At 38.7% G+C, this 274,524-nt stretch overlaps 2 protein-coding genes, 1 non-coding gene and 2 pseudogenes across 8 annotated transcripts; 3 read left to right on the forward strand and 2 right to left on the reverse strand.

Annotated features, from left to right (window-relative positions):
• Positions 1-6,155: 6,155 nt before the first annotated feature.
• On the reverse strand, positions 6,156-156,043 carry LOC131923817 (cation channel sperm-associated auxiliary subunit beta-like). 5 transcript variants are annotated; one of them, XM_059278998.1, is made up of 28 exons: positions 155,833-156,042; positions 150,734-150,850; positions 150,146-150,224; positions 139,795-139,883; positions 130,267-130,407; positions 115,406-115,466; positions 110,688-110,783; positions 103,250-103,399; positions 86,816-86,911; positions 86,570-86,688; positions 85,655-85,687; positions 80,599-80,665; positions 80,129-80,175; positions 79,292-79,441; positions 77,817-77,975; positions 73,984-74,128; positions 66,620-66,774; positions 63,692-63,846; positions 48,236-48,429; positions 42,534-42,869; positions 37,518-37,657; positions 35,498-35,695; positions 34,041-34,151; positions 29,898-30,008; positions 11,003-11,138; positions 7,731-7,831; positions 7,084-7,158; positions 6,156-6,799 (listed from the first exon to the last, which is right to left on the reverse strand). In XM_059278998.1, exons 3-28 carry the CDS (start codon positions 150,222-150,224, stop codon positions 6,581-6,583), a joined length of 3,363 nt encoding a protein of 1,120 aa, XP_059134981.1. In that variant the 5' UTR covers positions 150,734-150,850; positions 155,833-156,042; the 3' UTR covers positions 6,156-6,580. The 5 variants fall into 5 exon arrangements, 4 of the variants coding, with proteins under 4 accessions (XP_059134981.1, XP_059134980.1, XP_059134982.1 ...); XM_059278997.1 differs by lacking the exon at positions 150,734-150,850; XM_059278999.1 differs by lacking the exons at positions 130,267-130,407; positions 150,734-150,850.
• On the forward strand, positions 118,462-128,273 carry LOC131923816 (chromosome-associated kinesin KIF4A-like; annotated as a pseudogene).
• Positions 156,044-191,740: 35,697 nt separating the features above from the next.
• On the reverse strand, positions 191,741-243,118 carry Tc2n (tandem C2 domains, nuclear). Of its 2 annotated transcripts, XR_009382734.1 has the most exons (13): positions 242,903-243,118; positions 232,782-232,889; positions 229,660-229,890; positions 218,071-218,238; positions 217,057-217,148; positions 215,728-215,803; positions 214,737-214,837; positions 213,028-213,144; positions 210,693-210,884; positions 202,468-202,582; positions 197,593-197,792; positions 194,913-195,118; positions 191,741-192,552 (listed from the first exon to the last, which is right to left on the reverse strand). XR_009382734.1 is itself a non-coding variant. In XM_059279012.1 (12 exons), the coding sequence occupies exons 2-12, from the start codon at positions 232,846-232,848 to the stop codon at positions 195,008-195,010; spliced, it is 1,470 nt and encodes a 489-aa protein (XP_059134995.1). In that variant the 5' UTR covers positions 232,849-232,889; positions 242,903-243,118; the 3' UTR covers positions 194,622-195,007. The 2 variants fall into 2 exon arrangements, 1 of the variants encoding a protein (XP_059134995.1); XM_059279012.1 differs by lacking the exon at positions 191,741-192,552 and having other exon boundaries at positions 194,622-195,118.
• On the forward strand, positions 192,241-192,564 carry LOC131923826 (elongin-C-like; annotated as a pseudogene).
• Positions 235,631-235,733, forward strand: LOC131924724 (U6 spliceosomal RNA). The gene has a single exon (XR_009383021.1). It is a non-coding gene; the product is annotated as a U6 spliceosomal RNA (small nuclear RNA).
• Positions 243,119-274,524: the final 31,406 nt, after the last annotated feature.

Below are 274,524 nucleotides of genomic sequence, written 5' to 3' on the forward strand. Positions count from 1 at the left end.
AAGGGATCTGACCCACAGACCCAAAGCTGCAGGATTTCCACAACACAGGGCGGCAGCAGGATGTCCAGGAAGAGTCCTAGTGGGGGCTCAGCATCAAACCTGTAGTGGAGACCAGGGGCCTCGACCCAGACCAATGACTCTTTGCAATGAATACTTGCAAGCAGAGATGTATGGGCAAAGGGGTATATGGTGTGAATTGTTGGGTCTCACTGCAGCTTCCCATGATGAGGTTTTTAATTTCTTCCCCTCTTGTATTTTTCTCATTTTATTTTCTTCCTTTTTTCTCTTGAATTTTGTTTTATTTGAGTGGGGTGCGGGGGTTGAGGGCAGATGAGAAGGGAAAGGGAATGAATGGCATTAAGATACATGATACACATTTTTAAAAATTAAAAAAAGTGTGTGTGGTGTGTGTGTGTGTGTGTGTGTGTGTGTGTGTGTCTGTGTGTATATGTATAGTCAATACTAGACAGTTTCCCTCCTAGGAGGCTTTAAGAGGCCATTCCATGAAACTGAGAAATTAAGTCTAAACTTGTTTGCCTCCTGAGTGCTAGGATTAAATGTGTTTGACAGTGTGCTCAGGGAAAATGTTCATATTTTTTAAAAACAGAGCTACCAGATTTCACTAGGTACTTTGTCTTAGGTTTTTATTGCTGTGAAGAGACATCATGACCATGGCAAGTCTTATAAAGGAAACATTTAATTGAGGGTGGCTTGCTTATAGTTGCAGAAGTTCAGTCCATTATGATCATGAAGGGGAGAATAGCAGCATGCAGGCAGACATGGTGCTGGAGCTGAGAGTCCTACATCTTGACTCAGAGGCAATAGGAAGTCGACACACTGGGTGCTATCCTGAGTATACGAAACCTCAAAGCCTGCCCCCATAGTGATACAATTCCAACAGAAAGTGTGGTCCAGATTAAAGGTGTGTCCTCCAGCCTCAAGGTCTGGATTAAAAGGTGTGTGTCATTCAGCCTCCTCTAACAAGGCCACACTTGCTTCAACAAGGCCACATCTCCTAATAGTGCCATTCTCTATGAGCTTATAGGGGCCAAATACACTCAAACTACCACATACTTCTTAAGTGTAGGTACAAGGAACCAAACTCAGGTCTTCTACAAGAGCAGCAAGAAGAATTGACTGCTGAGCTATATCTCCAGATCTCTAATGATCTCTTTTAATATATCTAGTTTGTAATGTAATATGTGTTGTTTCTGGAATTTAATTATCTTTGAATTCTAGCATGCACTACTAGTTTCATATGTTGTATTGCTGTATTTTTATTTAGTATTTGGAATCATCTCATTTATTTTCCAAAGTGAAAAGTGCCTGTCAAATTTTGTTGAGACAAAGTCTGACCTGGAATTTACTAAGTACCCCAAGATGGCTTTGAACTCATGGTGATCTCTGGCCTCAACATCTCAAGTGCTGAGATTATGGGCATGCATTATCACACTGGCTCAATTTTGTTGTTAAAGCTTAAATAGGGCTTACAAAAAGATCCAGGGGAAGGTTTCTACAACTTATTACATTTATTTATTTATTGTGTATGAACTCTATGTGCTACTGCACTCATGTGGAAGTCAGTGGACAACTTGCAGGAGTCAGTTCACCCCCTCCACCATGTGAGGCCCAGAGATCAGGTCATCCAGATTGGTAGCAGGCACTTTTTCTCATTGAGCCATCCTTCTGTGCCCTGATTTGTTGTCTATAGGTTGCTTTTCATGTCATTATTTGCCATGTTGTGTTACTTTTTAATCACTGTAACAAAATATCTGAGATAATTAATTTGAAAAGAGAAAATGTTTATTTTGGGTCAGTGTTTTAGCTGCTTCATCCCATGACTTGGAAGAACCATTGCTTTTAGATCTCTGGTAGTAGAGGTGATGGATGGCAATGGTAGGGAGGAGTATGTGATGGAGCCACCCATTTACTCAATGTCCAGGTAGAGTGAAAAAGACCAATATTTCACAATAATTTCTTATTTTTTAAATTTATTTGTATGAGTGTTTTGCATGCATGTATGTATTTGCATCATATGCAGGCCTGGTGCCCATGGAGATCAAAAGAGGTCATCAAATCCCTTGGAACTGGACATTTGTGAGCCACCATGTGGGTGCTGGCAATGGATCCTAGGTCCTATAAAAGCAACAAGTGCTTTTAACCACTGAGCCATGTTTCCAGCTTCAAAACTCCTATTTTAAGGGCATATGCTCCAAGACCTAAGAACATCCTGCTAGGCACCATCCCTCAAACTACTTCCTCTTCTTCCTCCTTCTCCTTCTCCTTATTTTTTTTTTTTTGATATGGGTTCTCACTGTGTAGCCCAGGCTTGCCCAGAACTCTTAGAAGTCTACCTGTCTTTGCCTTCTAAGTACTGGGATTAAAGGCATCCCACCACACCCAGCATTCAAAGGTTTTTTTTTTTTTCATTTAATTCCCAACAACATTACCAGACTTCAACAAATACGTTTTTGGGGAAGAGTGGAATTCAGGATCCACACTATAGACTCATGTTTTTATTTTTCTGCTGAAGTATATGTTCAAATTATTATCCTTTTAAAAACAAGATTTTTTTAGTTTCTTATTATTGATATTTGAGAATCGTTAAAAAAATATGCTAGGTATATGTCTTCGTTAAGGTTTCTATTGCTGTGAAGAGACATCATGACCACAGCAACTCTTATAAAGGATACATTTAATCAGGGTGGCTTGCTTACAACTCAGAGGTTCAGTCCACTGTCATCGTGATTGGACATGGTGGCATGTAGGCAGACAGGCTATGGAGAATAGCTGAGAGTTCTACATCTTGCAGGCAACAAGAAGTGTTCTAACTGGGCATGGCTTGATCATATATGAACCCTCAAAGTCTGCCTCCACAGTGACACATTTCCTCCAACAAGGCAACACTCACTCTCCAACAAAGCCACATCTCCTAACAATACCACTCCCTTTGGGGGCCATTATTTTTCAAACCACCACAATCTACTCCTTGTACACCAAGGCTTGTAGCCATACCATAGTGTAAAAATGCATTCAGTTCAGCTTCAAAAGTCCCCATAGTCATCTATAACAGTCTCATACTTGTTTTAAAGTCCAAAGTCTCTACTGAGACTTATGGCAATCTAACTGTAATCCCCCTCTAAAATCAAAATAAAAAAGCAGATCTCATACTTCCAACATATAATGGCACAGGATATATATTACCATTCCAAAACATAGGGAAGGGAGCATAGTGAGGAAATACTGGACCAAAGCAAGGCTGAAAACCAGCTGGGCACCTGCAAACTCTACATTTCCATGTCTGATGTCAAAACACTTGACTGCAGCACACTTCTTTTTTGGGGCTGTTTCCAATCCCTGTTAGAAGCTTTTCTTGGCAGGTATCCCACAACTCTGCCATCTCTAACATCTTGGGGTCTCCAAGGTAATCCAGGCTTCAAATTCACAGCTTCACAAAATGGCCTGTCTAGGCCTCAATTCAGGGACACTTCTAATACATGCCAAACTTCAGCAGCTTTTCTCAGCTGCAGAGGCAAATTCTATAACCAGTGTCTTCTTTCCTTAACACTAAAGCCAGAATCATGTGGCCATAGCTGTCAAGTTCTGCTGCTTGCTGGGGCTGGAAGATGACCCCCTCTTTCAATTATAGTTCACTAGGTTTCTGTTTTTGATTGTTACCTTTACTGCCTAAGCTTGGCTGATTTTGAACTTGCTCTCTAGATCAGGCTCGCCTCAAACTCAGAGATCTGCCAGCCTCTGCCTTCCCAGTGATGGGATCAAAGGTGTGCAACACTACACCTGGCTCTAAGCTTCTTTAATTCCTTCCACAAGTTGGAAACTTAGCTAGGTAGGATCTTGCTCTGAGGTTACCACTCCCATTATTCCATTTCTTAATCTGTTTATCTCCTTGAACACAGGATTTAGCTTTATTCCACTTCCTGATGCCCCTTTTCTCAATCTGTACATTTTGTATTTTCATTTGCTCAGCTTGCTCTTTTTCATTATAAATCCTCATCAGAATTAACATTAATGACCACACGACAGAGTCTATACTAGGCTGTTTTGTGATTTCTTCTGTCAATGGAATTAATCTAAAACTTTTCACTTTAGTCTCAGGCAGACTTTTCGAACAAGGGCAAAAAGTAGCCAAAGTCTTCACCAAAATATCACCAGAACAATCTGTAGGCAACATACTAAAATTCTTCTCCTTTGAAAACACTTGGGTGAGCTCCCGACAGCTCAAATAATTCTTAGCATCACTCTCTTCCATGCTCCTACTAATATGGCCCATTAAGCAGTGCTTAAAGCATTCCACTGTTTTCCTAACCCAAAGTAGTACCAAAGTCCAAATTCCTCCAAACAAAACTATAGTTAGGCCTATCCTAGAAATACTCCAGTCGCTGGTACCAACTTTTCCCTTAGTTAGGGTTTCTATTGTTGTGAAGAGATACCATGACCACAGCAACTGTTATAAAGGGAACATTTAATTGGGGTAGCTCACTTACAGTTCAGAGGTTCAGTCCATTATCATCATGCTGGGACATGGTGGCATTCTGGCAGATATGGTGGAGAAGTAGCTAAGAGTCCTACATCTTGCAGGCAACAGGAAGTATTCTATCTCACTGGGCATGGCTTGAGCATATATGAGCACTCAAAGCCCGCCTCCACAGTGACCCACTTCCTTCAACAAAGCCACACCTCCTAATAGTGCCACTCCTTTTGGAGGCCATTTTTTTTCACACCACCACAATATAAATTCTGTGTCAGATACCTGTTTTACAAAAACTATGTCAGCATGTACTGGCAAGAGAGGAAAATAGTGATGGTATTAGATTCTGAGAGTGTTCAATGACAGGTACCAGAATATATGAAGTGAGATAAGAAAAACTAGGTCAGGGAAATGTTTAAAAAAAATAACACAAAACTTTTTTCTTTTTCTTTTTTTTTTTTTAGTTTTGAGACAGGGGCTTATTGTATAGTCCAGGCTGTCACCAAATCTTCCTGCTTTAGCCTCTTGAGTGCTGGGATTCCAAGTGTTATGTCAAAATACAGGTAAGGGAAAATTAAATAAACTTACTATGAAGGATTCTGGGAAGATCTCAAAACATGGTATGCACCCAGTAGCAGGATGGTTCTACGTGATTGTCCAATGCAAATGAGCATGTTAGCAAAAGTGATAAAGAACAAACCATAGTTAAGACCAAACGGGGCTGTTGAATTACTTACTGATGATTTGGATTGTGTTTTGAAAGTCCCTCACAGGCCTCTAGTTGATAACCTGGTTTCCAGCTGCTGGCATTGTTTGGGAGCAGAGGAAGTGTTTGGACACAGGGCACAGATGGTGGACACAGTATCAGGTTATAGATAGACCACACTTGTGGTTAACTTTCTGTTACACATCTGTTGATAGGACCAGCTGCTTTATTCTTCAGCCAACATGGAGAGGAGCTCATTTCACTACCATGTTTTCCCTAACATGCTCGACTACTCTAGGGAACTGTGAGCCCCAGGAAGTTTTTCTTCCTTTTGTTTGTTAATGTCAGGTATCTGGTCACAGTGATGAGAAAACATAGCTGAGGCAAGCGGTGAGGTATGCTTAGAATAGAGAAGAATCAGATGGTTGTGAGCTACCACGCGGGTGCTGAAATTCAACCCACACCCTCTGCAAGAGCAACAGGTGCTCTAAGCCACTGAGCCATCACTCCAGCTCCAACACTCCTTAAGCTTTTCTTCCTACTAAGTGCCCATGACTCTTGGGGCTCTGAGATCTCTTCTCATTCATGGTAATCTTATTTTTCTTAGTAAGAGGTGATTATAAAACAAGGGAATGCTCCTGACCTTAAACATTATAGTGCCTGAGGGGATGGCCATTTCTAAGTAGTTCACCCTGTTCCTCCTCCATGCCCAAATGAACCCATAGCACTGTCCTCCCTCACAAACCTCTGCCATGTGTGCCAGGTCTGATACCTGGGTGTAGCCATCACTTTCTGGATCCTGGGGACAAGTTCACCAGAAGCACACAGTAGCATATCCTTTGGAGTTCTGTATGCTGCATGTTTGAATCCAACACCCGGCTCAACCACTATATTCTTCGAGTACTCCATGATGGAGTCATCGTCCCCTCTTATTAGGTACCACAAACCGTTTGGCCTTCCTTAAGAAACCAAAATGACTTTTTCTTTTTTATTTCCTTCAAGGCTCTGAAAACATATCCACTGATTTGTCTCTCCATGTCTGACTCCCACGGTGTAATGGTACCCTCATTGTACCACTATTCTATCTAGAACCTGACCCTACAAAATGAACTCTAGATAATATGAGCTGAATAATGCAGAAAATCCATTCCACAGAGAATTGGTTATCATTTTATATTTTCCAAAACCATCTAAAAAAAACCATGTAAGTGCTAAAGTAATTTTCTATGTATTAAAAATAAGAAAATGGAAATTGGAACTACTACTAACAGCAACTAGAATTATAATAGTATAATAACTCTATAGCATTGTGCCTAATGTGCATTTTTAAAATATAAATATATTGTATGGACATGTTCAATAGAACTAGGAAATAGATATAATTATCATTTGTTCACTATCCAGACTTTCCCTTCTGAGCTGATACTTATAGTTGATGGGTTTGCAGTATTTCTTCTAACATATCTCTGGAATGCTCTCAATGGGTGGATGTTACGCAGTTGGAATATAAATGCTACAAATATTAATCCCCCTAGCACTACAGATGTTGCAACAGCAATTAGTATATGTCCTGGAAAAGGCAACGGTACTTCATCGACATAAATCTGAAAAGAAAAAGCAAAGTGGTTACATTTTTTGGATGCGGTAATGTAAAATACTGGTCATTGTGATACCACAATAAACCACACAGAAGAATTCTACCCAGAATTCTGTGGACATTAAGCATCCTCTACCACCCACACTCTCATTCTTGGCCACAGTCTGGCCAAGCTGTACTTGGCACACAAATTCTACCCATGTTTTCATCCTTATCCATAACTTGGATTGACAAGTGCTGTGTCATTTTCTCAGTCATCATCTCATTCCATACTTTATTCATTTACTGTACCTGAAATTCTTCTTCTAAGTTACAAAAGCTGACCCCAGGAACCACAGACACCTTGAAATGAAACAGCTCAGAGCCCTATGGAACAAACACCGATGGTCATTATCAATGGGTGTGTTCCTTTAAACAAAAATATCGATGGGAGCCACATTCATAGATGTCATTTATAAGGACTGCCAAGGATTCTGACATGAACATCACGTGTAAAATGAAGAGGTATTAAAACAGGAACTCAATGATGTAGTTTTATTTTCATATTGAAACTAAAATGTAAAACAATTTGACTTTCACAAACACTTTGAGCTAGCCTTCATATCTGTGGTTTTAACATATCTCCGCATTTTCACTGTTTTTCACACTTACCTGTGCTTTAGGTATCCCTCTAACCCCAACTTTTGGAAACAACTTTTCTGCTTCCCTTTAGCCAATTGATCTGACCTATCTCTTAGAAAATAGTCAATTAATGTTCTGTTCAGCATTCAGATTCCTTTAGAAATAAGACAACCAGGGAATAAAGAAAAGAGAAACCCTTTTATATATCTAAAGCTGCTATTCCCACTGATCACCAACATCTAAACGTTAAGTCTTACTTTAGCATACATGTTTAACTCTAAACTCTACATGGTAAAAATGAAAAGCTCTCAACTCACCTTTATACTTAGGTTGAGACCTAAAGGATTATACACTGAAGTGTTAAGCAATGGCTCTAAGTAATCCTTCATTTTCTTAACGTTTTCTGGCATATGGTGTTCTGAAATATATGAAATACATTTAAAGCACACTTACATTTTCATATTTTACCTAAAAGTTGTTATAGATAGTAAGGAACAATGAAATTTTCTATTGTGTAATATGGTGATGTTTTATTTGGGCTGAAATGTGATTTTATTTGTATGTTAAATAATAAAGTTGCCTGGGGTCAGAGCTAATAGCAATCATTTAGCAGAAGTCTGGTAGTGGTAGCACATGCCCTTAATCTGATCACATGGCAGGCAGAGTCTGTGTATTCAAGAACACAGCCTGTTTGGTGACATACGCCTTTAATCCAAGTACCAACCATAGAGACCTGGAGGTCTGAATAGACAGGCAATGAAGAAGTCATGTGGTTGGGTTTAGAACCAATGAGAAGGTAGAACAGAAAGTCAATAAAAAAATACAGAAACACAGGAAGTAGCTCTCTTTTCTCACAGGAAGGACGGCAGCAGCTGGTAAGCTTAAGCCTATTTGCTAGTGCTCTGACCTCTTGGGCTTTTAACTCTTAATTTGGCTCTGTGTTTCTTATTTAATAGGACTGTTTAGTATTACATCTACAGTGTCACATTGCAAAGGTAACTCAAACTCTTAATTTTGGCTGACTTTGTAAGTACCTTTAGAGTTGCGTTTTACTAAAAAATACTTTAATATAGGCTTAAGCAGAAGAGCTAAGAGAGAAAAAGAGACACTCAGAAGAAAGCAAACTGTATACCCCAGAGCATGGGTATGGACATCTCAAAGAGTTACAGAAAATAAGACACACCCAAGTGTGGGTATGGGCTCAAGGGAGAATTTCCTATTTTCATTTATAAAAAGTGTCTGGTACTTAGAGGCTGGAGAGATGGTTGAGTGGTTAAGAGTATGGGCTGCTCTTGTAGAGGACCTGGGTTTGATTCCCAGCAGCCATGTAGCAACTCACAATCATCTGTGATTCCAGTTCTAGATGGTCTCTTCTGGCCTCTGAGTGTACCAGGGATGCAAGTGATGCACAGACATGTAGCAAAAACACCCATATTAAAAAAAATAAATTATCTGGTATTGAGGATTGAACCCCAGTGCCTTGTTCACACTAGACAAGCACTCTACTACCAAACTACATCCTTACTTCTCTTCAGGGAGATTAGACTGACTGCCTCCCATTGCTCCAGTGCCCTCCTCAAGAAAGAAGAGAGTGCCTGACTACCTAGCTGCATCCTGAGTTCCTTCTAGCCTCTGACTCATGAGAAACCAATCCTGACACGTCATGGTTTGTGTTTTTCATAGTGGTAGGCAAATGATTTTCCTAAGATGGCAGTGGAGTTGCACCATAGGATCGCTTAAGGGCTCTCCAAGAGAAGTAAGCAGCTCTTCACACCTACCTTGTCATTCTTTCTAAACAAGTGAACTGATGTAGGTGTTATAAATCCTCATGGTATAATGTTGAGAGGAGCTAACGTGAATAACTGAAGCCCTGACTGTCTCCTTAGCTAATTTTCATTGGGAATATTCTCACCATGACTAACTTAATAGTTTCAGAGTCAGCTTGTAAAATGCTTCCAAATTTAAAAGTCAATGCTCCAAACCTGGTAAGAGCCACCAGGATACCACAGAAACTGTAAATATTAATCATGGAATATGGGAGCTTTACTTTCTTTCCTGGAGTTTTCATTTCAAGAAGGTATTAAATTTGCAGACAAACTTTTCTGAAGAGATTGGAGAAAGAGTGGATGGTGGGGGAAGATGGGATCATGTGAGGAGCGACTGAGAGGAGAGGAGGGATGGGAAAGTGTGATGAGGCTGGGGAAAAGAGAAAAAGAATAAAAATGAAATCTATCAGAGTAAGACTCACTGACTAACAAATATCTGCAAACTCAGTGATACAGTGATGACTAATCAAAACTCAAATTAACTTCATCTACCCACTTCACCAGACCTATCTGCCACCTCCCTGTCTTACTGTGGGACAATGGGGATTGAACCTAAGGCTGCAAACATTCTAGGCAAGCATTCTACCACTGAGCTACAGGCCCAGCCCTTACATTTCTGTCTGTCTGTGTGCCTGTCTGTCTATCTATCTACCTATCTATCTATCTATCTATCTATCTATCTATCTATCTATCTATCTATCTATCTATCACCTGAAAATATTCACACATGTATTAGCACAAAATATATAACTAAATGTTGTATTTTGAGGTAAAACAGAATTTAAGTAAATGTCCTTTTGTGTTGTAAAATATGTCTGTCTCTTTTCAGCTCTTTACCATAAAAAGCCACACTTTCTTTCTTCTTTTTGGGACACTGTCTCATGTAGCCCAGGTTGGACCCATCTCACTATAAAACGGAAACTGTCCTTGAATGTCTGCCTTTACCTACCAGGTACTGGGATTACCACTGCACAGTATCACATTCAGCTAAAAAACATAGTCACAAAACTTCCCTTAAATAATTAGAAACATCCTACAGGATATCTGACAATACCTAAAATATTTAGTTAACTGTTGTCGTAGTGAATAATAAAGACACTCAACTGGTACACAGCACAAACCTCATCATTGTTGATACTAATCCACAACAGGACTTTCAGATTCATTTTGTGTTACAAATTATTTGTTAGATATTTATTTTTTAAATTTATTTGATTTTATTTTATGTGCATTGGTCTGAAGGTTTCAGATCCCCTGGAACTGGTGTTACAGACAGTTGTGAGCTGCCATGTGGGTGCTGGGAATTGAACCCAGGTCCTCTGGAAGCACAGCCAGTGCTTTTAACCACTGAGCCATCTCTCCTGTCCCAGAGATTTATTTGTGATTATGTTTGTATGTGGGTATGTACAGGCTCCTGCAGACACTAGGCATAGGGTGCCCTGGAGGTGGAGTTACAGTTATGTGATCTGCTTGACATGGGTCCTCTGCAAGAGCATTATACTCTTTTAAGCACTGAGTATCTCTTCAGCCCTGCAGTTCAAATAAAAAAATCTGGCCGTATACCACTGAATCCAGGATACTGGAAGTGTTGAGAACATAAAAGGAGATGACAGAGGTAAATGTCAACATGCCAATGATTCAAATCCTTTTCTACAAAACTCCTGGCTATTTTCCCTGTGAACAGGCTTTGCAATCCACTCATTTAAAAATGCACTAATGATATAATGGCTTGTGAGATAAGCATAGGAGACAGAAAACCATACTTAGTTGCCAGTTTTGCCTCATATTCACTTCAGTCATGGTAACCAAATATGGAGGTTCCACGGCGAATTTTTCTTTTTCACTGAAAATTTCCAAAGCAACTGGGTATTTTGTGACTGGAAACTTGAAACGATGAACCTAAAATACAAATTCCATGAATGCATATGAGTCTGGAGAACTCAATGCTATTATTCCTCATCAAGTAATGAATGGCGTTTTCACAGAATCTTGGCTATTCTAAGAGGAGTGCTTCTTAGAGTTTCTGTCTTTCAGACATGAAAACAGTCTACCACAACACAATCCATACATTCCAAGGCAGCAAACATGGTAATGAGATTCACAACTTTTAGAAACAATGTTTATAAAGTTAGTACAAAAAATGATAGGTGTAATTAAGGAATTTTCCTAATGTATATATATTTATTATGAAATAAATAAAGTCATTATACTTTAGGTGTTTTTTTTTCACTCCTCTTCAGGTCCCCTTCTTCTTTCCAGACAGACTTCTCTTCTGCTTTTTCTTTATTTTTCCAGACAGGGTTTGTCTGTGTAGCCTTGGCTGTCCTGGAACTCATTCTGTAGACCAGGCTGGCCTCCAACTCACAGATATCCACCTCTCTCTGCCTCTAGAGTGCTAGGATTAAAGGTGTGTGCCACCACCACCTGACTTCTCTTCTGCTTTTAGGTCACATAAATTCTCTTAAACACCCCGTTTATGATCTCTTCCTCCTCTTGTGCAGTCTCTTTTCTACTTTCTACTCCCCCAATATAAATTTAAGTGTGGAGTCTTTGTATGAGGAAAAACATAGCACTTCTCTTCTAAGCGGGACTTTCTTTACTTAACATAATGATTTCCAGTACTATCCATCTTCCTGCAAATGTCATGATTTAATGTTTCTTTATAACTGAAAAATACACTTGTACAACATTGTAGCTGGAAGGTTTCTCCAGTCCTGTCTGGTCTGTGGTTCCACAGCTACTTATAAAGTAATTACTCAGAGGCTTAATATTAATTAATTGCTAGCTAGGTCTTATATCTTAAATTAACCCATTTCTACTAATCTATATTTTGCCACACGTTCTGTGGCTTTACTGGTCTGCTGGCATCTTTCTCCTTGGGTGGCTGGCTAGCATGTCCCCCATTCCATCTTTGTCTTCCTGTCTCTTTCCTTGGATTTCCCAACTACCTCTAAACTGCCTTGCCATAGGCCAAAACAGCTTTATTTATTAGCCAATAGGAGAAACACATATTCACAGCATTCACAAAGACATCCCATAGCACAACATATTGTTTATCCATGTGTCAATGTTTTCATTTCTTAATTATTTTGAGTATTGCCATAATAGACATGTATGTGCATGCATCTCTGGTGGTATAGTGACTAAGTTCTTTGGGTGTCTATCCAGGTGTGGTACATCTGGGTCACACAGTTCTTAACAATTACATTAAGTTAAATTAATTGATTACTATTATTATTATTAATTGTGTGTGTATGCATGTGTGTGCAAGTGCCCAAGTGCTCAAGTGTCACAGAATGCATGTGAAGGTCAGAGGATAACTTGGAGAAGTAAATCTTTCTTTCTACCAGGTGGATCCCACAGACTGAACTCAGCTTGTCAGCCATGGTAACAAACACAACAGATGCCCCTGTCCACTGAGCTAACTCATCAGTACTGATTTTAATATAAACTGAGATGAGGCATTATGGTCTCTTCATTGCTGCTCTTTATGCTTAAGATGCCTGTGGCTATTCAAGAGTGTTTGAGCTTACTTATGGATTTTTGGATTGTTTCCTACTTCTGTAAAGAACATCACTGGATTCTGATGGGGATTACATTGAATTTGTAGATTGCTTTGGGTAAGAGCCATTTCACAACATGAATCACATCAGTTCATGAGCATGGGAGACACTTTCATTTTCTGGTGTCTTCTTCAGTTTCAGTCTTCATTGTCTTATAAGTTTTTAATTAAGAGCTCTTTTATTTTTTAGGTTAAGTGTCCTGTCTTCCTTCCTTCCTTTCTCCCTCCCTCCCTTCCTCCTTTCATCCCTCCCCCTTCTTTGTTTCTTCAGATACTATAAATAGGATTTTTTTCTCAGAAAGCTTATTATTGGTATAATAAGCCAGAACTGCAATGTGAAAGCTTATCTCAAACAAAACAAAACATGTTTCTGTGTTCATATGTATATGTATTTGTGTATTTGTGCACTTGTGTGCAGGTGTCTCTGTGTGGATGGCGGGAGTCAAGGTCCAGTGTTATCCACAAACACTGCCCATATTATTTTTGCAGGAATGGTCTCTGATTGAACCTGGGCCTCATTGATTTGGTTAGATTAGCTGGCCAGCAAGGCTCTGGGATCCTCCTGCGTCTGTCTTGCCAGGTGAGTGCCCTCATGCCTAGGATTTTTTTAAGTGGGTGCTTGCAAGGAAAAGTTTATTGACTTAGCCACTTCCTAGACCATCCCCCATTTTATTCATTTATTTGAAACAGGTTCTCTCTATGTAGTTCTAGATAGCCTGGGACTTGTTACATAGACCACACTGGCCTCAGACTCTCAGAAATATGCCTGCCTCTGCCTCCCAAGTGCAGAGATTAAAGGCATGTACCAAGAACCCAAGACTTTGTATATGTTAAACAGGCACTCTACCATTGAGCTAAATCTCAGTCTTCCTCACCCTCTTTAAAGATGCATACAGTCTTATATAGACAAGGCTAGTCTTGAACTTGCTATGTAGCCAAGGCTGGCCTTGAACTCTTGATCCTCCTGTTTCCGTTTCCCTAGAGCTGAGTGTACTGGCATCAGTCACCAATGACTGGATTTGATCAGCTGTCACTTGAGGGTTCAATTTCCAATACCACTTTTAGATGAGACTTCTTTCCGCTCCCTCCCTGCCACGAAGCCATAGTTGGAGCTGCATGTGACTTGGCTTCTTTACATTGTGTCTCTCACTCATCTTTTTCTTGGCAGTTTTCAGGTGTGCTTTGTGAATTTTTAGAACTTTTTTTGTTTTTCTCTTTGTCTAGTATTTAGTCTTAGTCTAGTATTTCTCTTGCTGACTCTTCCCCTTCACTAGGCCACACAGAGGTATTTTCTAGTCTGTCATCTCATGTAGAAATCCCCCAAAAAACTTTTTTTGAAGGGAGATCTTTTAAGACAGAGTCTTGCAATGTAGTCTATGCTGGACTGTAGCTCACTAGGTAGCCTTTGCAGGCCTCGAACTCAGAGCCATCTCCCTTCTTAGATTCCCAGGTGCTGAGACTACAGGTGTGTGCCATCAAATATGTTGAAACTCATAACTTCTGTTTTCCTTTTTCACAGTGATTATTATGAAGAAACTTGAACTATTTTGGCTAAATCATATCCTATGTGGCCCTCAATCAATGGAGTCTTTCCTGTCTCTTTTATACCTTACCCCATGTCTCTACTTGTCACACTCTCTCACACATACTTGGTTACTCAGGCTCTGGATTCAGCATTCAAACCCAGCTTTGGTGCCTGTTAACAGTATGGTTTACCTGAAGAATATATAAGGAAAATGTAGTACATTTACACAATGGAGTATTACTCAGATGTAAAAAAAAAAAAAACAAAAAACAAAAAACAATGACCTGACCCATCTCTGCCCCAGTTGCCAGCCAGCAGGGAAAACTCCTGTGGCCAGGCCCCCCACCAAAATCCCCCAGTGGACCCTTGGAGCTACAAGACCTACACCCTACCCCAACACCCATCTGCCTGCTACCTAGTAACTTCTTGAGATAAGGAATCCACCAGCTCTCATTGTACATTGTAGCAAGAGGTGAGTGACTCTTCTCTTACCCAAAGATTCCTGCCTCTAGGACCCAGGCCCTGGGACACAGCCAGTCCCCAGGAATCCCCAACCATCTCTGCCTGAGTTGTCAGCCAGCAAGGAAGATTCCTGCAGGCAGACTTCCCCACCAAAATCCCCCATTGAACCAAGCAATCTACCAGACCTATGCCCTACCTCAATACCCATCCTTCTGAGACACCAGTGGCTTATTGAGACACAGAATCTACCAGTTCTCATTGAACCAAGAGAGGCTTCCTTACATACAGATCCACCAGCTCTGACTGGACCAAGAGCCTTGATAAGACCAAGAGCAGCTCCCTGAGTCACAGAATCAGCTAGTGTGGACTGGACCAAGAGCAGCTCTCTGACATACAGAATCTGCCAGCTCCAATTAGACCAAGAGCTAAGATTGGTCCCAGAGGGGCCCCCTGAGACACAGACACAGCAAGCACAGAGTGGACCAATAGCAGCTCGTTGAGACACAGGCACCTCTTACACCTATTAGAGGAAGAGATGGGTAGACATCAGTGCAAAAATACATACAACAACATAAAGAACAATATAGCATCACCAGAACCTAGCCCTCCTACAATAGCAAGACCTGAATATCACAATGTAGAAAAGGAGAAAAAGTGACCTTAAAAAATAATTTCATAAAGATGCTAGAGGCCTTTAAAGCAGGAATGAAAAATTTCCTTAAAGAAATTGAGGGAAAGTAAAACAAAAATTGGAAGAAATCAATAAAGAAACTGAGGAAAAGAAAAATAACAAATTGGAAGAAATCAATAAATCCCGTAAAGAAAGCAAAGAAAACCATGAAAAACCAATTAAACATGTGAAGGAAACATTTCAAGAACTGAAAAGTGAAAAAGAAACAATGAAGAAGACACAAACAGAGGGAATGCTGGAAATAGAAAATCTGAGTAAATGAACAGGAAACACAGATGCAAGCATAAACAACAGAATACAAGAGATAGAAGAAAGAATCTCTGGTGTAGAGGATACAATAGAGGAAATAGATTTGTCAGTCCAAGAAAACAACAAAGCCAAAAAAGTCACAACACAAAATGTCCAGGAAATCTGGGACACCATGAAAAGGTCAAATCTAAGAATAATGGGGATAGAAGAAGGAGAAGAATATCTACTCAAAGGCACAGAAAATATATTTAAGAAATCATACAAGAAAACTTTCCCAACTTAAAGAAATACCTATGAAGATACAAGAAGCTTATAGAACTCCAAACAGACTAGACCCTAAAAAAGTCCCCTCGCCACAAAATAATTGAACCACTAAACATACAGAATAACAAATACTAAGAGCAGCAAAAGAAAAAATGTCAAGTGACTTATGAAGCCAGACCCATCAGAATAACACCTGACTTTTCAATGGAGACTTTGAAAGCCAGAAGTTCCTGGACAGATGTAATGAAGACACTAAGAGACCATGGATGCCAGCCTAGACTAATATACCCAGGAAAATCACCATAGACAGATTGAACAAGACATATCAAGACAAAACCATTTAAACAATACCTATCCATAAATCCAGCCCTATAGAAAGAACTAGAAGGAAAAATCCAAACTAAGAAATTCAGATACACCCACGAAAACACAAGCAATAGATAACCCCACAACAGTAAATCTCAAAGAGGAGAAATACACACACTCTACCACCAAAAGATAACAGGAATTAACAGTCACTGGTCATTAATAACTCTTAATATCAAGGGACTTGATTTACCTATAAAAACACACAGGATAACAGCATAGATATGAAATCAGGACCCATCCTTCTGCTGCATACAAGAAACACACCTCAACTTAAAGACAGACACTAACTCAGAGAAAAAGGCTGGGAAAAGACTTTCCAATCGAATGGACTTAAGAAGCAAGCTAGTAGCCTGGCGGTGGTGGCACATGCCTTTAATCCCAGCACTTGGGAGGCAGAGACAGGTGGATCTTTGTGATTCAAGGCCAGCCTGGTCTATAGACTGAGATCCAGAAATGGTGCAAAGCTACACAGAGAAACCCTGTCTCAAAAAAAAAAAAATAGAAAAATAAAAATAAAAAAAGAAGCAAGGTGGTGTAGCTATCCTAATATCTAACAAAATAGACTTCAAACTAAAATCAATCAAAAGAAATAGGGAAGGACATTACATACTCATCACAGGAAAGATCTACCAAGATGAAGTTTCAATTCTGAACATTTATGCCCCAAATACAATATGTAAAAGAAACATTAATAAATATGGTGATATTTTATTTGTGCTGAAATGTAATTTTATTTATATATTAATAATGTTACCTGGGGATCAGAGCTAAAAACAAGCCATTAAGCAGAAGTCTGCCAGTGGTAGCACATGCCCTTAATGTGATCACATGGCAGGCAAAATCTCTGTGTGTTCAAGCACATAGCCAGCATGGTGACACATGTCTTTAATCCCAGTACCAACCACAGAGACCTGGAGGTCTATATGACAGACAGTGACGAAGAAGTCATGTAGTTGGGTTTAGAAATAATGAGAAGGCAGAACAGAAAGTCAATAAAAAGACAGGACACAGGAAAAGTTCTCTCTCTCAGGGGAAGCGACATCAGTGAATGGTAAGATAAGGTGTTCTTAGCTCTTGGCTACTGCTCAATCTCTGAGCATTTAACTCTTTATTTGGCTCTGTGTTTCTTATTTAATAAGACCATTTCGAATTACATCTACATTTGGCACCCACGTGGCAAGAATTCATTAAAAGCTATTGGTGGTTACAGGCCTGGCTCAGCCCAGCTCAGCCCAGCTGGATCCCAGCTCAGCCCAGCTGGGTCCGGCTTGGCCCCGACTTGGCCAGAGTTTACAGGCCTGAGGCCTGGCCAAAGTTACCTGCCCGGTTACACTCAGTCAGAGTTGCACTTGATTGTAGCTGCAGCTGAAGCTGCTTGTGGCCAGATCACCAACTCATGTGAGCACAGCTTAAGGAAGCCACAGCTCAGGCTTTAATCAGCTCAAGTGGGAGCACATGACTGGATTTCAGCTTTTCGCTAGAACGCATGGCTACCCTTTCTTTCTTTCTTTTTCTTTCTTTCTTTCTTTCTTTCTTTCTTTCTTTCTTTCTTTCTTTCTTTCTTTCTTTTGCTCTTTGAATTCCCATCTCAGATACTAGGTAGCTGTTTTGAAATTCCCTTAGATTTCTACTGTTCTACACAGACTTGGTAAGTCAATTAAGATATCAGATATTTTAAAAGGAAAAACTACTTAAAAGAGAAAATTTTTTCCACATTAAAAAAAAATGGGTATTATTTGTACATTAGAAGGAAATTGGTCTTTATTTGATAAAACATTAGGCAGTCTGAAAATGGAACAATTATATAAGAAGAATAATGTTAATGGGATATACATTACACCAATTATGCATATTATTACTTTCCTTACCCTTATTTTACTATTTAAAAAGATAGTCAATTTAAGTGCCAGGATAAAAGCTTTAGAAAAACATGTTAAAATGAATTATAGAGAAATTCAGACTCAGAAGAATTTAACAGTGAAATTATTACAGGATTGGATTATAAGGTTATAGAAAGAAAGCCTGTTTTCAAACAATCAAACTTAATTTATGCAGTAACCATACAGCAGCTACCTGGTCAAGTGAACGCACAAAATAATTGGACTCCCATTGAAATGTTAGATTTAAGAAGGTTTAAGGAGGCAATAGTATCTTTTTTTTTTTTTTTTTTTTTTGGTTTTTCGAGACAGGGTTTCTCTGTATAGCTTTGTGCCTCTCCTGGAACTCACTTGGTAGCCCAGGCTGGCCTCGAACTCACAGAGATCCACCTGGCTCTGTCTCCCGAGTGCTGGGATTAAAGGCGTGCGCCACTACTGCCCGGCTAGGCAATAGTATCTTATGGCATACATTCCCCATTTGTAAAGCAAATGTTAAACTCCTGGTCAACTTGTAATAAGATTATTCTACAGGACTGGAAAGAGCTGGTAAATGCTGTTCTGGAACCTGAGGTACAGCTACAGTGGTGAATGTGGTTCAGAGATGAAGCTAAAACCATAACAAGTCAGTGGAGGGCTAGAGGTGTGGAAATCTCCCAGGATCAGCCTATTGGAGAAGGCCAATATGCTGTAATTCGAAGACAATGTTTATATGATAACCAAACCCTAATTCTATGTCGAATGGCAGCCTTGAATACATGGGACAGAATTGAAGAAGCAGGAAAGAAAACTGAGTCATTCACAAAAGTTATACAGGGCCCAAATGAATCCTTCATGGATTTCTTACAAAGACTGACTTCAGCAGTAAATAGAATGGTCCTGAATTCAGAAGTTAACCAGATAGTAATCGAATCTTTGGCTTTTGAGAACTCGAATGCAGCATGCAAGAGAATAATCAGCCATTAAAGGCAAGAGCTGTACCCTTGGAAGATTGGATTAGAGACACGTTTAATGTTGAGGCTCATGACCATGATGATATGTGGATAGGAGAAGCAATTTCAAGAGGTTTGAGGAATGTCAGATGTTTTAGATGTGGAAATCAAGGACATTTGAAAACGGACTGTAAACAGGGCATTCCTAGAAACAATGTTTCTCCAAGGAACAATGGCAACAGAATGCCCCCTCCTTCTGGAATATGCAGAAAGTGTAGTAAGGGTAAACATTGGACCAACAAATGTAGATCAACAAGGGACAGACAAGGTAATCCTTTGCCTCAGTCTTCAGGAAACTCCCAGAGGGGCCTCAGGCAGGCCCCCACAGCAAATCCAGTTCAGACCTTTCCTGCAGTCATAGAAGAAACCTCTACTCAGAGCAATTAAATAACCAAATGCCTATTGGAATAAACCAGGCTGCTTGGGGTGATGGAACAGGTGAGACAGAGAGAACAGAAAATTCAGGAGAAACCATAAAGAAAATTTTTTGGCAAACTTCTATAAATGAACAAGTACCAAAATTAATAATAAGAATAAATGATGATCCCAGGAAGTGATGGCAGAAAGCAGAAAGGTATATAAGGTATGAAGACCAGGAACTAGCCTGGTTAAGCTTCAGGCTTTCGAGAAGCACAGTTCAGCTGAGATCCATTTGGATGAGGACTCAGAAGCTTCCAGTTTGAGGAAACAGGATCAGCCGAGGAATTGGCAAGGTGAGGTAGCTGTGGCTTGTTCTGCTTCTCTGATCTTCCAGCATTCACCCCAATACCTGGCTCTGGGTTTGTTTTTATTAATAAGAACTTTTAAGATTCATGCTACAGCATAATGCTCTATTAACTTTGAATTTTCTCAGTGCTAATGAGAAAAGTACAACAGCTGCAAAGAGACATTGGATAATAGAAAAAAACTACAGAATTAAATTAGCCCATATACTTTAAGGATGGTGCTGACCTCAGAATGGAAACCAGGATATGTGTTACCTTGGGGATGAGGTTTTGCTTTTGTTTCTATAGGAGAAGATAAGCTGTGGATACCATCAAAATTGATAAAAGGTTTGATTTGAACAAGAGAGACCTCTTAATTAGAAGAGGTGATAGTTCATCAACCAGTGTAAGCATCCAATTGAAACTAACTTATACCATTAATACATGCCTTTTCAATTAATCATATATAACTTGCCAAAAGGGAACCTTTCCAAAGTTAGTTTTGAGGAAAGGTTTTTGTTTTTGTCTTTTAGGAGAATGAAGGCTAAGGAATCTGAAGAACCCTGGACAAATGAGACATCTGAAGAAAAAGGACAAATCCTCTAAAAAAAAAAGTCCCAAGAAAAAGAATAAAATGGCCTATTGGTCTATCATCTATAAAATTTCATAAGTCTTCCTAAATGTTTGTTTCTGTTCTTCTCTAAAGACATTTCACACTATTGGTCTTCTTGTAGTCCCAATTCAATTAAAAATTAAAGCTGGCTTTGGAGTTGGAGAATGGCTCTCTCCTTCTTTAAACCCAAGAATGTTGTTAAAAGGAAAATACAAACTCTCTGTATCATGCCAGAAGAAAGAGCCATCTTCTGATATGGGACAGGAGGAAACAAACAAGCAAACAAACAAACAAAAATTTAAGGGACTATTCTATTACTATTAATTTCAATTCTTTCATTCTATTCTGATTCTTTAAACTTTTCTTAAAGTATGAATTTTATATCAATTTACAAGATTAATATATATTTTAAACTTTGTTAAGATATTAATGGTTATACAGAGTACTAACTAATTCTAGAAAAAAGGCTTCAATTAGCTGTCTATACATGTCTTTGTGTTCAAGTATTTATCAGTGTTCTGCAGGAAATCATGACCAGGCATAATATCAAATTTGAAGTCTCCAGGAAGAAGATGGGGCCCCACAACAACAACAAGTATTCTACGTGGACAATAATAATACCACTAAGCTGACAAACATCATCTACAGATCAGCTTTGGACTACAAACTACTAACAGCAATTTTGAGATAGCTAGCTGAGATGATCCAGTTTCACAGACTACTTGAAATAAAGACTTGAAATAAGCCCTGAACTTTGGCATTATGCACAGACTGGACAACAAAAAATATAGCTACCTTCCTAGAATTTGACAATTAACCCAAAATTTTTCTTTTCAGAATAAAGATACCTTTGCCCATATCCAGCCAGAAGCAATTTTAAGAATACGATGCCCACATTCCCAAAGAGGTGGTGTGGGGCGGGTGGTTTTTTGGTCTTTTAATGGGTTTTGTGTCTGGGATAATTTAAATTGTTTTGGAAGGTTGGCTAGAAGTTCTTGTTAAGGATTAGGAAAATGGCTAAGCAAAGGAGATTAGATTTAAGGTTCTTGTTCAAAAAAAAAAGGATATATGGAAATGATGGAATAGAGGGTAGATTATTGAATCTACTCAGAAAAATAAAGAGAAGATATAGATATGGTATAGATTCAAAAGCAGATTCAAAAATCTATAAAAAGGTAGATTTTTGAATCTGCTTTTAAAAGACAATGACTAGTTTTAAATTCTTTACATTGGATTGGGTTTTTGTATATTGTATACAAATTATATATATTGAGATTGATATTTTTAGAAAATGCTATGCTTACATTTCTAATCTTGTTCAAGATATTGTACTTATACCATCAGTTAACAATATAATGCAATTTGCTGATCCTTGAATGTTATTAGTACCAACTCTTAGGATATAAAGCAATGAAAGTTTTTAGTTAGACATTACAATCAAACTTATAGTCATATTAGATAAGTTTTCAAATCAAGCAGATATATTTTAGATAGACGAGTCATCTTCAAACCCTTCAGAGATCTACAGAATATGGCATGTAAAATGTTTTAATAACTTAGAAATTTTTTCTTTTTTTATGACTATGAGACATGTCGGCTCCTGGCAGTACCAATCTACTTCAGAGAAAATATGGGCATTGAAGAAACTGCATATCAAATTAACTTTCACTGTGGCAAAAGTTAGCCACTGGACAACAAAGTATCCTCTAATTGACTGCTGACAAACAGGAAAAAACAAACAGACAGGACACGAAACAAAGGACTACCGATTCTTGCCAAGACAAGTGTGGTTGTGGCTTTAACAAAAGGCATCTTCTGAGGCCAGGACAATATGGCACCATCCCTGAAGTGGCCTTTACAATCCAGAAAAGGTATAGTGCCCCTTTCTTTGAAGGCAGCTGAACTGGCAGTGGACCGATGGCTTCTGATGTGCAGTGCAACAGCAGCTGAAACAGTTATTAGAGTAACTAAGCTGACAGAGTCTAACCTCTCAATGGTAGACTGGCATTTAATAGAGGGATGCGGCGAAGGATGGGATGCCGAGATGAAACCACACACACAAGCCAAGAACAATGGACAGTTGAATTCAAAAAACATCAACAATTTCCAGAATTTAAAATCCTGAATCATGACAGGACACTAGTAGAATTCAGGTGTTTCTGGTACATGGACTACTCTCACCAAATGTGATGTTGAACTGTTGGCCTTGTGTACATTCTACTTCACAAATGAGTCTGTCAGATACGCTAAGCCTATAGGCTGAAGATGATGCCCCAACATTTCAGAGGAACCTCGAGTGACTGTCCAGGGAGCTGGCTGTTTCTGTCAACTCACAATTTTTTGGAAGCTGCTTGCGTGCACTTTCTGTTTTTTTAGGTAATATTATTTCCTTCTTGGGTCTCTGAGGGAGTTGAAGATTAGATAGTTATGATTATAGTTATAGTTAAAGATTAGATAGTTATAATTATAGTTTTCCTTGTTAAGAATTTTAGAAAAGAAACTCACTAAAGAGGTGTAAGTGTATAAATTTGAAAGACATTATAAGATAGTTCTGTTAGTAATATAAGTTAGGATAGAAAGTGAATCAGGTACATTTTGCACTTACCAAAAGAGGATAGATAATGGAATTATTTTCTCTGAATTTGTCAAATGCAAATGGACTAGACATTGTTTAGATATTTATTGCTTGTATATATTGTATATAGTTATTGTACTTATTGTATATAGTTTTTCTTATATTAGTTATAACTTTTTTCTTTTTTTATTAGGATAGAAGCTGGAAATATGGTGATATTTTATTTGTGCTGAAATTGATTTTATTTATATATTAATAAAGTTGCCTGGGGATCAGAGCTAAAAGCAAGCCATTAAGCAGAAGTCTGCCAGTGGTAGCACATGCCCTTAATCTGATCACATGGCCGGCAAAATCTCTTTGTGTTCAAGGACATAGCCAGCATGGTGACACATGTCTTTAATCCCAGTACCAACCATAGAGACCTAGAGGTCTGTATGACAGACAGTGATGAAGAACTCATGTAGTTGGGTTTAGAAATAATGAGAAGGCAGAACAGAAAGTCAATAAAAAGACAGTACACAGGAAGAAGATCCCTCTCTCAGGGGAAGAACAGCAGAGAGTGGTAAGGTAAGGTGGTCTTAGCTCTTGGCTACTACTCAATCTTTGGGCTTTTAACTCTTTATTTGGCTCTGTGTTTCTTACTTAATAAGACCATATAGAATTACATCAACAACTAAAGCTTAAATCACACATCAAACCCCAAACATTAATAGTGGGAGACTTCAACACCACACTCTCACCACTGGATAGATCTGCCAGATCGAAACTTAACAGAGAAATAAGGGACCTAAAAGATGTTATGACTCAAATGGACTCAGTTTTTATCTACAGAACATTTTGCACCCTAACAAAAAAGAATATACCTTCTCAGCACCCATGGAACCTTCTTTAAAATTGATCACATACTCAGTCACAAAGAAAATCTCAACAGACACAAAAAAATTGGGAAAACTTTCTGTATTCTATCGGACCACCATGGTTTAAAGTTAGATTTCAATGACAACAAAAACTACAGAAAACCTACAATCTCATGGAAATTGAATATTACTCAACTGATTGCCAATGGGTCAAGGAAAAAATAAAGATATTAAAGACTTCCTATAATTCAATGAAAATGAATGTACAACATACCCAAAGTTATGGGACACTGTGAAAGCAGTGCTAAGAGGAAAATTCACAGCACTAAATGCCCATATAAAGAAGTTGGAGAAATCTCACACTAGTAACTTAACATCACACCTAAAGTTCTAGAACAAAAAGAAGCAAAGTCACCCAGGAGGAATAGAGGCCAGGAAATAATCAAATTGAGAGCTGAAATCAATAAAATAGAAACAAAGAGAACAATACAAAGAATCAATGAAAAAAAGAGTTGGTTCTTTGAGAAAATCAACAAGATAGACAAGCCCTTATCCAAACCAACCAAAAGGCAGAGAGAGGCCACTGAATTAACAAAATCAGAAATGAAAAGGGAGACATAACCATAGACATGGAGGAAATCCAGAGAATCATCAGGCCATACTTCAAACACCTGTACTCTACAAAACTGGAAAATCTAAAACAAATAAAGACGTTTTTGATAGATACCACACATCAAAGTTAAATCAAGACCAGATAAACTATTTAAATAGACCAATAACCCCCAAAGAAATAGAAAAAGTCATTAAAAGTCTCCCAACACCCCCCAAAAAATGCCCTAGACAAGATGGTTTCAACACAGAATTCTACCAGATTTTCAAAGAATAGTTAATACCAATACTTTTCAAATTCTTCCACACAATAGAAACAGAAGGAATGTTACCTAACTCCTTTTATGAGGCGACAGTTACTCTGATTCCCAAGCCAAATAAACATTGCAACAAGGAAAGAGAATTCTAGACCAATATCCCTCATGAACACTGATGCAAAAATACTCAATAAAATATTGGCAAACCAACTCCAAGAACACATCAAAAAATTACATATTTTGGAGATCAGCCCTTTGTCAGATGTGGGGTAGTCTCCATCCTCGAGATGCAAGGATGGTTCAACATATGAAAGTCTGACAATGTAATACATCATATAAACAAACTGAAAGAAAAAAGCTATATGATTATTTCATTAGATGCCAAAAAGGCCTTTGACAAATTCCAACACCTCTTCGTGATAAAGGTCTTGGAGATATCAGGGCTACAAAAGACATACCTAAACATAATAAAGGCAATTTACAGCAAGCCAAAAGCCACCATTATATTAAGTGGAGAGAAATTCAAACGGATTCCACTAAAATCAGGAACAAGACAAGGCTGTCCACTCTCCCCATATTTATTCAATATAGTACTTGAAGTTCTAGCTAGAGCAATATAACAACAAAAGGAGATCATGGGGATACAAATTGAAAAGGAAGAATTCAAACTTTCACTATTTGCAGATGATATGATAGTATATATAAGTGACCCTAACAACTCTACCAGGGAACTCCTACAGCTGATAAACACCTTCAGTATTGTGGCAGGATACAAGATTAACTTAAAAAAAATCAGTAGCCCTCCTATATACAAATGATAAATGAGCTTAGAAAGAAGACAGAGAAACATAACTCTTTAAAACAGCCACAAAATATAAAATACCTTGGGGTAACTCTGACTAAGCAAGTGAAAGACCTATATGACAAGAACTTTAAATCTCTGAAGAAAGAAATTGAAGAAGATATCAGAAAATGGAAAGATCTCCCATCCTCATGGACAGGTAGGATTATTAAAATAAAAATGGCAATTTACCAAAAGCAACAGATTCAACGCAAACCTTATCAAAATCCCAACACAATTATTCACATATCAGGAAAGAACAATACTAAACTTCATTTGGAAAAACAGAAAACCCAGGATAGCAAAAAAATCTGCAAAACAAAGCCACCTCTGGAGGCATCACCATTGGTGACATCAAGCTCTACTATAGAGCTATAGTAACAAAAACAGCTTGGTACTGGCATAAAAATCGACATGTGGAACAATGGAATCAAATTGAAGACCCTGGCATTAACCCACACACCTATGAACACCTGATTTTTGACATAGAAGACAAAACTGAACAATGGAAAAAAGAAAACATCTTCAACAAATGGTGCTGGCATAACTGGACATCAACATGTAGAAGATTGAAAATAGATCCATATTTGTCACCGTGCACAAAACTCAAGTCTAAGTGGATCAAAGACCTCAATATAAACCCAGTTACACTGACCAGTAGAAGAGAAAGTAGGAAACAGTCTTGTGCATTGGAACAGGAGAACATTTCCTAAATATTACATCAGTAGCACAGACACTGAGAGCAACAATTAATAAATGGGACCTCCTGAAACTGAAAAGCTTCTGTAAGGCAAAAGACACAGCAAATAAGACAAAATGACAGCCTACAAAATGGGAAAAGATTTTCACCAACCCCACATCTGACAGAGGGCTGATCTCCAAAATACATAAAGAACTCAAGAAACTAGGTATCAAAATACTGAACAATCCAATTAAAAAATGGGCTATAGAGCTAAACAGAGAATTCTCAAAGGAGGAATTTCAAAAGGCTGAAGGACATTTAAGGAATTGCTCAGCATTCTTAGTCATCAGGGAGATGGAAATTAAAATGATTCTGAGATACCATCTTCCAACTGTCTGAATGGGTAAGATCAATAGCACTGCAGATAGCTTATGTTGGAGAGGAAGTGGATCAAGGGAAACACTTCTCCACTGTTGGCGAGAGTGGAAAATTGTACAGCCACTTTGGAAATCAGTGTGGCAGCTTCTCAAAAAATTGGGAATCAATCTTCCTCAAGACCCAAGGATACCACTCTTGGGCATATACCCAAGGAATGCTCAATCATACCACAGGGACACATGCTCAACTATGTTCATAGCAGCACCATTCATAATAGCCAAAACCTGGAGACAACCTAGATGCCCCTCAACTGAAGAATGGATTAAGAAAATGTGGTACATATACACAATGGAGTAGTACTCAGCAGAGAAAAACAATGACATCATGAAATTTGCAGGCAAATGGATGGAACTAGAAAATGTCATCCTGAGTGAGGTAACCCAGACTCACTCATAAGTGTTTACTCACTCGTAGGTGGATACTAGTTGTAAAGCAAAGGATAACTTGACAACAACCCACAACTCCAGAGAAGCTAACAAGGGAGACCCAAAGAGGGACACATGGACCACCCTGGGAAGGGGACATAGATGAGATCTCCCTGAGTAAGCTGGGGATGAGGGGTGGGAAATGGAGGGTAGGGGATAGGGTATGAGAACATAAGGGAATGGAATGGTTGAGCAGGAACAGGGATGGAATGGGAAAGCAGTGAAGGAGATACCATGATAGAGGGACATATCATGGGGATAGACAAACCTGGTGCCAGGGAAGTTGCCAGGAAACCCCAAGGATGACCCCAACTTGGACTACTAGTAATAGTGGAGAGGGTACCTGAACTGAACTGGCTTACCCCAGAGATCAGACTAGTGAATACCCTAACTGTCATCACAGAGCCTTTCTCCAATGACTGATGGAAGCAGAGGTAGATATTCACAACCAAACACCAGGCAGAGTCCAGAAGTCCAGTCAAAGAGAGAGAAGAGGGATTCTGTGAGCAAGTGCATCAGGATCATGATGGGGAAACCTGCAAAGACGACCAAACCAAACTAGTGGGAACTAATGAAGGTTGGATCAATGGCTGTGGAGCCTGCATGGGACTGGACTAGGCCCTCTGTATGATGAGACAGTTGTGTACCTTCATCTGCTTGGGAGCCCCCTGGCGGTAGGATCATAATCCATCTCTGGTGCATGAGTGGGCTTCTTGGAGCCCACTACCCATGAGGCAGAGGGAAGGGCTTGGACTTGCCTCTACTAGATGTGCCTCCCCATAGGAGGCCCTTGCCTTCTTGTGGTGAACATTGGGGAGTAGGTTGGGAGTCAGAAGCTGGGGTGGCAGGAGAAGGGAAGAGGGGGTCTTTGATTGGTGTGTAAAATGAATGAAAAAATTTTCTTAATTAAAAGAAAAAAAACAATGACCCTATGAAATTTGCAGACAAATAGATGAAAGTAGAAAAAAATCATTCTGAGTGAGATAACTTAGACCCAGAGAGACAAATATGGTATGTACTCACTCATAAGTGGATATTATATGTAAAGCAAATGATAACCAGACTATAATCCAAAGCCCCAGAGAGGCTAGATAACAAGGAATGTCCAAAGAGGACATTTTATTTTCCCTGGGTAGGGGAAATAAAAGATCTACTCAGGGTAAACCTGGGTGAGTATGGGGAGTGGGGGATGGGAACTTGAGGGAGCAGGTTGCTTAGGCTGGGTAAGGGAGGCAGGTTGGGAGCAGGATGGAGGGGGAGAGTAATGAAAGAGTCATCTTGATTCGGGAGTATTTCAGGGTTAGGGAGGAACTTAGAGCCAGGGAAACTCCCAGTAGTCCTCAAGGATGACCCCAGCAAAGACCCTAGCAATAATAGAGAGGGTTCCTGAACTGACAATCTACTGGAGTCAGATTGGTGACTATCCTAATTGTCATCAGAGAGCATTCATCCAATACCTGAATGAAGCAGATGCAGAGATCGACAGCTAAGCACTGGGCTGAGCTCCAGGAGTCCTGCTGAAGAAAGGGAGGAGGGATTGTACAATCCAAGGGTTCAAGGTCATGACAGCTGACCTGAGTGCTTGAGAGCTCATAGATTCTGGACCAACAGTTAGGAAGCCTGCATGGGACTGACCTAGGCCCTCTGCATGTATGTGACAGTTGTGTAGTTTGGTCTGCTTGTGGGTCTCCTAGTGGTGAGATCAGGACCTTTCCTTGGTACTTGAGCTGGCTTTTGGGAACCTATTCCCCATGCTGGATTACCTTGCTCAGCCTTGATGCAGGGGGAGGAGTTTGGTCCTGTCTCAACTTGATGTGCCATGCTTTGTTAACTCCCATGGGAGGCCTGCACATTTCTGAATAGAGACTGAGGAGGAGTGGATGGGGAAGGGGATAGATGGGAGGCAGGGAGAGAACAGGAGGATAGGAGGGAGGAGAAATTGTAGTTGATATATAAAATAAATGAAAAACGTTAATTAAATAAAAAGAACAGTATGGTTTTCAGTCTGCCTTCTCTGTAACTCAAATACAGTGAGTTAAATAAATTATAGGGGAGACTTGAAGAAATGTATAGTAGGTAGAAAATGCTCAATTATTCTTTCTGGATTTAGGAGGTTGTAGCAGGATGATTAAGAATACAAAGCCAGCCTGGGTTACATATCAAAACTCTATCTCAAAACCACAAAAGAACAGGGCTGGAGAGATGGCTCAGTGGGTGAAACACTCACTGTATAATCATGAGGACCTGAGTTTGGAGTCCCAGCACCCACCTATAGTCTGTAATTCCAGTGCTGCTGTGGTGGAATGAAGCGCAGAGGGGAACACTGAGAAGCTTGAGGGACAGCTTGTCTTCCATGTGCAGTGACAAGTGACAGCAAAATGGAAGGTAAGTATTGACACCCAAGGCTGTCTTCTGAATACCACACCTGTACTACAGCATATGTGCAAACATGCACACTACATCACACATCCACACACAGATAACAAAGGAAATACTAATCTAAGTTAGTGTGTAAAATAACAACCATCATGATATCTGACTGCTAACTTTATGCCCAACCCTATATGTCGTCTAAAATCAGAGTCTTATTTGTAGTCATATGTGCAGTTTACATAAAACATGAAGATTTTCATAAAACTCCATCATCAGGTAATTACAAATTGTTTTACCTTTTCTTTGCAGTCTGAGAAAGCAACAGCATGTGAAAACTTTTGATGTTCTGTGCAGTTGCACATTTCCCGACTGGGAACATTATAACACTGCTTGAATTGGCCTGTTACCTGTAAACAGAGGAACATAGGTTGACTTGTTTTCATACTTTAGAGTTTTTCCAAATTAAGTATTTAGGAAATACTTATTATTCAAATAATAAAATTGCAAGAAGAAAAGAAAATTCATTAATGATAAAATAAGAGGCACTGAGAGTATAGATCTGCATACAGTGCTTGTCCAGGAGGTGAGATTATGAAAGTCGTAATGCAACAATATTTCTGTAATGTAATTTAACAATTCCATGAGGTTACACATAGACATTCTGTTCAGAAACACTTCACAAAAACACAACTTCCTCTTGGTAACTTCATTTCATAGCGAGTTTCTCTGACTAGAGTGAAAGTCCATAAAGATACCACATGTCATGCATGTGCAGGGCTGTAACTTAGAGAATGCTGATCAGTGCCTGATAACACCAGAAGTGCTGACATGTACAACTGTCACAGCCCCCAAATCCTGCAAAAAAAAAACCCTCTTCGGGGGTAGCTGTGGTGACACATGTCAACAAACTCAGCACTTTGATCAGGAGTTCTAAGTCAGCGTGGATTGTACAGCAAGTTTCTTCTAGCCTGGACTATACAGCAAGGCCTTCCTCAACTATACAAAACAAAATAAACAAAGGGTCAAATCTCCCTCTTAATTACTTGGTATGAATTAGATATATTTCCTACTTAGCACAGGGAAACAATGGAGGAGGGGGACCCTAGGAATGTAAGGATATACATGCAAAAAAGTCTTATGTCCATAGATGGAATGCTATAGTAACAAAACAGGTTTTATCTTTGGGAGAAAATGGAGTTGGAGAACTCAATGTCTTAGTAGTTCACTGCTTGGAGCAGAATTTCTTGCCCTTAAATCCAAGATTCAGCAAGGAGTTGTTTACCTCTGAATATTTTGTGTATATAAAAACATATATACAATGTGTATTATTAGTTTGTTCAACTCTTGTTTTTTTTTTTTTTTTGAAACAGTGTCTAATAATGTAACTAAAAGAGGCCTCAGATTTACTGTATCACCTCAAACTCCCTATGTTCCTGACTTTGGCTCCTGAACTGCTGAGATTACATATGTGTAATACACCTGTTCAACAATTTCGAACACTCCTTTGTCTGATGCTCGTTGGGATACTGGGGATATAGTAGGAACAGGTCAAAAACAAACAAAACTGTGACTAGCATGTCCAAGGCTTTGCCTTGACCTTCAGTATCAGGAAAATAAAGCAAACCAAAAAGAAATCAGTCTTGTTTGATTAGCTTACTTTCTTGTGGGGTCATAAGGCACAAAAATAAAGCAAACAAATAAAATGTATAGACAAGTAATACATGATATGGAGAAAATAGGAGGAAATGGGGAACCAGGGATGGTAGAGGCGGGGTTATCTTTCTATGTGGATTGGTCAAGGAAGGCCTCACTGTAGTAGAGCATTAAAGTGGAAACCTGTCAAAGGTGACAGTGAGGTATGACATCTGACAGAAGATAAAAGGCTTTCCTGCAGCTGCAAAGGCCTGAGGTGAAACATATCAGAGAAACAGAAAAAGAGGCCAACATGGCTAGGATAGAGTAAGCTCAGGCACTCATGTTGAAGCATGGTGCAAGGACAGAGAAAATTAAGGGAACAGGGGAAGGGGAAGTTCCTCATCCCAGAACCTAATCTGTATTTGTCTTTGGCTTAGTGTCAAGAACTCCAATACATCTGAGAGAAATCAAATCTCTATATGGATTTTGTACAGAGACAATAATCCTTTTTCTGAGTGATCTTTCATACCAGAACGAAGTGTGATTCTATTTAGTCTTATCAATTTAAAACCAGGAGTCAAATATTGGGGTAATAACCTGAAAGATCAGAGAAGGAAAGGAGTAGCTGCTAGTGACTTCTTTCCTCTACTAATCCTCAGACTGATTGGGGGCAAGATCCTGTCTCTACCCACCTTATATTCCTGTCTCTACCTCCTGATAGTGCTGGGATTAAAGGCAAGAGCCTCTACTGCCTGGCCTCTATGGTTAACTAGTGGCTGGCTCCACCCTCTGATCTCCAGGCAAGCTTTATTTCTCAGAATACAAACAAAATCACACAATACCAGAATATTGAAACAAGTTGGTCATGTGTGCTTAGGGCCAGAACAATGTGCCCTTTGGGTTTAATTATAGTAGCACACCATCCTCACCTTGAAACTTGAACAAGGAACCTCACAAACCATCTTAACATTTCATTTACAAAAGGAAATTCTCCCACTGGTCAAGGCCTTAGCTTGACACCTCACAGAGATTCATCTGCCTTTGCCTCTAACATGCTGGGATGTTGGTCCCAACACATCAGGCCAAAAGGAAATACATAAGGGAGATAAACCAACAAGTATATATGCTTTTTAAAAGCTTACTTTTAAAACTTGGCCTAATTTTAAATTTTACTGAGTCTTTGACATGGCTGTAAGTCACATCTTTTAGCAATGTAATTTAGCAGGCCACAGAATCATGCATATGACACCTCAGGTTTCTCTCTCTGAGCAACAGTGCTTAACAATGCTTAAGGCTAAGGTATGTAGTATGCCTTGGCTTCACTGTCCAAACTGAGTTCTTCTTGGGTCTGATTCATCCTGGAATGCTCTTCTGTGGCATAGTCAAGATTTCAGCTTCACTTAGTGGAGGTCCCTAAGAGGAAAGTCCTCAGGCTTTGTCTGTCTGCCTCTCATTGACAAGGGTCGGGTGTGATGCCAAAGTCATGTTTTCCCTTTGAAAGCAGTGGGAAGACATTGACTTGTTTTCAGCAAGAGAAGTGCTAATTTGTGTAGTGCTTGTGCATGTGTGTTTGCATACCAGGCACCATAGGTGTTCCCCAGATAATACACCTTTTCTCTGACCCCTAATGCTTCCCTGTGTTCTATCATGCTCACTTCACCTCCTGGTAGGTGTCAGCCAACTCCAGGGAGCCAGCCTACTTTCTCCTAATAACATAGCAGGAGTTTTAATGTGCCTATGTTAGGACAAAGGGTGGCCTTTCCTTTTGGACACCATTCCTTTTACAAGGATGAAAGACATGAGATGGTCCTAACTCCTCCTTTCACTTAAAAACACAAGGCTCTTCCTCTACCTGTGTCCTTTGAAATCTACATGGGAGCCGAGAAGTCAAGGAGAGTGTCCATACGAGCTTTTTGGCTGCTGTCTTAGCCAGTGTTCTATTGCTGTGAGGAGACACCATGACCACGACAACTCTTATAAAGAAAAACATTTCATTGATGTGGCTGGCTTACAGTTCAGAGGTTCAGTCCATCATCATCATGAAGGGGAACACGGCAGCATGCAGGCAGATGTGGTGCTGAAACTGAGAGTGCTATATCTTGCAGGGGACAGAAGTCCACTGACTGTCACACTGAGTGAAGCTTGAGAAAAAGACTTCAAATCCCGCCCCCATAGTGACACATTTCCAACAGAAGGTGTGGCCCACATTAAAGGTGTGCCCTCTAGCCTTAAGGTCTGGATTAAAGGTGTGTATCATCCAGCCTTCTCCAACAAGACCACACTTCCTCCAACAAGGCCTCATCTCCTAATAGTGCCACTCCCTATGAGCTTATGGGGGCCAATTACAATCAAAAAGTACCACAGCTGGAAAGTAGTGTGAGAGTAGCTGAAAGGGCCAAAGCAGGAGTAGCTGAAGAAGGGACAGCAGTAGTCCTGGAGTAATAAATATGGCTGCACTTTTTCATTAAATTCCCATAACTGTGCCCATGTACACTCGAAATAAAGGGTATCTCTTTTAAAATTGCAAGTAAACAAGTAAATATATATATATATATATATGTTAATATGTATGTATCAGGTGTGTATCTGTGCGTGTATGTGTGAGGTGCATATGTCATGAAGTGGGTAGAGTTTAGAGAAAACTAGCAGGAATCATTTTTTTTCTTCTGCTGCTTCCTGGGGGTCAGACTGAGGTTCAGGCTTGATGTCAAGTGCCTTTACCAGCTAACCCATGTAATCAGCACAGTGATTTCTTAAATATAAAACAAACACTGCATTAGTTCATTTAGAGACAAATTATTTACCTTTGACTTGTGAAATAGACTTCTTGGTCTGGGTTTGCTAGGGTCTGCATGATAAATATTATCTGTGAGTGGAATAGAAATTCCCATATTGGATGGAGGTCTGTAGTTTACCTGCAAGTGTTTAAACAAAGAAAGAGGGCCACGTGCTATTATTCATCAAGGCACAAATATTTTGTTTTTCTAGACAACTGTTCCATGCAAATATTTCACATTCAGCTCCGCACATTACAGTAAACTCCTCTTCAGTATCCGTACCCCTAAGTTTCTGTAGCTTCAAAAACCTTACCCTGTGATAATGTAATCCTGACCTGTAAAGAGGTGAAAATTACTTTTACTACTTAAAACAGCTGTCGTAAAGTTAATGCAGGTGTGTCCAAGCATTTTACAGAAGAGGCTCATGACACAGTTATAACACACCTTCAAATTTTATTATTTTTTTTCTGTCACAAAATTAAAACTAATTTTTAGTTTTAAAATGGTCATAAGAATCCCCAAATAAAACAAAACACAACTAAAATGGCTGATCAGATGTCTCAGCTGGTAGTTAGTGTCTGCTACTCAAGTGTGAGGGCCTGAGTTTGGATCCTAGTACCCAGGTAAAAACACCAATTGTGGCAGTATGAACTGGTAACCCCAATGCTGGGGACACAGACAGGCCTATCTTGGGAGCTCATTGGCCAGTTAAGGGAAAATGGTGATCTCTAGGCTCAGTGAGAGACCTTGCCTCAGAAATAAGGCAGAGAAACAATTGAGGAAGACATTCTGATGTTAACTGCTGGCCTCCACACCACATGGGCAAACATACCTGCACACACACTTGCACACTTGCATATTGGCCACTCTCATACACACAAAAACAAAATTATTTGTTAGACTCACAAGTCTAACAAAACAAAAACAAAAATTACTATATTGAAATAAGATTGTCTACAGCAGAACTGAAAGTTCAAGTTCAACATTTTGTAACTTTATCTGAGGAAACAACAACAACAAAAAACAAACAAACAAACCTAAACCCAAAGAGAAATAGGACCAATCAGATGCATTAGTTTGAGAGACGTCATTGTAAGTCAAAATAGCTGCACGTATCACAAAAGCCCAAGATTATACCGTCATCGGATGATGATACTAATGATAATGAGAGGAGTTACTATGAAACACAGTTAGTTCAGAAGGTTTTCTCAGTTTACAAATGGATCCTCACCATCATGTTCTCAAAATGACCCACAGTTTGAAAATGATGGCAGTGCTAGAGCACCTCAGAGCAGAAATGCTAACACAGACTGCCCATGGGAGCACACAGGAGAAATACATCACTTGTTCTCTTAAAGGTGCTACAACTAGATTTCTTTTCTTTCTTTCTTTCTTTCTTTTTTTGAGCTGAGGATCGAACCCAGGACTTTTAGCAAGTGCTCTACCACTGAGCTAAATGCCCAACCTACTACTAGATTTCTTACCGGCAGAGTTTTGATCATATTGAAACCCTGACTGTCCTTGTGAACTCCACTAATCCAGTCTGCAGGTGGTATTTGTCTGCCAGGAATGTGGTATAGAGTCTTGAGGTAGCTGCAACTGCTCTTCATGATGGGCAACATTGTAGTTATGGAGCATGAAGTTGAGGCTTCCCACATAACCAGTGATAGTGAAGTGGAACCCTGGAAATATCAAGGAATGAAGGTTAGAATCCTGGGAACACCTCAATACATTGTTTGTAATGATCCAGAGAATGATCATGATAGTTGTGTTTTTGGTTTTGATTGAATGAGTTTATTAAGCGTGGAGCAAGCCAGCCAAAGGAAGAGAATAAATATCAACAAATAGTAGATGCAAAACAACATTAAAGGAGCTATTTAAAACCCTTGACACAGACTGACTGAGGTAGTCTCATGCTTTGTGGTTAGTTTTTTCTACATTTATTTGTGTGTGTGTGTGTGTGTGTGTGTGTGTGTGTGTGTGTGTGTGTTGTACAGATCAGAGGACTTCCTTGATTTTTTTCTCCTGCCTCCACCTTCTAAGTGCTGGTACTATAAGTATGCATTAATGTACCTAGTATATGTAACCCCAGGATTCATGGATGCCAGACAAGCACTTTACCAACTGAGCCACATTCCCAACACCGAGTGTTTTTGTCTTGAAGTCTGTTAATTTTGTTTCTTTGTTTCCAATATCCAGGGTGGGTATTGCCACCTCTATTAATCTACTTAACAAATTTTTTTTAGGTATGCTCATAGGCCAATGTGATTTAGACAAGTTCATTGAGACACCTTTCCCAGGTGATTGAATATTAAGCCAAGTTGGTAGTTAAAGCTGACCATTAGAACCCTAGCAGCACGTAGGGAGGGAAATAAACTGACATATAAGTAGCACAACCAAACTAAACCAGATATAAGAATATAATAAAACATATTAAAGCCAAGTACTATGCTATCAATAACCATATAAAATAAAATGGCCAAAAATGTGGTAATATATTGTGTCCCCCAATAAATTGTGCACCCTAATAAAACTTATCTGAGGATCAGAGGAAAAAGCCAGCCACTATATTAAAAATAGAAGTCAGGCAATAGCAGCACACACCTTGAATCCTAGTATTTGGGAGGCAGAGATCCATCTAGAGCCCTGTGAGTTCAAGGCCACACTGGGGTACAAAGCAAGGCATGGTGACACACGCCTTTAATCACAGCACTAACCATAGAGGTCTGGAGGTCTTTACAGCCAGTCAGGAGGTGATGTAACTACGCAGAGAGAAGTGAGATTCAGAACAGAAAGGCATATAAGCATGGGTATACAGGAAGTAGCTCTCTTTGGCTCAGGATCTCTAAGTGGTAGAAATGTGGCTGGCTTCTTTCTGCTTTTCTGATCTCTCAGTTTTTACCCCAATATCTTGCTCCAGAGTTTTGTTTTGTTTTTTACTAATAAGACTGTTTAGCAATTTGCCTTACACAAAAATTATGTGGAGTGTGGTTTGAGGTTCAAAACATTTAAGATAAAATATGGAATCAGGAAGGGGTAGGGGACAGGAAAAAGAAAGAAAAAGAAGAAAAAAGAAAATGAACTGGAGGAGCAGAAAAGAGCAAGAGAGAAATTTTGATTAACAATGAAGAGAAACAAAAGATAAAATTAGAAAAAAGTTTAAAAATGTAAAAATATAAAAGCTTTTCATTTTTTTTAAAAGATTCTCTTACTATGTAGCCCTGACTGGTCTGGAACACACTATATAGACCAGGCTGGCCTCAATTCTCAGATATCTCTGCCTGCACCTGCCCCCAGAGTGCTGAAATTAAAGGTGTACAACACACTTGACCAGACCTCATATGGTTAACATTTATCAAAACCTCCACTCTGCCTCATAAAATATCACACACGTGAAGTGTACTTACTTACACTTGATGGAAAGATTAAGTTTGTCTTTCATAGCTACTAAGTCTATATTTTCTATATCTAATAGATTGTTTTGAAATTTAAAAAAAAACTTACTTTTTGGAAAAAATTGCTAGCTATGTGAACCTTCAAATTGTAACTATCAGTGACATCAAAATAGCCTTCCGTCGTAACTTCCAGTAAGGCTGGATTTCCAACAACCACAATGACTGGTGGGACTTGAAGCAGTTTCATACCTATGGAAACAGTGCCAACAGCTAACATTACATAATGAAAATTGTAGAAACAACTCAATAATGATTGGCAATTTAATAGTACTTAGAAAACTTTACCTACACAGATATTTCCCTCAGAATATGGATTTCCCTTCCACTCCTCACTTCTCATCCAGGTTCTCAAATGGATAGCAAGGTCACTTGGGTACTACTGGTTATGTTTGGTACTAGGCAGGTATTTGTAGGTACAATTACATACAACTATGGAGCTGAGGAAGCTGATGCCCTTTAAATGACTATTGATATCCCTGCAAAGTTTTTGTGTGTGCTGGGAACTGAACTCAGTTCTATAAAGAGCCATGTGAGCCGTCTCTCTAGTGCTCCTTCAGAGACTTGTAGGTGATATTTACTGGTTTGGGAAAATCTCTTCCAGAGAAACCTAGGAATCAGAAAACATCCCAGTCTCTCTGACTCACTCTTTTTAAGCAACCTAGGGTAAACTTTGCTCACTGTAATACTACATTTTCTGCCCTATGGAATTCCTACCTGCCACCCCCTCTTTTGAACAACGCATGACCTTGAACTTGAACTGAGCATACTCAAGGATGTTTCCATCTAACAACACACCTATGAAAGTATGGATACGTTTTCTCAGTAAAGGAAAAGAAAAGTACAGCTTTTTGCCTCCCCCCCCCGGGAGAAATTGCTTTGGAAATTATTCCCAGTGTATTTTTTCTTGTTGGAAGAAGAAAGCCTTTCCTTCACTCCTGGTTTTGTTTACTGGATTTGTACCCACTCAGAGGCAAAGCCAAGGCAGTTAGTGACAGCCAGGGGATAGAAGACAAAGAAACTCTGGGCCCCTTACCTCTTAATAGATAGGTGGCACCTATAGAAATTAAGATATTGTGAATTTTGGATGTCATACATTAGTGTCTTCACATTTGTCTTTATGTGGATAAGACCTCTGCTATGTGAGCTCTAACAGTTGTGCTTGCCACTTTGTAGGGCCTTAAAAGCTTGGCTAAAAGCATTGAGTCTTCACATGAACTTGCAGACATCTGAAGAGTGACTCAAATGGGATAAAAAGTTTGACATCTCTGACTTGTCGGATAACAGGCACCTAGAAACTGCTTTTGTTATAAAGCATCAACTTTCACTAGGGTCCACCAGGAAACCAAAAAGACAAAAGCCTGGCATTCCCATCTTCATTTCAGATCTGTCCTTTACTTTGGGCCAGACTGTTGCAGGCTATTTAATCACACTATGTAAAGATGTGTCACTGTTTTACCTTGCCTGCCTAAGGCACCTGACTGTTTTAATAAAGAGCTGAATGGCCAATAATCAGGCAGGAGAGGATAAGCAGGACTTCCAGGGAAAGAGAGAAACTCTGGGACAGAAACTGAGGTGCATAAAATTTGCTAGCCAGACACTGAGGGATTTGGACATAAGTACAGAGGTAATGAGCCACATGACAGAATGTAGATTAATATAAATCCGTTATATTAAGTTATAAGAGCTATCTGGGAACAAGCTTAAGCTAAGACCAAGCTTTCATAATTAATAAAAAGTTTCCAAGTCGTTATTTGGAAGCTGGCAGTCCAAAGAAAGTCCGACATCACCAGACTCCTGTTTAACTTTATATGAACATATTAATTATTCAAAGAGTGTACTTAAACAAATTAGCAATATTATAAGAAATAAAATATGTTTTATTTTCAATACACAGACGTCTTATGGCTTCAGAGAAACATCAGATGTTGGGTCTCCCATCCCAAAGGCTGACATCTGCTTGTGTGCCTTTTGGTGAACTTCTTTCAAGGTTTATGTCTAGTGGGAAAATACAGGGTTGGGGTAAAGGCACTTGCCCTTTACAATATAGATGACCTGAGTTCCATTCTAGGGAACCATAGTGTAGATGGAGAGACCTTACTCCCAAAAGTTGTTCCCTGATGTCCACACACGCACTGTAGTCCATGTGTGGAATGATAGGCCCTCACAAACACAAACAAAATGCAGCTTAATAAAATAAAAAATCCAGACAGCCTACTATGTGACTAAGTGTATGCATCAAAAGAGGCCAGGGGTGGGGGCATGACTAAAGCAGATGCTGGGGCAGTTACATCACAGGACAACTTCACAACAGCTGATTTATAAGACTGAACATCTGCAAAACAGGATTAGGGAATAAATTTGGAATGGTGAGAGAATGGGGGGCATGAGGGATGATGAAGCTGAGATGTCAGATGGGAAAGTCTTTACCTTCTGTAACATCCAACCAATGGGAAAGAGGGGGATGGACTTGCACTCAGGGATGGAATGGATGTTTCACACTCAATGCGGCACCTGCCACTTTGGGTTGGCAACTGACTTTGCCAGAGTTTCACTGCATCTCCAGGGCCTGTTATTATGAGGCAGGAGGCCTGAAACCCCACAGCACCTAATCTGTCTCAGGCCCTTTCAAAGATGAAGTAAGAGTAACTGAAGCATTTTTCCCTGAGCCTTTCCATGTGCTGTCCAGAACTCCATTCCCAATAATTGTCCTAAACCTGATGTTACTGGGAATAACAGGAGCTGTGCACACAAGCAGGAGCAATCATCTCACAGGAACTCATTTGTTTCTTACAGCTTTGGCAGTAGTATGAACTCTGAAGCAACATGTAGGCCCAGAATTGAGGATGAACAACCAGACCACACCTTGACTGAAATTGTTAGATTATTTCTACTGCTCCAACTCATCCTCTATAGAAACCTGAAATATGTCAGTACTCATTGACAGACCTGGGCCTCTTTATCTATTTTCTTCTCAATGTGCCACATTGACTGCACATCTCTCTTCTGCTTTCTCCAGAACTCATCTCTTTAGTTATATTTAGACTTCTAGCCCTTCCTTAGCAAACTAGTAAGGGCAAAATCCATTATGATGTTCTAGAGAAGACACAGACTCTTCCTTACCAAGCCTGTCCAGCCTGCAGCCTCACTGACTCTGCCCATAAAAACATCCTTTGGCCCTGTCTTAGCTCTTCCTTGTTGCTATGATAGAAACTCTGACAAGAGCAGCATACAAAAAGAAGAGTTTATTTCAGCCCACAGCTCAAGGTACAGTCCATCCTGGTAGAGAAGTCAAGTTGAAGCAGCTGGGCATTTCATCCACAGCCAAGAAGCAGAGAACAGTACACTAACGCACACCGGTACTCAGTTTGCTTGCTCGACTTCCCACAGTCCAGGTGAATGGGCCCACCTACAATTAAGATGGGTCTTCCCACATCAATTAAGGTAATCAAGATAATCCCTCACATGCACGCTCAGAGGCCTTTTTCCCCAGGTGAATCTTATTTGTCAAGTTGACAACAGAAACCATCACAAGCTCCAAGCTGGGATGACAGCTTTAAGGAACTAGTTCTTCCTTCTTCAGGGTATATAATAAACCTGATTCTTACCTACCAACACTTGTCTCCTGAACACTGGTGACTCTTTCACAATGACAATACATGCATATACATTGGAAACTTAGTTAAATCATAATGGTTTCCAGCAGGTGCAACTCTATCCTGCTTGTTGATGATCTATCTACTTCAAAACTGCCCCTATTTTGAGTTCTCTCACTGCTCTTATCTATATTCTATGTCATTTCAATGTACAGAACTTATCTTTCCTTTCTCCAATTGCTATCTAGCCCTGCTACTAGTAGTTGTCCCAGGACTTGGTCCTTTGCTGGCTAGTATCTGTAATGATTCAACAAACCCTATTACCACAGAGAAACTTTAGCTCTGACAGTCTTGGTTTTGCATACTTTAAATTCTTAAAAGTTCTTATATTGTTGTTTTTACTAATTCATTATTATTGTGTGTATATGATGTGTGTGTATGTGTTCTTGGATTCCATGGTGGGCATGTACAGGTCAAAGGACCACTTTTGGGAATCAATTCTCTGTTTCCATTGTGGGATCCAGAAGTCAAACTTAGGTTGTCTGAGTTGCATGGCAAGTGCTCAAATCCACGGAGCCATCTCATTAACCCTCAGATTTTTCATTATTATTGTATTTTTATTTATTTATTTACATATTTAGTAATATGTGTGTGAGTGAGTGTCTTGCATATTAATGTGGATCTGTGCACGAGATGGTGCTCTTTGGAAGGTTGAAGGACCACCTGTGGGACTTGGTTCTTACTTCTCTCCCTTTACTATGTTGATTGTGGTTCTCAGGTAACAGTCTTGGTGGAAAGTGCCCTAATTTGCTGAGACATCTTGCCAGTCTAGCTTCACATGTTTTTATAATAAATATGCTGAAATATAAGATATACTATAGTATTTTATGTAAAATCCATTTGGGCTTGAATTCAATACCTGAAATAGGGGCTAGAGAGACAGCTCAGTGGTTAAGGGCACTTGATGTTCTTGTAGAGGAAGTTGGTTTGATTCCCAGCACTCACATGGTATCTCACACATGTGTCACTGAGTTCCAGGGGATTTGATACCCTCTTCTAGCCTCCATGAGCAGACACATGGGGCAGGTATTGCAGGCAATACACTCATAGACACAAAATAAAAATAACTAAGATAAATATTGCCATACCAAAGAAATTAAAAGAGTTTCATTTAGAAGGACAACAAAAAAATGCTACAATATGATATAAGCTTTGACTGTTAATTTACCTTTATTTCCTCATTGATAAAATGATTATCATCTAGACTTTTAGGGTGACTGCAAACATTAAAAATATCTATAAAACATTTAATACAGAGCCTAGAATGCAGTCATTAACCATAATTAGAACATAACTCTATTACTAGTGGAATCCTAGCAATCACAGAAGCCAAACTGAATATCAAAGAATTATGTTTTATACTTAAGAAAAGAAATAACTCCTTTTTACTTTTTCTATAAAAGAGAACTTACCTCTTGTATTAGGGATCAACTTAAGTTCATAATTTTCTTTGTTTCCCACATCAATATACTTCAAAACATTGAGGGATACAATATCATGATCATCTTGTTGAACCCAATAATTACATGGTTTTAAACTTATGGTCCAATTCCGTCCTTTAGTTGAGCCAAAGTTGTATAAGAACCAAGACCTTACTGGGAATAGCAAAGTTGATTTTATTTTATGAGGCATAGTAGCCAGGGATAATACATTCTTTAGATCTCTAAATTCTGTGATCAGGAAGCTGCTGTAGCCAGGTCTCACCACAGTCTTTTCTACATCTTCAACTGTAAATTTTGCGTAGGAAGCTGGAGATAAAACAGAAGATTTGGTATAAAAGAAAACATTTAATGTTGACTCAGCAAATGTGACCATAATTAACAAATGTTTTATCTGAGTTTTAAAAATATGACATGGCTTGAGAACACATTTTCTAAACTTCAGTTACAATTAAAACACATCATTTTATAGAAAGTTCATTAACAATATGTGGCACACAAAGCTACACTTTAATGTGTACCATTTTTCTATAAAATTCTCAGCAGAAAGCCTGGAGAGATGGGTCAGTTGTCAAAGGCTTTTGCTATTCTTCACAGGACCCAGGTCTGGTTCCCAAAAGCCACATGGTGGTTACAACCATTTGTCACTCCAGTCCTGGGGACTCAACTGTTTCCTCTGACTTCCACAGGTACTGTGTGCATAGTAAACATACATATGTGTAAACAAAATGCGTACACATTAGCTGAAAGATATAAATCTAAAACAAGTTTATAGCAGGAAAAAAAAAAAACAGGAGAACCTTCTTTCCCTCCTCCTTCATTCTTTACCTGTCTTTTCCTTCCTTTCTTTTGTTCTTTGTCAATAATTTCCTGTATTTCAACCATGAATATTTAGACTTCTAATTTAAATGAAAAAAATAGATTTATTATGTGTATTATTGTTTTGGTTGCATGTATGTAAGTATGCTATGTACACGCCTGGTGCTAGCAGAGGCAGAAGAGAATGTCAGGTCCTCTGGGACTGGAGTTACAGATGGCTATGAGCTACCATGTGGGTGCTGCAAATCAAACCTGGGTCCTCTGTAAGAAACACAAATGCTTTTAACTGCTGAGCTAAATTTGCAGCCCCAAAATTCAAATTAAAATCATAGCATTCATCATGTACCATCAAGAAAAAAGAAGGCAGAGGAATCTGATTTTGACATTGAACTTGGATATATAGTAAGAAAAATAAGGGAGAGATTGAAAGATTGATATTTAATACAATTCCAATTAAAATCCTAAAAATTAATTTTTATCAATATTCAAATTTTAGTTATAAATGTTACATGGACACACAAAAGAAGAGAATGATTAATATAATAATATATTATAACTATAACATTATAGTAATTCTATAAGCTTATAAAACAAATTTATAGAATTGTTACTATCATTTTCAAACTTACCATATAGCTGCAGTCATTCAGACTATGTGTTTTGGGGGAAAGACTGGACATTAAGGAAATTGAACAGAAAAATCTAGAAATAAACTCACACATATACTGAAACTAATCCCTCAAAAAAAGCAAAGGAAATTGAAGAGATTAAGTACAGTCTTCTTAATACATGGCAGGAAGACTAGGATATGCAGAAGCAAAGAAACAACTTAGATAAAGAACTTACAACTTCATAAAATTTAGTCAAATGGATCATAATTCTCGATGTGGAATGCCACACTTAGATCTTTTCAAAGATAACTAGACAGCTTTTAGTTTGGCAATAAGGTTACAGACAGACAGCTAACAACAGGTCTATGAGCAAGATACTTAATTTCATTGGAATTAAGTTTCTGTTTCATGACATTGTTAATTGAATTAATAGACAAGTCATAGACTAGGACAAATTTTGCAATACACATATCTGATATTAGACTCATATCTCAAACATACAAATAATTCTTTGAAAAGTTTGAAAATTATTTTTATTTACTTGTGCATCTATGTGCCTCTGCATGTGTATAGACATACATGTGTGTCTAGGTTTCCAGAGAGGATAGAAGAGAGCATTAGATCCCTTGGAGTTTGAGTTACAGACAGTAGTGAGACTACTGACATGGGTGCTGGGATCTGAACTTTGGTCCTCACCAATAGACAAGTCATCCAGACAAAAACTAAAAAGAGAAATGCTGGAGATGAATATCATAAATCAAATGAACCTAACAGAGTATTTCACCCCCACACAAAGAATATAGTTTCTTCTCAGCAGCTCATGGAACTTTCTCCACAATTGACCACATACTTGGATACAAAGAAAGTCTCAACAGATACAAGAAAAGTGAAGTAACACCGTGCATCTTGTCTGATTACAGTTGGATATCAACAACAACAGGAAGTATACAAACTCATGGACACCAACTCACCACTGAATGAAAAATGGGTCAAGACAGATATTAAGAAAGAAATAATGAAAATGAAAACACAACATACCCAAACCTATGGGGCACAATGAAGGCAGTTGTAAGAGGCAAGTTCACAGCACTAAGTGCCTACATTAAAAGTTGGAGAGATCTCATATTAGTAACTTAGTGGCACAGCTGAAAGCTCTAGAACAAGAAGAAGTAACACCCCAAAAGAACAGACAGCAAGAAATAATCAACCTCAGGACTGAAATCAATGAAATCAAACCAAACAACAATAAAAACAATACAAAAAAATCTTGAAATTAAGAGTTAGTTCTTAGGGAAAATAGAAGATTGAAAAATCATTAGCCAAATTAACTAAAAGATGGAGAAAGGAGATCCAAATATATAGAATATATTGTTATGGAGAGACAAAGGGAAACTAAAATAGGAGGATTAAATAGGGATATGGATTAAAGAGAAGAGTAAAAGGAGGGAATACACGGGAGGAATAATCAACATCAAAGGTCATTTAAAAATCATATGGAAAACTACTACTGTGCCTAAAATATATTCATATATAAAAGGAATCTAAATGGAGTCACCAAATAATAAGGAGGACAATGTTCCAACTAGACATTTTATGCCACCATGTAAAACCTTCAGTGCCAGGAATGGCTTACATCTTGTTGAGTTGTTGGCTAAAGGGCCCCATGGAAAGCCACAAGCATCACAGGCTATCACCAAAGGCATTGGTTACTCTCCACAAACTGCTGGTAAGGACCTTTGATGAAGACAACATTTAATATATCTCATTAAACACAGAGAAGTCAAGCTGGTACCTAACTAGAAGCTTCATACCTACTGATTAGTGTTCATGGTACTAGAAGGTACTCTGTGTGCATGCTGCCGGAGGAGATAGTTAATTATCAACCCTGCTACAAATCCTGTGATTTACAACAGTGATCTGTCTGCAAGACATACTGGCACAACACTGCCACAAACATGGAAGTAATTAACCACTTTTTGAATGGATTTAAGGCCCACTCTGAGATAGAAGTCACACTTGACACTGATAAAGTGGTGAAGAACTTGAGACTATATATGCTATGGCCTAGGGGAAAATCAAATACTATTATTCTGCTAAAGGAACATAGCAATAAAATGACTTTCAGTGACATTCTTCTATACACATGTGTTAGTGCCTCACTACTATAGACACTTCCTGTAGTAGATATGTTAACACACACACACACACACACACACACACACACACACACACACAGAGAGAGAGAGAGAGAGAGAGAGAGAGAGAGAGAGAGAGAGAGAGCGCTAGCCTGCTCAGGCAGGGTAGGTCTCATGTCCAGGAAGAGTCAGCAAACACAAAACAAACTCAATGGCATTTTTGTAGATTTTTTTTGTCTTATTTTATTTTGTTTGGGCATTTTGTCTTATTGTTCCTTTGTATATTTTGGTTTCTGTTTTTGTAGGGGAGTATTGTGTGTTTGTTGTTTGTTTTTAAGGGGAACATAAAGTTGGAAGAATAGAGTGCTAGGGAGTATCTGGGAAGAATTGAAGAGAGGGGAAACTTGATCAAAATATATTTTGATTTTTTTCAGTAAAAAAGAAAACCAATACAGGTTCTTGCTATGTAGCTGAGGCTCACCACAAATTCATGATTTTCCCGTCTCAGAATCCCAAGTGCTAGGGTTCAGAAGTGAACCACCTGGTGGCCTTCAGATTTACCGCAGTCCTTCTTCTTCTCTTTTACCTCTCTCTTTGTGTGCTGGAGATTGAACCCAGAGCCTTGTACATGCTTGGCTTGACAAGGTGCAGGTTTGACAATTGGAGAAGAAATAGGAACCTAAGGCTTGACATGATCTCCCACCCAACGATTTGCTTTTGGCTGGCTTCTCTGCCTTCCTCTGTGGCCTGTCTATGTCTCCTGCCTAGTCACAAAGGCAAAATGATCTTGTTAAACTCAAATCAGACCAGTCATTTTCTAGCAATACCTTCAGTTACTCAGAGTGAAAACTAAATCCTTCACTAAATTAAAAAGGTTTTAATTTGCCGGGTGGTGGTGGCTCATGCCTTTAATCTCAGCACTTGGGAGACAGAGGCAGGCAGATCTCTGTGAGCTCAAGGCCAGCCTGTTCTGCAGAGCGAGTTCCACGACAGGATCCAAAGGTATACAGAGAAAGACTAAAAAAAAAAGGTTTTAATTATGTGTAGTTATTATGCGTTTGTGTATGTGGGTATAGGTGCCCTCAGAGAGCAGAGGCATTGAATCCCCTGGAGTTGGAGTTCCAGGTTGTTCTGAGTGCTGAGGTTGGTGATGGGAACTGAACTTGGGTTTTCCACAAAAGCAGTATATACTTTTAATCATTGAGCTACCTATCTAGCCCCAAACCCTATTAACTTTGGTTGTGTATCTATCAGATAATACTTAGAAACAGAAACATCCTTTATGACAAAGATTCAAATTCTCTTTCTTTCTCTCTCTCTTTTTTTTCACTTTTGGTTTTTGAGACAGGGTTTCTCTGTGTAGCCCTGTTTGTCTTGGAACTCACTCTATAGACCAGGTTGGCCTTGAATTCACAATGATATCCCTGCCTCTGCCTCCGGAGTGCTAGGATTAAGGGTGTGCATCACCACCACCCTGTTAAAATTCATTTTTATTAAGTAGGGCAAAATAGTCATATTCTTTGAAAAAAAATGACACAAAGTCTCTCTATCCCTCCTTACCTAGCTTGGAACTTGATATCTATATCAGATTGGCCTGAAACTCACAAAGATCTTCCAGCCTCTGCCTAAGTACTTAGATTAAAGGTGTTGCATCATCATTCCTGGCCACTTTTTTAAAAAGTTTTTTAAAAATGCATTCCAAATGTATTTTTAATTGACACAAAAATCCTATTTTCTCTTACTTCTTCTGTTCACTGTTTAGGATAAAATAAGTCTCACTGTAATAAATAATACACACTACTTCTGAGTACATAGTAGTGAAGTTGTAGGTATACTTTATTAAATTATGAACAACTAATCCTGCAACCTAAGTATCTGGAAACTTTGAATAAAGAACTAGAATTGGAGAATAAGAATAGTACTGAGTGGTAGAGCACTTGCCCAGTATATTCAAGGCTTTAGGTTCAATGTTCAGATACACACACACACACACACACACACACACACACACACACACACACACATTAAAACATAAAGGAACATGAAGTCTTCTCAAAAGGTAACTTTATTTTTTGTAACCATCAGAGATAGATTATATTTTTATACTTACCTGTTGTTGTAATTTCAATGTGGTAGAAAATGTTTCCAGTATAATAAATTTTAAGAGAACCATATACAGAGGCACTATCTGAAAATTTTTCTACTCCAAAAGGTTCTATTATTTCTGTGAGAACCGAGGTATGAAATCCCAAAGGACGATTAGCATGTACTAGCAATTTTCTGATGTAAGCATTTCCATTTTTACTAAAAGCAAAATGACAAATATATAAAATGGATATCTCAGTGGCTTAAATAAGCAGACATATTAACATATAGTTTACAAATAAAATATACCAATACTAGGATTGATGATAGGAATATACCAGCTAACAAATGACTATTTGGCAAACAGTTGTTCAAAGTTCCTAGACACCAACAAAATGGCCTATACAACATATGTTTTCACACTTAAAATGGGCAAAGATTATCTATCATCCATCCATCTATTTGTCTTCTATCTATCTATCTATCTATCTATCTATCTATCTATCTATCTATCATCTATCTATCTACCATCTATGTACCTAATCATCTATGTACCATCTATTGACCATCTACCTATTTATCATCTATCATTATCTATCTATCTATCTATCTATCTATCTATTATCTATCATCTGCATATCTATCTATCATCTCTTTTGTATGGAGATCAAACCTAGAACATCATGACTGTTAGGCCAATGCTATGCCTCTGATCCACATCCCCAGCCTATAAATATCTTTAGATGTCAGAATTCCACAGAGATGATACTTGAATGGTAATAGCTGCATATTCACTATGGCTGTGATTGTAAATTAAGACAAGTTTCCTAGAAAGCAATGTGACACTTTACATTTGAATGAAAAAAATAAAAAATGAAGAGACATGACTGCTCCTAGGTATGGTGGAGGAGATTTATTGTAGCTAAGAGGGAGATAATAATCAGAGGCATCTGGAAGGGTCCAGACTGAACATGGCCATGAAAAGAGAGAGTGGAGAGTGAGAAGAGAAGAAAACAGAGTAAATCAGAGTAAACAGAGCAAAACAGAGTAAATCAGAGAGGTCTTATAATCCCAACACCGAGGAGATGGGTTCAGACACACACACACACACACACACACACACACACACACGCAGAGGAGAGAGAGAGGGGAAGGGAGGGAGAGGGAAGAGAAGGGGGTAGATGTCAAGTAAGCACAGAAAGAGCAACACATCATACATCATCAGAGGACTAGAAATTAAAATAACAAAACCTTAAACACTAACAATGTCAAATGTTAGTAAGGATGCATGAAAGGAATTCTAATTCATTGCTGGTGGGAATGTAGCAAAGTATGGTGAGTTAGGCAGTTTCTTTTAATCTCACACATATTCTTACCATATGCAATAGTCCTAGGTATTTATCTGAGTGAACTGAAAAGATATGTCTAAATCAAAGCCTGCATGTGATACTACTAGCATTTTGTTCATCAGGAGCAGCTGGGATGTCTTTCAGGTGGTGAATAGGTTGGGGCTGGGGAGATGCTCAGCATTTAAGAACACCAGCTGCTCTTCCACAGGACTTGGTTTGATTCCCAACACCCACATGGCAGGCAGTTCACAAACATCTGTACCTTCAGTTCCTGGAGATTCAATGCCCTCTTATGGCCTCCATGGGCAGTGAATGCACATAGTGCACAGAGAGATGCATGTGTAGGCAAAAAACCCATACATAAAACAATAAATTAAAACAATGGGTGAATACTATATAACGTTTTCAAACACACAATGGAATACTAGTCATCACTAAATAATTATCAAGTCATTAGAAGCTAATAGGTATCTTTTTAATTTTTTGAAATTAAAATATAGTGAAATCATTTCCCATTTTCTTTTCCTCCCTCCAACTCCTCTCACATCAGCTCCTCTCTCATCTTTCTCCCTTTCAAATTCATTACCTCTTTTCCTCTATTTGTTGTATATTTATAATCTGCTTAGTCTATTTAGTATGTACATGATGTCAAGGCTGACAACTTGCTATTGGATAACCAATTGAGGGGCTCATGCCTGAGGAAGGTGATTTTCCCACCTCTCTAGTTGCCTCTAGTTCTTTATTTCTTAGTGGGGCCCTATGAAATTTCCCCTTCTATGTTAGCATGTCTAGTGATGTAATAATTGTTCAGGTCTTGTTTAAGCAAAGTAATAGGAATCTTATAGGAATATTTCAAGAGAAAGAAGCAAATCTCAAAGGGGTGTGTAACTCCAATTGTGTGGCATTCTGGAAAAGGCAAAACTAAGGAAACAACAACAACAAAGAAGTTGCCAGGAGCTGAGGAGGCAAGGGTTAATATATGAGACACAGAGGAATTTTTATTACACCAAGACTATTATGTATGTGCTATAATGATGCCAGACATTTGTTGCAACACTGAGAATGGGTATCAAGAGTGAAGCCTGGGGAGAGGCACGGAGGTACATGCCTGTTACGTTGGCACTCAGGAGGATGAGACAGGAGGATTGAGGGTTTGAGGCCAGCTTTGGGCTACAGAGCAATTTCCTCTCTCAAAACAAAAGTGAACCCTGCCACAAATGATGAACTCTGGGTGAAGTTATGTCTGTGTAAGTTATCTTAACTGTACAACTCTGGGGCCACGTGTGGACAGTGTGGAAAACAAAATAGTGGTGGAGTCCATGAGAACTTTCTGTTCTTTCTTCTCAATTGTGTTGTAAAGCTCTGATAAATTAACAGAAACCACAGTTCGTTAATTTTTAAGAGGTTAAGCTCTTTGTGTCTGAAGTCAATGGCCAGGGCCAGCAGCCAACTCAATTACCAAAGCTGTCCTCCAACCTATCTCATTTGGAGTCTCTAAGTGTCAAGAATTGCTTTAGGTGAGCACATTCTGTGTAGTTCAAGGGGAGAAGAAAAATAATCCTTTAAAGAAGAAAGAAAGGGGACTCGGGCATTAAAGGATGGGCTTACAATTAGGGGTCAGTGTGTTCTGGATGTAGAGTGAAATAACTATTAAGTGGGCCAACACTGGATAAAGTTGACTGTCATCAATGTAAATGGGTGCATTGGAGGCTCCCATCCAAAAACTGCTGTATCTCTTTAGCTTTCTATCATCAGCATCTCACATCAATGAAATTGCTTTCACCCAGGTCACTCTACTCCAGAGTGCCTCCAAATCCAAAGTGACTTCTTGGTCCTTATTTTAGCCACTCCAAGCACTGGAAAGTTTTTGGAAGCATTTCTTTTTCTGGGTTTAGAGTCCTCCTTTTTCTAGGCTTTTCTACCCCTGACTGCTCATCTTCAGCCTTCACTCCAGGGGCCAATCTCTGTTCCTGGAATGCCTCTTCTGTATTTACACAATCTCCTGCAGTAGAGCTACCCATACATATGTGAACAACTGCCACATGCTGGGTATCTGATCTTTCCTGCACAACAAATTCATACATCCAATTGTCCATGTTATCTTCATCTCATCTTTTAAATACCCAACAGACATTTGGAACTGCATATATCTAATATGAAATTTACAGTTATCCTGCTGAATGTCCATGTTCTTCATCTCAGAAAATGACAACATTCACTTGAGCTGCAGACCAAATGCCTATACGACTATTTTTGAAAATGGACTTATTAGGATGCTTAGTGTATGTGTAAGGTGTGTGTGACTATTCCACCTGTGTGTAAATCTCAGAGGATAACTTTTGGGAGTGGGTTCTCTCCATCTCTTGCGGGTTACAGAGATCAAATGCAAGTCATTAGGCTTGTACAGCAAGTGTTTTACTGGCTGTGCCATCTTGTCTGCCACCTACATGGCTCTTGACTCTTCTTCTCATAACTATCATAGTCCACCAGGGCCTCCCTTCTCACAGACGCACCTGTTTCAGCACCATTAATTCTCTTTTCATAGGTCCTAAGGTATCAGACGCCTTTTACTCTTACCTTGTTTCATCCTTTCCATTACAGTAAGAGTGAATTTTCAAAACATGTGAATGTTTCATTCTCCAACATAACATTTTACAGTGGTTTCTGATGACATCCTCATGTAGCCTATACTATCTGTTGTGGTGATATTTTATTTGTACTGAAATGTGATTTTATTTGTATGTTAATAAATAAAGTTGCCTGGGGATCAGAGCTAATAGCAAGTCATAGCAGAGCAGGGAGGGCATTGGTGGCGAACGCCTTTAATCCCAGCTCTTGGGAGGCAGAGCTAGGCGGATCTCTGTGTGTTCAAGGATACAGCCAGCACGGAGACACACGCCTTTAATCTCAATACCAACCATAGAAGACCTTGAGGTCTGTACAGACAGGCAGTGATGAGGCGGTCATGTGGTTGGGTTTACAACCAATGAGAAGGCAGAACAGAAAGTCTATATAAAGACAACACACAGGCAGTAGCTCTCTTGGCTGAAGAGGGTAGCTGCAGCAGTGAAGGGTAAGGCTCTTAGCTCTGACCTCTTGGGCTTTCATCTTTGCATTGGCTCTGTGTTTCTTATTTAATAAGACGGATACTTCTACAATCTGTCTTAGTTATGGTTTTTATTGCTGTGATAAAACATCATGACCAAACAGCAAGATGGAGACAAAAAGGTTTGTTTGGCTTACACTTCCATATTGCTGTTCATCATTGGAGGAAGTCAGGATAGGATCTCAAATAGGGAAAGATCCTGGAGATGGGAGCTGATGCAGAAGTCATGGAGGGCTGCTGCTTACTGGCTTGCTTCCCCTGGCTTGCTCAGCCTGCTTTCTTATAGAACTCAGGACCACCAGCCCAGGGATGGCACCACCTACAATGGGCTGGGCCCTCCCCCATCAATCCCTAATTGAGAAAATGCCTTACAGCATTAGACCTATATATGAAATATTCCTAAAAGGGCAGATGTAAAAAATGTTCCTCCCCTCAAATATATTCACAAGAATTGACTGTATAAGTAGTTTTATTCCCAGGACATAGAGTAAATTTCGATCAATTTCCAAAAGCAAACTTTCAAAGCACAGAAAATCACTATACTAAGAATTTTCTAGAAAACAGTATTTATGAGGTTTTATAATCTTGTTAACAGACCATAAAATATTTCAAGGGCAAAAATATATGTGAAAAAATGTAACTTCAATTTTGAACACAGATCTAAAATTCTAAATGTTAGCAAATGAGTCCATAAGTGTATGATAGATAACACAAAATGACCAAGATAACATCATTAAATCTACACTATAACTCATAATATTCATCAAAACTAAATGGGAAAATTGAGTGGATTAGCTCAACATATGCTTTAAAAAATTAAAAACTCACTTCTGGAGCACAGGTGAGTGCCCTAGCTGGGCCCGGACCCCATGCCTGGGCACCAGCCACTCCAGGGAAGACCTGCCCAACTTGGCCCCAGGTTCTGGCCACCAGGCAGGTTCACTTCTAGCCCCACCGGGAAGGATCCCCTTCTCCAAGACCCCTGGAAGACCCTGCAATCTCCACGCCCTGCCCCCACGCCCATCTGCCCAGACCCCAGCCACTTCCTGAGACTTAGAGACCGGCCCCCAGCTCCCATCTTGCCCAGACTTCTCTTCTGGAGCACAGAGAGAGAGAGAGAGAGAGAGAGAGAGAGAGAGAGAGAGAGAGAGAAAGCAGAGCTCTCATCCTGCCCCGGACCTCCCTTCTGGACAAGAGCTCCTATCCTGCCCTGGACTTCCAATTTAGACAAGAGAGCTCCCATCTAGACAAGAGAGAGAGACTTCCTGAATCTGTCAGCTCTGTCTGAACCAAGTGTGCGGATAAGACCAAGAACTAACCACAAGGAGATGGGCAGACATCAAGGCAGAAACACATACAACAAAATAAATAGCAATACAGCATCACCAGGACCTAGTCCTTCTCCAACACCTAGACCTGAACATCAGAAACTGGAAGAAGCAGAAGAAAACACCTTATGAATGAAATCATGAAGAAGCTAGAGGCTTCTGTAGAGGAAAACACAAAAAAATGGGAAGAACGCTATAAACAACTAGAGGAAAGGGCAAACAAATTAGAAGAAATCAATAAAGTCCTGGAAGAAAACAATAAAGTACTGAAAGAAAATCAAGAAAAATCAATGAAACAAATGAAGGAAACAGTCCAAGACCTGAAAAGGGAAATAGAAAAAATGAAGAAGACACAAACAGAGGGAATGCTGGAAATAGAAAATCTGAGTAAACGATTGGGAACTTCAGATGCAAGTATAACCAACAGAATGCAAGAGATGGAAGAGAGGATCTCTGGCGTTGAAGATACAGTTGAAGAAATAGATTCATCAGTCAAAGAAAACACTAAAGCCAACAAAGTCATGAACCAAAATGTCCAAGAAATTTGGGACACCATGAAAAGACCAAACCTATGAATAATAGGGGTAGAAGAAGGAGAAGAATACCAACTCAAGGGCACAGAAAATATATTCAACAAGATCATAGAAGAAAACTTTCCCAACTTAAAGAAGGAAATGCCTATGAAGATACAAGAAGCCTATAGAACACCAAACAGACTAGACCCCCAAAAAAGTCCCCTCACCACATAATAATTAAACAACTAAACGTACAGAATAAAGAAAGAATATTAAGAGCAGGAAAGGAAAAAGGCCAAGTGACGTATAAAGGCAAACCTATCAGAATAACACCTGATTTCTCAATGGAGTCTTTGAAAGCCAGAAGGACCTGGACAGATGTAATGCAGACACTAAGAGACCATGGATGCCAGCCTAGACTAATATACCCAGCAAAACTTTCAATCATCATAGATGGAGTGAACAAGACATTCCATGACAAAGCCAGATTTAAACAATACTTATCCACAAACCCAGCACTACAAAAAGCACTAGAAGGAAAATTCCAACCTAAGGAAGTCAGATACACCCTCAAAAACACAGGCAATAGATAAAGCCACAGCAGTAAACCCCAACGAAGAGAAGTACACACACATCACCACCAAATAATAAAAGGAATGAACAATCACTGGTCATTAATATCCCTCAATATCAATGGACTTAATTCACCTATAAAAAGACATAGGCTTACAGAATGGCTACGAAAGCAGGACCCATCTTTCTGCTGCATACAAGAAACACATCTCAAATTCAAAGATAGACACTACCTAAAAATAAAAGGCTGGGAAAAGACTTTCCAATCAAACGGTCTTAAGAAACAAGCGGGTGTAGCCATCCTGATATCCAGCAAGATAGACTTCAAACTAAAATCAATCAAAAGAGATCAAGAAGGGCATTACATACTCATCACAGGAAAGATCCACCAAGATGAAGTCTCAATTCTGAACATTTATGCCCCAAACACAAGGGCACCCACATATGTAAAAGAAACATTACTAAAGCTTAAACCACATATAAAACCCCACACATTAATAGTGGGAGACCTCAACACCCCACTATCAATACTGGACAGATCTCCCAAATCGAAACTTAACAGAGAAATAAAGGACTTAACTGATTTCATGACTTAAATGGACTTAATCGATATCTACAGAACATTTCATCCTAACAAAAAAGAATATACCTTCTTCTCAGCACTCCATGGAACCTTCTTTAAAATCGACCACATACTTGGCCACAAAACAAATCTCAACAGATACAAAACAATTGGAATAACCTCCTGTGTTCTATCAGACCACCATGGTCTAAAGTTGGATTTCAACAACAACAAAAACTACAGAAAACCTACAATCTCGTGGAAACTGAATAATACCCAACTGAATCACCAATGGGTTAAGGAAGAAATAAAGAAATTAAAGACTTCCTAGAGATCAACGAAAATGAAGACACCACATATCCAAACCTATGGGACACTATGAAAGTAGTACTAAGAGGGAAATTCATAGCACTAAATGCCCACATAAAGAAGTTGGAGAAATCTCACACTAGTGACTTAACAGCACACCTGAAAGCTCTAGAACAAGAAGAAGCAAAGTCTCCCAGGAAAAATAGACGCCAGGAAATTATCAAAGTGAGAGCTGAAATCAATAAAATAGAAACAAAGAGAACAATACAAAAAATTAATGAAACAAAGAGTTGGTTCTTTGAGAAAATCAACAAGATAGACAAGCCCTTATCCAAACTAACCAAAAGACAGAGAGAGAGCATCCAAATCAACAAAATCAGAAATGAAAAGGGGGACATAACAACAGACATTGAGGAAATCCAGAGAATCATCAGGTCATACTTCAAAAACCTCTATTCCACAAAACTGGAAAACTTAAAAGAAATGGATAACTTTCTGGATAGGTACCACATACCTAAGTTAAATCAAGACCAGATAAACTATTTAAATAGCCCAATAACCCCTAATGAAATAGAAACAGTCATTAAAAGTCTCCCAACCAAAAAAAGCCCAGGACCATATGGTTTCAGTGCAGAATTCTACCAGATCTTCAAAGAAGAGTTAATACCAATACTCTCTAAATTGTTCCACACAATAAAAACAGAAGGAACATTACCAAACTCCTTCTATGAGGCTACAATTACCCTGATTCCTAAAACAAACAAGGATACAAAGAAAGAAAACTACAGACCGATCTCCCTCATGAACATTGATGCAAAAATACTCAATAAAATACTGGCAAACAGACTCCAAGAACACATCAAAACAATTATCCACCATGACCAAGTAGGCTTCATTCCAGAGATGCAAGGGTGGTTCAACATACAAAAGTCCGTCAATGTAATACACCATATAAACAAACTCAAAGAAAAAAACCACATGATCATCTCACTAGATGCAGAAAAGGCATTTGACAAAATCCAACACCCCTTCATGATAAAGGTCTTGGAGCGATCAGGAATACAGGGAACATACCTAAAAATAATAAAGGCAATTTACAGCAAGCCAACAGCCAACATCAAATTAAATGGAGAGAAACTCAAAGCAATTCCACTAAAATCAGGAATGAGGCAAGGCTGTCCGCTCTCCCCATACTTATTCAATGTAGTACTTGAAGTTCTAGCCAGAGCAATAAGACAACATAAGGAGATTAAGGGGATACAAATTGGAAAGGAAGAAGTCAAGCTTTCCCTATTTGCAGATGACATGATAGTATACTTGAGCGACCCAAAGATTCCACCAAGGAACTGATACAGCTTATAAACACCTTCAGCAACATAGCAGGATACAAGATCAACTCAAAAAAATCAGTAGCCCTCCTATATACAATAGACAAAGAAGCAGAGAAGGAAATCAGAGATACATCACCCTTTACTATAGCCACAAATGACATAAAATACCTTGGGGTAACACTAACCAAGCAAGTGAAGGACCTATATGACAAGAACTTTAAGTCCTTGAAAAAAGAAATTGAAGAAGATGTCAGAAAATGGAAAGATCTCCCATGCTCATGGATAGGCAGGACTAACATAGTAAAAATGGCAATCTTACCAAAAGCAATCTACAGATTCAATGCAATCCCCATCAAAATACCAACACAATTCTTCACAGACCTAGGAAGAATAATACTCAACTTCATATGGAAAAACAAAAAACCCAGGATAGCCAAAAGAATCCTGTACAATAACACAACCTCTGGAGGCATCAGAATCCCTGACTTCAAGCTCTACTATGGAGCTACAGTAATAAAAACAGCTTGGTACTGGCATAAAAACCGACATGTGGACCCATGGAATTGAATTGAAGACCCTGACATTAATCTGCACACCTATGAACATATAATTTTTGACAAAGAAGCCAAAAGTGCACAATGGAAAAAAGAAAGCATCTTCAACAAATGGTGCTGGCAAAACTGGATATCCACATGTAGAAGGCTGCAAATAGATCCATATCTATCACCGTGCACAAAACTTAAGTCCAAGTGGATCAAGGACCTCAACATAAATCCAGCTACTCTGAACCTGCTAGAAGAGAAAGTAGGAAGTAGTCTTGAATGCATTGGCATAGGAGACCACTTTCTAAATAGAACACCAGTAGCACAGACACTGAGAGAAACAATCAATCAATGGGACCTCTTGAAACTGAGAAGCTTTTGTAGAGCAAAGGATATGGTCAACAAGGCAAAGCGACAGCCTACAGAATGGGAAAAGATCTTCACCAACCCCATATCTGACAGAGGACTGATATCCAGAATATATAAGGAACTCAAGAAATTAGACATCAAAATGCCCAACAGTCCAATTAAGAAATGGGCTATATAACTAAACAGAGAATTCTCAACAGAGGAAACTCAAATGGCTGAAAGACATTTAAGGAATTGCTCAACATCCCTAATCATCAGGGAAATGCAAATCAAAACAACTCTGAAATACCACCTTATACCTGTCAGAATGGCTAAGATCAAAAACACTGAAGACACCTTATGCTGGAGAGGATGTGGAGCTAGGGGAACTCTCCTCCACTGCTGGTGGGAATGCAAGCTTGTACAACCACTTTGGAAATCAATATGGCGCTTTCTCAGAAAATTGGGAATCCATCTCCCCCAAGATCCAACTATACCACTCTTGGGCATATACCCAAGGATTGCTCAACCACACTACAAGAGCACTTGTTCAGCTATGTTCATATCAGCATTGTTTGTAATAGCCAGAACATGGAAACAACCTAGATGCCCTTCAACTGAAGAATGGATAAACAAAATGTGGTACATATACATAATGGAACACTACTCAGCAGAGAAAAACAATGACATCATGAGGTTTGCAGACAAATGGATGGATCTAGAAAAAAATCATCCTGAGTGAGGTAACCCAGACTCAGAAAGACAAACATGATATGTACTCACTCATAGGAGGATACTAGATGTGGAACAAGGATAACTGGACTGCTACTCACATCACCAGGGAGGCTACCTGGAAAACAGGACCCCAAGAAAGACACAGGGATTGCCCAATGACAGAGAAATGGAATGAGATCTACATGAACAGCCTGGACATGAGTGAGGGTAATGAAGGGCGAGGGTCGAGGGAAAGAGAGTTTGGGGGAGCGGGAGATCCCAGCTGGATCAACAACAGAGGGAGAACAAGGAATAGGAGACCATGGTAAATGAAGACCACATGAGAATAGAAAGAAGCAAAGTGCTAGAGAGGCCCACAGAAATCCACAAAGATACCCCCACAACAGACTGCTGGCAATGGTCGAGATACAGCCCAAACTGACCTACTCTGGTGATGGGATGACCAAACACCTTAATTGTTGTGCTAGAAACCTCATCCAACTACTGAGGGATCTGGCTGCAGAGATCCATGGCTAGGCCCTGGGTGGATCTCTGGGAGTCCAATTAGCAAGAATGAGGAGAGTTTATATGAGCGAGAATTGTTGAGATCAAGGTTGGATAAAGCACAGGGACAAATAGCCAAACGAATGGAAACACATGAACTATGAACAAATGGCTGAGGGGTCACCAACTGGATCAGGCCCTCTGAATGGGTGAGACAGGTGATTGGCTTGATCTGTTTGAGAGGCATCCAGGCAGTGAGACCGGGTCCTGTGCTCATTGCATGAGTTGGCTGTTTGAAACCTGGGGCCTATGCAGGATCACTTGGCTCGGCCTGGGAGGAGGGGACTGGACCTACCTGGACTGAGTCTACCAGGTTGATCTCAGTCCGCGGGGAAGGCTTTGCCCTGGAGGAGGTGGGAATGGGGGGTGGGCTGGAGGGAAGGTTAGGGGGGGCGGGAGGGGGGAGAACAAGGGAATCCGTGGCTGATATGTAGAACTGAATGGTATTGCAAAATAAAAATAAAAAAAATTAAAAAAAAATTAAAAACTCAAATATCCAAATCTTCGGCAATTGTGAGCTGCCTCCTGCATGATGTGGAACTAGTACCTAGACTTGGGCCCTCTGCAACAGCAGTGGGAGCTCTTAATTACTGAGCCATCTCTCCAGCTTCATCTACCTTTTTGGAGGGGGCAGTGTCTCTCCATGAAAGTAGAGATTATGAATGGACTAGACTGATTGGCCAGTGAGCCTCTGGGATTCTCCTGCCTCTGCCTTCCAGAGCTGGGATCTCAGGTACACCACTGCATGCCTGGTTTTTCACATGACTGCTGGAGACCTGACCTTGGACCCTCATACTTGTTCAGCAAGTTTCTTATTCACTGATCTATTTCTCCAATCACCACATCACAAATCTCCTAACAAGGAAAAGCTTTTTAAAGGGTCAAAAACAGTAGAAAGATCACGTTATGGTGAAATGTTTAAACTATTGTTTTAAAAATCAGGAGCAACAAGGAAGCCAGATAGTTTCTACTTAAGGTGCTTATTATTAGACCTGCAGATTGTAATAGGAAAAGCTATAATATGCAAAGAATGTTAAGAAAGAAGCAGAAATTATTTGCAGGTGATGTGATTATTTACTTAGAAGTATATCTATGCCTACTAGGAAAATCTAAAGGAATATGTAGAAAAAGCACCAGAATTATTAAAAGAATTTAGCAAATACAAGATTACCATACAAAGGGATATGAGATTTCGCTTTTATTTCAATTACAGGAAAAGAAAATATTAACTTGTCTCTTCCCTTATAGCCATTAGACAGACATACTTTGAATATTATTTGTGGCCACTGAGACTCATGCTGAGACTTTATCCTCCACAGAGCAGTGCTGTAGAGTGGAGTCCAGTGGAGATGGAATGGCTTTTCTTGTTTTCAACTTGACTACATCTGTAATCAACTAAAACACAAGTGGCTGTGTATACCAGTGAGGGATTTTTTTCTTAACTAAATAATTTGAAGTGAGAAGACTCACTTTTAATCTGGATCTTTTGAGGTGGGAAGATACACTTTTAATCAGGGGTACACCTTCTGGTTGCAGCCTTTAAAAAGAACATGGAAGAAAAATATTTTAGTTTTTTGCCTGCTTGCTCTTCCTCTCATTGGCAAGTCCATTCCTTCCTGGCATTAGAGCGTACTTCTTTGAAATTCTGGAATATACCGAAGACCAGCTGAGACATCCAGCCTCGTGGGCTGAAACAACTATTGGATTATTGAACCTTCCATTGGTAGATTGTGGGACTAGCTGGAACACAGCCTGTAAGATGTTCTAATACCCATTCTATAAGTCCTGTTCCTCTAGAGAACACTGACTAATACAGGAGGTGTTTGCATCATGGGAGTACAGCCCTATCTAAGGAATGGAATGGTTAGGAAGAGACATCAGTTTTCTGTTTCTTGAACATCCAGTTGTCCTTCAATCTACCTTTTACCATCAAGTAAGGCCACTGCCTTGACCACAGTTAGACATCTTAACCTGGATATTCTAGTGGCAGGAATCAAAAGCCCAAGTAAACCACCTTTCTCTATAAATCACCCAGTTTCAAGTGTTTTTAATAGCAATAGAAAATGAACTAAGCCAGAACTAACCTGAAATAAAGTGGGATTAGCAACTGGAGGGAAACACCAAACACCAGGATCATTTCCACCATGGAAGAAGAGCATGGGGAAAGGAAACAGTGCTGACCATGACACAAGAAAGTAAGCATCATGGATCTCTGCATCCAGATCCCTCAGTAGTTGGATGAGGTTTCTAGCACGACAATTAGGGTGTTTGGCCATCCCATCACCAGAGTAGGTCAATTCGGACTGTCTCTCGACCATTGCCAGCAGTCTGTTGTGGGGGTATCTTTGTGGATTTCTGTGGGCCTCTCTAGCACTTTGCTTCTTTCTATTCTCATGTGGTCTTCATTTACCATGGTCTCCTATTCCTTGTTCTCCCTCTCTGTTGTTGATCCAGCTGGGATCTCCCACTCACCCAAGCTCTCTTTCCCTCGACCCTCGCCCTTCACTACCCCCACTCATGTCCAGGCTGTTCATGTAGATCTCATTCCATTTCTCTGTCATTGGGCGATCCCTGTGTCTTTCTTGGGGTCCTGTTTTCCATGACTAGGCCCCAGGTGGATCTCTGGGAGTCCAATTAGCGAGAATGAGGAGGGTTTATATGAGAGAGAATTGTTGAGACCAAGGTCGGATAAAGCACAGAGACAAATAGCCAAACAAACGGAAACACATGAAATATGAACCAATTGCTGAGGGGTCACCAACTGGATCAGGCCCTCTGAGTGGGTGAGACAGTTGATTGGCCTGATCTGTTTGCGAGGCATCCAGGCAGTGGCACCGGGTGCTGTGCTCATTGCATGAGTCGGCTGTTTGAAACCTGGGGCCTATGCAGGGTCCCTTGGCTCGGCCTGGGAGGAGGGGACTGGACCTACCTGGACTGAGTCCACCAGGTTGATCGATCTCAGTCTGTGGGGAAGGCTTTGCCCTGGAGGAGATTGGAATGGGGGGCGGGCTGGGGGGAAGGTGAGGGGGGCGGGAGGGGGGAGAACAAGGGAATCTGTGCCTGTATGTAGAACTTAATTGTATTGCAAAATAAAAAAAAAAAAAGAAAGAAAGAAAGTAAGCATCAGCCCAAACTGGTACATATGCCAAAGGCCAAGTCTGTGCCAACATGTGAGTCTGAAAAGGCTACAGCACTTGGGCAAAGGGACTTTGTACTCAGTGAAAGCTCCATGGGTTTCCTTTGCAGATTCATGACAAAGACTGGGGCAAGACAGTGACTAGAGACACTGGCAGCACAGTCAAACTGGGGAGAATCAGAGAACAGGACAGGAAGAAGCGGGCTACTGCATCACCTAATTCTCTGAACTTTGTTTCATGGAAAGCAAAACCAGTAATCCACAGAATATTGGGTATCAGAAACTTGCACACAGGCTTAAAAAAGTCAGTCAGTGCTGTCTGAGGATTCTCTCTCCAACTCTGCCTTCCTCCTCCCCCTGCCCTTCTTCCCTAGGAAGAGGAAGCTGTAAGTGATGGTGTAAGAAAATGAAGACAGTCCCCTGGAGTGCACAGGCTAGTACACTTTACAGAAGAGGGAAGTATAACACAATTCTTGACCCAGTAAAGAGTATCAGGAGTGTATCTTGTTTCTAAATTTCTAAGAGAATTAAGTAGAATTAGCCGCCAGCAAGATGGCTCAGTAGTTGAATCTCTGTGGGTTGTCCTCTGATCCCACATGTGCTACACACACACACACACACACACACACACACACACACACACACACACACCCTCAGAGAGAGAATAAAAATTTCAAAACAAAAGAAAAATAAATAAATGGAATGATTAAGGCTCTTGAGAAAGATAAATAAATTCTACTCACAAACTAATTACAGACATAAAACAGAATTTAGTTGCTTCAAGATATAATTTCTATTAAAAGAATTTTTTCTCCCTTATGGAAACCTGACACACTGAATCCCATAGTCACACAGATAATCAAAAGCCAAGGAAATCCAGTAAGAGGCAGATGCAGGGAGATCTCAGGGAGTTCAGGCCAGCCTGTTCAACATAGAAAGTTTTAGGTCAGCAAAGACTACGTAGTGAGAATCTGTCTCAAATTTATTTTGTCATGAAAGACATTAAAAAAACTTATTAAAATAAAAAAATCCTCAAAAAAGTAGGTTAAAGTTTTAGATTTGAAAACCAGTATGTATTCTAAGTGTGAATAAATCATCAATTACCTGTAGTTTATCACTTTCCCAATGTGAATATTATTGAACGTCCTTTTGTATAGCTTGCTGTTAGGTTCACTCAGCGGTACATATGCAAAGAAAATCATTTCATTGGGGGAGAGATACTGTGGAGCTAGTGCAGTATCAAATCCCAAATCAGGTGGCTGAAATTGGAGGAAAGGAAATATTGTATGTTGAATGTCTTTTGCTTTAATTATAATGCAATTCAAACAGCAAACTTGTTTCCCATTCATATCAAAATAATTCTGCTTTGCTTATTGATTGGAGCAATATACCTATATGCTCTTTGCATATATCTGAATATCTATATATGTGAAAGAAAAAACTCAGTTTTCTGCAGTGGAAAAAAAGGAAGTCTGATAATTAAGACACAGTTTGAGGTTCCTGTGCCCTTTGTAGGAGGCTGAGGTGATGAGTTTGGAGGTGCAGATTTTAGAGTTGGGTCGTCTATGGTGACACCATCCTGAACACAGAAGATCTTGTCATAATGGGGTTCTTCCTGGGAGTTTTTACTGGGTCCAATAAAGGGTCTCTCCTTTGAGCACTGCTGCTCTGAATCTCAAGGTCTGTGCCTTGAGCCTCCTAGTTCTGGTCTCTGCTAGTATATTCTATTCCTTGGACTTACATAACTTACAGACTGTCCCTTAAGGCAACATTTTCTAGATTTCTGACATCTAATTCTTTCATCCTGAACTGTCCAGTTCCAGGATGCTTTAGTCAGTGAAAATAGAGATGAATACTAGCTTCAAAATGGTAGTTGGAGTTGATCCTGTTGCTTATGAGACAAAGTGTGTGTGTGTGTGTGTGTGTGTGTGTGTGTGTGTTTTCAGGCTTGTAGAGACTGTAGTCTGTTTTGGGTTATATCCATCAAGTACTGCCTCCAATAAGCATTTTCTGTCATGCTTTCCTCCCAGTGTTTGAATTTAGGGTACTCACCAAGAATGAAAGAGATAGGGAAATAGGGTGGCTAAAAGGAATCAACTGCCTCAGTGAAAAATCTGATTCTAATATCCCAACATAATTTGGGTAATTATTTACTCTGTGTGCCTTGCTTACATCCTAAGTAAATGAGGACAAATAGTTGTTATAAAATGAAGAGTCCACAGCAATGTCTGACACAGTAAGAGTTAATGATTGCTTTTTTTCCAGAGAGGATGCATGTATCATTTGTAGAGAGAAAGAAATAAAGCTGTTGAATCAGTGTTCTTCAAATTTGTCCTGAGTATAAGAATTTCTATAGTTTCTCCATCTTAACAATTTCAAATTTCACTTAAGGGAACTAAGCTACTTTCTGCAAAACTGTGATGTTAGTGAAATTTGACACAGCTGCTTTTTTAGGTTATGTCTAGCAGACTGCTCACATCATCCACTGTGCACATTTGCAGAATCCAGACCCAAGGATCAGAGAACATGTTGGCAATCCCTCTCATGGAATTCCTCTCTTTCCTTTGTGTGCATGTCTCAGACAGAGGATGCTAGAGCACCTTCCTCTCCACCTGTAGCCTTGGCCTGGTATACAGATTGATCTTTTAACTATTGTATATTTTAATATATTTATTCTTATCATATGCACATGATTACTTTGCTTGTATGCTAGTTTACTTTATAGTGCTGATCATAAGGAACTTGGGAGGAAATGGTTTATTTCAGATTATAGCTTATAGTCCACTAGGAAGGAAAATTAGGTAACAGACTTGTCAGGAACCTAGAGGCAGGAAATGAAGCAGAGGACATAAAAGAATGCTTCTTGCTGTGACTACCCACATTAATCAGTTATCAAGAAAACGCCTCAAAGACATTGCTCCAAGCCAGTCTGATGTAACCAATTCCTCAAATGACATTATTCCCAGATGTCTCTGGGTTTATGTCAAGTTGACAAAACCCAACCAGCACAGCTTGCATATACGTGCCACATATGTGTACTTACTGCTCTTAGAGGTAATAAATGTGTATTGGATGTTCTGGAGCTATAGTTATGAATGATTGAGTCACCATGTGGGTTCTGAGCACCAAATTATGGTCCTCTGGAAGAGTGGCAAATGCTCTTAGGCACAGAGTTACCTCTCTAGGCTTGGACTGACTTATAAAGAGATCTATTCTATTTTCTGTTTTTTAAAGACAAATGACAGTTTTACCAACCCCTACCGAAACACATTTTACTCTTGGCTGCTTTCTTGATATGTATTCATTTTCTATCTAGCTGCCAGTAAAAATCTCTCTCTCTCTCTCAATATATAACACATTATATTGTAATTATTAAAAATATGTATTTATTATCATCTGTGAAGGTTAGTAAAACTGTGCTCTGTCGGCATTAAACAAGGAATAAACTAGGGAGCATGACTATTTAACATGGAAGGTGAAAGGTGAATCAAAAACCATATTTCTTCAAGGCCAACATTGGAAGGTAGAAAATAAACCAGGAGCTGAGTTGCTTGTAACAGATCTGTTTTAGATATGTTGTTGTTCTGCTGTGAAATCTTGTATGAGGATACCTGTGGGGCTTAGAGAAGATTTTGGAGGTGTTCAATGTTGTATACAAAGTTTTCCCTAAGCAAAGAGTGTCCTGATGGGTCTGGAGATATGGCTCAGCTGTTAAGAGCACATACTTGCTCTTGCAATGGACCTGAGTTTGGTTTACAGGTACCCTGCCAAGTGGTTCACAACTGCCTTTAACTCCAGCTTTAGGGTAGACCCACCACCTCAAAAAAACACCTGCCTCCACAAACACCTGCCCTTATATGTACACACACACACACACACACACACACACACACACACACACACACGCACACACAATTTTAAAACCTTAAAAGGGTTTGTATTAAGGTAAACACTGTTTCATTGGCCTGCACATAGAATGTGGCATCTGTTCTCAAAATAAGGCAAACAGTTTCAGTGCATCATGTTACTGACCGTTCCAAAAACAGTAGAAGACGTTCCAGAGCCTGAATGTGATAAATCAGTGTCAAAGCGTTCTGGAGTCAGTTTGTGTATGAATCCCAAATGATCATAGTATAATGTGAAAATATTATCCGAAAATCTTCCACTGTTAGTGTATCTTGTTAATCCTGTTAGGAAACAAACAGAACTCTCTTGATACTGCTATAATATAACTAGAAGAAATTTTATATTATACCTGTAAAAATTTTGCTCATTTAAATTAAGAATGAGAGTAGGGCTCTGAGACTTCTAAATTAGTAAAAATACATGTTACTTTGTGTTACACCCTTAGACAGTCTTTTGCAGTTCCACTTCATTACAGAACATGTCCAGCAAAGTGGGCAGGTAGAACAGAACAAAGGGGTTATCTAATCAAAGCATATGGAAGAAAGATGTTGAGTCTCCCTGGTGGAGTTTCCTCTTCCCAAAACTATCAAATTAGATTTCTGTCTATCTAGGATCTCTTGTGCTTCTGTAAGAATTTTATTTTTTCTGTTTCTGTGATGAACACAACTAGACTTTGATTGTGATTGTATGGAATATGTAGATTGCTTTTGGTAGGATAGCCAGTTTCAAAACATTAATTCTTCCAATTCATGAACATTGGAAGTCTTTCCATTCTCTAGTGTTTTTCTCAACTTAATTCTTGAGTGTTTTAAAATTTTCATTGTAGAGATCCTTCACATCCATTGTTAAATTTATTACAACATATTTCATTTTTAAGGGCTACTGTGAATAGGATTCTTTGATTTTTTTTAACATGTTGCCCATAGGCTTTTATATATACTCCTTATTATACTAATATATGTTCACTGTATTCTCAGATTTTTAGGACTTTAAACATGAAGGGATGTTGGATTTTTGTCAAATAATTTTTTGTGTGTCTGATGACCATGTAATTTCTATACTAGAGTCCATTATGTGATTTATAACATTTATAGCTTTACATATACTGAGCCATTCCAGAATCTCTGAAGTAAGCCAACTTTGATGATGGTGAGCAATATTTTTGATGAGTTCTTAAATTTTGTTTGCAAGTGCTTTTTTGAGAATTTTTTAGTCTAAGTTCATCAGATAAATTTGTGCTTTTGTTGTTGTTGTATCTTTATTTGCTTTGTTATCAGGGAATACCAGTTTCAATAAGAATTAAAAAGGCTTGGCATAGTGGTGCACACATTTAAACCCAGTACTTGGGAGGCAGAGGAAGGTGTATTTCTGTGAGTCTGAGGCCAGTCTGGTACATTTCTTGTGTTCCAGGTCAGTCAGAGCTACATCAAATGAGGTCCTGTTTTTAAAAAGAGAAAAAGAGAGAGAGAAAGTTTGGTAATATTTCTTCATTTCTATTTTATGGACTAGTTTGGGAAGCATTGGTGTTAGTCCTTTGAAGGTGTAGTAAAACAAACCAGTCAGTTCAACAGGGGCTGGACATTTTGCTGTTGTTATGGAAGCTTTTTATTAATTGCTTCAGTCTTATGGCTTGTTATATACATTCAAACTGTGTATCTCATCTTGGCTTAATTTTGGTTGGTCACACATACCAAGAAATTTAAACATTTCCTTTAGATTGTCCAATTTAGTAGAATGTAGCTGTCAGACTACCGGGGCTTGGCAGGACCCAGAGAGAAAACTCTAGCTACATAGTGGTCATACATTATTCTAGCCTATTTTTATCATTGAAAGTTTTAATTTTTCCTGAAATTATGACAGATACCTTTGCTGGAAATAGTAGTCTGGGTTTGGGTGCTATTGTCTTTTAAAACTTGCAATACATCTTACCAAGTCTCAGGTGAGTAATTTGCTCTTATTCTGATGTGACTTGGTGTTTCACTGTTGCTAGTTTTTTTTTGTTATGTATTTTTAATGTTTTGATTATAATGTAGAAGACTGCAAAAGAATCCATATCGATCACCGTGCACAAAACTCAAGTCCAAGTGGATCAAAGACCTCAACGTAAGTCCAGTTACTCTGAACCTGATAAAAGAGAAAGTAGGAAGTAGTCCTGAACGCATTGGCCCCAGAGATCACTTCCTAAATATAATACCAGTAGCAGGGACACTGAGAGCAACAATTAATAAATGGGACCTCCTGAAACTGAGAAGGTTTTGTAGGGCAAAGGACACAGTCAATAAAAGAAAACAACAGCCTACAGAATGGAAAAAGATCTTCACCAACCCCACATCTGACAGAGGGCTGATCTCCAGAACATATAAATAACTCAAGAAACTAGACATCAAAATACCTAACAGTCCAATTAAAAAATGAGCCATAGAGCTAAACAGAGAATTCTCAACAGAAGAATCTTAAATGGCTGAAAGACATTTAAGGAATTGCTCAACATCCTTAGTCATCAGGGAAATGCAAATCAAAATTACTCTGAAATACTATCTAACACCTGTCAGAATGGCTAAGATTAAAAACACTGAAGACAGCTTATGTTGGAGAGGATGTGGAACAAGGGGAACACTCCTACACTGTTGGTGGGAATGCAAACTTGTACAGCCACTTTGGAAATCAGTATGGTGGTTTCTCAGAAAATTGGGAATCAATCTGCCTCAAGACCCAGCTATACCACTCTTGGGCATATACCCAAGGAATGCTCAATCATACCACAAGGACACATGCTTAACTGTATTCATAGCAGCATTGTTTGTAATAGCCAGAGCGTAGAAACAACCTAGATGCCTCTTAAGTGAAGAACGGATTTTTAAAAAATGTGGTACATATACACAATGGAGTACTACTCAACAGAGAAAAACAATGACATCATGAGGTTTGTAGGCAAATGGGTGGAACTAGAAAACATCATCCTGAGTGAGGTAACCCAGACTCAGATGGACAAACATGGTATGTACTCACTTATAAGTGGACACTAGATACAAAGCAAAGGATAACCAGACTGCGAACCACAGCTCCAGGGAGGCTAGCTAATAAGGAGAACCCTAGGAAGGATGCATGGATCGCCCTGCAATGGAGAAATGGATGAGATCTACATGAGCAAACTGGGGTAAGGGGTGGTAAGGGAGGGCAAGGGATGAGGGATATGAGCTTAGGGGAGCGGGAGGTTTGAGCTAGAATGGGAACAGAGTGAGAGAACAAGAAGTGGGAGAACAAGGAAAGAGATACCATGATAAATAAAGACATCATGGGAATAGGGTGAAGCAGAGTGCTAGGGAGGATCTTAGGAATCCACAAGGGTGACTCCACCATAGACTACTGGCAATAGTCAAGAGGGTGGCTGAACTGGTCTACTCTGGTGATCAGATGGCTGAATACCCTAATTGTCATCATAGAGCCCTCATCCAGTGATGGAAGCAGATGCAGAGATCCATGGTTGGGTGTCAGGCCGAGCTCCAGGAGTCCAATCAATGAGAGAGAGGAGGGATTCTATGAGCAAGGGATATCGAGACCATGACTGGAAAAAGTACAGAGAAAACTAGCCAAACTAGTGGAAACACTTAAACTGTGGACCAATAGCTGAGGAGCCCCCATAGTACTGGACTAGGCCCTCTGGATAAGCGAGAAAGTTGTTTAGCTTGAACTGTTTAGGGGGCCCCCAGGCAATGGGATTGGGACCTGTCCCTAATGCATGAGCCGGCTTTTTTGAACCTAGTGCCTATGGTGAAACACTTTGCACAGCCTTGGTGCAGGAAGGAGGGGCTTGGACCTGCCTCAACTGAATGTAGCAGGCTCTGCTGACTCCCCATGGGAGACTTTGCCTTGGAGGAGGTGGTAATGGGGGGGATAGGTTGTGGGGGAAGGGTGGGGGACAAAAGTAGGGAGGACAGGGGAATCTGTGGTTGGTATGTAAAATGAATAGAAAAATCTCTTAATAAAAAATGTATCTGAGACAAATGATGAAGTGAGAGAAAAAAGATAGTGGATAGATCATAATAGATCATAGAGTTAGACAGATATATAGATGGTTGATTAACAGATGAGATAGATGATAGATATAGGTAGGTTGATCAATTGATGCTACAAATGATGTATAGAAATAGATAAGATGGAGAGAGAGAGAGAGAGAGAGAGAGAGAGAGAGAGAGAGAGAGGGGACAAAGACAGATGAACTAGAAAGAGAAATGGTGGATATGATAGATGGGTGACTAGCTACAAAGATAGACAGAAGACAGAAATGGCTTGGTACTTGTTGCCTAGTCTGACAATTGAATAAGATATCACAATAGAAGCAACTGGAGTTAAACTGAGCCATAAATGATTTCTTCATTCTAATCACTGGTATTTATTAAATAAACGCTTGTTGTTTTCAACATCATAGATATAACATACATATTCTACAAAAAAATACTATATAAATAAAGCATTAGAAATGCAAGTAATATAAAATTTAAAAAAAAAGAATTTATACCCAGTGGACCAATCCTAAACAAAATACAGGAAGCAATACTTTCAACTGAAGAGAGGAATAAGCACAGCCAGGATAGTCTACAAAGAAAATAAATGATGCTATAATTACTAAAACACAAAAAACACAAACAGTATCACTGCAAACAACACATAGTTTTTTAAGAATGATTTTAAATATTAATGGCTTAAATTCTCCAATCAAAAGAAAGAGGCTGGTGGAATGGATCAAGATATAAAATCCACCTATTTATTGTCTACAAGAAACTCACTTTAGCATTAAAGATGGGTACCACCATAAAGTGAAATGGTGATAGAAAGTGAAATGAGACCAGGAATCAAATAAGTGTGGCCATACTAATACCTGACAAAATAGACTTGAAACTAAAACTAACCAGAAGAGATAAAGAGAGACACTTCATTCTAATCAAGAGCACAATTAACTGAGAAAATACTACCCTCCTAAGCATAGGCATACCAAACTCAAATGCTTACACTATCCTAAAAAGTATACGAGTAAAATTAAAGACACAGATTGGAATCAACATCAATAGTAGGTGATTTCAAAACCCACTTTGTCAAACAGACAGGTCATCTAGATGTAAAATAAGCAGAGAAACATTAGAATTAAATGACATCATATATCAAATGGGCTTAACAGATCTCTACATTACATTCTGCCTAAACACTGAGAAATACACTTTCTACTCAGCAGTATTTTAAAGCTTTTCAAAAAGATCACATCATAAAGACTCATATTATTATCCATTTACCAAAAATTTTATATGTATGTGTTTGTGTGTGTGTGTGTACATATATGTAATTTTTGAAATGAAATTTCTCACCTGGGCTGATAATGCTCCAAGAGCCACAGATTATCTAACAAATACCCCAATACTAGGCATGAGAAACTCTCAAGTTGTTGGTCTGGGAAGCCCCAAAATTTCCCAAGCGTTATAGGCTATTGCTGTTGCCCTTGGTTGCTTCCCAGAGGTTGATGGTAAGTCCTATTGCTGAAGTCACTTTGCAGTTTGAAAAGAGGATCTATGCTGAATCTGACTTGAAAGCATCCTTCTTTGAGAACTAGCTTTCACAGTACCAAGAAGGTACCATGTAAGCTTCCAAGGGAAGGAAGCAGCCATTAGTTCCACACAGCTATCAAACCTATGAATTACACAAGTACCAACACGACATGATAACCCTAAGAGTGAAATAGTGGCATATGGTTTGAAGGAAAATGGCCTCTAAAGGGAGTGGCTTTGTTGAAGGAAGTGTGTCACTGTGGGGGTGAGCTTTGAGGTCTCCAATGCTCAAGCTACTCCCAGTGAGTCAGACAATTTCCTGTCGTCTGCAAGATATAGGACTCTCAGCAACCTCTCTAGCACAATGTCTGCCTACATGCCACCATGTTCCACCATGATGATAACGGACTGAGCCTCTCATCTGTAAATGAACTGACACAATTAAATGTATTTCTTTATAAGAGTTGCCTTGGTCATGGTGTCACTTCACAGAAATAGAATCCCTAAGACACATACCTTGGTGGTAACCAACAGCTCTCTTACTATTCTTATCAACAAGAGGAAAGTCATGACTGGTAGAAACCTAAGTAACTACTCTGGGTTTCTGAAATCATGGATCTTAGATGAGAATTTATAACCACCACTTTACTAAACCAGCATAATTCCTAATTGTATTCTAAATATTTATCATTATATCCATAGTTAAAAGTAGCTTTCACCCTTTGTCAAAGAAATTTTTATTTTCAATGGACAGCCATTACAGGGAAGCACAACTAATTAAAAGGCAGAGAACAAGTGATCACCTGGTTCTCAGCTACAACTGATACACTGACAATACAACTCTTGCACCATAGGCTCAGGTAGTATTGTGGAAGAAAGACTGGAAGAGCCAGAAAGGGGAGTCAGGGTTTCTTCTGTGTGTACCCACTAGAAATATCAGGAGAGATATACCTATGAAGTCCCAACAATATGACTCCCAAACAAGACCTGAACAAATTACCAACAGACATGATAATATGAAAGGGGAAACTCTCATGGGCCCCAACCCTAGAGGAAGAACTATAGGAAAGTAATGCTGAGAGCAGGAAAAATAGCCTTCCCCAGGAAAGAGTATCCTGATAGGTTTGCCCATATCAAGTGGTCAGTGCTGAAATAATATATATAGGTAACATCACTTTATATATTATTATATACAGTATATGGACTGAACAGATTGTGTGCCTGTGGGTATAAATTTCACAATACTTAATGAAAGATAGGAATTTGAGAGAAAGAGGGGCAACATACATGGAAGGGGTTAGAGTGAAGAAAGGGAAGGGGAAATAATGTAATCATATTTTAATAAAAATCATTAACAAAATAGAAAAAATAATTCACTACAAGAAGATTTCAAAAACTCAATGAGAGAATGAGAAAATGAAAATGCAGATCAGAGAGATACAGAGATATGAGGACCATTCCCTTCATGATTCAGGTCCCGAGTCTGGTTGGCAGCATTCAACTGTATTGGAAGGGAACAGGCAACAGTAGGTTAGGTCAGTCACTACTAGCTGTTTCTTTCATTGTGCAACTAGCTGACAGCCTTGTTGCTTGATCAAGGGCACTGTGAGAAGATGGAGGCCAACAATCACTCATATAGTGCACCTCTTAAGTTTCTGTGACCTAAGATGATCTACTTTATCAGCAAGCTCAAAGCAAACACCACCTTCTTTTGCATTGTGTTCGTGAGTATTAAATGATATGCTGTCTATAACATGTGGAGCAAAATTCTATCTCCATTGTGGCATATACAATTATGTGGTTTAGGAAAAGTACACAGCACTGAGAATACAGCATGCTAACCCAGGGTTCTTGTTTTTTTATGGCTGTTCATATGATTTGTCTCTGTAGATCTAACAAATCCATTACCCACATGTAGAACAAATTTACAGTTCCAGATAGAAAATTCCTTACCTGCCTTTGTCATGTAAATCCTTCCATTTTTTGTAATCAAAGATATTTCTGAAGTATAAAAACTATGAGCAGTCTTCCTTACATAGTTACTTAGAAAGTCACACACTAATTCAAAAGTATTGCCACCATCCATTGAAATCCATACCTAAAGGAATAAAGAGATAATACCTTACTAACAACTGCCTCTAATTTTCAAAATTAGCTATTAGCTTGATCTTCCTACAAAAGAAAAACCATGCAGTACTATTTTTCTCACATTTCTATATCCATCACGAACTCAGTCACACACTGACTACCTTCCCACTCACGCACTTGATTTACCATTCCAATGTTTTGTATTGCCAGAAGTAATTAGATCAACTAAGTGGCTGAGGGATATTGCATTCTCATTCTCTCGCCCCTCTGTTTCACTCTGTCTCTGTCTCTCTGTCTCTGTCTGTCTCTCTGTCTCTGTCTCTCTGTCTCTCTCTAGTGTGTGTGTGTGTGTGTGTGTGTGTGTGTGTGTGTGTGTGTGTGTGTTTTACATGCATGGGGAGACTACAGGATGACATTGAATGGATTCCTCTATTGTGCTCTCTATCTTACTGAGACAAAGTCTTTTATTGAACATGAAGTTTATTGTTTTGGACACACTGGCTGGGCAGTGAGCCCTCTGGGTCTGTCTGTCTGCTTCCTAATGCAGTTGTTATATATATGCACAGTCATGCTCAGCCTTTTACATGGGTGTTGGAGATTTGAACTCAGGTCCTTGTACTTTCAGAACAAGTGAAACTAGCTGAGCCAACTTCCCAGCCCCACACATTGCACTTTTGATTTGTATTTTTATGATACTTAGGAACTGTACCATCTCTTCACATGTTTGTTTCTATTTTCATTTCAATGAAATGCCTCTTCATGTCATTTCTCTTTTTAGCTATTAGGTTTTCCTATTGAAAATACTTTCTATGAATTCTTTCATTATTGTTATTTTTAATTCTCCCTTCCATTGTCAGACCTATATTCTTGTATTCCTTAAATATTATGGAGTTTATATTGTATTTTTTTTCATCTCTCCAAGCTGGGGATAGAGGTACAATTCTATAATTCTAGCACTTGGGAGGGTGATTCAGGCAAGTTTAAGACTAGCTTGAGCTATATAGTGCAGTCTAGGATAACCTGGACCAGAGTGTAAGACTCTGTCTCAAAGGATATATATGCCCAAGCAACTAGTAATACACCAGGATCTTTTATTCCTAATATAAGTATCATTAACACTGTAGCTTATGAAAACAGGGCTTTTAATGCTAGCACTCTTAAAAATCACATCAATATTAGCCATTACATATTTGTTTCCACAAAAGTTGTTCTGATTGTTTGGTCTCTTAATTTCTCAGTCCACTATGAAGAATGAGACTCTGTCTCATTTCTTAGACTAGTTTTGTTGAACACCATTTATGATGATGTTTTATTTGTGCTGAAATGTGATTTTATTTGTATGTTAATAAATAAAGTTGCCTGGAGATCAGAGGCCATAGCCATTAAGAAGTCTGGCAGTGGTAGCACACACCCTTAATCTGATCACATGGCAGGCAGAGTCTCTATGTGTTCAAGGACACCGTCAGCATGGTGACACATGCCTTTAATCCCAGTACCAACCATAGAGATCTGGAAGTCTGTATAGACAGGTAGTGACGAGGAAGTCATGTGGTTGGGTTTAGAGCCAATGAGAAGGCAGAACAGAAAGGCAATAAAAAGACAGGACACAGGAAGGTCTCTCTCTCAGGGGAAGGACAGCATCGAGTTGTAAGATAAGGTGATCTTTTTTTTTTTTAAGATTTATTTATTTATGTATACAGCATGTATGACTGCAGGCCAGAAGAGGGCACCAGATCTCACTATAGATAGTTGTGAGCTACCATGTGGTTGCTGGGAATTGAACCTAGGACCTCTGGAAGAGCAGTCAGTGCTCTTAACCTCTGAGCCATCTCTCCAGCCCAAGATAAGGTGGTCTTAGCTCTTGGCTACTGCTCTGATCTCTGGGCTTTTAAATCTTTATTTGGCTCTGTGTTTCTTATTTAATAAGACCATTTAGAATTACATCTACAACATCTAAAGCCTTTTCACTTCAGTTCCAGCTAATTATTGCCCATAGTCAAAATATACATGTGAAAAATTTGAATCATAGAGTCTATTGGCAATGTTCCTGATTTACATGCTTTCTAGCCATGAAATCATAACTGGTACAGTAAACTCTTCCAAAAATCAGTTTTCTATACACAGCCTAAGAATTCTAGAACAAAAAAAATTATGAAGCAGTCACACTGGCAAAAAAATGAGAGCAAATTTTTAGCTAAAGTCTCAGAATTCTAATACAGTCAGGGTAATACAAAGAAAACAAAACAGACAGATTGAGATAAAGCAAGCTCAGGGATGTTAGATATTTGCCTACAGGATGTGTGAAGCAATCTATACACAGTAAGACGTATGGGTAAAAATATCAGTGGACAGAAGAGAAATTAGAGGTTCTGAACTCTTAGTATAGGAACTAAAATAAAAGAGTTTCAAGAAGCTCTAATGCAGTATACAGTATACAGTAGAGACCGTAAGCCAAGAAATCATAAGCACTGTTAAAATAAAAATGGTTTCTATGCACATATACACTAGATTTGTAAGTTGGGAGGCACAGATGCAGTAGAAATCAAGTATGTGTTATGTCAAGGTGACAGAGACTGAATGAATTAACAATGAGGTAAGGTGCTAAAAATCAACCTGAACAACTTTTGGTAGGCCTTGTCTGTTGCCCAAGTTGTTTTTCTTTGAGACAGAATCTCACACTGGAGCCAAAAATGGCCTTGGACTGACAGTAGTCCACCCACCTCAGCCTCCAGTCTGCTGCGATCGCCAGTGGGAGTCACTGTGTTTTGCTTCCCTGATTGTTTTCAGTGAGTTTAGATTGGTGCTGCTTGTCTTTCCATATGTGTGATTGCTAGAGGGAGTTATTCATAAGCAATAGATGTCCTGAGATAGTCATCAAATGAACAGCAATTCTAGATTAGACTGTCAATCTCGGGAATCTTTAGCTACTTTCTATCAACATAGAAATCACACTTTGAAGTTAATGATTGAGGAGCTTGTATCTTTGAAGTAAAACTGTAAACTGTCATGTGGATCTCACAATCTCACAGAGAAACTCTGTTCTCTTTCTTGACTAAATTGCAGCCATCATAATTTTCATTTCCAGGGGAGAAATCTCACTGTGAAAGTGAACTGTGTGCATTCACTGGAAGTCACCACAGTGCTTTCTTGGTACTGAATTTCTTCATGTGTCATATTTTGTGCTCCTGACTTTAAACACGGCTGTTGACAGAGGTGTTTTGCCAAGCTTTACAAAGTTTTCAGGCTACCAAGACTGGAGGCCGGAGAATAAAGAACATCACCAGAAAGAACTCAGAAAGCAGTAGAGTCAGAAGAGAATGCATAGACAAAGTCAGAGAGAAAGTAGGTAATGTCAAGTGCCAGAAATACCAGATAAAACATACTTTCGGAGGATTATTGGCAAAATTTAGGTTCTAGAGTTGTAACGAATTGTAAATAGATTAACCTAACAACATTCAGAACCATGGTGCTCCATTGCTCATTTTTATCAGCCAGTGAACAAACTGAAAGGTTACAACTGACTATAGACCACTAAGCTTAACCCAAACAAACAGTTGATAAACATGTATTGTATTCCCATCTACTTCTCCCCTCCAGATCAACAGAGTCCCCCTGCTCTTTATGTACATAGTCACCCAGTCTAAAGAAGTTGGACTACTTACTCTAATTACAAAAGAATAAATTTTATGGCTGCATACCTGATTGCCATAAACATACAGAAAGTGGCTTCGGGGATGGAACACCATTCCAACTGGATAAGAGAATGAGGAGGGAAATTGGAAATTTGGAAATTTTGGTTGAGAATTTGGTATGTCATTCTTGAGCACTGACACAGAGACAGAGATTCTTTTGGAATTCTAGATAAAACACAAGGAACTCATAAGATTTGTTCTATCATTCTTTGTCCTTGTTATAATTTCTAGACATTCTCATGATTCAGTTTAAATTAAGACCAGGCCATACCCATTATCACATCAAAGAAATGGAAAGATTAGCAATCACTGGTAACTCTACTCCATTATCCCTACCTGTCCATTTTATAGATGCTGAGATGTAGTATAGGAAACTAAGGAATTTTTTCAAAGTTGTAAAATAAATGGCATTGAGAGGTTTGTAAGTCATTACTAAAAAAACCAGATAGACTCCAGTGTCCATGCTCATGCCTTTTATGACACATGTGGGTACCTGACAAAAATCCCAATTCTATTGGATCATAGTCTTGGAAGGAACAAGACTGTGACACCCTATAAATGCCATCTTGGTATAAAGATAAAGTTAAGATGAAGACTTTCACTGATACACAGGGGGGAAAGCTGTCTTAGCTCTTTTCTTGTTTGACTAAAAGCAGCAAATTCTTGAAAATGAAACTGCCAACCATTTCCACAGCAGATCTACTCTCAGAAAAAAAAGAGAGCAAATAAGATGTTTCCTAAATCTTTTTTCCAGGGGAGTCTTATGGCTCTGAGAGAGATACCTCCATGGACAAACACTATCACCTGCTCCTGTCCTGTTGTTCTCCTGAAACCTTTCTACCATAAAAGTAACTTTTTTCCCCAGGTAAACATCAGTTTAACCTAAAATATGTTCAGCATAGGTAGGGATGGTGGCACATGCCTTTAATCCTAACACTCAGACTCAGAAGCAGGCATATTACTGTGAGTTCAAGGATATTGAGTGCTACATAGGGAAATTCTGCCTTAAAAAACAATGCAGATGAAAAAGCAGCTTATTTTAATGTTAAATGGACTTTTGAGGGGTGATATATATCTCACACTTAGAAGTGAGTGCTAAACAGCCACTTAGAGAACCCCTAAATTTTCTAACGACTCTGAGAATAATTCTAATTAACAGCCAGTTAAGGACTTATACAATAGAAAATATGTATCTGTGACATGGTTTCCTTTTTTTTGTTGTTGTTGTTCACCTAAACTAACCCTTTCAAAGAACTTTAGATTTATATGGAAAATATTCATCTTATATTCTCCTGGAGCATGAGTAAAGAATAATCAGGAAGCAATTTTTTAAAAAAGCTTCAGTGCCAAACTATTCTATAGATCTTAAGTAATTTTATCAGTTTTTATTCCTGAGATCATGACAAATTGGAAATGATGTCTGCTAAGACAATTTGCATTGCTTGGTGATAGAGCAAACAGCTCTGAGCTGTAAGACTTACCCGATTATGGAAGAGATAAATTCCAGTTTTAGTTTCTTGGTCAATAAGAAATGTTACCACATGTGGAAGAAATCTTGCACTTGTAATAGTAGAAGGTAAGCAAGGCAACCAGTGAAGAAATGGTTCTTTACTATAAAAACAAGAACTGGACTATAAACAGAGAAAAGAAGAGTTAATATTGTTAACACAACTAGTTATTGTAGAAAATAAGCTAATGAATCATTGTGTTGTTCTGACAGGCCACATATAAATCAGTCTCTCTCTCTCTCTCTCTCTCTCTCTCTCTCTCTCTCTCTCTCTCTCTCTCTCTCACACACACACACACACACACACACACACACACACACACACATGCACATGTGCGCACATGTACACACACACACACACACACACACACACACACACACACGTATACAGAGGCTTTTCAAGACATGTTCTTACTATGTGAACCTAGGCTGGCCTAGAACTCTGTAATCCAAGTTCATATTGAATTTGTGATTCTTCTGCCTCCACCTACTGATTGCTAGAATTACAGCTGTGTGCCACCACACCTGGCTCACAAATCATAGTTTTAATTCTTTAATATCTATTCCTTTCTTCAGGGTGGATTCAATTTCAGAAGACACTTCAAAGAAAGTTTCTTCTCTGGTATGGATTATTTGGCTAGAGTCACTGGGTTTTAACAAAAGTAGGTATCTGCTATTAAGTCTACCAGGAGACACCACTGGGGGTGGTTAAGTTTTTCTGTGTGTTTAAGTACCATATTTTAGATGAACAACAATTCTTGAAGTTATGCTTAATAAAATGTCCTACCTTTGAAAGTGTTCTATATCATACCTCACTTAGGGTCCTGTTTCTGTCGAAAGTGATAGTAACATAATCAACTGTAAAGTATAAAGGTGAAGAAATTATGAATGATATCTACACATACAGCCTTAGGAAGAGTTAGTGTTAGTAAACCTGCCCACATAAAACCGATGCCAGTTGTGTACCATCTATTAATGGATATTTGGATACAGTTCTCTTGCATTTAGGCAGGAGTGTCACACCCATTCATTTTTAGAAAAGCTGTCAGTATGTAGCCCAGGGTAGCCTCAAGTCTGCAGTGTTCCTGTTTACGCCTCCAGAGTGTTAAAGTAGTAGCAAGTATAAACCACTACCAAGCCTGGCTTTATCATTTTTAGGCCACTAATTCATATATAATAGTTATCTTCACATTTTATTCAATGTTGAGTTTAATGCATTTTATTTAATCTATATATGTAATCTATAGTGATAAAAGTCTGCTAACATGTCATAAAATTTACCTTCAAAACTTTCTCTGTTTGCAAAACATTTTTCATTATACCACAGTTTTCCCTTGATATAGTCAACCTATACAAATACATAAATGAAAACAGCAATTGGGTCATATCTGAAGTTAAGATTTTAAACAGAAAGAAATTTATGATGGGGGAATGTCTTTCTTTTATGCTGTGATAATATGTTGCTCTGATTGGTTGATAAATAAAGCCATTTGGCCTATGGCATGGCAGCTTAGAGGCAGGCCAGGCAGAAAATCCAAACAGGTAGAGAGGAAGGAGAAAGACAGAGCAGAGGAGACCCTGCCAGCCACTGCCATGAGAAGCAAGATGTAAAAGTACTGGTAAGCCACAAGCCACATGGCAGAGTATAGATTTATAAAAATGGGTTAATTTAAGATATAAGAACTAGATAACAAGAAGCCTGCCATGGCCATAGTTTAAAAATAATATTAGCTTGTGTGTGTTTATTTGGGTCTGAGTGGCTGTGGTACTGGCGGGTGAGAGAGATTTGTCCTGACCAGGTAGGACACAGGAAAACTTTCAGTTACAAATTTACTTTAAAAATTCCAATGTTTTGATCATTTGTGGATGTGAGGCAAATTAAGATAGAAAAACTGTGCACATGTAAGAGGTTGCAGAATGGGGACAAGAAACTGGAATGCACATTGTCACCAGTCACTAAAGAAAATACAAATGCATGAGAATGTTCTTGGTTATGAATTATCTTTCCCACCAGAAGCTCCTTGAACCTTTCACCACAGTTAGAATGGGGCATACGCTTACTTTTTTAATTCCATTAGCTGCAACATGGCATAAGGAAACTGAACAGAAGCCTGACAATGGCAAGTAGCAGCAATAGAAAGGCATTGCAAACTGATCATAAGAGAGAAGCAGTGAACAAAGTAACATTATTTTTGTTGAATATTAACTATAATAAGATGAGAAGGTTTTTTAGGGGAAGATTTTGACTTTCCGACTGCTATTGAGACAAGGAAATCCTTATACTTTTATAGATGGGCCAGTGATAAAATCGATATAACTTGTTCATGGAAACATTTAAAATGTCCTAAAACTGATCCTGGTAGTGGTTGATACAAAATACCATAGGGCTGAACATGTTAAAAAGATGAAGATTATACCATGTGAATTAGACCTTAATAAAATGCTAAACAAACAAAAGACCTTTTCAGAATGAATGGCCCATGACTTTTTTATATTATGCTATATCATCACTCAAATTAAGCTGTTAAAATAAAACTTTTGAGTTCTCATAAAAACCTTCACATTTCAGGATAGCATAATCATTATTATTAATCTGGGAAATTTTAATATAGAACCTTTTTGGGCATTGAACTATGCCTCTTCCTTCTGTTCAGATTATTTCTGCATTTTTTTCTACATGAATCCAAACTGAAATAGCCAAGTGATTGTCCTTAGGGATAATTTAATTTATACGAGGCTGGCTTCATGCCAAGGATGAGTCCAGAATACTGTCCTGACCCAGAGTCACAGGTTAGGAATGAACACACGACTTGGATCACATGAGCAATGAAAACCACTCTTAGAGATGAAGGAAAGACTTTATTCCTTTTGGGATAGCCAAAGGTGGCTACAAGCCTGGCAGCTATTCTTACTAATGGCTGGAGAACAATTACTTAGAATAAAGCTAGTGTGAAGAACAGCACAGCAAAATTTGAGGACAGAACCCCGTGGACATCTGATATTCAAGGGAATCCAGCTAGTCAGGAAGTGAGACTCACCCTTTAAATTCCCTATGATTTCAAAGAGCCAACAGCTTCCTCTCTTTTGCTGAAATCAGTTTAGTTTGGTTTCTGTCATTTGTCCTCAAGAGGATATTTGGAGGCAAGCCTTTGACAGGTGATTAAGTAGAAGAGTTTGATGCCTTTCCTGATTTGAAGGAGACTGGATAGGTAAGACCAGTGCCCTTATTATAGAGAATCCAGAGATCTATCCCCACTCCTTCTGCCAAGTAAGGTCATAGGGAAGGGACAGCTGTCTGTGAACCAGGAAGCGGTCCCTCGTCAAAAACTTAACCAGCCAGTCACTGCTCATCACTATTTCCTCAACTTTTTGCCTTCTACTTAATTGAAGCACCCATTCTCATTCATTTCTTTTGTTCTGGTCTTTGTTCTTTTGTATCAATAGGGTGTAGATACTGATTTCACTGTCTTTGAATGTCAGCGATTCTTTTAATGGGATGTAACAGTGAGGCATGTTTTGCTTTTGAGCTCCCTATTTAGAACAATATTAGGTGAGGTTTCCTAGGGGAACAGAATCAATATAACATACACAACAGGTGATTTATTAGATTGGGTTATACAGTCAGAGACTAATTTGTCCCCCATGGCTCCACACATTAGAGAGCTAGAATATCAGTTGATTCTCAGGCTAAGAAGATGGAAGCTTCAGAACAAAAAGGACCAATTACACAACCCAAGTCCAAGGAGAAGACCTGGAAGCAACCTGGGGAGTTGTTGATGCAAGTCCATGTTCACAGGCTAGAAAATCTGCTATCTTATGTTCTCCTATAGTCCATACTGGCAAAGAAAAAAGTGCATAAATACCTGCTCCCCACCAAGAAGAGTTCAGCCTGTCTTCATGTGAGCTTGTCTTTCCACCTTTTAGTTCAACCCAGGCTACTGTATGGCTCAACATGCCTTCAGGGTGGCTCTCCCCCTCTTAGGATCTGCACTGAAGCATTCTGGAAACCCTCTCACAAATATATCCCCCAAACATGGAGATGTTTCTTCATCTTCACCTTCTGCGGCACTAGTCTGCATCTACTCAGTGACTATGCTATCCATCATTTTTATTTTACTTTTAATGACAATTGTGGAATTTAGTCCCAGAAAGTCTTTTTGTGCTACAAAAACTCCTAATGCATGTTGGTTGCCTTTCTTTTCTGTTCCTCCTTTCTTTTTCTCTCTTCTGCTTCTTCTTTTTTGTTTGTTTTGAGACAGTGTTTCAGTCCTGGCTGTCCTGGAACTCATCGTGTAGATGAGACCAGGCTGGCTTTGAACTCACAGAGATCTTGCCTGCCTCTGCTTCCCAAGTACTGGGATTAAAGACATGTGCCACCATGTCATGCTTCCTTTTTTTTAATATCTCAGAGTCTATAACAATGAGCATGGTTGTAGCTGTAGTTTTCCTGGTCCTGCCTGGCCCACGGTCAGGACAAATCTCTCTCACCCACCAGTCCCACAGCCAAGTAAACACACAGAGACTTATATTACTTATAAACTGTATGGCTGTGGCAGGTTTCTTGCTATCTGTTCTTATATCTTAAATTAACCCATTTCTATAAATCTATACCTTGCCACATGGCTCGTGGCTTACCAGTATCTTACATGTTGGTACTCATGGTGGTGGCTGGCAGTGTCTCCTGACTCAGCCTTCTTGTTCCCAGAATTCTCTTATCTGCTTGTCCTGCCTATACTTCCTGCCTGGCTATTGGCCAATCAGCATTTTATTTATACAGAGCTATATCCACAGCACATGGTAGGAACTCAGTGTTCCTTTGTTCTTTTAACATCTCAGAGTCAATAACAATGAGCATGGTAGTACTCAGTGTTCCTTTTTTCTTTAACATCAGGGAGTCAATAACAATGAGCATAGTAGTTATTCTGTTTATGCTCATGATTTGTTAGCTAAATTTTGTTGCTCTACTTCACCACTACCATTCTCAAACATCCTTGATTTTAATGACTGTGTTCTGCTGGAACCCCAGATGAGCTCAGACATAGTTTTGAAGGGAGAACTCAATAGTGCTTTTCAGAATACATCAAATTCTGGCAATGCCTGAATGTGAGAAGGCAATGCTCTCTACTTCTTTGAGTGGCTGTTTCCACACATTGGAATTTCACCATGGAAAGCCTTTCCCTGAAGGTGTCCTTCAGCCTGTCACATGAGGCTCTAAGAAAACTCAGCTCTCCCTTCTAGCAGTCTTCCCTCTGGTCTCTCAAAGCCACCCCCACCCCATTAATAAGAAAAACCATTTGATAGTTCCTGGAGTTCTGAGGGTGAGCTCTCTCTGCAGGATCCTCTACTTGCCTTTCCTTTGCTGCCCTGTGTTGCCACGAGACATGATCTCATTATTGTAGTTCATATTCTACTGTTTAAACAGAGTGCCCTGAATTTGGGGAAATAATTTCCACATTGTATTTCAGTAAAACCACAAGTCAATGTTTGTATACACTGAATACATTGGTGTTGCTGGTAAATGAACACAGAGCCTGAGCATGCAAGGCAAAGACTCTACCATTGAGCTATATCACTAGCACACAACATTTTTGATTGGCAGTTGGCTGAATCAGCATGCAAATTTGAGATAAGAGATAAACTATTTCCATTTGTTCTTTCCATCATTTATTTGTTTTCTCTACTGATTTCCCAGTTCTCTATTTCACTTTTCCTCCCACCAATACTTAGATACCACAATTAGTTCTATTTGGTTCCTGAGAAGTAAGTTTGGTTTCTTTCTTGTAGCGACTGTGTACAACACAAAACAGAATAGAAGGGGACAGCCGAAGGCCTAGGAATGAATATTTATAATTTTCCTTGCAGTTTTAAAACTGACATGTATGCTTATGTATTGAGAATGGCGTTATATGGCAGACTGATTTTGTAACAGAGAAGCAAACTAATAGAGGAAAGAGTGCCCCCAAAGGACAAAAGTAGAGTTGTGGTCAGATCCCATGGCAGTTTTTGTCCAAAATGGCAGGGCTCCTTTTTCTGGGTAGAGTCAGGGCAGGTAGATTGGGAAGTAAAACTTTTGTCAGATTCCAGGCCTCACCCTCTCCTTCTGGTCATCTTTGTGTAGAGCATGGCCTGAGCAATCTCCACAAGCCAAGAGAGAACCCATTAGAGGAAAGGTGCCTGCTGAAATGACCAGGGCCTGACAATTATAGAAGTATGCTTTTAGTTTAAACTGAAAATAATTTTATGGTAGCAAGAAATATCTAGATTGTGAATTATTGCTTTGCAATTTACCAAGTGAATACGTATGTTCTAAACCATATTAGGAAATCAAAAGTCTTACCCTTTCAAAACCACAAAAGTCTGCTCTTGAAAGCTGGAGGAAAGAAAGAAAAAAAAAGAAAGTAAAAATTTAGTTGCTTTTCAGAAGGTGTAAAAAACCTTTTTATTTAAGGCTGCACCACACACTCACACAAAAATACCCTTTGTTTTCTTTTGTATTCCAGCAGGTATATGGCCAAACGTTAATGTAGCTTCTCCTCCAGTCTCTTGATGGAACTTCATGGTCTGTATATTTCTCTTCTCTTTTTCCCACAGTTATGTTACCTTTTCTTTACTTCCTCTGTCTTTTTGCCTGTGGAAACTTTCTAGTCCCTGTAGCTAGGCCTGGATAAACAGTCTCAACCTCACTTTTCCTTGCTTCTTGGTGGAATAATTTTCATTTGCCATCACAAATTTCCCAACGGGATTGATTCCCAGTTATATGAATAATTTTGGAGTCTGCTTTATTTTTGATTAACTTGTAATTTTACACATGTATAGGAACAGCATGAGATTTCAATATATTTGTACAGTAATTATCTTATCAGGGTAGTTGTCATCTCCATCATTTTAGACATGTATCATTTCTTTTGACATTTAATTTCTGTTAATTTTAATATAACATTTAGCTATATAAATTACTTTACAGCATTTTGGAAACATATTAGCCAGTAAATAAATAGACAAGTAGATAGATGATGTCTTTCCCATTGCATATATTTAAAATTTGCTATAAATGGTACAGCAATAAAACTAATGACAATTAAAACTTACAATTCAAATACTATGAAGCAAAGGAAAAGGTTGTGGTACCATGCTTTGCATCTTTTTAATTTAGTTCTAAGATATACTATTCATAACTAAATTAAAAACTATTTCTTTTTATACCACAGAAGATATTAAGAGTTATCAAAGAATTACAAAGAAATTTTCATACCTGTATTTGTGAAACGACTGGATAACGAAGATCACTACTTACAAAAAGACCCAAAGAGGTGAGGATGACTAAAAAATGATTTGTTAAAACCATATCTATTATTGTAAGCCCTTGGTGTTCTGAAGAAAGAAATAAAATCACACCATAGGTTAGAAATAGAGAGATATTTAGAAAGACATTTGAGAAATACTGAATGAGTTTCAAAATAAATGAAATGATGAAGATAAAGACAGCCAGAAAAGTTACCATCTTTAAGTTGTGAATAGATGATATCTGTCAGGTTATGCCATGTGGTTTCATTATATTCCCAAAATCCAGAAGTAGTTTTGCCTATGTAAACACCTACCATGAAAAGAAAATAAATTACAGTCAGGCAAGTTTGCAGACCTCAATTCTGTGAATTCAAACCTACTCCATCTTCTAACCCATGTTCCTCCACACTGAATTAGTCAAAGTTCTCTAAAACTTATAGAATGAATCTATCTATCTATCTATCTATCTATCTATCTATCTATCTATCTATCTATGGAATATAATTTAGTCATCAAAAATCCAAATTTCCAAATAAAAACAAACACATATGTATATAGGTTATAAATACATACATATCATATGAGGTGGGAGGTTATTAGAATGACATACAGGCTGTAGTCCAGTTAGTCCAACAATGACTGTCTACCAATGGAAAGTCCAGTAATACAATAGTTGTGCAGCCTACTAGGCTGTATGTCCTGGCTGGGCTTGAATATATGCCAGAATCCTAAAGGAGTAGGCTACAATGCCAGTGAAGGAATGCACTTGCTAGTGAGGGTAAGGGCAAGCAGGCGAGGAACAAAAGCTTCCTTCTTCCATGTCCTTTATAAGGATGCCACCAGAAGTTGTGGCTCTGATTAAAGGTGAGTCTAGCTACTTAAAATTATTTAATTAAGACTAATGCATCAGAGGTTTACCTGGCACTTTGGGTTTTAGTTGATTCTCGATGTAGTGAGGCTGACAACCAAGAATAGCCATCACAAGTCCACCCCTTGTCAACTTCACAAACAATCATATCTCCTATGTCATGCTTAATTTCCAAATGAAACCAATAACCAGGTCATAATTATGCCTCACATGATATAACTTTTCTACCCATAACCACAAACAGACTATAAACTTAACCAGGTCATAATTAGGCCTAACATGCTTTAATAATGACTCATACAACTAAAAACACATTATAAATATTAGGAAAAGTGGTAATGACTCTTGAGGGACATTCTTTTAGTATCTCAAAACTTAAAAATACAATAACAATTAATATTTCTTAATTGGTGTTATATTGCATATAAAGAAATCAAGAAAGAAAACACAAATATCTGCAAAATATATTCTTTTTCTGGTTTTTTTATTGAGAGATTTTCTATTCATTTTAGATATCAACCACAGATTCCCCTGTCCCTCCTTGCTCATCCCCCAGCCTTCCCTCCAACCCACCCCCCTAATTCCCACCTCCTCCAAGACAAGGCCTCCCATGGGGAGTCAGCAGACCCTGGTACATTCAGTTAAATGGGACCTCCAGGAAGACAAAACTCTGTCCTTTCTCTTGAGGAAGTTGTCCAGTGTAATCAATCTGCCACCAGCCAATAGGGGCTCCCCCTGGGGAATGCTGCCATATGTGGGGCACTGTGTTGTTCTCTGCTGTTGGCAGATCTGGTACTCAGCAGCAGCTATGTCCAGGTCAGCCTTGATGAGTGGCAGTCCATGCTGTCAAACTCATGCAAATCCTCCATCTCTGCCACCACAGCCCTTTGTTCATTGAATCATTAGGTAATGAAAAGGACGGAAGGGGAAAGAGACTAACTGTTCATAGAATGTATTGTCCTATCTGCTTGATTATTGAATCCCTCCCTTCTGAAGTAACTTTTTGATGCACATTCACATGGGATACAAGTACCTTCACATCCTTCACCCATTTGGAAAGATCTGTCCACATATTTCTTCCCCAGATGTCTTTCTCACAAAGATTTCAACCATACTCTTTCCAGTCCTTGACATCTAGCCAATCCATTGGCCATGGCACATGAACCAGTGAACAATCCCACATCTGGCTATTTCTCCTTCCAAACAAAATATATGAACATGTGTGATACTGGAAGTTCTGCCAACTGAGAACATTACCTTTGCTGGTGCCTTCAGGATTGTCCCACTAACAGGATGTAATGCAGTAGCGGTCCCCTTCTAGGTGGTACATGCATAATGTACAGAATCATTGGTAAACCAGACCCTAGTCTTCTCTTTCTTATTCAACTGATCACAGGGCCCACTGCATAAAGCTATATGAGCCACTTAGGAGCAAGTAGAATGTAATGAAAGTAGAAACTGCAAGCATTTGGGAAACATCTTAGTGTAACTTGTGCCTTTACAACTTGATCAGGCTTGATCACATATATTCTACTTTCATTTGATAATAGATTGACCTGTGCATATCTTACTTTATGGCTTGATAGGTCACCCAGCTCATGATGGGCAGCTCAGTTTGTATGGTAACTTGGTGGCCTATTGTCAAATGTTCAGTTTCCACTAAAGCCCATTGGCATGCCAAGAGGTGTCTCTCAAAGAGAGAATGGTTGTCTGCAGATGATGGTAGAGCCTTGCTCCAAAATCCCAAAGGTGCCTTCTGTGATTCTCCTGTAGGGGCCTGCCAAAGGCTCCCAACAGCATTCCCATCTGCCACTGACACCTCAAGTATCACTGGGTATGCTGCATGATATAGTCCATGTGGTAGAGCAGCCTTTCAAGGAGCCTGGACCTGTTGAAAAGCCTCTCCTGTTTCATTCCCCACACAAAGCTAACAGTTCTCTGAGATATTTGGTATATGGGCAAAAGTAACACATTCAAACAAGAAATGAGAATCCAGAGACCCACTAAACTTTGCACTTCATTCTTGGTGTTTGAAGGGGCCAGGTACAATAACTTATCCTTCACTTTAGAAGGAATATTTATGTGTGTCTCACATCACTGCACTCCTAAAAACTTCACTGAGGTAGAAGGCATTTGAATTTTGATTGGATTTATTTCCCATCTTCTGATATGCATATGTGTTATCAACAAGTCCAAAATTGTTGCTACCTCCTGCTCACTTGGTCCAATCAGCATAATGTCATCAAGATAGTGGACCAATGTGATATTTTATGGAAGAGACAGACGATCAAGATTCCTTCTAAGTTATGACACAGGATGGGAGAGTTAATATATCCTTGAGGGAGAACTGTAAATGTATACTGCTGGCCTTTACAACTGAAAGCAAAATGCTTCTGGTGGTCCTTATGGACAGATACCAAGAAAAAGACATTTGCTAGATAAATAGATGGATATCATGTACCAGGAGATGTGTTAATCTGCTCTAGTAAGGTCATAAAATCTAGTATAGCAGCTGCAATCAGAGTCATTACTGATAGCTTTTGATAGGCAACTGTCATTCTCCAAGATACATCTGTCTTCTGCACTGACCAGTTAGGAAAGTAAAAGGGAGATAAAGTGGGAACGACTACTCCTGCATCTTTCAAGTCTTTGATGCTGGCACTAACTTCCACAATTTCTCCTGGGCTGTCATAATTGTCTTTGATTCACTATTTTCCCTGGCACTGGCAACTCCAATGGATTCCATTTGGCCTTTACAACCATAATTGCTATCATTCCACAAATAGGGAACCAGTGGGAATTCTGGCAATTTCTAAGTATATCTATCCCAATTATATATTCTGAAGTGGGGAATAACAACAGGTTGACTCAGGAAACTACTGTATGCCTGTCTTCAGTCAAAACTCCATTAACCACCTGACGTCCCTAAACCCCTTCTTTAACTGGAGGGCCACAATGCTTCATGGGCTCACTGGGAATCAGTGTCAATTCTGAACTAGTATCCAATAGACCCTGAAAAGACTGATATTTTCTCTTTGCCCCAGTGTACAGTTGTCCTTGTAAAAGGCCATATGTTGCTTTGGGGAAAAACTGGAGAAAAGGCTAATAGTAAAACTCCTAGGTATTTTAGCAAAGTCCTTCCTAAGGAGGACTTGGCCTTCCCTTCATTCAAGGGGTTCTGGGTCTGTAAACTGGCTCAACTCTGGAACTTGGTCACTAGCTCAAGATTTTATTTTGCCACAATCCAGAAAGAATGTAGCCTTTCTTTCATTTGAGAATGTTTCCACTTACATAGATCAAACAAAACTGCAGTAGGCATCTTATCTATTTCATGCCTGGAAATATCATGATTGATTAGCCAGTATTAAAGGTCCACACCAGTCATACCATCATAAAAATCATTCTGCCTATGCTGCCCATTATGGGTCAGGTTATTATGGATATTGCTTTGTCTATGCTGTCCATTATAACTATGATCACCTTGTCTTTGGCAATTCATTGCTGCTACCAGTTCCCCTGCTACTCAAGTCCCAACTAATCCCACTGCATTTAATTCATCCAAATGAGCAAGCTATGTTTCTAACCCAAAGATCTGGCACAAGAAAAAGGGTGACAACAAAGCTCTTCAAATGTGCTGGTGCCCCCTCCTCATTTTACATCTTAAAAGATCACTGGTGGGCATTCTGGGTTTTCCATTGTGAAGTGTTACACAGCATACCTACTCTAACATTGCAATTTCCCTGAGCCTTAAAAGCCCTTTATCAACTCTAAGCCAAGTAGTATCAGGCATCCCCAACCTCTTTCAGGTAGGCCATCCTTTGACAAATGCCTCAGCCTACCATTCAAACAAACATTTGACACCTTTCTTTTGAACTGTGTGAGCTTCTATATTAAATCTAGAATCTCTACCCAGTGGGCCCATATTAATAACCTCAACCTGATTCAGTTTTATGTTCCTTCCACCATTATTCTACACCCTTAAAATCCACTCCCACACATATTCCCTAGACTTCTGATTGAATGAATTAGCAAACTCATTAAGCTCTTTAGTAGTGTAGAACACATCCTCATAGACTACACTTTCTACCTCCCCTCTAGAAGCCTGCTTGGCCTTAAATCTGGCTATAGGTCTAGAGGCAACTCTTGGACCCTGATGTTCAAGCTGGCATCTCCTTCAGGGAAAGTCATTGCTGATTTAGCAGACTATTAAGGAATAATGTCCTCACTCAAAGGAGGATAAGGCAATTTTTGAGGGGTTAGGGTGGGAATATATCTTCTGCTAAGGGTAGAGAGACTACTTTCTTGGGTAAGATAAACCCTTGAGAATCTGAGGCTTCAAAGATCCCAGCCTCAGGAGGGTCATCCCACACATCTCAATCCTAAGATACAGAATTCCATTCTTTATAAATTAATGCTCCTATTTTAATCACCAATTCTGCCCCTCCCTTCCAGCTGGGATATGAATTTTTGTTTTAATCCTATTAATCTTATGATGAGGCTTCAGTTTGATATTCTGTAACTTGAGCTCTGTGACTTGTACAGAGAAGATTCTCTTATAGGGCAAAATTAGAAACCTTTAAACTCTTTATGCACATCTGAAGCTAGTCAGTTTTACACTGAATTCATTGCTGTCTTCCAACACATTCTGAGATGTTACAAGTTGGTTGATCTTATCATAAAGCTCATTCTTTTTCTTTGTCAATTTATCCAGAGATCTTGCATCCAGCATCATTATTTTCCTTAATTTTTTTCACAAATTGTCAGAAGTTTTATATACAGTCACTAATTCCTTCCTTCTCAAAATCATCAAAGCATTATAATCAAATGCATTAATCTCAGTAAGTCTGTAAAATAGTTCACACCAGGGGCTTTGAGTATTCTCTGACCTTCTAGGGGAGCCTTCAGTAACTGTAGGTGTCAGTAAATTGGGAAGCTGATTCCAGAAACTTAAAAAATTCATCCTTGTATTTCAGTTGCTCTAGAACCATTTCTGGTACCAAAGTCTGCATTAGTCAGTGTTCTCTAGAGGAACAAAACTTATAGGAACAAAACCTACACACACACACACACACACACACACACACACACACACACACACACAAAATTTAAAAGAGTGGCTTACAGGCCATGGTGTAGCTAGTCTAAATCTATCAACAGAAAGTCCAAGAATTCAGTAGTTGTTCACTCCATAAGTCTGGATGTCTCAGCTGGTTTTCAGTGTATACCAGAATCCTAAAGAAGTGGGGTCTAATGTCAGTGAAGGAATAGACTTGACAGTGACAGCAAGGGCAAGCTGGGAAGGAGGAAAACTTCCTTCTTTTGTGTCCATTACAAAGGCTGCCATCAGAAGGTATGGCCCAGATTAAAGGTAGATCTTCCCTCCCCACATAATCTGGATTATAGGTGGGTCTAGCTACTTCTAATGATTTAAGAAAAATCTTTCACAGAAGTACCCATCTACTTGGGTTTTAGTTAATTACATATGCAGTTAAGTTGGCAACCAAGAATAGCCATCACAATACCTCATCTCTTGTCTTTGAATCTCACTTTCACTTCCCAAGGTATTGGGAGGATGAAGTAGTTGCGGGGTACACCATAGGATTTTATGAATCACCTAATTGATTCCTAGAATAGTTATCTCTGTGAGTACTACTTTCTTAGGATAAATCCTTTTAATGTATTGGCTTATCCTAAAAATATCATTTAAGCTATATTTTAGTATTTGTTTATGTTGGAGAAGACCACAATGTGCCACTATAGACTATGCAACTCTGGCTTAATGATTATTTTGAGGTAAAAGCAACAGAATCAAGAGATGAAGACTCTGACTCCTTTATTGCCTAAAAGTATGGCATAAATTACCTCTTGTGGGAAATAAAGAGGACTTTCATTCCTGGACACAGAGGATAGACAGTGGAGCACTTACTTTCCCTGTTGCTGTGATTAAGGGAGAAAGGGTTTATTTGGCCAGATTGGTTTATTTGATGGTATAAAAGTAAACTTGAAGAGGCAGATGGTCATGAAGCAGAGATATATAATGCCTGTGCTCAGCTTACTTCCTTGTTTTTATTCCGTATAAGACCCCAACCTGTGGAATGGTACCACCCACAGCTCAGATGGATCTTTCCACCTCAGTTAACCTAATCTAAGTAATAATCCCTTACAGGCATGCCCAGAGGTTCTTCCCTCCTGTGATTCCAAATCTTATCAAGATCATTGTCTGGTCCAAAAGAAACTGGGAACAAATGGCTAACTGTGATGCCTGTCAACATACCAAAGAGCATGCTGACTCCTCCAGCTCTCAACTCTTCTTTACACACCCTCCCTCTACCCTACATTTCTCCAGTTCTCAGGCTTCCCTTCTCCCAGCTTCTCCTTCCTCTATAAACCTGACATTTTGGCCATGTGCCCTCTTGGTCCTCTCTCTTACCCCCCTCTCTTGGTACTCCTCTCTTGCTCTCTCCTAACCCCTCTAATGGCCTGCTCCATTCTTCTGACCATGTTCAATCTACTACTTTCTCTTCCTGCTCTTTATTCTTGCAGATGCTTCTGGCTATACTCTCCTTCATATCTACAATAAAAACCTTCCCTTCAACCATACTTTAGAGTAGTCATGTCCTCGTTTTAAACAATCAATCAGTTTAAACTATCACAGACACAAAGACAAGTTGGCATAAACAGATTTTACTAAAATAATCCCCACTCACTCATTCATTCATTTATATTTTTCCTTCCTACCTTCCTTCCTCTTGAGGAAAAAAATCAGTATCTTTTTAAGGGTGTGCATCTGAATTACTGGGTTTTTTTGTTGTTGTTGTTGTTTTTGTTTGTTTTTGTTTTTTTGTTTTTCTGTGATAAACACTGGCCAGAAGCAACTTGAGAAGGAAAGAGTTTATTTAATCTTACATTTCCAGGTAACAGTCCAATAATGACAGGTAATAAGGGTAGGAAGTCAAGCAGGAACTTGGAAGCAGAAACTGAAGCAGAAGCCATGAAAAAGTGCTTCTTACCAGCTTGCTCTTCATAGCTTGTTCATCCTGCTTTCTTATATGACTCAAGGCCATTTTTTCAGGGTTTGCACTTCTCACAGTGGATTGGGTACTCAAACATCAACCATTAATCAAGAAAATTCCCAACAGAGTTGCCTATAAGCCAATCCTATAAAAGCATTTTCTCAATTGAGTGTCCTTCTTCTCAAGTGAACTTTAGTGTGTTATGTTAACATGAAATCAGTCAGCATGGGAGGTAGGGGAAGGGTCTTACGTAGCTCCAGCTGACTTTAAACTTGATATGTAGGCAGAGATAACCTTGAACTCCTGATCTTCCCATTATCACCCCTCAAGTGGTGTGGTTACATATATCTGTATTTTCCACTAGTTTTCTCACATATGGACAAGTTACTTCTATCAACAAAATACTGTCCCTTCAACAGAGATACATTTCCTTTGTTTAAGTAATGTATAAACATCAAATTTAATCACTTTCATTTTATTTTCTGTGAATTCTTTTTTATGCAAATATCAGTTAAAAAAAAACTTGTGCCCTCTGACCTTTTAGTTTATCTTTGTTATAGTAATATGTAGTCCCCAGTTAGTACACATGAGTACAAAGAAAATCCTTTCTCCTTGAAAATATATTTCTAAACAAAAGATATGCCTACTTTAAGAGCTCAATTTAGTCAGCAGTACAAAACTTCAAGGGAAAAAAACTGAATAAGAAAATCAAAGAGGGATTTTAATATTTTTGATTAAAAACATTAAAAAGAACTGTGGTGAGAGCTCAATTAGTAGGGTACTTTCCATGTATGATTGATAATTTGAGTTCTATCCCATGTGCCCACGTAAAAAATATTCAGGTATAGTAGCATACCTATAATCCCAGACTAGGGAGGCACAGAGAGGATCATCAGTTCACCCAAATTGGTGAGATCTAGGTTCAGTGAGAGACCATGTCTCAAAAATAACCTGAAGAGCAACTGAGCAAGTATACTTCTTATGGTCAATCTGGCCTCTATATATACCTGCACACAGTGGAATATGCATGTACACACACACACACACACACACACACACACACACACACACACACTCCAAAAAGAAAGATACTTGCTAAATCCTTTCCTCTTCACTCCTTTCTCCTTTCCTCTCATACTATTTGTTCTCTCTCTCTCTCTCTCTCTCTCTCTCTCTCTCTCTCTCTCTCTCATTCTCATTTGCTTGCTTGCTCTTTCCCTCTTACTGTTCAGGATAGTCTAGAATTCACTAAGTCAGATAAGCTGCCTGCAACAATACTCCTGCTTCAGGCTCTGAGTGCTGGACACCATCCTCATATAACAGAATTGTCTTAGTGAGGGTTTCTATGGCTGTGAAGAGACACCATGGCCATGGCAACTCCTATAAAGGAGAATATTTAATTGGGGTGGCTTACTTACAGTTTAGAGGTTCAGTCCATTATCATCATGGTGGGACATGGCAGCATGCAGGCAGACATGGTGCTAGAGAAGTGGCTGAGAGTCCTACATCTTGTAGGCAATGGGAAGTGATATGCTCACTTGGTTGGTATCTTGAGCATATATGAGACCTCAAAGCCTGCCCCCAAAGTGACACACTTCCTCTAACAAGGCCACACTTCCCAATAGTACCACTCCCTATGAGCTTATGGGGGCCAATTACATTCAAATTACCACATTACACTCCCCAGCCCCCATAAGCTTGTAACAATTTTATAATGCAAAATACATTTAGTTCAACTTCAAAAGTCCCCATAGTCTATAACAGTCTCAACAATGTTTAAAAGCCCAAAGTTCAAAGTCTCTTTTGAGATTCATGTAATCTCTTAACTGTAATCCCCTATAAACTCAAAATGAAAAAAAAAAAAAAAACAGACCACTTATTTCCAATATAATGGAACAGGATACACATTACCATTCCAAATTGTAGGGAAGGGAGCATAGTGAGGAGGAAATACTGGACCAAAGGAAGACCAAAAACCAGCTTGGCAAACTCCAAACTCTGCAATTCCATATCTGATGTCAAAGAGCTCTTCACATCTCCAACTCCTTTCAGCTTTGTTAACTGCAACACATTTCTTTCTCTTGGGCTTGTTCCACTCCCTGTTAGCAATTTTCCTTGTCAGGTATCCTTCGGCTCTGACACCTTTAACATCTTGGGGTCTCCAGGGCAATCTAGACTTCAACTTCACAGCTTCACTCAATGGCTTCTCTGGGCCTCCATTCAGGGATACCCTGACACATGCCTGGCCTTAGTGGCTTTTTTAGGTGTGAGGATAAATTCCATAGCCTGTTTCTTCTATCCTTAACTCTAAACAGAACCACATGGCTAAAGCTGTCAAGTTCTGCTGCTTACTGGGGCTGGAACATGACCTCCTCTTTGAATGACATCTTCACCAGTTTTCTGCTTTTCACTGCCTAATTTTGGCTGTCCTAAAACTTGGTCTGTAGACCAGGCCTCAAACTCAGGGATCTGCCAGCCTCTGCCTTCTGAGTGTTGAGATTAAGGCATGCACCACCACACCGACTCTAAACTTTTCTTTAATTTCTTTTCAGAAGTTGGTAACTTAATTGGGTGGGATATTGACCTGAGGTTACTACTCCCTTTATTCCATTTCTTAATCTGTTTATAACCTTGAACACAAGACTAAGCTCCATTCCACTTCCTAGTACTCCTTTTCCCCTCAAATTGTACATTTTGCATTATTCACTCAGCTTGCTCCTTTTCATTATAAATCGTCATTAGAGTTACCATTAATAACCACACGACAGAGTCTATGCTAGGCTGTTTTGAGATTTCCTCTGCCAATGGAATTAATCCAAAAGTCTTCACTTTAGCCTCAGGTAGACTCTTCAGACAAGGGCAAAAGGCAGCTACTTTCTTCACCAAGTCTCTAGGCCACATATTATTCTTTTTCTCCTCTGAAACATCTTAAGACACCCCCCACACACACACACACACAGTTCAAACAACTCTTAGCACCACTGTCTTCCATGCTCCTACTAGTAAGGCCCATTAAGTAGCACTTAAAGTGTTCAACTGCTTTTCTAATTCATAGTCCCAAAGTCCACATTCCTTCAAACAACAACAACAACAACAACAACAAAAACATGGTTCAGCCTATCACAGCAATACCCCAGTCCCTAGTATCAAGTTCTGTCTTAGTTAGGGTCCCTATTGCTATGAAGAGACACCACGACCATGGCAACTCTAATAGAGGAAAATATTAGATTGGGGTGGCTCGATTACATTTCAGAGGTTCCGTCCATTATTATCATGGTGGGGCATGGTAGCATTCAGGCAGACATGGTGCTGGAGAAGTATCTGAGAGTCCTACATCTTGCAGGCAACAGGAAGTGGTGTATCTCACTTGGTGCTATCTTGAGTATGTATGAGAACTTAAAGCTTGCCCCCATGGTGACACACTTCCTCCAACAAGGCCACACTTACGCCAACAAAGACATACCTCCTAATAGTGCCACTCCCTATGAGCTTTTGGGGACCAATTACATTCAAACTACCACAAGAATACAATTTCTTTTTTATTCTATTATATTTTTATTGATTATTAGGGGATTTCACATTATGAGCCCCAAGCATATCACTTCCCAGCCCTCCCAGTCCCATCCTCCCACCCTTGGGACCCCCCAACCACCAAAACAAGAAGAAGGAGGCAGAAGCAAAACAAAACCCAAAAAACATAAGAAAACAAAAACAAAATACAAAAAAAAACAAACAATTCCAATTTGTGTTGCCCATATACTTACTGGAGCATGGTCAAAATTCTGGTGGCCTTTTAGAGAAAACCCACACCCCTGCCAGAAGCCCTCAGTAAGAGAGCTACACTTAAACACACCCATCACACTTTTTAAGAGTTATCTTCAATAACTCCCTAAGTTGTTACTTTTTGGGTGGGGTGGGGTGGGGTGGTAGTAGGGGTTGTCATGGAAGCCTTCCATGTTTCTCTTTCTCAACTATGAGTCTTAAGTCACCAATACCATGGCAAAAGTGTCTCCCATGCCCTTCATAGTCAGCAGGGGCATGAATCATGGACTTCCACATGGTTTCTGGTGACCACTTGGACCACAGACGTCCACATGGTCTCTAGCATCAGTACATGACACAGACTGCAACATGGTCTCTGATGGCAGTATAGACCTCTGCCATTGCATGGATCATGGAGCCAATCACAGCCCTCGGCAGCAGCATAGACCATGGACATCTGCATAGCCTTCAATGGTACCACAGGCCATGGACATCAATACAGATGTTGGCTGCATTAGGACCACAGACTCAGACGTGGCTACCACCCATATCAATATGACCACCAGCAGCAGCAAGGCCAGTGGACATCAACATCATTCCAGGCTGCAGCATAGACCATAGACATCCCCATGGCCATTGGTGGCAACATGGGTCACAGACATCAACACAGTCTCAGCCTGCAATAGGACCACAGACCAGACATGGCCCTCCAAGGCAGCTTAGACCTGAACATCACCATAGCTTCAGTAGGCAGCACAGGCTACCCACATCAACATGGCCCCAGGTGGAAGCATAGCTCACACATTTAAGAATGGTCTCAGACAGCAGCTCAGACCAAGGACATCTGTATGGCCTCTAGTGGTATCTCTGGCCAGGGATATCAACATGGCTCCCAGCTGCTGTAAGACCATGGGCACCCACATTAACCTCCAGCTTCATCATGGCTTGGGGCAGTGGATCATAGGTACTAAAGTGGCCTCCAGGGCAACATGGACCATAGAGGTCTTACAAGGAGGTCCAAACCAGAAAATGGACCGTACTTCATCTTGGACATCCTGTCATTGCTCAGAACCTGGATGATCATGTGGCTAGGAAGCTGTTGAGGGGCTGAATGAGAATATAAGCTCCACAGTGCAGCATATCACTCTGTTGACCCTATTCAGTAATGACATGTTCCCCCATCCTCTGAAGCCTCTGTCACAATTACCACCACTGTTGAGTCTCTAGTTCTACTTTTCTCCACCACTTAATCACCACTCCATTCCTCTGTCTTCCCACCTCTCCTGAAAATATTCATTCATCATAGTGGCATTGAAAACTGTCCTGTATTACATTCTATCTATCTATCTATCTATCTATCTATCTATCTATCTATCTATCATACATATATGTACATATATACACACAAACATATATATACATGTATATACATATGCATATATAACATATATATAACATATATACATATATATGTGTATATATATATACACACACACACATATATTGTACAGACAGCTTTGCATGCAAATATTAGTCTACGTTTCTGGTTTCTGAAGCACCATAAATACTAGACCATTGCCAAGATACTGGTTTCAGATATTCTGCTGTTGCCCAGAGTCAAGGTGATGTTGCAGCTAGGCAGGGCATCTTGGGGCAGGTTCTGTGCAAGCTCCTGGCTGTCACATACTTCCCTGCCCTCTATGTCTGCCACCCCAAGGCTCATCAGGCTTGACCTTGATGCTTGTAGCCTGCAGGCAGCTCTATTACCCAGCACTCTCCATCTCCCAGCAGGGCAAGCACCTCAGGCTGCAGCTGCAATGGCTCCATACTGGGGGTTGACTGTCCTATTCAGTTATGACATTTCTGAGTGAGCACCAGGACATCTCCCTGTCATAGGTGCTGACCACTGGGCAGGATTTCTGGGCTTGTTGCCTGTGGGGCAAGCAGCACAGGTCACAGCTGCAGTAGCTCCATGCCAGGAGCTGGTCAACGGGCCTAAGCCTGGTCCCATTCCCAGAATACAATTTCTAATGAAAGGATTTGAATAGTGAGAAAAGTAAGAAATGTGAATCAGATTAAAGAATGCCCCATGTGCAATGGGATTTAGCAAGTGATCTGAGAGGCTGAGATTTCTGGTGGTGACTGCTGGGGGACTCCAGGGGATATTTTAAGAGTGTTATAGAGAAAATGCTGGTAAGAAGTTTACTATTCTCACCACTGACTGCAAGTGGTATAAAGGCCAGAGGATTAACCAGGGCCTCATCAAGGAACTGTTGGGTAGGCTGTGGCAACTTGATTTGGCTTCAAACAGTGGTGGGTATCTGGGGGGAGGAGAGTAGATTTATCTAACAAATAGGTTACAGAAGCTGATTTCATTCTTAAAAGGTGAGTTGTACTCAGGAAGTCAAGACTAGTCCTTGCCTCCTCTCACTACCACATGGATACTCTGATAGAACATGAGGAGATGAGCATGGCTGCTCTACTTTGGTGCATGGACAGCTAGTATCTGTGGCTGAATAAAGAGAAAGAGGTATCCATGGAACAAAGAAGGAAATGGGCTGAGTTTCCTTCTGAGTTGACATAGTGTCTAGTATAGGGACAGCAGAGGTAAGTAAGACAACATGATTTATGACTAAACTGATTCAGAAGCAGAAAACATTTAGACCTAGAGGTATGTAACAGACTCTAAGACATTAGGAAATCATACTAATTTGGAAGAAGACTTTTTCTATTACTACGCTAAATACATTGACTGAATCTATTACTATATTGCAAGGTACAGTAAGGAAAGTTTTTATGTTTTGTTCTCAATTTTTTCAAGGTTTGATCATTTATTTGTTACTGTTAAAGATGCTTAATTTTGACCGCATTCAGATTTAGAAGGAGAAACTATTCCTTAGATTGGTGGCATGTGTCTTTAATCCCAGGACTTGAGAGCAGAGGCAGGTGGATCTCTGAGTCTAAAGCCAGCTTGGACTGCAGAGTGAGCTCCAGGCCAGCCAAGGCCACCCACTAAGATCCTGTCTCAAAACAACAACAAATGAAGCAAAAGCTTTCATTGAGGACTATCTATGTTTCTGGGAAATCTGTTGCAGGTATTTTTCTTTGACTTTCTTCATTCTTTTATACCAAAGTTTTATTTGTTCTACAGCCTCTGCCTCACTTTTCTTGGTGTGTTGGTTCTTCATAGCAATTTCATAGTGTTTTTGTTGCAGAGCACATGTAGTAAAAGACAATGAATGTTGGGAGTTTTCAATCTAGGCTTCTTACCTTCTTTCTTTAAAGGCTTTTTGACACAACACTGAGGGAAACTATCTTCTTTAGAGAGATTGAAAAGTGTACATATTCTGCTAGCTCTTTAGAGCGTCAACTGGAGAAGTAGAATACTATCTATGAGACCAGCAATCAATTCTCATTCATTCTCATATTCTCTCTCTCTCTCTCTCTCTCTCTCTCTCTCTCTCTCTCTCTCTCTCTCTCTCTCTCTCTCTCTCCCCCACACACACACACACATCTGATAAGACTCAGATGGGCATCCACAAAGCATCCCTGAACAGATTTGCACATTTTCTCCTCCATTCTTCTTGGCCTGTAACATGAATCCCCCTTACTCAACAGCAGACACACTCTGCAGTGGGTCCAGACACCTTGCTTAATGAGAAAACTTTGTCATTCTGATAATATAATCCTTTCATTCTTCACCCAGAACACCAGCAGCAACTTTTGTGATCATGTACTTCTCATAGGAAGTATGAAGTTTGCATTCACTGTCTACTTTGATGGGTTTCTGAAAAACTGGTAGCTAGAAAGGAGATATTCAGCTTCATTCTGACACAACCAAGAATAAGCCATACCTTGAGTTGAAACTTGTAGCTTCATACATATTCTGACTCAGGAAGGGGAGAGAGGTTAGAGTTGAGTCAATGATTGACCATTCCTATGAAGTGAAGCCTTCATGAGATTACGTAAATTACAGGATTTGGAGCTTCTAGGTTGACATACATATCCATGTCCTGAGAGATGGTGTAATGCAATGCCATGGAACAGAATTTCTGTGATTGGAACCTGTCTAGATCTTACTCTTGGTATCTCTTTGTTTGGCTCTTCATCTGCATTCTTTGTAACATCCTTGACAATACCCTGGTAAATGTGCATGAGAGTTATCCTAAGTTTTTTGAACAGTCTAACAAATTCTTGAATTTAAGAAGGGACTTATGGGATTCTTCAATTTATAACAGCCAGGTTAGAAGCACAGGTCACAACCTGGCACTTGTGACTGGAATCTGAAATAGGAGGTAGAGTCTTTTTAACTTGTGAGAGTTGATGCTGACTCTACCTATTGCCAGAGTTGAAGTGAATCACAGGATACCCACTTGGCATCTTCAGTAAACAGAAAAATTGCTCAGTGTGAGAAATCCATACATTTAATGCCACAAGTGTGATAAACAAGCATCTATAGAAAAACAGCTATTTTTCCTCCATATGCCATTAGATATTTAACAATAATTGAAAAATACATATGTATAAATACAATAAGATAGTGTCTCAGGAATAACAATATTGATTTATGCATAGAAGAAATAAAGAGACAGACTAGAAGCAATAAACAAGCTCTGGGAAGATGCAACAAGCTTACAAAGAACAGGTGAATCAAGGTAGCTACCGAATGGTTGATTGATTTGGTTAATTGGTTTTGAAACAAGCTCTAATAAGTGGCTCAGGTTAACCTTAAACTCAACTCAACTGCTCTGCCTTAGACTGCCAAATAGCTGGGATTCTAGGCATACACCCTCATGCCCAGTTTGAAGTCACCATTCAAATGACAAAAGGCCACAACAGAGGAGTATCTCTCCTAGCATATCACACTGGCAAGTAGAAGAGGTGGAGTGACAAACAATAGATTTTACTCTCTGTATGCATTTAGTGTGTATTTCCACTTAAAACCACCCTTAACAAATATAAAACAACTGGTTATTTCTAACGTCCAATCAGACTGTAAACTTACCATTATATGTCGAGTTCAAAATAAAGCCAATTAATGCCACATCATTGGCACAGGGGCACTTTGCCACTTTGATGTCTATCATGTGTGGAAACAATTTTTTGACCTGTGAGTTATTCATTTTAGATCCAAGAGTCCACTGCAGAATAGGCTCTGTGGAAGACAAATTTAGGCATTTAAACATGGCAGTACTCTTGAAACTGGAACATCAGTATTTTTCTTTAAAGGTTTTAGAAAAACTATGTAAAGGAAATATTTGGTTGTCCAAAGCAGGTAGGGGATATAGTAGAGGCTGGAGAGATAGTTCAGTGGTTAAGAACACTCTCTGATCTTTGAAGAGACCTGGGTTTGATTGCCAGCACCCAGAGAGCAGCTCAGTATTGTCTGAAGCTCCAGTTCTAGAAGATTCAGTACTCTCTTCTGGCATCCCAGGGCACCAGGCACACACCTGATGCACAGACATTTATACTGGCAAAACACCTACAAACATAAAAACTTTATACATGGGTATAATATGATCTCACTCTTCATCAGTTAAAAATGGGCCAGTTTCTATTTTGCAAAGGAGAAAATGGAATTCTATTGATAACACTCTGGAGAAAGGTCATACTGCTGAAGAACATTTAGGATAAGAGATATTAATTTAGCCATACATAGAAAATACATGGTCACATGGTCTGTGCTTAGAATTGCAAGAGCTGGAACACAGAACAGGGATATCTGTAACTACGGGATCTGCTTCAAAAGCATACATTTCCTTTTGCTCCTTTTGCAATCTCATCAAAACAACAGTAGGTAAATAAAAAGAAGAATAAACCCAGAGTATATACAGAGAAAAGAGACGTTTTCATCAGTGAACAAGAGACCAAGGCCTCTAGAAAATAGGTAGAAGTTGGGAGTGGACTAACAGAAAAAAATCAATTCAGTGTGAGACATCTTAAGCCTATCAAAAACTGCATATCACTTTCCTATTGAAATGAAAATCAGGTGTTTTTTTTTTCTTTTTTTAAAATTCCCCTGCTTTTGTTTTCACCAAGCTCTAACTCAGAAGTTTCCTGCTTTTCTCCATATCTGTTCTTCCCTCTATGAGAAGCATTCCATAAAATGCAAGAATGGGTGGAGCTCTCCTCAGGATCTCAGTGTATTCCTGAGCATCACTGGAACTCTTATTTACCAGGCTGGAGTAGGCAATGATCCTCTTTGGAAGACTTAATCAGACAAGGGCTACAATTTTAAAACTTACAATACCTACATGGATATGAAATTACTTGAAGCTAAAGTCAAACTTCTATATATAAAAACAGGAATTCTCTTTTCTCCTGGGGAAAATGAACATTGAAAAAACACAAACAAACAAAACAACAACAACCAAAAACCTTTATTTAAAAATTTCAAAAGAAAAACGTTTTTCCTGTGTTGGAAAAATCAGAGACCAAAGTAACAGAAAAGTACAAAAGTGTTACAGGTCAACTTGAAAGAATACTACTGTGTGATTTTAAAAAACAGTCAAAGAACTTCTAACAACAGAGACACTTAATAATCAGTTCTTAGCTGTTTATATTCTACAATGCAGTTCTAGCTCCTCAAACTTTCAGAAATAATCAACTGCGTCTAGACCCAAATACCTTGGGAAACTTCCTCTTCCCTTCCCCCTACTTTGTGTAAAGCAAGAAAAGCAGTTCAATTTCTCTCTGTTTGCTTATTATGTAGTCTAGGTACAGCCAGAAGGGGAAAGAAACAATGTCAACTACAGTAATTCAGCAGGAAGTTGCTCGGGACTTCAGAGATTCTTCTGGTAAGGAGCTGACTTCATAGGCTGCAATGTGTTTGCAGGCCATTCACACCAGACCTTAGAGAACAAGAAGTTCTGGATTGACAGTGCCTCTGACTTTAAGAAAAAGCTGCTTGGGGTCAGATGCTGTATTTTAAGTCATAAGAACTAGAGAGTGTTAGTGATCTAAAAGCCTCAGATGAGCGAGAAATTGATCAGCAAAGTTGATTTGACTAATAAACACCTTTGGTAAGCTTCTGGTAGGATCAACACACTGACCCGTTTTGGTAATTACCTGCGGGGTATTTACCCACCAACCCCACAGCTCCCCAGAGTTTTCTTGAGTGCAAGCAGCAGGAAATATTAGGATTTAGGACGTGGATATAAACAGATAGTAAATATAGGATAGCCTCAAGAGGGCCTGGAACCTATTCCAAAGGGCCCTGACTGTCTCTGCCCCAGGGTATTTATAGAAATGCCAAGGGGGTGGAGCAAAAGACCTCCCCTTCAGCACAGCCAAGTGCAGACTATCTCAGACACCTGCACTCTGGCCCGTGGTCCAATCATCCTCTCTATCAGACCTGCTGGGTAAAGCCACGAGGAACCAAAAAACGGGCTCCCACAAGTCAACCTTTCTTAACATATAAAAAATAACTCATTATTAAGCTTACAGCAATCTCCATAGCTGTTCTACCTCCCAGTATGGGAGTAGGGGATGATATAGATGGTATTTTTTTTTGGGGATTAGGTCCAAGGTGACCACAGCAGTCTTTAGCTGCATCAAGCCCTTTCTAAACCAAAAACTCTTAATGTAATTTCAAACTTAAAGAATCCCTTAGCTTCATCATTACTAATAACAGGTTAACATAAATATTGCTGTACAGTTACAATTCTCTCAATCTTACATCTCAAAGCAAACTCTTAACAGAACTATTTGAATTAACATATATGGTGCTATATATAGTTACAATTTTCTCAGTCTTATGACTTTAACTCTTAATAGAATCATTTGAATTTTCTTGCTAACAGAACATAGGAAAAACTTGATGTTTTCATGTCAAACTTAAATATTTCCTTAACTTCACAAAACCAGGATGCATTAATATCAATAGGTTAACATAATTTCTGCAAATATACATTCAACCTTAATTCACTCATAACTCCTTCTTTTCTTTACAATTTTTTAAACAAAATCTCGAACCCAGTTAGAAAAAACTCAGACTTATACAATTTCTACAAACCCATATTGAAAAGCAGTATTCTCAATCTAACCACTAACACTTTGAAAATTTTTAGCAAAACATCCAAAAGCAGTTTCTTAATAAAATTCTTTACATTTTAAAGGAATCTCAGTGTACTCTTTGCATTTCTTACTAACAAAACATAACATTAATTCACTCAAATAACAAGAAAATATTTTTTAAATTAAATAGACTAAGGAATATTAACTCTCCCCTTTCTTTATAATTTTTTAAGCAAAATCTCAAGCCTAGTTAGAAAACCCAAACTTTTCCATTTAAACACTTTCATTTGTAACACAAAACCAGTTCCATAAGTAATTCCATTTTTACATAAACAGTTCCATAAAACAGTTCCATTTTTAACACAAAACAATTTATGAATCACCAGCATATAGGCATACACAAAACTGCATTTTGAGTCTAGGTAGAAACAATAAATTTCTTCATTTAAACAGTTCCATTTTTAACACAAATAATTCCAGAAAACAGTTCTTAGGCCACTACTACAAGTAAATTCAAAATTGTCCCATAGCAATGAAATCACTTGTTCATTTCATTTTTTAAGTCTCAAAATTTAAATAATAAATTCTGGTATGAGCTTTCCAAATATGAAGAAATCCATAACAAAAATCTTTTTGTAGTTTTATCTCATTTTTTTAAGTTCAAAAAGTTTATTTTTTTTAAAGTAAATTCTGGTATCAGACTTTCACTTCCAAATATGAAGAAATATTTTACAACCAAAAACTTTTTGTAGTTTAATAATTTTTGTTCAAACAAGTGTCTCTGCAACTTTCGTTCTCAAGCCAGAGACCTTAGTTACAGTAATATTTTAAACTGCACCGTTTTTGATCTTAGCTCAGGTTTTTCTCTGTTGCGTTGATTTTCCATGGATCTCAACTGGGGATGCCTTGTGCTGGTTCTGGCATTCACCATTCTTAGCTTCTTAGCGGCTTCTGGAGCTTTTGAAAACCGCTCAGACTGCCTGCTTTGCAGTCTGATAGGACACTAACGTCTGTGTCTCAGGTTCTTTCGCCATATACATTAAGAATAGACTCACACTTAACATTTACACTTTTTTACAAACTCACATACCTTGCAAAGCATTTAGACTCACATTCAACATTTACACTTTTTTTTACAAACTCACATATAATATATTCATATCTACTTATTTATACTCCTTAAGGAAACTATAGAACTACTTTAGCAAATATATTTCTTATTTACTTATATTCATTCTATATTCTTATTTAAACTTACATTTACAACTAACATCTTTACTTTTTTACAAGCTTATTACTACATGTCTTAAGACTACCTTGGATAATTCTTTCAAGCTTATATCTTAAAAAAACTCTATAGATCTATTTTACAAACTTATATTCATAAGAACTATTAAGCAAACTCTGCAGGCCTACTATTAGCATATATCTAACTTAGCAAACACCTAAAGATTTCTTAACGCTTAGAGGAGATTTAACATTTTCTAACAAGACAGAATTATTTTCTACTTCTTACTCTTAATTATCATCACTATTTCTATTAGAAAGATTCTCTTAACTAGACAGAGTACAAAAATCATTTCTAAAGTTCTGAGCTTATCATTCTGAAAGTTCTTGATTGAAACAGTAATTCTTTAACGGCTCTCTCTTAACTCTGGGACTTAGTGACTTCTGTTGCTATGCATTTCAGATGTTTTATAACAACTCTATTAAGAGCTATGTCAGTTTACAGCAAACCCAAAAAGGAAGAAAAGAGAAAAGAAAAACCTTGTAAGGAAAATTCTATTCTGAATTGCTTAGCTGGCAACTCAACAATTTCCCAACAGGAGAAGACAGTTGTCTAAATTGGAGTCTGGTTCCAGACCTGCAGCTTTCAGCAGGCCTGAAAACATTGCTGAAACTTAGTTACAATTGTCTCAAACTCCTCAGCAGTCTGGAAGCCTCTTTATTCTCTTACTATCCCCAGACTGCAAGGTGGAACCTTAATATCAGGAAAACTGATTTAGTTGCTTTTTATACTCATCACCAAACTCTGATACAATTCCTTTTTAGTTTTTAAAAGCTGTATGTGCCATGAGTTCTTTAACAATGTTGATGTTTGATAGATTTTTATTAGCCCAATATTTTCACCAAAACTGCTACTATACAAGAGTCAAGAACATAGCTGTTCTTTCATGAAACCTCCTTCATTAGCTTACTCTGAGAAAAAGCATTTTCAAGACTTAGTATTTCACTTCATTAGCTTTAGCCTCTAATGTTATTGTTAGCAGCTGTGATATTTAGCTTTTTTTTAAATAACTTTTAGGTGAAGCAACTCTACTTTTTAAGATGGCTAGATTTTCTGAAGTTTGTTCCCATCTATAAAGCAGTCATTTCTTTTTGAATGCCTATTTCCTTTTCCGCTTAATTAGATTTGCAAAGGAATCATTCATTGCAGGTTGTTTGTTCAAAAGGCTAAAGATGGCGAAATTGCCCTGAAAGACTTTTGTTAGCTTGAAAATACATTCATAGTAAACTTAAATTTTCCTACACGATCTTACATTTCTAAGTTTTTCCTACACTATATTACTACACTATACCTTATACTTATTTTTCACAGATAAAAATTAAGAAATAGAAGATAGAAAATTTGATAGAAGAGATTTTTGCGCTGCAGTATCGGACATCCTTCCAGTTCATTTTTTTCTTTTCTCTGGAGGATAAAAACCCCTGCCCTTATTAATATTCATATTCCATTACAACACCAGACATGTCCCTTTTTTTTGACTGGCAGGACCTGACAACACACTTTCATCAAAAACTCTATAATAAAGCTATTATTTTCCTTTGCCTTTAGTCCCTGTTCATTTATCTTTAGTCCTCCCCTCCCTTTTTTTTAAGTCCCTGTTCATGGTGCCATTCTGCGGGTCATTTACCCACCAACCCCACAGCTCCCCAGAGTTTTCTTGAGTGTAAACAGCAGGAAATATTAGATAGAAGCATTTAGGATGTGGAAATAAACAGATAGAAAATACAGGATAGCCTCAAGAGGGCCTGGAACTTATTCCAATGAGCCCTGACTGTCTCTGCCTTAGGGTATTTATAGAAATGCCAAGGGGTGGCGCAAAAGACAACCCCCCCCCCCCCAGCACAGCCAAGTGCAGACCATCTCAGACACCTGTACTCAGGCCTGGCCCATGGTCCAATCATCCTCTCTATGCAGACCTGCTGGGTAAAGCCACGGGGACCCTAAAAACGGGCTCCCACAATTACCACTTTTCAACTGCAAGGGAACTGACTTGCCTATGGAAACATATTCCCAAAGTTCCCCTTTTTGTCGGATGAAGTCCCTAACCCCTCATCTGCCACTTGCACAGTCTCCACTCCTGAAGAGACTAAGGCTCTTCAATTGTTCTGATTAAAGAACAATTCTGTTTCTGGGGGAAAAAAAAACAAAAAACAAAAATAAAAAACTAGAGAGCAATTATGGTTTGTCTGCTGCCAAGTGAGAGAGAGAGAAAAGAAGTGACCAATATGAAGGTCACTGTTGACCTGTGATTAAAAACAGTTTATGTATACGATACAGAATTTAGACACACAGCTTGGGTCTATTGTAGTCTGTATTAGATATGAAGCAGCACAGACAGGATTTTTAAGCATCTCTTGTGAGATTAGTAGTGAATACAGACTTAGAACCACACCCTCACCTTTCTCCTTGACTCCCACTTCCTTGTGTTGCTCCTCCTATCTCTAACTTCCAGGAACTGATACTGCTCTACTTGATTGCTCCAGAAGAAGCAGAAGGTTCATCCTTGATGCCCCACTTCCCTCACCCCTGGCTATCAGGAATCCCATCTGCTCTACTTACAAAGTGTATTCTTTGGGCTGCTACTGCTCACCTTCTGCACTGCATGCACCACAGCCTGAGGTTTACAGGCAGCTCTTGGGTGTGGTGATACAACAGCTGCTAGCTATGGCCTTTAATCCATTCCTGCCATCCTTCCCCAAGAGTAGGTCTTTGGCTGACAAGCACCTAGCCCTGGGACCTTTTCCAAAGCTTAAGTCAGAATGTATCACCTTCCTACTCAATGTACTCAATTGATGCCTTTTTGTTATAGCTAGTAAAAAGCCCCCACTTTTCCCACAATCCCTGCCAGCTTTTCCAAACTCAGGGGACACCAACCATGCCATCATTTTCTGTGCTTCAGCAAGAAGGGGTCCTCTCAGCTCCTCAAACAGACCAATCCTATTTCTGCATACTGCCATATATATGTGTGTGTGTGTGTGTGTGTGTGTGTGTGTGTGTGTGTGTGTGTGTGTGTGTGTGTATCTTGTTTGTGCCATCAGGCTGTGGTCATGGCCATCTGGGATTTGGCACTGTGTGGTAGTCATCAAAGTTTTTCCAAACAGTATGTGAATTCCATTCTACTTTATGTGCTGATATTTACCTCGGACAAGATCCAGTAGGGTCCCTTCAGTATCATAAATGTTTAATCCTTTATGCATTGTGACCTTTATTATCCATTCTTCTACAGCTGCGATGTCTAAAAACAAGAGATAAACAACTTTTTACATGTCATGTTGATGAAATGGAAGAATGTTAACACTACCAACAACAATACCTTTTCCTTTTACAGTCATTTTCACTACATCTATGTGTCACATTTTACATATTTTTCTGAAAACTTATTTTCTGGTGAAATAATGGAAAAGAATTATGAAATGATTTTACTGCCACAACAATGTATCTTAATGCTAGTAAATTTAGATCCTAATTTCTCTCCTCTTGTGGGCTGCAACAATACATTATAGAGATTCAGCTGTGTATTAAAGCTATACTTTAACTGACCAAGCATCCATCAAATGGGAAGCCATTTATTACTGAATATTAATACAGCCTTAATATTCAGCTGTGCCTTGCTATGAATTTCTTGTGGGCCCATATATTACTAGACCATTTGGCAAACAGTTCAACTTCTCAAACCTGCTGAACCTCTAGGTAACTAACTCCCCTGCTGAGCCTAGGAGACAAGCAGCTGTATATGCATAGCTCTGCTTCTTGTACAAATGAAGCTCAGACCATCCCTTGCCTTCAGGCCTAGTGGCTTTCCAGAGAAATTGACTGAGAACGAAGGAGGTTTTTGCATAACCAGGTTCAGGAAAGACTGGAGCAGAATTCCAGAGGCAGACACAGAACTGCATGGCCAGAGAGAAGAGAGAAAGACAGAGATTCTGTAGAGGGTAAAACAGATCTCTCGTAGAGTTTATCAGAGCCAGGGGTAAGGAGTCAGGAAGGATAGATGGAGAACTAAGGAACAAAGGACAAAGATGAGACCAAAAGCATAAGGGCTTAGTTATTACCAGAGCTATGAGGGGACAGAAAAAGTAGGTACAAAGAAGAACTGAGACTCAGGACAGAACTGAAGCTGTATAGATAGAGTTTTGTCATAAAGGAATACAGTAAACAGACAAAAGAGCATAGTGTACATAGATTCCTTTCCCTCAGATACTCCACTCTGAACGCAGTATCTTCCTCATGATTCTGGGAGGAATTTTCTCAAGGCTGGAACTAGGGAAAATTCCATTACTCTCTGACAGCTACAGAGAGGAAAAAAAAAAACCATATCCCTTTTGTGAAACAATATAATATTATTTTAAAGTACCTGTCAAAGGAAAGTACAGGACCTGAGGGTGGCAATAATGAATTTGACCAAATGTGTAAGGAAGAATTAACAGCATTTCTTATCAAACTAGTGCCCATAAATGAAATAGAAGGAATACTTTTAAACACATTCTGCAAAGTCAGTATCACCCTGATACCAAACCAGATAACGGCAGACCATAAAGAGAAAATGCCAAGTCAACATTCCTGATGAACCTTAAGGTAACATATCCTCAAACAAATACCAGGAGCTGAAGAGATTGCTCAGTGGTTAAAAGCACTGGCTGCTCTTCTAGAGGATCCAGGTTCAGCTGGCAGCAACCACAGGGCCACCACAGCCATCTCTACCTCCAGTTCCAGGGCTTCAAACACTCACTTTTGGCCTCTGTGAACTCTGTACCCACATGGTGCACATGCGTATGTGTAGACAAAACACTCAGATAAAATAATAATAAATAAATCTTTGAAAATACTAGAAAACATAAATCATTAACACAGTAAAATGATCATTCACCATGGGATTCATCCCAGAGATTCCATGATAGTTCAATAACAAGAAACAAATAGATTTTAAGATGGGCAGTTCTCCGAAGACATGCAAATAACCAGCTGGTATATTAAACATTACTAATCACCATGGAAATGTGATTCAAACCATGACATGATATCATTTTATGCATGATAGAATATCCATAACCAAAAAGACAAAAGATAATAATGTTGGTAAAGATGTTGGGAACTAGCAACCCTTTAACACTGTTATAGTCATGTAAATTAATGTTTTCAGGGAAAACAGTGTGGAGACTTCTCAAAACATTAAAAATAATCCAGCAATCCTACCACTGGGTATGTAGCTAAAGGTAGTGAGATCAATGTGTCAACGAGATGCCTGTCTGCTGCCATCTTATTTTTATAGTACTACTCACCATAATCAGAACAGTCACCCAAAATATCCATTTTCATTGGCATGAATACTGAAAATGTAGTATACTGCCGGGTGTTTACCCACCAACCCCACAGCTCCCCAGAGTTTTCTTGAGTGCAAACAGCAGGAAGTATTAGATAGAAGGATTTAGAATGTGGAGATAAACAGAAAATATAGGATAGCCTCGAGAGGGCCTGGAACCTATTCCAATAGGCCCTGACTATCTCTTCCCTAAGGTATTTATAGAAATGCCAAGGGGGTGAAGCAAAAGACCTCCCCTCCAGCACAGCCAAGTGCAGACCATCTCAGACACCTGCACTCTGGCCCGTGGTCCAATCATCCTCTCTATGCAGACCTGCTGGGTAAAGCCACGAGGAACCTAAAAACGGCTCCCACAGTATACCCACACTCATATGAATACTATGACATCTTGTTATTTGAGACAACATGGATGAATCTAGAGAACAGTATATTAGATGAAATAACCCATGCATAGAATGACAAATACTAGCATTGTCTAATTTACACGTAAATATAAAGAAGTTGCTTTTATAGGTCAGAACTGAATGGTGGTTCCCAGAGTCTTGGGTGGTTAGGTTCTAGGGAGAGATAGGAAGATGTTTGTCATGGGCACGTAATTATACTTAAATAGGAGGATGGAAAGGGCCAGAATATGAAGACAAACAGAGACAGAAATAAATGAGATATTGTTTGTTTTAGGTATTTGGGAAAGATGATAGGTAGTGAGGAGAAAAGACTTGGTGATGACTACAGATGGCCATAGAGTTTCTGCCCTTAGTGATGAAATGAACTAAAATTGAACTGAAGAATTATTGTACAATTATGCAGTAAGGCTGTTTTAAAAATAAAATACTGCCGGGTGTGTTTGGCACATTCCTTTAATCCCAGCACTCTGGAGGCAGAGGCAAAAAGATCTTTGTGTCCTCAAAGCCAAATTCCAGGTCAGTCAGAGCTACATAGTTAGATCCAGTTTCAAAATAAAATATTAAGGGCTAATGTTTCACTAAGGATAAAATCCCTGAAATATATTTTAGCCTCTGTGTGTTTATTTAGGATCACTTTGCTGCGGGACACAGGAAAACTTCTGGCGCACATAGAGTGCCCAGCTACATGTATAACACAACCCCTACACCTAAGGCTCAGAGAACATTGTGGAACCACTGGTGTGGTGGAAAGACTGTGAGAGCTAGTGAGGACCAGGATGTTACTTGCAAGATTGCATCTTCTATATGACAGGAAAGATGCACTCATGAAATCTCAAATATATGGTTGCCAAAACAAATCTAATAATAAATAACAGCACCAGTCCACATGACAACTTTTGAAGGGAGAATTATGTTCTATCCCTAGATGAATGGCTTATAGGCAATTATGATGGCTAAGGCAGGGAGATGTTGAAATTTTTAAAAAATGAAATAAAAAAATAAACATTTTTATTTTCTATAGGCAAAATTAATTCAGCATTTATTTTGCATATATCATAAGAGTCCCACCATTTTTCACATATGGGAGTATATCCCATGACTGAAAAGGTATCAATTTGGTCCACTAGCTCAATATTCCCAACTCCTGGAATTTAATATTCCTCCTCTTCTCCCTCTGGGTATTTACAGCAGTATGTGATGTTGTACTTCCACACACCACTTATGAGTAGATTCCATAACAAAATAATACATCACATATTACATCCTGTAACATTTTCAAATTAATTCCACTTCAATAAAATATATCAAGGCCCAATTTCCTCAATATTACAATTTCGAACTTCTAGAAAATGAGTTTGTTTTAAATAAAGCATGGTATAAAAATATATTGCTATATAATATAAACATATTATCCCACACAACTTGTAAGACTGCCAGATAAAATACCCAGTTAAATTTGAATTTCAGATAAACCACAAATAATTATTAGTGTGTCCCACACAACTATATGGGGGCATTTATATGATGTTGTATGGAACATTCCTCCAAATTATAATGTTCTCTCCAAATTGAAACATTCCCTCAAGGGGGCAGGCCTTGGCTCACCAGTTTCAGTAGGTAAACCAAAGGGTACAAATCCAGAACAGAACTGTAGAAGATTCTCCATGCCTCCACCCAACTATGTAAGGGGGAGTAAACATTTGCAGAGGGTAGAGACTGACTAGACATCCCAGGAAAGAGAGATGTCCCAACTGTGGAACTGTAGCAAGCTTGTAGAAATCTTCAGGGTTGCAGGTTTGGGGAGTTACAACCCAAGTTAGGGTGAGCTTTCTGGAGCTGTAGCCACACTTGTGTTATCCCTGTTCCTCATGAGGAACCCCTCACAACTTGCTTAGGAAACCCCTGAAAAAACTCAGTGGTTCCCCAAAGTGGACACTGGTACAATAATTACTTCAGTCTGCTGCTGGCTCCCTTTCTGGGGTGAGTACACATGTGTTTTACGTCTCCCCAGGAAATACCTGTCACACGACACATGAGATAAGATGTGATTTATTACATGAAGTCAATGCTTTTATTTGCTAAATTTGGCAATACAGACCCATGAGTACAAGAATTACTTCAGATCCCTCTTACCTGTGTTTACTGTGATGCTTTCTCTAGGAATATCAATGAACCAAAGAGCCCGATTGTTGAACTTGAAGAAAGAAGAAATCAGCATACATTATTTTACAACATTAATAACAACACTTATTTTGGTATATCCTGCCTAATAATTTTAAAATAAAATAAGTCAAAAATATCCAAATATATATACATATGGTCCACTTATAGATAAAGGGTTTTCAATAGCAAATTTCACTGTTAGGGATGTTTCCCGTGTTACAGTCACATATGAGTAAAATCACACACACACACACACACACACACACACACACACACACACACACACACATTCAAGGATATTTTGCATCATTGTTTGTAGTTTTATGGCCACATGTTGGAACTGCCCAGCAAGCACAAAGCTAAAGCATTACTGACTAGATAAGTCACAGTCAAGTCATGAGGCTGGCAGAACATTTGGAAATTTAAGAGGGAAATCCCAGGAACAGGAGAGCAATAAATATGGGGAGCTCTAAAATTTACATAGAAAACATGTCTAAATACTTTGCTACACCAATGTAGAGAATACTCCCAGAACAGCTCTAAAAAGAAAAAGCAGTGGAAGATAAAAACTAGCAGGATAATCAAAACTACAGGTAAAATAGTTTGCAGTTTTTTTCTTTTCTTTTTTTCTTTTTTACCAAGGAAATTATCTGTTTTTTAGACTAGCAGTAAAAATAAAATTTCTTAGAAGAACCAGAATCCAGAGTTGCCACAAGATGTTACCTACAGTGTCCAGTTTTCAAACAAAACAATGACAATAGGCAAATGTAACTGATACTATGGGGGCAAATGCAGACAGTCAGTTGACTCAGTTTGGCTAACAGGCAATGAATTAAATACTATTTTTACAAATCTGTGCATAGACTGAAGGAAACTGTGCCAATGAATGAATGCATAGATAATTCCAAAGAGAGTAGAAAAGACACAAAGAAAATCGATGAGAGAGAGGAGGGATTATATGAGCAAGAGATATAGAGACCATGATTGGAAAAAGTACAGGGACAACTAGCCAAACTAGTGGAAACACATGAACTGTGAACCAATAGCTGAGGAGCCCCCATGGTACTGGACTAGGCCCTCTGGATAAGTGAGAGTTATTTAGCTTGAACTGTTTAGGGGGCCCCCAGGCAGTGAGAATGGAAACTGTCCTTAGTGCATGAGCCTGTTTTTTGGAACCTAGTGCCTATGCTGAGACACTTTGTTCAGCCTTGGTGCAGGGAGGAGGGGATTGGACCTGCCTCAACTGACTGTACCAGGCTCTGCTGACTCCCAAGGGGAGACCTTGCCTTAGAGGAGATGGGAATAGGGGGTGGGTTGTGGGGGGGAAAGGCTGGGGTTGGGAGGAGGGAGGACAGGGGAATCCGTGGTTGATATGTAAAACGAATAGAAAATCTCTTAATAAAATGAAAAAAAAAGAAGATAAATGCAAAAAATAAGGCTGTAAGTTGAACAACTGAAGTAAAATATATACTAAGTAGCCTCAATAGAAAATTGAATAAGATAGACAAGGAAAAAGGGAATTCAGGGATATACAATTGACTCAATCATAAAGGAGAAGGAAGCAGTAGCATGACTGGAGATACTAATAATATATATTATGTATCTCAAAAAGTTAAAAAACAGGACTTTAATGTATTTACTATAAGACATGAGATGCTATGTCAATGAAAGAAACAAAAACCCTAAACAAAAACAAGAACAAACATGATACATATTTGAGAAGAGAGTAATCTAATCTAATGCCAATATTGTACAATATGTACATTTATTTAAATACCATGTGATACCCCACTTACACATACAGATTTTATATTTTCATCTATCTGTCAAATTTAGAAAAAAATGAAAGTGACTAAAGAAACTTAATAGTTTTAGAGACTTGTAGGACAATATCTTGCTTTCTAAGACTTCTAAAATTAAGAGTCCTAAGAAGAAGACAAACAAACAAAAGAGCAGAAATATTGTGCTTATTTTTTGCATTTATCTTCTTTTTTTTTCATTTTATTAAGAGATTTTCTATTCGTTTTACATATCAACCACGGATTCCCCTGTCCTCCCTCCTCCCAACCCCAGCCTTCCCCCCCGCCACAATGCAGAAATAATTACTGAAGGCCTTCAAAATTCAGCAGACACAAAATATGCAGCTCAGAAACCCAGTCAGGAAAGTACAAAGAGAAAAATGTAAACATGTGCAGAGAAGAATGACACATTACATATAGAATGACTGCAATTTAAAGCTAACTTCTTATCTAGAAACAATAGTGTTATGTGACTTTAGAATGTTCCAAATTCTGGAAGAAAATTAAGCCACTGAAAAATGGCATATTTGGAAAAATTATCTTTTGAAATTTAGGTGACTAATAAATATGTTAGAACTCACAATATGTTTAGCAAAATTATAAAATGAAAGAAAATTATATGTTGGGAGTAGATTTAATGGAACAAATGTAAAAGGTATACTCTTGACGACCACATGACATTGTTGGCAGAAATCAAAGATCTAAATAAATGCAAAGATGTCACATGGTTATCATTTGGAAACTCTACATTATTAAAATGGCAATGTTAACCAATTTACTTGCATATTGAACACAATCTCAGGAGACTATTTTGTAGACACTGGCACGGTTATCCTAAAACTTAGAGAACCAAAGGGACTCAGACTAGGAAAAAAAGCAGTCAATTGAAGAAAAGTGAATTGAGGCTTTGTCAAAATTTAACATTGTTGCCCTGCTATCAAGACAATGTGGCATTAACATAAGGGTTAGGATCACAGATCAAAGCAGTAGTGTAGTTTTCGACAGAGATGCTAAAACAATCCAGCAGGAAAAAACAGCATTCCTCAATGTAAGGTGCTGGAGTGCACCAAAACAATAACTGTAGCACTCTTGGGCTCTGCCCCACAGGCTGCCTGCTCTGTGATTGGCTGGCAGAAACAGCAGTTAAAACTCCAGTTGGGAGGGGCCCAGGAGACAGAGAAGACCAATTGAAGGGCGATTAGTTTGAGCAGACACTCAACTAGGATCATGAAAGAAGAGGTAAAGGAAATTCCTGTGAGAGTGGCCTTGCATTGCCCTCTGGTCCCTAAAGAGATTGGTGAGGGCTGTCAGATGTGCCTGTCCTTTGTGCCTGGGAAGACTCAGGTGGTGATTGCTACTGATAAATCCTTTACCTACGATTTCGTTTTGACCCCTTCACTGAACTAAAGGAGGTCTTCAACACAGCAGTAGCACCACCCCTTGAAGGCATATTTAAAGGTTACAATGCCATTGTCCTGGCTTATGGGCAGACTGGCTCGGGAAAAAACTATTCTATGGGAGGTACATATAGTGCAGACCAAGACAATGATCTAACCATCAGTGTCATTCCTAGGGTAATACAACTTCTTTTTAAAGAAATGGATGAAGAGAGAGACTCTTGAGTTTACACTGAGAGTTTCTTTCTTGGAGATTTGCAATGAAGAAATTTTGGACCTTTTTGTTCACCTCATGAGAAAGCTTATCAAATACATATCTGAGAGGATCCCAAGGCAGGAATAAAGATTGTGGGACTCATGGAGAAGATGGTTCCAGCTGCCTTTGACATGGTTTTCTTAGGGTCCACAGATCACCCCACAAAAGACCACCACTCACGTATGCAAAAGTAAGAGCATTTATTTTTTGAGAGAAGACTTCCTGCATGCAGGGGTCAGCCACACAACAAAATGTGATGACCCCCCAGAGAAGCTCCAAGGCTCCTTTTATAGACAACTATGAGGGAATTAGGTCATCCTAAACATGATTGTCCAAACGAGCAGCAGCCACACTATGTTTCTGATTGGCTGGTGCTCGAATCGTGGCTGATATGCAGTATCTCCCTCACCTGTCTTATCATAAACTGAAACTGAAACAGAAACTGAGACCTAAAAAGATACCAAAACTTAACTGAAAATCAGGCCTAGTAGAGGCTGGGGACTGGAGAAGCCCACCATGGTGCTATTGTGGCCTCTCATTCCCTCCTTGAGTAGTGGTTCATTTTGAATCCTAGGGATGTCTCTGTGTCAGGGCCTACCAGGTCCTGACTTAGTGGTTTGTACTGCTGTCTTAGGACCAGCAGCTGTACTGTGGAAATCTTTTTGATAAACTTGACCAGAGCATTGATTATACAGTGTCCACAAGTTAGGAACAGCATCAGAAGGACCAAGGGACCAACCAAGGCAGATACCAAAGTCTAGGGTGACCAGTTAAATAGTGATTCATTTATCCCTCATTCTGTTGCTTTTTCTGAGGAGCGTCATAGAGTCTTTGATAACACCTGAGTGGCTGGCAGGGTGGTTCACTTGCCCTTTTTAGTTTGATAAGGTCCCCATTCTTAGAGGCCTTACACCAGGTGTGGTCTGTGGAGACGCAACTCTGTAAGGCACAGAAATAGTCTCTTCCTTCCTCTCCCGCAGGTCCCCTTTTGAGTCTTCAGATTATATCTGGGACAAAAATAGAAATAGTGGAAATGTTGTCGCAGTCATGAATCAGAATAATAGGTTGCTAAGAGGGCCCCCAAGTCAAAGTACAGATCAGGAAACCAAGTCCCCTAAGTGGGCAGAGTGTGGGGGGAGGTTCATTCAAGATCTCCCCATCTGTGCCAATGACCTTCTAGGTAACTGTTAAAGGGCTTAAGGGGATTTTGGCACCCTGCCAGGTCCTGGTTGGAAAACCCCAGCAGACATAAACCAAGGAAACCGAAGCATAGGAAACATAGGAGCAAGCCCATCACTAAGCTGGTTCCATGACTTTCTGGATTCTTAATTTGAGAGGGTCCTGTGGATTTGTAACAATTCTCCACATTCCAGGGTTGGTCTCCTCCAGGGTGTAGTCCTCAGAGTCAGTGTGTGGATCTATGGGCTTCACATGGGATTGGTGTATCCCGGCGAGGACCCCATCTACTTTGACAGCTGTGTTGTCAGGATGATGGTGTAGGGTCCCTTCTAGCCAGGCTGCAAGGTCTCCTTTCAGTGTCTTTTGTCACCAAGTCCCCTGGCTGGAAACCTGTGAGGAGCAGACAGAGGTGCCTTCTCATAGACACCATGTATTTGGGGGCCAAAGCTGTTTCTGCACCTGGAACAAGACTGAGAGATGAAAGCAGGTCCATTGTCTGAGCCTAATAAGACAGGAAGTCCATACCTGGAAGATGATATCTTCTAGAATTTTCTTGGCCACAACAGTAGCTGTCTTATTCTTGGTAGGGTAAGCTTCAGTCTTTCCTAAAAAGGTATCTATAAAGACCAATAGGTACCTGTAGCCATAGAGCCCAGGCTTTCAACTCAATGAAGTCAATTTCCCACTTTGCACCAGGCCATGTTACTCTTTCTCTGCTCCCCATTGACACTTCTGTGCCTGATTTGGCATTCACCAGACAACATGTTGGGCAGCAGGCTACAGCTTTCTCCATTTTTTGGTCTCAGGTCAAACACCTTGAAGTTTGCTCTTCTTAGTAGGTCTTATATTTTCCTAGCCCCCAAATGAGTACTTTGATGTGTCTGCCAGACTAACTGGCTGGCAAAGTGTGAAGGGAGGATAATATGCCCATCAGGAGTCCTATACCATCTGTCCTTTTTTGTAGGCAATGATGAAAGTTCAAATCCTCTGAAGTTCCTTCTTGGTATAGGCAGGGTTTTCGGGCAAGGTTGGGGCTGCTAGTTTAGCCATGTTGATTATCAGGGCAGCTGCCACCTGAAAGCTGCTTCTCGTGTGGCTGCATCTGCCCTCTTGTTTCCCTTAGAAATAGAGTCCTCTCATTTTTGATGTCCCAGGCAGTGCATGACAGCCATTTTGAGGGGCAGCCATATGACTTGCAGGAGATTAAGGATCTCCTGTTTGTTCTTTATAGTCATTCCTTCTGCTGTCAGGAGGCCCCTTTACTTATAGATGGCACCATGGACGTGCACATTGGCAAAAGCATGTTGGCTATCTGTGTGTGTGTGTGTGTGTGTGTATATATATATATATATATATATATATATATATATATATATATATATATAATCTCTTCCCTTGCACCGTCTGTAAGACCTTGGTTACCCTTTGGGCCAAGGTACCTGGGGGCAGGGTTTCTCTCCAGACAATTGCTTCTTCCATAGTCACTGCTGCCCATGCATACCTGGTGCCATCCTTCATGAAGCTACTGCCATCCATGTATCAGGTGATGTTGGCTCACTCCTTTAAAGGTGAGTCACCAAAGTCTGGCCTTGTGCCTTGTAGGTGGCTCAAAATTTCCTGGCAGTCATGTAGAGGGCTATCTTGGTCTGGGTTTGGGAATAGGGTGGCTGGGTTGAGAGCACTACTGGAGGTAAAATGGACTTAGGGGGGATTAAAGAGCAAAGTCTTGTAGTGAGTCAGCCTAGCATTGGTCAGCAATCTATCATGTGGAATGTTTGAGGACCCCTTCTATAGTATGTGGTGTGGTTACTATAAGGGCCAGGCCAAGAGTCAGTTTGTCTGAGTCAATGACCAGCAAGGCTGTTGCTCCTATTATGTGGAGGTATGGGAGCCATCCTATTGCCACCAACCTAGCTTCTTTGACAAATAGGCCACTAGCCTCTTCCAAGGTATAAGAGTCTGGGTTATGAATCCTTTGGCTATCCCTTTCTTTTTATCCATGTATAGGTGAAATGGCTTTGTGAAAAGCAGCAAGACCAATGCTGGTGCCTCTAGCAAGGCTGTTTTGATTTTGTTGAAGGCTACTTCCATTTGCTCATTCAGTTCTAGGGAAATCTCTCTGCCCTGGGTTGCCCTGTATAATGGTCTAACCAATTCAGCAAACTCGGGTATCTAAAACCTACAGAATCCAGCTGACCCCCAAAACTCTCTCACCTCCTGATGGTTAGTGGGCTGGGGGATTCTTCGAATGGTCTCTTTTCTTGCCTTTGACAGCCATCTTCTACCCACCTTGAGTAGGTACCCCAGGGATGTTACCTCAATCTAGCAGAGCTGAGGTTTCCTCATAGGCACATGGTCCCCAGAGTCCCCATAGTTTTAAACAATCCCTCAGTAGCAGTCTCACAGGCCTCTGGAGAATCTGCAGCAATCAGCAAGTCATCCACATTCAGGTGGGCCTGTCTGCACTCACTCAAATCCTCGTGGAGGGCTTCATTGAAAATAGTGGGGGAATTCTTGAATCATTGGGGAAGCCTTGTCCAGGTCAGTTGTCCATTGAACCAGTCATCCAGATTCGACCATTCAAAGGCAAACAGATGCTGACTGGCTGGCAAGCTGAAGAAGGCATCCTTGAGGTCTAGCACTGAATAAACAACCCATTAAGGTGGCAGGGTGCTAAGAAGGGTATATGGGTTGGGCACAGTGGGATAAATGTCCTCTACCCACTTGTTTATTTCTGCAAGGTCCTGGAAAGGCCTATAGTCAGTGGAGTTGAGCTTTTTGACAAGCAGCAGGGGTGTATTCCAGGTGGACTGGCAAGGGACAAGGATGCCTAGGTCCTCAGATAACTGATGTGGGAGGCAATCCCTTGCTTAGCATCTCTGGGCATTGGGTATTACCTGATGCAGGCTGGTATAGCACTGGCCTTCAGTTGTACCACCACAGGGGGCCATTTTGGCCAGTTTGGCCAGTCCTGACCCTCCAATCTCCACCCAGGCTTGGAGAATTTCCTGAAGTCATTGTCATAGCAAGCTCCTTGCCTCCTCATATCTTTCCCATTCTGAGAGATCTGTAAACAGCTTCCACTCATCTACAAGGGCCATAGTAAGGATATTTAGGGGTTCCCCTTTTTGGTCAGTCACCATGATCTCAGCCTTTCAAAGTGGATGTGGGCTCCTATTTTGGTCAGCATGTCCCTCAAGGGGTACGGGCACTCGGGAATAACCATGAAGGAGTGGGTTACCAGTCCCTTACCTATGTCCACTTATCTTCAGGTAATCCATGAATATCAGCTCATTCTTGTGGCCCCTTGTACCCATGATTATTTTGGGGACATTTGGCTCAGAAGTTGTTTTAGCATGGAGTATTGTGCTCCTGTGTCCACCAGGAAGACAGTGGGCCTCCCCTCCACTCTTAGGGTTATCCAAGGCTCAGGGAGGGTGGCCAAGCCCCATCCCCTTCAATCACTCAGTTCTCTCAGCTCTAGTACCTTGGTCCCTGAGCACTGTTGTTCAGGGCATTCATTTTTACAGTGTCCCAGCTTTTTGTAGTAGGCACAATGGTCTTTTTGTAGACAGGGCCTATTGCCCAGTCTCTGCTTCACATTTTTTCCTCAGGCCATCCTCCACTGAGAGTTGGCCATTTGTTCCTGCAAAAGCTAGAGAGCTTTCCTTTCTGGGCAACAAGTCCTAGGTTAGTGGCTTGAGTCTGGAAGTCCTTATTAATAGTTCAGTAAAAGGCTCAAAGAGATCAAGGTTGTCTGCCCCATCTCTTCTAGAAGAATAAAAGTAGTTACAAGACAAAAACACAGAAAGACAACTCAACACATCAGACAATGTACCAGTACTGCACACAAAAAAGGAGCCGAAATCAGAATGAAGGCCTCTTTTACTATAAGCAAGCCCTGTCTGGCAGGAACAACCTGCTCTGTCCCACTTGAATTTCAAATGGGACCTAGTCCTCCTCTGGTGGGTCCAAGATGTCTCTTGAACCACCTGGTGCAGGTACCACTAGTATGTCTGCCTGGCGCACCCAGCCTCCAGGATTGGCTTGAGAGTTACAAAGTTACATATAACAGAAATGAACAAAGACAGAGAACTCTCACTTACTGGCCCAGTTCCTTAAATATTCAATGTGTTGGGGGTCTTTGTGGGGGTGGCTATCCCAGAGGAGCCCCTAAAAGTCAGCGTTTGCAGATCAACCCAAAAAAGAACACCATTCACATATGCAAAAGCAAGATCATTTATTTCTTGAGAGAAAAATTCCTGCATGCAGGGGTCAGCCACACAACAAAATTGTGATGAATCCCAGAGAAGCTCGAAGGCTCCTTCTATAGACTACCAGGAGGGGATTAAGTCATCCTAAACATGACTGTCTAAACAAGCAGCAGCCACACTAATGTTTCTGATTGACTGGTGCTATAAGTGCTGAATCATGCCTGGTATGCAATATCTCCTTCACCTGCCTTATCAGAAACTGAAACTGAAACAGAAATTGAGAACTAAACAGATACCAAAAAGTAACTGAAAATCAGGCCTCTAGAGGTTGGAGGCAGGAGAAGTCCTCTATGGTGCCATTGTGGCCCCTCAGTTTCCTTTTTAGAGCAGGGAAACAACTCTAGGACTGTGGCTGCCACAGCTATGAATTCAGTCTTCCCGATATCATGCCATCTTCGCAATTTCCATAAGGCAAAGCAAGAAAACTGACAAGAACAGCAGCTTTCACTCTAAGCTGTGTCTTGTAGATCTTGCTGGATCAGAAAGACAGAAGAAAACCAAGGCCAAAGGGGACCACCTGAAAGAGGGTATTCATATTAACCGAGGACTCCTATGCTTGGGAAATGTAATCAGTGCTCTTGGAGATGGCAAAAAGGGTAGCTTTGTGCCCTACAGAGATTCCAGGTTAACTCGCCTGCTTCAAGATTCTCTGGGAGGCAACAGGCACACTCTTATGATTGCTTGTGTGAGTCCTCCTGACTCCAGTCTACAGGAAACATTAAATACCCTACACTGTGCTGACAGAGATAGAAAAATCAAGAACAAATCTATTCTTAATACTGAACTTAATCATCTGAAGCATCAGGTTCAACAGCTACAGGTCTTGTTGCTATAGGATCATGCAGGTAGCTTGCATAGATCTATAAATGTAGAACCATCAGAGACTCTCCAATCTCTGATGGAAAAAGAACCAGTCCCTGGTAGAAGAGAATGAAAATTTGAGTCATGTTCTGAGTGAGGCAGCTTGTCAGAAAGTGCAGATGTTGGAAAGGATCATTGCTACAGAACAAAAAATGAGAAAGTTAACACCAAGCTACCAGAGCTCAGGCATCATGCAGCCTGTAAACTGGATCTTCAAAAGCTAATGGAGACTTTGGAAGACCAGGAATTAATAGAAAATGTAGAGATAATTCATAGTCTGCAACAAGTTGTTATTCATCTATCAGACAAAACCTGTTGCTTTCCAAGCTGCAGCCACTGAATCGGCAATGGAACTAGATGGTCAGGTGGTCATCAGTCCAGAGACTAGTAGGTCTCTGATGCGTTCACCACACAGCACATTCTACATCAAACTCAGATGTCTAAGGAACTCACTGAGTTGAATAAAGCTCTTGCACTGAAAGAGGCCCTAGCTAGGAAGATAACTTTCAGTGGTAGCCAACAACAGCCCATTCAGTGCCAGTATGAGGCGAACATCAAAAGTCTAGAATTAGAAGTTAGCAGTCTGCAGAAGGAAAAGGAACAATTGCTTCTGGAACTTCAGTCAGCCAAGAAGGATGTCAACCAGGTTACGTTGAATGAGCATCACAACAAATGTCTACAAGAGCTGAAGGCTCAAATAGCTGATTTGAAGAAGAAACTAAATGAACAGTCCAAGCTTCTGAAACTGAAAGTCCACTGAGAAGACTGTCTCCAAACTGACTCTGGAGATACAGATGATGAAAACCCAGTGAGTAAAGTTAGTGTGTGAGATGAAGGAAGATGCTGAGAAGTCTAGACAGTAGAAGAAACCAAAGGACAGAGAAGTAATCCAGTTAAAAGAACAAGACCATAAAAGGCGATACGAGCTGCTCAGACTTGAAAGAGACTTCCAGAAACAGTCCAGTGTGCTCAGGTGGAAAACTGAAGAGGCAGCAGCTACCAACAAGCACCTCAAGGACGCCCTCCAAAAGCAACAGGAAGCCACAGATAAACGGAAAGAAACTCAGAGCTGTGGAACAGAAGGCACAGAAACATGAGTGAAGAACTGGCTTAGAAATGAAATTGAAGTTATGGTCAGTACTGAGGAAGTCAAACACCATCTGAATGACCTTCTTGAAGAGCAAAAGATCCTAGCTCTGGCTGTGGGTCAACTTAAAGAAAACAAGGAACCTGGGGAGAACCCACCCCCTATGCTCCAGAGAAGCATATTTGCTAGAGATGAAGTATGTGGTCATGCTTCAGAGCCAGAGGATTCTATTACAAAGCAGATTAAAAGCCTAGAGTCTGAAATGGAACTCAGGAGTGCTCAGATTGCTGACCTACAGGAAAAGCTCCTGGATGCAGAAAGTGAAGACAGGTCAAAACGACACTGGGAGAATATCGATACTATTCTGGAAGCCAAATGTGCCCTAATATATTTGGTTGGAGAGCTGGTATCCTCCAAAATATGGGTCATCAAGCTTGAAAACAACCTGAAACAGAGCCAGGCTGGCTATTCTAAAATGCAGAAGGTGCTGGTTGAGGAGCAGAGTCATGTCGTGGAAGAGACAGAACAGAAAGCTGAGTTGCTCAAGGTAGAGCAAATGCACCAAGAGAAGGTACTCTACCTTCTCAGTCAGCTGCAGCAAAGCCAAAGAGTAGAGAAGCAGAGAACCTGGAGGTGTCGATCAGTGGAAAGGAGCAGCAGCTGCTGAACACACTACAAAGTCAGGAGGAACAGTTTAGGAAAATGCAAGAACTGTGTTTTAAAAAGCTGCAGCTTCTCCAAGAGAATGAAGCCATCAGAAAGAAACTTAGCATCCTTCAAGGTGCCAAAGGCCAGAAATCTCATCTTCCTAAGGATGATCTATCTCCAGATTCTTCCTTTGACTACATTCCACCTCCACCCAAACCATCCTGTATTGGAGACAAGTTCCTGGAGCAGAGCATAGACATTGAGTATCTAACATATCTTTCAAAGCATTTTGTAAATGAGTCTGAAGATGGTGAGGCCAATGATGAAGAGTGGAAACCAAGGAAACAGGCTAAGGTGTTCAGGAAGACCATCCAAGAGTGTTTCAGCAGAGGATGGTGTAGTAACAAACACTATGGGTGCAGGAAAAAAAGGGTTGGACTGCAGTGTGGCCTGTGGCTGTGACATCACAAAATGCCAGAACCACCCGCAAGAACAAGACAGCTTGGGTACTACTGAGTGGAACCAGGATTCTTAAAGCTTCTTCAAACTGGAGGATCCTACAGAGGTGACCCCAGGACTGAGCTTCTTCAACTCCATCTGTGCCACTCCCAATACCAAAATACTAAAAGAGATGAGTGATATGGATCAGGTTCTGTTAAGGAAGACTGGTCTTGCCGTTTCCTTAGACCTCCCAGACACAAAACACAGAGCAACAGAATCCCAAGAAAGTAAGGCCAGAGGAAGAAGAAGAAATGAGCTCTGGCCAGCAATAGCAGCTTCTTCTCTGGCTGCTCTCCTACCAAAGAAGAGGCCCACTGAGAGTGTAGTCAGCTCTTCTCTTCATCTTTCCTGGCAGACACTTTAAAGGTACAGCAGGGGAGAAGATTATTTCTAATGACTTCCCTGGATTTTTGTTTTCTTGCTATTGAGAAAAAGGGACACAATGTTCCTCTAAGAAAGAGGACCTCTGTTGGGTGTTGGCTCCTTGTCTTCAGACACCCACCCAGGACCACTATTCTCTTCTTCAGAATTGAAGCCACCTACAGAAAACCCAGGGACACTTCAGGAAACAATCCTCACTCAATGCAGCTCTTTCTTTGTGATGACTCAATGCTGTCAGCTCACAGAGATAGGGCTGAGGTCTTCCTGTCTTGAGACTGTCTCAGCTTGAAGGAGAAGCCTGTTCCAGATGGAGACTGGGCTCAACTCCTTCACCCCACCTCAGGAATTGGCCTGAGATCATTCCTGTCCTGACTGTGTCTGTATTTTAAATGTTTTAACAGAACCCCCAAATTGTTTTCATTTTTCAACGTTAAATAAATCAACCATAGCTACTCCAAAAATGACTATTATGTACTGTAGTATACAAAAAATGGACGACAGAGTTATTCAAAGTGCAAAAAAATAAAGCAAAAACTATAGAATCCTGGAACAAAGATAGGGATAAACTTGGATCAGGAGATGATTTTTCTACACATGACACAAAATGCACAAGTAACAAAACCTTTAAAAGTCCTCAAAAGAAAAAAAAAACTTTCTTGTATTGGATGATGTGAAAATATAAACCATAGAGAAGAAAATATTTGCATATTATATATCTTATGAGCAAACTCATATATAAATAACATCTATAAATTATCTATGAAAACATAAAAGTCCCCATTAACAATGGACCCTAAGGAATCAGAATAGCCATTTCCCCTAATAAGATATTAAGTGGCCAATAAGCATAAGAATTGATAGACAGCATTAAAGACATGCAAATCAAAACCATGATGAAGTAGCATTTTATGTATTCTAGGAGATTATAATAACCATTGCTGAGGACAGAGACAAACTGTGACCAAGTAGTCAGGGTTGGGAAAGGAAAAGAGTACTACTACCTTGGAAAACAGTTCCTCACCATATAACCCAACAATTCCATTCCTGGATATGTATCCCAAATAAATGAAAACCTATTTTCACAAAAAGAACCATATACACAGCAGCAGCAGTTATAAGAACCACAGATAGCAACAAGTCCAATATTTACCTTCTGATAGACAAACAAATGTGATATGTCTATAGTAAAGTATTATTTACTCATAGAAATAATAAAGCATTGACATTTCACTTGCTATGTACGGAGCTTGGGTACATTATGAAAACTGAAGTAGTCAGCTACTAATACTAGATATTGTATTTTATTTTTATGGGCTATGCAGATTTAGAAAATCTATGTAAAGGGAGAGAGAACATGAGCAGAACAGTGGTTGCTTAGGGCTGAAGAATTAGAAGAAGTATGAGAAGTGACTGTTAATGACATCATGTCTTTCAAGATGATGAATGTTCTGGAATTATATACTAGTGAGCCTGTACAACTCTGAATATACTAAAAACCAATGAACTTTCAGTGGGTGAGTTGAATGGTATGTGAATTCATCATGATAACTTCGTTTAAAATTAGGTACAATTTTTATAGATGGTGGGGATCAACTGTAGTTCACTGCCATTTGACTGCCACTGAAAATGCTGGAAGAAATTGAAGCTACCAGAAATGATGTCAGATCTTCAGAAGCAACAGAAATAATTAATTTCTTCAAATGCATTTCTTCTAAGTGATTTATTTTTTAAAGGGGGTGCAGAGAAAGGATTTTGCTCTGTATTCCAGGATGGCCTTGAACTTACAGCAATTCTCATATCTCTACTTCCTGAGTGCTGGAATTACAAGCATGTACCATTATGCCTAGCTAATGTGTTTTTTATCATCATCACCATCACCACCACCATCATCATTTTCTTTTTTAATGTGTTCTAAGTACTTGAAAAATATATGATTTCTTAATTAACAACATATGCTGTATTTGTAGGCAGATTTTCTGTCCTGCCTGCCAGCTCCCAAAACTACATGGAGACTTCATATTAATTATCAAGCTAGCTTAGCTGATAGCTTAGGCTTGTTTCTAACTAGTTTTTATAATTTAAATTAATCCATATCTTTTAGTCTACATTCTTTTATGTAGCTTGGTTACCTTTACTTTGCAAAGCCCATGCTGCTTGCTCTGCATTCCTGGCATCTCCTTGCAACTCGACCCTTCTCTTTACAGCATTCTCTCTGCCCCAAAAATTCTGCCAAGCTGTTAGCCATTTAGCTTTTTATTAAACTAGTCACAGTGACATATCTTTTTCACACAGTGTAAAGAAATATTCCAATATTCCAACGTGTATTATTGTATTTAAAACATTTTTAGAGATACATTACTTAATTTCCAACTTGTAAAAAGATATCCAGTAAGAGAAAGTATGCTTCTTCTCAATAACATACCATAGTATAAAACAAAGCATAATTACCAGAGATAAGTTAAAGTGGAAGTCATCATGGTATGTACTGTTTGAGATTATCAGTTTGGGAGCAAGGCCTCCTGATGTAAATACACTCAAAAGTGCCCTTGAAGTATCTTTGTTTTCATGTCGGACTGAACAGTAGACTTTCTTTAGGAAAGAAAGAAATATAACAAGTAATGAGAATTTGACATGGAGAAGCATATTACATTAATTTATTAGTGAGGATAAGTTTGTTAAAAATAATTGCTGATAAAAATTTTTAATAATTACCATCTCCAGTGAGGAAGACCTATTTTTATAAGCATGTCCTTGGAACTCAGTAACTTATTTAGTGCCCTAAGGTTTTTCAATTCATCTTTATTAGAGTGTTTTAGTCATAAAAATGGTAAGTTTAAATTTTTCATAACCATAAAATGAAAACCAACTAGTCTCACATGTAGAAAATATTATTAGCTAGATGGTGGTGGTGCATGCCTTTAATCCCAGCACTCGGGAGGCAGAGGCAGGCGGATCTCTATGAGTTGGAGGCCACCCTGGTCTACAAAGTGAGTTCTAGGAAAGGAACAAAGCTACACAGAGAAACCATGTCTTGAAAAACCAAAGGGGGAAAAAAAAAGGAAAATATCATTTTATTAAAAGTATTGTTTTGTGACTAAATTAAAAAGGATTTAAATTTATTGTCCACTTCCCAGTTTTAAAAGGGACATGGAGAGCAGGCAGAGATGGACATACACGTACGTGCCTTCTCAGGGCTGTTTACCCTGGGCAGGAAGAAGAAACTACAGACCTGAGAGGTGCCATTAGGACCGAGCGGGCAGAGATAGGGACACACACACACACACACACACACACACACACACACACACACACACACACACCTGCCTAAGGCTGGTGCCCAACGTTCGTGGTACGAATTCACGAAAAAGCCTCTTGCCTGTGGCCTTGTGGGCCCCAGCTCAGACCCAAGCTACACTCAGGCAATTGTGGTGACACACTGGTTGGATTTACTGAAGAAGGCAGAGGCAGGAAGATCCTGAGTTTGAGGCCAAGCTAGGAGAAGCTTCAGCCATGGCCGAGCCACAAACAGTGGTGGGACCATGGAGGCAGTGGCTGCTGCTCAAAGTTCCTGACTCCTTCTCTTCGTGTTGGTGACTGTGGTGATAATACCTGGGATGAGGAGTTTACTGCTGCTTGTTCAGAGAAGAATTGCCAGGACCATCATGTTACAAGAAAGCATCGGCAAAGGTCAGTTTGGAAAAGTTTGGCAAGACAAATGGTGGGGAGAAATTGCTGTGAAGATTTTCTCTTCTAGGGAAGAACACTCATGGTTCCGAGAGACAGACATTTATCAGACTGTGATTGCTCCAAACCACAGAGGAGGCATAAAAATCAATCAATCAATCAATAAATAAATAAATAATAAATAAAAAAAAAATAAATCTGCAGGGAACCATGACCACGCCTAACAGCAACTTTGAAATCTTCAAAAGGAAGATGGGACTCCACAAAGATGATTCCACATGGACTATGGTAAAAACATTAAGCTGATTAACACCACCAAAAGATCGACTTTGGACTACAAAATGGTCAGGACAATTTCGAGATGACTAGCTGAGATGATCCAGCCTGACAGACTACTCGAACAAGGACTTGTGACAAGCCCTGAAATTTCCTATTATACAGAGACTGGACAAATGATACAGGACTTGACAATTAACCCCAAAATTTTCTTTTCAGAATTCCCTAAAGATGACTTCACCCCCAGAAAGCAGGAAGTAATTTTAAGAAAACGACGCCCACATTCCCAAGAGGTACGATGGGAGGTTTTTGGTTGTTTAATGAGTTTTGGATATTGTCATTGTTTACAATTGTTGGTTACAAGTTGTTAATTGTTAATGGTCAGGGAAAAAAGCTGAACATGGACATTAGATTCAGAGGTTTTGTTTTTTAAAAAAAGGAAAAAAAAAAGAAGAGAATATAGATATGAGGTAGATCTACTCTGAGGAAAAAGGTTAAAAAAAAAAACAGGATAAATGGGTAGATCATTGAATCTATTCTATAAAGAAAAAGAGGAAGATATAAAAATGACAAAATGTAGATTACTGAATCTATTAAAAAGAAAAAATACTTTTAAAAAGGAACTACTTGTTTTAAATAGGATAAGTAATGAAAAAGTTTTGTCTGAGTTTATCAAATGTTACTGGACTGGACATTGTTAATATATATAATGGAGTTTTTTGTCTGAATCTGTCAAACGTTAATCGACTAGACATTGTTAATGTAATCCTTGACTGTATATATTGTATATACTTATTGGATATAATTTTTCTTGTATTAGTTATAAGCTTTTTTAATTTTAGACAAAAAAAAGGGGAAATGTGGTGGTATTGTGTTCCCCAAAATATTGTGCACCCTAATAAACTTATCTAGGGTCAGAGAACAGGACAGCCACAATATTAAACATGGAGGATAGGCAGTGGTAGCACACACCTTTAATCCCAGCATTCCAGTGCTGTGGATATCGCTATATGTAAATAAACTCTGATTGGCCAATAGCCAGACAGGAAGTATAGGCGGGACTAACAGAGAAGAGAATTGAGGGAACAGGAAGGGAAGAGAGAGACTGCCTGGAGCCGCCGCCAGGACAAGGAAGATGTAAGGTACCAATAAGCCATGAGCCATGTGGCAAAATAAAGATTAATAGAAATGGGCTAAATATAAGAGTAAGAGCTAGACAATGACAGGCCTGAGCTAATGGCCAAGCAGTTTAAATAATGTAAGAGTTTGTGTGTTTATTTTATAAGTGGGCTCTGGGACTGGCGGGACTTGGTGGCTGGAGCTGGAGAAAAGTTCTCCAGCTACATTCCAGAGGCAGAAATCTCTCTGGATCTCTGTGAGTTCAAGGCCACATTGGAAACAGCCAGGCATGGTGACACACGCCTTTAATCCCAAGAAGTGAGTCTTTAATCCCAGGGAGTGATGGCAAAAACAGTAAGGCATGGAGACCAGAAACTAGAAGCATTTGGCTAGTTAAGCTTTTGGCTGGTTAAGCTTTTAGGCTTTTGAGCAGCAGTTCAGCTGAGACCCATTTTGGATAAGGACTTAGAAGCTTCCAGTCTGAGGAAACAGGATCAGCTGAGGAACTGGCAAGGTGAGGTAGCTGTGGCTTGTTCTGCTTCTCTGATCTTCCAGCATTCACCCCAATACCTGGCCTCAGGTATGATTTTATTAATAAGAACTTTTAAGATTCCTGCTACATAAGGTGATTTGCCCTAGGCAGGGAGAGAACTACAGGCTCACAACTGCCTTACTGTGCCAGGCAGTTGAGCACCATTATGGTGAGCAAACACATGGTGAAATATGGGAGAGAGAGAGAGAGGCTGAAGGGTTCCTGTCCTATGGACAGACACAGATGTGAAGAGGACAAGGCAATGAGGAACAAAGTACTGTGGGAGGCCTGCTTGCCACCTGGGGCCACAGTCGTGTTGTGTTCTGGTTCACAACTATGTCCAGGTTCGTGGCCCTGCAGCAGCCAGTCTATGTTGATATTCATAACTCCTGTTACCACCAAAGGCCCTGAGGATGCCCAAGGTCTGGAACACTACCACATATGGTCACATTGGTGTCTGAGGGCCATGTCACAGCAGAAGCCATCCCAATCTGCATGGACTGGGCTACCACCCAGAGCTATGGAGAGAGGTGAGGGCCACCTTTGGGTCTGTAGACCTACCAACACAGCAAAGGTCTGTGTTGATATCCATGGAACCTGTTACCTTCGAAGGTCTTGAGGATGCCAGGGTCTGGGACCCCACCTGGAGCCATTTTGTTATCAGAGGGCCACCTTGCCACCAGATTGATGCAGATCTGAGTGGCCTGTGAAGCCACCTGGGGCTATGGTGGCATCCAGGCCTGGGTTTCTGTCTAGGACCATATCTAGGTCTGTGGTCCTACTGCAGCTGGGATCTGGGTTGATGTCCATGGCCCACATTGTCACCAAAGGCCACAAGGATGCCCAGCTTCTGGGCTGCCACCTATGGCCATGTTGGAGTCCAAGGGCTGTAGTGCTGCTGAGGCCATGTGGACATGAGTGGCCTGTGCTGCCACCAGTGGCTATGTTGTCATTTGGGCCTGAGCTGCTGCTGGTGGCCATGTCTGGGTCCATGGCCCTATTGTGGCCAAGGTCTGCATTGATGTTCATGGCTCTGGTTACCACCAAAGGCAGTACAGACGCCTGGGATCTGGGCTAACACTCGAGGCTATGTGGGTGCCTATTGGTCATGCTGCCACCAGGGCCATACAGATTAGGCTGGCCTTTGCTGCCACTGGGGACCGTGTTGATGTATGGGCCCAAGATATGGGAGGGGCCATGTCTGGGTCTGCAATCCTAAAGCAGCTGGGGTCTGTGTTGAGGTCACTGAAGGCTATGCCACTGCCTGTGGTCTGAGGTGACACATGGGGCCATGTTGGAGTCTGGGGACCAGGTCAATCTGAGAAGCCTGCACTGCTACCCAGGGCCATGGTAAAATCCAGGCCTAAACTGGGGCTGATGGCATATCTAGGTCCATGGTTCTGCTGCAGCTGGGGTCTGTGTTGATCTCTCTTGCCTGTGTTACCACAGGGGTCCATGAGAAGTGTAGGGAAAAGGGCTGGCAAAAGAAACCCACCCTGACCCTAGAGCACAGAACTAGGGAAAGACTGCTCAGATAAGGCCAGTGAAAAAATATCGTTTGGCTCAAATTAGAGCCATCTCTGATCCTGGCTAAGGGACTTGTGAAACCAACAAATCACAGAGCAAGGCAGTAGAATCATGACCCCTGGCACTCAGGACCAGGGAAAGAAACATAGCCTGGGTTTGGGACCTGAGCCAGAGAAATGAACCAAGGAAACATGCCCTGATTTTGAAACCAGTACCAAAGAAACAATCTTGGCCCCTAGAATCAGAGTCAGTGAAAGAAATGTGCCCTGGCCTTAGAGGTAGTGTCAAAAAGCCAAGAAAGGCCAGTTAAAGAAATACAGTTTGGTCCTGAAATCAGGGCCATCTCTGTCCCTAGCCCACAAAACTGGCCAATCCCTGGGCAGAAAAAAAATAATTACTGATTGACTCCACCCCCAAGACATCCTATATAAACTGCCCGGCCTGGTCAGTTGTGAGTTGGTCTCTTCACCCTGGTAGAGGCAGCTACTCTCCTGGACTCCTCTTTCCCAAATAAATCTCTTTCTCAAAAGAGTTTTCATTCACTGGCATAGAGAAGAACCTTGCTGAGACGTTCCATAGTGGACTGAGAAAGGGGAAGCTGAAGAGAAGATCCTTGCTGAGATGTCCCTCAGTGGACAGAGCAAAAGAGAGCTGAAAAAGTAACACTTTTCTCTGGAGCTGAGGAGGTTGCTTCATTTTTGCAATTTCTTAGGCCAGAGAAGCAGAGCTCTGCTAGGAAGCCCCCTTAGGTGGAGGCTGAGCAAAGCTCAGCTGTAGCAACTTTCCAAGAGAGGAGAAGGATTGCTATATCCTGTGGGGAGACCATCCCCCATCACACCAGGTATAGCCTGACTCCCCAACAGTCAGGATATCTTTCCCTGCAGAGATCCTGGCAGCCCCAGGGCTGACTTTCCCAAACAGTCAAGATACCCTTCCCTGCTGAAGCAGTTCCAGGTGTGACTCTCCTGAGCAATCACAAAATTTCTGCTTCTTTGCAGCACCAGCCACCAGAGCTGTCCTAACCAGCTCCAGGTGTCCAGGACACCTCCAGAGCAGAGGTGTCCAGGATACCTCACCCTCCAGGTTTGGGCTGCCCCCTTGTAGCTCCAGCCACCAGAGCTGCCCTTAGCAGCTCAAGGTGTTGCCTGACTCCCAGGTAGTCAGGACCCCTTTCCTCAGAGTTGCAAAACTCACATTTTGGTTTCAAAACCTGGGACCAAATCCACAGAATTACAATTTACTTATAAGAATCATGTGTTGAAACCTGTGTTGAAGTACAAGGACAGGTGCTGAGCTAGCCCCACCCCTCGCCAGCCCTGGGATAAGGTACCCTGATTATCCTGGCACTGGAAAGCTGGGCCCACCCCTAATAGGAAAGCCTCCTCCCCACTTCTCCTGACATACACACACTTGAGAAAGTTGCTCCCACCCCTCACTTCAGGTATAGGAGAGCTAGCTCTACTCCTAAGTTGCAGAGGGTGGTTCCAGCAGCCTAGTCAGAATAACCCGACTACCACCCAGACACACATCCAGGGCTTTGAGTGGACACGCTCCAACATCTACCCCATGTATAATCCCCTGGAGCATGGGAATGGACTAGTCCTATGGAATCATAACTGCAGGATATCTGAGAGGAGTTTTAGTGAGAGTCCAGTATTGATGGAGTATCAGAAGCCAGAGGCCTTGAACCTGACCAACAACACATGACACAATTAACATTTGCAAGTAAAGCTGTTTGGACACAGCAGGTACCAAGGCCACCAAGACAAAAGAAGAGTTGATGGAGAGGTGGGAAGATGGAGGAATGAAGTGGAGTTTGTTTCCTTGTGTTTGTTTTTTAATTAATATTCTTATTTGCATTTTTATTTTATATTTTTATTTTATTTATTTACTATTTTTTATCTTATTATTTCTTTTTTTAGTTTTTCTTTGGGAAGAGACACTACAAAGATGAAGGGCAGATACCGAGGAACTGAGAAATAAGTGGAATTGTGGTGCATGATGTAAAATTCCCAAAGAATCGATAAAAAGGTGCGTTAATAAAAAATTTTAAAAAGGGATGTGGCAATGTCACATCATGAATGCTGAATTGTACTGAAAACCTAAAAGACAGACATTGAAATTTATCTCTTGTCTCTCCTACTAATTGAGAATACTTTGTCTGGGACTGACAAGATGGTGTGGCAGTTAGAAGCACTTGCTCCTCATGCAGAAAATTTGGGTTCCGTTCACAGCACACACATGGAAGTCCACAACATTTTGTCACTACAGTAATGGGAACCAAAACACCCTCTTCTGACCTGTCTAAGCACCAGGCATGTACATGTTACACATACATGCAGTGAAAACATGCATGCACAGAAAATGAAATAAGTGCTTCTTAATTAAAAAGAATACTTTGGGAGCTTCCCAAATTTCAAGTTCTCTCCCTTAAAAATGGGGAAACGGCTCAGAGGTACACACCTATAATTCTACTACTCAGAAGGTCAAGGCAGAAGAATACCCAGTTCCAGGCTATTCTGAGCTAAGTGGTTGACCCTGTCCTGCTGTGGGATGGTCTGTATGTCAAGTGTGTTGCTGATTGGTCAATAAAAAAATCACATATTGGCCAGTGGCTAGGCAGGAAATATAGGTGGGACAAGGAGGAGAATAAAGCTGGGAAGTGGAAGGCTGAGGCAGAGAGACACTGCCAGCCACCACGATGAGAAACAGCATGTGAAGATGCCAGTAAGCCACGAGCTACGTGGCAAGGTATAGATTTATAGAAATGGATTAATTTAAGCTGTAAGAACAGTTAGCAAGAAGCCTGCCACAGCCATACAATTTGTAACCAATATAAGTCTCTGTGTTTACTTGGTCGGGTCTGAGTGGCTGTGGGACTGGTGGGTGAGAGAGATTTGTCCTGACTGTGGGCCAGGCAGGAAAACTCTAGTTACACTGTCCTGCCTAAATAATGAAAATAAAGGGGGAGACCTTGACAACAACATTAAAAATATCTACCATATGTTGGGCAGAGTAGAAGGTGTTAGGGATATGAAGAATAAACTGACATAATCCCTGCCACTCAAGAATTTACAGTCTAGTGGGGGTTGTCAGGCAAACTGGTTTATGGAGTAGTGGGTGAAGTTATAGATAGATAAAGGGAAAGACAGACCAAGAGAATAAATATAGCATCAATCATAGAATAAAACAGTGAAGGGGGAGTGGGAACACAGGTGTTGAGGAAGTACATCTGACTTAAATTTTTAATTACATTTTTATTTGTGTGTGTGTCTGTGTGTGTGTGTGTGTGTGTGTGTGTGTGTGTGTGTGTGTGTGTACATATGCATGTATGAGCACCTCTGCCACAGCATGCATGTGGAGGTCAGAGGACAATTTGTGGCCATCAGTTCTGTCTACCATATAGGATCTATTAATCAAACCCAGGTCATCAGGCTTGGTGGCAACTGCCTTTACTTACTAGATATCTTACTGATCTGGTTTGGAAAGTCCTATTTTTAATAGAGTCATCAGAGCAAAAGATTTCCCTCAGAAAAGGCCATGCATGAAATTAAATTTCATAATGAACACAGAACACTTTGATTGTACACACAAACACTTTAAAGATGTAAGTAATGATTTAAAACAATGCCAAGGTGACATGTACTTCACTATAACTATGTAAAAATGGGCTAGAATACTAATTTTAAAACTAAAAATGGAAACTAGAGATGGCTCAGTGGTTAAGAGCCTTGTTGCTCTTCCACAGGACCTAGAACCCACATTGTGGCTAACAACTCTGTAATTCCAACAGATTCAATGAACTCTTCTGGATCAGGCATGCATGTATATATGTGCACCTATATAGTACACATAAGGAGATACAGGTAAAACTTCCATAAAAATAAAATAAAATAAATAATAATAATAATTATTCTACAAATAATTTTTTAAATAAAAAACTAAAACCAAAGTGTTAAGCAATCTGGTCCCAGCTTTGTAAGTCTACCTTTCCTTTCCTATAGTACAAAATTACAAACAAAAATGGCACAGGCTTCTCATGCATTGTTACTTCAAAACCTAACTTAAGTATATATTTTGTATATCAAATAGAATTAGGGACCAAGTTAAAGGAGACTTAAGGATAAATTCTGTGTCTTCCTGGAAAGTTATTCTGTGTTTCTATTGTATTTGTCATCGATTTTTAGATAATCTGTGTTTTTTTTATTAACATCTGTTTTTGCTAGCAATTGCTACATGGATTTTCAAGTGTGTGTGTGTGTGTGTGTGTGTGTGTGTGTGTGTGTGTGTGTTGAACTCAAGGCTTTGAGCACGATAGGTAAGCACTCTCTCACTAAGCCATTATACATGGCCATAGCCCATGACTATTTTAATATTCTGTTTTATTTTATTTTGTTGTTTGATTGTTTAAAAATGTCTCATCACTTGATTGGATAGGTCATACTATCGCTTACACAAAATGACAGCCACAACATGGTCCTTGTTATACAAGAACAATCTCTTTCTTAAGGTCATGTGAAGTATGTTTCTCTGACATGCTACTTCTGTCAAATTTCAAAAGAACAAATTGGTTTCATATCAGTTGAAGATTGTTGCAGCTGGTCTAGAAAAGGGAGGTAGGCATCATTTATTAACAGCGCTCACAGAGCATGGCTACCCAGGATCCTCAATAGCTAAAAGAAATATACCTCCCTATCCAGCTACAGACACAATTCCATAGAATCTCACCTTCCTGTCTGGACAGTAGAAAGCACTTGAGAGACTATAGTGCCATTACATTTGTATCAGGCCTTAAAAGGGCCCAAAGGGCTGTAATACATACAGTTAGTGGACTTTACCAAACTGTCCATGGAAAGAAACAACTTGATTATTTGATTGTCTGTGGGGACCTCTTCACTGGAACAAACAAAGTGGTTCTCCTTCTCACCTAAATAACAACAACAACAAACAGGTCAAGATAGAAGGACTTACATGAAAAGTATCACATTTTTCAAACTGATAAAACATGTTTCTTTTCTTTTTTTTTTTTTTATTATTCCTGAGACAGGGTTTCTCTGTGTACCCTCTGCTGTCCTGGAACTTACTTTGTGAATGAGACTGGCCTTGAACTCAGTAATATGCCAAGTGCTGGGATTGAAAGTGTGTGCCACCACTGCTGGGTGATAAATCACTTTTAAAAGAACAAACATTAATAGCCGAGCAGTGATGGTGCATGCCTTAGCCTTCAGTCCCAGTACTTAAGAAGCCGAGGAAGGTCAGTCTCTGTGAGTTCAAGGCCAGCATGGTCTACAAAATGAGTTCCAGGACAGGCAAGGCTACACAGAAAATCCCTGTCTTGAAAAAGAAAAGAATTATAAATTTAAAGCTGGGTGTGGAGTTGCACATATGCAAATCTAGGTCTCAAGAAATGGAGGCAGGAGGATCAACAGTCAGAAGACATCCTAGGCTACAAGAGATTCTGTCTAAATTACCTTCCCATCCTCCACAGAACAGAATTGTAATTTTGAACTCACTGTGCTTAGGGAAAACCCAAACTGTGCACTTTTTTTTCTTCTTAAAGATATGCTATTAGGAGTCATAAAAGGAGGGGTTGGCTAAAGCATTAAAATATAGTGCAAGGTATGCTAGACCATGATGTCAAAAGTGCAGAAGGTGACAAAAACTATGGACTTTACCAAACTCTCCAGTTCCTCACTCTTGTTATAAGCATAAGATGATTAAAAACTGGAGCAGAGAAAGTTTTGGTGCTTTTGAGACAGGATTTCATAATTTTGTGCTGGATTGTCTTGAACTTGCTATGTTGCCCAGGATGTGCTCAAAATAACTGCCATCTTCCTATCTTCACCTACTGAGTGCTAGAATTGCAGATTTAAACCATCATACCAGGCTAGAGATGGAGTTTTTGTTCTCATAGAGAGCTACTGGCAGGAAGAGGTTGGAAAGAGGATCCTTCCATCTTACCTTGGAGAAAAGGGGTTGTAATGGGTACAATGAAAAATGTAACATGTAACCCTATAGTTTGAAACACAGGCTTGGACTCCTACTTAGCAAAAGAACAGGGTTGATTAGTCTGACAGGACAAAACATGGCATTGTGAGAAAGACAATTATTTTAGGAGCCTTGTTATGGAATGTTCCTTTATACTGTATGAAGATGTGTCACGGTGATTGGTTTACTAAAAAGCTAAATGGCTAAGAGCTAGGCAGGAGGTATAGCAGGGACTTCTGGACAGAGAGCTCTGGGAAGAAGAAAGGTAGAGTCTCCAGCCAGATGGAGAGGAAGCCGGATGGGCAGTACAGAGTAAAGGTAACCAAGTTATGTAAAAGAATTTAGATTAAAAGATATGGCTTAATGTAAGTTATAAGAACTAGTTAGGAACAAATCTAAGCTAAGGGTGAGCTTTCATAATCAATAGTAAGTCTATGTCTTACTATTTTTTGTGAGCTGGTGGCTCAAAGAAAAATCTGTCTACATATGGTGTCCAATATCCAGCCACATGTATCCACATAAGGCCTGAGAAAGCTTAAAAAAATCAAAACATTGAGTCAAATGTACCTTCCTGGCAGGGCATCCTGGTGACCAAGGTCTCTTGGATAGGCTCAGTGTACAGAGACTGCCTGCAGGCTGGAGTTGGCCTCCAGTGCCATGCACCAGCACCATGCACTAAGGTGAGCCATGCCAGATGGCCAACATAGCTATTTAAGATTCATCTCATGTGATCAGAGAACACTGTAGATGTTTAGTAAAGCCATGTACAGACACAGAAAACCCCTAAAAAGGTACAATATGTTTAAAAATGTGCTTAGAAGCTGAAGAGAGAAAAGAAAATGGGTATAGACAGTCATAGAAAAAATAGCTTAAAATAATAAAGTCTTTAAAATCCCTCTATTATAGAACAGAGCTGTGTTTGGACTGTTCCATTGGGTTGGAGACTGTAGTTGCAACTACTAGAATTCAAACCCATGCTTCCACTACATGGAAATGGATTGGATTGTTTAAAAAAAATCCCTGGAAGGACCCAAATTATAGACTAGAATTAGAAAACTCGGGATTAGTGTCACTTATTATATGCACTCATTGTTCTGCTCACAGTTACACAGGTATAACAATGAAGATGTAACCAGAAACAACAAAACTCCTCCCATCACCAATTTAGTTCACTTACTGCTGCTGGAAGAGATCAAACATGCTACCCTGCACATAAGGCACTTTACCACTGGGATGATTTCAAGCTAAAAGAAACCATACTTTTCCCATCAACAGCAAAAGAGTTGATACTGAGTTTCTTTGAATGTATTAAAAGTGTTTATCTTCCATCATTTCCCTCATATATATTTCTTAACAGACTTCCTCTGTTTATCATCCCCAAACCCTTTTTCTTCTCTTGTTCTCTCTCCCCAACTTGTTACTTTTCGTTGATAATAGTACATTAACCCATGGGTTTAACCACTTCTTTAGAATCTCACTTCTTTCTACAAAGATCTCAATAACACATAAAATATTGAAATCAAGTGAAATTACATGCTTTTTCTCCTGTTTGTCTGTCTTTCATTAGATCACAAACATCAGCCATAGAATCTAACAGGACAGGATAAAAGTGTTTCTCACTCTATTCTGCCATATTGATCCAAACTATAGCTATAGTATGTTACTCTTCCACCTACTTAATTAGATTTACATAAGAACTAAGAATAAGTTTATTTTATACTGCATATTGTTTGTACAACATAATTTTTCAGTGTTATTATTAAATTTGTCTATGTAAGCATATCAGTGTAAATAGCCTCCCAATGATTATAGTTTGATATCAGTATTTCTTTGCCTCACGTGCAAGCACCTCTATGAAATGCACCAGCTCCCAGTCTTTCAAAATAGTTTGATTGTATCCCTTCTTTCTCATCAGATTGAACTATGCACTGCTTCCCTCACATACTCTGCAACTTACTATCTCCAAACTATTGTTTATCATGTGTCCTGATACATACACTTTCTCATATGTGCACATGCAAATTTTACCCACTTTAAAGACCTAGACAGACTGTTTGCTTTTATATAAAGCTGGCCCTAACAACCTGCTTTTCCACAGCCAGATACAATCACTCTTTTCTCTGACACCTCTCCTTCTGTGACTCTCCAATGTTGGCTTATATCCACAGATATATCAGAAATCCCCTACTACAATGTTTGGAACTAAAAACTGGAACAATTCATATCTCATCAAATTCTGCAACACATTTGTGAATGGAAAGTCTGAATTCTTCTATCTATCCATTTATTAAACACCACTGTATTCTAACATGCTTTCTAGGATGCAGAAAGAACTCAAAAATGTGTACACAATGGAAGTAGATTTTTTTCCTTAACAAATTTTTTCTATTCTGAAAGTTTTGTGAACTAATTCTTTTTGTTTGTTTGGTTGGTTGGTTGGTTGGGTTTTTTGTTTGTTTTGTTTTGTTTTTATGGGACTGTCTCCAATCTTTTTTATTCATTTCTATTCATTTTACATATCAACCACAGATTTCCCTGTCCTGCCTCCTCCCAACCCCAGCCTTCCCCCCAAGCCCACCCCCATTCCCACCTCCTCCAAGGCAAGGTCTCCCCTTGGGAGTCAGCAGAGCCTGGTATATTCAGATGAGGCAGGTCCAGTCCCTTCCTCCCTGCACCAAGGCTGAACAAAGTGTCTCACCGTAGGCACTAGGTTCCAAAAGCAGGCTCATGCACTAAGGACAGTTTCCATTCTCACTGCCTGGCGGCCCCCTAAACAGTTCAATCTAAACAACTGTCTCACTTATCCAGAGGGCCTAGTCCAGTACCATGGGGGCTCCTCAGCTATTGGTTCACAGTTCATGTGTTTCCACTAGTTTGGCTAGTTTTCTCTGTATTTTTTTCCAAACATGGTCTCCATATCTCTTGCTCATAGAATCCGTCTGCTCTCTCGTCGATTGGACTCCTGGAGCTCTGCCTGGGGGTTGGCCGTGCATCTCTGCATCTGCTTCCATCAGTCACTGGATGTGGGTTCTATCATGACAGTTAGGGTGTTCAACCATCCAATCACCAGAGTAGGTCAGCTCAGGCATCCTCTCAACCATTGCCAGTAGTCTATAGTGGAGTCATCTTTGTGGATTTATCATGGTATCTCTTTCCTTGTTCTCCCACTCTGTTCCTGATCCAGCTAGGATCTCCCACTCCCCTAAGCTCTTTTCCATGACCCTTATGCTCCATTACCTGCCCACCCCCCCACACACACCCAGTTTGCTCATGTAGATCTCATCCATTTCTCTGTTGCTGTGTCTTTCCTAGGGTCCTCTTTACTAGCTAGCCTCCCTGGAGCTGTGAGTTACAGTCTGGTTATCTTTGCTTTACATCTAGTATCCACTATGAGTGAGTACATACCATGTTTGTCTTTTTGAGTCTGGGTTACCTCACTCAGGATATTTTCTAGTTTCATCCATTTGTCTACAAACCTCATGATGTCATTGTTTTTCTCTGCTGAGTAGTATTCCACTGTGTATATGTATCACATTTTCTTTATCCATTCTTCAGTTGAAGGGCATCTAGGTTGTTTCCAGGTTCTGGCTATTACAAATAATGCTGCTATGAACATAATTGAGCATGTGTCCTTGTGGTAAGATTAAGCATTCCTTGGGTATATGCCCAAGAGCAGTCTTGAGGGAGAGTGATTTCCAATTTTCTGAGAAAGCGTCATACTGATTTCCAAAGTGGTTGTACAAGTTTGCATTCCCATCAACAGTGGAAGAGTATTCCCCTTGCTCCACATCCTCTCCAACGGAAGCTGTCTTCAGTGTTTTTGATCTTAGCCATGCTGACAAGTGTAAGATGGTATCTCAGAGTCATTTTGATTTGCATTTCCCTGATGACTAAGGATGTTGAGCAATTCCTTAAATGTCTTTCAGCCATTTGAGCTTCTTCTGTTGAGATTTCTCTGTTTAGCTCTATAGCCCATTGTTAAATTGGACTATTAGGTATTTTGCTGTCTAGTTTCTTGAGTTCTTTATATATTCTGGAGATAAGCCCTCTGTCAGATGTGGGGTTGGTGAAAAACTTCCCATTCTGTAGGCTGTCATTTTGTCTTATTGACTGTGTCCTTTGCCCTACAAAACCTTCTCAGTTTCAGGAGGTCCCATTTATTAATTGTGGCTCTCAGTGTCTGTGCTATTGTGTTATATTTAGGAAGTTATCTCCAGTGCCAATGCGTTCAAGACTACTTCCTATTTTCTCTTCTATCAGGTTCAGAGTAACTGGATTTATGTTGAGGTCTTTGATCCACTTGGACTTTATGTGTACGGTGACAGATATGGATCTATTTGCAATCTTCTACATGTTGACATCCAGTTATGCCAGCACCATTTGTTGAAGATGCTTTCTTTTTTCCATTGCACAGATTTGGCTTCTTGGTCAAAAATTAGGTGTTCATACATGTGTGGATTAATGTCAGGGTCTTCAATTCAATTCCATTGGGTCACATGTCAGTTTTTATGCCAGTACCAAGCTGTTTTTATTACTGTAGCTCTATAGTAGAGCTTGAAGTCAGGGATCGAGATGCCTCCAGAGGTTGTTTTATTGTACAGGATTCTTTTGACTATTGTGCGTTCTTTGTTTTTCCAAATGAAGTTGAGGATTATTCTTTCCAGGTCTGTGAAGAATTGTGTTGGGATTTTGACAAAGATTGCCTTGAATTTATAGATTGCTTTTGGTAAGATTGCCATGGATAGGTAATCCTAACTATCCATGAGCATGGGAGATCTTTCCATTTTCTGACATCTTCTTCAATTTCTTTCTTCAGGGACTTAAAGTTCTTGTCATACAGGCCCTTCACTTGCTTAGAGTTATCCCAAGGTATTTTATATCATTTGCAGCTATTGTAAAGGGTGATGTATCTCTGATTTCCTTCTCAGCCTGTTTGTCAATTGGATATAGGAAGGCTACTGATTTTTTTTTTTTGAGTTAATCTTGTATCCTGCTATGTTACTGAAGGTGTTTATCAGCTGTAAGAGCTCTTTGGTTGAATTTTTGGGGTCACTTATGTATACTATCATGTTATCTGCAAATAGTGAAAGTTTGATTTCTTCCTTTCTAATTTGTATCGCCTTTATCTCCTTTTGCTGTCTTATTGCTCTAGCTACAACTTCAAGTACTATATTGAATATGGGGAAAGCGGACAGCCTTGTCTTGTTCCTGATTTTAATGGAATCGCTTTGAGTTTCTCTCCATTTAATTTGATGTTGGCTATGGGCTTGCTGTAAATTGTCTTTATTATGTTTAGGTATGTTCCCTGTATTCCTGATGTCTCCAAGACCTTTATCATGAAGGGGTGTTGGATTCTGTAAAAGGCCTTTTCAGCATCTCATGAAATGATCATGTGTTTTTTTTCTTTCAGTTTGTTTATATGGTGTATTACATTGACTAAATTTCATATGTTGAACCAATCTTGCATCTCCGGGATGAAGCCTACTTGATAATGATGGATAACTGTTTTGATGTGTTCTTGGAGTCTGTTTGCCAATATTTTATTGAGTATTTTTGCATCAATATTCATGAGGAAGATTGGTCTGTAATTTTTTTAGTTGCATCTTTGTTTTGCTTGGGAATCAGAGTAACTGTAGCCTCATAGAAGGAGTTTGGTAACGTTCCTTCTGTTTCTATTGTGTGGAACAATAAAAGAGTATTGGTATTAACTCTTCTTTGAAAATCTGGTAGAATTCTGTGTTGAATCCATCTGGTCCTGGGCTTTTTTTGGTTGGGAGACTTTTAATGACTGATTCTATTTCTTTAGGGGTTATTGGTCTATTTAAATAGTTTATCTGGTCTTGATTTAAATTAGGTATGTGGTACCTATCCAGAAAATTGTCCATTTCTTTCAGATTTTCCAATTTTGTGGAATACAGGTTTTTGAAGTATGACCTGATGATTCTCTGGATTCCCTCCATGTCTGTTGTTATGTCTCCCTTTTCATTTCTGATTTTGTTAATTTGGATGCTCTCTCTGCCTTCTGGTTAGTCTGGATAAGGGCTTGTCTATCTTGTTGATTTTCTCAAAGAACCAACTCTTGGTGTTGTTCTCTGTTTCTATTTTATTGATTTCAGCTCTCACTTTGATAATTTCCTGGCCTCTAATCCTCCTGGGTGACTTTGCTTCTCTTTGTTCTAGAGCTTTCAAGTGTGTTGTTAAGTCACTAGTTTGAGATTTCTCCAACTTCTTTATGTGGGCATTTAGTGGTATGAATTTTCCTCTTAGCACTGTTTTCATAGTGTCCCATAAGTTTGGTTATGTAGTATATTCATTTTCATTGATTTCTAGGAAGTCTTTAATATCTTTCTTTATTTCTTCCTTGACCAACTGGTGATTCAGCTGAGTATTATTCAGTTTCCATCAGATTGTAGGCTTTCTGTAATTTTTTGTTGTTGTTGAAGTCTAACTTTAAACCATGGTGGTCTGATAGAATACAGGAGGTTATTCCAATTTTTTTGTATCTGTTGAGATTTGCTTTGTAAATGAGTATGTGGTCGTTTTTTGAGAAGGTTCCATGGGGTGCTGAGAAGAAGGTATATTCTTTTTTGTTAGGGTGGAATGTTCTGTAGATATCGATTAAGTCCATTTGAGTCATAACATCAGTTAAACCCATTATTTCTCTGTTAAGTTTCCATTTGGCAGATCTGTCCAGTGGTGGCAGCAGGGTGTTGAAGTCTCCCACTATTAATGTGTGGGGTTTCGATGTGTGATTTGAGTTTTAATAATGTTTCTTTTACATATGCAGGTGCCCTTGTGTTTGGGGCATAAATGTTCTGAATTGAAACTTCATCTTTGTGGATCTTTCCTGTGATGAGTATGTAATGTCCTACTTGACTTCTTTTGATTGATTTTAGTTTGAAGTCTATTTTGTCATATATTAGGATAGCTATACTCGCTTGTTTCTTAAGACTGTTTGATTGGAAAGTCTTTTCCCAGCCTTTTATTTTTAGGTAGTGTCTATCTTTGAATTTGAGATGTGTTTCTTGTATGCAGCAGAAAGATGGGTCCTGCCTTTCTATCCATTCTGTTAGCCTGTATCTTTTTATAGGTGAATTAATTTTATTGATATTAAAGGATATTAATGACCAGTTAATTCCTGTTATCTTTTGGTGGTAGTTTGTGTATATTTCTGTTCTTTGGGATTTACTGCTGTGGGGTTATCTATTGCCTGTGTTTTCGAGGGTGTATCTGACTTCCTTAGGTTGGAATTTTCCTTCTAGAGCTTTCTGTAGGGCTGGATTTGTGGATAAGTATTGTTTAAATCTGTTTTTTGTCTTGGAATGTTTTGTTCACTCTGTCTATGGTGATTGAGTGTTTTGCTGGGTATATTAGTCTAGCCTGACATCCATGGTCTCTTAGTGTCTCCATTATATCTGTCCAGGTCCTTCTGACTTTCAAAGTCTTCATTGAGAAGTCAGGTGTTATTCTGATGGGTTTGCCTTTATAAGTCACTTGGCCTTTTTTCCTTTGCTGCTCTTAATATTCTTTCTTTGTTCTGTAGGTTTAGTTGTTTACTATATGGCAACGGGACTTTGGGGGGGGCGTTTAGTCCTTTTGGTGTTCTATAGACCTCCTGTATCTTCATAGGTATTTTCTTCTTTAAGTTGGGCAAGTTTTCTTCTATGATCTTGTGAATATATTTTCTGTGCCTTTGAATTGGTATTCTTCTCCTCCTTCTATCCCTATTATTCTTAGCTTTGACCTTTTCATGGTGTCTCAGATTTCCTGGATGTTTTGTGCTGTGACTTTTTTGGCTTTGGTATTTTCTTTGACTGATGAATCTATTTCCTCTATTGTATCCTCTACACCAGTGATTTTCTCTTCCATCTCTTGTATTCTGTTGGTTATGCTTGCATCTGTGTTTCCTGTTCATTTACTCAGATTCTCTATTTCCAGCATTCCCTCTGTTTGTGTCTTCATTGTTTCTATTTCCCTTTTCAGTTCTTGACCTGTTTCCTTCACATGTTTAATTGCTTTTTTCTTGGTTTTCATGGCTTTAAGGGTTTATTGATTTCTTCCAAATTTTAATTGTCTTTTCCTCTATTTATTTATTGGTTTCTTCCAATTTTTTGTTTGTCTTTTCCTCAATTTCATTCTCCATTTTTTCTTGAAAGGCCTCTAGCATCTTCATGATGCGATTCTTAAGGTTGCTTTCTTCTGCTTCTTCTACATTGTGATGTTCAGGTCTTGCTGTTGAAAGAGGGCTAGGTTCTGGTGATGCTGTATTGCTCTTTATGTTATTATATGTATTTTTGCCTTGACATCTGCCCATCTCCTCCTCTCTTGGTCCAATGAGAGCTGGTGGTTTGCTTTCCGTGCCTCCGGAAGTTGCTGGGGTCTCAGGCAGATGGATATAGGGGCAGGGCATGCAGATTGCAGGGTCTGGTGGGGGAGTTTTAGTGGGGGGGGCCTTCCTGCAGGAGTTTTGCCTGCTGGCTGGCAGGACAGAGTTGAGTGGGTGTTCCCAGGGACTGGTTGTATCCCAGAGAAGGGTCCTGGGGCAGGACTCCCTGGGTATGAGCAGAGTCACTCACCTCTTGGTCAAATGAGAGCTGGCGGTTTGGTTTTTGTGCCTCAGGAAGTTTCTGGGGTCTCAGGTATATGGGTATGGGGGCAGGGCGTGTAGATTCCAGGGTCTGGTGGGGGGGGTGAGAGGGGGCCTTTCAGCAGGAGTTTTGCCTGCTGGCTAGCAACTGGGACAGAGCTGGGTGGGTGTTCCCGGAGACTGGTTGTGTCCCAGGGATGGGTCCTAGGGGCAGGACTCTCTGGGTATGAGTGGAGTAACTCACTTGTGAACTAATTCTATCCACATATTTTTTTCAGGAAAATTTCCTTTTAATTTGATAGATTCATACATCAAGGAAAAAGTTTATATCTGTTCAAATAATAAAGTATTTGCCATGATTAATCTGCTGTTAATGGTGAATATTCAATGACTTGGAAGTGATAATATGTTATTAAAAAAAGTTGGAATACACAACTTGGTAATAATGGGTTCACAATGACAATACTAGACACCTGGGCCAGAGCAAATAGATAATGTATAAAAACAATGGGAAAATATTGTCAAGAAAAAATATTAAATGGACAATATTTGAACTGTAAATGAAGAAAGGTTATGAATAAGAACTCCTGAAAAGGAGAGAGTCTGATACTTACGTTTATTATATATCATTCCTGATGAAAATTCAAACACATTCAAAAGTAAAATCATAACATATATAAGTGGTGATTCCATCTGTTGGAATAAATATAAGTTATTTCTATTCAGTTACTCTGAAAATATTATTTTGCATTTTTAGACAGAAAAGCAACTACACAAAGGTGAAGAAAGCATCTCTTCAAATTAAGACTATTTTTTATCATGTGAAAAAATTAGATGATAAAGAGGGAGGTAGAGGGCTTGCCTAGCAAGCACACAGCCCTGGGTTTAATCCCCAGTACCCAATTAACAATTGGCCAACCAACAAATCCCTGAAATAGACACGCAACATGACTACATTCTAATTTATCTCCTACTGTGTATTTAAAATATGTAAAGTATGGTCATAGTGAGAAACAGAGGTTGGGGCTTGAGATTTTCTTCAATATAAGTAACAGTAGGAGAAGTGATATTCATATTAGATTAAGATCTATATGATCTATATAAGATATACAGATCAAGAATCTGCCTAGATCAGTAAATGCTCTAAGGATGATAAAACTGACAATTTTTTTCTTTTACTATTTTGACAATATTTTGAATACCTAGATTTAGATGAAGTCTACATGGTCCCAAACCTTCCTTGCATGTTCTTGCTGAGTATAGTAAGAATGCAAGTCTCTGGTGCTCTTGATCCAGGGCTTTTCTCAGGGTTGTGTTTGCTGCCAAAAGATGTGAAAGAGTTGCAACAGCAGGCCAGTTTCCATGGTGATTCTCCTAATGTTAGTGTTCTTCCCCTGTGATTCATCTCATGACCTGTGTAAGTATCTGTTATAGACTGAGTAATTTATAACAAAACTCACATATTGAAGTCCTAACCCCTATCTATATTGACATCCTATTTAGAGAATGAGGTCATTGAAAGATGCTCTAAGCGAAAACGTCTAGTATCCTTAAAAGCTGAGTAAACTTGGGCACAGAGTTACACAAAGAGAAGATAAAGCAAAGACAGGGACAAGACAATCATCTATAAACTCCTGGGAGAGGCCAGACTAGATCATTCTCTCAGGGCCCTCAGTGGAAATCAACCATGGTAACACTTTGACCTCAGGCTTCTGGCCCCCAGAAGAATGTTGTGAAAAAACAATCTGTTGCTTAATCTACTCAGTGTATGGTACTTTGTTATGGAACCTTGGGAAATGCTATTGGACTTTGGAAGTGAAAGAATTAGAAAGAGCTTCATGCTGATATTCTGGCTATGCTTCTCTCTGTGAGCAATGATGCCTTTTGTCTCTAACCTAGGAATTTCATTTCCATTGTCAGGACCCAAGAAAATAGGTATAAGCCTGACTTGACAACTTCAAGTAGACTAAAATCTCAGACTCTGGAGGGCTCTTGATAACGTCTCAACTAATTGGTGTGTTCCCTCCCTTAAAATTTGCTTTGCTTATTTAAGAATATTTATTGGCAGGATGTTCAAATATCCATTGGATTTTGAATTTACCATTTTTATATTTTCAAGAAAGTCTATTTTTTATTTACTTGGTTATTTTTAGAGAAAGAGTCTCACTGTGCTGGCCTGCAAGTCACTATGGATACCAGTTTGTTCTTCAACCCACAGAGATCCACCTGCCTCTGCCTCCTTGTGCCAGGATCAAAGGCATGCACCATCACAACAACCTTGGAAAAATTGAAAAATTCATGTATTATTTGTTCTCCACAAACTAATGGCAAGGCCCTATTGTTGAAGACAATGCTTACATATCTCAGTGACTACAGATACGTTGAGCTGATCCTAACTAGAGATTTCACCCCTACTCTCTAGAGTTCATGGTACTGAAAGGTACTTATCAAGCTACCAGTAGAGAAAGGTAACCACGAACCCAGCTACAAACTCTGTGATCTACAAAGGTGATATGCCTGCATGATCACTTTTCTGATTGGATTTAAAGCCTACTCCATGAGATGGAATCCTAACACTGCTCAGCTTGCCAAAAGCCTGAGACTGGATAGGTCATAGGCCTACTGTAAAACCAAATAATATTGTTCTGCTAAAGGAACATAGCAATAACATGACTCCTATCAACATTCTGATATAGTCATAGATCAGTGCTTCACTCAGTCATCATCAGAGAAACTTTCTCTTGCAATAGATGAGAACTAACACAGAGGCCCACAAGTAGACAATACACTGAGAGTGTGAGATTTTGGAATATTCAGTCCTAAATGGGATGTCTTCATCAAACTACTCCCCTTAGGGCTCAGGGAGCTCTGCAAAAGAGGAGGTAGAAAGATTTTAAGAGCTAGAACGGATGGATGACTCCAAGCAGTGTCTTCCAGACACAACAGGACTGATCCACATATGAACTCACAGAGATTAGGTAGCATGCCCAGGACCTGGACAGGTTTAAGCCAGATGGGATCCCAGTATGAAGGAGGGAAGAGGACATTGACATCAGCTTGCAAAGGAAAAATTAGTTTCCTTCAATGGAGTCTCACTGGATATATTCAAACTTAAGGGTAGGTTCTATGCTTAGTAATAGATGGCCAACACAAAACAAAACAAACAATGGAATTTTTGTGGCCTTTTGTTCTCAAATTGCTTTGTTTAGAAATTTTTGGGTTTTTTTTATTTGTTTGTTTATTTTTTGGTGCTACTGGTCTTTGGCTTATATGTTATAGTTTCCAATTTGGGGATTTTATGGTTTTGTGTATCTGTATATGTGTGTTTCTTGTGTTTTTTCTCTTTCATTTATTTGTCTGAATTTTAAAGGGAGAGAGGCTAAAAGGGCATGGAGTCGGGTGGGGAGATGAGAAGGATTAAAGAGAAGTTGGGGGAGGGGAAACTGTGATCATAATATTTTGTATGAAAACATTTTTTTCAATTAAAAAAAATCCATGCTTTCAGTCACCTTAAACAAGTTGTCACAGGGAAGAGGAAACAACTAGTATGATCAAGTATACCAGCATGGTGCTTGCTCAATTATATTTTTTTGTAAGAATAATTTGAGTGTTAAGTTGAGATACGGTCATTGTTTAATTTAGAAAACAATGCTCTTATCAAAATCTTGTATTATTTACCTAAACATTCAAATTAAATGATATAACGCCATTAGAACCCATAAGCTTTTCTCATTAGTTTAACAGAAATGCATTGTACTCTAGGTCTCCAGTTTGGTTGACCTATATTATTGTTATCCTCAATACTTCTCTAATTCCTTTTATTAAGTAGGCATAAAATAGCTAATTTAATTTTATTGGATTAAGCTATGGTTTATCTTTGACCAAAGAACTAAGAACTTACTTGTGAAAGATTTTAAACACTCAGGGAGGAAAGAGATTTGAGAGAGTTAATTCAAGGGAGACACAGCAGAAGTGGTCTCAGGTTCACTATGGCTCTGTTACTAACTGCATAGACCTTTTTTCAGGATTCAAGATTATTTACGTACTCTTTTAGTTTAGTGACAGAATGAACTTTAGGGTCCAATGGTGGTTTGGATGATTTGCCCCTTATAGTCACAGACATTTGAATACTTAGTCCTCAACTGATGGCACTGTTTAGGAGGTTTATGAGGTGTCACCTTTGTTGGAGGAAGTATGTCACTCAAGGCAGGCTTTGAGAGTTCAGTCTTTCTCTTTTATGCTTGCAGGTCAAGATATGAGCCCTCAGCTTCCTGCTCTTGCCCTATGCTTTTGCTCCACCATCATAGAGTGTAACCCTCTGGAAGCAGAAGCCCAAATACACTCTTTCTTCTGTAAGTTGCTTTGCAATGGCATTTTATCACAGTAATAAAAAAAGTAACTATCAGTAGTTGGATGAGGTTTCTAGCACGACAATTAGGGTGTTTGGCCATCCCATCACCAGAGTAGGTCATCTCTCGACCATTGCCAGCAGTCTGTTGTGGGGGTATCTTTGTGGATTTTTGTGGGCCTCTCTAGCACTTTGTTTCTTCCTATTCTCATGTGGTCTTCATTTACCATGGATCTGGAGGCAGAGATCCATGACTAGGCCCCAGGTGGATCTCTGGGAGTCCAATTAGCGAGAATGAGGAGGGTTTATATGAGAGAGAATTGTTGAGACCAAGGTCGGATAAAGCACAGAGACAAATAGCCAAACAAACGGAAACACATGAAATATGAACCAATGGCTGAGGGGTCACCAACTGGATCAGGCCCTCTGAGTGGGTGAGACAGTTGATTGGCCTGATCTGTTTGGGAGGCATCCAGGCAGTGGGACCGGGTCCTGTGCTCATTGCATGAGTTGGCTGTTTGAAACCTGGGGCCTATGCAGGGTCCCTTGGCTCGGACTGGGAGGAGGGGACTGGACCTACCTGGACTGAGTCTACCAGGTTGATCTCAGTCTGTGGGGAAGGCTTTGCCCTGGAGGAGATTGGAATGGGGGGCGGGCTGGGGGGAAGGTGAGGGGGGCGGGAGGGGGGAGAACAAGGGAATCTGTGGCTGATATGTAGAACTGAATTGTATTGCAAAATAAAAATTAAAAAAAAAAAAAAAAGAATGTCCTTATGATTCTTAAAAAAAAAAAAAAAAAAAAAAGTAACTAATAAAAGCATGTTAAAGATCATTACTACCTAGTAACAGATTAGCTTAGAAACAAGATCTTTGGACTTAACAAATTCAGTCAACACATGAAGATGCCACAAAATAAAAAAATTCAAGTGTATGAGGAATTATTATATTTGGCCTGTCATTAAACTGGTGACACATAACTTTATCTCATTTTACCATCAATATAACTTTTTTTCCTATGTTGATATTCCTTTTTCCAACTGGAACTTCGTATCTAGAGAAATTTTGGTTTAAGTTAATCTTGAACAATTAAAATTTTTTTCAGTAAGCTGTTTCTCTAAGTTCACATTTTATTCAGTATTAATATCAATACTGAATATTACTCTTAATATTAATTCAGATTAATATAAGTTATTCTACACTGTCTGTGCTTGTTATATCTGACAGTTTCTTTACAGGGAAGTATTTGATTACCTCTACAACCTCTTTCTTCAGTTACATAAATTTCAATTTATTAAATTCAGATGTTTCATCTTATCAGACAATTATACTATCTTTTTCACTAATCAGAGTCAGACTTGGAAGCTACACAATGATAAATGGCAATGTCTTTTAATTTTTTTTCCAACTCACTTAACAGTTAAACTGACAATAGTCAGACAACTTTAATTATTATGAGCTTTATATACCTGTCTACGACAAACCAGACATTTGGAATTTCCCTCTACTCTGGCACCAAACACTGCAAATTGTATCAAAGATGGATCCTGCCTTCTCCCTACCCAGTTCATTTGTAACTATTCCATTGTCATAGAAAAGTGATTACACAAATTAATATTATAGCAGGGAGCTTATTTTAATATTCATTATTATAATAATTACCTCTAATTCCCCCCGGTTGCCTTTTCTTTTTATGTTTTACTCCTGTTTCTTCTGTGTAGAGTCTACACTGTAGACTGCAGAGACAGTATCAAGAACTGAATTTACACAACTGTCTGAGACAGTGTGTTTGGGGTGTTTCTAGTCTGTGACAACAAACATTGTGAATTCAACCAAAGAACAAACCTGTCTCTTCCCCATTTGTCTCATTTGTAGCTATTTGATTGTCACAGAAAAGTGATTACATCAATTAATATTATGGCAGGAAGCTTATTTTAGTATTCATTACTATAATTACCTTTAATTGTATGTCTCCCTTGTTGTCTTTTGTTTTGTTGTTTACATTTTAGCCTTGTTTCTTCTGTATAGATTAAAGATCCAACTATCAAGAGCTGAGTTTTCACAGTTGACTGCCTTAGCTGAGTTTTTACAGTTGACTACCTTAACAGTCCACTTAACTTTGGTAACAGCCAATCAGCTGCTACTAAGTACAGAAGCCTGCTAAGAAAAATCTAAAGGATAGGCAGTTGGAATTTCCAACTAACTGCCTCCATCAAGAGTATAGCAGATTTTCTTTGAAAATCTATGAGTAGTAGTAGTTTTCCAAACCTATCATCTTTAATATAATATCCATCTTAGAGTGTTCAGATGCTTATTTGAGTACATAAGGGAAAACATAACAGTCAAAAGGCCATCCTGTCTCTATACATTGACACTTAAGGCAACCTTTCAGGAAGAGCTTCATTAAAAAAAAGCATATTTTAAAAAATATGAACCAAAAAAAGGAATACAAAAAAGTGTTCAATAACACAAAGTTTACTAAATATAGCTCACTAAATTACATTGATGAATGTCTGTGTCAAGTTTTTCATAGAAAAATGTATTTAATATATATTTAATATAATGTTAAAAATTCTCTTAAACATGAGCATTGCTAAAGAATTCACATGGTAAGAAACTAGAGGGCAAAGGTAGAGAGAGAGATGTTGGGATCATTTGAATTTAATGAGGTATCACAGCTACATGTAGCATGACACAAAAAAAAATCCACAGTTTTTGGTATCTCAGAAATAAATAATAATACGTTACTATAAAATGTTATGATGGTTAAACTTCTAAGTACAACAGAAATAGGTATCCTAGACATGTATTTGAGCTATTTTCTACCAATAAAAATATATGCAATAAAAATTCAAGTGGAATCACAAAAAACTGAATAGTGAAGGAGGTCTTGAACTAAGAACAAAACTGATAATTGTAGACCAGAGCCTAGTATAACCTTCATTAAAGAGGCTTCATCCAGCAACCAATGGGAGCCAATGCAGAGGCTCACAACCAAACAGTCAGAGCTTGAGGAATTCTGTGGAAGAGGAGGAAGGACTGTAAAAACCAGAGGGTCAGGGACACAAGAAAACGGCCCACAGAATCAACTAATCTGGGCTTGTAGGGGTCCACAGAGACTGAACCAACAATCAGAGAGCCTGTATGGGTCTGACCTAGATTTTCTGCATATATGTTATGGTTGTGTAGCTTGGTGCTCTCGTGGGACACCTAACAGTAGGGTCAGGGGCTGTCTCTCACTTTTTTGCCTGCTTATGGGACACTTTTCTTCCTACTGAGTTGCCTCATCCAACCTTAATATGAGGGGATGTGCCCAGTCTTACTGCAATTTGATATGCTATGTTTGGTTGATATCCCTGGGAGGCCAGTCCTTTTCTGAAGGGAAATGGAGGAGGAGGACTGGATCACTTCTAACCCTCATTTACCAGCTCTAATTCTCAAATATCCTTCCAAACCTGTCCTGCCTCACTTCCTGTATTTTTAAATTATTTTTTTAACTCACTAAGTCTAGTCAGTACTGCCTATAGTATGTGGTATGGGTGTCATCCAATTCAGTGTGGTAAAGCTACTAGTGGCCAAATTCTCAAAAAGAATGATTCTTTCTCTCCCAGCACCTATGTATTGTCAATAGTTCCTCAGTAAGAAATGGATCCTGTTGATCATCTACCCCATTTATCTGAATTTTTGGCTTGAACACTTGCACAGATAGCCATACCTGTTATGAGTCATGAGTGCAAAAGCCTTTTCATGTCCAGAGAAAAGCATTTCACAGCATTCCTTCTCTTCCTCTAGATCTTACATTATTCCTACCTCCTCTTTCATGATGTTCTCTGAGCCTTGGTGGTGCTGTATTTAGGGCTGGGCACTCAACTTTCATCCCTGGTATTGTAATCTCACAGCTGGGAAGGTCATAGGCCCTAGAATGCAATTTCTCTTTATTATTTTGTTAAATGATTATACTGTCAAATTGTCTTCCAACTATTTATGTTTATACCCATAGTCCTGTGCTGCTATCAACTTCACTCAGAGAGGCTTCTTTTGCAGTGGGCAGTAGTCAATGGAGAGATATATAACTACTAGTCATTGTGCTGAGAATAATTATGGCAAAGCTACAATGCACCTAATAGTCTTCTGTAGCTTATGGTTGTTTAATTCTTCATTTGCTGATAGGTTAACACCATTCAGTTTGAATAGACTCAGTTAACCTAAATTTATTATACATTTATTTTTAATATAGACCTGCTCAAGGAGAAAAGGGTTTGATGAAAAGTTGACAACTACATGGATGATATGGTAAAAATAGTGAGGACAGATGAGCACAGTGGGGCATACATGTAACCCAGTTACTCAGGATGCTGAGCTGGGAGAACAGCTTCAGAAAATGGGCAAGAACATAGGATCTAAGACAACAACTAAGTATCATGTCATCGAGTACTCCATGAGTACACTGTTGCTGCTGTAACACAAACCACTGACAGCTTATCACACTATCTCACCTCACTTGAACATTGGATAGCAGATGGAAACTACATGTTACTAAGATTCTCTATTGCCCCTCTTCCTTTCATCATAATCTGCTCCAGATTCTGTTCATGGGGGAATGTTTTACTTATCAAATCTAGGTCAGAAGCCTGTGTCAATCTGAACAGATAGTTGAAATATTTATTGACTATGTAACATTTTGCATTGTTTCATACCAACACTTCTACAATAGGGACCACTCAAACAAGAATATAGGGTTCTGAGAAATACAATACACCTGAAAAATATCTACTATAGGAAAATAATTTTAAAAATAAAAACAGACAACTATAAAACCAACAGGGTAAAGACATAACCAATGCAAAATGCTTTACTTAAGATATGTAATTAAGACTGTAGTGAATAGAGCCAAAACATAATTCAAGCAAAAATATTTTACTGGAAAAAAATCACAGATAAATGCTCTTTGGAAATGAAAACCCCAGGAAGATATCTATAGAATAGAGAAGATTCAGGATATGTCTTTTTGTTTATGTCAAAAGATAATGCCTCCAAGTATAGCATGGGTGAACTATCTGTAGAATAACAGTGCCATGTAATTCATATCACAATTGCTTATTCCATCACATGTAACTGCTTTGATTATTAACTCAATCTCCTTTCCCAAGGTCTTCAAGTAATTTCATTGCTTGGAGACTCTCAAGAACAAAGTCTCAGGAACTTACAATGATGTGGAATAAAGGACTACAGGCCAGAGTAGGCTTTACACAAGCACTAAAATGTCAAATGAAGCAATAATTAAAAACTAAGTAAATGAGACTAGCCAAGAGACTATGGAAAAAAATAGGAAGCCATAGTTACTAAAAAATAAAGTTCCAATGTGAACACAAACAACAACAGCAAAAATCAACAACACATTAACCAAAATCAACAAACACATTTGAACAATAGCTTTAAATATTAATGGCCTCAGTTCTCCAATCAAAAGATACAGCCTGATTGAATGATCAAGAAACAAAATCCATCTATCTGTTTACAAGACACACATCCTAGCTTTAAAAATGGACACTACTTAAGAGTAAAAGGATGGGCAAAGTATCCCAATCAAATAGGACCAGGAAGCAAACAGGTGTCACCATCCTATTATCTGCCAAAAATAGACTTCAAACTAAAACTAAACAGAAAAGATACTTCATTCTAATCAAAGGCAACAGGAAGGCATTATAAACATATCCTAAACATATATGCACAAAGTCTGGGGCACCCAATCTTACACATCTAGACATGGAAACATAATAAGGAAATAAATTACACTGAGAACATATTGTCTTGATCTATTTTCTATTGGTATACCAAAATATTTGAGTGACTTATAAATTTATTTAGCTCAAGTTTTAGAGACCCACACATTATAGTACCTGCATCTCTATGATGTTCTCTCTGTCTGTAAGAACTTGGGAGAGAAATATTCATAGGGGCATATGCATCAGTAAGGAAAACAGGAGCTGAAAAGGGCCACGCACACTCTTCTTAGGCCAACATATTTTGAAGACTGTTCCTGAACTAACATTTCTATTTTTTTTTTAAAGCACTAACCCTTCTTAAAGAACTAATAATTTTGCATGAGGCTCCACCACTTAAAGGTTTACTACCCAACAATACTGCCACACTGGTACTAAGCTTCAGCATATAAAACACATTTAAACTATATCACCAAGCCAGATTTGATGTCTGAACTTGCATATATCCAGCTGCCCTATTGAATCTATTGGGATGCCTCATCTCAAATCTAATATAATCAAAATTGTTTTTTAATCATGTCTCCCTTTTACAATAGATCTTCTTCTCAGCATTTTTCATATCATTTATCCAGTAGCATAATCTCAAACCTTGGGAATTATCCTTCTTTTCTTTCTCTCATCCCAGCATTCTGTCAGCTAATTTGTTCAGTTGGTTGCATTTCTAAAGCTTATCTCATTTCTTTGTACTTTCCCATTGAGATATATTAGTCTGACAAAAGATATCACTATCTCTCAAAAAGATTACACCAGTGTAATTTCTTTACTCCTATCCTAAAACACAGGAACAACAATAATCTCTTTATCTGAATTAGAAACTTGTGAGTTTCTTAAATGCCTTCCCATCATTTAACAATCAAATAATTCCCAACTGGCTGATGAAGTCATTACTTGATAATCTAGACCCACTGCCTGTCCCCTACTGCATTTTTAACTTCTCCAATTTAGTCTCACGCCCCTTTCATTGTTCCCACTCAGCTACCCAAGCCAGCTTTCTTTCAATCTCATGAACGCATCCTATGGATTTTTCCATATTCTCTCTGTCTAGAAGGTTCTTCTAAATCTTCACATGATTTACTTTCTTAGGGATCAATTATTGGGCAACATGTAATTTCTTAGGTTTTTATCACTATTAATAATTCAGTACACAACATCCCCTTCAAACCTGCTTTTCCCCCCCTTTGGACCCTCTACATTCTACAGCATGGGTTATTAGGGAACTATTAGGGAAAGAGAAAGTTGCAAGTAAAGAAAAAAAGTACGTATATTATAGTTTCCTTCCACAGGAGCCCTCATACTTTTGAACTACCAAACAATATTTTGCCTGATATTGGGAGCCAGGTGAATTCAAAATTTTCTCAGATGCCCTGATAAAAGGACAAAAGGAACACTAGTTCAGTGTCCTCCAGTGGTAGACTTGGCAAAGTTGGTTGTGGGGCTAGGGGCAGAGCCTCAAAGATGTTAAGGTTTTGTTTCCTGGGAATTTGATCTGGCCCCCACCCTAGACTGGAGTTATCAGTCCTAAGGCCACTGAGTGTTTGGTCTACAACACACTTAAGATATCCTGTGTTTCCCTTATGCAACACTGCTCACCTTGCTGATTCTTGTCCCATTTTCCCCCTGCATGTAGTGTATAAGATGCTGCACTTCTTAACAAACGTGCTTGACATAGGCAGCTTGTGAAAGATCTACTGATCTCAACTTTCCTATCTTCTTTATTTTCTGATCTGCTGGTTCTCCCCATCAGGAATGTCACTGAAGAATGACCTGATAGTCAAGGTCACCCTGTTATACCAGAGTTCCTCAGAATTTACACTGCATCAAGGGCAACACTTATATCAATGGTTTTCAATGAGGGGACAGTTTTGACTCCAGTAGTAAAAATAATGAAAAGATTTTTATCCTAAGTGAGAAGTGTAGTACTTACTTGTCTCCTTCTGTGACAAAATACATGACAATAGAGAATTAAGAAAGGAAGGGTTTGTTTTGGATCATGGTTTAAAGGTACAGTCCATCATGGCAAGGAAGTCAAGGCTACAAGGGCTTGAGTCAACTGATCAAATTGTAACTTCAGTTCAGAAGCAAATAGCTTTGAATACTTGTGCCCAGCATTTTAATTTTTGATTTTTCCTTCTTTTTGGTCCTACACTCTAGCTCAGGAAATGGTACCACCCATGTTTAGAGTGGGTCTTCCTACCTCAATTAATCTAATCTAGATATCCCCTCACAGACATGTCTAGAGCTTGTCTCTTAGGTGATTCTAGAGCCTTACAAGCTGACAATCAATATTAACCACCACAGGAAAAGGAAAGAGAGTTGGTATATTCATAGAATCTAGCAAGTAGAAGCCAGGGATGATGCTAAACATGTTATAATGCACAAGACAGACACCCATAGTCAAGAACAATGAACTTTCCTGAAAATGTCTCTAATGTGGTGATTAAGAAACTCTCTCTTAAACAGTGACTGATAGAAAGTATAAATTCTCCAATTTTTCCTCTTATACATAATCTAAATGATTGTAAAAACATGAAGTGCAGTGTCTCCAGAGCTCTTTTGTGAGACTGTGTTAAAATTATTTCCTTGAAATTTTGCCTGACATTGCACCCTTGTTTGGTTTTCTTCTCCCTGTTTTGTTCACTTCTCTATTACTTTTTCTTGAGAAGTAAGCTACTTTCACATGAACTCAGGGTTGCTTTTGGGATAAACAGTCCAAAATGATATGGGCAAGAGAACTACAAATTATATAAACATAGTATAGGTTACTAAATAGATGTCTGCACTATAATGAACTCATGCACATACTTGGATAAGCTCATAACAGATATCCAGAATAACTTTTTTTTCAAGATTTATTTGTATGTGTATATGTAAGTGCTTCCATGTACATATGTACACCATGTGCATGCCTAGTGCCCATGGAGGCCAGAAAATAATGTCAGATCTGCTGGAACTAATACTACAGATGTGGACCACTATGTGGGTGCTGGGAACTGAACCCAGATGCTCTGCAAGAACAGCAAGTGTTCTTAACCACTAAGCAATTCCTCTGGCATATGTTTGGAGTATCTTAAACTCAAACCAAGCATGAGGTGGAAGGAAAAAGTTAACTGGGAAGTTAGGAGAGCCAAGTTTCAATCTCTGTAACTAAACAACTGTAAGATCTTAAGCAAGTCACAACCATATAAAAATGAGAAAATAAAAATTAGCTAATTGTTATGGCTTTTCTCTAACATTCTATTTTCTTAGAGGAATGGTACTCAAACCAATGACAATTTTGAATCCTACAGAATGTCCAACTATATTTTGGATACATTTTTGACAATGATAATTATAGGCAGTGATCTACAGTTGAGTAGAGGTCAGAGATTCTGTTGATCACTCCACAGTGCACAGGCTAGCATCCAGCTCCTTTCCAACAAAGAACTTTCCAGCCCCAAATGTCAATAATGCCAAAGTTAAGAACTAAGTCTTATAATTAGGTTTGATAGTAACTTCTAAAAATATGATTATTAGAATGATTAAAAACAAACAATATGTTGTTTATGGCATCTCTAAAACCAGCATACACTACAGATACATTTTGGTTCAAGATTTAGAAAGGTTTATTCTAGACAGATCTTGAGATTTTTACATAGGAGAGCCACAGATCAACTAGCTATCCATAGGAGAAACAGCAGGAGCTGCAATCTTAAAAACAATGGATATATAACATTTCACTCATGAATCCAGTTTATTCGTGTGACAGGTGACAGAATGATGTCATACTAACTCTGACTTCACATTCTTGTTAGCCAACACTGTAGCTGGAGTTATCTCCAGTTCTACCGAGGCCCGCAGTCACTCAGATCCAAATAAACACACAGACACTTATATTATTTAAACTGTTTGGCCTAATGGCTCAGGCTTCTTGCTATCTAGTTCTTACATCTTAAATCAACCCATTTCTATAAATCTATACCTTGCCACATGGCTCATGGCTTACCGGTATCTTACATGTTGCTACTAATGGCAGTGGCTGGCAGTGGCTCCCCCTGCCTCAGCATTCTACTTCCCAGCCTTCTTCTCTCTCTTTGTCCTGCCTATACTTCCTGCCTGGCTAGTGGCCAATCAGCACTTTATTTATTAGCCAATCAGAGCAAAACATTCAGAGCATACAGAACATCCCACAGCACAACACTGCTGATATTTTTTAAACAAAGAACTGGCAGTAAGAGCCAACATATTGCATAACTAATCAATGTTACATAGTGCTAAGAAAACTCCATATTGCCAACAGGAAACTCTAGGAATAAAATTCATTATCAAAAAGGTACCTTGTTCCAGTAACCACAGTAGGTAGGCTAAAATGAAAAGATTATCCCTTGACTGTTGATTTCTCTGATTTAAGAACAAACTTAAGATTTTTAAAGTAGATCTTACATATTGAAATCTCTTTCATGTTTGATAATTTTTTAATGTACAGAAAATTGTCTAAGGTACTTAAAACTCTGAAAGACAAGCAACTGCCACTTGGTAGGTAAAGTAGCAGGTGAAACAGAAGCCAAGATTTTCATTTGAGCAACTTGTCTAAGATAGGTATATTGAGAAGAGACTGTATCCCTAAGTCTTGTTCACTAGGGATCAATCAAGGAGAGGCACATTGTCAACTCTATAGTATCTTTGGTAGACACACTCATTTATTACAAGAATCAAGATATTGCCTAATATGTTCCACCAAAAGGTACTATGACTATTTACTATTAATTGTCAAGCTAATTTCTGTTTAGAAGAAATGAAGTTTGGACTGTAGATTAAGGTTTCAAAGGTGAGTATTTGCTCTTAATAATACAATGCAGTGTTTTAGTCAGCAGCAAAGCACACATTTTAAACCAACTCACAATGTTTATAGTAAAACTACCTGTAAACTTAAAAATAGAGAAATTTCTTCACATGTTATCATGATTTGCATCTCACAGGATCACTATTTAAAAAAGTAGAATTAACATCCACTGACTAAAACCAACAAACATCCACTAAAATTCTAATCCAACTTTTCCAATATATTTAAATGAAATATATTTTCACCCTCAAAATAAAGGGGCACAACAGAAGGCACTAACAAATGAAGGTCATTTTACTGTCACTTATGTGTGTTTAAAAACAAGGAACAAAAAACCTTTGGCTGGAGATGTACCTCAGTACAGGGCACTTGCATGTGCCAAGTCCTGGGTTCGGTCCCCAGTATAAACAATGAAACAAACACAATAAAAGTAAGATGTCTTTTTCTTTTTTTAAACATGATCGAAAAACAACAAAGCATCACAGCAAAGTAAAAACTCCTAATAAGTTATATTTCCTTTCTAGACATATCAAAAAACCTGATTTTACCACTTAAGACAGGGAAAGGAATGAATATAATTGAGTAGGTTGGCTTCTAATTGGTTACGTAATGGTAAAGCAGATGATCCAAATATACATTAAAAAACACTTCTTAGAAGCAGGCAAACATCCCTACCCTGACAACTTTAACAATGTTATTAATAATGAAACCAAATGTTGTTGATCATGCCTATACTTCCAGCAGCTGAGAAGGGTAGTCAGGAGGACCAAGAGTTTAGCATTCTTCGCAACATAATTAGTTCAAACCAGCCTGGGCTACATGAGATCTTGTCTTACAAACAAAACAAAATAACAAACAATAAACCTTTCAAAAATAAAAAATAATTTGATCAACAACTATGGCAAAGATAACAAACTGATCAAATTTTAATTATATAAAAATATAAGCCTCTTATCTGGATAAATGATATTTTACATTTCCTCTTTTCCTACTAAAATGGACTGTGACTTATGTTATAATGCTGTTATATATTCTAAAATGATTTTAATCAAATATATTGCTCAACATATTTCCTCTAGATATAACAAGTACTTGCTATCTGTTAAATCGTTGATTACTAAACCTAATATCTAAGAATCATTGACTCAACTCTGTTATTAATTACCTAATAAACTTATGTAAGCCATTTATTTGAATCAAGGTTTCTTTTTTAGGTGCCATCATTCATCTTTTTTTAATTTTTAAAAAATTTTTCTATTAATCAATTAATTTCCCAGACTGATCAGTTTCCTCTCCCTCCTTCCTCTCCTCCAGTCTCTCCCCCCTCCATCCACTCCCTCTTCCTTTCCTTCAGAAAAGTATAGGCTTTCCAAGTGTATCAGCCAGCCATGGGATATCAAGTTGCAGTGAGAATATGCACCTTATCTCTTACCAAGGCTAGGCAAGGCAACCCAGAAGGATGAAAGGGTCCTAAGAGCAGGCAACAGCATCCAAAACAGCCCCTGCTCCCTCTGCCAGGAGTCCCACAAGAAGACCAAGCCATGCAACTGCAACACATGTACAGAGGGCCCAATTCAGGGAACAATACCCTTCACAATAGCCATAAATAACATAAAATATGTTGGAGTGACTCTAACCAAGCAAGTGAAAGATCTGTATATCAAGAATGTCAAATGTTTGAAGAAATTCAAGATATCAAAAGATGGAAAGATCTCCCATGCTCATGGATTGGCAGGATTAACATAGTAAAAATGGCCATCTTACCAAAAACAATCTACAGATTCAACACAATTTCCATCAAAATTCCAACATAATTCTTTATAGAACTTGAAATACAATACTCATATGGAAAAATAAAAAAAAACCCAGGGTAGCTAAAACAATCCTGTATAATAGAAGAACTTCTGGAGGTATCACCATCCTTGATTTCAAACTGTTCTACAGAGCTGTAGTAATAAAAACTACATGGTATTGGCATTAAAAACAGACACATTGATCAACGGAAACGAATTGAAGACCCAGACGTAAATCCACATACCTATAGACACCAAATTTTTGATAAAGAAGCCAGAAATACACAATGAAATAAAACAACTTTAATAAATGATGCTGGTATAACTGGATGTCAGCATGTAGAAGAATGCAAATAGATCCATATCTATTACCCTGCACAAAATTCAAGTCCAAGTGGATCAAAGACCTCAACATAAAACTGGATACATTGAATGTGATAGAAGAGAAAGTGATGAACAGGCTTGAACACATTGGCACAGGAGACAACTTCCTAAATAGAACATCAATCATTCAAGGACTAAGATCAACAAATAATAAATGGGACCTCATGAACCTGAAAAGCTTCTATAAGGCAAAGGACACCATTAATAGAACAAAAATGACAGCCTGGAGAATGGGAAAAGATCTTCAGCAACCCTATATCTAACAGAGGGTTGATTTCCAAAATATATTTAAAAAAAAAAACTCAAGAAACTAGACATCAACAAAACAAATAATCCAATTAAAAATGGGGTACAGATCTAAACAGGAAATTCTCAATGAAAGAATCTCAAATGAATAAGAAATGTTTAACATGCTTAGCCATCAGGGAAATGCAAATCAAAAGGACTCTGAGATTCCATCTTACAGCTATCAGAATGGCTAAAACCAAAAATACAAGCGACAGCTCATGCTGGCAAGGATATGAAACAAGGGGATCACTCCTCAATTGTTAGTGGGAATAAAAACCTGACAGCCACTTTGGAAATCAATACAGTGGTTTCTCAGAAAATTGGCCATCAATTTACCTCAAGACTCAGATATACCAGTCCTGGGCATATATCCAAAGGACACTCTACCACAACACAAGGGCACTTGCTCAACTGTGTTCATAGAAGTTTTATTTGTAATACTCAGAAACTGGAAACACCCTAGAATTGTTGGTCCCTCAACCAAAGAATTGATAAAGAAAATGTGGTACATTTACACAATGGAGTATTAAAAATAACATCATGAAATTTGCTGGCAAATGGATGGAACTAGAAAAGATCATCCTGAATGAGGTAACTCAAAGCCAGAAAGACAAATGTGGTTATGTACTTACTTATAGGTGGATATTAGCTGTAAAGGATAACCATATGGTGATATTTTATTTATGCTGAAATGTGATTTTATTTGTATGTTAATAAATAAAGTTGCCTGGAGATCAGATGTAAAAGCAAGCCATTAAGAAGAAGTCCAGCGGTGGTGGCACATGCCCTTAATCTGATCACATGGCCGGCAGAGTCTCTGTGTGGTCAATGACACAGCCAAGCATGGTGACCCGAACCTTTGATCCCAGTACCAATCATAGAGACCTGGAGGTATGTATAGACAGGTAGTGACGAGGAAGTCACTTGGTTGGGTTTAGAGCCAATGAGAAGGCAGAAGGCAATAAAAAGACAAGTCACACAGGAAGAAGGTCTCTCTCTCTCATGTGGGAAACTACAACTTGGTGGTAAACTAAAGGGTAGTCAGTGGCTCTTCACTAATTCTCTGATTTCTTTGGCTATTACCCCTGTATTTGGCTCTGTGTTTCTTATTTACTAAGACTATTTAGAATTTCATCTACATAACAACGCTACAATCCACAGATCCAAAGAAGCTAAGTAACAAGGAAGACCCTGTTGGGGGAGGTGGGTGGGGAGACACTGTAATCTCACTGTAAAGAGGAAAAAGAATAGACATCAAGGGTGGAGGAGAGGTCTGAATGGGGGTAGGTGGGCATAGAAACAGGAGGGATCAGGTTGGGGGAGGATGGAGGGAGAGAGTACTGGAAAAGACAACTGGAAGCAGAGGCATCTCTGAGATGAGCTAAGAAACCTACTGCAATAGAAACTCCCAAGAAGTTATGAGGGTGACCCTAGCTAAGAATCTTAGCAATGGGAGATATGGTGGCTGAACCAGCCATTTCCTATAACCAGACAAGACTCCCAGTGGAAGGATTGGGATCCCAACCCGGCCATATAACCTCTGACCTACAATTTGCCCTGCCTACAAGATGTGCTGAGACAAAGGTGGCATGGAAATTATGGGAGTGGCTAACCAATGACTAGTTCAGCTTGAGACCCATACTATAAGAGAGAGCCCACCCACAACAATGTCTAGAGCACCAGGACACAGAAGGTGGATAACCCACAGACCTAGGATAGAACCAAACATGACTGCAAAAAAGAAAAGTCAATGAAATGATTCCTAATGATATTCTGCTACACTCATAAATTATTGCCCAGTCCAATTGTCATCAGAGAGGCTTCACCCAGAAACTGATGGAAACAGATGCAGAGACCCACAGCCAAACATTAGGTGAACATTGGGAAATCTTGTGGAAGAGAGAAAAGAAGGATTATGGGAGCCAGATGGGCCAAAGACACCACAGGAAAACACAGAATCAACTGACCTGGGCTCATGGGGGCTCACAGAGACTGAACCTCCAGAGAACTTGCATGGGACTGACAAGGTTTTTTATTTTTTTTAATATGGAACATTTATTTTGGCTCTAAGGGCCTATGTTTCTCAGATCAACCACTTGGTTAAAACTAAAAGAGAAAGAAGAAGCCACTAGGGAAAGCATTTTGAGCAAAAGAAAACAATTTCAGTCTTAAAGGACAATACTGCATTCAAGGTATCCACATACAAACTCTGAGACCAAAGGTAATGCTATCAGGTACTGAGATTTTATTATTCAATTTTAAAACTAGTAATTTACTTTGGCCCAGAAATACATACTATATTTCTAATATATTATTATTACTGAATTCCCATTCTAGCCCAAAGGTAACTCCTGCCAGGGAAGTGGTAGGCTGACTGAAGATCTTCACCTCTCCTTCTGCTCCTCAAGACTCAGAAAGATAAATATGGTATATATTTGCTTATATGTGGACATTAGCTGTTAAGTAAATAACATCCAAACTATTATTCATAAACCCAGAGAGGTTAGGTATAGAGGAAGGAACTTGGGGGGACACATGGATCTCCCTGGAAGAGGGAAATAATAGATTTTATGGGTGGACTGAGGTAGGAAAAACAGGAATGGGATGATCAGATGGGGAGGGGAAGGAGAAGTTGGGGTTAAGGGAAGAATGTGGTCAGAGACAGCTAGAATTGTGAGGCATATGAGGGTGCTATGGAAATCTGATGCCGTGGAAGCTTCCTAAAATATATGGTGATTCTAATGAAATATTCAAATAATGAGGAGATAAGGGTACCATTCTGATATACTTATAGATCAGTGTCTTATTTAGCTGTCATCAGAAAAGCTTCCTCCCGCAGCATATGGGAACAAATATAGAGACCCACAGCCAGATATAACACATGGGGAGAACACACAGCTCTAAATGGGGTGTCTCCATTAAATCCCTTTCCTAAGAACTCAGGGAACCCCTCAGAAGAGGACGCAGAAAGAGTGTAAGAGCCAGAGGTGATGAAGAACATACATCAGGAGAACAAGGATCTCAAAATCCAACAAGCAAAGCTCCTATGAACTGACAGAGACCCAGGCGGCAAGCACAGGGTTGACATGGGTCTGCAGTACGTCTTCTGCATATGTATTTTAGAGATAACAATAAAATATAGCAAAATAAAATATAGTAAGACAAAACAAAAACCATCATTTCGAAGCTGGACAAGGCAAGCCAACAGAAGGAAAAGAGCCCCAAGAGAAGACACAATAAGAAATGAAGACCCACTGGTTCACACAGAAAGCTAAAATATATATATTATTATATGAAATAATATATATTATATTCTCCATATAATAAAAGAATTGAACCATTGTGTGTTGTTTTATCCATATTCTGTATAATTCCATAATCTGTATGATTTTCAAATGGCTGGAACTGCTTACATATGGACTAGACTGTATTTTTGACATGTTCATATTTTTATAACTTGAAAGTTACAATAAAAATTGCATTTTCATAAAAATGCAGGTAATAATTTTCTTTCAAATAAATTTTTAGTACCCTTGCCCCCAGGAAAAGGTAAGAAAGATAGTATTCTTCCTTAAATTTTAGGTAACATTATGGATCTTATTTTAAGGAAATGATAAAAGTTACAGAAAATATTATAATATAGACTGTGTCTATAGTATCCATAAATTTTTAGAATACTGGAAAGACTACATTTCTTCCGCCAGTCTTGGACTGCAAACTCTGTTTCTAATCACTTTCTTCCTCAAACAGAAAAATGACAAAACATTGACACCTTCAAATAAAAACATTAAAGTGCCAGGTTGTATCAAAAGTGCACTTGTAACACCTTCAAATGTCCCTGCAGTATAACTCAAAATTTTGTTAGAGTGTGAAGAACACATAAAGACAGAAATAGACCTTTCTATAAGAACAAATTTCCCTGTCTTTGGAAAGCAGATCACTATTTGGAAACTCTCAGCTCCAGTCATTCAAAGTCCAAAATGACATATTGTTGGGCTGTAGATTCACATAACTGTGATGATGACCTGAGATTTTCTTTGGCAAGGTAGAAACTGATCATTTTCTCTTATTTTTCTTGGGGGTAAGGAGCCTACCAACTAGCAATCAAAACTCTGCCTGGCTTCTTTATGAATGATGTCATACTTTCTAGTCCAGAAATCTAGAAATAAAGTACATTACCACCACCACTCTGCAAAACAACAACCAAAACCAAAAATAAAACAAAACAACTTTCTCAGGTGTGTACTAAACTGGTAAGGAAGAGAATATTAATTGTATCAAACATTTCAAATACTTCTAATAAAAAGTTAGAAACAGAGATTTTAACATGTAATTATTAGCAAAAGGGGGGAATTCCTAAATCTGCATTTAGGATGAACTAGTAAAAAGTTTGGGAGTCATAAAATGTGATTCTAATTTTGTAGGCTGAAATCTCATCAATAAAATGGTAACTCAACTGACCAAAGACTATGTAAACAGGTGGGGATGGTTATAATGAAATATAGCAAAAGGAAAGATCAAAGAGGCAAATGTGCTATGTGAGGACAGCACTCTCCATGAGAAAGGCACTAAATATAGGCATCTGATGGGAAGGCTCTTTAGTAGATGCCTGTATAGGGCAGGATATTACAATGACCACAGCTACAGCCTGGATAATATGTCTGTCTCCAGTCTCCTTCCCTTTGCTTTGATTTTACATTCCCCAAACAATGACATGACTTCTAAGATTAAAATTCATACATGCCTTGAAATAAATCAGAAGCATTGTGAAGGCAGACACAAATATTTGTCATTGGAGAGAATAACTTCCATTTATACATCAGTAAACTGGTATTTGTACATTAGACTTGGAAAGTGTTGTTAGCTGAGTCAATTCTTCCTATTAGCATTTTAACAAAATTAAAATTTAAGCATTACATAACTAGACCCAGACTGCACCTAGAGACTTTTCTTAAGTGAAGCATCCCTAGAAGTCTTGGTCTCCCAAGTTAACCCCACCTACTTTCTCAAACAACAATCAGGCTCATATGCTGTCTATATAAGGCAAGCAATACCAATCACATAGGTTTCTGAAAAGAATTATTTCTATTTTACAAAGGAATAGTTTGACTTATTAACCCAATGTTTTTTAAATATAAACCAAAGGCCAAAAGTTTACATCTCTCAACATCCTGATTTTTAAAATAATATGCCTAGCTCATTTCCCTTACTCCTGAGGTATGAAAAATGTTAAGATAGTAATATTAATAAGGAAAATGTGATGGTGAAACTTTAAAATCCTGGCTATAAATTACTTTATTACTTATTGTTTGTGTGTGTGTGTGTGTGTGTGTGCATGTGTCTGTGTGTCTGTGTGTGTATGTGTGTGTCTGTGGTATGTTGTGGTGTGGTGGATGCACACATGCCATGGTGTGTATACAGAAATCAGAGGACAGCTTGTAGTAATCAGTTCTCTTCTCCTACTATGTAAGTCCCAGGAATCAAACTCAGGTCATCAGGTTTAGTGGCAAGTGTTTTCACCCTCTGAGACATCTTGTTGAGCCCTCCTAATTCCATTTTAATGTGTGAACTCCCTAAAAAGAAACTGTAATATATAGTTGAACACGGGTATGAATTTCATCATGATTTACTTATTTCAGTTATTCTCAAACAAGCAGCCTAGAGGACTTTTTCAAGTTACAACCTGAGTGGAAATGGTTGTCAATGTTATTTACTTTAGTGGTGGAGTACATGATATCCCTCACATATACTGAAGAAAAAAATAGTCACAAACAATTGTTTTATTTATAGATCCAGGTAAAACTATCAGGAAAAACTTCAAACTCATCTTTCCAGAAGGAACCAAGAATAGAAATCCATAGAGCATTTATTATTTATTGCCTATATAGCAGAGGGAGAATGCTAGCCAGGATGAGCAAATCCTATTCTTTCAAACCATATGCAATCTAAGCCAAAAACTAAGGCATTATTCCAAACATTTTATTCTTCTCTTGTTTCTGTGAGTTACTTTCTTCTGAACTAAGAAAGCGGTGGTTTGAATGAAAATGACCCCCATAAGGAGTGGCACTATCAGGAGGTGTGTCTTTGTTGGAATAGGTATGGCCTGGTTGGAGAAAGTGTGTCACTAGGGGTAGGCTTTGCAGTTTCAGATGTTCAAACCAGATCTGATGTCTCATTCTCTCTTCCTGTTGCTTGCCAATCCAGATGCAGAACTCTCAGCTACCTCTTCACCAGTACCATGTCTGCCTACACACAGCCATGCCTCCCACCATGATGACAATGGACTAAACCTCTGAACTGTAAGCCAGCACCCAATTAAATATTTTCCTTTATAAGATTGACATGGTCATAGTGTCTCTTCACAGCAATAGAAACACTAAGACATCCATTTTTCTAGGAATCTTACTAGAAACTTCATTTACTCTATAAGAACATAGTCAAACTTTCTTATGAAACACTAGTGGGTTCTGGTTTTATTTGGTAAGATTATAATCCCATCCAAGTCAACCCTACATATATCTACAATGATATATATTTTATATATGACCTGTTTATATAATTATATATATATATTATATTATATTATATTATATTATATTATATTATATTATATTATATATAATCTATAATGTGCAATTATTGAAAAGGAGAAGAGAGGAGAAAAGAGCCCTTAGAATCCTGTTAAGTAAGGAAATGCCAAGTCTCTAAAATCCTGTATATAGTCACCACTAGGACATCAAAAAGCCACTCTTATTTGAGAAACACAACTATACTCTTGGGTGTGCCCTGCACTTTCCCTGGGTGTTTTCATTCTATTTTTAATAAACTTCAATTCTACTTAATACTGGCTCATTCTAAATTTTTTTTCTGTGGCAAAGTTTAGGATTCCTCCTTACCCAAGTGGAGGTCCCTAAAAAATTCAGAGAACTTGGGCTGATGGCCTCACTTTTAGATTATGCCTCTTGCTTATTTCCACTGATGATTTCCATAATGCTATACAGAAAAAGGCATGTGTGTTGTACACCCAGGTATGAGCATGCACACAAGAAGTAAACAGAAAACTGAAAATATTTTTTCTTTAGTCTTCTAAAGAAAATTTCCTATAATCAAAAGATGGTTATGGTCACTTTTTGGTTCAAGGTCACTAACATTAAATTAATATTTATAAAACCAACTTCATCTCTATCAACTTTTAAAGCCATCAAATTCCAAATATAAAAGCAATCCACATTTTTAAAAAATGACTTTCAAATGAGCATTTTTCAAACAATCACAACAATTTGTTTCCTAACAGTGGGAGTAGGGGGTGTCTGACTCATCTGCCTGCTTTTGGGACCCCTTTCCTCCTATTGTGTTGCCTCATCCACCCTTGATGTAAAGGTATGTGCCTAGTCTTATTGTAACTTGTTCTGCCATGTTCAGTTGATGTCCCTGGGGAGACTGCTCTTTTCTGAAGGGAAATTGAGGAGGAGGAGGAGGAGGAGGAGGAGGAGGAGGAGGAGGAGGAGGAGAAGGAGGAGTGATCTTGGGGGAGAGGGGAGAGGGGAGTTGGGGAGGGAGGGGCTGGAAGGAGTGAGGGGAGGGAAAACTGTGGTCAGGATACAATATATGAGAGGAGAAAAAATAAACAGAGAAAGAAAGAGAAAGAGAGAAAGGGGAGGGAAAGAGGGAGGGAGGGTGGGAGGGAGGGAGGGAGGGAGGGAAAGAGAATTCTGAGATGATTCTTTTCAATCCTTTGATATATGATTTTTTTTTCCTTTGTGGACTAAATACATATTCCTCCTCCAACCCGACCTTCACCTCCTTCTCTGTGGGCCATACTAGCATGCAACTTCCTATGTAACCAAAACTGGACTTGAACTCTGGATCCTCCTTCCTTAGACTCTCAGGTGTTGGAACTATAGACATGAGCTGCCATGCTGTTTCTAATAATGTATTTAAATGTACTCATTTTTTAAAAAAGAAAAAATCTGGATAATAACCTAATAACATCATTGATATGAACATTTGAAGATCAAAAATTAAACAATGAATATTAGCATTTCTGTGAAGAATTTTTGAATTAAGAGTTTCATAATCTAACATGTGTTATATAAATTTATATAGTAATAAGCACTTAAGTTCACTGCACAAATGTACTTTTATCTTCCTACTTTTCCATCCTTAACTCTTTCTCAACAGCTTTTCTTCATTTTACAAGTCTCTTTCTGGCCAGTTTTATCTGAAAAGTTTTCTTTCATTATGAGATAAGACATTACTCAGTCCTTCCCACCTTGGTTACCTCTGACTTAATCAGTTGTCCTAGATAAGAAAAGAAGATCATCCTTAGTAGTGAGACCTGCATTGGTTAGCTTTGCTTTTCTTACAGTCTCCTAGCTAAATCCAATGAACTCCAAAATGCTCATTCTGTTTCACCAGGAACTGAACTATCATATTACTATCCTATTCACCCTCTTTCCTACAGAAATCTTCTGAACACTGTTTAGTCCAATAAATAACAACCATTTGTTTACTAAGTTTCCTTCTACTTAAATAGGCCATTTACATATTAAAGTTTTCCACACTGGACTCGATTCTAAGTATTCATTATATTTTGTACAGAAATGAAATTTAACTCATTCCTTGCAAAATGTATTTAAATTAACAAGGTTTTATTCTTGAAAATGATAACTATGAAGCTTCTACCAAATAAAAATAAGGTAAAATTTTATGGCTATCTCAGCAATCTAGAATTTCAAGATTTTTAAGTCTTGATAATTTGAACTAAAATATGAAGCAATCACCTTTCTCCTTTCTTTCTTTCTTTCTTTTTTTTTTTTCGAGACAGGGTTTCTCTGTGTAGTTTTACACCTTTCTTGGATCTCGCTCTGTAGACCAGGCTGGCCTCAAACTCATAGAGATCCGCCTGGCTCTGCCTCCCAAGTGCTGGGATTAAAGGCGTGCGCCACCACGGCCCGGCAGCCTTTCTCTTTTCAATAATTAAGAAATACATCAATAAAATTTTTAAAGTAAATGTAATAATGATACATAATTTAGCATTATCTCTCAAGATGCTGGCTTTTTCACTCATAAAATCTGACTCAATGTATTTGTTCATTTTTTTTTCTGTTTGTTCACTGTTGTAGCCCCAACATCCCAAACACCATCTATCAGTTCAATCAGTAAATAAATATTGACTATGTACTTCTTATGACCAGGTATTGTGCTAGGCTTAGAGTGCAGCAAAGAATTCTCTACTTTCATAGAAATGCAGGAGAGACATTAAAGTTTTGCAATTAAATATTGGTATTAGTACTTTTCTGTTGCAATGACAAAATACCATGACTAGAAACAATCTATGGAAGAGTTTATTTTGGCTTAAAATTCCAGAGGGCTAGAGACCATATTGGCAAGGAAGGTATGTTATTGGCATGCCAGCAGGAACAGGAAGCTGATTATCATATTTTACGCACACAGAAAAGGAAGAGGAAGTGGGGCAAGATTATAAATCCTCCAAGCCTTCCCCCAGAGATGCACTTCCTCCAGCAAGGTTACACCTCTAAATGTTCCATAGCCTCCTCAAATAGCACCACTAACTGAGGACCAAATATTCAAATATATGAGCTTACTGGGGACCATTTCTCACTCAAGCCACAATTGTAATAGAGAAAAACAATAAAACATATTTGTAGCTTGAGTTTTCCTGCCTGGCCCACAGTCAGGACAAATCTCTCTCACCTGCCAGTCCCACAGCCCCTCAGACCCGACCAAGTAAACACAGAGACTTATATTAGTTGCAAACTGTATGGCCATGGCAGGCTTCTTGCTAACTGTTCTTATAGCTTAAATTAATCCATTTCTATAAATCTATATCTTGCCAAGTAGCTCGTGGCTTACCAGCATCTTCACATGCTGTTTCTCATCGTGGTGACTGGCAGTGTCTCTCTGACTCAGCCTTCCACTTCCCAGCTTTATTCTCCTCCTTGTCCCGCCTACACTTCCTGCCTAGCCAATGGCCAATCAGTGTTTTATTTGACTAATTAGCAACACATTTGCCATACAGAACATCCCACAGCACATATTAAAACAGAACCAAGTATTACTTGAAAGTAAAAAAAAATGATTTTTTTGAGGGACAGACTTAAGTGGACTACTCAGAAAGAGGAAATGGGAGCAATCAAGCAAAGGGAAGAATGAAGAGAAAAAATATTCCACATAGATGAAACAAGCACTAATAAGATATCAATCTAGCCTGGACTTCCATTCTGGACCAGAGGTAAGTGTCCTGGCTCAGCCCGGACCCCATCCCTGGGCAAGAGCCATTCTGGGGGAAGACCTGCCCAACTTGGCCACAGGTTCTGGTCACTGGGCAGGTTCCCTTCTAGCTCCGCTGGGAAGGTTCCCCTTCTCCAAGACCCCGGCAGACCCTGCAATCTCCACGCCCTGCCCCCACGCCCATCCGCCTGAGACCCCAGCCACTTCCTGAGACATAGAGGCTGGCACCCAGCTCCCATCCTGACCCGGACTTCCCTTCTGGACAAGAGCGCCCATCCTGCCCTGGACTTCCCGTCTGGGCAAGAGCTCCCATCCTGTCCCAGAGTTCCCATTTGGACAAGAGAGCCCCCATCTGGACAAGAGAGAAAGACTTCCTGAATCTGTCAGCTCTGTCTGAACCAAGTGCACTGATAAGACCAAGAACTAACCATAAGGAGATGGGCAGATGTCAAGGCAGAAATACATACAACAAAATGAAGAACAATACAGCATCACCAGAACCTAGCCCTCCTCCAACATCTAGACCTGAACATCAGAAACTGGAAGAAGCAGAAGAAAACAGCCTTATGAATGAAATCATGAAGAAGCTAGAGGCTTCTGTAGAGGAAAAGACAAAAAAAATGGGAAGAACGCTGTAAACAATTAGAGGAAAGGGCAAACAAATTAGAAGAAAACAATAAAGTCCTGGAAGAAAACAATAAAGTACTGAAAGAAAATCAAGAAAAATCAATGAAACAAATGAAGGAAACAGTCCAAGACCTGAAAAGGGAAATAGAAAAAAAAAAAAAAAGACACAAACAGAGGGAATGCTGGAAATAGAAAATCTGAGTAAACAATCGGGAACTTCAGATGCAAGTATAACCAACAGAATGCAAGAGATGGAAGAGAGGATCTCTGGCGTTGAAGATACAGTTGAAGAAATAGATTCATCAGTCAAAGAAAACACTAAAGCCAACAAAGTCATGAACCAAAATGTCCAAGAAATTTGGGACACCATGAAAAGACCAAACCTACAAATAATAGGGGTAGAAGAAGGAGAAGAATACCAACTCAAGGGCACAGAAAATATATTCAACAAGATCATAGAAGAAAACTTTCCCAACTTAAAGAAGGAAATGCCTATGAAGATACAAGAAGCCTATAGAACACCAAACAGACTAGACCCCCAAAAAAGTCCCCTCGCCATATAATAATTAAACAACTAAACGTACAGAATACAGAAAGAATATTACGAGCAACAAAGGAAAAAGGCCAAGTGACTTATAAAGGCAAACCCATCAGAATAACACCCAATTTCTCAATGGAGACTTTTAAAGCCAGAGGGACCTGGACAGATGTAATGCAGACACTAAGAGACCATGGATGCCAGCCTAGACTAATATACCCAGCAAAACTTTCATTCATCATAGATGGAGTAAACAAGACATTCCAAGACAAAAACCAGATTTAAACAATACTTATCCACAAACCCAGCCCTATGGAAAGCACTAGAAGGAAAATTCCAACCTAAGGAAGTCAGATACACCCTCAAAAACACAGGCAATAGATAAAGCCACAGCAGTAAGCCCCAACGAAGAGAAGCACACACATTAGCACCAAAAATAACAGGAATGAACAATCACTGGTCATTAATATCCCTCAATATCAATGGACTTAATTCACCTATAAAAAGACATAGGCTTACAGAATGGCTACGAAAGCAGGACCCATCTTTCTGCTGCATACAAGAAACACATCTCAAATTCAAAGATAGACACTACCTAAAAATAAAAGGCTGGGAAAAGACTTTCCAATCAAACAGTCTTAAGAAACAAGCGGGTGTAGCCATCCTGATATCCAGCAAAATAGACTTCAAACTAAAATCAATCAAAAGAGATCAAGAAGGGCATTACATACTCATCACAGGAAAGATCCACCAAGATGAAGTCTCAATTCTGAACATTTATGCCCCAAACACAAGGGCACCCACATATGTAAAAGAAACATTACTAAAGCTTAAACCACATATAAAACCCCACACATTAATAGTGGGAGACCTCAACACCCCACTATCAATACTGGACAGATCTCCCAAATCGAAACTTAACAGAGAAATAAAGGACTTAACTGATTTCATGACTTAAATGGACTTAATCGATATCTACAGAACATTTCATCCTAACAAAAAGAATATACCTTCTTCTCAGCACTCCATGGAACCTTCTCTAAAATCGACCACATACTTGGCCACAAAACAAATCTCAACAGATACAAAACAATTGGAATAACCTCCTGTGTTCTATCAGACCACCATGGTCTAAAGTTGGATTTCAACAACAACAAAAACTACAGAAAACCTACAATCTCAGGGAAACTGAATAATACCCAACTGAATCACCAATGGGTTAAGGAAGAAATAAAGAAAGAAATTAAAGACTTCCTAGAGATCAACAAAAATGAACACACCACATACCCAAACCTATGGGACACTATGAAAGCAGTGCTAAGAGGGAAATTCATAGCACTAAATGCCCACATAAAGAAGTTGGAGAAATCTCACACTAGTGACTTAACAGCACACCTGAAAGTTCTAGAACAAGAAGAAGCAAAGTCTCCCAGGAAAAATAGACGCCAGGAAATTATCAAAGTGAGAGCTGAAATCAATAAAATAGAAACAAAGAGAACAATACAAAAAATTAATGAAACAAAGAGTTGGTTCTTTGAGAAAATCAACAAGATAGACAAGCCCTTATCCAAACTGACCAAAAGACAGAGAGAGAGCATCCAAATCAACAAAATCAGAAATGAAAAGGGGGACATAACAACAGACATTGAGGAAATCCACAGAATCATCAGATCATACTTCAAAAACCTCTACTCCACAAAACTGGAAAACTTAAAAGAAATGGATAACTTTCTGGATAGGTACCACATACCTCAGTTAAATTAAGACCAGATAAACTATTTAAATAGTCCAATAACCCCTAACGAAATAGAAACAGTCATTAAAAGTCTCCCAACCAAAAAAAGCCCAGGACCAGATGGTTTCAGTGCAGAATTCTACCAGATCTTCAAAGAAGAGTTAATACCAATACTCTCTAAATTGTTCCACACAATAGAAACAGAAGAAACATTACCAAACTCCTTCCATGAGGCTACAATTACCCTGAATCCTAAACCAAACAAGGATACAACAAAGAAAGAGAACTACAGACCGATCTCCCTCATGAACATTGATGCAAAAATACTCAATAAAATACTGGTAAACAGACTCCAAGAACACATCAAAACAGTTATCCACCATGATCAAGTAGGCTTCATCCCAGGGATGCAAGGGTGGTTCAACATACGAAAGTCCGTCAATGTAATACACCATATAAACAAACTCAAAGAAAAAAACCACATGATCATCTCACTAGATGCAGAAAAGGCATTTGACAAAATCCAACACCCCTTCATGATAAAGGTCTTGGAGTGATCAGGAATACAGGGAACATACCTAAACATAATAAAGGCAATATACAGCAAGCCCATAGCCAACATCAAATTAAATGGAGAGAAACTCAAAGCGATTCCATTAAAATCAGGAATGAGACAAGGCTGTCCGCTCTCCCCATACTTATTCAATGTAGTACTTGAAGTTCTAGCCAGAGCAATAAGACAACATAAGGAGATTAAGGGGATACAAATTGGAAAGGAAGAAGTCAAGCTTTCCCTATTTGCAGATGACATGATAGTACACTTGAGTGACCCCAAAGATTCCACCAAGGAACTGATACAGCTTATAAACACCTTCAGCAACATAGCAGGATACAAGATCAACTCAAAAAAATCAGTAGCCCTCCTATATACAATGGACAAAGAAGCTCAGAAGGAAATCAGAGATACATCACCCTTTACAATAGCCACAAATGACATAAAATACCTTGGGGTAACACTAACCAAGCAAGTGAAGGACCTATATGACAAGAACTTTAAGTCCCTGAAAAAAGAAATTGAAGAAGATGTCAGAAAATGGAAAGATCTCCCATGCTCATGGATAGGCAGGACTAACATAGTAAAATTGGCAATCTTACCAAAAGCAATCTACAGATTCAATGCAATCCCCATCAAAATACCATCCCAATTCTTCACAGACCCGGAAAGAATAATACTCAACTTCATATGGAAAAACAAAAAACCCAGGATAGCCAAAAGAATCCTGTACAATAAAACAACCTCTGGAGGCATCACGATCCCTGACTTCAAGCTCTACTATAGAGCTACAATAATAAAAACAGCTTGTTACTGGCATAAAAACCGACATGTGGACCAATGGAATTGAATTGAAGACCCTGACATTAATCCGCACACCTATGAACATATAATTTTTGACAAAGAAGCCAAAAGTACACAATGGAAAAAAGAAAGCATCTTCAACAAATGGTGCTGGCATAACTGGATATCCACATGTAGAAGGCTGCAAATAGATCCATATTTATCACCGTGCACAAAACTTAAGTCCAAGTGGATCAAGGACCTCAACATAATTCCAGCTACTCTGAACCTGCTAGAAGAGAAAGTAGGAAGTAGTCTTGAATGCATTGGCATAGGAGATCACTTCCTAAATATAAAACCAGTAGCACAGACACTGAGAGTAACAATCAATCAATGGGACCTCTTGAAACTGAGAAGCTTTTGTAGAGCAAAGGATGTGGTCAACAAGGCAAAGCGACAGCCTACAGAATGGGAAAAGGTCTTCACCAACCCCACATCTGACAGAGGACTGATATCTAGAATATATAAGGAACTCAAGAAATTAGACATCAAAATGTCTAATTTTAGACATTGGACAACAGTCCAATTAAGAAATGGGCTATATAACTAAACAGAGAATTCTCAACCGAGGAAACTCAAATGGCTGAAAGACATTTAAGGAATTGCTCAACATCCCTAATCATCAGGGAAATGCAAATCAAAACAACTCTGAAATACCACCTTATGCCTTTCAGAATGGCTAAGATCAAAAACACTGAAGACACCTTATGCTGGAGAGGATGTGGAGCTAGGGGAACTCTCCTCCACTGCTGGTGGGAATTCAAGCTTGTACAACCACTTTGGAAATCAATATGGCGCTTTCTCAGAAAATTGGGAATCAATCTCCCCAAAGATCCAGCTATACCACTCTTGGGCATATACCCAAGAAATGCTCAATCATACCACAAGAGCACTTGTTCAGCTATGTTCATATCAGCATTGTTTGTAATAGCCAGAACATGGAAACAACCTAGATGCCCTTCAACTGAAGAATGGATAAACAAAATGTGATACATATACACAATGGAATACTACTCAGCAGAGAAAAACAATGACATCATGAGGTTTGCAAGCAAATGGATGGATCTAGAAAAAAAATCATCCTGAGTGAGGTAACCCAGACTCAGAAAGACAAACATGGTATGTACTCACTCATAGGAGGATACTAGATGTGGAACAAGGATGACTGGACCGCTACTCACATCACCAGGGAGGCTACATGGAAAACAGGACCCCAAGAAAGACACAGGGATTGCCCAATGACAGAGAAATGGAATGAGATCTACATGAACAGCCTGGACATGAGTGGGGGTAATGAAGGGCGAGGGTCGAGGGAAAGAGAGCTTGGGGGAGCGGGAGATCCCAGCTGGATCAACAACAGAGAGGGAGAACAAGAAATAGGAGACCATGGTAAATGAAGACCACATGAGAATAGGAAGAAGCAAAGTGCTAGAGAGGCCCACAGAAATCCACAAAGATAACCCCACAACAGACTGCTGGCAATGGTCGAGAGACAGCCCGAACTGACCTACTCTGGTGATGGGATGGCCAAACACTCTAATTGTCGTGCTAGAAACCCCATCCAACGACTGAGGGATCTGGATGCAGAGATCCATGGCTAGGCCCCGGTGGAGCTCTGGGAGTCCAATTAGTGGGAAAGAGGAGGGTTTATATGAGCAAGAATTGTTGAGACCAAGGTTGGATAAAGCACAGGGACAAATAGCCAAACGAATGGAAACACATGAGCTATGAACCAATGGCTGAGGAGTCCCCAACTGGATCGGGCCCTCTGAATGGGTGAGACAGTTGATTGGCTTAGTCTGTTTGGGAGGCATCCAGGCAGTGGGACCGGGTCCTGTGCTCACTGTATGAGTTGGCTGTTTGAAGCCTGGCGCCTGTGCAGGGTCGCTTGGCTTGGCCTGGGAGGAGGGGACTGGACCTGCCTAGACTGGGTCTGCCAGGTTGATCTCAGTCCTCGGGGGAGGCTTTGCCCTGGAGGTGGGAATGGGGGGTGGGCTGGGGGGTAGCGGTAGGGGGGCGGGAGGGGGGAGAACGGGGGAATCCGTGGCTGATATGTGGAGCTGAATTGTGTTGCAGAGTAGAAAAAAAAAGGAGGGGAAAAAAAAAGATATCAATCTAGATCTGGACTGTGTTCCAAGCACTGAAAACTGAGGGAGTGGGTAGTTTATAACGGAATGAGAACAGAAAGCATAGCTAGATTATGCAGGGCTATTGTAAATGTTTGAAATTTTCCAATTTCCTGGTACCTCAAGTCCCTATACTCCCAGTGTATGAATACTCTGCACAGGCAACAACATGCTACCTGTGGCAGGTCTCTGCCATAAATCCTTCTATTTGCTATTCTGTGACCTAGTTGTATATAGTAAACACATGTGAAATCATATCACCATTCACTTGTGTACTCTTTGTTCCCCAATAAAAAGCACTTGCCTACCAGTCCTCTTCCAAACTCTGTTCCCCACCTGCTTGGTTAAGCCTGTTTCCTTCTATAAGGCTCCTATGTGGCATACCTCCTTTGAGCATAACTTTCATTTTCATAAGCTTCTCAGTGGTTTATGCCATGCCACATGATTGATCATTAAAAACAAACAATATACCTCTCATATTTCTAAGTAATTCAATAATTCTTTAGAGCATGACATGCTAAAAGGGATCATATTTGGAACCTGACAATAAGCCACTTTGGCATAAGAATTATTTGACCTGAAGGTATTTGAGAATCAATAGGTAGAGGAAGAGTTTTTGTGGTTTGAATGACAGTCCCCATGATGTTTGAATATTTGGTCCCAGTTGATTATGTTGTCTCGGTAAATTTAAGGGATATGCCATTGCTGGAAGAAGTATGCCACTGGTGGGTTTTGAGGTTTAAAAGCTATGCACTATTCCCAGTTCATTTTGTCTGCATCCTGCTTAGTTCAAGATGTGAGCTCTCAGCTTGTTGCGACAGCCACCATGTATGTTTCCCTACTAAGATAGTAACAGTCTTATCCTCCTGAAACTGTAAGTCCAAATAAACTCATCCTTCTATAAGTTGCCTTGGTCATGGTGTTTCATCACAACAACAGAAAATAACTAATACAGTTCTCTACCCTTCTCTTACCTAGAAAAAAAAGGAGGACATAAATTATCCTTTATAATGTCTCCACTACTACCAGTTAAAGGAATGACTATTACTAGAGGTAGAGAGTTAACATCAAGTGTTTATGTAAACAGAACTAACTGAAAGAACACTTACCTTCTATTATAATTAACATATCCTAGTCATATTTCCACATTTTATCTACCTTGAAGCTCAGCCTCTAGGTTCATTAAAAGGGTTTATAAACCCAAATTCTGTTTTCTAATAACAGCTATGTAAATATTACTAAAATTTATGTGCCTTTGCTTTTCCTCCTGCTAATCAATCATTTGCTAGTATAATAAACAAGTCCCTTTATATTGATCCCCAAAGAATAAACAAACTTGGTAGACTGCTAAGGATTTTGGAGTTCATACCAAGAATAATGGAAACTAAAGTATGGCAATTATATTTGTATTTAAAAAGCATTCCTCTGGCTGCTGGGATAATTTACAGGAGGGTAACAAAGGCAGGCAACAGGTCAATTATGGGTAAACTACAATATCCAAATGGAAGATAATGTTGCCACTGAATAAGGAAAAGACACTTGAGATGAAGAATGGGTGGATTCAAGACCTATTAAGAATGTATATTTCTAAATAGAATAAATACCAGAGATGAGAAAGGAAAAGGTTCCAATATGTAACACTGATATAATAAATACATATTTAATTTTTCCCTAGTTAGTGCCACATAACTCTTAAAGCCCTTAAGTTCACAGAATAATCCTGTTGCACTTTTTTTTAAAGCCTAGCTCTTGATGTAGCTTCAAAACAATTAAGGTGAAAAAATCATCTTAGTCACAGCAAACCCCTCTCAATGTGACCTAAAGTTAATGAGTTGGCTTTTGAAAATCTCCTAAATATGGAGTTGGGACTGAATTCCTGGGAAACCAATCATGTGATCTGGAGGCTGGAACTTTCAGTACCACCTAGTAACTCCTGGGGAAGGAAAAGGGCCTAGAGATTGAGTTCATTCAGCTATAGCCAATGCTTGCAATTGATCAAGACCTGTATAATAAACCAAATAGTTTCAGAGATACCCTTAACTGGTGAACATAGTACCAAGAAGGTGGTGTAAGAAGGTTTATGTCTTGGTTTGGGTTACTATTGCTATGATGAAACACTATGACCAAAAGCAAGTTGTGTGTGGTGGGGGAGGGGTTATTTGGCTTATGCTTCCACATCCATAGTCCATCACTGAAGGAAGTCAGGGCAGGAACTCAAACAGGGTAGGAACCTGAAGTCAGGAACTGATCCTGAAGCCAAAGAGAGATACTGTTTATTGGCTTGCTCCCCATGTAACTCAGGGTCACCAGACTAGGGTGGACCTCCCCTATCAATCACTAATTGAGAAAATTAATTAGTGCCTACAGCCCAATCTTATGGAGATTTCTTCTCAAATGGGAGTCCCTCCTCTCAGATAACTGTATCAAGTTGACATAAAATCAGCCAGTACAGTACATATAAAGTCCATAATCATGGCCTATACCTTATGTATCTCTCTTTTGTGATGGCTCCTAAATTTTGTCCTTTATAACATACTGCTATGTAAATAAAATATTTCTCTGGATTCTGTGAACTATCCTAAGAAAAATTACAAGGAAGAGTTATAGCAAGTTGTAACACAAAACCAAATAAGGCATTTATTATGGTTAACCTGAAACCTTACCACTGTGATTAGCATATAAAGTGGGGCTGGGGCTGGGACAGGGTGCCAGCAGCCTTATGAAACTGAGGCCTTAACCTGTAGGCTCTGCATTAATTCAAGGTAGTGCCAGACTTGTGCTAAATTATATGGCAGCCAACTGGTGCCCAAAGAATTGGAGAATTATTATACTTGGTATGGAAAACACATATTTGGTGTTGTGTTTAAAATAGATAAATGTTTTTTCTGTTCAGAAGGTGACCCCTATGTTGGATGGCCAACCAGACAGATGATAACCTTTTACTCAGATGGGAAAAAGTGAATACCAAATTTGTGAAAAAAAAAAGGGAAATTAGTTTACAATGTGTTCAAAAATATGTGCATATTAACTAATAGTAGAAATGGAAAACAAGATTTGAATAAATATATACATTTGGAAGCTTTCAGCCCATAAGCAAACATCCATGGAAATGGATGAGGTTGCTTGAGTCAATGTAGAATTTTAAAAAAATAGTTTAGGTTTGAGCCCTGAGAAATAGCTAAATTAAGGTCAGGTACATGAAAGTGAGTCAACAGAAAGGAAAAGGAAGGGCTAGAAAGGTGCTAAGAAAATAAGCAGAACATAACAGCAACATCATTCAAGCTAAGAGAAGAGATGATTTCAAAGCAGGAGACAGCTACTGTTCAGAAAGGTTACAGAGAGTGAGGGAAAAAAATGTTGAAAGGCATTTGGTAAGACCAGCAGAAGATGGGCATGGTCGTTGGTGCATGTCAATCCTAGCACTCAGGAGGCAAGACAGTGGGATCTCTGTGAAGTCCAGCCTTGTCTACATAGAGAATTCAAAGCCAGTCAGGGCTACATAGTGAAATGAAACCCTGTCTCAAAAAGCAAGCAAGCAAACAAACAAACAAATACCAGCAGAATAGTGAGGCGACAGCACTGCCATTGCTTAAAAACAGGCTGAGGACAGAGCAGCTTGAAGTTTTCTGCGAAGAAGAAACCAGGCAAGGCAGAACTTAACAACATGGTTGGAGATCTTAAAAAAAAAAAAAAATTAAGGGAAATAGACCACAGAAAGATGTGAAACATAAATGACCTAACAGCTGTCATGCTGAGAAACTAACCTCTTGTTAAATAATTAATTACACATAAATTATCAGAATTGACAAATAAATGACTCAAGTATTTGTTAAAATTGTTTTCTACTGGTATTAACATACTTGTCCGGTAAGCAAACAAGGTGAGTGTTTAGAAATAATCAGGTGAGCTAGTTCAGGCACCCTCTCTGCTATAGCTAATAGTCTAAGGTGGGGTCATCCTTGTGGATTTCTGGGAACTTCCCTACACCCAGTTCCTCCCTATCCCCATGGTGTCTCCCTCTATCATGGTATCTCTTTCATTGCTCTCCCACTCCTTCCCTGTTCCAGCTCGACCATCCTGTTCCCTTATGTTCTCATCCCCATTCCCTATCCTCCATTGTCTCCCTCACCCCCAGACTACTCATGGAGATCTCATCCATTTCCCCTTCCCAGGGCAATCCATGCATCACCCTTGGGGTTCTCCTTAGCTAGCCTCTCTGGAGCTTTGGGTTGTAGTCTGGTTATCTTTTGCTTTACATCTAGTATCCACTTGAGACTGAGTAATCAGATTGGTGAATACCCTAACTGTCATCATAGAGCCTTCTAGTAACTGATGGTAGTAGATGCAGAAATCCACAGCCAAGCACCAGGCCGAGCTCCAGGAGTCCAGTTCAAGTGAGAGAAGAGGGATTCTATGAGCAAGGAGCATCAAGATCATGATGGGGAAATGTACAGAGATAACCAAACCAAACTAGTGGGAACTCATGAACTGTGGACCAATAGCTGTGGAGCCTCCATGGGACTAGTCTAGACCCTCTGCATAGGCGAGGCAGTTATGTAGCTTGATCTGCTTAAGGGGACCCCTGGGAGTGGGATCAGGATCCATCCCTAGGACATGAACAGGCTTTTTGGAACCTGCTGCCGATGGTAGGACAATTTGCACAGCCTTGGTGCAGGGGTGGAGGGGCTTGGACCTGCCTCAACTGAGCATATCAGGCTTTGCTGACTCCCCACAGGAGGCCTTGCCTTGGAGGAGGTGTGAATGGGGATGGGGATGAGGGGGAAGGCTGGGTGTGGAAGGAGGGAGGGGAAGGGATCTGTGGTTGGTATGTAAAATGAATAGAAAATTTCTTTTGAAAAAAGAATCAGGTGGGAGGAAAATGAGGAAAGAATAGAAATTCTTGTGAGAATGGATAAAAGAACTCCAATATGAGCGAAGATTCTTCCTACGTATAGAGTCACTCATAAAGACTCATAAAGCATGCCTTAGGGGATTTTGGGAACCTGAGAGAACACACTTTTGAGAAGCATACTGCGTTCTTTGCTGTTTTATGAAATGTTTCTCCTAGTCTATTGAGCTGATATAACAAAATAAATGGTGTTGGTAGAATTCCATCCCTAGGGATAGGTGTGTGTGTGTGTGTGTGTGTGTGTGTGTGTGTGTGTGTGTGTGTATCTTATATGTTCCCAACAACAAACCAAAGTCCATCAAAGTTCAACCCAGGGAACCAATGGATTTACTGGGCTCACTTACAGAGCATGCTCAAGGTTGCTTATAGGTATACAGGTGGCCTCAAGGCTGCTGGACTGGAAAGTTTTCATCTAGCACATATAATTTCCCCATAACCACAAGGATGGAGCCCCAGTTAACCTTCTCCAGCCTATATACTTAGCACTTCTACTGCCACTCCATGCTATTAGCTCAGAGTTGTAAAAATGGCTGACAGGAGGACCTGGAATCTCAGATGAGAGGCCCAATGACCCATCACATACACCCCTCCCCTCAAGAAATGTCAACAGTCAATAGATCCAAACATGATGCTCACTCAAAAGTAGACATAAGCCGGGCGGTGGTGGTGCACGCCTTTAATCCCAGCACTCGGGAGGCAGAGCCAGGCGGATCTCTGTGAGTTCGAGGCCAGCCTGGGCTACCAAGTGAGTCCCAGGAAAGGCGCAAAGCTACACAGAGAAACCCTGTCTTGAAAAACCAAAAAAAAAAAAAAAGTAGACATAGCTGATCTGAGGAAGACTGTGGCTGTTCTGGTTGGAGGACTGTGTTCTATAACAACCATGTAGCTTACAAACAGTTTTGGAGGCTAAGAAGCCTGATACCAAGGTACTGCCAAATTGGTTTCTGGTAAAGGCATTCTGCCTCAGCCATATTCTTACATAATGTCCCATGGCAGGAAGGGCAAGAGATCAATCACTTGTGGCTCTCTTTTAAAAGAATACTAATCCCATCCATGAGGGCCATTCTAAATACCTAAGCACCTTCCAAAGGACCACTTCCCATACCACCCATCTTATAGGAGTTGGATTTTCAACATAAGAATTTGGATATTCCTTCCTCTGCAATTTTTATAGATTCCTTTGTCCATACTGAAACCTAAACTATAAAATTATGCCTATATAGTTCATGGAATCCAGTAGGAGAGCCACAACAAATAGGGAAACCTGGGTCTAATAAATAGAATGTGAGCCTAGAAAGGGCTAAGAGGAATGGATTCAGAATTTATAATGTCTAGCATTCCAACATGAGGTAGAAAGAATGGATAGAGGCAAAAATAAACTTGTAGATATGGAAGTAGGTAGTTGAAGGAATCCAATCATGTTTTCTTCACAATCTGGAAATAAGACATACTACGTAATAAAAGGGGAGGTATGTTAAAGATTGAAACAAGTAGAAGTATAATTGCTTTTCAGTGAGTCAGCTGACAAAAGAAATCAAGATTTTTCACATGGGCAAGTCAGTAATGATGACTAGTGCTACCACATTGATTGCATATGTATGTATCAGGCAAGGGATCAACCAAGCCTTTCCTATTTCCTTCATTTGCATTTAATTCTTCCTTTATTAGACCCTCCAGAGCATTTTATTAATACCTCTAATCCTTTTATTCTAACTCTGATTTCTATGGTTTTATTTCACAAATAAAATGTATAAAATATAAAATCTCAGTATAAACAATGATGGCTTATTATATCTAAGTATATATGGTGACTCATTTACAATTTTTGTCACTTCATGATCAAAACTTCATACATTATATAATAAAGGCAGTTGAAAGACCAAGAAATTAAACTGAAGGCCAACTTAGCACTACAATCAATTAAACTTACTTTTGCTGAAAAAAAATCATTATATCATAAGAAGTAGATTTAAAAAAAAATCATCTTCCAGCTTCAAAAACTAAAGAATGATGATCTTAAAATCCCATGACATGAGAATATTAAAAGCAATACTGAATTATTATCAATACCATTTAAAAGAATACCTTATTTGGTGTAGCATGGATTAGTTATCTCTTTATCATCTAAGGAAGCATGAAGAAACTTTGTTCCAGGTTATCTACTGCCTTTACCAAAGTCCTATTGATTTAATAGAAATACTATTACCATTTGTTTTAAAGATCAAATTTTTTAATAATGACAATATTAAAAACGATGGCCAAGAAAAAAATTTACTAGGAAATCACTAAAACTAGACAGCATTCACCTTCATCTATAATAAAATAAAATCTAGTTTTGGAGAACCATAATAATTATTTTAATAGCTTTAAAATCATAAACATATATTTTAAATAGACAGGATAATTCATAGTTCAAAATTCTCTTAATTCAGTGTTTTATCTAAAACTGGAAGCATTTGAAATTTGTTTTGAATAAGACAGGTTCTAAAGAAGACATATTCTGAAGAAGAGAAAATTAGAAAAGCATCATCATAGCCATCACAGACATGGACATTTTATTCGCATTTTCTTTGATATACCCTGGAGAAACACTAAGTATATTTCCAGACATTCAAAAAAGAGGTATTTGCAAAATCCTGGAGTTCAGTTGAAGAGAGGGAGGAAGAATTATAGGAGCAAGGGGGATCAGGATCATGATGGGAAAAACCACAGAGATGGCTGACCTAAGATAGTGGGAGCTCATGGACTCTGGACTGACAGCTGGGGAGCCTAAAGGGAACCTAACTAGGCCCTCTGAATGTGGGTGACTGTTGCATGTTGATGTGTTTGTAGGTCCCCTGGCAATGGGATCAGGACTTATCGAGGGTACACGAACTGACTTTTTAGAGCCCATTCCCTATGGTGTGATGCCTTACTCAGCCTTGATACAGGGGGAGAGACTAGGTTCAGCCCCAACTTGGTGTGCCAGCCTGTGTTGACTACCAAAGGGAGGCCTTACTCTCTATGAGGAGGTGATGGAGGTGAGATATGGGGAGGTGGGAGGGAGCGGGAGAAGGGGAGGGAGAGGGAACAGGGATTGGCATGTAAAAGGAAAGAAAAAAATTTTAATTAAATAAATAAATGATAGATAAATAAATAAAAAGAAAAACGAGGCATCTGAAATATCCATTATTACCATGATAAGAAGTTTTAATTTATTCCAAGTTTCTGAAATCTTTCATACATGTGCAAATATTTGAACATATAAACAATGAAAATTTTTGCTGGAAAATGATTTCTAACTGGCTGATGAGTTTATTAGTATCAAAGAAATTTGCAAAAATATATTCAAAGAAAACTTCAGGTTAGTTTACTTTTAGACCACAATTACATATGTTCAGAAATCCCAATGGTTTCTTCTCAACAGTCTGGGAAGAGTTGACATTAATACACTTGAGTCATTTTTATGATTCCTGCTTTAAAAATTATGCAAAACTAAATGAATGCCAAATAATGTTTTGACATAAGCTGTAACTTTCTTTGATATCTAAGATTTTATAAAGACATTGTTGACTAATCTCCCTCCTGTTGCAGAAAGCAGCTGTAATCTGGCAGAAGCTATTCCTTCCAGTGCCTCAGAATGTGTATGGGAAACTAACAAAGTTCCTATGGGATCAAAGTAATATTTTATAATAATATAATAACATTTTATAATAACATAATGGATGGAGGAGAAAACCTACTGTGGCTGTGAAGGCCTTAATGCCATGTATATCAAATTAATACCTTCGGGTGGTAATAAATTCATCGTAAAAATAGAACATGCACTAATATCACAAAAAATAAAGGCCATGTTGAGTGGACCAGGTCAGTTTGCTGAGAATGAAACCAATGAGGTCAATTTTAGAGAAAGTCCTTCACATGTGCTATTGAAAGATGCATATATTTTACCTACAAGGTCTGCTACACTAACAGCTCCATCGAGATTCCTGAATTCCCAACTGCACCTGAAATTGCCACTGGAACTGCTGATGGCTTCAAACTTCCTAGATTGTTAAATAGAAATCATAATAAACTGTTAGACTGTTTAGTATATAATACCTGTAATTCAGTCAGCAAGTTTTTTCATATATAGCATGTTGTTTGTATGCAACTGAGCAAGTTAATTGCAGAACCGATTACTTTTGTTCTACATAGAAATCAAAGTTTATATTTGAATTAAAATGTGTTTGTTATACCAAGAAATTAAGGAAATTTGAACAAGCTGGGAAGTAAACAAGTATGCAATTCATTAAAAGAAGAAGAAAAAAGAAAGAAAAGAACCATTGTAAAGAGAATAGCATCATGCAAAAGTAAATGAATGCCAAATAGTGATGCTATATTCAGACATGGGCTGTAACTTTTTGTGTTATCTGAGAGTTTATCAACGTATTTTATAAATGATATTATTGATAAATGACTAATATCCCCCTGTTATGAAGTTTCCTTGGTTTCCATTTGCTTCCCAGCATTATTTTGGTTCCTTTGTTGTTGTTGTTGTTACAACAAGTAAAGGTCAAGAAAAACCTAAACAAATACAAAAGAAAATGATTTCTGAATAGTATTTCAGTTTTTATTATTGGCTCCTAATTGTTTTTCTCACCAAGAATGTCTATTAATAAAAGAGTTCTTGCATCTACATTTTCACATAAAAATTTCAAGGACACAATAAACATACATGCTTACATTCAGTACATCGTCAGCTGAAAAATGCTTAAGGAAGACTGATGAAAACATTAGAAATCTTCACCTATCTATCTATCTATCTATCTATCTATCTATCTATCTATCTATCTATCTATATATATATATATATATATATATATCTTGAGAAGACACCTAGATAACAGCTCAATTTAGGTTCTAATTAAATATCTAGACTATAAAGAAGAACTGAAATAAAAAGGTTATTCCTACATTATAACAAAGTATCCTCTAGACTAAAATGTGTGGGAAAAAGAAAGAGAGAAAGAGAGAGACAAGGAGGCAGGCAGTTAGAGAGGGAGAGAGAGAGGATGATCGGGAATATAGATCTCATTATTTACTTCTTGGCAAAAATAAAATCAGTATTTGTAAGATTAGAAACTGTTGCTTACACCTTCCTAAAGATTGTTAAGCCATAACTCTTATAGCCATCCAAGCAGAAATAATCTCCATACGCTAAATTCTAATACATATCTGAAAAAACCTGCAGTAGAAAAATATTACATTCTATACATTGTTACTAAGTATGGCTATTAAAAATGGGAAAATACTTTAATATTGTAGATTGCAGAACAAGTAACTTACATAAAAAACTAAAACAAAGAACTAATGATCAAAATACTGAATTTACTATTTAAGATCATTAAATTAAGTTGGCCTGAATATAAAATATGTTATTTTAACTCCAAAGAAAATAAAGGTTAAGAATGATGAAGACAGCAAAATGTATATATTTTGGCTTTCAAATAAACTTTATTTATTCTTTTAAAGACATGTTTAGCGTGTGTGTGTGTGTGTGTGTGTGTGTGTACATGTGTGTGCCATGATATATATGTGGATTTCAGAGAACAAATTAAAGGAATCAGTTCTCTTCTTCCATTAATGCTGAGTTCTAAGAATGGAACTCAAGTGTGGTGACAAGCTCCTTTATCCACTGAGCCATCCTAGTAGCTCCAAGCCTTATTTATTCTTTGAAAAATGTTAATAATTCTCTAATTCTCCTGGAGATAAGCAGCTTATAAGATGGTCATGAAATGACTTATAGATAAGAAATTGTAAGCATGAGGAACCAACTTTCCTCAAATACAAAAAAAAAATCAGTAGAAATGGTTCTATTCATTTTTGCTCTGAAAAAAAATACATATGAAGATATGAACAGTATAATCAAGACCTAATCAATCATTCCTAGCACTGGAAAAGTGGTAAATTCTTGTAAATGCATAATAGTACAAACAGGGATTGGTGTGCTAGGTATTGAAGTCCAATAGCACAAGATGATGAAAGGATTACGGCCATGTGGATAGTTCTGCAATCCTTGCTACTAAGAAGATGCTGGTCTGCTAAATGTGCCCTGTGAAATGCTGAAGAATTGCTAGCAGTTGATTGCTCAGTTGTTTCTTATTTTTTCTGCACATTCTATGTTTACTTTAGAGCCTCAAAAGGCTTAGATTTGTTTACTTGAAAAGTAAGTTTTCAGTATTTAAAATTAAAGTTTACAAAGCACAAAAACAAAACCAAACAAAAGCAAAACCAATACAGAAAAACCTATCTAGGATTGATATTTTCATAGATTCTAAAATCTATTTAGTTGGCTTAATAAACTACATTTTATTTTATCATCTGTTTTGGCACCATTTTAAAACATTTCATTCATTTTGTATACCTGATAGAATGCATTACAATCTTTAGAAAACTGAAATTATGTTTCTTCTAAAAGACTATCAAGTTGTTTCTTCACTAAATTAATGTCTGAAGTCTTCAAGATGGATTTAACTTGTGCCACTTGATAACAACCTTTTCTGGATTTGTAATTGTCTCTTTCCATTGGTTCACTGCTTCAACATTATTACTGTCTTCACTTATCCAGAGCTGTAAAGGAACAGAACAATCATTCAACTTGACATAATATTAGTAGCTGAGTTTAAGGAATTACTTTTATTGTTAAAAGATATGGACAAGTTTGGATATTATATTTTTAAATAAATATCATTCCAATTTTTTCAAAAGTTGCTTGGTGATTTGACCCTTAAATGTTAAAATATTTAACCTGTTGAATCATTCTGGATTATGTGATCCAATTCAATTTAAGAATTAAAAATGAGCCGGGTGGTGGTGGCGCACACCTTTAATCCCAGCACTCGGGAGACAGAGCCAGGCGGATCTCTGTGAGTTCGAGGCCAGCCTGGACTACCAAGTGAGTCCCAGAAAAGGCGCAAAGCTACACAGAGAAACCCTGTCTCGAAAAACCAAAAAAAATAAAAATGTAAAAATAAAATATTATTTAAAACATCACTTGTGAGTATTCTTTCTTGTTCAATCAATCTAGGAGCTCAAATAAAATTAATCCTTATTATTCAAAAACATTTTTGCCATGATTTCTTTTTTTTTTAAAGATTTATTTATTTATTATGTATACAGCATGTATGACTGCAGGCCAGAAGAGGGCACCAGATCTCATTACAGATGGTTGTGAGCCTCCATGTGGTTGCTGGGAATTGAACTCAGGGCCTCTGGAAGAACAGTCAGTGCTCTTAACCTCTGAGCCATCTCTCTAGCCCTTTTGCCATGATTTCTAAATTGAGGCAAACAAGGATTTTAACTTAGGAATGTGCACTTAAGCACACTTTTATATTACATGAAACTATAATCTTAATTGAAATCTAATAGTCATTCTTAATCCATAATAATTTCATTATATCTATTTTTATATAACTATAGATAATACATGTGAATGATCCTGGGGAAATTGTAGCATTGTGAAAATACAAGATATCAAAATGAGTATATAACATGGAGACAAGGTAAACAGACAATTAAAAAAACTGAATCCTAGTCTTGGCTGTAACACTAACAAATGGTATAACCTTGGATTTAACTTACTTGAGATTCAGTTTCTAATTCTTCTAAGAGATTTGAGTAAGTCAGTGGTTTTCAATTCTTTTTCTTACCTTGGTCTAAAAAAAACTTTCCTTCAAACAACATCTTACACAGACCCCAATACATAACACAGACAACATTAGAGTTTCTGGATTGATAAAGTGGGAGCACTTGAACCCACATATGATTCCCTCATGGTGACTGACATCTGAGGCCACCAAAGAAGCTTTCCAGATTTATTATCCTATAAATCATCTCTCAAATTAAATTTACATTAATTCTTTAACTCAAACTCCTTTCCAAATAAGAATACAGAAAACTGCAACATTTTAAATTAGCAGTCTAATTATATGAAATGAGAGGTGATACCAGTTTTTGAAAATTCCTATACACAATCTGAAGATCTCATATAGACTGTTACTAGCAGCTTTTTGTCAAGTGAAAACTTTAACATCAGTTAAAGACTTCAAGATTTAAATGTGACACAAACAGTTGTAATTAAGATAAAAAGATAACTACAGCTGCCACAAATCAGAATAAAAAAGATGTAAAAAAAAATTTTATGATTGATAAGCAAGGCAATTGTTATATAGTCCTATACAAATTACTCAGAAATTTTAATTAATCCAGACAGAACTGGCTATCTAAATAATACCACAAACATTGTTAAAATTTTATATTTTCTAGAAATTCAAATCTATCACAATTAAGTTAATAAAATACATAAAAGGCTCATTTAAATACAAAATTAAAGATGAAACAAAATAAAATAAATGTGATACCCAAAGTTTAAAGTTTGATTTATATATTTACTGTGGATAATCCTCTGTACACTGAGTAAATTACACTGTGATTGGTTTAATAAACAAGCTGACTGGCCAATAGCTGGAGAGGATAAAGTCAGATCAGAAAATCAGACTAAGGACACTGAGAAGGGCAGAGTCAGAGGAGTCATCAGTTGGATGAAGAGGGAGTAGGATGTATACAAGATGAGGGAACAAGCCATGAGCCACACGGCAGCATATAGATTAATATAAATTGGTTAATTTAAGTTATAAGAGCTAGATAAAAAAAACAAACCTAAGCTATCAGCTAAGCATTTATAATTAATAAATAGTCTCTGAGTGGTTATTTGGGAAGCAGCTGGCAGAACAGAGCTGATTGAGGTCCTGATGAAAAACTCCACCTACACATATTTAGGGTTCTCTCTTTTACTGATTTTATATTTTAAAGTTGAAAGTTCAAAAGGCTTAAAAAAGAAGCCTGGCTGCTTAGAAATGTTATCTATCTTATTAAAGCAAAACATCTGACAAAATTTGATTCTGAGGCAACACTGAATTATAATTCAGAAGTTTGAAGAATCTTCCTGTATTCATTATTAATTTTATCTTCTTTCCTTTGCTAGTTAACTACATAGTAACACACAGCAATATACCATGAAGAAATTCAGGGTAACACATACTAACCTGGCCTACAAAATGTTTTCTTCTTACAGAACTTCGACTATAAAGTTTAATGAGGAAAAGAATTTCTTTTTCAGTCTGCGTAAGTGGAAAAATCATAGTTTCTCCCCATTTTACTCTTCCACTGGATGCCTTCAATAAGCGTGTCTTCTTTTTATAAATCAGCTCTCCTGAGCTAAACATCCCCACCTTCACAAAAAAACCTAGGAAACAAGAAACTATAGTTTATAAACTTTTATGTGAAATACTACATAAAGATTTTTATCTATATAGGTTATAAAAATATAAATAATCAACTTTAAATGTCTTCTGGGTTATTGTTTGACAAAAGAACACACAGAAAGTTTACCACAGTTTACAAATAACTACTGCGGCCTCAAATAAACTTAATATTCCTCTAGTCTGAATGACATCAATCAAAATAACAATCATCAGCAAAGGAAAACACATTGAAATGAATTACATCAAAAAAGGTGTCAATTCTCTGGACAGCTAGAGGTACTAATTTCTCAATTTTACAGGTAAATTTCTTTGCTTGTGATGCTAGAATATATGCATACTAGAATAAAACAAGTAAATATCCTTAAGTAAATCTGAGATCTAGCACTTCCAACAATGATAAAAAGTTTGTATAAACTATAACCAAACATAACAATTATGAACTTTAGAGGGAAAAAACAGTAAAGATCCTCTAAAACCAACTGTGCTGGCTCTTTTTTTTTTCTTTATTAAGAAATTTTCTACTCACTCCACATACTATCCACAGATCGTATTATGATTGATAAGCAAGGCAATTGTTATATAGTCCTATACAAATTACTCAGAAATTTTAATTAATCCAGACAGCAGAACTGGCTATCTAAATAATATCACACCCACCCCCCAGCCCTCTTTCCCAAGCCACCCCGCATCCCCACATCGCCCAAATCAAGGTCTCCCATGGGGAGTCAGCAGAGCCCAGCACACTGAGCCTAGGCAGGTCCAAGCCCCTTCCCACTGCACCAAGGCTGTGCAAGGTGTTACAACATAGGCACCGGATTCCAGAAGCCTGCCCACAGACCAGGGACAGATCCCAATCCCCGTGCCTGGATGCCCCCCAAACAGTTCATGCCAAATAACCATCTTCCATATTCAGAGGGCCTAGTCCAGTCCCATGGGGGTTCCACAGCCACCAGTCCACAGTTCATGGGCTTCCACTAGTGTGGCCGGTCATCTCTGTACATCCTCCCATCATGATCTCGATATCCCTCGCCTGCAGTATCTCTCCTCTCTCTCATCAATTGGATTCCTGGAGCTCAGCCTGGTGCCTGGCTGTGGATCTCTGTATCTGCTTCCATCAGTCACTGGACAAAGGCTCTGTGATGACAGCTAGGTTATTTGCTAGGCCAGTCACCAGAGTAGACCGGTCCAGGCACCCTCTGGACTACTGTGTGCTGGCTCTTAATATTGAACTACTTAGTCTCTAGAGATTTGAGAAAATAAACTTCATTATTTAAGCCAAAAGGAAGAAAGGGGTACTAAAGAAGTTGGAGCAGGAATATCAACTTGGGAACTGCCCTGGATAAAATTATGGGTAATGTATCTTTTCATCTAAGCATAGTTTTCCATGTGATACTGTTGGGAATAGGCAAAAAGCACCTTGTCTTAAGTGCGGCCATTTTGACTTCAGACTCCATTTTACCTGTAGAGTGAAACAAAGTTCAGGTTCCCAAGCCCTAGGGGAGCTTGGAAACTTCTAATAGCTGGCCCACCTCATCCTTAAACCATAGAAATATTCATTATGCATTTTCAGTTCTCTAGAAACATTGTGGCTGTTCCTAACAACAGAAAGAACAAATTAATCAAGTTGGACTGAAAGACTTGCATTGTAGATCAGTTGACAATGATGGAATGAACATTCAAGGAAGTCCCTAATCTCTAAATCCTGATTGGGGAAAAGTGTAACTATAACTTGGCAACAAATATTTGTAATTTTTGTGCTTAAATATTTGCTTCAACTGACATTTGGGGTCACAATTCAGCTCCTGAGTCTGTTCTGCATCCCTGATTTATTAGCCTCCTCCCCATCCCCTTCTTTTGTGCTGTGCTGCATTAAATCTTGCCTTGTGTCTGCTTGGGTTGATTGGGAGCCTCAGACCGCAACAATAAAAAATGACTACAGCTTAAGCAGCAAGTATTGTCTGGCTACTGTGAGGAGTCAGTTAATATAACTGAGGCTAAAAGGCAGCAAGAAAGGCAGGAGGGAACCGCCACAAAGGAAGAGCCACAGGATGAGGAATGAGATCTATTAGATTATAAAATGGCAATCACTAACAATCCTAAGTAGTAGTTTTGCTTAAGTGAAGCCATCCATTTATATATTACATTTGCATAGACTTCCACTATTGTTTCTGTTTCATAGAATTATGAGAGGGAGCCATCCCTGATACTGCCTGGGGGGCCAAGATCCAGAGTCTAGACAGCCCAGAGTTCTGGGATATAGCTAAATATGACTGGGGAATAAAAAGTCAATGAAATGATTCCTAATGATACTCCACTATACTCATAGATCATTGCCCAGCCCAACTGTCATCAGAGAGGATTCACCCAGCAACTAATAGAAACAGATACAGAGACCCACAGCCAAACATTAGGCAGATCTTGGGGAATCCTGTGGAAGAGAGAGAGGAAGGATTATGGGAGCCAGGGGGGTCAAGGTTAACAGAAGAAAACCCACAGAAGCAACTAACTTGGGCACATAAGGGCACACAGGGACTGAACCACCAACCAGAAAGCTTACAGGGGCAGCTGATCTAGGCCCTCTTCACATATGTTACAGTTGTGTACCTTGGTCTTCTTGTGGGACTCCTAACAGTGGGAGCAGGGGCAGTCTCTGACTCTGTTACCTGCTTTTGGGACCCTGCCTCCAACTGGGTTGCCTCATCCAGCCTTAATAGGAGAGGAGATGCCTAGTCATACCACAACTTGATATATGCCATGGCTAGCTGGTGGTATACATGAGAGGCCTGCCCTTTTCTGAAAAGGAAGAGGAAGGTATGGGGGGGAAGAGGGAAGACTGGGGGAGGGTCTGGAAGGAGAGGAGGGAGGAAGGGGAAACTGATCAGGCTGGGAAAAATTAATGAATCAATTAATTAATAAAAAAGAATTAACTAGATGTAATCTTAATGACTTACTTTTCTAACTTGGATTTTATTTGTCTACTTTTAACTATAATTCTCCATCTAGCTATATAAGTGATATTAATTTATAGTTACTTTTTATGGGCTATTCATTCTGTTTTAATATCAAGAGTACACTAACATCATAAAGTTATTTTTGCATGCTTCAGAATAGCTTATGTTGAATAGGAATTTACATGTTCTTCAATGGTTTGGTAGACTCTATCAGTCAAATGATTGTAGCCTTAGTGCTATGAAGCACTAAAATGTTATCTTAGTTACAGTTTCTTTTGATGTGATAAAATTGAATGACCAAAGCAACTAAAATTTACATTCCAACTCATAACAGTAGTAAAATTACAATTATGAAGTCACAACAAAAATAATTTTATGGTGGGGGTCACCACATAAGGAACTGTATTAGGGTCACAGCATTGGGAAGGTTGAGGACCACTGCTCCAAAGCTACCTGCCCAGGGATGGTACTTACCACAGTAAGCTGGGTTCTCCCTCCCATATCAATCACTAAATTAAGATAATTCTCCACAGGCTTGACTGACTACAGGCAAATCTTATGGAGGCATTTTTATCAATTGAAAAGTCTCTCTTGTGTCAGGTTAACAATAACAACAACAACAACAAGGACAATATCTTATTTTTGTATGTAAGTTATCGTATATATGTAGGTTGGGTGTATACATGCATGTGGAGGCCAGAGGCAAATACTAGGTATCCTTTTCCTCAGTCATTCTCTGTCTTATCTTTTGAGACAGGGTCTCTCACTGAATCTGGCACTCACTAATTGGCTAGACAAGCTGTCCAGCAAACACCTCTCCATCCTCTCAAGGTTACAAACATGCATGACCACTCCAAGATTTTTATGTGGGTCCTAGGGATCAGAACTCAGGTCCTAATGTTTGTACAAAAGGCACTTTACCAACTAAACCATCTCCCAAGCCCTATTTAGCCTATTTAGCGTTTTTTTTTGTTGTTGTTGTTGTTGTTGTTGTTGTTGTTGTTGTTGTTTTTGAGCTGAGGACCAAACCCAGGGCCTTATGCTTGCTAGGCAAGTGCTCTACTACTGAGTTAAATCCGCAACCCCTACTTAGTGCTTTTTACAAGAAAGTCTTCACTTTTTCATTATTATTATTCTCAGATTCTTCCTCTTCTTTAGTGAATTTTTAAGGAACTCATTTACTTTCTGTACATGTGCAAATGAATTAGTATAGTTGGTACATGGAATTATCTTACATATTGTTAATTTTCTTCTGACTTAGAAATTTCCTCTGAATTTAAAATTATATAATCTTCACTGTTCAGAATACCAATGTTTTCCCTAATTTGCCTTATCCATCTTCTTACAAATTTTCCTATTTTAATGGTCCTTTTAAAGAAAAAAGTTTTTTGTTTTATGTCTATTGTCAACTTCAGCTTTCCTAATATTTGTTATTTTTCTGACTTCTTGAGTGCTCAGTTTTATATGTTTTTAGTCTTTTTTAGTTAAAGAACTTTTACTTCCCTAGATAATTCCCTTCTACTCTTAGCCCTTGAAGTAGGATTGATCTCAAATCTTTAGTTCTAAGCATAGCCCACCAACATATCATAATCCCTAGCTGTTTATCCAGAGAAGGGCACAGCTCTTGATGCATACTGGTCTCTTGATTCTTACCCTACTGGAACCTCTTTACACTGGATGCACTTTGAAGCACTGATACACTTACTCAAAGTCAGAGGTGTTGATGAACTTGGAAGGTACTGTGCCTCAAGAATTTGCAGCTGAATCCTGCTATTTACTGCTTGAAAACAAGTGCCCAGTTCAAGTTCTGAATGGCAAACCTATATATGAAAAAATATCATTTAGTAGTTCACAACAGTTTGGAGATATTTCAAAAACTCTAACATGAAAAGCTACAGTGAAAATTTTTCAAAGTGCTATTTTCTACTGACACTAAAAACCACAAGTTATGAGAAGTTTTGAGGATAAATATCATGGATTCCAAAAATTTATTCACTTGCATCAAATCCAAAAATACAAAGTGTTATCTACATACTGAACTTCAAAATTACTGATATCAAAAGATAATTTGACTAAAACTTAAAACACAAACTAAGTTTCTAAGCATTATTGGTGAAACTGCTTAACCTAAAGGAACATATCTTCAAAAGAATTAAAAATAATCCAATCACATTATTTTAAAAATATATGAAATAGGATTTTTTTTGGTTTTGTTTGGTTGGTTTTGGTTTTTTGAGACAGGGGTTCTCTGTGTAGCTGTGGCTATGTTGTATTGTTGGGTTTTGGTTCTTTCATTGGGGGGGCACCCAGCTCCCAAATAAATCACATGCAGAGGCTTATTATTAATTATAGATGCCCAGCCTTAGCTTGGCTTGTTTCTTGCTAGCTCTTCTTAACTTAAATTATCCTCTCTCTCTTTTGCCTCTGGGCTCTTCCTGTTCTCTACTTTTGTAAATCTTGCTCTTACACAGGTTTGCTGTGTAGCTGGGTGGCTGGCCCCTAGAGTCTTCCTCCTTCTCTGGCTACTTCTTTTTCTTCTATATATTCTCTCTGCCTGCCAGCCCCGCCTATCCTTTCTCTTGCCTTGCTATTGGCTGTTCAGTTCTTTATTAGACCATCAGGTGTTTTAGACAGGCACAGTAACACAGCTTCACAGAGTTAAACAAATGCAACATAAACAAAAGTAATACACCTTTAAATAATATTCTAGAACAATGTTGGAACTTGCTCTGTAGACCAAGCTGGCCTCAAACTCAGAGATCTGCCAGCCTCTACCTCACAAATGCTAGGACCACCACCAGCAGCTGAAATATGATTTTTAAAGTGACAGAGGATAACAGGATAACTTTTTTTTCTAACTTTGGAAATCTGTATAGTTGCTACCAAAGTCAGAAGGCAAAGGATTACTACAACAAACATATTTGTGGACTCAGAGTTGTATTACTATTCCAAATAGATGTAAGCCAAGAAAATCTGACAAGAAAGAAGCTAGTAAAAGCAATGAGGAAAAGGTCAAAGAAAACCTGAGGCAAACAGTAAAATAAAGAATACTTAAGGGAAGAAAATAAAATATACTCCACAATATTGCTGACCAACAGCAAAAACAAGAAGAAAAAATGGTGATTTGTTTGTGAAACGTAACATAAGACAGCCCACTTTATTGATTCTAAGGTCCTTGAAGTGAAAAACGTTTTCCAAATACAAAAAAAACTATTACTACTAATGATCTGAAAAGAACCCTATGACATATACTGCGGTTATAACGCAGGAACATGGCACTGAAGATCTTGCCAGGGCTTAGCATAGACAACTACAATACTGATTCAAATAAATTTGCAGAAGGTTTAACATTTCTCAAAGAGTTTTATATAGTATTTGATAATTGCCAAACATTCTGCAACAATTGGCCCATTGGAAAGAAACAAAAGAAAAACAACTTTCTATGTACATGCTATTGACTGAAGTATGAGTATTTTCTTAAAACATGATTTTGTTTTAATAAGAATTTGAAAGCTTATGATTCTATTTTTTGGGGTTTTTTGTTTGTTTGTTTGTTTGTTTGTTTTGGGTTTTTGTTGTTTTTTTGTTTTTTTTGTTTTTTGAGACAGGGTTTCTCTGCGTAGTTTTGGTGCCTGTCCTGGATCTCGCTCTGCAGACCAGGCTGGCCTTGAATTCACAGACATCCACCTGGCTCTGCCTCCCAATTGCTGGGATTAAAGGCGTGTGCCACCACCGCCTGGAATGATTCTATTTTTTAACATTATTATGCAATAAGAAATTGAAAGCTTCATTGAAAAACAAATTGCTTAGAAAATATAAACTACACTGTGGTGGTTTGAAAGAAAATGGCCCCCAAAGGGAATGGCATCATTAGGAGGTGTGGCTTTGTTAGAATAGGTATGGCCTATTGGAGGAAGTGTGTCACTATGGGGGTGGGCTCTGAGGTCTCCTATGTTCAAGCTACACCCAATGACACAGTTCACTTTGTGAACTGCAGATCAAGATGTAGGACTCTCAGCTTCTTCTTCAACACCATGTCTGCCCACACATTGTCATGTCCTGAAATGATGATAATGAACTAAATCAACTGTAGGCCACCCAAATCAAATGTTTTCCTTTATTAGAGTTGGCGTGGTCATGATGTTTCTTCACAGCAATAGGAACCCTATGACATATACTGCGGTTATTTTCCCCCTTAAAAAATTTAACTACAGCAGTTCTCAACCTGTGGATCAGGACTATCAGAAAACACATATTTCCAATGGACTTAGGAACCAAGACACCACTCAGTAGCAAAACTAGTTATGAAGTAGCCATGAAAATAATTTTATGGTTGGGGGGTCACCACATGACGAACTGTATTAAAAATCACAACATTAGGAAAATTGAGAATCACTGTTTTTACTATGATGATAAAATGTGTTAATTTTAGCAACAAATGATGATTCCCAAGAAATAAGCAAATCTAGTGCTTGAGGTTTAAGAATGAGAATAGATCAATAACTCAAGAATTCAAACACCATGTACAAAATAAAACCTTTACTGATTAAAATAAAAGTGTCTGAAGGTAGGAGGATAGTGAATTTGAGACTAATCTGGACTATATAGTGGTATCCTAGCTGAAAAAAAAGAAGTTTCTGCTCATGGCATTTAAATTAGTACATTTAAAAAATACAGCTGAGAATGGAAATGTAGACCTGAAATCTCAGCTACTGAGGAGGCTAAGGCAGGAACATTACAAGTTCAATACAAGCTGCAGCAACTTACTGAAAAATCTATCTTTTTTTTTAAAAAAAAAAAAAGGGAGTGGTATAGTATAGAGTGCTTGCCTAGCATGGGCAAGGTCTTATATTTAATCCCTAATACTGAAGGAAGAAAAAATGTACAGACACAACTGTTTACAAAACACAAAAGAAACCATGATTAAGTTATCTCATCAATTCTTTTTCATTATTATTTTATATTCATAATTAAACACTTACTATGAGACGACCTAAAGTTGGCAAAAATTTATCATTGTTACACTATTATACAGATCACTTTCATAAAACACAGCAGATCTTGGCAGTGGACTTGACACCTTCTACTTGCCAAAGTTATCTCACAAATACAAGTTCTATTCCAGGACATTAATTCATTTCTTGAAAAACTATGTAAAGTGATTGATTTATTAAATCCCCAAATTAAAAATTCTAGTTAGCAGGTATATATTGACTATATTTAATGAGCACAAAATTATGGAAGATCTCTGCTTCTAAATAGTGTATCACTTTTTTAAAGAAAACTTTATTAGCTTCCTAGAATTGTTAAAACTGAAAAAGTAAAAGAATACCAGAGAAAACATGATCTGGTGATGTTTGAGAATATTTTTGTGTGAAGGGAAAGTAATAAATACATGGTAGAACCCAAAGAGCTAGCTCTGAAAACAAATCCTATTCTCCAACTGCTAGTTCCATGAATTCAAGCAAGTTTCACTATTTCCACTATTTCCAGAGATAACATGAGCACATGCTCATAAGCATGGTATGAAAGTTTTGTACTTTAGCAACAAGTGAGCCATAAATCTCTGTAATGGTCAGTTATTTCTTCAGGTAAATTCTGTCTCATCTACATTATTGAGCACAGAAACTTGAGCTCTCAAACAAATATGTAATATTATTAATGATCAAGGTCAAGAAGTCCATCAAGAAAAAATACAAAACAAATCCTTAGAAAATCAGAAAAATGGCAATGACTCCATGCTGTGGGATGTTCTGTATGACAAATGTGTTGCTAATTAGTCAATAAATAAAACACTGATTGGCCATTGGCTAGGCAGGAAGTGTAGGTGGGACAAGGAGGAGAATAAAGCTGGGAAGTGGAAGGCTGAGTCAGAGAGACACTGCCAGCTGCCTCGATGACAAACAGCATGTGAAGATACCGGTAAGCCACAAGCCATGTGGCAAGGTACAGACTTATAGAAATGGATTAATTTAAGCTGTAAGAACAGTTAGCAAGAAGCCTGCCATGGCCATACAGTTTGTACCCAATATAAGTCTCTGTGTTTACTTGGTCGGGTCTGAGTGGCTGGGGGACTGGCAGGTGAGAGAGATTTGCCATGACTGTGAGCCAGGCAGGAAAACTCAAGCAACAACTCCATGTATTCTTTATGACTACAATGTAATAAAATTTAAAATTAACAGCAAATCTCTAATAAATACATAAATTCATGGAGATTATGCAACTCATTACTGAAAATGAATGGCTCAAAGAAAAAAAGAAAGAAATGAAAATGGAAAACACTATATAAAACCTCTAGGATACATTTCAAGTAGTTCTACAAAGGAAATTTACAGCTCTAAGTACCTATATTTAAAAAATCAAAAAGAACAAAAACTAATGACTTAATGATGCAAGTCAAAAATCTGCAGAAACAAGAACAAATCAAACCTAAATTCAGTAGATTGCAAGAAATAATAAAAATCAAAGCAGAAATTCATGAAATAGAAACAAAGAAAACAACACAAAGAATCAATGAATCTTAGGGCTGGTTAATTTTGAAAGTAAACAAAATTGACAGACCATTGATCCAACTAACCAAAAGAGAGAGCGATGACCCAAGTTAACAGAATCAGAAATGAACAGGGAACTATCACAACAGACAATAAAGAAATTCAGGCCGGGCGGTGGTGGCGCACGCCTTTAATCCCAGCACTCCGGAGGCAGAGCCAGGAGGATCTCCGTGAGTTCAAGGCCAGCCTGGGCTACCAAGTTAGTTCCAGGAAAGGCGCAAAGCTACACAGGGAAACCCTGTCTCAAAAAACCAAAAAAAAAAAAAAAAGAAATTCAGAATATTATGAAGGAATACTTTAAAACAAAACCTTTATCCATTAAGGTGTAAAAATCTAAAAGAAATGGATGAATTTCTTGATTCATCCAAACCACCACAATTAAACCAAGAAGAAATCAACAAACTAAACAAACCTATAACAAATGAGAAGCTTCAAATAGTAATAAAAAGCCTTCCAACTTAAAAAAAAAAGTCCCAGATAGATTCACAGCAGAATTCTACCAGACTTTCAATAAAGATCTATACCCAATCCTTCTTAAATTTTTCAAAAACCAGGCAAAAAACACAACAAAAGAAAATAAGAGTCCAATATCCTTGATGAACATGAATTAAAAAATCTCAGTAATTTATTTGTAAACTGAATATAGACATACCTCAAAAAGATTATCTATCATAACCAAGTTGGCTTTATCCCAGAGATGCAGAGATGGTTCAACATGTACAAGGCAATAAATATAATAAATCACAAAAATGGATTCAACCTAGTTGTCTACCAATAGATGAATGTATGAAAATTTTATATATGTAGAAAATGGAACATCATTCAGCTCTAAAGAAAAATGTAATTATAAAATTTGCAGGAAAATGTGTAGGCTTATAATGTATAATATTAAATAAGATCAACAATCTCAGAAAGAAAATAATTACCTGGTTTCCTCATATGTAGAACCTGGCCAATAAAATATGTAAACATATACATAAGGGGGTACAGTATAACATGTAGATAAGAGAACAAGAAAAACTAAATATTAGGTGATGAACAAGGACTGACTACAGGTAATAGACATGAGTTATGAATGACAATAGTTGTTTTTCTAGTTCTAATTCTGTCATTTGATATTTTTATTTAGTGCTTAAAACATATTCAATAGTAAAAGTGCAAAATCTAATGAGTACCTCCACAGCTTCATAATAGCTACTTTAACTGTATAAAAGCTCATTGATATAAAGACTTAGTTTAGTTTCAATATGTAATGTTTTTTATTTGAATTATTAAATAAAGTTTATTTTTGAAGATAAGAATGTAGCCGTAACTATTCCTTCAAATTCTTCAAAGAAAGTAATTTCTCAATTTCCTTCACTAAATTATCTTCTGACATACTAGTACTATCTTTAGCATTTAATATATGAAATATGCATTTGTTATTTGTATCTTCTGTAAAATATGACTGCATATTACTATCTACTAAGCTTTTATAAAAAAAATAACAAACTACTGTCATAATTACTGTGTTTTAACAGCAAAAAAAGAGTAACTTAAATAAGTTTTAAAATGTAGCAAATGTTATAAACACACACACTGGCATCTGAGATTGAAAATATAGTCAAGAAACAATGAGAAAGAAATTTTAATTGTTCAGACCATTTTAGTAATTTTTTGTTTTTTAATATTTTAATCTCTTAATTTCTCCCTTCCAATTTGGTGGTTCTCAAGCTAGGCAATACATTAGACTCACTACTGGGAAAGCTATTGAAGACTACAAATGTCTCTGTCCTAACCCTCAAGAAAATTTAATTTTATTGGTTTAGGTGTAGACATGCTTTTAAAGTACCAAATATACCAATGCATAGCTAGGGCTCTTTTAGTTAGTACTTCAAGTCATCGTAATATTTTTAGAGAAGTAAAATATAAATCCTACATAAATTTAAAATCATACGAGATTTGTTCTTATAAAGAGTAAGACTAATTTCTATAAATGTTATCCCCACAGAAAAACTATATAGTTAAATCATTAGAAATTTCTAAGTACTTTAATGACAGTGTTGGGCTGGTTGAGAGAAGTAAATATCAGGTCTCAAAATCAACCAAGCACTTTTTCTATGAATGTCAACCAAAAAATAATAATAAATTTAGAAACTTCAATTCTTGGTCCAAAGAGATGGCTCAGTCTGAAGGTGGTTGTTACCTAGCTTGACAATCAGAGTTTGATCCACAGGACCTACATAATGAAGAAAACCATTTCCCACAAGTTGTCCTCTGACCTCCATACACATGCCATAGTATACATCCTATTCCCCAAAATAAATGAATATAAAAAAGTGTGGTGATATTTTAATTGTGCTGAAATGTGATTTTATTTGTATGTCAATAAAGTTTGCCCGGAGATCAGAGGTCACATAACGAGCCATAAGCAGAAGTCTGGAGGTGGTAGCACACGCCCTTAATCCAACCACATGGCAGGCAGGGTCTCTGTGTGGTCAAGGACACAGCCAAGCATGGTGTCATTAGCCTTTAATCCTAGTACCAACCACAGAGACCTGGAGGTCTGTATAGACAGGCAGTAATGAAGAAGTCATGTGGCTGGGCTTAGAGCCAATGAGAAAGCAGAAAAGAAAGGCAATAAAAACACAGGTTATACAGGAAGAAGCTCTCTCTGGAGAAGCAAGGTGGTAAGATAAGGTAGTCATGGCTCTTTGCTTGTTCTCTGATCTCTGTATTTGTCTCTGTGTTTCTTATTTAATAAGACTGTTTAGAAATTTGACTACAAAAAAGTTTTTATGTAAAAGGAAAAATGTATTAGAATGAAAACAAATTTTCATTCTGTGATGGGAATAGGTTGTAGCTCAACAGCAGAACATGTATAAGGTCCTGGACTCCATCACTAATAATGGGGGTGAGGGGGACCCAAATTCCATTCTAGCCAATTTGTGAACAGATATACAGCTTACTTATAGTTAAAACCATTTTCTTAATTCTACTTTATAGTAAACTCAGATTCCATATGGATTTTATGATTTATACTTATTTTTTCTGAGTCCTCAGCTACTAAAAAATTTTAAAAATGAATTATTTAAAGTTATTCATACTTCATGATTATTGCCTTTGGGGTTGTTACTCCTACAGTATGAAACATTAGTGAAAATATACTAGAAAAGAATAACATGATGTTATTTTGGAGAAAATAAAGAAAGAAAATGGTTATGTTAATGTTTTATAAGTTATTTCTAAAATATTATTTTAAAATGATATTCCTTCTTGAGAGTTTTCGTGGTCTTCCAATGTATTATACTGTTCAAATTAACCTCCAACAAATAAAAGTCATTCATTAAACCATTTTAACTGTGAAATATGTTTAGTATTGGATACTATTATCACTTACGGAAATTTTTGAAGGTGGTATTATTTCCAACGAGTAATCCATTTCCTGTGTACTGAGAGTTCTGAGTGACAGAGAACATTCTCCAATGGTTTTCTTCCTGGGAGTCTGGGTTTGAATCTTAAATACAAGCCTCACAGTTTGTAGACTTTGTAGTTTAATAGCAAATACAAAAGTTTCCATAAATTCAATAGCCTTAAAAAACAAGAAAACAATAAATATAAATGCTAAAAAGGTTGATATGCCATTATAAATAAGCTTTATACCTAAGAAAGATATTGAGAATGTGTTTTACAAGTATATTTTTCATTAAAAAATGCAATGATGTGTCTTGTTTTACTATTTTCCTTAGCTTCACAAATTATCCTTATAATTACTTAGGAATTAAGATCAATGTTAACAACAACCTCACTAGAACATGGCTTTCCCTTTTTGAAAATTAGGCTGTTTTCCCATCCTTGGTTTTCTAATACATCTTTCTTCCTATTCATCACAATTTTTCAAAAGTTAATGAGAATAGTTCGAGAATTTCATATACAAGTTTACTAAGCATCCAGAATTTAAACTGTTCACATAAAGAGACTTTAAGTCTCTCTTTAAAAGAGACTGAACACTAGATTGTTCTGTGATATATACTTTACATCTTTAGTGTAGCTTTTTGAAAAATCAAGGTTATCTAGTCAACTAACAAATATGATGGATATTATCTCCAAACTTTAATTCATATTATAATAATATCTCATCAGACAGAATTATGTTCCTTTTGGCCTCTCAATCACTGAGTTTCTTCTTTTAAATTATCTAGCTATAGAACTATACCAATAAAATACTACACATAAACTATTTAACAGTCTTACACAGTGCAAGTGTGCTGGTACACTTCATATTTTCCATAATAAGGATCTCCCAAACCACCTGATGTGTGAAAATAAATTTTGAAAATTAAAGATTGATGAAAGTTTTTCTAACTTTTGCTAAGTTAACTTACTTTTATTTGAAAATCATAAAGTAAAATTGTTTAATTCAGAAAATGTTCATCCTTGAGTGCATCATTTCTCCATAGAGACATTTAGGATTTTTTTTTTCAATTTTTCTACTATGTACAAAATTACCAACATTTTATGCATGTTTTTGTTTGCATTTTATATTATTTTCCTGAAACAGATTTGAAGTAAAATAGCCATGTTAATAACCATAAATATTTTAAGGTTTTGACATATGTTGCCAAAATAATTTTCTAAAAGCAGTGGTTCTCAACCTTCCCAATGCTGCAACCCTTTAATACAGTTCCTCATGCTGTGGGGACCCCTGCAACCATAAAATTTTTTGCTAGTTCATAACTGTAATTTTACTACTGTCATGAATTGTAATGTAAATATCTGATGTTCAGGATATCTGATATGCAACCCTAAGGAGTTGCAACCCACATATTAAGAACCACTGTTTTAGAGTAATTAAAAAATATTTCCTGTATAGAATTGGGTAGGTTCAGAGGATTTGGAAGGAGTTGAGGAAGGTGGAAAACATGATTAGAATACACTGTGTGAAAAAAATTTCAATAAAATACTTCCTAATCATATTAAGTAGAAATATCAATATGTATTTTATTATTAATAATTAAAATGAATTTTCTTAATTCTATTATTTTAAGATGACACATTCTTTTAAAAAGCTATCTTTTCAAGGCTGGAAAGATGGCTTAGAGATGCATACTGTTCTAACAATGGACCTGAGTTCAAGTCTCAGCACCCACATAAAGTGGCTTACAGCCACCTGTTAACCTCAGCTCCAGGAGATGCAATCTTCTGGCCTCAATGTACACTGCACTTATGTGCACAAAGCAACACATACACAATTAAATATGAAGAATTTTAAAAGATCTTTTCATTTCCATATGACCATATCATATCATCATATTATATCAAAAGACAGCAATGGGCATGTATTTAAGTTAATGTGAAAACAATCTATAAAACAAAACTCAAGATAATAAACCTTCTAGTTGCAATAATTGGAAGATTTTGGGAATAAGATTAACTGAAATTCTGAAAATACTTTTCAAAGCCAAAGAGTGTTGGGAGCAAGAAAAGTAAAGAAGTTTCTTACCTATTGTTAATCTTCTACATATTCTAGTAATTACAGTTTTCCTTTTTAAATTCATCTTAATAATGGACAATGAAATAGCAAATACTTAGGGTTTAAAATTATCTTTTAAAAGCAAGGGTATATCATTTTAGCTTCTCCAAAACAAAACACTTTCTTATTCTCACATTTTACATAAATAAAAGAGATAAATATGAGAAAAATGAAAAAAATGCAAACACACAGAGCCACTTACATTGGAACCTTCTTTTGCTGAAGATTTGAAATGCACTGGTTTGGACAAAGTTAAAATTCCTTTTATAGAAATTGTGGGAGTATCTCCACAACTAGAGGGCCAAATTATATCTCTGCACTAAAAACAAAAATAAATTAAAAGCATAATTTATGTTTTTACAAAGGACTCTGACAATACAAATATTTATGTTATATTTATTGAGTTAATAACTTTTTTGAGAATGTCTACATAGCCTATCTACATAGCCCTGGTTTTGGGACTCACTATGTAGATCAGGCTGACCTCAAAGATCCACCTGCCTCTGCCTCCAGAGTGCTGGGATTAAAGGTGTGTGCCACCATGCCCTACTGAGTTAATGATTTTTTATTAAATTTTTAAATAAATTTTACAACACTAAGATTTCATGTTTCATCCATATTAATATTTTGACATTATTCTAGAGTCCCATTAAGTTTCCCTCATGACATTTTCATATATATCTTGTTTTAGTTATTACTCTTCCTCTACTCCTCTCCTTGCCATGCCCTCATTTGTACCTAACTGTCCTCTTCTAGCTTTTAAGTATCCCATGTATCCCATTATCATCCCTAACCCCTTTCCTTAAAATCTCTTTTCCATAACAATGAAAACAGAAGTCCTAAACACCCTTCTTTAATGGTCCTCTTTCTAATTTCCCAACTTATGTCCATATAAGTACAAATATAAAAATTAAAATCAAGGACCAAATATGAAAGAGAACATGTACTATTTGTCTTCTGAGTCTTGTTTATCTCACTTGTTAATTTCTAGATCTACCCTTTTTCCTGAAATTTTCACAATTTCATTAATATGGTTAAATAAAATCCATTATGTATATGTACCATATTTTTATAATCAATTCATATGCTGACAGACATCTAGGTGATTTAATTTCTTTGCTACTGTGAATAGAAAAGCAATAAACATGAATGAGCAAGTATATCTATAGTAAGAATTATAGCCCTTCAGCATAAGCCTTGTACTTGAGTCCTATGGTAGTTTTATTTATTGTTTGTCTGTCTGTTTCCTGAGAATTCTCCACAATGATTTACATGGTGGTTACACCAGTTTACACTCCCACAAAGGGTTCCTTTTCCTCAACATCCTCACCATCAGTATTTGTTCTCATTTGCTTTTGATGATAGCCATTTCCCTGATGGCTGAGGATACTGAACATTACTTAAGAATGTATTATCCTTTTGTACTCCTCCTTTCAAGGGCTATCTGTCAGTTCTTTAGTTCACTTATTCATTGGCAGTTTGAGGGTTTGGGTGTCTAATGTGTTCAGTTCTTTATATATTAAAGATATTAACTCCTTGTCTAAAGTACAACTGGCAAAGACTTTCTCCCATTCTATAGGCTGTCCATTCACTCTGCTGATAGTTTGTTTTGCTATTCAGAAACTTTTAAATTTTATGAAATTCCACTTGTTAATCTTTGGAGTTATTTCCTGTGCTATTAGAGTCCTAATCAAACAGTTTTTACCTATGCCTGTATCTTGAAGCTTTCCCTGTTTTCTTCTAGCACTTTCAGTGTTAAAAGCTTTATTAAACAGTCTACTCTGCAAAATACAATAGAATCTAAATTAGGAAGATACTGACCCCTTCTTCAGGAGGAAGCAATACTAGATACTTGTAGGTTATAAATATTCAATTTAATAATAAAAATGAGTATTAACTACACTAATTTACCTGCAAAACTGTGATCCAGATCTGCTCTGCTGAAGAATTATAAAACAATTTCACATTCAATCTCCCCAAGTCTCTTTCATCTCCTGATAGGGTAATTGTATCTGAATTATAAAGGACAAAAAAATAAAAACTCCATGTAATCTTTTTAACTCAGTTAAGTTTTGATATAAACCAGTTTTAAAAGATATATATATATATTGAATATATATATATTGAATATATATTGAATTTTTGAGACAAGATTTTACTATGTAGCTCTGCCTATTCTGGAACTCATTGTGTAGACCAGGCTGGCCTTGAACTCACAGAAATACGCCTGCCTCTGCCTCTAAAGCACTGGGATTAAAGGAATGTGCCACCATGCCTGGCAAAAACTGATATATTTATTTTTTAAGTGTCCAATGTAATAAGACAAAAATCACACTTTTATTTTTTTAGTGAAGTTCTAGACATTAAATATACTAAGAATGCATATAGTTTAGGAATTTAAAAAATTACAATGTGAGGAATTGAGTTAAAACTCTGCAAGCCTTTGCAAACCACACTTATAAGGTCTATGTGCTTCTGAAAGTTCCTTAATCCATATACTTTAAAACACAAATAAGCTGTGTGGTGGTGGTGCATACCTTTAATCCCAGCACTCAGGAGGCAGAGGATAGCAGATCTCTGTGAGTTGGAAGCCAGTCTGGTCTACAGGACAGCCAAGGCTATACAGAGAAACCCTGTCTAAAAAACAAACAAACAAACGTCAATATATAAAACAAATAAAAGATATGTAATAGCTTACTTTAAAAAATATTCATTCTTGCCTGAACGCTGAGCCATGGTCTATCTGATCTGAGTTTGTGATAATAATGTCAACATAGATTCAATAACCAGCATATAAAATGAATAGGACACTTTTTTCCTTTATCCAATTATAATACTGTCAAACTATTACTGAATAGAAATAACCTGCTGAACAGTATAAATAGGATACTGCATTCCTTACCCAGACTTCTGTTACTGCCCTGAGAATTTTTCCTTGAAGAAGAACTACTAGGCACACTGGACAATGAGTCATGTCTCTGCGACAACAACAACAAAAACATGCTTCAGTCAGAAACTGCATATCAAACTTTAAAAACTTTCACATTTATGCCCCAATAAATACCTTGATATCAAACTCCATGTTAATCACTTTATCAATGTTATCAGTCAGAAAGTCCCACTTTTGTAGGAGAGGAAACTAACATGCATCCAAAAAATGCCTTAGTAGGTAACACTGGAAAAGCCATTAGTAGCTTTGGTTTAGTCTTAATTTTCATATTGCATACATTACTGGAAGTGTCCAGTAACCTATAAAAGTGTAAAATGGGATTATCAAAGCATAGTCCCTCGAAACCAGGAGCATCTGCATCATGCAAACTTCATACAAATAAAAATTCAGAACCCATCACAGGACTACTGAATCAAAATTCTAGGGGGTGAAGCTTTGACAGTCTTATCTAACAAAATCATCAAACAACTCAGATGTATATTAAATGACTGCTGTTGTAAAGCATTAAGTATTTAAAATTAATGATAGAGTTATTAAGGCTAATTTAGAATACATGCCCATTTTATAAAGCATACCTTCTCCGCCAACATAAAGCAAACTCTGTAAGTATATATACGAAGATGTTCAAGGTGCTTTTCCTCTCATTTACAGAAAGACATATAACTTGTCTTTAAATTTTGTTTATTTCTACCACTGTCTCTCTTTTTTATTTTTTGGTGCTTACGGACATCGTTTTACTATGTGGCCTAGGCTAGCTTCATATTCTTAAATGATCCTCCTGCCTCAGCCCTCTAGTGGGATTACAAACATGAGGTACGATTTCTGGCTTATTCCCTAATTTCAAATAGAATTTAGCTAAACAAAACATGAAACATTTTAAACTATCAAAGGATGCTATATTAGCATAATTGAAAAATTAAAGTCCTATACCTCAATAGAATACTAATTTTAGTAACTGCCCAATTATGTTCAATAAGCAAAGAAGTACTTCTAACTATATGATTACAAATCCCAATTGCCTCAGGAACTTTAAGCTCATACCAATTGAGAGATATAAAATTATACAAAATGAAGCAAATATAATTATTTTTATTAATCACTGAGATTTTCCTAAAATAATGAAAATAGGAAACATCAAGTATTTACTCCTCAGGTATTGTAACACACATAGTCACAGAAATACATGTGATACCTAATGTAATTCATACAGTTCTGATGTTTTTATTTGAAAAGTTCACATATAATGAAATTTATATAATTATATTATATAATATTATATACCTGGATGAATCGTTGAGGTGAAGTTGTAAGATCAAACATAGATTTGCTTAGCCCGGGGGAACCAGGAAGTTTACTGGTCCTTAAATCACAAACTAAAAAAGGGATAAAAGTATTTTTTCAGTAATAAGAATGAAATAGTGACATTCTATCTAATTGTCATAAGTCAAATCTCTATAGGAATTCATCATGTATATTATACACAAATTTATATAAACAGAAATTCTGATAAAAATCTTTAAAATTTCAATTATTTTAATCTTTAAAACAGAAGTCTATAGCAATCAAATAATACATTCTCATATCCACATCAAATTTTAAGCACGTTTTTGCTTATATTCCCCAGTCCTTCGTCCAGAAAAAATAATTTAATACAATGTAAGTACTCTTTGTTAAATGTAATTCAACTACTATTTAATGAGCACATATAACATTATAACATTTCAATCCTGAATTCCATGTGCTCTTATATTTCTAGTTCTCCTCTCAAACCGTAAGATCTTTTTAAAAAGCAATACTGCACACTAAGTGTGTATTCTAACACAGTGCTAAGTAGAGAGCAGCCCTTAAGAAAATATTTTATCTTCAGTGATGCTGATATATGCATGCATATAAACCTGTAAAACCTAAAAACCTAAAAAATTTATGTATCTGAGATACATATGGTAGTTTATATAATTGATAGAGTCTCAAATATCAAACTAAAAAATTCTAGTTATTTTCTATTATTTGTGTCTACCTCCAATCATGAGTTCTTCAATTCATTTAGCTGATTGGAAAAGAAAAATAAAATATTATAAATATCTGTTGTAAAATTTATTAAATATATAACATAAAATATATATAAATTTTATACCAATAACACCAAAGAGAAGTCATATCACACACTTGTGAAGTTTGCTTTGCTCTTATTTTAAAACTGCTCATAATAATAACTATTTCTGCTAGGGCCTTAGATTTAATTTCTAAATCTCTTAAATATAAGCCCAGAGGACAAGCACAAAAACGTTTTCTTACCAGATCCATACTTTTTTGTTGTTTCAAAATGAGGAGGAAAGCGTCTACTTAAATCAGGTGAAAAGTGCTGATACATATAGCATGGATTATACACATCATAGCTGGGTCCATGGTAGAATGAACTGCAAAGTTCTGCCTTTTGATCTCCAAAAGATGCTCTGGCAGATCCTGAAAGCAAGTGTTTCTATAAGCCAACAGCTGATACACTGAAGGAATGGGTTAAAAATACTTCATCACAAATGATACTAAAACATATGCCTTAACCGCACACATTTATAGAATTGTAATTGCATGATTTATGTAAGGAATGAGCCAAGAATCCTACTCTTAAGACAGACTGGCAAATTTTCAGTATTTTTCTTTGCCCTATAGATAATTCTGTAGTTCATGGCCTGAAATTCATCTTATGTTTCTACTTAAATATATAACTTCTTTTAAATGATTTTTAGATACATTTTTTTAAAGAAGACAACATTTAAAAAATTTACCACGTGCAATAAGATACACTAAACAGATCTTTTATTTGAAAGGACTCAAGTCAAACAAACCATTTTTGACCACAGTGCAATTAAGTTGAAAATCAACAACAACAAAATTAATAGAAAATATTTATAGAAATACTAAGAACCAAGAATATTTTTAGCATAACCTTTAAGAAGAAAAGCAAGAGACTTGAGAGATAGCTCAGCTGCTAAAAGCACATGCTGCTTTCCCAGAGGACTCAGAACCCAGCACCCATGTGAGGCAGCTCACAACCACCTGTAACACCAGCTCCAGGGGATCTGACTTCCTCTTCTGGATTCCTCAGGCACCCAAACTTTTACCCATGGCAAACACAGAGACACAAACATATACATATAAATAAAAATTAACTTTTAATACACAAAGGAACAAGAAGAAAAACAAAAATTAAAACTTATTTTTGTACTGGGTATAAAGAATTGAATTTTGGTATAATGATAGAAAAGCAGATTAATGCAACAGAATACAAGACCCTGAGAGAGTGATTATTTTATGGATATTTAATATATAAACAGTATGACCTCACATAGCAGTGGAAAAAAAGATGGTCTTTTCACTACAATGTTAGTTGAATACTGATATGGGGGAAAAGAATTTAATCTTAATTATTTTTTAAATTGTATGTAGGTCACAGATCTAAACTAAACATCAAATACAAATAAACCTTCTATAGTTAAGTTATTTGTAAGAAAGGTTTCAAACACAGAACATTAATCATAAAAGTATTTTAACTATATTAAATTTTAAAAGACTTTTGTCAAAAGGCTACTTAAAGTATACAGGAAACCCAGAGTGGGAGAAGATACATGTAATCAAATATAACTGGCCTATTATGTGAGAAGCCTCTAAAAGTCAAGAAGGGAACAGATAAGCCTCTACACACATTGGTTTACAACTTAAACAGGCACTTAGAAGGAAAGCTATAAATCTTACGTCATAAAAGAAACATGATTTTAAAGTCTAGAAAAATACACAGGTAAGCAAAATGGTTAAAGCTAAAAAGAGTGACAATAACGTGTTGGCAAGAAAATAAAACAATATAAACAGTTGTATTCTGCTGGTGGGAATGTAAATCTATACAATCATTGTGAAAGAGTTTGGTAATTTCTACTAAAGCTGAAGATACTTATACTCTATGACCCAAAAATGTCATTCCAAACATATATAGAGCTGAAATTGCTATATATGTGTAAGACACATATACAAGAGGGTTCACATCTACTGTTATCTTTAGTAGCCAAAAATTGCAAGAAAACTCCACCAAAAGTAAAATAGGAAAAATTAATATATATTTGCCACAAGAAGTACTTTACAGTGGTATATAGATAGATAGATAGATAGATAGATAGATAGATAGATAGATAGATAGATAGATATAGATAGATATAGATATATTATGTAATTTAGAACAAATAATAGATTATAAGGCATACTTATATTTGGATATGAAAACACTAAAATTACTAGCTACTTGAATGAAATCTCATAAGCATGACGTAGAATAAAAATACATAAACAAAAGAATATATACTGACTAGGTCATTTCATTTAAATAAAGACCAGAACAAGAAAAGACTTTCTGAACAAAACACTGATAGCACAGATGCTAAGAACAACCATTAATAATGGGACTTAAAGAAACTGAAAAGCCTCTGTATAGCAAAGGATACTATCATTCAGACAAAGCAGCAGGCTACAGAATGGGAAGAGTTTTTTTTTTTTTTTTTACTAACTACACATCTGATAGAGGGCTAATATCCAAAATACATAAAGAACTCAAAAATGGACATCAAGAAAACAAATAACCCAGTTAAGAAATGAAGTACCTATCTAAACAGAGAATTCTCAAAGGAAGAAAGTTAAATAGCTGAGTAGCACTTAAAGAAATGCTCAACATCTTTAGTCATCGGAAAAATACAAATCAAAATTACTTTGAGATTTTATCTTACTCTAATCAGAATGGCCAAGATAAATAAAACAAATGACAGTTCATGCTAGTGAGGATATGGAGTATAGGGAACACTCATCCATTGCTGGTGGGAGTGTGAACTTCTACTGGCAATATGGAAATCAGTGTGGCAGTTCCTCAGAAAGATGGGAATTGATCTACCTCAAGATTTATCTATACCACTTTTGGGCATATACCCAAAGGATGCTTCATCCTACTTCCTCAACCATGTTCATTGTTGCTCTATTCACAATAACCAAAAATTAGGCAAAGCCAGCTTAGATGTTCATCAACAGAAGAATGGATAAAGATAATGTTTAACACAATGGAGGCAGAAAGAAGTGTAAGAGCCAAAGATGGATGACACCCCCCCCCCAAAAAAAAAAGCCTTCTAAACAGAGCATGACCAATGCACATATAACAGAGATTGTGGCAGCACGCACAGGGCCTCTACAGGTCTGTACTAGATGGAGTCCCCATCCCTAACCCAAAAGCTTTCTCCAACTGGTAACAACTTGCAAATGTAAAATTAATTTTCTTCAAGGAACTCGCATTGGGAAAAGAACTCACTCTTAAGTGTCCAGCAGGGGATGGCCAACACAAAATGAACTTCATGGCATCTTTGGAGGTTCTTTGTCTCATAATGTTATATTAGGGCATTTATTTATTTTACCTTACAGATCCTTTGCATACATAGCATGGCTTCCAGTTTTGTGTTTTTATGGGATTACTGTGTATGAGAATATATGTGTCTCTGTGACTATATATATTTCTTGTCCTTTTGCTTTGGATCTGTTTCTCTGTTTGTTTTATCTTACTCTGATTTGTTTTTGTTTTATTTTATTTTATTATTATTTCTTAGATGCCTATTTGTTTTCTAAGGAGAGACGAAAAGGTTATGAATCTGAATGGGAGCAGAAGTGGGGAGGAACGGAGAGGAGTTGGTGGGGGAGTGTAATCAGAATACATTCTATTAAAAAATTTATTTTCAATAAAAGAAAAACTAAACAAATAAATAAATACCCAGAAAAAGAAAAAACACACAACATTTAAGAATATGTGCATATGTATTAAGAAGAAAAACAAAAATTATGACAATAACAATTGTGATACTGATCACCCTCAGTGAATAAGAGGTAGGCTTGCTGGTAATTCTCTATTTTCCTTTCTTGGGTAGTGCCTGTATATGTATTTTACTTTTTAATACATCACTGAGTTTTACATTTCTGTTTTGTGCATTTTCCTCCATATGTAAGATCTCTTCCAATTTTAAAAGACTAAAGCAACTTAAAAATTCCTTTCAGGTTTAATAATAATATAGTATAAACTAAGATTTTCCAAAGGTTTAAATTATGATGGCTAAGTTAATAAAGCCATTACTTTATAATCACAAGGATCTGAGTTTATTTCCCAGAACCCATCAAAGCTGCTAGGCATATATGTGTGTGCTTGTAATCCCAGTGGTGGGAGGACATAATGGTCAGTCCATCCAGCCTAATTGGTAAGCTTTAGGGAGGGATCCTCTCTCAATGTAGGCAGATGATATTACTAAAAAAGTCACCAGAGGAAATCTTTTCATCTCCTTACGTGCATGCACCCATATACATGCATATATATTTTTTTAAATGTTTAAGAGCTGAGAAGATGGCTTAGTCAGAAAGTGCCTGCCTTACATACAGGAGGGCCTGACTCCAGATCTCCAACACCACATAAAAGCAAAGTGTGTTGGCACTTATCTGTCACCCTAGCTCTAAAAGGACAGAGACAGGAGAATTCCCAGAGCCCATTGGCCAGCCAATGCAGCCAATTGGTGAGCTCTGGGGAGAGCTCTCAGGGAGAGACAATGTTTCAAAAATAGGATGGAAAGCATTAGAAGACAACTAATGTCAACCTCTGACCTCCACAAGCATGTGCACAGGTACACACACACACACACACACACACACACACACACACACACATAAATATGCACTCACACATAGTTTATACAAACAAAACACACAACAATTTATTTAAAAGTTTAAATTATTATCATCTTTGATTCTCTGTCCTACTTTGTCTTACTTAAAATTGAACCCACAAAATAAATTGTGTATTTTCTGAATTAAGCTAAATGATACAACAAATTATTTACACTGAGTTCAAAAAAGAAAAATAAAATGATATGAGATGAAATTTTATCTTCACTCTGGTTCAAATACTGCATGATCCAATTACAGTACAGAGGCAAGGAGATTCTGAAGAGTTGTGATGTCTTAGAGCCATTATTTATATACCTTATAAACTAAAACTTAAATCATTTAACACATAAACAAAATGTTACTAGAAGTCTTAGTTTATGGCAACAAGAGTAGCAACAAACCTAAGGGCATTATTTTATTATTATAACATAAAACATAAATATATTCATATAAAAAAATTATATGTGTTATATATAAAGTATATTTGTATATAACACAATATATAAATTTGTTATCATTATTATTACTAAAGATCCTCAGTACCACGAAAGATGGTTCATTATTTTTATAAGCTATCTCTAAAATGTAAGGGTATTCTCATTTCATCTTTCTTTTATATTAAGTAAAGCACTAGAGAATTTAAATTTTTCCTTCAGACAGTACACAATGGTATTTAAGGTTCATCTGGAATTTCTCTCAGTTTACTAAACCACAGTGCTATAAAATGAAATATAATACTACATGATAGCTTACCCCTCTTAAAAACCACAGTTAAAAAATTTTAAGCCACCGGGCGGTGGTGGCGCACGCCTTTAATCCCAGCACTCGGGAGGCAGAGCCAGGAGGATCTCTGTGAATTCGAGGCCAGCCTGGGCTACCAAGTGAGTCCCAGGAAAGGCGCAAAGCTACACAGAGAAACTCTGTCTCGAAAAACCAAAAAAAAAAAAAAAAGAAAAAAGAAAAATTTAAGCCAAAATGTCTATCAACTTTAGTGGATATGTAGGTATGCATTGATTTTTTTTTTCAAAATTTAATGATAAAATCTGTTGTCAGTGAAGTAAGGACCTAGAAAGGGACAGTTGCAATCAGACCCATTAGCTGGTAAATGATGGGACAAAACAATAACTAATACTTAAAAAAGTTTTAGTTATTATTGATAGTGGTCTGTTTTTTCCGAATTGCCTCCTCCATCTCGTTTCATCAATCATACATACACACAAATATACATATATTTGACTTCTACAATTGGGTTCCAAGAGGACTTTCTTGCATTTAATTAAGTAATTTTCATATATGTATGGATGGATGGATAGATGGATATATATGAATATATATATATATATATATATATGGTTTCCAATGTCCTCAATGAGCCTATAATTTAAGAGTTAAGCAATTTTTAACTATGTAATTCAAAATTCAATCTGTTTTCCAGTAAGTACATTAGAAGAAGAACAAAAGAAAACCTGTCATCTATTGCTATATATTTCTTACTTTTTTTTTTTCAGAGGGATGAATGATTATTTATTTTATATCTCTGTGAAGCTGAAGTGAGATATGCTCTGTAGTTTGCAGTATTAGCACAGTATTAGCACAACATCTAAATTGAGAATACTAAACAACCAGAAAATAAAAATTTCACATTGATATCAGGTAGCAAATTTAAGAATCTTAAGAAAATACAATTTGATTGTAATTGATTATTAAGAAGAAAGCAACCTAGGTTTTCAGATTCTATCTATTAAAATAATAATTGTTGTACAGTTTTTTTTATCTCCATTTTGCAATACAATTAAGTTCCACATACAGGCACAGACTCCCCCGTTCTCTCCCCTCACGCCCCCCCCACCTTTCCCCCAGCCCGCCTCCCACTCCAATCTCCTCCAGGGCAAAGCCCTCCCCACAGACCGAGATCAACCTGGTGGACTCAGTCCAGGTAGGTCCAGTCCCCTCCTCCCAGGCCGAGCCAAGCGACCCTGCATAGGCCCCAGGTTTCAAACAGCCGACTCATGCAATGAGCACAGGACCCAGTGCCAGTGCCCGGATGCCTCCCAAACAGATCAGGCCAATCAACTGTCCCACCCACCCAGAGGGCCTGATCCAGTTGGTGACCCCTCAGCCATTGGTTCATATTTCATGTGTTTCCGTTTGTTTGGCTATTTGTCTCTGTGCTCCATCCGACCTTGGTCTCAACAATTCTCCCCCATACAAACCCTCCTCATTCTCGCCAACTGGACTCCCAGAGATCCACCTGGGGCCCAGTCATGATCTCTGCATCCAGATCCCTCAGCAGTTGGACGAGGTTTCCAGCACGACAACTAGGGTGCCTGGCCATCCCATCACCAGAGTAGGTCAACTCGGACTGTCTCTCGACCATTGCCAGCAGTCTGCTGTGGGGGCATCCCTGTGGATTTCTGTGGGCCTCTCTAGCACTTTGCTTCTTCCTATTCTGGCAAAACTGGATATCAACATGTAGAAGGCTGCAAATAGATCCATATCTATCACCGTGCACAAAACTTAAGTCCAAGTGGATCAAGGACCTCAACATAAACCCAGCTACTCTGAACCTGCTAGAAGAGAAAGTAGGAAGTAGTCTTGAATGCATTGGCATAGGAGACCACTTTCTAAATAGAACACCAGTAGCACAGACACTGAGAGAAACAATCAATCAATGGGACCTCTTAAAACTGAGAAGCTTTTGTAGGGCAAAGGATATGGTCAACAAGGCAAAGCGACAGCCTACAGAATGGGAAAAGATATTCACCAATCCCACATCTGACAGAGGACTGATATCCAGAATATATAAGGAACTCAAGAAATTAGACATCAAAATGCCCAACAGTCCAATTAAGAAATGGGCTATAGAACTAAACAGAGAATTCTCAACAGAGGAAACTCAAATGGCTGAAAGACATTTAAGGAATTGCTCAACATCCCTAATCATCAGGGAAATGCAAATCAAAACAACTCTGAGATACCACCTTACGCCTGTCAGAATGGCTAAGATCAAAAACACTGAAGACACCTTATGCTGGAGAGGATGTGGAGCTAGGGGAACTCTCCTCCACTGCTGGTGGGAATGCAAGCTTGTACAACCACTTTGGAAATCAATATGGCGCTTTCTTAGAAAATTGAGAATCCATCTCCCCCAAGATCCAGCTATACCACTCTTGGGCATATACCCAAGGAATGCTCAACCACACCACAAGAGCACTTGTTCAGCTATGTTCATATCAGCATTGTTTGTAATAGCCAGAACATGGAAACAACCTAGATGCCCTTCAACTGAAGAATGGATAAACAAAATGTGGTACATATACACAATGGAATACTACTCAGCAGAGAAAAACAATGACATCATGAGGTTTGCAGACAAATGGATGGACCTAGAAAAAATCATCCTGAGTGAGGTATTCCAGACTCAGAAAGACAAACATGGTATGTACTCACTCATAACAGGATACTAGATGTGGAACAAGGATGACTGGACTGCTACTCACATCACCAGGGAGGCTACCTGGAAATCAGGACCCCAAGAGGGACACGGGGATCACCCAATGACAGAGAAATGGAATGAGATCTACATGAACAGCCTGGACATGAGTGGGGGTAGTGAAGGGCGAGGGTCGAGGGAAAGAGAGCTTGGGTGAGTGGGAGATTCCAGCTGGATCAGCGGCAGAGAGGGAGAACAAGGAATAGGAGACCATGGTGGATATTTCTTACTTTTTTAACTATGAAAACAATACTAAAGCATTCTGTTGTGGTTTGAATGAAAAATGTCCCCATTCGCTCATGTATTTGGACTATTGGTCCCCAACTGGTAGCATTGGTTGGGAGGTTATGGAACTTTTAAGAGCTACTGCTTTGCTGGAGAAGTATGTTACCATTGTCACCAGGAGAGAGATTTGAGTGTTTGTGCCCCACTTTGTGATCATTCTTTCTGCTTCCTGTATGTGATTAAAATGTCATCAGCCAGCTTCCTGCTCTGTTCACTTGCTGCCATGTTTCCCCTACCATTATGATCATTCTCACTCTTACTCCAAAGCCAATATAAACTCTTCCTCCTTTTTGTCATAGTATTTATCACAGCAACAGAAAAGTAACTAATACCTCATGTGCCTAGAAATATATTTTAAATAAAGTATGGTACATTCATATGATGAGAGACTATAGATTTATTAAAATCAATTAATATTAAAACATGGTCACTATATATCATATATATAATAAGCCTGAAAGTATGGTTGTGCTAACTAGACTTATGTAAACTTGACACAAGCTAGAGTCATCTGAAAGGAGAGAAACTCAATTGAGAAAATGCCTCCATAAGATTCAGCTGTAGGGCATTTTCTTAATTAGCTGTTGATGTGGGAGAGTCCAGCCCACTGTAGGTGGTGTCATCCCTGGGCTGGTGGTCCTGGGTTTTATAAGAAAGCAGGCTGAGAAAATCATGGGAAGTAAGCCAATAAGTAGCTCCCTTCCATGGCCTCTGCATCAGCTCCTGCCTTCAGATTCTAGCCCTGTTTGAGTTACTGTCCTGTCTTTCTTCATCAATGAACAGAGATATGAAAGTATAAGCCAAATAAATCCTTTCCTCCCTAACTTGCTTTTTTGTCATGGTGTTTCACTGCAGCAATAGATACAATACAACAGTTTAATTTCAATAATTTTAACATATATGAATGAAAAGAGAAAGAGAATCCTGACAAGAAAGAAAGGTACTTTCCCCCAAGCCTGACAACATGGGTCCAATCTCTAAAACCTTTTGGTGGAAAGAGAGAACTGACTCCTACAAGTTGTCTTCTGACTTCTGCATGTGCACCCAAGTATACACATACAAAAGTAAATAAATGAGGGGGTAATTGATCAACTGATTCAATTACTCTGCGAGTCACAAGTTTTTAAAACTATTTTTTGAGAAACACTTGATATGTGCAAAGTAAAGTGGTAGGGCCATGCACTGGGTTCATTTTTCTTCCTTAAGGGAAAAAAATCACTTCCATTCAAACAAATCCAGTATGTCCTACACACAGCAATAAATTATAAAATGAAAACCAACCAAAAAAGTAAAATTCCTAAAAGTAATGCAGTATAAAGAAAAGTAGTGTGTAACACACAAACTGAGTTATCTGTTTCAGATAACTAATTTTGGCTTCATTGTAAGCTAAAGCCAACACTATGCAGAGTACACAAAACTCAAAGAGCAACAGGCAGATAAACTAGAGAGTCTTCCAGACAACAAGGGAATGTTAAAAAGAAAGGTTAGAATCCTGGAAAGAAGAAATTCTAAATTTTGATAGTTTGATCAACTATTTTTGAACCAAAAATCTAGGGATGACACCTAAGGCAGCATTTGTAGTCCAAGTTCAACTATGTTACAACTCTGGAGGGAGACAGGAAGGGGTTGAAAAGGGAAATAGGACTTGTCAAATCAATATAACCAAATCTAGAGATTCCGCAATATCATTAAATATCCATAATATAAACTAAAATTAGTCCACATACAAAGTAACTGAAACATGTAATCCATTTTCAAAGGAAAAGGAGCAACAAACAGAACCTAAATCTAAATGGATGATCTAGGTATTGAAATTAACACAGGTACACAACTATAACTAGCTAAAAGACATAAAATATGTTCACAATAATATAATGGTAAATCACAAGTGAGAAATGAAATATGCAAAAAAGAACCAAATATAAATTCTAATATACAATGTCTAAAATGAAATATTCAGAAAAGAGACTTAGGAGCAGAATGAGGATGACAAATGAGAGAGACTATGAACTTGAAAATGGGCCATTTATTCTAAAACTGAAGAAAAAAATAATAGTCTCAGAGACCCACAGAACAATATCAAAAAGTCAAACTATGTATAATCAGAATCCCAAAGGAGAAAAAAGACAGAACAGAAAAATATGTGGACAAGTATTATACTTCTTGACATGGGTTTGATTTGTCAATATTCAACAAATAACATATTTGAAACTCAGCAAATACACACAAAATTCAAAAATACTTTAAGAATGTACATTGTATGTAAGATTTATGTTAAAATAAAATTCTAAATAGATCACTAAACTTCAGTAAATGATATATATAAGTATTTAGAAGGAGTATGCTGATGGCTTCAATTTATTCTTAAATGTTTGTCCAATCCCTGCCAAAAAAGAGTATTAATATTGAATAGAAGGGTGGAGTTATATAGATTAATGATAAAAATATATAATAAAATGCTAATGGGACAATTTAAGTGTTAGGCATAGAGGTATTACTGTTATGTTCTTTCAATTCCTTAATATGCTTGAAATTTTTCTAATAAAATTTTTTGGGGGAAAGCCACTATGACTGATAGTATTTCAATGGACTAATATAAATTATTTTTTAAAACAAGAGTTATGTGTTGTTTCATTTTTATCCTTACTAATTAACCTCTACAACATGAGCCAAATCTCAGTCAATGAATCTACCTTATTCATGTACCTATTCAGTCTGGGAAGTATAAGGAGGAATGAGGGAGTAAGGGGAGGAGGAGGAAAGACAGACAGACAGGAAGCGGGAGAGCAAGCAGATTGCTTGTCCCTGTGTCTTATTGTACCAAATTTTAGAAAACAGTAAGTAAAACTGTTTCTGTTTCATTGCTTACTGATTAAATTCTTTTACTTTTTTCTTTCTAGGTTCATATATATTTTTAAGTCAAATTGGAGGAGTTGGAGATATGGCTCAACAGTTAAAAGCATTTGTTGCTCTTCCAGAGGACTCAAGTTCAGTGTCCAGCACCCACACTAGGCAGCTCACAACCACTTGTAACTCTAGTTCCAGAAGATCCAATACTCTCTTCTAGCCTCCACAGGCATTTAAAAAAAAATTTGGTATACACAGACATAAACACATACACATATTAAAAAAAGATACTATTTTTAAGCCAAACTATAACTATATATAAACGTGCCATGCTATACTGTGATCAGTTTCTACAACAGGACATTTCAAAAATACTGTTCATTAAGCCATTCTACAAAAAAGAACTTATAAAACTCAAAATATAAATATTTGTATAAATTTTGTGTAAAAGATATGAAAAAAGAAAATAACACCATTAATAGCATTTAAATGGTCCATGTTGACATGTAAATCATGATTACTTCATTAATTACCTTCTAGTTCATCCAGGTGTGATGGAGTTCCTTGTGTTCTGGGCTGAATATAAGATAATTTAAACCTGGGCACCACAAATGGTACTTCTTTGCCATCGCACGGTAATTTGGAAAGCAAATAATCCTCACTACAGCCAACTTGGGGCTTTACTGAAACAGAAGTTAATGGAGGTGTACAGATGGTGTTTTGGCTATTTGAGACTGATGCTTTAAAGTCCCTTTCCACAGAAACTGCATTCAAAAGGAAGAAAAAGATCAGAAGTCAGTCACAATTATGTATATAGATTACATGTAACCATCTAAACCCAGAATTATTAGTACTTTTTAAATATCTTTATTTTATTTTTTATTTTCATTATATTTTGTTATTTTGTTTTGAGACAAGGTCTTACTATGTATCCCTAGCTGACCTGGAACTTGCTATGTACACCACACTTTCCTGGAATTCATAGAGATCTGCTGGCTTCTGCCACTTGCTTATGCCTCTTGAATGCTAGGGCTAATGGTGTGTGACACCATGCCTGGCCTTTTAAAATAATTTTTAAAAAACATTCCAATACAAGCTTCTCTTGAGTTCTAACAAGCTCTTCTGCACTTTGCATTAATCTTGGTGGACTAAGATTTGATCAATTAATATGTTATTGCCCAAGTACATATATCCTATTAGAATGGGAAAAGCAGTTTTTAAGAGTCACTCCCATAAGAGCTCATTGATGGAAAGCAAGTTTATTTTACAGTTTAATTAACAATGTCTTCAAATAAAAACTGAGTCATTTTAAAATGCTATAACAAAGCAACTTACGTTGTTAATGCTATGGGTAAACTGGAGTCTCAAATATGTAAGTCAATTCTGAGAAGGCAGCAAAAGTCTTCAAGTCTACAAAACTCTCCAACAAATCACAAAATAAAATGCATACTGACTAAATATTTATCATATTAGCAGTTCCCCCTGCCTGAGCATCTATACACCATTTTATTTATTTCTAAAATAGTATATACATAGCTGTATAACCTAAGATAGGGTGGAAAAGAGCCGGGCCGGTGGTGGCGCATGCCTTTAATCCCAGAACTCGGGAGGCAGAGCCAGGCGGATCTCTGTGAGTTCGAGGCCAGCCTGGGCTACCAAATGAGTTCCAGGAAAAGGCACAAAGCTACACAGAGAAACCCTGTCTCGAAAAACCAAAAAAAAAAAAAAGATAGGGTGGAAAAGGATAGTTGATGTTGATCTTTATGTATACTTAGTATTATCTGTAGAATGAAGAAAAGCACAACTACTGTAGTACAGGAATTTATGGAATGTTTTAATGTAAAAACAGAAACTTTTTGCTATAGATATGGTTTAAGTGTATCCCCCATGTGCTGACATATAATCCTACTGTAAGAGTATTAACCTACAGTCCACATTGTAAGGAAAGTAAAACTATTTATGGAAACTTAAACCAAATAACGTGTTTAGATAAGGGGCTTTTGGGATTCAGTTCCTTTGGGAGGGTAGAAATCCACAGTTGAATCTGGTAGCTTTGTAAGAGACACAGAGAAATCAAGTTACATGTATTCATTCCCTGCTTTTCTATTAAGTGATACTCTGTACTGCCTCAGGATACTACCAGCAAGAAAACCATTATCACCTTTGACCTTCAGAGTTGTGGACCAAAATAAACCTCTTATCCAGTATGTAATAAGCAGATTATTATGTGTATCCCAATAAAGCTTGCCTGGGGATCAGAGGACAAAGCCAGCCACTAAATTAGACATAGAGGTCAGGCTGTGGTGGCACACACCCTTAATCCTATTACTAGAGGCAGAGATCCATCTGGATCTCTGTGAATTCAAGGCCACAATGGGAACAGAGCCAGGCATGGTAGCACACACCTTGAATCCCAGCACTTGAGATCTAATGCCTTTGCTTGGGAAGGACACAAGCCTTTAATCTCAGGAAGTAATATGGCAGGACACAGGAAGGTATATAAGGCGTGAGGAAACAGGAACTCACACTCTTGGGCTGAGGATTTCCTAGGGGTAAGAACTTGTGGCTGGCTTGTTCTGTTCCTCTGATCTTTCAGCTTCACCCCAATATCTGGCTCCAGGATTTTTTTATTAAGACTGTTAAGCAATTCATGTTATAGTACTGTGTTACTGGCATAAAAAATAGACTAATAAAACTTCATATCCAAAAACATACTAAGAAGCTCTACCCTACAAGAAGTAAAAGAACCAGAGAAAAGTAAAGTTATAATCTTAACCCTGAAGAGATAAGAAACCATACAACATAAAAGGAAATAGCTAGTACAGGAATCTTTCCTAAATGTGGATCCTGATAAAGTTATAAGTTTCTTCTTCAGTGACTGTCTTATATGGGTTTCTACTGCTGTGATAAAACATCATGACCAAAATCAATTTAGGGAGGAAAGGGTTACAGTTTGTAGTCCATCATCCAGGGAACTCAAGGCAGGAACTAAAGCAGAAGCCATGGAGGAGTGCTGCTCACTGGCTTACAGCACCCAGGACCACCAGTACCACCCACAGTGAGCTGCCCCACACAGACACATCAATAATCAATCAAGAAAATGCATTACAGGATTGTCTACAGGAAAATCTGGTGGGGGGAATTTCTCAATTGAGGTTCCCTCTTCCCAAATGACTCTAGCTTGTGTCAAGTTAACATAAAACTAGCCAGCACAGTGATCATTCATCCACAAGATATTTGTAATGTACTGAACATAAAGTAGAAGTTGTCTTTATTTGCACCCAAACATTTATCAGAGTTTATTTTTTCCCAAGCACACTTCTCTCCTTACCTTGACTATCTTATTCCATTCACCTATCTATGTCGAACTCTTAGATTTTTATACTTCCTTTTTCCCACAGCTTGCCAAATCCTATTCAGGCTCCCACAGCAAATGCTACCTTCTTTATAGTGATGTCCAGGGTTGTTTCATGATCTGAATTAATCTCTCCACTATACTTCAGGATCACTAGGAGTTCTGAAGTAACAACCTAGTATGCCTTCCCTTTTGGTCTTTCCATCAAAGTCAGAAAACATTTCTAATTTACTCAAATATTATTAAATGCCATAAAGAAGGTACTAAGTAAGTGCTTACCAAAATCACAAGAATACTCACACTTGTGCTTTTCTGTTTCACCATAGAAACATCCTCTACAGCAACTCTTTATAAATTCTGCTGCCATTACATTCAATTTCTAATAACCAGAAAACTTCCAATATCAACCTGATGGTAAAAGAGAAAGCATAAGATTTCATTGTTAATGTCACTATCACTAAACAAGTCATACTATCTGTCTTTCTAATGCATAATGAGGGCTCTGAAGAAAAATATTTAAGAGGAAGATAAATTTTTACTCTTCTGTATGATTTTATACAATCTAGGATCTTTATAACTTATCAGAACAGCATACTTAAAATTATTAAATGAACAATTTCAATGTTACAATTTGAGAAAAAATGCCCTTTCCAATATTCTCTTATATCTGATATATCTAGGTTTATGTCCAAGCAAAACTTGAAAGAAAATATGAATGCCATAAAAAGTATGACAGAAAAATTTAATTCTCTAGATCAATTATTTTGATAATCCAAAATCCTTTATAATTGTGGCCTAATAAGCAAATCACTGTAAACATTGTAAATTACCTTAATCCTTAGAATTAAACTAACAGAAAAATATCTCTTAAATATTATATCATTGACACATACTTACAGAGGTAGGAGGTTAGGCAAGCATACAAATAGGATATATTGCAAATGGATTATGTATTATATGAGGAACATGGTGCATGAGGACTTTTTGTCCAGTTTTCTACCCTGATATCAATGTGTGTGTTCCAAAGGAACTCTCTTCATTTATACCTACTTAAAATCTATGCATTTTATGGGAAATTTAAACACAAAGAGAACCTAAAATAACAAAATCACTAAAATTAAACCATTTTCAACTCATTGCAAATCTTATTTCATCTCTACCTCTCACTTGCCCTATACTTTTGGCTTACTTTCAAATAAATTCCAATCATATAATTTAATCTAAAATACTTAAATAGTAATCATTAAAAGATGTGACAGGGGCCTCAGAAGTTAACTTTTGAGATGCCCTCACTAGCTGAAGTATAAATAAACAGTATCTGAAATGGATTATAACATTTCTAAGAGGTACTCTTTTAAAAAATAATCATAATAGCATCATCACATACAAAAATTTAACATGAGCAACATGAAAAAATTTAATATACTTTGTATCTAGTTTCACCTACGGTTTCTATTTTTTAAGAGTTGTTTTGTTGAATTCAAGATAATATTTAGATTGTTGTAACTTTTGCTATTTGAAATAGTAACACTCGTTATGTGTACATATATTACTCAGATATTCTTAGTATATATCTGTAAGATATAGGACTACTGGGTCAAAAAGTACATATGTGTAATTCTGCTTGTAGTGCTAAAACTTCTCTGAATCACTACCATTTCATATTCACAACAAAAGTATATAAAATCAGCCAGGCGGTGGTGGCGCACGCCTTTAATCCCAGCACTTGGGAGGCAGAGGCAGGCGGATCTCTGTGAGTTCGAGGCCAGCCTGGTCTACAGAGCGAGATCCAGGAAAGGCGCAAAGCTACACAGAGAAACCCTGTCTTGAAAAAAACCAAAAAAAGTATATAAAATCACGTTTATCGCCAACAAAATGTCATTCAAATGCTGCAATTTTGTCGGTGTGATAGGAAAGAAATGATTGGCCTTTGTTGTCTTAAGTTGCATCTCCCTTATTAAAAATGATGTTGGGAAGGGCTGGAGAGATAATGGCTCAGTGGTTAAGAACACTAGCTGCTCTTTTACAGGATTGGCATTCAATTCCCAACACCCATATGGCAGTTAGCAGCCTGTAACTCCAACACCTTCTTCTGGCACTTCACTCATGTGGTACACATATATACATGTGGGCAAAACACCAATACACATAAAATAAAAGTAACAATCTTTAAAAATTGATGTTGGGCATCATTTAACACATAAGGCTAAACTATAGTTATTTCTATGAATTATCTGTGTTCATAAGTTCCCATTTCTCTAGTTTAGAGGATTTTTTATTATTTCAGCGATTAACTCAAGTTCATCAAATAAGCGAGAAATGTTCTTTTAATCTGTCATTTGCTTCTTGCTTTGATTACTATTATGCAAAAGTGTTTGTATAAGCTTGGGATGTAGCTCAGTGGCAGAGCATTTGCCTAGCATGTGGGAAGTCCTAGATGTACACACACACACATACACACACACACACACACACACACACACAGATTGAGTACCTGTTGTCTAAAATGCTTGATATCAAAAGTGTTTCAGATTTTAGATTTTACAATATTTACACATACATAATGAGATACCTAGGGGAGAAACCAGATCTAAGTATGAAATGTATTTTTTTCATATATATTTTATATATACAAAAGTAATTTTGCCTATGAAACAAAGTTTTATGATGTGAAATTTTCTACTTACAGCATTATATTAACACTGAAGTGTCAGATTCTGAAGCACCTTGGATATATAAACACATGAACATATATACACCTACATACATAATTATATCTATGATTTTCATTTTTGCAGCTAGACTAAGTCATAATAAAGTTTCTCCATATCTAGGTCATAAATAATTGATCCATCTTTTCAAGTTTTTTGCTTGTTTGTTTTTGTTTGTTTGTTTATCAAGGCAGGGTTTCTCTTGTAGCCCTGACTGTCCTGAAACTCACTTTGTAGACCAGGCTGGCCTAAAACGCAGAGATCTGCCTGCCTCTGCCTCCCAAGTGCTGGGATTGAAGGCGTGCACCATGCCGCCTGGCATCTTCAAGTTATTTTAATTATTTTTTATATGGTCATCATGGTGCATGGTATGAAAAATATATCCAAACCTATTTTATACCAGTGTATACCACAAACACCACATACTCAAAATTCCATGTGTTCACTTCAGCAGCACATGTATTAAAACTAGAATGATATGGAGATTAGCATGGCCCTTATGTAGAATAACATGTAAACAGGTGAAGCATTCCGTATTTTTACCTCTATACTTGACACTCACACACATCTATGCACACACTTAAAAAATAATAAATAGATAGATAGATAGATAAATAAAATACAATTTTTAAAAAATTCTTATTTTCTCCACTCCTGTTAGGATGTTCACTTTATTAAAATATTAAATTTCCATGTGTAATTGGGTGTGTTTCCGTATTTTCTATTCTCTTCCACTGGTCAATGAATTCCTATATAAACACCATGTGATTTTAGTTTTGGATTAAAATGTACAGCAGGGCTAGCCATACTTACTGCTCTTCACTTTCAGCTTTTTCTTAGCTACTCATGCTTGTCTGATCTTACCAATTAATTCTGCAGTCTGGTCTAGCTCCAAGAGAAAAAAAAATCTAATGATACTTTCATTGGGAACATAAAAAAACTTCTATCTTATAAAAACTGACATCTTTAAGGATATGTATTTGTACGTAATTGTTTACTTAATTGTTTTAAATTCATGTTTTGACAACTAACCAAAACCATGTGGACAAAGAATGTGGTATTTCTCCAAGATAAAAAAAAAAAATCAATAAACATGAAAAGGAAATCAACTTCAATGACTACCAATAAAATTACAATGAAATGTCACTTTACAAGCAGTAATTGAAAACACTCACAAAATATATGAAGTAAAACTGGAACCATCACACATTGCTGGTAAGAATGTAAAATGGTGTAGATATATTGTTAAAAATACCATGGTATTCCCCAAAAATGTCACTAAAAGTTACCATATGACCCAGGAATTCCATTTCTGGTTTAATATACCTATGAAAATAAAAACTATATTTTCATGTAAAAAACTTGAACACAAATGTTCATACTTAGCCTTACTCAGAAAAGTAAAGAAATAGGAACAGTCAACCATCCATCAGTAAAAAGATAAAGTGTGACATATATTTGTCTATACAATGGATACTATTTAACAATAATAACAAAAAAAGAATGAAGTACCAATTCATGCTATATCATGGATAAACCTTGGAAACAATATGCTAAGTAAAAGAAGACATGAAGATCACATTATATGATTCTATTTATAGGCAAATTCAGACACAAGATAAATTAGTGTTGCCAGAAACTGGAGGAAAGAAAATAAGAAGTTACTATAGTACAAATGGATACAAGGTTCCATTTAGGGTGGTGATTCTCAACCTGTGGGTCATAACCCTTTAGGATTATATATCATATCCTGCATATCAGATATTTGTATTACAATTCGTAACAGTAGAAAAATTACAGTTATGAAGTAGCAATGAAATAATATTATTGTTGGGAGCCACTACAACATGAGGAACTGTATTAAAGGGTCACAGCATCAGGAAGGTTGAGAGCCACTGTTTTAGGGGGAACCACAAGATTGTTCCTGAATAGTATATTTTAACAGAGTGAATAACTAAAAAGAGATCTCTTGTAAGTTTATCAAGGATAACTACCTCCCTACATACCCACAGCCCCACCCACCCCCACTTAGTTTATTGGATGGTTACAACTTGCCAAGGACAGGCTTTTCTCCCCCTTCTGTTTTAGATAGCATCAAGGTAACTTTCCTTACAGTGTTTTTTGTTTTGTTTCTTTGAAGATGGTAGAGAGTAATTTTTTGCTCCTTTCTCAACAAATTGGCCCTTTGGGATCTTTGAATTAGAGACAGAAGCTCTCTCTTTAGCTTATCTTCAAGGTGCCCTGATTGAATTCCAAGTGTTCTTAGCACTACAAATACCCTAAGTATTTCATAGTCATCAAGTGCCCCTAGCTAAGCAAATACCCTTCAAGCAAATAGAACTTAAGAGCTCCTTACTCTCATATTTCTAGCATTCTCTTAGCTTTTTGACGTGTTAATTCACATTTCTTAAAATACAATATTCTTAGTTGTTTTCAGTGTAAAATTTGTTCCAAATACTGCAACTTACTATGTTTCCAAAATAAACTCTCATGTTTACTTCTTAACTTAAAATTAGTTTTGGTGAAATAGGACAAGATTTTACAGCCAATATGCTTTACATTATGTTTTTGTTTGTTTTTTTTTGTTTTATTTTAGTCACTAAGGTGATTACAGTACTTGTTTAAAAATAAAGCAATATATTATAAAAAAGTAAAAGTTTACTTCTAAAAGGGAAAAGGAAAAACAGAACAATCTGAGAAGTCTAGTTTTACAAGAAACATGGCATAATATCAGGTTCTTTCTACAACTAAAGCAAGACTATAAAGAAGGATATAGAAAGAGTTCAAAGAAACAGTAACTTCAAAACACACTCACAAATACAAAGATATATGACACATGACAGGATCACTAGGATGAAAATTAAGAGCATTCAATAAATGATTAGCCATATGGGGGAAAAGGAACAAAACTAGATCCTCCCACTTCACATACACACATTAAAATAATTACACATAGGTTAAGGCTATAAATATGAAAGGATTTTTTCCCTTTTTGTGGTACTGAGGATGAAACCCATGACTTTGCATATACTTAGCAAGCACTTAACCACTAAGCTATGGTTTTTTGAGGCAAAGTCTTGCTACTTGGTAGTTTAAGATGGTCTTGAAGTATCTACATAGTTTAGCTGGCTTCCTGCTATGGGCTCAAGTCCTGAGTATGATACCATTTTTCAAAACTAACTATTTATTGTGTGTGTACATGAGGGTACACTTATGCCATTCTGTGCTTGTGGAAGTCAAAGAACAACCGCTGAAGAGTTGTTTCTCCCCTTCTGTCTTGTTTTGAGGCAGGATCTCTCTTGTTTCAGCCACTATACTCTATATACTCCAGGCTAGCTGGCCCACAAGCTACTGGCAGATTTTTGGTGTTTGCCTCTTATCTCACCATAGAAGTACTGGAATTATAAATGCATCAGCTTTCTACTTGTGTTCTCCAGGATCAAAACTTAGGCCAAAAAACTTGCAGAACAAGCATTTTCACTCTCCAAACCATTTCCTTGGCCCAAATATCAGTTTTTAATACTTTTTATTGTAGTTTTAGGTGTTACAGAAAAATTGAGAGACACACACTTTGAAAAGGTAACGTTTTAAAGCTTCCAGCAAAAAATATAAAACTACATTTTTATAAGATGGAGGGAGGGAAAGATTAAACAAGACACCAAAAGTAGAAAACAAAAAGAAGTTGACACAGCCAGCTATATTAAAATATAAGGTAAGTTCTTCAAAAGCACTACAAACCAAGGAGACAGCTATTTACTGAAAAAGAACACATGCATAACTGATAAAGGATCAATTTCAAAAATAGACAAAGAACTTCTAGAAGATAAAGAAGAAAAGGCTATAAACAGACTACATAGAACTACATAAGGTTCAACAATTAAATAGTTGTTGATAATTAAATAATAATAATTAAAGAAATGTAAATTAAATTCCCCAATAAGATACTATTTTTCGCTCACTAGGTCATCAAAAGGAAATTTTCAGGCAAAATACAAATGTACAAAGGTCTTACATGGTAATAAGAATGAGAATACTTACTTGTGATGGTATAACTGATACAAGTAACATATAAAATAACAGTATTATCCAGCAAAAATAAAGACCCACAGCTCTACTTGTGGTGGTATTGTGTTCCCCAAAATATTGTGCACCCTAATAAACTTAGCTGGGGTCAGAGACAGAACAGCCACTAGATACTTAGGCTAGAAAATGTTGGCACTCAAGCCTTTAATCCTAGCATTCCAGAGGCAGAAATCTGGGATCTCTGTGAGTTCAAGGCCACATTGGAAACAGCCACGCATGGTGACACACGCCTTTAAACCCAAGAAGTGAGCCTTTAATCCCAGGGAGTGATGGCAAAAACAGAAAGATATATAAGGTGTAGAGACCAGAAACTAGAAGCATTTGGCTGGTTAAGCATTTGGCTGGTTAAGCTTTCAGACTTCTAGCAGCAGTTCAGCTGAGATTCATTCTGGATGAGGACTCAGAGGCTTCCAGTCTGAGGAAACAGGACTAGCTGAGGAACTGGCAAGGTGAGGTAGCTGTGGCTTGTTCTGTCTCTCTGATCTTCCAGTGTACACCCCAATAACTGGCCTCAGGTTTTATTTTATTAATAAGAACTGTTAAGATTCATGCTACATCTACTATTAGGTTTTAAAAGCCAAAAGAAATTCATATACATGGATATAAAGAAACATAGACTGGAAGGATATCACAAAACAGCTTTTAATGGCAAAAAGTGAAAAATAAAAGATAAGAATGTACACTAAAAACCCATCAACAGGATTATGGGTAAACAGTGGAAAGGTCATCTAATAGGGTGATAAACAGCAATAAAAAACAAATGATCTATAGCATATGAACATGGAAAAATATCACAAATATAGTGTTGAAGTCATAGAGCAGGATGTGGTGGTAGATACTTATAATCCCTTCATTTGTGAGGCTGAGAGAGAAGAATGGCAAGTTTGAGGCCAATCTGAGCTACACAATGACACCCTGTATAAAAAATAAGTCACAGATCATACAGGATAATTTTATATTTCATCTCGAAACAGAAAAAAACAAACAATACAATTTTAGAAATATATAGGCATGTAATAAAATTATAAAGAAAATCAAGAAAAGGAAAAATATAGAATGCACAGGACAACTTTAAATACATTATGTTTTATTTCTTAAGTACATGAGTATCTCTATTCTTTAAATCTATAGATGTGTTTAATGCCATCTTGCATATGTTAAATAGTTTCTCAATTATATATTCACAATACAGTGTAAAAATGAAGAAAATTAAAAGTGTTCACAATCCTATCACCCTGACATAACTATAGTAGTCAAAGAAAGTAACTATACTCAAATGCTGTCAATTCTTCCTCTTTTTATTTACTTTCTTAATTTATCAGTATATAACTGTTCTGAAACAAACTGCACATTTTTAAAATTTACAATTAAATAAGTCATATATGAATATTTTGGGGAAAGTATTATCACAATCCAGTAAATTAATACATCCAACATCCCCAAAGGTTACCCAATGCTTCCTTTTAATCTATCCACTTACTTTCTTTCACTGTAACAATTTAATGTGTTTTCTGTCGTGTTTACATTTTTTAGAATTTTGTTGGGTAACTGTTTGCACACAGTTTATGCATGTTTCACCTTATTAAATACTGCTGAAAAGGTTTTTTTAATGATTTAGCCAAATTAAGCTCCCATCAGCACAACTATCAGAGATTCATATATAATTCTTGGCAGTCAGACTTTCCCTCTGAACTATCCTTTCCATATTCCTAAGTAATATATTCATTAAAGTACTATCTGAACTTCAGAATAACAACAAAACTTCTAATGGAGATCAAAGTGAAACCCATTATACAGAAAATTTAATCCAAGAGCATTTTCGTTTAAATGCACATTAAACCCAAAGCTCTGACTAATATATGCAGCAATTGTAATTTAGTAAAAACATCTGATTTCCACATAAGATATCTAGAGGAATCATTAGGATATACCTGAAGAAGTCAAATAACTTAAAAGTTTGGAGTATCACAGTACTGGACTTCAAATGAAATACAGTCTGACACAGTTCATATTTGTAGCTTAAATACTAATAGCAACTGCTGAACCCAAACTGCTGAATGTAAAATGTACTAAAATAGTATTCACAATTTATAAATAGTGCTATTCATTATGACCAGCTATTTGTTCTCAGCTTCCACAGTTTGAGAGAGGACAATGAATGTTAAAAGCAATTCTATAGTCTTCATATTCTTTCCAATTCCACAATAAGATCCCCTCTAATAACCACTGCTGTCACCATTCCTAATCTTTCTCAAAATATAGATTCTACACCCAATATTTTTACTTCTTTGTCCTCTATTCACAGCTCGAATTCATTCAAATTTGGCTTCTGCCCTTACTATTTTACTCAAATTAGGTTTGCTGAAAGCAAAGACCCTCTCTCTCCTTAGCTACCGAAGTCAATAGGCACTGTATTTCCTGATCCATTTGATCCGTGTCACTTGAAGGCTTCATTAAAACTCTCCTCTCCTGACTCCTTAAATCCCACTGTCTCTTAGAATTTCTCATTTTTTCTCAAGGCTCCTCGGTCTCCTTGGCTCTCTCTACATATCACTTAAGTATTCATAATTCCCATAGCCTTCCTCTCTTCTGATTCTGTACTTACTCGAACGGTCTATACCCTTACACGGTTTCTGTGTCTGGTTTCAGAAAAACCTAATACCAATAAATCTTAGTGCCGACTAGACAACACTTGCCAGATGTCCTAACAGAATCTCGAATTTATTTTCTCTCAATCTGCATTCATTTCTTCATCGGTAAGTTCTATTCATGAGTAGTTATAAATTAAACGAAGCAAAATTCAAGACCTATTTAAATTTTCGTGAAGGATTAAAAAAAGTGTTTCTCTTCTAGTTATAAGGGCAAAATGTTCCTTAGCAACCCCTACACAAAAATTTACAAAGGAGATGATAAGAAACAAATCTCGAATCTCAGAGGCAAATGCTATTAACATTACCGTCTAGAAATGGTTTTAACCAAGTTGAATAAACAAGTACGAAAAAAAAACGGGAATTGTTGTAAATTCTGTTACAGTAAAAGAGAAAACACAACTCTATTGACTGCCTACCTGCAATGAGTCAAAATATTTTAATTACAAAAGCAAAAAACTTTTACGTACTTCCTTTAAAGAAATCTATGTTTGGCTTGGCATCTGTCCCACAACTTAACTATTCTATCTCCCTGTATTAAAGGAGAATCACGGAAGAGAGAAAAAGCACAGAAGAGGTAGAAATCCCATTGCAATGTGCAAAACGCGGGAATAGGACTTTTTCACCCCCTTTCCTCCATTCAAGGAGTCTGGGAAGTTTCCCAGGTAAACTCTAGGCTGCTCACCTCGCCCGCCCGCCCGCCCGCCCGCCCGCCCGCCCGCCCGGAGAGCACCTGGGGCTCGCGAACCAGCGCGGGCCGGGGCAGGCTTGAGGCCGCACTCGCCTGGGCTCAGGCGTCTTCCCCGAGACCACGGGCCACGCCGGGCGGGTCCGGCCTCACCCCCACGCCACCCCTCACCCTACCCCGCAGGCGTCCTGAGGAGACTTGGGAACAGCCGGGCGCACCTAGGCCACCGCGACCCTTGACAGAAAGTAAAGGACTCAAGAGACGGAGACCCGTCCGGAAGGAGAAGCGCACCTGAGCCGAGGCAGCTCCCCGCCGACGTCTCGCGCTCTCTTTGGCGTCTTCACCTAAGGCTCCCGAGGCGCCGGCGCCCTCGCCGCACCCAGCGCTGAGGAGGCGCCCCCGTCACTCCTCCCGGGCACCTGTAACGGACGCCCGGCGCTCGGTCTCCTCAGCGCTCGGCTCCGCCCAGCACCTCGCCAAGCCACGCCCTGAGCCCCGCCCCTCGCACCCTGTCAGCCCATGGCCGCTCCTGGCCCACAGAGCCGCTCCACCCACTTCAGGGGCCCCTCCCCCAGGACAGCCAGGCTCCTTCTTAAGGAAGCCCCGCCCCTGCTCTTCAATTACTGTTTCCCCCCCCACACCCTCAGGCGTCCCCACCTCCCCGCCCCCTCGGAGAACACACACACACACACACACACACACACACACTACCCTCACCCCGCACCCTCGGAGAACACACACACACACACACACACACACACACACACTACCCTCACCCCGCACCTAAATGAGTGGTGGTTCTCCTGCTTTCTCGGCTTCTCAGCACACACACACACACACACACACACACACACACACACACACACACACACACCACCCTCACCCCTCACCTAAATGAGTGGTGGTTCTCCTGCTTTCTGGGCTTCTCAGCGCCATGCTGAATGTCATTGCCTGCTTATTCCAGAAAGATCTAACCCAGCCAGGCAGAGCCTGAAGTGTGCTGAGTGAGAAAAAGAGGGAAAGATACCGTCCCGGTGAACTCTGAACAAGTCTTTTCTTGCTGGAGGTGTTTCTGTACCCCTATTGTTCCAAACGGAGTTGGTTCTTATGACTTTTAATGTTTTATAGAAAGTTTAATTATAAGTAGAAAAACAGTTTCAGTGGCTCTCTTACAGAGGACCGGGGTTTGATTCCCAGCACCCAGGCGGCAGCTCACAGCCATCTGTAACTCCAGTTCCAGGGGATCCAGCACCCTCTCTGACCGCTGCAGGCAGATATATGTGTATGCAGGCAAGACACCCATAGATATAAAATAATAAAAATAAACTTTAAGTCTAATTATATAAAAATCTTTCAGATTCAGTTCAAGTCTCTTCACTTTTGTTGCTTTGTATGTCCTACTGCCCTGCTAATATTAATACCAATCTTAACATCAATATTAATATTAAATGTGTCCACTACAACACCATATGTCCCCCAATTTTATGGAGGAGTCCTCTCTAACTTTGTCAAAGAGTTGCTGGCCCTTTCCTTTTAAGTATCTCAGTGCTGGGGAAATTATCACATAAATTTACAGAATTTTTGATAAGGCTTCCAGGTTACCAAAAATTATACTTATCTTTTTCAAAGTGAGACTTGTGAATCTCACAACCCTGGAGATGCTGGCCCCAGAGAGGTTCAATTGTTCCAAGAGCAGTGTAATTTAAGAAAAGAGACAGTACAATTGCTTTCCTTGAGATCCACAGTACATAATAGCATCTTAACAACCTAAGAACCATGTTTTATTTTTTTCAAATTTAATCACAGAACTCTCTCTTTGAGAAATATATATTACCATCCTTGGACATAAGTGTTTTTGCCCCACACACTTTGCTAAACACTGCTAGAGAGTACTAGAGCACTTACCTTCAACAATTTAAACCAATGTGCAGTTCTTTAGAGAGTCATCTTATCTAGTCCTGGTAATTGTAGTGTAGCTGAAAGTATTTTCATTTTAAAGTGAAAATTACAGGTCAACCAGTTACTAGTTGCCCAAGTATAGATAGTTAAGCTGGACTTTGTACTTGAAGGCTAATACATATGTATGTACATGAGTGTATACATATTATGTATATCTATTTTAATCCTTAAATAGAGTACATCCTTTGTTAGAAACTTCCAGATCCATGTGATAGCTGTAACTTCTTAAGGACAAGGGCATATCCTTACCTATCTTTTACCTTCCTGAAACACTTGATATAATTCAGGATACAAATGTGTGATTCACACGTACTTAATGCATGCATGAATGCTCAACAGCTATCAATTGTACTGGGATGAATACCTGGTCCCCTGACTGAACAATTTTAACATCTTCAATGATGCAGAACTTGCTCCTGGAATTGTTTCTAGGGTTTTGTTCCCCATGGTCCATCTGAAAACACATTCTTAGAAGTGTCCACTCCGTGGATAAATAGAATTCTTGCAAAATCATGAATCACTTCTCTTGTTTTATTTCAAAAGGAACTCTTTGCTTTTCCACTCTCAAAGGCAAAATTGTGTGGAGACGGAGGTTATTGCACTTTTGGGTGGTCTCTTGTGTTTAACTTCTTCCCATGAAAGAGTTGTTATTATGACACTGAGAAGGCATTGTGTTTGCTTCTTCAATATTATCAGTCATTTATCTGAAGCAGATCTTTGGATGAAAAATAGATTTGGATAGATGTAGATGGTACAACTTCTGTTTAGATTTTATTGTGTGTCAATTATTTCATTCAATAAAGGTTTGCCTCATCATCCCTATTCCTAATCTCTATTCATTCCTTTCTCATCTAATGCAGTTGGTAAGTATTTCATAACTCAGTCTAGACCTATCCCTGCAGCCTCATCCCTTATCATCACTGCCTCCAAGAGTTCCCTAAATTGTCAGATTTGCATATACCCTTCCCTTTACCTCTCTCTTATGGGTATCATGACCATTACACTCAAGTATTTCTAATCTGGCCAATGAACCCCTATAATGCCCATCTCTGACTGAATCACATGTCCTTTTTCAACATTCCCACAACAGTTCATCCATTTTCCTATCATGGCACCCACAAAATTAGTAATCATTGACTTCTTTTCTCTCTTCCCACAAAAATTATTCTAGGTTAACTACTAGTTGGCAGAAATTATGAATTTTACTCTATCTTCTGTGCAACATACCATAGCACCTGACACATAGAAGGCACTGGAATATTTGTTGAATAAACTAAAATGTGTCTTCAAGAGACCATGGTCCTTGTGAAATAACTTCACAAATACAAATTGTCATGTGACTATAATAGGTATGGCAGATAAATATCTGCATTCCCCTAGAATTATTTCCTTCCCATTCACCCTCTATGAAAAACACAACAGTAGAAGCCTACAGACACACCATTCATTTACTTGTTCAGTGAACATTTTTAAGTGCTTACGGTGTAACAGGTGCATCCTGGACATTTCAACAGTGTTGCAATTGCTTACCAAATGTCAAGTTCCCTTCCTGGGCACAAAACTAAACTGTTCTGTCCATTCTCCTTGTATCTAGGTAACATTAGGTGACTAGTTCAATGACATTTTAGCCAAAGTAATTTCCATTCTAGATCAGGACAACTAAAACCAAGTAAGCCTCAACTCTACTCTTTCCTACTCCTGGCAACCTTGCAATATTACTGAGCACACTGACACTGACAGTGCAATTAACAACATGAGAGAGGGTTAAATCCTAGACTGACTTCATGGAACTAGGCTATTCCTACCACCCACTAACTTTTAATTTGGCTATTATGTGAATGAAAACTAAACCTAGCTGTGCTGACCCACTATCTGCAGATTTTTTTTCTAGTAGCTAGCATTACTTACTCTGATTAGCATGATCAAGAATGATGATATGTAGACTACATAGAACATCAGAAGACTTACCTCCTGCTCTAGACATTGTAGAGAAAAGATGAAATATGGGCATGTATCAAAGAAAGCATTAAGGTTTGTCCCAAGTATGTAAAGAAAAGTCTTTGTGGATACAGAAGGCTTTCTGTTTTTTCTCAGATGGTCACATGATCATAATACTGCCATCTTAATCTGAAAGCAAGCAAAGTGTCACTACCCCATCATCTCTGTCAGTCTTTCTCAGACTTTCTCAAGCATGTTGAAATATTTCCCTAGGTGGTCTTCAGGGACTCAAGTGTTACACAATGTCAAGTATATCCTGGGAAATAAGAAAAGATAGGAATTAGGTAGTAGGCTTTGAAGGCTCTTAAAGGTCTTATTAAATGCTTTGCATATTCATCAGCAGGACACATAATTGAATAAATGAGGGACTACTGACAGCAACTGAGTTTCTTTCTTCCTTCTTTCTCCTGTCATCTTTCTTGCATTCCTGAACTAATGTTACCATGGGAAAATGGAGGATCATCAGTGTTTCACTATGAGATCTATTTATGATGAGGCCTCTAATATCAGTGCGTGCCCTTTCAACAAAACGACCTTCCTCTCTAATATCACATCACCCTCCTCCAAACCCACAAGTCAATGAAACTTGGAGTACTATGAAGCTGGTAGTTTCACTGAAGGCCTAATAAGAAAATATTCAGTATTTAAGGTAAGATGAAAGAGTGCTGACAGGATCAGATGAAGTATGTGATCCCAAATAAAAGAGGGCTGCCTACCAGTACCATGATCACTTCATGAGGATGAGCAGCTGGTCAAATAGGGTGCAAGAACATGGAGCGGGCCATATGAAACTTCCCAGGATTCCAGAGCAAAGTTCAGGCCTCCTGAGTACAGCAGAGAAAACTGTAAGGCCCTACTTCAAGTAAATTCTATGTGAATTACAAAAACAAAATGACTCAACCCAAGTCCCATTCTCTAGAATCCATGTGGACTTGCCTAAGATAAACTTACATTCACCCAAGACTTTTATCTTGTATCTTATAGTTCAGTTAAATTGGTCAAAATGAAGCTGGGTGTGGTAGTACATGCCTTTAATTCAAACACTCATGAGACAGAGGCATTCAGGTCTCTGTCAGTTCAAGGCCAGCCTGGTCTACATAGCAATTTCTAGGACAGCTATATAGAGATCACTGTCTCAAAAAGGGGAGGCAGTGTCAGAAAGAGGAATTTGGCCAAATTTTGGATGGAGCTTCTAATCCCTGACAACCACCATATTTAGACAGCAGTAGACATCTACAAAGAGGCCTGCAGGGTCTACCTTGTCCTTGATTCCAATCACTCTTCTTCCCAACTTTTGGTGCGTTTGACCACCAGAGGGCCTAGGTCTGTCTGAAGAGCTTGATGGAAGCCCCTTAGAAGTGACAGTGACCCACAGACCTTTCTTTAAAGATACCGTTCCAGCAATTAGATGTCTATGGTTTTCTAGATTCATTGCAAATTCTGATCTATCAAATTCACCCTGTACCAGAGCATCAGAAAGGCTTTCTAGTGGCTTTCTTCTAGTATGTCAATCCCACTTCCATACATGGCCGGTTCTTCTCATAATTCTGTAAGATATTACTCATTGGGCTGGTGAAATGGATTAGTGGGAGTCTTAGTTAGAGTTTCTATAGCCATGATGAAACACCATGACCGAAAAGCAAGTTGAGGAGGAAAGTGTTTATTTGGCTTACACTTCCACATCACTGTTCATCACTGAAGGAAGTCAGGACAGGAATTCAAAAGAGTAGGAACCTGGAGGCAGGAGCTGATGCAGAGGCCATGGAGGGATGCTGCTTACTGGCTTCCTTCCCCTGGCCTGCTCAGCCTGCTTTCTTATAGAACCCAGGACAACTAGCCCAGGAATGGCACCACCCTCAATGGGCTGGGCCCTCCTCCATTGATCACTAACTGAGAAAAATGCCTTACAGCTGGATCTCATGGAGACATTTCCTCAATTGAGGCTTCTTCCTCTTTGATGACTCTAGCTTGCATCATGTTGATACACAAAACCAGCCAGGACAGTGGATGAGGGCATTTGCCATTATTCTTGATGTTATAAATCTGATTTCCAGGCCTTACATGGTAGAAAGAGAAAAACAACTCTGAAAGTTGTGCTCTGATGCTCAAACACATGTGCATGTGTGCACATGCACACACTGTACACACACACACACACACACACACACACATAACACACCAATGCTATATTTTTAAAGATGTTATTCAAACATTATACATCAGTAAAACCCCATTGTTTCCCTGTGAGCCCTTCTGAGGCACAATACATGTGATTAGCTGCCCAACTTTAAAATTATATGTCTTCTACCACCTTTCCTTACCCCTATTGACTACAAAGTTCTGGGGCTATATAGGAACTATAGGAATTTGGGTTAAAAAAATCATATCATGATAGTGGGCTCATTAAAAGAGTGGTGGCTATATACTGCTTTTAAATTGTGAGTTTATCATCAGAGAACAGACTTTCAGCTTTTCAAACTGAGAAAGTTGTTTTCCCCTGTCAGCAGGTTAAGTATCTGTTGTGAAGAAAGCTCTGTCCAGCTTGCTATGAGTAGTTGACAATGTGCTTATCTAATAATACATACCAAGGAATAGAATTATTACTGTGCTCAAATATTTGCATCTTATGGCTCAAATACTATGCCAAAAACCATCAGAGCATTGCCTGGAGAAGGGCTTAGAACCCAAACTCAGGGAGTTAGGAAGAAAACCAGTGCTTAGTAGCTTCAAGTCATAATCCACATCACCAATTCCAAAGAAGGGACTCACCTCCCACAATTGCAGACAAGTTGTATGGACCCACTCTCTGGAGGAACAAGTCCTAAACTTAAGCCTTCTCCTCTGAAGGAGATCCCAGAATTAGCACAGGACTTCATCCTGTACTACATCCATGCCCTTTGCAATGAATTTCAAGTTCCTTTTGTAAGAGTGGGGTGCATTTTCCTACCCTGGATACTTGGGTTCAGTTATGTACTTTGTTTTTCTCAAGAGAATGAAGGGGAAGTAAAAGTTCTGAGCTTGAGCCTTAAGTAACTATGTTTTCTGGCTCTTGTGCTCCTTAACCAGATTTGCCCAGGTCACACCAGAGACCCAGCCTGGACCAGCTCCTGCCCAGACAACCAACAGACACATAAGAAATAATAGAGGTATAATTGAGCATCCTTTGGATATGTGCCCAAGATTGGTATTGCTGGGTCTTGAGGTAGATTGATTCCCAATTTTCTGAGAAACCACCATACTGATTTCCAAAGTGACTGTACAAGTTTGCACTCCCAACAGCAATGGAGGAGTGTTCCCCTTACTCCACATCCTCTCCAACATAGGCTGTCTTTACCATTTTTGATCTTAGCCTGTCACTTTACAAATTCTGACAGGTTTAAAATGGTATCTCAGAGTCATTTTTATTGGCATTTCCCTAATAGCTAAGGATGTTGAACACTTCTTTAAGTGTTTCTTGGCCATTTGAGATTTTTTCTGTTGAGAATTCTCTGTTTAAGTCCATACCCCAATTTTTAATTGGATTATTTTGGTATTTTGATGTCCAGCTTCCGTATGTATTTTGCATGTCAACCCTCTGTCAAATATGGGGTTGGTGAAGATCTTTTCCCATTCTGTAGGCTGCTGTTTTGTCTTATTGACAGTGTCCTTTACCTTACAGAAGCTTTTCAGTTTTAGGAGATCCCATTTATTTATTGTCTATCTCAGTGTCTGTGCTACTGGTGTTATATTCAGGAAGTAGTCTCCTGTGCCAATGTGTTCAAGGCTACTTTCACTTTCTCCTCTGTCAAGGTCAGTGTAACTGGTTTTATATTAGGTCTTTGATCCACTTGGACTTGAGTTTTGTGCAGGGCAATATATATATAGATCGATTTATATTCTTCTACATACTGCCATCCAGTTATGCCAGCACCATTTGTTGAAGATGCTTTCTTTTTTTCTGTTGTATATTTTTGACTTCGTCAAAAATCAAGTGTTCACAGGTATGTGGATGAATGTCAGTGTCTTCAACTTGATTCCATTGATCCCTGTGTTTGCTCAACTATATTCATAGCAGCATTATTTTGTAATAACCAGAACCTGGAAACAACCTAGATGTCCCTTAACAGAGGAATGAATGAAGAAAATGTGGTACATTTACATAATTTACTCAGCAGTAAAAAACAATGGCATTATGAAATTTGCAGGCAAATGGATGGAACTAGAAAAAATCTAAGTGAGGTAACCCAAACCCAGAAAGACAAACATGGTATGTACTCACTCATAAGTGGATATTAGATGCAAAGCAAAGGATAACCAGGCTACAATCCACAGCTCCAGAGAAGCTAAGTAACAAGGAGGACCCTAAGAAAGATTCATGGATCACCCTGGGAAGGGGAAATAGATGAGATCTCCTGGGTAAACTGGGGGTTGGGGTTATAGGAGAGGGAAAGAGGAGACTCCTAGCAATAGTTGAGAGGGTGTCTGAATCGGCCTTCTCCTGTAATCAGATTGGTGACTACCCTAATTGTCATCATAGAACCTTCATCCAGTAACTGATGGGAGCAGATGCAGAGATCCACAGCCAAGCACTGGGCTGAACTCCATGAGTCCAGTTGAAGAGAGGAAAGAGGGATTATATGAGCAAGGGAGGTCAGGATCATGATGGGGAACCCACAGAGACAGCTGATCCGAGCTCATGAAAGCTCATGGACCAACCTCTAGGGAGCTTGCATGGGACCGACCTAAGCCCTCTGCATGTGGGTGACAGTTGTGTAGCTTGGTCTGTTTGTGGGTCCCCTATCATTGGGACAAGGACCTGTCCCTGGCACATAAGCTGGTTTTTTGAAACCTATTTTCTATGGTGGGATGCCTCACTCAGCCTTGATGAAGGGGGGAGGAACTTGGTCCTGCCTCAACTTGATATGCCATGCTTTGTTGACTCCCATGGGAGATCTTACCCTTTCTGAATGGAGATGGAGGAGGAGTAGATGGCGGGGGTGGGGAGGGAGGCAAAAGGGAAGTGGAGAGAGGGAACAGGAAGAAAGGAAGGAGGACAAACTGTAGTTGGTATGTAAAATAAATTTAAAAATGTAATAAAATGAAAAAAGAAATAGATGACTGTTCTTTTATAACAGAGCAACTGGAAACTAATCTTATACTAAATAATTCCTTGACATATCCTTCAACCATGGTTTTTCTGTTATAGGGTAATAGACATGTGCCAGTATCCAGACTGGTATACCCAGAACATGCGAGTCACTAGGGAGTATCTGTCGAGCCAATGGCAATTTAAGGAATTTAACTTCTCACCCTCAGTAAAATTCCATTTTGATATTTGGGTTTAATATATAAATCTATATATTCATCACAGTAGAAGAAAGATTTGAAAACTCTTCAGAAGCCAACTTCAAAATATTAGTAATTGTAATCACCTTTACACTCATTATCATAAAACACAGAGGAATCAGTGGTGCTAACTCGCAAGTGTCGTCTCTACAGGATAGCTTTCATAGTGCTGGAAGGTACCTATGCACACTACAAGAAAAGGTAATCCTCAATCTTACACAGCTATGAATCCTACTAGCTACAATAATGGCTGTCCTGGTAAGATATGCCCACTGGTACAATAGTGGTACAAATGTTATTATATGTTATAACCAATCACTCTCTGGATATAAGTCCCACTCCACATGATGTCTGGCACAATTACTGGGGTCAAGAATCTGTGACTAGGTAGGTCATAGGCCCAAGAAAAGGATATACTACCATTATTCCACTAATAATAATGGACATAGTATTAAAATGACTCCTAATAACTTATTGCTATGCTCATGGATTAATGTATCTTTCAGTCTTCATCAGAAACACTTCTTTCAGTAGATGGCAATTAACACAGAGACCCATGTGATCAACATGTAGAGAACAAGAGACTGCAGGTTCCTCAGCCCTAAATGGGAAGTCTGTGTAACACCCCTCCTCACAAAGCTCAGGGATCTTCACGAAAGTGTAAACAGAAAGATTGTAGGAGCCAGAAGTGGCAGATGACTACAGGGAAGCAGTGTTCTCCAGACACAATAGGGCAGTTACACAACATGAACTCACAGCAGACAAAGGCTCAAACCAGACAAAATCCTAACGTGGGGAGGGGAGTGGAGGGGGTGGAGATATGGGACAAAGTCCCACCCCTGGCTGAGGAACTATTAGCATTTGATAGCTGCTGGGAGAGGGAGAGTCAGTTTTCTTTAAGGGTGTGGCCCCTGGTAGGCTGACCACAATCCAGGGAAGGCCCCACACCCAGAAGTATGGGCAACATAAATTGAACTCAGTGGGTTTTGAGAGAGAGAGAGAGAGAAAGAGAAAGAGAGAGAGAGAGAGAGAGAGAGAGAGAGAGAGAGAGAGAGAGAGAGAGAAAGAACACATAGTATGAGGTAGGGCGGGTAAGAAGGTTGGATCTGGGAGGAGTTGGGGAAGAAATGAACATCATCAAAATATATTAAATGGAATTCTCAAATAATTAATTAAAATATTATTTAAAAATGTTTAATTACTATCTGAAATAAAATTTGAAACCTATTGTTTGTAATTTTTACTTTCAGCAGTTAGGACTGCCAAGCAAAATCCTTAGGCAGTTTAGAATGCCAAGGCTTTCTTCCTCTTACTTTAAATCTATTCCAAGGCCATAAGGAAAATTCATGAATAAATGTGGTTGACACATTAACCAACAATCCACAGACATTTTTTTCAGACACTTGTGTGTTTAGTTTGTTCATTTAAAGTACACATTGGTTTCTGAATGAACTGGGAGCATGGAGAGGGTCATCAAAACACTTTATAATCCTGCTTTTTCAGACATTCCTTCTTCCTTTAGAACTCCCAGCTTTTCACTGGCTTCTGTTCTTCCAGCTTATAAAAGAATTGGTGTACTTTTTGAGGAAGTGTGGGAGGTCTGTAATCCGTCTCCTAGCTGATGCAGATTTCATTTACCAGAAAAAATAAACAATGAAATGCATTTCTAGCACAACTGGATAGCAGCTCCATAAAGTTACTTCTTTTTTTTGTTTGTTTGTTTGTTTGTTTTGTTTTTTTTGTTTTTTCAAGACAGGGTTTCTCTGTGTAGTTTTGGTGGTGCCTTTCCTGGATCTCACTCTGTAGACCAGGCTGGCCTCGAACTCACTGAGATCCACCTGTCTCTGCCTCCCGAGTGCTGGGATTAAAGTTGTGTGACACTGCCACCCAGCCATAAAGTTACTTCTAATGAGCTATCATATTGCCCTATTATGTGACAGTGCTCAAGGGATGGGGCAAGATCTTTGAGGACCAGTGAAGCATGTCCTTCCATTCCTGAAAAAAACGTGTCCTCAGGAAACAATTTGATGCTGCCTGCAAAACATGAACCTGCTTAGTTGCACAAGCAGTTCATCACCCCGTCCATCTTATAGCACCTGCCTGATTAGCAACAATAGCTCTTCTGGGAATATAGTGACTACAACTCCCATAGCAAGTGGGGTAAGGGGAGCAAAACAACACCCTTGCCAAACAAACATGCATGTACACACACTCATACACAACTCTTGAAACAGTGGGAAGTATAAATGCTTCTACCAAAAATACCTTCTGTAAACCAGGAACCAAGTAGAAAATGACTTCCCTTCTCCAATCCAAATGTATACATAAGCATACATTGGAATGACAATATCTGCAACATGCCAAACAGTGTGCTTTTAGTCTTGCAACCACCCTGAAAGAATTAGTGGGTATTACTGTCTAGACTTTATGGATAAAAAACTTTTCCAAGGTCACAAAGATTGATCAGGGAGCCAAAATTTGAACCAAAGTATGTGTGTGACAAAGGCTAAAGATCTTTTTCCCTTGCAGAGTAGTGGGATATACCTATAATTCTAGCACTCAGTAGGAAGAAACAAGACAAGTCTGTGAATTTGAGGCCAGCCTTACCTTCATAGCAAGTAAAAAATTCTTTTCCCAAATCACAGACTTGGTTTGGAAACCATAAAGCTGTCTTTACATAAACCCAGTTCATCACTTAAAGCCCACAAGAACCATCATCTTGTTCATCTTCTGATCTGTGACTGTTCTAAAGAGAGTTTTGATGCTACAATAAGCAAAAACTCCCTCAAATTAGCTCTCATAAAAGACAGAGAATGGGCTTCTAATCCTAGCCCCAACTTGGGTAAGAATGATGGGGACATATTCAGGAATCTGACCAAGTGGTGCTCAAAAACGCTCACCCCATCTCATGAAAAGTGGGCCATCTGTGTACCTGAACATTCCAGCAAACATCTTTGAGTCTCTAATCCATTGGAACCAGCAGACCCTAGGCTCAGAACCCACCACTTAAAACATGACTGCTTCTCCATGTTCGGATACATAGGGAAGGAATCTGATTGTCTCTGTTTCCCATCCAGGTGATACCCAAAGTGTGGGTTATAGATGCTCTAGTGTCAGATATCCCTGGGCCAAATGTTCACTCTGGTCCAATCATCAAGCATTCTACTGCTGTACCTTCTAAGTCGAGAGTTACTCTGAAATTTAAGATACACTTAGCTCTCCTTTGCTCCCCTTTCATTTTACAGGCTGCAACACTTGGTTTCACATTTAAATTTTAATGAACTTCTTATTGCTCTTCAATTGTCCTCTGTTTTGAAGGTTGTTGCAGACCCACATCTTATTGATGTATCTATGCTGCCTAGCAGAGTGCCAAGAAGACAGCAGACAATTCCAAACAATTTCTTGTTTTAGATAGAGTTTATTGAGGGGCAGGACAATGTGAAAATCAAGACAAAATTATTTATTCTTGCCCTTGTGTACATAACTGGGCAGATCATCAGAACTAGAAAGAGAATAGGAAAAGTCTACAGTCTTGGTTACTTAAATAGAATACATGTTGGGAAGGAAAAAAATTTGCCCTGAGCCAAAAAACTCTAAAGAACCTTTTATTCTCTTACCAAAAAAGGTATCGAAGCCAACAGCCCAGCTCCTAGACTCCATATTGGACTCCTTGTTTTAAGTCCATATTTTTTCTTTCTGTTCAGAGAATTCTATAAGAAATATTCTGGCAATGTAAATTAGTACAGCCAATATGGAAAATAATATAAAGGTTTCTCAAAATATTTAAAATAGAACTATCACATGATCTAGAAATCTCACTATGAGTTATATAAAAATTAGAATGTTAGAGAAACATCTGTGTTCTCATGTTTATTATATCACTATCTACAATTGTGAAGACAAAATCAACCTAGGTCTTCTTCAATGGGTGAATGAATTAAAGAAAATGTGATATATATGTGTGTGTGTGTGTGTGTGTGTGTGTGTATACATATATATATACACACAATATAATGCTCTTCTGCTATATTTAAAAAACCTAATCATTTGCAACAGCAAATATGAACCCAGAGAAAATTATATTAAGCAAAATATCCCAGATGCAAAAAGACAAGAATTCCATGATCTCAATCATATATGGAATCTTTAAAAGCTGATGTCTTAAGACAGAGCAGAATCACAGTTATCAGGAGCTTGAGGGATTGGTGGAGGCAGGCAGGTTAGTCAACATATATAAAAGTACAGTTATATAGGAGAAGGGGAAGGTCCAGAACAGGCAAATATATAGAGATCAGTGGTTGTCTAAGACTTGGGGTGAGGAGAAAGGACGTGAGAAGAAAAATGGAAATTATTGTTAATATTTAAAGAGCTCCTTTCTTGGGTGACTAAATGTTCCAAAAGTCAATGAGATGATGCTTAGAGAATTCTGTAAACACACTAGATTGGATAGTTTAAGTGGGTGGATTGCTGCTGTGTAAATTCTATCTCAATAAAATTGTTTCTATTTTCTTTTATTTCTTACCAGAATTGAATGATAAGATATTGTAGGAGGTAGGCTTAATTCTGCTGTAATTTAAAGGTAAATAAAAAGTAAGTAATTCCAAAACCTTACTGTTAAATTTTGGTAACTGTGAAAATTGATTTTGTAATTGAGAGCCACTTATTTGGGACATTCTGCTGGCCATGACTGGGATGACAATAACTATGTTAATAATGATGCTTTCAGTTAAAAATAATGGAAGGCCAAAGACAAATGGTCATGAGAGTAAGGGAATGTTGCTACTCAGTTTATGTCCACATTTTTTTTTAAAATGCCTATCAATGAAAGTTGGACTTTAGGGCCTCTTAACTTTGTCTAGGCTGATCACAGCAACTGCCCAACAGGGTAGTAAAACAGAAATGATAACATAGGACAGCCAAGACAGGTGGCACAAAAAGACACACTTTCTGGATATTTAGTCCTCTTTGGGTCTTATGTTTGGAAAGCAGCTACCACGCTTTCAGGAAGCCATAGCAGTCTGTAGAGAGACCCATATGGGAAAGTCCATGTGAAAAAGAATATGGCTGATGACTCTCCAGTCTGTCCATCTATATGAGTAGACTTTAATTGAATTGAGTCCTCTAGGCTCTAGTTGAACTGCCCTATGGCACCTTGTGGAGCTGATACATGCCTTCTCCACAAAAATGAAACAACATTTTAATTGATCAGCCTTACTACTAAATTAAGATCAATTCCCCAGTTCTATACTGCTGCTACTTTATAAGATGAGTGCCAGCAAAGCCCTTCACCAATCAAAGACACCAGAGAGAGGGGGTCTAATAAATGAGAGACCCTCAAGAGTAGCCATCCCACAGGCACAATAGCTGGGAGAAAACTCACAGGATTTGAGCCACCCTGAGAAAGCCAATGGAATCTGCTGTGTGCAGGCGATCTACTGCCAAAGACTTCTAAAGTCTGTTTTTAAACCCTGTTGCCTCAATTCTTCCCTTTTCTGAAATTTTCCTTTTATCATCAGTTCCACCTCCATGAGCCTCCTGAGTATTTATTTATACTTGCTCTCTTGCAATGATTATCCTAGTGGGGGAAATGCACTATTCACATTCTGATACAGATGTGTACTACCTGCTGAAGAAAAACCTCATGACATATGCAAGGGAAGATACCAATATTTCCTTTAGTTTTTGCCAATGAAATAACTATCATAGTCTGAGGTAGGTTATTTTCCATCCCTGGATATCTAGTCACAGGAAAAATGAAAGTAATAGAATGGGCTAATAAGCTTCCTAGCTCCAGAAGTTTCTCAGCTGTTCCTTCTAGCTTCTCTGATAAAACCACTGCTATAGCTCTGCTACATGCTTAGCTATTCCCACACAGTTTCAAGATCACATCTCTCAGGAGATTGATCACACTGCTCTGGAAGACCTTCTGTCTTCCCTCTTCACCTCTTGGGCTTGCCACCATGAAAAGCAATGAGGATCCCTTCCCCAAGCGGTTTTTCCTATTTTTCAACTTTTTAACAATGGGCTGACTCCTGATTTTTTATTTTGTCTTGTTTTGTTTTTTATGGTCCTGGGGATCAAATGCTTCTCCAACTTGCTCTTTGGTCATGGTGTTTCATCTCAGCAACAGAGACAGAAGCTATTATTTCTTGAAAGTGTGTCTGTGGTAGTATTGTGTTCCCCAAAATATTGTGCACCCTAATAAATTTATCTGGGGTTAGAGAACAGAACAGCCACTAGATACAAAGGCTAGAAAATGGTGGCACTCACACCTTTAATCCTGGCATTCCAGAGGTAGAGATCTACCTGGATCTCTGTGTGTTCAAGGATACAGCCAAGCATGGTGACTCACGCCTTTAATCCCAGGGAGTGATGGCAGAAAGCAGAAAGGTATATAAGGCGTGAAGACCAGAAACTAGAAACTTTTAGCCTGGTTAAGCGTTCAGGCTTTCGAGAAGCAGTTCAGCTGAGATTCATTTGGATAAGGACTCAGAGGCTTCCAGTCTGAGGAAACAGGATCAGCTGAGGAATTGGCGAGGTGAGGTTGCTGTGACTTGTTGCTGCTTCTCTGATCTTCCAGCATTCACCCCAATAACTGGCCTCAGGTTTGTTTTTATTAATAAGACTCTTTAAGATTCATGCTATATGTATCCAACTCAGGATGGGTCAATCAAAATCTTGCCCTAGAGTTTTTTTTTTTTTTTTCAAACTGTGACTAGGCAAAAATCAGCCAATCCTGTCTTTAGTGATAGAAGGCACATTAGGGTTCACATTTCCTAGGTAGAAGCCAATCTATCATCAGGATGAATGAAGTTGATATTCTAAGAAAAGCAGTGCTAAAATAGTATAAGAGGCTCTAAAGGTATCCGGTTTCATGACTGCATTCAACAGTTGGGACAGTTAGCTGCATATGGTATTAGCATAGAAGCCAAATCATTTACAATTCTAAATTTCTCCTTTTCCTTGAGTTAGAACACAGTTTCTGATACTTAAATGTAAGAGATTGGCATGAGTTTTGAATAGTGTGTCCCTAAGAGATGCTTCAGAACTGGGATTTTAATGTTTTCATTTTATTGTAATTTGCATGCATTTTTATTTGCTTTAAATGCCTGGTACTTCATATTTTTTGTGGCATAGAACACTGGAAAGGAGTGGGATTTAGAGGCAGAAAGAAATCCTGAGGTTAAGCTCTTGCTTGAATATTTTTTTATATGTGAGAGTGTCTTAGTTAGGGTTTCTATTACTGCAAAGAAACACCATAACCAAAGAGCAAGTTAGGGAGGAAAGTGTTTATTAGGCTTACATTTCAGCATTGCTGTTCATCACTGAAGGAAGTCAGGACAGGAACTTAAAACGGGGCAGGATCCCAGAAGCAAGAGTTGATGCAGATTTCATGTAAGAGAGCTTGTGTCCCCTGGTTTCCTCAGCCCACCTTCTTATAGAACATAGGGATGGCACCACCCACCATGGGCTGGGCCCTCTCCCATCAACCACTCACTAAATGAGAAAACGCCTTATAGCTGGATCTCAAGGAGGCATTTCCTCAGCTGAGACTCCTTCCTCTGATAACTCTAGCTTGTGTCAAGTTAACACACAAGACCATCCAGTACGGACAGTGTAACAGACTTCCTGGACCTCAGTTTCTTACCTCTGAGATGTAGGAAATAAGTAAGCTGTGTCCTAGCATCTACTTGGGATCATTGTAATGACCAAAATAAGAAAATGGGAGAGATGGAACTTTGTCCAAATCTGCATTTCTAAAGTTTACCATCAGGCATGGCACAGTCATGGAGACATTGAACAAACATTGAACGAACATAAGAGAAAGAAACACAGAAGCCCTATTTAAATGTGGCTCTATTATAAGACTGTTTTATGATAGATGAGTGTGTGTATAAAGGCTTATGATGGCAAGACTTGTCTGTCTTGGGCTGAATAACAGTGTCAATGTCATGAACAGAACTTCCTAGAAACAAACTATAAGAGAAAACAATTTGTGTTCCATGGCTCTTTATCTTATTGTTGGTCCTCTCCCTGTTTGGTCCAAACTCTGTGATAAAGTGCCTCTGGCCCCAAGTTCTTCAAGTGGCCAATTCTCCAGACCTGAAGATGCTCTTGTGGAAGCATCAGAGTGGGGGAAAAGGGCTTTTAAAACTCATCTATGATCCTTTCACTGACAAACATTTCTCCTTTTAAAATATTTTATTTTATTTTATTTTATTTTATTTTATTTTATTTTATTTTATTTTATGTGTAGGGGTGTGTGGTGGTATTTTACTTGTACTGAAATGTGATTTTAATTGTATGTTAATAAATAAAGTTGCCTGGGGGTCAGAGTTATAGAGCCATAGCAAGTGCATGGCGGTGGTGGCGCACGCCTTTAAGGACCTGGAGGGCGGTACATACAGGCAATGACAAGGCAGTCACGTGTTTAGTTTACAACCAATGAGAAGGCAGAACATCTAGACTATTTAAAGACATACACACAGGAAGTAGGTCTCTTTTTCGGAGAGCTCTCTTGGCTGAAGCAGGATAGCTGAAGCAGGAAGGGTAAGGCTCTTAGTTCTGACCTCTTGGCTTTCTTCTCTGAATCGGCTCTGTGTTTCTTATTTAATAAGACGGTTGGTTACATCTACAGGGGTGTTTTGCCTGCATGTATGCCTGTGAACCACATGCCTGCCTGGTACCCATAGAGACCAAAAGAGAGCACTGGATCCCTGGAATAGGAGTTAGATGATTGTGAGCCACTATGCGGGTGCTGGAAATCAAACCCAGGTCCTCTGGAAGAACAGCCAGTGCTCTCAACTAATGAGCCATCTCTCCAGTCCCCTGGCCTCTCCTTTTAAAGTATTGCCACGCTAAGGAGTCTAGACAACTCCAGAAATACAAAATGCCTATTTGTGGCTCCTGATTCCGATGTAAATTTATGCAAAGGACTCATGAAGTGTGGTAGTCTGCAGTGTAGCAGAAAATACATCTATTACTACTCAACACTGTGATATGACAGGGACAGCCACGGATATTTATAATGATAATCCTGATTTTACACATAGTATACTGTGACTACTAAGACAAAAAGTCATCAATACTATGTGGCCATGCATGTGCATGCATGCATATATGTGGATGTGTGTGCTCATGAGTGAGGCCAGAGATAATCTTGGATGTCATTCATCAGGCGCTATCCACCTTGGTTTTTGAAATAGGTTCTCACTGGGGCCTGGAATTCAACAATTAGGCTTAATGGGCTGGCCCATGAGCCCCAGATAGCCATCTGTCTGTTTCCACAGAGCTGGGATTACAAATACACACCATTGTGCCTGGCGTGTGTGTGTGTGTGTGTGTGTGTGTGTGTGTGTGTGTGTGTGTGTGCTACTGATTAAACTCAGGTCTTCATGTTTGTGTGGCAAACACTTTACTGATAGAAGTATCCCCCTACTCTATGTTTTATTTCCAATACCCATTAAATTGAAAAATTATTTTAAAGATTTTATGACTTTAAAAATACTTTCTAAGCTGGGTGTGGTGGTGCACACCTTTGATCCCAGCACTTGTGAAGCAGGGACAGGAGGATCTCTATGAGTTCCAGGCTAGTGAGAACTACATAGTGAGACTCTGTCTCAATATATAAATTAATTTTTCTGAATTACCTGAAACATAGTTCCCTAAATGAGTCCTTTTCCAGCCATGCAAGACAGCTTTGGTTTTCAGGTATCATTTGCTCACTCAGTGGGACAAGTTGATCACAGTCATTAGATGACCACAAAGTCAAGATCACACAGTAGATAAAAAAAACAAACAACTTCATAACAATAGGCATTTCCACTTTCAATTTATAAGTCGGTTTTGGCCAATTTTGCTACAGCAAAGATTACTAGGGGAAAATAGAATATCATGTACTTTCGGGGTGTGTTGTTGCTAGTTATTTGAAACAAAAGGAATCCTCCTTTCTTACCTGGAGAGAGAGCAGGTGTGCTTTAGCCTTTGCCTGACCAGTGAACCATGCCAAAGGAACTTGCCTGGCATGTTTAAGAAGTATAACAAGAGAAAGGCAGGAAGAAAGATAAACACTGACGCCAAAGGATCATGAGCTGGTGTTTGTTGCAAAGGGCACAGCATGAGCTGGTTCAAAACCATTTGCCTTTATTTGATCAGGCTGAGAAGTCACTGGAGAGTTTGGAGAGGAAGCATAACACGAAGTGATTTGTCGTGTATGCAGATCATTCCAGCTCTTGGGTGATAAGAGACTGCAAGGGGCAGAGGACAGAAAGAGAAGCAGACAGACCATGTGTCTGACCGACCTTCATCCAGGAGAAAGAGGAAGATGTTCAGGATGGCAGTGGAAACAATGAAAATGACAGGTATGAGGAATAAAGGTATACCATGGACAAAACACTGTAATGGTTGCAGTTAATTCCCAGTAGATGGTCACTATTATCACAGCATTCTGAATCTAACACTAGACACTGGACTAGAACATGAATTTTTTTTTAACACTTCTGTATATTGAATTAAGGTGGAACTGGATCAAAACTAGAAATCTTATATTTTCTCCCATTATACTCTCTGCTTTAGCTGTTTTAAAAAATTAAATACGCGCGCGCGCGCACACACACACACACACACACACACACACACACACAAAAAAAAAAAAAAAAAAATCTGGGATGAGAATGTTTGTTGAAATGCTGTAGTTGCCCAGAATTCAGCCTGACCCTACAGCACTCCCGCTTCTTAAAAATCATCTCTAAGGACTCACATATTTTGGTTTAATAAGCACAAGAGGCCATGAACTCTAATATCTCAAGCAAATGTGTTAGACATCTGGAATCTGGCATAAGTTTTTCCTGTGGGATGCATTGTTTGTGCAAACTTTTATTGAATTAAAAAAAATAAAGACAGAGTTTCAAAATACTCATGTAACCTACTAAGACTATTTTTTTCTGAAGCCAGAGTCATGATGCAGAGTTCTCCAAACTGATTAATAATGTTGCTTTTTAAAATAGGGCTAGAAATCTAGTTGAACACAATGTGATTTCAAAACCGAGTCAAGCTTGCACACTCAGAGCTCTAGTTCAAACTAGGAAAGGGCTGGCCTAAAGGACACGGCTGTTCCAGGCTAAAGCCAGCAGCTCTCCTCTGAGAAAACCATGGATTTTGCAGGAAGAAAACATGCCCGGGTTAAGGCCAACTCGGCCATGTAAATGCAGATCATGTTATGATGTTGGGCAACTTAATTTACTACTGGGCTTCATTTTCCTTAAGTCTTATTTAAAAAAAATTTTTTTTAAAAGAAAAATACTGCCCCACAGGTCTTAGATATGAGCATGCATTGAGAAAATAGAATAACAAATACAGTCAAATTTAAAAAGAAATCTCTATACATGTAAACACAGATGAGATCAATACAGAGGACACAAAGGAGAAAGTAGAACTTAAAAGACTCATTCAACAGTGGGGAAAAATAAGCTAACTGAAAAGGTTTAAAGAAAAAAGCTAAGGATAGTCTTCTAGGGTGTTCTTCCCAGGGAGGGCAACCTCACCTCTTAAATTCCTTTAGTACAATGACCCTTTAATACAGTTCATCTTGCTGTGGTGACCCCCAACCATAAAATTTTTTTTTTTGCTATGTCACAGCTATAATTTTACTACTGTTATGAATCATAATGTAAGTATCTGATATGAAACCCCTGTGAAAGAATTATTCCACTCCTGCCAAGGGGTTATGACCCAGAGGTTGAGAACCACTGCTTTAATACCTTCCTGAAGAGCCCAGGGTGGCATCTAGAAACAGGAAACAGTCCAGTCAGCCTTGACTAACAGACACTTCCCTCTTGACTTCTACTCTGTGTAACTTGAACCCTCGATGAGGTAGGTTAAGGCTACCCCATTGCCTCTGCAGAGCTGAAGAACAGGAAATAGAGAATGGTTATATTTTCCACAAGGGGAGAGATGATATGAACAGCTCTTAAAGCCCTTGTCTCACTTTCAAGAAGGGGCTGTAATTCTTTGTAAAAGACCTTGGTGCAGCCTAGCATCTTGGGGGTCTTTGACCTAATAGCAGTTTGAGACCTTGAGTCCTTCAGAGTAGAGTCAAGTGAATCTGAAGCCTGGGGACCTCAGGGGGAGGAGGAATTAAAAGGCACGTTGGATGTGGGAGAGGAAGGATGGGTGGTGGAAGAGGAAGCCAGTAGAAAACAGGAGTGGAAAGCTCAAATGTCCCCCCTGCCTTCCCTCCCACTCTCCACTCTCAACTCCTCAGGGAAGCTGGCCACACACCCAGATGAGCATGGCGTGTGTTTGTTTCCTGAGGTTGTCATGACAGTGTCACAAACTGGGCAGCTTAAAACAACAAAAATTTAATCTCTTACAGTTCAGAGGGCTATAAGTCCCCTAGTCAAGATGTTTGTGGGGCAACTCTCCTCTGAAGGCTTGATGATCCTTCCTTGCCTCTTCCTAGCTTCTGGTGACTCCCAGAAATCCTTGATATTCTTGGCATATAGCTGTCACTCCAGCTCTGCCCAGTCTTCACGCTGCCCCCTTCCTCTCTGAATTCCTCAGGATGTCTTCTTGTAAGAACTTCAGGACTGGGTTGTTGGTTCATCCTACCCCATTAGAAATTTATCTTCATTTGACTAACCATGTGTGCAAATACCCCATTTCTAATAGGGTCACATCCCCATGTTCCAAGTAGACATGAATTGTGGGTGGACACTATTCATGTTGTCTTTGTAGAAGTCAAGCAAGAAGTATCATGTCATATCAGGGTCCACAGGTAAGGGTCTCTAGTAGGTGATGGGCTTGTGAAACAAAGAGATTGGAGAAAAGTTGAGAATTGGGGGTCAGAAATGACTATGGAAATTATAGACTCCCTGCATCCCCAACAGGGGCTTTGGAACTGTGAAAGGTCTCCACTTCCACATGTGACAAAGATATCACAGCAACATTCTCCAGATCTCACAGGATCTGAGTTACAAGAAATGGAGACATGAAGGAAGGTAAACCAAGAGGTGAAGGAGAGGACAGGACGAAAGGTGGGCAGTGACCTGGTGAGGTTTTAAAGGGAGACCAAGAACAAAAATAGCACCAGCCCTTTGGGTCACAGTTAAACACTTAGCACAGTCCTGGTTCGGGTGCGTAATAAAAGTTTGGGAAAGAAAGAAATGCAGAGAAGTCAAGGGGTTGGGGGATGTACATGTGGTATCACCAACAATTGTTCTGGTGGCCCCTAGAGCTACCCACACTTATACTGTGGTCATAGTCCTAATGAACTTTAGCACCCAGAGTGTCTCCTAAAGTGCTCTGGGCATCACTAATCTGTATCTGAAGAAGCAGCCATTATTTCACACCAAATGGTTTTGGAACCCTCTGGTCCTTGGCCCATGATGCATGTTCTGTCTGAGCTGAGTTGAATTGCCACTCATTTCTAGCCACTCTGTGGTTCATCGGTCTCTGACAATGTCCATTAACTCACTGAATCCTCATGAAAAGTCTCTAATGTGTCTAAATGAATGACTACACCTCTCCTTGCCCTGCCCTACAGATTGAGCAAGTGACTATTCTATCCCTTGAAATACAAGCTAGCAAATGACTTTAGACTGGAGACATGCTGTGGGCTAGGGGAAGGATACTAGACCAAAAGCAACAGCAAGAAGTTCATTGCCAATGTGTCACTCCCTGTTGTGTGACTATTGCTGGGGAGACGTGAAAAAAGCATCTATTCACCCCAGATGAGACATTGATGACAGAGGAAAGAAACAGCTCCACCCATCTAGCTCTGGGAACTAATTTGTTTCTTGATGTTACTTACAGGAGCGTGGGTGACTTCAAGGCTGTGTCACCAAAAACCCCATCTCAGCGTAGGTGACAATTCACAGAAGCTGCTCCCCTGCCCAGCTTGTAGGCATCTCGACTGTTAAATTTCTTCTCAGCAACTGTTTCCTCCTTTTATAGTCTTGGGGAGGGGGCATCTTGTGAATCTTGTCATTGTCTGATCTTCCTCAGTCTTATGAACCTCCCTCATTCCTCCAAATGAGGTCCAGAATGAATAAAAAGGAGACAGCCAGCTGAGCACTAGCATTCACCTGTTTCTGGACTACACAAGCAATATGACCAATTGCCTCATGTTTATGCTGCCATGACTTCCCTTACTTGACAGTTTCTACCCTCCAACTCCAAACTAAAATAAAACCTTCCTTCTTTCAGTTGCTTCTGTTAAGTGTTCTGTCGCACCAAAAAGAAGAATAACTAATAGGCTGGGTAACCAGTCCAGTTGACAATTACTAATGGGTAAAGTTGAGACTCCAGTTCAGGTCTAGTCAAGGCTAATCCTGACATCTCATAAATCGCACTGGCATATCCCTATCCTGAGGCTGGTCACCTGGACTAGAACATAGCTCTTCTAAAGACCATGGATAGTTATCAGCACATGTTCGCGTCCCTTGGCACCAACTATGAAACAAAATAAAACAAGGACACAGGTGTGCTTTTGAAATAAGACTGATTGCTGGGCATGGTGATTCACATATGCAATCCCAGCTCTTGGGAGGCTAAAGCAGTAGTTCCAGGCTAGTCTAAGCTACAAAGTGATACTGTCAAAACAAGAATGGTGGCTGATGGAAAGAAGTGTTAGATCAGTGTTTTTTTTTCCTTTGTGTATATGGCATATGCATATGAGTATACGGGTGTGCAGGCATGGATGTATGCATGCAGAGGCCAGGGCAAGACATTGAATATCCTCTTCTATCATAATTCAACTTACTGCCTTGAAACAGGGTCTCTCACTGAACTGGAAATTCACAATTTTGGCTAGATTGTCTGGCTCATGAGGTGTGGATAGTCACCTATTTCTGCTACCCAGTATTGGGGTTGCGGATATACACCTGGCTATACCTCAAGTGGTCATGCTTGCACAGAACACACTCTTAACATTGACTCTCTCTCTCTCTCTCTCTCTCTCTCTCTCTCTCTCTCTCTCTCTCTCTCTCTCTCTCTCGCCACAATAGCAAGAATCTTTAAATAAGCCAGTTTCAGGCATAGAGTGGAAGTTAAGAAGTTAGGTGAATACATGGCTCAGGTTTAGCTTTTCTGACTTAAGGCTCAGAGAGGCCAAAGGACTTGCTTTAGGTCACAGATAGGAAAGAACCAGAAAAAAATCTATTTCAAAAAGGAGAGAGAAAGAGAAAGAGAGTGAATGCATTGACTCAGCAGGTAAAGGCACTTACCACCAAACTTGATGACCCTGAGTTCAGTCCCAGAAGCAATATGGTAGAAAACTAGAACTAACTCCAGAAAACTGTCCTCCAACATCTAACTGCATGGCATAGAGCATGTGCATGCACACACACATACACACACACACACACACACACACACACATACATGTGATAAAAATTTTAAAGATTTATTTTTAATTATGTATTACAGGTGCTTATTTGCCACCCAGTGGGGATGTGGGAATCAAGGAATCAAGCTCGGGTCTTCTGCTTATACTGCAGGAGCAGTACAAACCCTTAACTGCTTAGTCATTTCTGTAGCCTGTAATGAAAAAGCTTAAAATCTAAAGCTTTCTAAAACTTTCCAACTAGGCATCTTCCTTCCCATCATGCTACAACTCCTCTGGCCAAGGTATTTAAACGAATGCAGTATGTTTCCAGGAGAACATGGCTGAAGAACATTTATTTCCCTAACTTGCTAGCTAGTGATGCTTCAGGAAGCTAGGAGGTAGCAGGGTTAACACAATTTTCAGTTTTCATATTTGGTTGCTAATTTCAGAATTCTTTCTTTGTGTAGGGGCTGTAGTAACTAAAGTCCCTAGGGATAGGAGCCTCACTACTTACTCTGGAAGCCATTGCCTGCCCAGCTGTGAGAAGATGAAGAAACCCTGCTTTCATAAGAGTCTATGGCTTAGTAGATCAAAGAATGGTCCTGGTGAACTCTGAGCATCTCCATCTCCATTCCCCTCCCAACTCCTACACACTCTCCAACCGGTTCACATTCTAAACAGTAAAAAGTCCAAACCAGCCAAACGTGGAAGGAAATATTCTGGCCGCCCTGAGAGAGGGTCCAGATGTCCAAACATCATGGGCCTTAACTGCTTATCTGCACCCAGTCCCCTTCTCCAAGGCTGCTGCCACCTGTGTCCCCCAGCAAGCTGCCCTCCAGTCCCCAGGGCACACTGCTGAATCTTTAACACCTCCACCTGGGGTTCATGCTGAATGTTTTTATTTATCTTGTCCAACGGCATTGTCAAGCTTCGTGTATTCTATTCTGTGTACGTTTTATTTTAACAACTGTAGCTTGAGTTTTCCTGCCTTGCCCACAATCAGGACAAATCTTTGTCACCCGCCAGTCCCACAGTCGCTCAGACCCAACCAAGTAACAGAGACTTATATTGGTTACAAACTGTATGGCCGTGGCAGGCTTCTTGCTAACTGTTCTTACAGCTTAAATTAATCCATTTCCATAAATCTATACCTTGCCACATGGCTCAAGGCTTACCGGGATCTTCACATACGGCTTGTCATGGTGGTGGCTGGCAGTGTCTCCCTCACCCAGCTTCCTGTTCTCTCAATTCTCCTCTCTGTTAGTCCCGCCTATACTTCCTGCCTGGCCACTGGCCAATCAGTGATTTATTTATTGACCAATCAGCAACACATTTGACATACAGACCATCCCACAGCAAACAACAACAAAGAAAGAAGGAAGGAAGTGTGTTTAAGGTAAGATACATGAGTCCCTGTCTCAACAACACTTGCTTTGCAGCTGAAGATGGCCCTGAATGTCTGTCTGATCCTGCTGCCTCCACCACCTGAGGACTGGGATTACAAGGTTGGACCACCACTCTCAGATTCCGTGGTGCTGGGGATCAAACCTAGGACTTTGTGCAGGCTAGGCAAGCACTCTACCAACTAAACTACATTTCCAGCCCCAAAAAGATTAGAGGTGTTTGTTTGTTTGTGTTTTATTTGGTTTGGCTTTTGGAAACAAGGTCTCTCTAAGTAGCCTTGGCTTTCCTGGAACTCACTATGTAAATCAGACTGGCCTTGAACTCAAAGAGATCCACCTGCCTCTGCCTCCTCAGCATTGGGATTAAAGGTTTATGCTACTGTACCCAGCCATGATTTCAATAGTGCCTTTGCCCAAGAAAAACACAGCCCTGTTATGGTCCATAGGACTGCTTCTTAGGAAGATTGGCAAAGTGCTATGTGGAAATGCCAGCTTGAAGTCTGGAATTAGAGTTGAAGTCTTTGCATGTACCATAGCTTGGATTTAATCATGTCGCTTTTGGTAAAAGTTTTAAGAGCAGGATGGCAGAGCATTTGAAAATATAACAGGAATCCAGACACCTTCCTTTAAAAGATAAGTTCTGAATTGTTTGTATATTAAAAATCAGAAGAACACCAAGCACCCATGTTAAAGTATAGCAGCTCTCTGGGACACACGTTTGTTTTATAACATTATATTTCTCCAGGGCAGGGGCATAAGGGGTTCAGTGGGTAAAGATACTTGCTGTGCAAGTTTAGACACCTGAGTTTTATCCCCTGAATGAATAAAAATGCAGAAGGAGAGTACCAACTCCACAAAGTTGTCCTCTGACCTCTGAACACATGACATAGTGTATATGCGCCCACACACATACTTTATGCACACACACAATAATAAAGGAAAAAATTGAAAAGTAAGAATTAGAAAAAGGTCTAGGTTCAAACCAAAACACTCCTTCCCAAACCAAAACGACTTTGAAGTGCAGTCAACCTATCTGATAGCTCGCTGGCCCAGATCAATGTTAATAACTTGTTCAAATTTTTGTCAGTGGTTGTCAGAGTAGTGTTTGTATTTGCATCCATGTATAGCTTACCCCTGCCTTCATTTTCACATTATTCATCAAGATGGGGGTGAGGTGGAGAGATGGCTAGGTGGTTAAGAGCACTGGCTGCAGTTGGTTGCTCTTCCAGAGGACCCAGGTTCAATTCCCAGCACCCACATGGCAGCTCACAGCTGTCTGTAACTCCAGTTCCAGGGAATCCAATGCCATCACACAGACATACATGCAGGCAAAACAAAAATATTTTAGGGGGTGCTGTTAGTCTCTGCCTGCTAAGACACTGTTCCCGACTGTAAGACACCAGTAATGCTCCTTTGTGGGTTGACACTTACCTTCTTATGTTACAGTTTATTTCTCCGTTAGATGCTGGCTAAGAGTCACAATAAAGACCCATTAGCAAGTCAGAGATGCTGATGCAGTCATGTCCAGAAAATCCACTTGAATGACGGATCTTGCCTCTGTGCATCGATTTGTTCTGGTTGTTTTCTTGATTTTTTTTTTTTTTTGCAAGCATCTTTTAGTTATCTTCAGGGACTCCAACCATCTGCTAAATAAAATGACTAAGAAATTTCAGCACAAAACTCCCCATGTAAAGAACAAAGTGTGCATTTGCTTGTGGTTGATGAGTATGAACAGGTTTGGAACTAATGAGTTTTGCTAACTGTTCACTTTAGAGCAGGAAAGAAATATCAAATGCATACACACAGGCCAAATAAAAAATAAATTACCCTTTAATGTTTTTTAACCTTTATTTGTCGATGTGAGCGCATGTGTGTGGCACCTGTATAAACGTGCATGTATGGGTATACCTGGGGAGGACTGAAAGAGACCCCCAGGGTCAATTCTCTTCTTCCATCATGTAGAGTCCAGAGATTGGACTCCGGTGGTCAGAGTTGGAGGCAAGCACCTTTACCCACTGAGCCATCCCACTGGCCTGAAAGAAATTTCTTTACCTGACATGTATTTTGTGTTTCTATTAAATGCATTTAATATTTACAAACAGAAGGTGGTTATTCCAAATTTCGGACACATATCCATGAGTGCTCATACGAGTTTTGGTTGTATAAAATAGATTCAGCTTCGCCAGGCAGTGGTGGCGCACGCCTTTAATCCCAGCACTCGTGAGGCAGAGGCAGGCAGATCTCTGTGAGTTCAAGGCTAGCTTGGTCTACAAAGCGAGTTCCAGGAAAGACGCAAAGCTACACAGAGAAACCCTGTCTCGAAAAACCAAAAAAAAAAAAAAAAGATTCGGCTTAGTAACTATTAAAATCAAACTAAAATAGGTTAAGTTCTAGGTTTGTCTGGTGATTCATAGATCCTCAGATAAATGTGTCACCAGTGAACCGTGTACCATGTTCATCTCTCTGAAGCCAGCAATAAGCTCAACTACAGTTCTTTCCCTGTGGAATAGAGGTGGAAAAAGTATAAGAGGCAGAGGATGAAGGGGGGCTGCTCTGAAATGCTGTCTTATGGACAGGACGTGGCTATCATGCTCATGAACTCAGGGTAGCTGATGTTATCCTCACAAGGCTTGTACGAGGTCAAGCCAGTCAAAATTCCAGTGTGGATAGGGGAGGTGCTCTCCAGCCCCCACCCATGGCGTCTCCCTCTTTCTTGTGGTTTATTGGCCACCAGGCTATGACACCAGGGTTTGTCTTCCCTTTGTGGGAGCAGAGGCATCGTACAGGGCTTTATATGGCCTGTAAGTATGGTGGAAATAGCTTTCCAGGAGGCAGCTTCAGTGTTACAGTTCAACTTTATTCCAGAGTGAGGGGAGATATAAAGGATGGGGACAGAGGCTGGGGAATCGCCTCATTTGCATTAAACAGCAAACTCCTATCATAAGGCTGGGACACAATGCCTAGTTATCATACAGTAGCACGCTCCTATCAAAACAACCAAATCACAAAGCCTAATTACCATGTGTGGCAGCAGCAGGAAAGTGTCTGCAGGGAACTGTGTCAAGAGTCATGCCTGAGATAAGTCAGGCATCCATGCTCATGGTCAGCATCCAAATAATGTCAGGCAGAGAGTAGGAAGCCTGTGCTGGGGGAAGGGAGTCCTCCCATCTTGCACAGGGCTTGGAGAGAGCTGTCCAGACTTGGTGGACTGCAACCTTAGTCCAGCAGAGCTCCCCAACACCCACCTTTACTGAGGAGCTATTGGCAGTTAATAGCCACTTGGGGAGGGAGAAGGAGATGCATTCTTTTTTTGGAGGGTGTGGCTACTGGTAGGTTTCCCATGTTCCAGTGGATGGTCCCACACTGTGCACACATGGGCAATACTAATTGGACTTTGTGGGTTATCAAAACAATAAAAATTTTAAAAAGACACAAAGCTGGGAGGAGGAGAAATAAGGGGGAGCAGAGGAGGAGATAGGGGGAATATGGTTCTAGTTCATTGTATACATATATTAAATTCTCAAGAATAAGGAAAAATATTTTTAAACAATAAAATAAAGTATGATATTCTCTTAAATGAAGACCTTTTACCATTCAGATTTCATCTGGCAAGATGAGAGGAAACTTTTGTTTGTTTGTTTGTTTAGTTGTGTTTGTCATGCTGTCTCTTTCTGGGTGACCTTTTTGGCTAGGGATGAACAATTTGTGCATGTTACAGTTAACACCCAGGCCACAAAAATACATTTAAACCATTGAAAATGAAGCAATCGGACCCCCTTAAACATTTCACCATCTGGGCAAATAACACTCCCAGGGCCAAGACTGTTACCTAAGAAAATTTTTGAGTGTGTTACCGGAGACTGCAAGGCAACAGGTAGGTGGATTTTGTGCCAATTAGAAAGTGTTATGATTGGCATGCTTCTGGGAAACTCTAAAAACTGCTCTTTAATGGAAATGCTGGCTGCCATCCCCAAAGTACATTGTGAGGCCTCTTAGAACTTCAGAATTAGAAGCAACTGAATGGAAGTATTCGTCTGTGAGGAACTCAGATGGTCAGGTGGTAGGTAACATGAGGATTTTGGCTGGTGTCTTGAACCTTAATCTGGTGCCCTCTTTTCACAGGCTCCTTCATGTTGCAGCGTATGATGGAACCAGGGTTCACTTGACAAACTCAACCCCAGCTCCAGGATTGGGCCACCCTGACAAGAGATAAGCCTGGGGAGCCCAGATATATTAGGGTCTCCACAACAGCCATTCCACTGGGCTTCCCAAATGCTGGAATCCTGCTAGCAGGCCAACAACCCCAGCCATGGGAGAAAAAAAATAATACCCACCTATTCCCAGCAAATGGGTGAAGCAACCAGTCTTTTGAGTTCTAGGAGCCTCTAGAACCATTCCGAATGTTTTGGGTTTGGTCCTACAGCACACACTCTGCCCCAGGCCGTTCTTCCCTTGAACTTTGAGGCCCTGGTGTATTTTAAGATAAATTGATCCCACATGCTTCTTATTCATTTAAACTGAACTCATCAGTGATGTTTTGAAAGAGTGACCCAAAGGCCAAAAGGCCCTCTGAACCTGCTTTTGTAAAGCCTCTAGGTGCCTTTTTTCTTAGAAGCAGGAAACTACATTTAGACAATGACAACTAAAATGTAAACCCGAGGGACTTGGGTCTGGTTCCAAATGTGGCACCTTGGAAACCAGTGGGTTCAAAAACCACAGGCCAAATTGTCTCAGTCTTCTGAGTCATGAGGAAAGTTGAGCCCGTGCTGTGCTGAGCCTGGGTCAATGGTTCTGGCTGCTGCATCAGTGCCCACGCTCCGCATGCATCTCTAACCCTGCCCTGTCTCCGACTCCTAAGCCTCCTCACAAGCAGAATACCTGCACCAGATGGTGCCTTCTGGCCTTTGCTCTGCAGAGAGTCTCACGGAAGGAATTTGTCCCTTTCTCCAAGCTTCCAAACTGAAGCCTCTATGCCACTTGGGTGGGTGTTATTAATGCTACCTGAACCTGTCAGAAGGCTCACTATTGGACATGGTTTGGATGAACTTAATTTTAGTTAGAGAAAACAATGAACCAGAGCTGTGTTGTGTGAGTGAGACACATTCTGTGGGTAAGAAGATAGGCCAGGGCTGCTCATATGTGAGTGGTCAGGCCTTTTGCCTCTGCTGAAGAATCTGAAAACCTATGAATTAGGTGGTGGTATATGCCTTTAATCTCAGGACTAGGAGGCAGAGGCAATCAAATCTCTGTAAGCCCGAGGCCAACCTAGTCTACATAATGAGTTTGAGGCCAACCAGGGCTACATAGCAAGATTCTGTTTCAAAAAAACAAATAAACAAACAAAACATACCAAAAAATCTATGAATTTCCCACTAACCTGGGTCCAGGGTACAGCTGAGCACCTTAGAGGCATTTAAGTACATCACTAAGGGGTGGGATAGGAGCCTCCATAGGCTGATCCTACAGATGTGTCTTTGGGTCTCAGGGAGGCCATTTTCTCCTTCTACTGTAGCCTCCTATCCATTCCCGGAACTGATCATCGGGGCAGCTGTCTACTCGGTCTCTTTTCTGGAGCTTGTGCTCTTTACCTCTGCCTGGTGAAAACCCAGAGCTCCTGATCAGGGAAGGGATGACAAGATGAACGTTCTGGAAGAAACCGCATAGGTGCTGAAGGCAAAGTGGCCAGCACTTGGGCCTCACTAGCCCACCTCTCTCTAACAATGCATCTTCAACTCTGCTATTTATTGATTTAACAAATTCTGATGCCCAGGTCCTGCCCAGGACTAAGAGCATCCGTCTCTAGAGATGGGTCCTACCTAATCAGTTTTTGTTCTACACGGAGCCAAGGGCCACTCACTGGTTTACAGGGATTTGAATACAGTTTGCCTCTGCTCTCTGCCCTT

The sequence above is a fragment of the Peromyscus eremicus genome, chromosome 14, assembly GCF_949786415.1.
Source record: "Peromyscus eremicus chromosome 14, PerEre_H2_v1, whole genome shotgun sequence".
In the NCBI taxonomy this organism is placed as follows: Eukaryota; Metazoa; Chordata; class Mammalia; order Rodentia; family Cricetidae; genus Peromyscus; species Peromyscus eremicus.

Bases quoted from the DNA above. Each gene is read 5' to 3' on its own strand.
- LOC131923817 (XM_059278997.1), bottom strand. From the start codon at position 150,224: ATGGAATCACCACTTATATATGTTATGATTTTACTTTTGAATGTGTTT. The intron at 139,884-150,145 runs GTAAGTATCAGA...GTTGTTATTTAG, and splicing joins AGGAATGATATATAATAAAC to GTGAGAAGGAGAACCACTTT. The intron at 77,976-79,291 runs GTAAGTCTTACA...TGTTTTATCTAG, and splicing joins TTTATCTCTTCCATAATCGG to AATTCCAAAAGAATCTCTGT.
- Tc2n (XM_059279012.1), bottom strand. From the start codon at position 232,848: ATGGCAGCAGAATTTATAAAGAGTTGCTGTAGAGGATGTTTCTATGGT. The intron at 217,149-218,070 runs GTAAGAAAACGT...TCCCTTTTTTAG, and splicing joins AACAAAAAAGTATGGATCTG to TTTGTGATTTAAGGACCAGT. The intron at 214,838-215,727 runs GTAAGGAATGCA...TTTATAATTCAG, and splicing joins GGGCAGTAACAGAAGTCTGG to ATACAATTACCCTATCAGGA.